Below are 288358 nucleotides of genomic sequence, written 5' to 3' on the forward strand. Positions count from 1 at the left end.
ATTCTTTTTCCTCCACACTTTTTGATGTCCATCACATCCAAACACATTATACTTGCTTTCATCCGAAAAAAGGATTTTATTCCAAAAGGAGTTGTCCTTGAATAAGTACTGTTTTGCAAAGTTTAGACGTTTTTTCCGGTTCTTCTGGTTGATGAACGGCTTCCTCCTGGGAACTCTACCATGAATGTCATTATTTCGTAACAAACGTCTACATAATTCTGGATGTACGTCTTTTCCGAACTGTGTTAAAACATATCCGGCTAATTTTGGAGCAGAAAGAAAAGGATTTTTTCTGTTTTCACGCAAAACCATTGTTTCCTCACGTTTCATCAACTTCTTTGGTCTTCCTAATCGACGTTTGTTAATAATATTTCCCTCTGTCCTATTTTTTTTCAAGATGTATGAGATAGTTGACTTAGTTCTGTTTAATAAAAGAGAAATTTCTGCGTGTTTTTTTCCTTTGTTATGCCATTTTAAAATTAATTCTCGTTCACGCACCGTGGTTTCATTTCTTTTGTTTGCCATTTTCATAAACAATACACTAAAGTGGTAAATGACATTTAACTGTTAAATTTGTAATGTTAACTGATAAATATTTGTGAATTGTGGTCAAAATGATACCTGCAGGCTATTTTTTTCCCTTCTAAAAATTTTACCTACAAAATGTTCTAATACTTTTGTGGTTCAAAGTACACTATATTCCAAATAGCGCTTAAACAAAATGGTAAAAAAAAAGTTTTTGTTTATTTATTTATATATATGGATCCTCTTTTTCATAGAATAATTTAATTTGCCATATGTGTACTTATTAACAATATTATATTGATTTATAATTTGTTCGAATACTTTCGTGACTGACTGTAAAATATTAACCAGCCAAATAACTATTTGCAAAGGTCAAAACCACCCTCGTATAATTCACAAGCCTCTCGAAACTACAACCCAAACAGAAATCGGAACACTGCACCCATCACTAATCAAACAACTCACGAGAATTCATTTTCCAATCCCAATCAAAGAAGATTTGATCAGGCACCCCAACAAAGGAAATTCAACCAACAACCCAACAAAAATAACCACAACCTATATCCGGAGTTAGCACTATAAAAAGAAGGTTAACTCATGTCAGACTCCAACAAAATTACTTTCAACCCCTTGCGCATCTAACAGAACGACCTAACTATACCGTACAAGAATTAACTAATTTAGAGAATGATGAAACCCTTGATTTCTATCCCAATAAATTGGACATTACAGCCGATGATGATGGGGAAGTTGAAGAAAATGTTGAAAGCCTAGCAGACCAGATCGGAAATTTTTACTTACAAGCCTTGGAAAAGAATCCTGTCTAAGCCTTAACAGCCATCAGATAAATCAACTACCTTACATTCAAATCCAAAATTCTAACAATTGTTTGTAAACACAGGTTCTTATGCTTAAATTTTAAGACCTTCCATAACTGAAATACTCTACCCTGAAACCATTATCCCCTATCGTAGCACCCTCCAAACGTACACAGGTTCAAAGAAGACAACAGCTAAAGCAAAGATTCCCCTAGTTCCAGGATACGGCATTTCAAAACCAATAGAATGTATCTTTTATCTATTCCATGAGTGCTTTGACGGAGCTCTAGGAATCTGAAACCCTTGCAGTCTAAAACTAAGTATTGACTTGAAAAATGAAACTTTAAAGAACCAAATACGTATTAATTCACCTTTTCCTACAGAAAGGATTTCGAAAATTTTATAATCGAACTTTCTCCTAAAACTATACAACAAACAATTTTCAAAACTAAATTACCTGACGAAACAAAATACATAATTAATCATTTTAGAGATGAACATATCGAAATTCCACCAATGATAGTAACTACACTGCTCCAAGAAATTAACGCACCACTTAATAATTATGGAAATATTTGATAATTTGAGGTCCGAAAAAAAAAATTGTTAGATGGCTCTTTGTATGTTAGTTTCCATGACTATAAAAAATTTTTTATTTATGCGAACCATAAGTTGGCTATTCAATTTTTTTGTTTGGTATTGATAAAATTCTTTGCCTTTAAAACGAATTTTATCTCAAATATTGGCTTGAATTTTGTCGGTGTGGTGTAAAATGTACGCAAATTTGATAGTGCCCCCTTCGAATTGTATCATGCAACGGCAATCCAGAAATTTGACACCTGCTGAATGTGCCCAAGCGATCGTACTGCATGAAGAGTGATGGGGTTATCGGCGAATAGCAGAAAGATTTGGTGTGTCCCATACATCCGTATCGCGTATGATTGACCGCTACAGAGAAACGGGTGAGCATGCCAGAAGAGCAGGACAAGGCAGAAACCGCGTCACGACTCCTCGTGAAGATCGTTTTTTAAGGCTTTCCGCGCTGAGGCAAAGGTTTGTGACAACAAGATTGTTAGAATCCCAGCTTGAAAATGCACACAACCATCGAATAAGTCTGGAAACAATTCGGCAACGTCTTCTGGAAGCAAACTTACGTTCTCGTATTCCAGCCCGAGGTCCAGCGTTAACTGTGGATCACCGCAGAGCCCGATTACAGTTTGCAACAAATCATGTGCACTGAGAAGATGCTGATTGGGATACGAGTTCTTTGGACAGATGAGTCGCGATTTTGTCTCTATACTTGCGATGGACGAGTTCGTGTTTTTAGAAGACCAAATGAAAGATATACCCAATGTAACATGGTGAACACAACGTTGTTCTGTGGAGGATTAGTTATGGTGTGGGGTGGAATTTCTTTGACAGCACGCACTGACTTAGTAGTGTTAAACAACGGAACTTTGAATGCTGATCGGTACATTTCGAACATCCTAGAAGACCACGTTGTCCCATTTGCTCCCTACATTGGTCACAATTTCTTGTTTATGCAAGATAATGCTAGGCCCCACACGGCTCGAGTCGTTCTTGACTACCTATTGGATGTTGGTATTGAGACTATGGTTTGGCCAGCTCGAAGTCCCGACCTCAATCCGATAGAACAAGACTAAGACATACTGGGACGACAACTGCGGAGTCATCCTAACCAGCCTAACAACTTAGAAGACCTCGGGCACCTTCTTATTGAAATATGGAACAATCTGGATCAAGACACTATCCGCAACCTAATGCTAAGCATGAATCATCGTTGTCAGGACACGATTAGAAGCAGAAGTGAAAATACCCGCTATTAAATTTGCAAGATTTTACATAAGCTTTAGGGCTAATGTAAATTTAATAAATCACTTGTTTCTTTCACAGTATTATTAATAACAAATTTTACTGATTCACGGTTTCGTTGACGTTATATACAAGAAAAAATCGGTTATTTAAAAACATTTTGATTGGCGTTAAAAAAGAAAAATGTTTAATTCCTTAATTCAGGTAAATAAAAATAAAAATTAGAAATTATGTAGTGGTGCGTTAATTTCTTAAAGCAGTGTATTTACGACAAAACCTACACCATCGAAATCTTTAATTATATAGACCAATCTATCACACTAAATTATAACATACATGACAACCTATTCCTCGAACCCATAAATGTGGACAATTTTGAGTTTTTTCATTTGAATAGTGATAACGTTTTAAACCAGGAAACACAACATAAGGAAATTGATTATAAATCTTTGGTTCGACTTGAACACTTGAATTCAAAAGAACGAACTGAACTAATGAAATTATTAAAGAAATATATTTTAGTCCTATATAAAACTAACACCCCTTTGAGTTTCACCAATCAAGTGAAACATTACATCAGAACGATGGATGAGATACAAGTTCAAGTAAAAAATTACAGGTATCCATACGTCCACAAAAAAGAAATACACAATCCATTCAACCAAATATTAATAGATAAAATCATACGACCCTCTAACTCTCCATGGAGCTCCCCAGTTTAGATAGTACCAAAAAAATAGACGTATCTGGCAAACAGAAATGGAGATTAGTCATCAACTATCGTAAACTTAATGAAAAGGTAACCGAAGACATACCCACTACCAAATATTACCGATATTTTAGACAAATTAGTCAAATGTCAGTCATTTTACAACGCTTAACTTGGCCAGTGGATTCCGTCAAATTGAGATACACTGGTGGCCAAAAGTAGATTTATAAAAATCCAATTTCGAAAAAAGTGATATTATTTAAAATAATCTCCGCAATATATTTAAGCAAATCTTCATAAATGTAAACAAATCTTCAGGTAACAAAAAACTATTCTCAGTTTTTCGATTAGGCTTCATATCAAATTATTATAAAAAATTATCAATTCTTGGTTTCATTTTTGCGTGGCCAAAAATACATTGACAAATACTAACATTAATGTCGTCAAGGCAGTTTGAATTCAAATTTTAAGAAAGATACGTGCATTTAACTCTTGGAAAAATGCCTCGTGGAATAAAATTAACAATTGTCTTGAAACGTCTAATTATTGACGATTACAATAACGAACTAAGGCAGATTGAAATTGCTAAAAAATATTCTCTTAAAAGACAAACAGTATATTGTGTACTAAAACAATTTAATAATAAAGGAAATTTATGTCCATCTAGAAAAACTGGAAGACCTTTGAAAGTGACCCGTCGTATGAGAAGAAAAATTTTTAAGTTAATAAAAATTAATCCATTTATTTCGTCAAAAGAAATTAAAGCAGAACTTGCTACGAATTGTAATGTTAATTTAAGTACACGGACTATCAGAAGAATTCTTCAAAACGGTGATTTTAAAACAAGAACCCCGGCTAAAACACCGCTACTAACAAAAAAACAGAGAAAAGGAAGATTGGAATTTATCAAAAATTATGGACATTAGATAAACGAATGGCGACGTGTCATATTCAGTGATGAATCGAAATTCAACTTGATAAATTCTGTTGGCAAACAGTATGTCAGACGTCCTGATAGTCACAGACTCGATCCCAATTATACTATTAAAAACTGTTAAACATGGTGGCGGTTCCATAATGGTATGGAGCTGCATTTCTCATTTTGGAATGGGGCCGCTTTTTAAAATTGAAGGCAAGATGAACCATTTCGATTACTTAAATATTTTGGCAACTCAAATGGAACCAAATGCTGAAAGAATTATGCCTCTAAAGAATTGGTTCCAACAAAACAATGACTCTAAGCATACCTCAAAAATAGTTCAGAAGTGGCTTAGAGACAACAAAATCAATCTAATTACATGAAGTCGAGTGCCAACCACCGGAGTGTAAACATCTATCCGATAGTGCTAACCGGCGTGTGTAGTCTTCTTTTTTTTCCTTTTTTCTACTTATGGGTGTGATAAATAAGAACGAGTGTAACCTGAAGCTAACACACATATAGCCTATCATCGTAAATAATGCTCGCTGAATTGTTGATTCATCAACTTCTCTAGCAATACAAAACCCAATCAGGGATGGTTTTGACTACAAGACCACCCAAAATAAAGAAATAACTCCAACAGCTGAACCATCTTCTACTGTAAGACAAACTAATATGTCGGACAGTAAAAACATGTCCTACTCATCAATAACAAAAACTGTTCCAAAGCTTATATTACCAAAAAAAAACCAAGCCATCGTATTAAATGCAGATCCTACTATCAAACTATCCGACTATGTAAAAGCAATAGGTCTATAGTCTTGATCAGTCCCAAAAATATAACATTTGTCTCGAGGATATCAAACAATAGAATCTGTATCTACCTACTAACTAGCTCCATAGTGGACTTGCTCCTGAATACCCATCAAACAGTTACCATTGAAGAAATCCAGTTAAATATCCAAAGATTGGTTACACCAACTGAAAGAATAGTGATCTCAAACATTAGTCCAACTATACCACACGAACTTTTGGAGGATGCTTTGAAGAACTATGGATTGAACCTGTCATCTCCAATCACATTTTTGAGAGCAGGTATCCCTGGGGACGAGTATAGTCATGTTTTGAGCTTCCGAAGACAGGTCTATATCCTGCCAAACTCCGAATATTATGAGTTGCAAGACTACTTACTTCTACAACATGAAAACAATGAATTCAGAATATTTTTGTCTACGGACAAAGTGGAATGTTTCATCTGCAAGAATGCTGGTCACATAGCTGCAAAATGCCCAAACCCCCCCATCACCGATAGAAATCAACAAACTCAAAATGATCCACAACCTGAAGTCCCATTCACTCTGTCCAATAACACTCCTATTAGCTGCCTAAAACGTCAACACACAGAATCACTTACCTCATTAGAGCAGCAGTCGACAATGCCATCAGAACCAGATATGCCGCCTCCAGCTAAGACAGGACAGAGAAATAAAAAGCGAAAAGAATCAGCACCATCAGAACCTTTTTCAGACAAAACCAAAAAAATTATCGAAGATAGATATCAGGCAGATCCTACCAGTTTCGTTCTACCATTGGAGAACTTCTTAGCCTTCTTAGCAAACACATTTGAAGGCAATGAGCCATACACAGAAGCACTAAGATTTACGACTGACGTTAAAGCATTACAGGATAACATCTATAAAACATACCCTTATCTGTCTGATCGTTCTATAAAAAATAGATTTACTAGAATACACAAAAAAATCAAATCACACATAGAAACAGAGGGGCTAGAAACCGAATCACTAAGTCAAACATCAGACAGAGATGATGCTTTTTCAGACTGCTCCCAATGTTCAAATAACACATCTTATTAAATAACTCCAACTTCAAGCTCATTCAATGGAACTGCGACAGATTCTATCTGCGCCTCGCTAGGATACAACAAATTATTAGTGAACACACCCCAAATATTCTTTGCCTACAGGAAACAAACTTTAAAAATTCACACACAAAAATTCTGAAGCACTATCAAGTCTACCAATTAAGAACTGACTGTAACCGAGCCAGTGGCGGAACATCAATTTACATATCTCACGAAAACTATGCGGAAAAGCTAGAAATAAACTCAGACTTAGAAGTAATAGCTGTCTTAGTATACTTCCCGAAGAAAATAACAATTTGTAACATATACATTCCCCCCAATCATTCCCTAACGGAGGCTGAAATCAACAACCTCGTCAATCAACTCCCTAAACCATTCATTTTGGTGGGAGATTTTAATGCGCACAATACAATGTGGGGATCCGATCAAACTTATGGCAGAGGGAAAATTATAGAAAACTTCCTGGACAATGCAAATATACATATACTTAACACAGGCGAACCTACCCATTTTAACTTTGCATCAGGAACACTCTCGTCAATAGATTTGAGCTTCTTTGACTTAAACATAGCAACGCAAATTAACTGGCAAGTTCTAGATAGCCTATATGATAGCAACCATTTCCCGATAATGATTTCTAATAACGACAACTCGGAAATCTACCAGTCTTCTAGATGAAATTTACCTGGAGCGGACTGGAGCAACTTTAACAAGGAGACATCTGCTCTGAGTGACCGGCTATATCTTTCGGAAGAGGTGAACGTGGCAACGGGACAACTAAATGAAGTCATTTTGACTGCGGCTAACAATCACATAGGTAAGAAGAAAATTGATCCAACAAAAAAAAACGCTTCCTTCGTGGAATGAAGCATGTCGCTCTGCAGTTAAAGAATGCAAAAAGGCACTTAATCGCTATCGACGAACGAGAAACACAAATGACATCGCAAAACTGAAACAACTAAAAGCTAAATCCAAAAAAATTTTAAAGGAGAGCAAAACTTAATCTTGGAACACCTTTACTAGCTCTATTACGTCGGACACCCCCCCAGAAAGTCTGGAAGAAAATTAAACAAATCCAAGGGCATCAGATCAACCAAAAAATAAATTGCATCAAACATGGGGATAAATTAATCACAAACGACCAATCTATTGTTAAAATCCTGGCAGACCACTTTCAGAAAAAATCTAATATCAAACATTCCTCAATGGAAATTACTAATTTGCAGCAAAATATTCCGTCCTACCCAAACATGCTGAACATGCCCATTTCACTTCAAGAACTAACACTTGCATTATCAACTTGTAAAAACTCAGCTGCTGGACCAGATGATATTACTTTCATTTTTTTGAAGAATGTCTCTCTTGTCTGATCAAATTACTAGAATTATACAATATGATATGGACAAATTATACCTTCCCAGATATATGGAGGAAAACTACAATCATGCCTATTAAAAAAAATGACAAAACACCTCCAGACAAGGCATCTTTTCGCCCCATATCCCTTACTTGTACGATGTGTAAGCTCATGGAAAAAATAATCAATAAAAGACTCCTTTGGCATCTGGAAACCAATAATATTCTGAACCCGTATCAGTTTAGTTTCAGATCACAACGGAGTTCCACAAACGGCTTGATACTTCTCCAATCGGAAGTAGCCAACGCACTAACTTCGCAACAAAAGGTGGTGGCTGTATTTTTCGACATAGAAGCGGCATTTGACACAGTCCACAAATCAAATATTTTTCGTAAACTTGAAGAATACAGCATAATGGGTAACATGCTGGCTTTTATTAAAAATTTTCTCTTTGATAGAATCACCAACGTTACACTAAACGGAACAGTCTCATCAAAAATTACTATAAGTGAAAGAGTTCCACAGGGAGCGGTAATAAGCCCAACATTATTTAATATAGCCATCAAAGATATTTGTAATTACATTCATTCTCCAATTAAATATTTGTTATATGCAGATGACCTAGTTGTCTACTGCACGAGAAGAAACACAGCAAGTACCTGCAAGCTGATGCAAAAAACCGTAAATAACCTGCAGTTATGGTCAAGCAAAGAAGGACTCAATTTCTCAATAAAGAAAACAAGGGTAATGCTGTTTAGTCGAAAACACCAAAGGAATTCACCACAAATTACACTAGGCACCTCACTGTTAAGAGTAGTACGTGAACATCACTTTCTGGGACTAACTTTCGATAGTAAATTAACGTGGTATAAACATATTCAAGAAATCAAGGCAAACTGTCTTAACTGTATGAAGATTCTCAAAGTTCTATCACTTCAAAAATGGGGCAGTAGTGAAACTGCTCTCCTTAAAATTTATCGAGCACTAATTAGATCAAAGATGGATTATGGCTGTATCATATGCTCATCTGCCCACAAGACCACACTAAACTTGCTGAACTCAGTGCAAAATACAGCACTTAGACGTTCCCTAGGAGCTTTCAGATCTAGTCCTGCTGATTCACTCTACTTTGAGGCACAGGAACCACCTCTCATACTTAGAAGGCAACAGTTACTCTTGTCTTATTATGCTCGAAAGTCAACCTGCCCCAGAAATCCAGTCTCACAACTCTTCAATGGGACATACCAAATGCAACCAACTGGCAAATTTCCACTTTCAACTCCACAAATTTTGAGCAGTTTACTTGAGGATACCGACTTTCCCACATCAAAAATTGAATACATCTCAACGACACCACCTTGGGTTAAAAATCTTCCATCTTTTCACCACTCGTTAAGTCAATATATCAAGCCAGAAACCCCACCTTCAGTATTCGAGCAAGCACTGCAGCAGACGTTGAACATGATTGACCCGGACATAACCGTCTATACAGATGCTTCAAAGCATGATCACGGTGTGGGTTGTGCGGCGGTGAATGGGAATGAATTGCTGATAGTCTCTGTCCTGCACCAATATTGTAGCATACATAAGGGAGAACTACAGGCCATCCTTAAAACATTAAAGCTCGTAGATGGGAGAGAGAAAACACTTGCGATCTGTACTGATTCACTGGCGGCTCTGCAATCTATCAAAGACCCGTATACAACTAACCCCCTGGTACAGGAGATACAAGATACTTGTCATTTACTGGCTTCAAATAATAGTACTACACATTTAATTTGGATTCCATCTCACATTGGCATATTAGGAAACGAGATTGCAGATCTAAAAACAAAAGAAGCTAGCAACTCGGACCTTCCCAAAGAAGAAATTAAACTTACTAAAGATGTTAAATGTTACATCAAAAAGAAAATTAAAAACAAATGGCAAGTCCACTGGAGTCAATCAAACAATAAATTGTCACAAATCGAACCAACAATTACAATAAAAAATAGATTAACATTGCCAAGGAATGATTCCATAAAAATTAGAAGACTGAGAATTGGACACACCAAATTGACCCACGGTTACTTGATGGAAAACGGAGCACCTCCTCAATGCGTAACCTGCAACTGTGTCCAAACCGTTAAGCACATCATGATAAACTGTCCCCTACACATCATCAACAGGACCACGTACCAGATTAAACCTGATTTACGAGAGCTACTTGCTACAGAGAAAGGACAGAAAAATGTGATCAACTTTCTGAAATCTCTAAACATATATAATACCATATGATGTACATGACTTGTAGTTTGTTCTTCCTTAAGTTTGTGTATAGAGTATAGTAGGTGCCAATGGCCACAGTAGCCGAGGCAATTTAATTTAAAAAAAAATCTTATTACATGGCCTGCACAGTCATTCGATTTTAACCCAATAGAAAATATTTGGGGATATTTGAAATATAAAATCAGCGATAAAAAATTTAAAAATGGAAATAAATTGTTTGATACTTTGCAAAAATTGTGGGACGAAATTGATTTATAATTTATTGAAAAATTGATATTATCTATGCCTAAACGTATACAGGAAGTAAAAAAAAACAATGGCTATTCAATAGATTATTAATAAAACTTTAGGATAGTTAACCTAATTATACCAAAAAATGTTTATGACAATTTTTTATTGAATTTTACATTTTGTCAATCTACTTTTGGCCAACATCATTAAATATATCTTATTGTTTTTTTGTTTTATTTTTCTTTATTCAATTTCATGTCATTTGGCAAAAACTATTTCCAAAAGGTTTGAGATCAATTAAAATTATATAGTCAATTGAGAAGATTGAAATGACTTTTATATCCCCAAAACATTAGATTTATTCCATAACTACCATTTGTAAATCAACTTTTGGCCACCAGTGTAGATTCGGCTAGCATCGAAAAGACCGCTTTTAACGTAGAGAACGGACATTACGAATATACTCGAATGCCCTTTGATCTAAAAAATGCACCTTTCACCTTCCAACGTACAATGGACAATGTTTTACATAGATTATAAGGAAAAATCTGCCTTGTATGTATGGACGACATTATCATCTATTTCACCAATTTACAAGAACACCTAAATTCTTGACCCTAATTCTAAAAACTAGTCTTCGATCGCATTATCTCAAACAATCTTAAAATTCGGTTAGACAAATCCGAATTCCTAACGAACACTGTCGAATTTTTCGGCCACGTTGTAACTTCTAACGGTATCAAACCGAATCCAAAAAAAAATAATTGACATACGAAACTTTCCTATTCCCAAAATCCCCAAGGACATTAAATCATTTCTTGGCCTAATTGGCTATTATAGGAAGTTCATAAAAAATTTCGTCAAAATCACTAAACCTTTAATTCAATATCAATAATATTATTTATACCATACACAACAAAGCACCAAGGCTACTATTTTGAAAACGTATATTGACTATAAATAAGGTTCGTTGGCGGGTTTTCTCGGTTTTAGGTGTCAAGTACCCTTTTTAGAAATTTGAAAAAAATTGAGTAAGTGCTTCGAAATGTCCTTTACGCGGTGTAAAATTATGATTGGTGTACCAGACCAATAAGTAGACAAAAGTAATAAAAAAACTTATATTTTTTTAATTTTCAGTCCTTTGCCCTTACTTGAAAAATCTGAAAAAATGGTTAGAAATGGTTAGAAACATATATTTGAATCCACGTTATACGATAAGTGATTCCAGAGATATCGCAATTTAAAGTTTTTGCTTTTAACCCCTTCTCAATCCCAAACGGTGAGGCCTAGGAGATTGAAATTTTGGCAGGTAGGTTTTCGTAAACATAGGAACCTTTGGTGAAAAATTCAAAATGATATCTCTTGGGGCACATTTTGCGTACAAATCCTTACACCCCCTTTACCATAGTTACCGATCATAAACCTCTGCAGTAGATATTCTCTATAAAAGAAGCTAATTCTGAATTGGCACGATGTAGGTTAAAATTACAGGAATATGATTATACCATTCAGTATAAAAAAGGTTCAAAAAATTCAAATGCAGAATGAAAAAGAAGAAGAAATGAACCCCCTGGAAACGGAATTATCACCGACACTCGTATCAACTGATGTCGAGCGAAGAAAGACCGATGAGGATCAGTATTTGTGGCACAACAGCTTTAAACACTTTTTCAAAACCCAGGAGAACTTATTCGAAATCCCTACAAAACCCAAAGCAAAAAACCAACGATTACTGTAATCTCGGACATTCAAATAAAACTACCTAAGGAAAAACCTAGTAAAATAAGTGCAAGAACTGAGAGTACCGAAACAGCTGACGAAAATATTTACGTCCTTAAGAAGCCCGAAGAAAAGGAAAGCCCTGATCGAGAGACTGACACAATACATACATGCTACAAAATCCTATATTAGGAGTACCCTACGTGAATAAAGAAAATAAAATCTTTAAGTAATAACTGAGGAAATCCAAGAACTCTTTGTACAACACCTCTTTCCAGATACTTATTGTTTTACCTCGTCAGGGGATTTCGGACCCCCAGTGGACGGCGGGAGTAGTGGCAGCACAAGCCCCTCTGACGATCGTGAAACAGCCACAGCAGCCCACTGGTGACGGTGGTGAACCTCAGGCCAGCTTACAAGCAAGGACTACTGGGAGGAAAAAGTTGGTGTCGGTCGTCGCATCTCGTAGAGACAGCTTGCGGGAGGAGACAGAGGACTCGGATGGGTCTGGAGGGGAGGAGATGTTTGCGAGGAGCCGTAGGATACAGCGAACATCACTCCAGGGACCGAAGAAGAAGAAGAAGGGGGACGAGACAAAGGAAGAGGTAATTGAGTGGAAATCACTGGCAGGGTTTAAGGGACTGCCGAAGTGGAGGGTCTCGGAAGGGGCGGCGTGCAGAGTCGAGAGGAAGGAGCTTCACTCAGCCTTCTTGATGGAGAGGCTACCCTATACGAGTATCTCCACCGGACAAGAAAAGAGGAAGCGAATGGAGGAGACCCCCCTCGTGGAATATTGGGAACTTTGGAAGAGGCATGCCAGCAGATGGAAGAGTTCGAGCGGGTGCTACAGGCGGGTTACAGGGCAAAGAAGGACCTGCTTAGCTTTCTCTCGTGACTGAGAGGAGCGCTTGGGAACGTGAGACTGGACCTGGAGGAGACTGAGAGGGAACGGCAGGAGCTAAAGAAGCTGATCTTGGACCTCTAACAGCGGAGAAGGACAGTGGTACGACACGGCCGAACACAGTGTCGGGGGTTCTGGATGCGGGGACCGCGAGACCGTGCTTGGGAAACCCCGGGTGACGGAAGCAGAACCTTAGAAACCGGGGGCGACGAAGGCGGGACCGGCGGTGACTGCACCCTGGCACCGGAAGAAGAGGGCGGGGAGAAGGGAGGCGGTAACAACAACGCCGACCCTGAAGGATGGGAGAGGCGCCAGTCTTCAGGGAGCCTCACGCCCCCAAGGATAGGGGGCGGAGTCTGTGGTGGTTTCCACCCCTAAGGAGGTGCCAATGAAGGAGAGAGGGGATAGCAGCAGCGAGAGCTACCTACGGTCGCTGGAACCTCCAGAAGAGAGGAGGCCACAGAGGAGAATTTTGAGTAGACGGAAGCGTGAGTGTGTGAGTATGTGGAATGTAAGGAGTCATGACGCCGTCGAGGAAACAACGCCGTTGTCTCCAGATTAACCTGGACGGGGGTCGTCTTGCGGCGGGCCTCATGTTCCAGCTAATCAAGGTGTCGGGGATAGACGTCGTTTTTGGCAACGAACCGAAAAAGGGCTTGGTCCGGGACAGGGGGGACTGCGCCTTTCTATGGATTGCGTCTAGAGTGCGGGTACGGTCCCTTCACCGGAGCTGGGGGTTTGGTACTGCGGAGTTGGACGGGGTAACTTTCGTCTCCGCGTACTTCTGCCCGAACATAAGAACCGCGGACTTCGCATCGTGGCTTTGCCGGCTGGAGAGGTATGTTAGGGGGCCGAACGACAGGAGGGCCCTCACAGCTGACGACCTGAACGCCAAGAGTGCCGTGTTCGGCTCTGGAGTGTTGAATACTTACGGACGGATTCTGGAAGAGTTCCTGGACGCGGCGGAACTCACCCCCATTAACAACGGGGGAGAGTGGACGTTCGGGAATCGACGGGGGCTGTCACTGATCGACGTGACTATGACAGGAGTGAAAGTTATAAATATAGTGAAAGGATCTATTAGGCGCGTCCTCGGGGTGGCGGATAAGGGAACGGCCAATGCCCCCTAGGGGGCATTGGTTAGTGGAGGTGATAAGAGTTGACTGCAATTTGAAACTTGCAAGTCCGGATCAAAAACCTCTGCCGTGGACCAGCTTATCATACCGTAAACTTCTGGTAACCCTTGGCACTGGGATTTCTTCGCACTTACTTGTAATCCTGTCAACTCCCTCTGTTTGTTGAATCCTTAATTGTCCTATCCAAAGATCATACCGTAGACATCCGACTGTACTTTGATGGGGGTTGCAGGGATGTGGTCATCATCGGGGCGAGTTGGGAGAGCGGAGGCCCCCTGGAGGTCGGATGGTGAGGCCACTTTAAATACCTTCCAAATCCTAAGGTGGGGTGTGCACCGAAGCGATGCATGGCTAGATGGGAGTCCTGTTCCGAGCGGCTCTGTTAGGGTTCACCCTCATCCTGTGAACATAGGTATGGCGAGCCTACGGATACCTAAGCTGGATTGGACTAAGCCCCAAGTGCAATTTGTCCAATCACCTTATCCTTTATGAATTCCGACTCTACGGAGTGTCCTTGAAATTATCCAGCGTCCTGGAAAAACCCATCCTAATATCCTGTACTTACCCAAAGGCTAACCTGGATGGAAGAGAATATGAGGAAGGAATAAAAAAGAAAAATGATGAGTGACTTTAAACAAGAGTTACCCCAAGCGGATGTTAATCCCGCCATTGGTTCCGATCGGGTGAGAGCTCCGGTGTCCGATAGTGGCTCAGTGAATTCTGGGGAGGGCCAAAGCCACTCCGGATGGGTGAAACCGTCCGTGTAAGGAGAGGAGAGGGAGGTGATGGAGGGGAGGGGCAGGTTCGCAAGAAGCGAGAAGATCAAGTGGACAATATTGGATATGGGGTTTAGAAAATAATCACACACAAGATACTTCTATGCTGCTTTTATTTATTGCAGTCAGAAGGCACGCCCGTGTTGTCGCTATCAAAGTTCCTCAAGAACTAACTATCCAAAGGATTTTTAAGTTTCCATTCTTTTACAATTAGGGACCTCTACTTTAGGCACCCTCTGATTTATCACCACGGCCATGTGTTTCTTTTTACACTTCTTTCTGGACAATGCAGGTAGAGTCATAAATCTAATAAACTAGACTCTTCAAAGAAGTAAAATATTAGAGGACATGAAACTATTGAATTTTGGACAAGTTTGATTTTTACCAGAAATCCAACAGACAACAACCAAAAAAGGGAGACAGGTGAATAAGGGAGCAATGGGGGCGGAGTTCTCTGGAGCCTTCTTTAAATAGGGATCTCCTCTTGCGAGCACCCCCTGGGGCAAAAGAGAAGGAAGATGAAAGAGAGCTACTCCCTCATGGATGACGGTAGGCTTCTGGTGGAGGTTGCGGTAGAGAAGGTGGAGGACCTCGACCGGGTAGTGAAAGCGGCGCGCAGGCCAAATCAGGAACTGCTTCACGCCGTGATGGTGGTGAGAAGCGCGCTGCGAGCTGTGGTACGAAGGGAAAGGACGGAGGACGAGAAGGAGAAGGAACGGGAGAGGCTCAGGGATGAGGTGAAGTCGCTGCAAAAGCAGTTGGAAGAAGCCGAAAAGAGGAGCAAGGGAGGGGTGGAAACAACTGCCTGTGCCACGCAGACGGATACTCCAGAGGAAGGAAGGGTGGCGGAACAGCAGGAGAGGGTCCGTGACCTGGTCGCGCTTTTGGAGAGCTGTTTAAGGCTCTCCGGGAGAGGTAGGAAGCGGGTCTATTCCTGCAAATCGAGGTGACACACTGTGACCTCATGTCCGTGTGTAGTAGGGTTACCGTAGCGACTTGGCAGTAATAGTGGAGGAGGGGGGCAGTCCGCTCAAGGAGTGGGTGCTGGCCTGGTTTCATAAGTTGGCGAAACTGGAGGACGAACACGAGGCGGGGACAATGCCCTTTTTTGTACAGTCCGGTCGGACACATAGGGGAGCGAGGACGGAGACGCTGGAGCGTTACGTCTTCTACCGACAGCTGAAGGGAGACATGGGTCCGGAAGCGGTCTTCGGAGCACTGAAAGAACTCGTCAAAACTGCCCAGAGGGAGGGGAGAACGAGGGTGATTGTTCTCCAGGTCCCGGGATATGATCCTGGGAAACATAAGTAGCTGGGGAGCTTGCTGCGGAGGGTAACGAGGTTATACTCTGATTCTATTTGCAGGAGGCCAAAGAGACGGATAGGGGGAAGGGAAGTAAGGAGGAAGAAGGGGTTATCTTCGTGGGGAGGAAGAAAGGAACCACCTACCTGGATGTTCTGAGGAGGGTTAGGTAGGTGGTGGCCAAGGGGGGCCACGAGGTGAAGGTAGGGACCGTCAGCGAGAGGAAGAAGAGTGAGGTGCTTCTGACGGTGCCGAAGGGCGAAAAAGAGGGAAAACTGCGTGAGCTGATCGCCAAGGAGCTGAGAGGCAGTCGGGTGAAAGAAGGAACGGGGAGATCTGCGGCCTTCTTCGTATACGGCCTGGACGGGGTTGCCACGGGCGAGAAGATGATGAGGGCGGAGGCGACCGCGGCAGGGGTGGAAAGGGGGTGACTAAGGCTGCTGAGTCACCAGTCCAGCTTTGGAAGTTGCCAAACCGCCATGCTCCTTGTGGAAGTAGAAGCAGTTAGGATGGTGAGGAGGACTGGAGGCAAGCCAGAGCCAGAGGGAGACACAAGTCCAAAGGGAAACCCAACGCCATGGAGGAGCCAGCGGAGACGATGGAGTCGGGCAGGGATGGAGGGACGATGGCCTCACAGGCCACCAGGTTCCTTAAGTCATTGGTGAACGATGGCAAATGGGACGGGGACAGAACTAGGAAAGAGGGGCCGAGAAAGGACTAGGAGGGACTTGGGCGAGTGTACGTTTTTAAGTGAGTAAGTGAGTGCGAGCGTAAGGAGTATTTGGCTTCAATGGCGTCGGACAGGAAACTGCGGTGTCTACAGATTAACCTGGACAGGGGCCGTCTCGCAATGGACCTCATGTACCAGGTGATCAGGGAGCGGGGTGTTGACGTGGTGCTCAGGCAGGAGCCGTGTCTAGCCGAGTGGAACCTAGTACAGGACAGGGGTGACGACTCCTTCATCTGGCTAGCGCCGGGTGTTAGGGTAAAGTCGCTCCACTGGGACCGGGGGTTCATCGTTGCAGAGCTGCACGGTATCACTCTCGTCTCCGCGTACTTTTCTCGGAGTAGGACCGCCGCCGATTTTACGGCGTGGCTCGATCGGTTGGAAGGGTACGTCAGGGGGAGAGACTGCAGGAAGGTTCTCATTGCTGGGGACCTGAACGCCAAGGGTAGACGGTTCGATTCTGGGGTGACGAATGCCTGCGGACGGGTCCTGGAGGAGTTCCTGGATGCGGCGGAGCTCCTCCCCATCAATACTTGAGATGAGTGGATGTTCGGTAATTGGAACGGTAGGTTACTGATTGACGTTACCATAGCGGGAGTGTTTGTGACTGGCTGGGTGAGAGACTGGAGATTTAAGATTGGAATGGAGGACGGGAGTGGTCACAGGTACATCTCGTACCGCGAAAAGCGAGTGGGCGTGGTATCTGGGGGTGGTGAGGAAGCGAGCGTGAGAAAAGGTGGATTGGTGGTGAGTGAAAAAGGATTGGAAAATGTGAGCCGGTACGTGAAGGAGCGGGATAGTCTGGGGATCGTGGAAACTCCCGAAGGAATCGTTCGGAAGATAAGCGAGACCTGTGACGAGTGCATGAGTAAGCGTGACAGTGAGAAAGGGAAGGTAAAACGAGCGGTGTACTAATGGAGTGATGAAATTGCCGAAAGGAAAAGAGCGTATATAAGAGCGAGGAGAAGATGGACGAGAGAGCGAGGAAGAGGGAATGTGACAGATACGGGTGCCGCGGCAGAGTACAAGGGAGAGCGTAAGGCCCCCAAGGAATCTATAAGGGATGCCAAGAGGAACGAGTGGAAGAAAGTGTGTGCAGAACTGGAGACGGACATCTTAGGGCTCAGTTACAAAATGGTGACTGGGAAACTTCGCCGCCTGAGGAATGACCCCTGCCAAAAACAGAGATGCGAGAGTGAACGAGAGTCAGTATAGGTTCGTCAAGGGCAGGAGAACCTTGGACGCCATGCAAGCGGTCATGAGGATAATGGAGGGGATCAGAGGGGAGAGTCGCACACACGCGGGCTTCTGCATCATGGTAACGATTGATGTAAAGAACGCCTTCAATACGGCGCCTTTTTATTTTTATAGAGGAGGGAAACCTTCGAAAGGTACCCGGTCTGATGTTGTAGCGACCGGGTTATGTGGGATTCGTCTCTGAGCGGGACGCCTACCTCTAAAACCCTCCTCTCTTTCGCCTTGTTTCCGCTTGGAACCGCCTATTGGCATTACTTCAAGCGGGGCGAGTTCTTTCTTCTTCTCCTCCCTCTTTCTTTCTTCTTTCCTTTCTTCCTTTTTTAATTTATCTTTTCGTTTCTCTTCCATATTTGCCACGTCCTTCTCCCACCCATCATCCATTCACATTCCCCCGTCTTCTTCCTCTCTTACATTCTTCCTTCTGTTTTAACAGCACCCATACAAAGTCTCTTATTTTATTTCACACATCTTCACTCCTAAGCATTTCTCCAACAACACTCTAATTCTAACTCGATCCCTATTTTCATCTCCAATTTGTCCCTCTGTTTTTGCCATCTTCTGCATTCAAATATAGTATGCTTCACATCGTCTATTTCGCCGCAGTACCAGCAGTTTGGTGCCTGCTCCTTCACGATTCTGTATAAGTACCGTCCAAAACATCCATGTCCACTTAAAAACTACGTCAGGGAATAGTCAACCTCCCCATGTCCTCTCATCAACCATTCCTCCACCCTTGGGATCAATTTTTTTGTCCACAGTGCAGTACCCGTTTCTCTTTCCCATAGCCGTTGCCACTCCCTCATGGTTTGCTCTCTAACTCTCTTCCTCCCTTCCCTTCCCCTTGCGTGAATTTCCACCCTTTCCCTGATAAGAATTTCCACTGGTATAGTTTCCGCTATGACTTGTACAGCCTCGTTTGATACTGTCCGGTATGCCGAACACACCCTGAGTGACACTTTCCTTTGTATTTTTTCCATTTTACCCAGATATTTTTTTATTCTTATCACGTCCACCCATACTGGCGCTGTATACAGTATCACGGATTCCAACACACTCACTAAAATTCTTCTTTTTGTGGATCTTAGAGTCGACCAGTTTGGCATCATTCTGCATAGACTGTAGTTATTTTTCCCGCTTTTTGTTCAATATACTTTACATGCTCCTTAAATTCCATGTCTTCATCCAATATCACTCCCAAATACTTCAAACTTCTGCCTACTTTTATTTCCTTTCCGCCCACTTTCAGTTTCCAATCCTTTATCCTTTTTTTTAAACAAGAAAATAGCTTCCGTATTTTCCAGTGCCATTTCCAGATTTTTTCCTTCCATTCACTCCATGATCCGTTCAATACATATTTCCGTTTTATCATCCAATTCTGTTTCATCTTTTGCAGCCACTGTCAACGAGAGGTTATCTGCATAGGCGCGCAGTGTGGCCCCCTCCGGCAGTTCCATCTCCAGTATCCCATTATACAATATATTCCATAGCAGTGGACCCAGAATCGACCCTTGTGAGGCGCCGCAAGCCACTCCAATCTCCTCGCCCTCGACCAGGATGCATCTCTCCGACAGATAGGGTTTAACCAGATTCAAAAGGTAAGTGCTAATTCTCCATTTCTCTTTCAGCTCACTAACTATTTGATTCCAGCTCACACAGTTAAATGCATTGCGCACATCAAAAGTCAACATCAAGCAAATCTTCCTATATCCCGACGTCACTCTCTTAATTCCGTCCAGTTCCTTTTTTATTGATTGCAGTGCTTGTATTGTGCTCTTTCCTTTACGAAATCCGAACTGTCTGTCAGACAGGTCTCCCCTCATTTCTATTTCTGCCATTAATCTTTTCCCAATCAACGCCTCCATAAGTTTCCCCATAGTATCCATTAAACATATTGGCCTATAGATTTTTTGTTCATTTTCATCTTTATTTGGCTTTTCTATCAGTACTAATTCTCCCTTCTTCCATATTGCCGGAAATTTCCCTTCCTTTACTACGTGGTTAATCACTTTCCTAATACTAGGTAGATTATATTTAACTATTTGTATAATAATTTCCGTAGGAATTCCGTCCGGTCCCGAGGCCTTTTTATTTTTTAACGTTTCTGCAGCTTCCTTAATTTCATCTTCTGTGAATGGTATAATCTCTCCTATGATTTCTTCGTATACCCATTTCTTCGCTTGTCTATTAGGAAATAGTTGTTTTGCTTCATTTATCTGTTTTTCTTTATTTATATGTGTTCGTGTTATGAATTTTTTATTTATTATTCTATATCCTGTTCCCAATATATGTCAGAATAGGAGAAACAGAATTGCTTCCAGACGCCATGAGTCTCAAGTTAAATACTAGGAATAGTCACTCAATACCGCCAATTTATTAATAACAAATGTCACTGAGATTACACTAATTTATATGTAAACGAATAACTATCGGCTACCCTATATTCTGATAAATGTCTTATGGTAATAATCTCTTTCACAAAAGGTAAACCGTATGATAATCGAATCGAAGGATGAGAGACATGACAATCCGGGACCAGACCTCTCCAGCCCAACTATTGATAATTACTGCCCTACCTCACTCAATATTCATTTCGTCCCCTGGCCCCGTTTTGCCCCCCTTACGTGTTAAAAACAAGTGTGTCCCTTATTCCTGGGGTCCCTGGAAGTCATATCATAAAGAAAGTGAATGCTTTAGTTTCGACAGAATAGCGAGAAAAACCAGAACCCCGATCGATTACATAGGGTCGTACCAATACATAGAGTCTGTCTACTTAGGGGTATTCGCAAAATTTATGGCGGCGCCGACATATATATCCTCATCCAACTCGTTTATTACCTTCCTCCAGGCCTCCTCTTTTGCTTTAATAATTTGTTTCTTTAGTTTCCTCCTTTTCTCTTTCCATTCCTCCTGCAATACAAGTATCATCTCCCGATCCTCTCGTTTCCTTGCCCTCGTTATCTTTCTCCGCGCCGCTGTGCATAGATCCCTTGCCATTTTTATGTCTTTGTTTCACCAGTACACTGGCTTTTGTTTACAGTCTTCCCACCCCTTCTTTGGGAAGGATTCATCACATGCTTTTATCACAACTTCCCTAAATCGTTCCGGTTCCATATATAACTCTTTTGTTACTATTTTTCCGTAATTATTTACAAAACTCTCCATACCCTTCTCCGACATATGCCATCTAGTTCTAAACATTCTTCTCTCCGCAATTTTTTGTTTATTTTCCAATTTAAATATTATTGTTTTATGGTCAGAAAGATTTTCTTCCTCGTCTATATTCCAATCTATGATTTTTTTTGCAATATTTTGTAAAGTAATAGTTACATCTATGCATGATCTCCTTGTTCCTCTGTCGTATGTCGGTTTTGTTCCAAATTTAGCTATCACATAATTTTTTCTTGATATGAATTCCGAGAGTATCTCTCCTCTCGCGTCTTCCACATTTGATCCCCATCCTTGAGACTTGGCGTTAAAATCACCTCCAATTATCAGCGACGGCCTCTTCGGATTTATTGATTTCTCGATGTTCTCCAAAAAATTTTCAAAGCTAGTCAAACTCCTGTTTGGAGAAAAGTAACATGAGTAGAACCTTTCCCCTTCCACCTGTATATACACGTACCCCTCTCCCCTTCCCCGATCTATCACATTCAAATTTCTATCACATGCCATTATCACAGCATCCAATTCCATATCACAGTAGTAGTTATTTTTATTTTTAACTATTTTTTTGTTTGGTTCCGATATTAGTGCAATACTTATGTCCTCCTTCTTTTTTTTCTGCATCAGCAAATCGTGTGCAGTCTTACACCTGTTTATATTTAGTTGTATTATCCTCATTCGTGCGTGAAGCCTGCCGTTCTATTTTCCGTGTTTTCTTTAATTGTTCCTTAAATTTACCACATTTATACGTTCCCACTCTGTGCCCCCTTTCCCCACACATCGGGCAATTCTCCTCATTAGCACAATTTTTTCTTGCATGCCCCTCCTTTCCACATCTATAACATAAATTTCTTCTGTTTGTTCCCCTGCACTCTCGTGTTTCATGTCCATAGTCCCAACACCTGAAACATCTTCCCAATTCCAATCTCCGTTCTAGGTAGCATCTCACCATTCCCACTCTGACTTTTTCCCTTTTACCAACTCCTGAATAATTTCTTTTTCTGCGCTAAATGTTATTGTTTGTGTTTTATTTAATGAGGGTCTGATTTCACTTAGTTTATAATTTCTTTTGTCTAGGTCTGGTATTTCTTGCCTTAGCGCTCTCCGAACATCCTCTTTTGTAGATAGTGCATCTATTTAGGCCAGGGGCTTCCTGAGTTCCTGCCTAACAGCAGTGACTGCCTCACTAGGCACCCACAGAGGAATCCAAATACGCTGGCGAGGTTTCGTAGTTGAGTCGAAGGTCCAAACGGGCTACCGTCATAAAATAATGGGGTTCCAAAGGTTCGAGAAGCTACATAAACTCTGTTACACAAATTACATTAAATTTAATCACAGACTAGTTGAATTACAGGGTGAGTTGTGATTAACTTATTAATAATAATGCCCGTGTATAGGGTTCTATGGCAACGAGAGCGAGAGAAGTTTGCTGTTTACGCGACGGGGTGAAAAACGGTTCTACTCGTCTCCTCCAAGAGGGTTCGTGCCCCTTCCCGAAAAACGCAGGTTCCCGAGTTTGGTTTCCCACGATTTCATGAGAAAATCACCATCTTAATGCTTTCACACCATTACCTTATCGCTAACACCCTCTGGTTCATGTCCACTTGCGAGTTTGTTGCTACATTTCATCCTAATTTACTGCTGCCCTTAATGTGTTTGGGCAATTTGCACTTCATAAATCAAGGTGGATGTGCACCAGATGAGAGGTGATTAGCGCGGTACCCATGGTTTGGCACCTAATGGTATGTCGAGCTTTGGTTTCTGGTTTCTCTCTTTACCAGATTTATTTCCCAGATGTTAGGGCAATGCGTGAGAGCGATCTTTATGTGAGAGTTTTTCCAACATACTGCCCCCCGACGTTGGAGCTTTCGGCGAAAACGGGATCGGAAATGTAGGTACGAGGAGAGCGGCTTCTTGCCATACGTACGTTACATGAAGGGAGATTTTGAGGAGACGTCGCGAAGTCATCATGGTGTGAGACGGGGCCTATTGACTGCAAAAAATCCCCTTTGGGAACGAGAGTTCAGATTAGTTTTTCCAACAAGCATAAATTACTTATTTTATTTAGTTGCCATATTACCTGTCACTACCTTCTAATATAGCAACGCCGCAACCAATTTAAAAAATGTTTAATGTATTTTCCTTCTAAATTAATGTTTCATCAAATGGCTTAAAAAAAATTATGGGTTGCTATTTAAAAAATTATAACTTTATGCTGTCCAGCGAAAACGGAACACTCTGTATAAAAAAAAATTATTAAATCCTGCAGCTTTCCAATATAAATGAGTACTGTACTAAACATTTCATATTGATATTTATACAAAGACACCAGGAACTAAGGCCGGAGTAATGGTGAACCCTGTATAGTATTGAAACTATAAAGTATAGACCGCCGACGCGCTACGGCAGGCCCCTGTGTAGCCATCAGAAGCTCGATTTTTTTGTAGTTTCCATGATAACCTACAAAATCTCCGGAAATATTTCACTATTCAGGAAAAATTCATAAGTAGAAATATTCCCGGTCTGTCAAGTGTTAAGTGTCATTTACATAGAAGTTCATTTTTTTTATTCCCTTCCTATTTTTTTTTTGTAGAGGAGGAAAACCTTCCAAAGGTACCCGATCTGGTTGTCTAGCGACCGGGTTATGTGGGATTCGCCCTTCCCCGCCAGAGAGGAGAGACGCCTACCCACTAAAAAACTCCCCTGTCTTCGTCTGAAATCCCATCCGGTACCGCCGCAGGAGCATTCCTTCAGATGGGGGACGAGGTGGTGTGCTTCCGTTTGGACTGCCGACTCTTGTTAAATTGCTTCGTCAGCGCGGTCACGTAGGTTCCTCGCGTAGAGGCACTTTTCCCTCATTATAGATTCCAGCATACACGTGACAGCGTTCCACTTATCACTATTTCTCATCAGCAGCATCACCTTTGTTATGCCTACCCCGCACGCGGCCTAAGCCCTCCTCCTGTGTTCCGCGAACTCGGTACACTCGAACACAGTATGCTCCGGAGTGTCCCGGGCATCGCAGTACCAGCATATGTCCGAATTAGCCTTGCCTATATGTTTCAGGTACGTCCCGAATGACCCGTGTCGGCACATGGCTTGCGTCACATAGAAATTTAAGTTACCGAAATCGCGTTCGCACCACTTCCCTATGTCTTTCACGAATATCTTTACGTACCCATCGTACTCATCAAGTCTTACCTGCCACGCCCACAAGAGCTCACGTCGTACAGTTTGGGCGTTCCTCCTCATAACCTCCCCGATCCCCTCCCTATTTGACACCATCGCTCCGAATATCTAATAGGCACCAACATGATTTTAAATTAAGTAGGAAAAAAAAATTGGACGTACGTGCAGTATGTGCGTATATTTGAAGTAACGTAACGGTTCGCTTTTTTAGAGACACCCCGTTTAATTAGAACCAAATCATAAATGATTCGAATTAGATCATAACGATTTAAAATTGCCTCGTCAGGAATAGCGCAACATTTTTCGGCGAGTAGGGAAAGATCGACTTGCGAATAGGTCAAATGGTGCTTTGTGGAGGGTTCCCTTTTCAATCTTCCTTTTTGATTGGCGTGAATGATAATATCCTTAGGGGTGGTAAGAATGTCTCGAATGATTGATATTTAATAGAAGACCTCTCTCTTCTTCCTTTTCTACAGGGTGTTCGATTTATCAAGCACATGCGATTTTCTCGAAAACTAAGAATTTAATAAAAAAAATTTTCAAATAAAGTTTGTTTGGGATAAAGGAGCGCTTCTTTTGACATTTTTTTCAAAAAAACTGTCGTTTAGAAGGCCTTTTTAAGGTCATTCGAATTTTTTCTAATGGAAACCCTAGATTTTTTTGACAAAAATGGATACATCACTAAAAACTGAACAATATTTGTTTGAAAAATTTTTCGATTCAACGCTTTTTTAGATAGTTTATTCAAAGAAATAATCGAAAATTAAGTAAAACGTGGAACAACAACATAAAAGTTTTCTAATTCAATAAATGTTCAAAATTCTATTTATTAACGTAAACAGGGTTTGTAATATTTATATTAAACAGCAAGACCGAATCTTAACCAGTGATACATCATTGTAATCGAAAAAAAAGCTGAATCTAGAAATATGGAAATCCGAGATGGCGCCCATCAGAAAAAATAAAGTTGACGATGGTTCCGGAAAATTGAAACGTCGGATTCTCAATTTGACACTGTCATGTTATCGAGGAGAAAAAGTGACTACGAAAATATGGCAGCCATTTTCAATTATCTCTTTAAATGAGTCAAGAAAAGAATAAACACTTTTTTTCGAAATTTTGTGTTTTCCCGGATATTTCCGGACGTAATCGAAATTCTATAATTCTTCAAACGACATCTTACAAAGTTCTAAAATGCGCAACTTAGCCCTAATTTCACTAACCTCGTATCTTCTCAAATAACCGAGATCCCCATGATTAAGCTCGTAAAACGGACACCCTCTATAAGAAATTAATTTTGGGTTGACACAACTTGTAATAAAAAGATTTTAAAGCTATTCATTTGGTACCTCAACATTGTTGAAAATATTTTTAGAATTTGTTTTCTTGAAATGTTGTAGTAGCAAACAGAAACTAAGATATTTTTATCATTTTCCATATACATGTCAGAAAATTGTTGGAATGGTAATGGAGGAGGGTGGAATAAAGCACAAGTCTTACACAAGTCAATACTTCTTTACTTCCCTAAGATCGGGAATCAAATGACCCCCCCCCCATAATATATCCGAGTTACCCTGGGTACGCCTGTTCTTTTTCACGAGAACCGGCACCCAGACCTCCACATTCTTCCCACGCTCGCATCCCTGAATCACTTCCTTCACACTTCCATATGTTTTTGTCGAGATTATAAACAGGCCCTCTTCGTCTTTTATCACCGATAAACTATTTCAACTAGTACGAGCTTAGTCCATTTCCAAAATGTGGTAAGACTCTAACAGATGTTCGTAACATTGTCCTTATACCTAAGGCCGAGTTATAGCACTATCTTCATGAGACATGTTTTTCCACAATCACATTAGACGAATCAATAAACACCCTCGTATCACTTTCTTCATAAAAGCTCACATACATATAAGTGTAAAAACAATTTTTCATCAAAACCATTAATAAAGCCATAATCGTTCGAGGCACTCTTATTGGATCACCCTGTATATGAGTTCGCTTTATCTAAGTGACTAAAGCGTGTAGTTATAGGAAAAATAAAACAGGACTTTTAATTTTTTTTTCCTAAAACCGAGTGTTTGCTGTATACGGGGTACGGTCTAACTTAGTTCTACTGTATTTATATCAATTTCGTTTTCTTGGATAACTTTTTTTTCTTTCCAAAGACTTTGTCTCGTCAAAATATTTTATTATATAAGATGATTTGCAATACAATCGACACAGAACCGGTGCGTGTAGAGGACAAAACATGTCCATTTTTTATATGAAGTATTTTTTTGACGTTTACTATTACTGATATGACGGCTTCAGAAAATAAATTAAAAAAATTTAAAAAGTTCTGTATTGTGGAAAAGCCTTAATTTAAAATTATCATATCAGCGAAAGGTTTTTGTTTTATTGACGTCTTTATTTGCTAAAAATCTAAAGTAGCTGAAGGCTTTATAAGGGATAGTTTAAATTGGATGCACACAAAAGAAGCAAAACGGTTTTAGGCAAAAACTTTTTGACTAAACATGATTAATGTCGATGCTTTCCATGTAATTTAAATCGATTGACGCAAACTGACCAGTCTGGTGCTATCAGATTTGATTATTTGTCTTTAGTCACAACTAAGCGCTTTCGCCGTCGATCTTGCAATTCTCCTTTTGTGTAAAAAACATTCACTTGTACACAGGCGTACTATATGTACATGGTGTGATACACAAAACGAACAAGATTTTTACATTTCAACAATGTAACTAGATACTGAAAACTTAATAATGTTAATTGAGGCCAGGACCCTTTTATACAATTACCAACTTAAGGAACACAATAATCGAGATTTGATAGACAAATTATGAGAGAAAATTTCAACGGATGTGAAGGCAACAGGTAAAAAAAATTTTACTTGATAAATTTATTATAAACAATACACAATATATATGAAGAGTAACGACTGTGTGGATTGAAATACACCTCAATCATAATGCTGTATTATTATTGTTAGGTAATATAATAATATAAATGACAACAGAAGCATTACTAATATATTTATTAAGTATTTTGTTCGCTTATAAAAAAAATTGTGCTGCCATGGAACAGGACCCTCTGGCTAATTAAAATAATTTACATATAAATTACGTATTGCTAATGCAGTGTTTGATATTCTTCGCCAACTACTCGTAGGCTGTTCTTATAGCTTACATCTCTCTTCATCAAACGATAACAGCTCCCCATGAATATCGCCCACACTACCTTCTTTTTTTCTAAATAAATTATAAAGCAGATAATAAGTTAATGTATGTAAAATACGATTCTTGTTCGCAATTTTTGATACCCAGTCAGGTTTGATTACCTTGTAGGAATTAGTCTTACTATGGGTCATCACAATGCATTTTCATCCACTGCAGCATGGCACCCCGTCAGGTATGAGTAACACATGAAAAGTGTAATTCACAATTGCTGCATTACAAGACAGAACGAATTAAGGTGTACTTACCGGGGATTAGGTGGCCCCCTACTCTAACCGTGGCTACCTTGCTTAAGTATGTTAGATGTTCTTGCCCTAATACCTTGCAACAATTTCAAGCGTTTGCCTATAGAAATAAAAATGTCTTCGACAACTAGCTAGTGCCCCCCTAAAATAAGTAGGGGCTCCCCCGGACTTACACCTGTGACCAACAGGTAGAATCCCACCGGAAACAGTAGGGGATTACTTTTATGGTCATCCTAAACCTATCGGTGTCATTCAGGCCGCATGTAACACCTCTAAGTTACAAGACACGACACCCGAAGAAACGGCGTCCGCACCTTGATCAACAAACAAGTGCAGAGGGTTTCAATAATATCATATTATGGGCATCAACACACAGTTATAAACAAAGTGTATATTATCATTAGTAAACAATGAGCCTAGGCGAACGACATACCTGCTCCTGTTTGCCACTGTTCTCACACACAGGACTTCTTAGTAGAAGTCAATCAAAAACCCTTCAATAATTCAGGGTTTACACGGTTATCACAGAACAATACAATACTTTCATGTGCTACCACCCGTCTCGGGAGTGCTTTCTTTAGCTCGTGTCGGGACTCACCACCCCTCATCCCGCACAGGGTTCGCCATAGTGGGTACCACAGTAAAAGACCTATTAGGGAAATTTAGCATATATTTTGGCTTTCTAAAAGAAAGGCGGTTAAAGATTAATTGTTTTACATGTAACTAATTCGACTTTTTCTGAAGAGCAATATAGTGGCTTCAAAGATTCGGTAACTGTATATTCGCCTCAATTTGTTTCTACTGAAAGGTCTCATTAAATCTTCTGATAATGGGTATGACTCAGCTTCAATAAAAACAAAAGAAAATACGTCATTTTTACTTGAAGATAGTTGTCAGGATGTTGGAATATTCAATTCATTTTCAAGAAGCAATTTTCCAAAATTTGTGGAACTAAAAATTCCACTATCGCTGTTTCATCCGAAATCACCAATATCGACCGAAATAAACTGCATCAGCATCCATGACTGCTTGAAGAACAATGGAGTTAAAATGTTTGTAATTATAATATGTCGAACCGGCATTTGTTGGACACTACATTCTAATATATTTTCCATCGATGGATCTAATGCAATTGGGAAAGTTCCAAATTTCCTCAAAATTCCTTGCAATGTCTAACCATTCATTTATTATTGCTTGTCTTACATAAATGGGAAACAAACCGTCCCACATCGCTGTGCACGTATCAATTGCTATTTTTACTACAATAGTAGTAATTGCCCCAACTCGAAAGTAATAATGGAATTATTAAAAGCGTTCTCTTGTAGGAAGATATCTATAAAAAATTATTAATTTTGATCATTTTTGTTGTAGATTGCAAAACAAAGTGGAACTCTTCAAGAAATTCTTATTCACGACAATTACGGGAAATGCAGAACGCAGTAAGTGGAGCTACGTATTGAAAAAAAATCATATCTTTTTGATACCATGTAATTTTGAAAAGGTTTTGTGGGCCAGCATAGAAGAATTTGACAATCAATTATGACGAGGCCTCAACCTTTGAAAAACAAACTGCAAATAATAGTCTTAGTGAAAGTATTATTGATTTCGATTAAAGCAATTCGCATCAGTTTCCAATACCGATACTCGATTAGAATAGTCCTAGAAGATCAGAAAAGTCAAAGCAACCACGAATAGAAGACAGTAGGCTCAGTAGCCGGACTGATGATGTAGTTGTTAAAATCCAAAACAGACCGAGAAGAAGACGAAATATCTACTATCGATTTTAATTTTTTCAAAAGTTTTATTCCTGACATGAAAAACTATCCAACAAAAAATGTCTGCAATTTAAAGCAGAAGTTATGCTATTCTTAAAAAAATTATTAGATAACAAGGAAGAAATAAAATGTTCAATTATTTCATCACCACCACATACATCTCCATTAAAATCTATCGTTGACTGTCAATTACATCAATTTGAAGGTAATATACGATTAACTGGTGGAAACAGAGAGGTTTGAAGTCTCCATAGATTTAATAAAGATCATGATTATAGAAACAATAAATATTACTGAAATAATAACTTACTTTAATGTAATAAATAGTCTTTCTTTTGGCGTTATAACGGCTCTCCAATTTGTCTTTGTTTTTACAATTCTATTAGATATAAGTTCCTATAACTAATAAAACGAAGTAGGCCCACTCAAGAAAAATTTAAAATTTTTTTTCGTCTGACCGTAATTCTTTTATAAAAAGGGAAAGACTTCTTTCAGTAGTTTGTTTTTCATTTATCGAATGCACCCACAATTTTTTCTTTTGTCTCGTAGAGTCGTGAAGTAATAACCAATTTCAAAAGCAATAGCAATTTCCACTGACTCATTATCATTAACTGATATCTTAAATGAAACTAAACAATTTTGTGCATCCCAAATAATTTTGACTAAAATTGTTTTGCTGTTTCTGTGTCCAACCGGTCAAAAAAATACTTCCTATAAATAGAAAAATGTTTTGCCTACAATCAAAACGTTTCACTCTTTCTGTGTGTCTCCAGCCATAAGGGTGGTTTACCCTTAAAGTTATATGATTTTTTTAAAACCCTAATCTAATATGCAACTAAGGTTTAACAATATGACTGTTAGGATTATAATAAATAACCATATATGAAATTTGAATCCCTTTCGGCATCTTTAATGTTAGTTTTAAGACCAATATCGTTTTTCTGCTGAACGCATCATTCAAGTGATAGATTTGAATGTTTGCTTAATCAGCATTAAGCTAATGATTTTTGTTTTGGTTCTTTTTCTTTTTAGTTATAATACAGTTAGTCATCTCTAAGCTTTGATGCCATACATTAGTTCAATAAACATCTAATTAAAACGTTACGAAGGATTTTTCTTTAACAATGATAATAAATTTAATTTTTCCTTTTTGTACTCTTTGTTGCGAGATCAACTGTGCAAGGTAAGGGTGATTAGAGTAATACACACGAAATTATAAAAGTATAAGAATTGTGATTTAATAAAGGAAGAACAAGTAAAGGTTAGTGAAGGTTGCAGAACCTCTTGGACACTCTATGAACGACTGACTGACAAAGAGATTAGAACTGTCCATATAAAAGCCAAAAGAACATAACTTTAGCCTAGACATAAATACAAACAATCTCCTCTGCAATCAATCGTGAGAGTTTTTATTCTAAAAGGGTGACCATTCCCATAAGTCATCTGTAATATTGTAATATTTAACACTCTTGTATATTTTTCGAAACATCATTCGTTTTTAAGAAAAAAAAATTGTGATTTGATATCAAAACCAATGAAATCAAGCAAAAAAAAATTATATGCCTTAAGGCCGAAAAGGCCGTGCTCAAACTCCTGTTCAATTGCTCTGTTACTAGGATACGAGTCTTGTCAAATTTAATATTCTTATTTAGAAGGATTTTTCAAACGATAATTAAAACAAGGTTTCATTTTTATTCATAATGTGACTATTCGAGCCATGGTCTACTTAATAACAACAAATTCCTGCAATAAAAAGGCGTAAAATTTGGGATTGCTACTACGACAGAACGACGCATTATGCGAAAAATCTCCAAGAGACAAAAAAGTTTCTAAATGAAAGGTACAATCGAGTAATGTAATTACTTGATCGAAATATTTAACGGTTAAATAAATACGGGCTCCTTTTCTTTATAGTCCGGCCCTTATATCTTTGTTATGGCAAAGCTGTATATTTCATTTTTTTATTTGTGAATTGCTACGATCGAAAAATGTTTGTACGCCAAATTTCATAACAATATATTGAAGGGCTTTTCCAATATAAATTATTTTTCCAAGGACCTTTTATCTAGCACTCTTTGAATATGGGGCCCCATATTCAAAAAGCCCTAGAACTTAAACGAGAGACTTTTGGACAAAATGAAAAAATACGTATTTGTTAGTTTCATTAGTAGAAACCAAGGTTAAAATATTTGCACTTTGATATGGGACACCCTGTATTTATACCAAAAAAAAAGTGCATTCAATGTGATTGAAGTTATGACATTTCTCTACTTATGGAAAAATAAAGGATTTCCAAGTTTAGGGAAAAAACACTGCTTATTTGTTTTACCCAATATGTAATGATAAGAGCTTCTCTAAAAAGGTACGGACATGCAATTTTTAAAGAATTGACCTAGAATTAAATACATCAGTATTAATAAATTCGGATAAGTTTAGTAGTTATATAGCATCAAAGTTGTAGCATATAGTGCGTTAATTTTGTCTAGGAATTTGGTTATAATATCACCTTTGATCCAACTGAATCCTCTTGCAATACCTAAGAGAATTTATACACTGTCGTCACTGCTTATGATATTCCGTAGCTTGGTGTTCCTCTTCTTTCTCAATCACATCGAACCAAATTTTATTTACAGCTGTGTCGTCTTCATAAAAAAACTCACTGAAAGAAATACAAAATGTTACATTTGGCATTAGTGCACAAATAACCGCGTGTAATGAGGCAGGTTCGGCTCAAAGGTCCAAGCAATCAACACATTTGATAGTGTCACTACATAATAGCTTTTGGAAGCCAAAAATAACTTTGAACTAAATATTTTTATTCTATCATTTTTTATACCGTTTCCATGCACTTAAATATACCTTAAACCATGAAAAAAACGAAAAAAAAGCAAAACATGAAAAAGATGTAACGCGCGTAAAAAGACATTCTACACATTTGAAACAGATTGTTAATTTTTTCTTTAAAAAAAAGTAATGCTTACAGGATGTCCAGTTAGTGAGTAAAATATAATTACCCATTGGCATACAGCGTGTCCCATTTAACAAATCTCAACTTTGGTAATTTTCTCAAAAATTGATACCTGGGAAAAAACTGAATACATTACTAGATTCTGCTTGAAAAAAAAATGTCTAAGATTCCGTTTTTACCTAGTCGATAACTTATATATGATATTTGGATTATAATAGGTATCTGAAAATGCATAATTTTCAATTTCGCCTTGAATTTTAAAAACCAAGAGGAACATGATAAATCTGTTTGTGATATCATTTGTTATACAGGGTGTCTGTAAAAGGTCTTTACAACGCTCTACCACAGATTCTTAAGATCAAAACAAGACGATTTAGCCATATTTAGTCTAGTCCAAAAGTTGATAATAACAGCGCTAGAGGGCGTCAAAGTTGAAAATTAAAAATCAATTTTTTAACATATTTTCCATACTGTACAACATAAAAACGTGAAAGTTGGTGTAGGGGAGTTTTTCAAGACGCCGAATTCATATCTGCTAATAAATTGCACTTACCCGGTAGAGGGCGCCACTTACGGCCCACCGCATGTATTAAATTGATTGAAACTTTTTTGCCTCCTGGTATAAATGATTTTCGAATACAGTAGTGTATTTGGTCATCGTTTATAAATAAAAAAGGTATACCTTGTTGATGTTGCTACGAGGAGCCGTTTACGAGATAAATGCATTTTAGTAATTCAGGTGTAAGATTTTAGATTAAACAACTTCGGAGAGATATGTGGTTTATGCATGACGGAGCTCCACCACATTTTGCACTAAATGTTAGAAATCATTTAAATTAACAGTACCCAAATAAATGGATAGGCAGAGGTAATGACGCCCCTGTAAAATGGCCACCACGTTCTCCGGACTTAAATCCAATGGATTATTTTTTATGGGGACACCTTAAGTCCATGGTTTACATAACAACTGTCGATAACGAAGAACAACTGTGGCAACGTATTCAAGATGCAATAAATAATATTAGAAACGACGAAGAAGTTATGCAAAGAGTACATTTTAATTTTCTTCGGCGTATAAACCTTTGTATACGTGCAAATGGTGGACTCTTTGAACAGTTTTTGTGATATTCTTATTTCTTTGTATTCATAATTTAATAATTAAGTTTTCTTGTAAAACTACTGCGAATCATTAAAGGTCTTATCAAGAGTACCTTTTTGTAGTAAATAAGTTGTTTAATCTAAAATCTTACACCTGAATTACTAAAATGCATTTATCTCGTAAACGGCTCCTCGTAGCAACATCAACAAGGTATACTTTTTTTAATTATAAACGATGACCAAATACACTACTGTATTCGAAAATCATTTATACCAGGAGGCAAAAAAGTTTCAATCAATTTAATACATGCGGTGGGCCGTAAGTGGCGCCCTCTACCGGGTAAGTGCAATTTATTAGCAGATATGAATTCGGCGTCTTGAAAAACTCCCCTACACCAACTTTCATGGTTTTATGTTGTACAGTATGGAAAATATGTTAAAAAATTTATTTTTAATTTTCAACTTTGACGCCCTCTAGCGCTGTTATTATCAACTTTTGGACTAGACTAAATATGGCTAAATCGTCTTGTTTTGATCTGAAGAATCTGTGGTAGAGCGTTGTAAAGACCTTTTACAGACACCCTGTATAAAAAGGTGCGAAAACCCCAACCTTTGAACTGCAATAGTAACAGAAATACCCTGCAAAAGTGTCGAGAACTGGACACCCTGTACAATGTATTTGTACTTTTATTGTAGTTGTAAACGACCCATATAATTACAAATCTTACCTGTCTGTCATACGTTTACTCATTATGTTATCCAGATATCCCATCCTGTCTAATTTCTTTAAACCGTAACTGGCCGCCAGATCACGGGAATTCTTTTTATTGATGCCTTCACCCAAGCACATCTGAAAATAATTCGTGTCATTTTTGTTATTGGATTACCATCACCTACATGATGGATTTAAACAATACATCAGAATATTGCCGTTATTGAGTTCAAGTTCCGGGGTAATCAAAATTTAGAAAACGGAATGATACACCAAACATCGTTATGCAGTACGCGTAAGGCTGACCGAGCCAATCTCGAGCAAAGGACACCCAGAAAGGCACATGGCCACTCAGGCAGTGCTATCAATATACGAAATCAATTTATTATAAATTGTTCAGGTTAGTCAGTGAATTAAAATAAATTGTTTTTATTTGATTTTCGAGGTTTAAAACCTCGAAAACTAAATTGCTGTAACAAACAAAAAAAACAATTTGTATAAATTTTACGAGTTTAGTTGTTAATTATTCAGTGAATCTGCGGAGCCTGACGTATAATTTGGTACTTAAATACTACGTAGAGCTGATCTTATCAATTAAACCATCCTCTCTGGATTTCGCATGATTTAATGTGCGAGAGAGAAATCTCTTTGAGCATCCTTTTTTCAAAATTGGCCTTGCTAACCTTACGCGTAGTGTATAGTGATTAAATGGTAAAAAACTTACGTCTAGAAAAGAGAAAGTAGAAAATCTGCTCTACTAAGAACAAATTATGTCATTCCACGCACATGTATAAAGAAATGCGGTAAGAGTCCTAACTAGTTACCGCCGTGTCCAGGTTATTGTTAATTCTGATTAAAAATATGTTTAAAACGAATAGTTTTAAACGTGTTTTAAACTGAATAATAAACTACATTCACAAATCTGTAATTTGTGGAGATACAAAGTGATAAAGTTTTACAAAAAATATAAATTGTATAAAATTCTATAAAACAACTTATAATATTTTTATGAAAAATTATAATCATTATCTGTATCAATGACAATTAGTGTATGGTGTGTATTCCGTCTTTTGTTCCATGTGCAACAATACTAATCTGGACCTATTAAAGGAAAAATCGTACGTCACTGTCCCGAATCAAAACAAACACGATTTCTGGTGAATTTGGAATAAAATATCTCCCTCTAGTATTCCTACAATGATGCACAATTTTTAATTTTTTGAGAAAGAAAATCACACAATTTTAATACATGACAAGTCAAATCCTGTTGAAACAATGCAATTTCTACCCTTGAATGTTTAGAACTATGATACATGTAGTACAAGGGCAGTTTGCTTACTAAGTTAATTCCCAAAGAATCTAAGGCGCTATTTCTAGGTCTTAAAATATTTATCTCACAAATTACAGATTTGAGGATATTCCCTAATTAATTAAAACGGATTTGCTTTTCTATTATACGTAATGGAAAGTAAAGTAAAGTAACGCCTTGGAATTTCATGACAAAGTGAAGATGTTTTTTAACTGTTACTTTTTTGAGATCTATACAGACGAACTTGAGCTACGTTCTAAAAGTATTTTTAAAGTATACAGAGTGTCTCGAACATATGAATAGATCAAAGTTGTATTTTTTGAATGAGACCCCCTCTATATTATATTATTTTTGAATTCGACCATTAAAATAAAATTAAGTTTGATTAATGTTTATGGTATCTAACTCTAGCAGTCTTTAAAATAATTCAGCTTTTGTCAACATGCAAGATACATAATTTTCAACATTCGATCTCTCAACCCATATTCAAGTTTTTAAAACAGAATTTTAATAGAAAACTCAGAATGGACCAAATTTTGTACTGCAATTTTCAAAAAGCCAGTAAATTGTGCAGAGTGTTCTAAAAATTTCCCCAAATTCATACAATTTTTAACTGTTAATAACTTCTTCAATTTAAATAGAACACCTGGTATGTTGTTGTTATTAAATGCCAAATTTACTTATCTATCGAATATCATTTGAGTTCCCTATACTTACTTTATTCATTTTCGCAAAATTGTACATTTTTAGATAAATATCTAAATACTGTGTTTTTACATTATACCATATGAATTTGCCAAGATATCCATTAAATTTAATTATTTACTTGCGTAGATTTGTACATTACAATTTTAACAATATTAAAAAACACTAGAAAAGTAATTATGATTAAAGTTTTCTATCAGGTGTTCTACATGATGGCCACTTTCTTCTATGCATATTCTAATTCTCTCTCCAAAAGATCTTCTGACATTTTCTAGCATCTGCGGCGTAATAGAAATAGAAGTTTTTCTAATTCTTATTCTCATATCATCAGCCGTAGTAGGAGAAATCTTATAAACTTCATTCTTTACATAACCCCATAAAAAATAATCCATGGTGGTAAGGTCTGGTGATCTAGCTGGCCAATTGTATGGACCATTGCTACCTATCCATTTGCTTGGAAATTTTCAGTACAGATATTTTCTGACCAAGCGCTGAATATTAGTTAAAGCACCATCGAGTTGAAGCCACATTCGGGCCCTTAAATTTAATGAAATGTTTTCAAGAAGAAACCAGAAATCTCTTTTTAAAAACACTAGAAATATTCTACCATTTAAGTGATCATCGAAGAAATATGGACCAATTACATAAATATTAAGAATTCCTCTGAAGGCATTCAAACTCTACTTATTCTAACGATCCACTGTATAAATATCTGTTCTCCATGTCATAATAATGAAAAATATGACAATTTATCAAACCGGTATTATGAAAAGTTACTTCGTCTGTGATTAAACAATATTTAAAAAAAAAAAAATTCTTCTTTGGGCCGTTCCAGCACCCAATGGCAAATATCAAGTTTACATTCGAAATCCGCTCTATATCAATGTTGATGAAGTTGGATATAAAAAAACGGCTGGAAATTTAAATTATTTAAGATCCGCTATATACTTGTGCGACTTATACAGGTTTCATTGACAATTTTTCTCGTAATTGCATTAAGATTCTCTTCAATTGATCCTAATATCAGATATTGGTTTTCGTCAATATCGGTCACAAGTCTTATTTTTGTTTTATTTTACATAATTAACATTACCCGACACGCGAAAATTCTCCAACAACCTTTGAAATATCCGTCTATTGAGATGGCTTCCATCCACATACTTTTGGACATAAACTCTTGATGCTAAACGACAATATTGTTGGCATTCTCCTACCATAATCATATCTATTCATTCTGGTGCAGAATATGAACACATCTTTCCAGTTAAAATCTTCAAACGCTTCGAATAAAGAACTCACTTTTAACTAAATATGACAGACCTAAACAGGAGGGTAATGTAACTTAATGTCAAAATTCCATGGATATTTTGGCAATTTCATACGACCTAGTAGAGAAATAGAGTATTTAGATATTTTTATAAAAATGTACGGTTTTGCAAAAATAAGTAGAGCTACATAGGTATAGGGAACTTTAATGATATTAGGTAGATAAGTAAATTTGATATCTAATAGCAACACAGCATACAGAGTATCTTATTTAAATTTAAAAGGTATTAACAGTTAAAAGTTGTACGAATTTGAAGCAACTTTTAGAACATCTTATACAATTTCCCGGCTTTTTTAAAATTGCAGTACAAAATTTAGTCCATTCTTAGTTTCCTATTAAAATTCAGTTTCAAAAATTTGAATATGAATTGAGAAATTGGATGTTGAAAATTATGTCTTTTATTTTGACAAAAACTGAATTATTTTAAAAACCGCTAGAGTTAGATATCATAAACCTTAGTCAAACTTAATTTTATTTTAACGATCGAATTCAAAAATTATATCAATATACGGAGATTCGCATTAAAAAAATTTCATTTTAATCAATTACATGTATTTGGGACACTTTGTATACTATGAAAACAATTTTATAATAGAGGCCTAGTTTCTCTGTATAGATCCCAAAAAAAAATTAAAAAATCTCTTGTCTTTATCATGAAATTTCGAACCATTACTCGTGGCCCACCCTGTATATTATCCATTTTGTTGTAGCACACCTTGTACAGGGTGCGGCGTGAGACAAAACGTTTTTAGAATGAGAAGTACTCAACTGTTTGCAATAAAAGGGCAATCAATGCATTTTATTCTTTGATATAGAAGATTTATCATAGAATTTTATTACTATTTTTCAATTGCCACCGTGAAGCCGCCGCGGACGTTAAAACATCAAATATTCATTTATGATTGTTTTGTTAGAAGTGGTGAGTTCGTTACTGTAGTTCAGCGTGCGTTTCGTCACAGATTTGATATTAATCGAAATGATTCTGTTCCCACACGAAACAAAATCTTACATTGGGTTAACAATCAGCGAACAGAATTTTCAATAATGAAAAAAAAAGGTTCCCGGCCCTCAACAGGTATTGTTTTCTGTTGATTTGGTGACATTTTATGACTTCCTTGATCGCTTAACATCTCCTTATATAATTTCTTTTTATGGGATTATCTAGACGCACACGTCTACAAGGCTAAGCCTCCTACATTAGAAAAATTAAAAGAAGCAATCCGACTTCAAATCATCGAAACAACTGAGACCTGCTGGAATAGGTGGAAACCAATTTTTTTGATCGTCCTCAACGTTGCGTCAACGAAAATGGACAGCACATGGCAGATGTAATTTTCTGTTCATGATTATAACATGCTGTTTTCGACCATGCTATTTTAATAAAAAAACAAATTATATATAAAAAATTTACAATTCCGATTATTTCAAAAACCGCTCCATCCCCATGCCACACCCTATATATTCCAAAGTCTGAATTCGAATCAACATCAGATGAATTTTCTAAATATGACAACATAAATTGAAAAAAACTACAAACTGTTGTTAATTAAGAAAAATCTTATCACTTTTAAACGTTCAACGTATTGAAAACCGTGTTGCCAAGTAATTTTTAATTTGTGAAATTTGATGAAAAATTTTCAATAGAAACTATATCAGGAACGCTCAGTATTATCGAAAAAGTTCAATAAATGAAAATGTCAAGATTGAAAAAAATAACACTAATTTTTTTTAATAACAAGTCCTGTTGCAAAAAAGAAGTCAATAATAAAAAAATGCATTAAACTTATTTTTTATCAGATTAATGGTTTTTGATATATTTTCAATTAAACATTTAATCAATTTTAGATCTTTCATAAAATCTTTACCAAAAACAATTTGGCTACACCGCTTATGCCTTATTAGATCTTCACAAATGGCAACCTTTTTCCCATTTAATTTTACAATAAAAAATTTTAAATCTTTATACTTACGAATATACAAGCCTAAAAAAATAGTACAATTTCTTATGGTTCAATGCGTATGTAATAAAAGGTAGTTATCAAATTTGGATTGATCATAATGTTGTATACTTAAAATTCATATTAATGACACTTACAACATTGGGTTTAACACCGATTTCCAGTACGGAATATGTTTTTCCATTTTCTAAAAAGTCCATGAAATGTACTTGGAAATCTAATAACTTTCCAAGGTGTAGAATTTCATCACCTGGAGACTTTGATCTTGAGTTACTTCCATCTTTATCAGTTTTTGATTTAGTTGAATCTTGATTTGATGAAGGTTTCTGTTGAAAGAAAGTTTTTACTTTAGTAAATAGAATCCAATTTAGTAAAATCGAAACCTATCCATTTTCAGATCAACGTAATAATAAAACTGCCAAACCTGATTGTTGCCTGCAAGTGAATCAACTACGCTTTTTCCAAAATCATTGAGCATTTTATTAATTTTATCAAATGTAGACTTGATGACTTTACTATGCTTTTTCTTCAATTTTTTGTTGGATGCAGGTACATTTGCGCTTCTATCTTTCACTTCTGGTAATTTTAATAACTGTGATAAAATATTTTCAGCAGCAAATTTCTTAGATTCTTTTTTGGACTTTCCTTCTCCCGTTGCTTCCAAGTCACCAACAGTGCATTTAGTAGTGAAAATTTTTCTATGAGATGGACCCACTTCATTAATTAATTCAAAAGTGACGGGTAGGCTTCTTTTTTGAGCGGCTTCATGTACACGAGATATTGGCGATTTTATGGATTCTTTCTTAGATTTACAGTTGTCGTCTGTTAAAGAAAAAAATTATTAAATTTGAGAACATTTTAACGTTATGATTCTTACCTTCACGAAGACAATTAAATGCTACTTCATTTTGTTTCAAACTTTCTAAGGCTTTAGTCGCAGCAGCATGTTTAGCACTTTGAATATCGTGAGCTTTACCAAAGAACCTATTTCCATTTACTTCCACACTAACGGTAAACGGACCTTTGATATCACTCCCCTCCTTTCTGATATGTATTGTATCATTTAAATGTATAGTATCATTCAACTGTTGTAAATAAGATTTTCTCGTCAGAAAATCACTATTGGTTTCCACCACTGACAACTGATCCTACATATACAAAAATAATTTGTACGGTGAGTACTCAAAATAACCTGAAAAGAAAAGTTATAGACTTACTAAAATATTCTCAGTTAACACTTTATAATTAACAGATAGTCCTAATTTTGCAGCTACATTGTTTAAAACAACTGTTGGTGATAAAACTTTGGCATCTTTTATCTTGACTGGTGGATGCATAAATTTTGTGTTTTTCATTGCTAACTTAGATGCATTCTGTTGTGCCTTTTTAATACTTTTTTGAGCAGCCGTGAAAGTTTCATCACCTAAGTAGAGTGACACCGTAAATGTCCTGTCATGTGCTGGACCCTAAAAACAGTTATCGGTACATATGTTGCATCACGGCAAAACACATAAAGATATACTTCAAGTTTCAAGTATTGAATAATGGTGAGTAAACTTACTTCCTGCCGAATAAGTTCATATGAATAACTAATAGCGTTATACTGTGCTAATTCATTAATGTAATTCATGGCTGACTTGTCTACGTCTAAGTTTGTGATATCATAGGATTTAACAGATTCTAAAAGCAAAGTTAACCAGTAAAATAAAAGTTAATATTTCAAATTCATTCAAATTCGTAGAAACATAACTTCACTTGCCAACCTAAATTGCCATTACCTATAGAATGAACTTAACAATAATAATGTTCATTAACTCATTCATCCATCTACGGATTATTAGTATTGCAGAAGAAGGGCAGAAAATAATTTAAATCATTAAAGGAGCAAAAAGAGCAAAATTTGGTTTTTTAAAACTGCCTTCTGATGTGAATCTGAATTTTACCTATTTTCTAACCAAAAAGTGAAAACTCATCAATTATCTTAAACCGCATTCATATAATTTGAATTGAAAAACTTGTCTGGTGAAAAGTATTTTCAGTAGTGTTCATAAGTACATCGAAGATAGTTTTTGTGCATATAAAATGATACGTGCGTTTGATGATGATGATTTTGATCATATTGGTAAATTCAAGAAAGTGAAATAAAAAAAATAAGAGGAACACCCATTTATAATATTTCAAGGATTTGGCACCAAAAACCACAAAATTGTAAACTCCAAAGGGATGAATCCAACACTTCAAATATGATGAATGGGTAAATATAACTTATATTTTTTTTCTTGCCAGTATGGGTAAAATATCAAATATTCATGAGAAGCTACACAACCACTGTTAAATGATTTAAACTAAGATCCAAATTAAAATAGGAATTTAATTTTTTCCATAGCCATTAAATAAGTTTATTAAAATACTCACGCATTTCAGCTGCTTCAATTGTAACAATATCTCTCTGAATATTCACGTCATCCTCACTCAAAGAAAACCAGTTGCCTGGAATAATTTAAAAATATACAGTACGAGTCGTAAATAATAATACATAAAGCAATTTCAGTTTCCGCAAGTTGAAATAGTACAATTAAGATACATTTATCTTACTCTAAAAGTTAATATTAACGAATATACAGGGAGTCACAGTTACTTTTTTTTTTGTTTTTGTCTTAGAACTTTTGAAAAAATAAATAGAATTTAACAAAAACTGATATCTCGTTGTTTTTTAACATTGAAAATTCAAGTATTATATAAATTTGGTTGTTATTCATAAATGGCATTACTTAAGTCGCATGAATTAGTATGTTTAAAATCCTGAGTTTTTGTACGGGTAGATTTCATTTTCATTAACTCGTTTTTATTAAATATCTATAGAAAAAACATTGCAAGTATGGGCAACGTCTTCTGTTCCCGAGATATGTTTATTACTGCATCATATGTTAAAGTAAAAAAAGCCATACGCACAAATTCCAAATAACGAATCTATGCAAATGGTAAGCAAATTTTGATTTTGATGTTGATGGAAAAAATCTGGGGAAATATAGGAAATAGAGCCAAACAAGTGGATTACTTAAAACTTTATTACTTAACAACATAAAAAAGCATATCGGTGAAATTTATAATTTATCACATTTGAATTTTCCATTAAATGACACCTGTTGGAAATTGTAAAACTCATCACTTCACTTCTTTTTTCTTAAACTTGAATAGGTGGGACAAACAACTGCCATACAAAACTTGTCTATTAAATGTATGACTAAATATATTCTATATGTTTTTCCATAATCATTTTTTATTTTATTATATTAGAAAATAACGCTCCGCAGACAAGGAGTTGTTAGAGCGATCGAATTGGACATTCAGGTTTTATTAAAAACTTAGAGGAAAACCAAGGAAAAAATTATAATTAAAACAAATTTATCAGATCTAAAATGTATAAATCTTAAAATCTTAAAACACTCTAAAGTTCATTATCATTGTGCTCAAAAGTCTTCAGCCAATAAGATGGGAAATGTTGAACTTTATTACATGTTTTACAGATTCACAATTAAGTTAGTCTTCTACACAACATAGCGATTTGTTTTTTAGTGTGGCATTTTGGATTTTCAGAACAATCACTAATTTTAATTTTTTATATGGACTTTTTTATTGGACGTTTTTAAACCCCTTGATCTGTTAAATAAAACTTTGTATTATATCATGTATTAAGCACCTACTTTTATAATATACATACTTAAAAAATGTATTTAGCAAATTGAAAAATTATTAAACAGTAGCATTTTCAGTAAATTTGATGGCCATCACAACTCAAGAAATTTTTAAAAAATACAGCCTCTTAAAAGTGAAATTAATATTATGCGTATTTTAGTCACAGTAAATTACTTAAATACTTATTTAATGTTTGAAGGCATTTTTGTCTGCCTTTTCAATTTAATTTTTGTTAACTCAAGTGCAAAGAAAATATTTAGTACTTACTAATAAATAAAAACTTTGTAGTAAAATTTGTCATATCAAATTAATTACTCTGAAGTCATTTTAATAATTATTAAATAAGATAAGTTATTAATAGGAATATGTAATAAAATTACAACCGTTTAAACTCATCTAAATTTTATTACTAATAAATTTACTAATATTATTAAAATATAATTTGATGCAGACAATATACACACACAAACGTGCAGACTAGTTATATTACTCCTGGTGCTAATTAAAATCTTTGAATACATCACAAACAACAGACTTCAATAATTAAGCGGAAAGCATATACCGAGATATCAATTTGGATTTAAACTAAAACACTCGACTATGCACCCGCTCTTTATTCTAATGAATAACATAGAAACAACACAACTAAAGAGTGGAAGGACAACAGACCTATTTATGCACATTAACAAAGCTTTTGATAGCATCTGATACAGCAATCTACCATACAAACTACATTAACTCCAAACACCAATTTCTTTCTCTACCTAATTAGAAATCTACTCGAAAACCGTCAACTTGAAGTACGGATTGATATCGCCTTCTCTGTTCCTTCGTCTAATGAACAAGGACTCTCACGGGGTTCACCACCCTCATCCCTGCTTTATAATGTATATTGCCACGAAATATGCAATTATGACCTACAGAACAAAAAACATTCGGACAAAACATCATACATATTACAATACTTTGACGACGCCACCCTTATTGTGCATTACAAAAATATGGAAAAAGTCATGGAAAGACTTTAGACGCTAACGGACAAAACAATGACATGGTTTTATAAATGAAGGGTGACACCAAACGTTACCAAAAACCAACTTCTACTCTCAAATTAGCAAATCAAAGTCGGCTCACTAACAATAAGAACGAACGGACAAACAACTGGACCAAAGAAGGACGTGAAGTACCTAGCAATAATAATGGATAAAAGATTTAAATTCACTAAACATGTACGAAACGCCAGATGGGAAATTATCAAAAGGGTAAAACATTTCCGAACACTAAAATGCAGTGATTAAAGAGTCAGCTCTAAAATGGCTTCACAAATATACAAGTCCATCTGCAGACCACTGTTAAACTATATATTAAGGGCAAATGTAACAGAAAAAGCCGAACGACAAATACAAACAACGGAACAGATTGCATTAAGATTTACCCAACCAATTACTATAGGAACACACACATATCACAAAAATAACCGAGACTCCTAAAACTTCAGAACAAGCGAAAGAACAATCCCCATAACTCAACTATACTGAATCTACATTACTTAACAATACAAACAAACAAGAAAATCCCGTTTCCTTTTTTTTTCAATCACCCTATGAGTGTACTATAAAATGTAAATAGTCGAAAATCAAGAATTATTAGTATGTAGATCATGTTTATATCGGATTAAGTTAATAAACCGAGTTTATAACATATTGTTGTACCGTTGCTATTGCTTAACATACTGTATACCATTGCTATAAGTCAAAATCATAGACGACTCATTAAAAAATCTTTTAATAGCTACATTTCATAGTTTCTGTGAAAAATACAAAATGTAATAGATGGCTGAAAAGGGTATTTTATAACGATTTTAAAAATGTAGATATTCGTTGTTACATCTACATGCACATCAAAAATTTAACAATTTATATCTGAAAGTAAGGATTTATAAAAAAGTTATCAAAGAGTGTCTTGATAATGTAAAACTTACATTCCTCTAACTATAACCGTATAAGAGTTATTTGCAAAAACGATAACCGCCAAATTCGTTTTTTACGAATATCTTCGTAACCATTCCAAATTTAACCGATATAAAAACAGATTATTAATTTATTTTCAATTCCGCAACTTCTTCCTAATTTAAACGATTTTCTATCTATTACTCTTTCCGAAATCCCAATCCTATTCATCCTTATCTAGGACAGACTATATATACAGGGTGTTTGATAAATATATCAATCAACTTCCAGGGGATGTATAGCTCATACCAACAAATACGTATTTCGACTGAATAAAGTTATGTCCGAATTCACTTAATTTCCAAATTCAACTCGTTTAATTTCTTTTTTTTACATTTTATTTTTAAAATATTTAAAAAACATGAAATTAGGGACACGATATGGCAGAATCAATGTACATGTTCTGGAGTAAAAAAAAATTAAAACTGCTTCATATACGTGTTTGACCGTAGAAGAGAAAATCAAAATTATATAGGTGGCAGGTAGGCATTTCGACAATTTTATCAATTTCTACGTCAAGTATTTTTCTAAAAGGCCACGACGGACTTCTTTTCATGGTGCGATTGAAATATATATTACTGAAGGGGCTGTAAATTAGAAAAAGTTGCCCAGTTATTGCGTGTGAAGAAAAGAAATAAATTGCAGTCGTAGGTGTTTAATTATTGTTTAATTCCCAAATGAGCACAAGAGAAATATCACGATTATCAGATTTCTTATGAGTGTGTGGACAATGCTAAAAATGCATAAATTCCATCCTTATCAAATATCGTTACACCAAGATCTCCATCTCCAAGATTTTCAAAATCATTCAGATTTTTGTGAGAGGGCATCTGGACAGATAGAACGAAATCACAATTTTTCCCGTTATGTATACTGCGTAATATAGACAAGAAAACACTCCATAAAAATGGTTTCATTAAAATAATTTTTGGTATGAATGTTTGTATACGGGAACACAAAAAACAATTAAATTTTTAACCATATTTATCAATGTATTTACGAGTTATCAGAAATTTTAGTTTTTTTTTACTTTAAAAATTATACTAAAATAACAATATAACTGCAAAATACCATTTATTGATATATAGTGTGGTTAGAAAGAACTTTTAGATTATTCAAATATGTTTAGACGCAGAATGCAACGAAATTTTCATCAATTGAGCAAGTTTGAGAGAGGTCGAATAATAGGTGTACCAGAAGCTGGTCTATATCATTTAGGGAAATCGCCACTAGATTGAACCGTAGTGTAGATACTATACTGAAATGTGGTCAGCCATGACTCCAAGAAGAGCAAACAGGTAGAAGGAGACATACTGAAAAATCACGAAAAACTATACAACGCTAAGATTGCTTCCTTCGAATTATGACCCTAAGAGATAAGTTCGTTTCGTCGAGGATGTTGACGGAGCAGTGGTTAGCTGACTATGGAAGGACCATAGAGATTTGAATTATTTATCGTGAGATAAAGTTTTGGAATGATTTTCTACCGTTCCTATTTTATGTTACTCCTTACTTTAAATCATTGTTAAAACCGACTGCAATAGTGCAGAAAATGAATGCATTGAAATCTGGAATAAGATAATATCGTGTTCAGTAACGAATCCAAATTTTGTTTGGGTATGCATGATGGTTGGGCAAAAGTAAGAAGGGGTAAAAAACGAGATCCTCACTTTACAATACAGAGGCATGTCCATCAGAGTGTTCAGGTAATCATTTGAGTTGCTATTGCATATAGTAACAAGTCACCTTTACTTTTTATTAAAGACAGTATGAAAGCCCAGCGATTTATCCAAGAAATCTAGGAACCTCATCCTATGCCTTATCTTGAAACTCTTGTTAATCCAGTTTTTCAACAAGACGATGCACAACCACATGTGGCTAGAGTGACTATGGACTTTTTTCCACAAAATGCAATCAATTTGCTACCTTCACCACCTCGATCTCCAGACCTCTCATCAATTGAACATATATCCGATATTGTAGGTAAGAGGTTGAATAATTTACCTCATCCCCTACAAACCCTAGCGGCGCTATGTTATGCTGTCTGGTTAGCCTGAAATGAGGTCCCCCAAGCGAACATCAATTATTTCGTTAGATTCATACCTAGTCATGTAGCGGAATGTATAAGACACCGCGGAGGACCCACAAATTATTAATTTTATTTTGATTTTTAATTATTAAGATTATTCTAATTTTGAATGAAGTATTTTTTTAGAGTAAGAAAAAACCAACAATTGTTTAATTGAAACCATTTTTATAAGATGTTCTCTTTTCTATGTCACGCAGTATATTATTCTTTGACGAGTCATTGTTTACAAATTATGGTACAATCAATAGGTATGATACTATATATGACGATTTTCTTCTTATGCATAGACAAAGGCAAACATTACTTCCACCGTCTAAACATTTTGACATATTCAGCATTTATAATATATATACAGGGTTCGCCATTACTCCGGCCTTGGTTCCTGGTGTCTTTATATAAATATCAATATGAAATGTTTAGTACAGTACTCATTTATATTGGAAAGCTGCATGATTTAATAATATTTTTGTTTATACAGTGTCCCGTTTTCGCTGGGCAGCATAAAATTATAATTTTTTAAATAACCCATAATTTTTTTTATACCATTTAATGAAACCTTAATTTAGAAGGAAAATACATTAAAAAATTTTTAAATTGGTTGCGACGTTGCCGTATTAGAGAAATTTCTTTAAAAATGCAGCATCAGAAAAAAATTATCACAAAACTGGTGTTTTTTGAAATTTTGAAATTTGTTTTTGTAAAGTAGTAAATGAAAGTCAAAGGTACTTAAAAACTTTAAAACATTTTTTTAATGCACCATACTTTTTTTGTATAAGAGCGCTAATTTGCAAATTTTACAAATTGCTTAAACTCGTTTTTTTTAAATGGTACCCATGATATTTTTCAAGTCCTTCTAATGTAGTTTTTAATTCTCTATTAATTTGCAATAACATCTTTTCATTTAACATTTACAGTTATGGAGAAATTTATAAAGTAAACTTTAGTTAAACTAAAGAATAATGAAAAACAACAAAATTAAAAGATATACAGGGTGTAACATAAGTGATGACTTTAATTTTAAGGAGTGATTCCTTGTCATATTTTAAGCAAAAATGTTCATATAAACATATGTCCTAACTTGCATCACTTTCGAGATACAGGGTGTTAAAGTTGAAAAAATCAATTGCGTTTTCTTTAATAGTTTTCGACTGCTTCGAAATAATTTCATGAAATTTCGTATACAGGGGTTTATTGGGATAAAAAATTCAAATTTATAGTCGATTTAGCTGTATTTTCTAGAGGACGCCACCAGCAACGATTTCGACCTCCTGAAACCGTTGCAACTTTTTTGTGCTTCCCTGTGTGCCATTTTGGAATAGAAAAATCGATTCTCTCATCTTTTCTGCTTAAAAAAGGTATACTTTATTGAAGTCGCTACGAGCAACGATTTATGAGAAAAATGCATTTAAAGTTGATGATGATTTTCAACTGATAGTATCTTGTAAATTTTAATGGGAAAAATTATCTGTATATACAAATCAGTAGCATTAATAGTTGGGCATTAAACATCCTGTGTTGCAATTTTAACTTTTCTAGTTTCTATTTTTAAATAATAATTTAAAAAAATCTAAGTTGCTAAAAGAATAATAAAATCATCACCAACTTCTTTGAATTGTCAACGTATGGTATAGAATAGTTGACAAAAACCTTATCGGTCCCCACATAATTACAGGCAATTTGAATAGTGAAATGTACCGAAGTATTTTGGAAAGTAAACTGCTCATATTACTCCAAGACTCAAACTTAAAATTATGTCATAACATGTAATTTCAAAATGACGGTTAATCAGCTCACTATTTTGCGATGGCACATGAAGTTCTAAATCGTAATTTGAACGGTCGACAAGGGGACTGATCTGGTCTGGAAATTGGCCTGCTAGATCTCCACATCTTACTTCACCGGATTTCTTTTGGTGAAAATATCTCCACGATGAGATTTATAAAGAAAAACCAACGACACATAAGGATATGATTGTGCGAATTATAAACGCTTGTACTAATATTTCAGAAGGCACACTTCGTAAATGTGAAGAGTCCTTTAAAACACAGATAAATAGGTGCACTGAAATTCGGGGATATCATTTTAAACATTTACTTTAAATTGAATTTACTTTACTTGAATTTTAAATAAAAACTATACAAAAATTCACGTTTTAATTATTTCTAATACAGATATTATCAAGCCTTTCAGTAAATCATAACTGAAAGAGAAATTGAATTTCGTTAATTACAATGTTTTCGCACAAATTTTTCTTATTTTTAACTGTATTATAATAATCTGTAAAAAAAATTAGGACTGACATTTAAAATTAAAAAGTTAACTCCATTTCGCCTGCACGGGAGGTGAGCGGTAATCAACTTTAGCATCAATATACCTATATATACAGAGTGTCCCACTTAAAGCTGTGATTGAAGGTTATTCAAAAACGGTACGTTGTATGAAAAAATTTGAAATAACAGTTGTCCGGTAAAGAGGGGGAAATGTCATGAAGATAGTGACTTTTAGTCAAAATGACATTTTAAGTTTATTTGAAGGGCAACTTTTTTTTCAAATGACATCCCGTGTTTATTTTACAGATCCTTGTAGACTTTCAAAAAATAAATATCTTTTATTCGAACAATTTTTTATTAAACGTTTTTCTACAAAGTTATCCTTAATGTTTATCCAATTTTTGAGAGTCGAAATTATTGCATTTTTTTGCCAGAATAGTTTTGCAATGCATATTTTGTTTAAAGCTCTTAATAATCCTTCTATCTAATAAAAAAAATGTTTCTTTCTTTGGTGAATTCCAAAGATTTATATTTTTATTGACAATAAAGTAACTTTATCAACGTTTGTTTATAATTTCTTATACCATGTTTTGCGACAAATAACATACATGTATAGGAAACAGATTAATTAAAATATGCATGATTTAATTAAAAAATCCGTTCTTTTATCTACTTTTGGCCACTATTTTAGCGCAAATAGTGCCATTCAATTCTGAAACACCCTGTATATATACATATGCACTTTCACCAAAAATTAACTCCCCACCAAAAAGTAACCGAAATTTTATATAATTTTTTTTCCAAAACTACTCCAATTTGAAAAATTTTTGGTGTATTAACTGTATTCCCATAGAAAGATCTATTTTATAAATATCGGGGGTAACAATTATAGCGTGTTTTTTATATAAAATTTGTGACACCTTGTAGAATCCAACAATTACATTATAAAGTTATAACTGAAATCACAATTTGACCTTATTTTGAATATTTTCTTTTTTCATTTACTCCATTACCTTTCCTCTTATATGACAAAAAACATCTCTTTATAGCATAACATGATTTTATTCATTTTAATTAACATTATAAACTCTAAAGTAAACAGCACGCCATGAAAAATCAAAGAATGATAGTAATTGTTAAATAGAAATGCAGTATTGGTCACTTCTTCTTTTGCAAGTTCTTTCGTTGATCAATATGTAACCTGAAATACGAAATCTTACTCGCGAAGAATGTGTCTCAATACCAATATTGTTTGAGGAAGGTTGGACTTGCCAAAGAATTGGTAGACAATTTAATATAAGTCACACAACCGTTTCACGAGCTATACAAAGATATAGCGAGACTGGAAGTTATGGTCGCAGGCTGGACAAGAAAGAAATCGAATAACAACTCCGATTTAAGGTCGATTTCGAAGACTCTTAATATTAAGACAACGTTTTGTAACAGCTTGAACCCTTCAAAGTGGATTTCCAGATGCTAATGGTCTACAAATTTGTACAGAAAGTATTCCAGCGACTAAGGAATTTGAAACAAAATTGCTACACGAGTTTCAGCTTTAACTAGAGTTCATCTGAGAACGAGGGAGAATTTTGCCAGGGAGCATCGTAATTGGTTAGAGGCTAAATAGCAACAGGTACTATTTACGGATGAGTCCCGATTTCGTTTGTGCAGTAATGACATATATATTTGTCTATATCGACGTCCGAACGAAAGGTAACTCAATGTAATTTCTGATATACCACATTATTTGGAGGAGGATGTCTGATGGTCTGGGGAAGTATTTTCTTGACATCTCGCACCGAACTTGTCATCATAGATGGAAGCCTTACGGCTGAAAGATACATAATACAAGTTTTATACCAACGTCTACTGTCATTTACGTCATATTATAGGGCAAGGAATTTAGTTGATGCAAGACAATGCCAGGTCTCAAGTCGTTTGATTTTGAGAAATTATCTAAAGGAAATCAGTATTGCTACAATGGTATGACCAACTCACAGCCCAGATTTAAATCCCATAGAGAATTTCTAGGATATTTGAGAAAAGATTGGAAGAGGAATGTAACTTAAACACTTTGAAAGACATATTGCAGAGATTGATTCTAATATGGCAAAAACTGTACCAAGGTGATATGAAGTCTCTCATTTTAAATATGGGCCATAGTTGAGAAGAAGTTATTTGTGCTAATGGTGAAAATACTCATTAATGATATTTTCATTTAACTTGTTTCCTTGCACTTTGTTTTATTTCTTGTTTTTGGATATTAATTTTCAATAAAATCATATTATGTTATAAAATAGTGTTTCTCAAGTAATAGGAAAAATATTGAAGTAAATCAAACAAGGAAATGTTAAAAAAAGGCACAACTAAAGTGTGATTCAAATTGTAGCTTGACAATTTAACCATTGAACTCTATAGGGTGATACAAATTTTTTGAAAAAAACACGCTATAATTGCTACACCCGATATTTATTAAAAAAAAAAGAGATTTTTATGTAAATACAGTTAATACACCAATATTCTGGAAGAGATAACCCGCCATTAAAAAAAAAAGTCCAAATTGGACAGTTTTGGAAAAAAAATTACATGACACTTTTGGTTATTTTTGGTGGAATGTAAATTTTTTAAGGAAGTGTATACACATTGTAATCTATGTAAGATGGAAACATATATATATATATAAAATAACAGAATCGGATGTGAAAGAGTGGGTGCACTGGTTTGAAGTAGAGGTGTAGTGTTTTGGTTTAAAACCAAATTGATATCTTGGTATATGCTTTCTCATCACTTGTTGAAGTCTGTTTTTATAATACATTTGAAGATTTTACTTAGCACTAGGAATAAAATAGTAAGCCTGTAGTTTTATGTGTGTGTGTATTATGTATATAAAATTATATTTTTGTAATATTAGCATATTTATTGATAATAAATTTTAGATGAGTTTAAAGGATTGCAATTTCATTACATACTCCTATTATTAAGGCATTCCATTAATAAATAATAGACAAATATTTGCCATTTAAATAAAGAATTAATGATGTACAAACACTTCTATGACGTGATTGTATATGGCATTGTGATACATATTTTTCATTCATATATTCTATAATTTGAAAAACTTTTCCTATGATAACCAATAATTTTAAATTATTTTAACCTGAAAGGGTTTTCTTTGAAGTAATTATTTTGGATTTTATAAGATGTGAAAGACTTTTAGAAGAATAATGAGGAGAGACAACAATCCTCATCTTTCACACCTCTTTAATAAAAACAAACTATTGACTGAAAGAAATAGATATTCCTTCTCACTTTTTTTTGGATATCTGGTATATTCCGAATCAATGGCACCATCCTTCTCATGGTATTTCTCACAGGAACAGCCACCCAGATCAAAATTATTTATCCTTTATTAAAGTTAAAATCATATAAATTCATCAAAAGTTAACTTCAGTGCCAAGATAACTTATAAAACATATACTTAAATATGTATATGTCAGAAAATTTTATTTTTGGTAGTGGAAGAGGATGGAATAAAGCACAAGTCTCGACAGTACTTCTTTACTTTCCTAAGATCAGGGATTGAATGCCCCCCCATACATATATCAGAGTCACCCTTGGTGCACCTGTTCTTTATCCCCAGAACAGGCACCCAGATCCTCACATTCTTCCCATGCTCGCATCCCTGAATCACTCTCTTCACACTTCCATATGTTTTTGGCAAGATTATAAACAGACCTTCTTTATCTTTTATCATGACCGATCTATTCCAACTAATTCAAGCTTAGTCCATTTCCAAGATGTAATAAGACACTAACAGCTGTTCGTAACATACTGCCTATGCCTAAGGCTAGGTTATAACACTATCTTTGTGAGACTACATGTTTTTCACACTCACATTATACGAATTGATAAACACCCTCGTATCATTTTCTTCATAAAAGCTTACATATACACTTACCAGTAATACAATGATTTTCATTGAAAAGCACTAGAATTTCTGGACCTGAGAGAATTGAAGAATAAACCCTAATGATATTCGCAAAGAAAAATATTAGTGAAAACATGTTTGTCAATAAATTCACATCATTTTGAGGAGATCAAAGGGTTGAACATGAGTTTTGGTTTTTTTGACTAAACATAACCTTTTAACTCAAACTCCTACAGCAGATAAAAATGTCCCTACAATATCCCTACTTTATCGTAAAAATTTCCGTACTCCGACTCTTCCTATGTCAATCCCTATTTTGAATGCTGCACGACGTCTGAAAACAAATATTTGGTTATTGATGACGTATGGTAGTACATATCTATTTTCATATAAATTAATGCATCATGAAGACCTTGACGCGACATCATGCTGAATCGGCCTTATCGCCAAAGCTATCGTTTTCCGCCTCCGTGTCGTTTGCGTTATTTCTCGCCGCGTTAGAAACGCCATAGTCCCTACTATCGCCATTATTGTAATATTTAATTTAATATAATTTAATATATTTAATTACACACCTGCAAAGGTTTTTTCAGATTACACCTTATCTATCATGTTAAAGGGATTATTTAACGGAGTCGTAAACCTTACCAAATGCGTGAGCGATATAATAGAACTTAACTAGATTATACCGGAAAACAATTGTTTTTGGTGGGCGCACGGGTTAAGAAAACTATTTAAGATAACTTTAATAATCCCGGTAGAAATTAAAAAATGACGTAATTATGATTCATAATAATAGGACATTTATACCCTAAAACTTCCAATACCATTAACAACTATCACAACATATTTAACCCCAGGCTTTTCCTAGCTAGTAGAATCGATTTAATTTAAGTCAATCTCACCTAAAACGTATCCCATAAACTCTCAAAGATTCAAAAAACTTCGAAATGTCTTTGCCCTTCAAAATAGACCTCACCACTTCGAACTTCCTACACTTATGACTATACAGAGTGTCCCATAATTAGGTGCCAACCTTTAAACACTGCAATTTGTGTGCAAAAATAATACCAAATTAATAAATAAGTATGTGTCGTGAAGTGCTCTCTAACAGAGACATGGTGCCTTCAAAGAGACTCCGATGAGATTATATTTGCTAATTAATTCCCAAATTACTTAACAAAAATGTATGAAACTTTTATATTTTCCCCATTTTGAGGTGCTCAATTGAAATATCTGACCAAAGTAATTAACTGTAAACCATAAACCTGTCATTGAGAGGGTTTGTGTTACAAATACAGCCATATTTCATTAGGAAATGTGAATTCTATATTTCTTTGCTGAAAATATATAAACCTAGAGTTTTTTACTCAAAACGATACTCTTGAATAATATCTCTAAATGTCACCGTTTTTGAGGAAAATTCAATTTAATGTTTTGCATACATTTCTTATTATTTTCAGGAAAATGCTAAAGTAGGTTTTGAACCAAAAGCTACTTGTTTAATACAGCAGACGTTCGATAATGTGAACTAATTAAAACCAAGTGTGGTTCACATTATCGAAATGTTTCCATTAGCGAACGTAATTTAAAAATTCAAAGATTTATTGAAAGAAACGTTTAATACTAACATACCTATAAAAAATTAACAAATATTCTTTTATTGTAGTAATAAGTAGTTATTAATTAGAAGAAAAATAATCAGCAATTTTAGTCTGCGTAAATTTGCGATTAGCATTATCTTCTAATGCCTGAGCCCGTAATTTACGAAGAACTAAAATATCCGCGTATGACACTTCTTTTCTTTCAGCCCAATCTAAAGCTTCATTAAATATATGTACAGCTTGGGCATCAGTCACCAAACTTTTTGCTTCAATGGAATCGTCTTCATCATTCTCACTGTTCTCATCTTTAGTAGCATCATTCGTTAGTTTGTCCTCGTTCCAAATATTAATATCAGCTGAGGTACAAACAGTGTTAGGATTCACTACTTTCAATAAATTAACAACATCCAATGATGCACTATTGACAATAGAGTCAACGCTGGATAGCAAACGTTCTCTAATTACACTTAAGGGAACATTCTCTTCTTCATTATCTTCATCATTGGTACTAAACAGCTTATTCCAACATTTTGCAATAGTTTCCTGATTAAGTTCACTCCAGGCCATATGTAAATCTGTGACAGCTTCTCTTAATGTTACTTTTTTTAAAGCATCAGATATGTTTTGAGGATTCTTAGACAAAACAGATGAAAGTAAAAACTTTCGATAGTACAGTTTTGTTAGTCTTATTATATTCTGGTCCATTGGTTGAATTATTGATGTTACGTTAGGAGGCATGTACATAACAAAAATTGACCCATCTCTGCTCCTCAGTTGTTGTTCTGGAGGATGACATGGTGCATTATCCAATAGTAATAACGCTTTTATTGGAAGCTTCTGTTCTTTTAGGAAATTTTTTACCTACAAATTGAAAAACATCTTTAAATTATGCACAGATCATTTGTGTTTGTTTATTGTTATACCTGAGGAACAAAGCGCTTATGAAACCATTTCAGGAATATACCGCTAGTCATCCAGGCGGTTTTTGAACAGTCATAATCAACAGGAACTTTAAAATTTTTAAATGATCGTGGATTTTGTGCTTTTCCTATTACCAATGGTTTTATCTTGTGTGAACCATTAGCATTAGTACAGGCCAAAAACGTTATTCGTTGTTTTTCTGTTTTTATACCCGGAGCAGATTTTTCATATGATGCAGCGTAAGTTTTCTCTGGTAACATTTTCCAATAAAGACCACTTTCATCTGCGTTGTAAATTTGTTCCATTCTTAAATCTAACTCTTTAATGATTTTTATCAATTTTTCTTTAAATGGTTGTACTAATTGTGGTTGTGCTGATAATTTTTCACCAGATATAGATAACAGTCGAATTCCATATCTTCCTTTGAATCGTTGCAGCCAGCCATCACTAGCAACGAAATTTTCAGTTTCTTTCAGTTTTTGATTTAACAATTTAGCTCTCTCTTTAAGTATTTCGCCACTAATTGGAACATGATTTTCCCGCTGTTGTAAAAACCACTTATACAGAGAATTTTCCATTTTGGGTGCCTTTGCATTTTTTAAAGTTCTTCTATTTCCCGGTCCTCCAAATGTATTGCACGTTCTTTGTAAAAGTTGTCTTTTCATGCGCTTAATTTTGCAAATTGTTGCTTTTGATACACCATATTTTTTTGCTAATTGTGTTACTCCAGCGCCTAATGAAACTTCTTCTATAATTTTCACTTTCTCACTTAATTTTAAACATTTTCTTTTATACGACATGGATGCCATGATCGTAAAAATGTATTAACGCATGCAATGTATTGGTTGTTATAACGTATGTATAAACGTGTTCTAAACACCATCTACGACTGGCTTGGTTTGCCAGGTTTGTCGTACTTTCTTGCAAAGGTGAATCCCCAACATAAATCGGCGATTCACCGTCGCAAAAAGTTGTTTACGTCATCGAGCGTATACATTGTTTACATTATCGCGTGTTCCGTTTGATGCTATAGAACGAAGTATGTGTTTACATTAGCGCAAGTTTTAGTTATCCCATATTTACGTTATCGAGCGTCTGCTGTATTTGATAATTTTGTATTTTTATGTACTAATTAGTTATTTTTATCAACTAGTTATATTAAGCACATAAAATAAAGCTAATAATAATCATAAATAAAGTGAATATCACCCAGATCACTATTTGTAAAACAGTTCTGATTAATATAAAATCGGAACAAAACTACCCGTTTAATGCTAATAAAATCTATCACCTTATCTTAAGAGTTTGATGATAAACATAATTTTTTGTTGCATTAGTGGGTTTATAATATTCTTATTAAGTTAAAGTAATTTTTTTTGATTTATTGCACCGATTTTTTAAAACGTTTTTTTTACAATATTTAAAGTCGGGGCAAAAAAATTTCAGTATACTTGTAAAAAAAATTGAAATACCTTTAATTTGATGTGCCACTTGACCCTCCCGTACGATTTAAGATTCTCGAAGGGGTTGCGACTTTGTTTAAAGGCATGAGTCTACACCTATGATTTTGATCTAAAAATGTCCCTTTTAAAAGTAAAATTGACGTGTCTCGAAGTTTTCCGAAGAAAAAAATTCTATTCAAGATGTTTCAGGTGGACTGTTTTAAATGGGCCACCTTATATAAGAAATTTAAAAAAATCCTTTCAGATTGCTTGCAATTGTAAAATTAAACCATCACATAATTATAAATTTAAATAGAAAAAGAAGAAAATATAATATTGATAGCGATGATATTTACAAAACAAAAACACAATTTCTCAATAAGTCAAAACTGATAATCTATTTAATTCAAAACACTCAGGAAATAAATATTTTTTTTAACAACATAAGTTATTCTTTGAAATGCTGCACACCTATGTAGTATAACATTGAAAATACCTCTCACAATTATACGTGTTCACTGATGTTGATCGGAAATACGTCCAAATTTTTTTGGCCAATATGCGAAAGTACCTCTTCCTTGTGGATCCTCTCTAAATGAGTAGATACAAGCATTGAAGTTCTCAATACGCCAAATACTCGATTCCCTTTAGTAAGCCAATGCTCTGACATGCAGAAAACAAGCAATAAACAATGCTTATATTTATCAAAAAAGCCAGTAATTTTTTAAACTTATGTCTAATGAATCTTGTATTACACATACTGACATTCTTCTTTGGCTTTTGTCTTTACATTTTCGTACTTTGTCGTACTTGCGGTGATTGACACATAACTTCAGCACTACTTCTTTATTAAACAGAACATCTTTTTAGCTACTGGCAAAACACTTCAAGTATACTGGAATGCATACCAGTACTAATATACTAGAAATAACTTTTTTGTCGTCGGGAAAAACTAAAAACATCCGGAGGGACGTACTAGTGACGGGATAGCATACGATTCGTTGGGGGTACCTATCCACTAAAAACCTCGAGCTTTCTGTACCTGCAGTTTACAACAACCCGGAACTATTCCTGGAAAGTTAAACGTTAGGGTAGAGGGTCTTGAGGTTTCGACTTTCTCTTACTTCTAAGTCTGGGATTATTGTCTGTCTTGAGTGATACTTTTCCTTAACCATCTTAGAAATGGTATTACTAAAATGATTCCATTTTGTTTTGTACTTCCACATTCCACTGATGATAGATATCGGGATTAGGTTGCCAATCAATTTTTTTTAACACGTAACTCGCTGATCTTTGAATAACGGGCATTGGAATACTGGAAAGAACCTGGTTTTTGATAGCTCCATTATTATTAAAAGAGACATTTTTAAATACAAAAGATAGTTTTAAAGAAGTTTTGAACAAACTTTTGAAGGTAATATAAGAGAAAAAAATATAAAATCCTATATCACTAAAATCAGCTTAAACAGGGCTATGTCCCATTATAAAAATTTAAAATTGGATTTCTATATTAAACAATAATTTCTCTTACAACTCTAATTAAGGTCAGCACCTTATTTCTGAAAAGTAAAAAATATCAAACATACATAAGAAAACTATTACCCGCTTTGGAAATAATTCACGGGTTAACTAAATTTGCATTGACAACAAGAAAACCATGGTAGCTGTTGGGTCTGATATGAGTTAGAAGGTACACACAGAACCGGTGGCATCATTCATTCCAAATTTGATATGAAGAGTTCCTCTAGATATCCGATCAATCGGTAATATTACAAAAGAGCTGTATCATGTAGACTGGATATGGGAAGTTCAGAATATATTAGTGTGTGTGCATTATGTTAAAGGGTAAATTTGTACTAAGTTTGTTTGAATTCGGGTCATATTAGATATTCAGTCCATCGGTTTTGATGATTTGATTGATGTAAAAGAGAGGTATTCTATATATAAATTGGATATGGGAGATGCAAAATTTATCATGGTATGAATCCCTTCGGGGACATAATTTGTGTCTCGTCAAGTTGATCTTGTGTAATTCTGAATAACCGATTAATCCATTTCTGTAAAATATTGCTGGAGGGGAGAATTCTTTAGATTGAATATGGAAAGTTTAGAATTTATCGGTGTACGCACCATACCAGAAAAATAATTAATGCCAAGTTAGTTGACTTCGGGTAACTCTAAATACCTGATTAATCTTTTCTTTTCACTTATAAAATTAGGTTGCCCCTGGGAAAGCTACTAGTAATATAAATCCATAAACAGATAGAAGGAATGTGAAAAACCTTTCAATTAGGGTGCTGTGAACAAATTCGTCACCTTATTCAAATATTCTGAATATGGAGAAATAGTTATCACCTTCATTGCTGCAAATACGTATAGCCTGCTTATAATGTGTCTTTTGAAGAAAAGAAATAATTCTAAAGTCAAATGACAAACTTATTCTGGGTTTATTTGCAAAAATAAGTATGATACGTAAATAGAAACAATAGGCACATATTGAAACTAATACTCATCTAACAATAACGAATTTCGATCAATTTAGCCTAAAGGTTAGAAACAATTAATCTGATATCAAACACTAGTCTTCAAAAAATGAATATTATTTTAATTCAAAAAAGAACTATATTTATTCCTTCTTGCTTTTCTTTTTCGGGGTCTCTACATCGCTTCCGCTATTACTGCTCTCACTTGCACTACTCCCACTGCTTCCTCCAGACTTTCTCTTACTACCTTTCTTCTCCTCTTCCTTCGTAGGTTTCTCCTCCTCTTCGCTGCTATCATTATTACTTGAAATTTTCAAACTGCCCAGTTTTTCCTCATAATTGGACACATTTTTTTTTATTTTGTTTGCCTCTGGGCTGTAAGCCCACAAAATTAACCTTAAATGCTCTTTTGTAGGCAAATCTTCGCTACTCCATAAATCTGGACGAGACTCCTCATATTCCTTCCAGATTTTCTTGAGTTCCTTGTTCCGCACTATATCCCATGTAGACTGGTTTTCTCCACTTGAGACTGTTCTCAAGTTCTTGTAATCGCCTTTTGCGTTTTCTTTATAGGCCTTAAGAAACTTATCTGCCAATTCACTTTCAATGCCATATTTTTCTTTTAGAGGAAGTAGAGCCTGGACCGAAGATAAAGGGAGATATGCTTTGTTTTCTTTCGCCAAGTTTTTGAATTCGAAGTCTTTTAACCAATCATCGAAGGTTTTCAAGGCATCGTTGATGTTTTGGAGTTTTTCTTTATCTTTTGTGACTAAAAAAGGTTAAAAAAACATACATATTGATGTGAACAATAATAAATAAACAATTAATCTTCTCTCTTATTAATGTATACAATTGAGGCGGCATTGCAAAAAATAATGCCGCCGGACCACGTATGTATATTTCATAAATTGTTAATTTCGTAAGACTAAAGATAGCTTGCTACACAGTGGCCTCAAGTTTTATTTTGGCTTATGACGATGGATCTCGGATATATTTATATAGTATATGAATAAATTTTTCGAGGTAAATGCGGAAAGTTTTGGCACCTTAATTTGCTCACATTTTTAATACCCAAAAATGTTTAATTATTCTTACGAGTTAAGGTTCTTTTGGCTCGTCCAATAAGTCCTTTGATTGCTAATTTCTGGTAATCCGGGTCTCTGCCTTCGAGAATTTGTAAGGTCTCCAAAGCTTTCTCTTTATCCTTAAAACCCAAACCTGGCACGGTATCTGGTTTGTCTGCCATTGCAATTTAACTGAAAAAAAACACCCTGTAGATACTTATAAACTGATACTAACATTATAAGTTATTATCTGCTCGTAAATCGTAAAATTTGTAATTTACATGCAAACTTACCGGTAAAATGATAACTTTTGTGTTATACGCTTAAATAAACGTACTTATAATATCGTTCGTCAATCTCTTAGGAAAGTAACTAATGCAATATCGACACCCTCATACAAAACTGACACATTGACATACTTTCTCTAACAAACTTACCGTGGTTTCTAAGCTATAACTCCCCAAACAACAGTGCGTATACGAGCTGTTCACCACAAACAGACAGCGCTATTATACTGGTTGCTATTCTGAGTCGATCAATATATTTTTATGCATGCGGTAAACAGGCAAATTCAAGGTTTGTCACTTGATTCTTAATGTAGGAATTGGCCGCTTCCTTTAAATTGTGATGCGAGCCATGATAGAATCTCCCAAAGTCGGAGGTTACATCATAACTGCTTGGTATTAAGAGTCTTAAACTTGCTTTTACTTTCTAAGGGAGATAAGAATTGTTAAAAAGAATTATTTTTGAAATGCCAACTCATTACGGATCATGCATATCGATAGATCAGACAAGTCGACAAAAAATATAGTAATTGATGACGGTTCTTTAATATATCCTCATGGTTTCTTGCCGATTCCATATCTTCGATTGATATAAGAATTATGATAGTATGAATGATACTATACAAAAACATACTTTCTGCCGTGGCCTAAATAGGAAAACATATTAAAGGGGGGACATTTAACGGTAAGTATTTCTTCAGCAGCTGTAGGAGTCTTAGAGTTATATTTAGCTTCCAAATGAACCGAGTGAATAATTCATGATATGAATGACATTTTCATTTTTACTATATGATCTGTTTGTTGAAATCTTGGGCTCATCTGAAATAGTAAACCATATACAGGGCGTACCAATGATAAGGAGCCACGTCATATATTTCTTATACTGCTGTGCCTGAAAAAAATTACCAAAACACGTCAATTAATTTTTCTTGTTTTCAAGTATATTTGACGCCGTAACGAGTAACCCCGTAAGAAGGGGTGTTATAGCCCCTTAAGTTTGAATAGGGAAAAAGGATCATGTGATGCTTAGTTACAAAGAAATTGGAACTTTTTTTAAAATAGGTAATGGCAAAAGTTATTTTGATAAGTCCTTTTTGCAAAAATTAAAATTTTGTTTGTCATCGTTAAATTCACTTTAAAAAACACAATTCAAAAATTTATTTCAAATAAACACTCGAGTTGACCTCCATTTGCTTCTATACAAAAGTATAAACGCGATTTAAATAATTCACCCATATTTTGTAAAATTTCTCGAGATAATTAGCGGCACTCTCAAATTATTTATTGTATATACGAAATATCCAAGAGGGCTCCTTTTCATAGGGACACTCTATATGAACTTGAATAAGGTGTTACCCGCTGGTGTTATTATGAGTTCCGACTCAGGCGATTTACATTTGTTACTCATAAAATCAGCAATATAAACAGTTGTCTCGAATGAAAAACTATTTTGTTTACTTTTTATCCATAATGATTACACTCGGTTTACAAAATTTAACCTTTTCTCTGTTGCCGGAAACTTTATACCTGAAAAAACTTATCTATAACATGCTGTTTTAAAATTTGTGAACTTTTTTTTGTATATCTCCAATTTCTTCAATATTTGTTTTTTCTTTATTTTTATTTATTTGCATATAACGTGCAGGTTTTAAGCAAAATCACTGTGTTGGCATTATGTGTAGTTCGAAAAGGTGTTGTTTAAATAATAAAAACCATTTTTGTTACGTGTGTGGTTAATATGTTTTAAAAAATCTAGAAAAACTATCAGCGAGTCAGTTAAAAATATCTATTTGCCACATTTTGGTTTGACGCTGGATAAAAATGATAAACTCTGAGTTCCTGAATTTGTTTGTAAATCGCATATTAAATATTTGAAATTAAGGAAAAGTGGAAAAAGGAGTGCGTTTAAATTTGAAATCCCAACTATTTGATAAAAACCAAAAAATGATCTAGACAATCGTTATTTTTGTAGTGTGAATATAAAAGGTATGAACAGGAGAAATTGAACTAAATGGCAATGTCCAAATACGATATCGATGCAGCGTCCCGTACAACATTCGGTTAAAATTCTAATTCCTTCAGTTCCAGTTACTGAAAATGTATCTGAACATGAAATGTAAGTTAATGTGGATTCTGAATCAACAGAAACTGATACTGATTTTAAAATTTTATCAGACGAAAAACCTCAACCCTTTTCGCAAAATGACTTAGACGATCTTGTAAGAGATCTAAATCTTTCTAAACAATCATCGAAATTGTTGGCATCACTTTTAAAAGAAAAAAAAATACTTGAGACGCAAAAATTACTCTTTATAGACACCGCGAAGAAAACTTACGCTGGTTTGTTGTACCAAGATGACAAAATTATATTCTGTTCAGATATCCAGAGTTTGTTAATAAAAATGGATTTGACGCAATATAAACCAAGTGAATAGCGTTTGTTTATTGACAGTTCAAAACTTGGCCTTACATGCATTTTGTTACATAATAGAAATAAATACGTGGGGATACCTATTGCGCACAGTACAAATTTGAAGGAGGAATATTGTAACGTTTCATTAATTGTGGAAAAATTGAAGTATCATGAACATCAATGGGTTATTTGTGTTCATTTAAAAATAGTTAACATTCTTCTTAGTTAGCAAAGTGGGTACACTAAGTTCCCATGTTTCGTATGTCTCTAGGATAGTAAAGCTAAAGTTGATCATTGGGTAAAAAGAAATTGGCCTTTGAGAGAATATATGGCACTTACTAAACAAAATGTGATTCACAATCCATTGGTATCTCATGACAATATCATCCTGCCACCATTATATATAAAACTGAGCATCATGAAACAATTTTTCAAAAATTTTGACGAAAGTGAGAGTTGTTACTCATACATTAGCTGGAAATTTCCTCAGTTTACAATGTAAAAGTTAAAAGTGCATATTTTTGATGCTCTTCAAATCAGAAAACACACGTAAAACACCAACTTCATAGATTCGACGACTGATATTGAATCAAATGCTTGGAAAACTTTTGTTTTAGTGATGCAAAATTTTTTAGGTAATAAAAAATCAGATAATTACGTCCAAGTAGTAGAAGATCTACTGTTATGATTAAAAAATATAAGATGTAGTATGTGTATAAAAATTAATTTTTTTCATATTTATCTTAACAAGTTTCCTGACGTCTTGGTTGATCTGAGTGAATAACAAGAAGAACGTATGAATCAAGATTTATGTGTTATTGACGAGCATTACCAGTGTTTTTGAGATACGCGTATGACATCCGATTATTGCTGGTTTGTGATGCGTCATTTTTCCAGCACTACACATAACAGACGCGGCTTTTTAAAGCTAACAATTAATACTATTTTATAAAATATTTTTTTAACTAAAAACTTGTTATTTCTTTCCTTAACTTCAATTGCTTTAAATCGAAAACAAGATCTGATAAAAATAACGACAACAGTTCGAACGTTTCAGGCAATAAATGTTGTGAAAAGCAGTGTTATCAAAAGGAGCACATAATCTTTTAATAGTTACCATAAAAGAGATTCGTTACGACTAGGTGCAAATAAGTTTTTAGAAAAATTCCAAAAACCGATAATGATAAACTCTTCATGATTATATCGTCTACTATGCAAGATAAAACAATAAATTGCATGCATTATGTTATAGAATACTAAGTGCTTATACTATACTATACTAAGTTGCTTGTAGTTATGATGCATTTTTTTTAGTAGATAGGTTACATGCTAGATTAAAAAGAGGCCTTAGATTATTCCTTCACGATGTTTGCTTGTGTATATATGAAGTTTTTTATTAAAAAATATATTTTCCTTTAAAAAAAACTGACTTATTCATAAAAAACTTAACTTACAATTCTCCTACCATTAGTAATATCAATGTACTGCTCTATTTGAAAACGAAGTAATGTGATAATAAATATTCTATATATAGAATAATAAAATATACAAATATGATAATAATTTGGATAACTGTAGAAAAAATCTATTGAAAAAGGCACTTTGAAATTGAAAACTAGATGAAATAAAAATTTGAATATAAATATTTGACGGAACACAATGAACATTGAAATTTTTGTACAAACCATTTTGAACGTTTCAATATCGATTAGAAAAACATTTAAAATTATTTATGTAAAAACATAATGAGTAGTGCCGCAAAATGAAAATCTAATTATTACACACAAACTTTTTCATACAAACCATAACAGATATGTCAGAACAAATCAAACAATTAGAAAATTAATTGAATGTAAGAATCGTTTTTAGACTAACTAACACACCACAGTTAAACCCCACGAAGACAAAACCAGAAAACAAAAACGAACACATAGAAAATGTCATATACATATAAAACGCTTTAAAAACATGAGAAATTTTGTATTGGCGAAACCTCTCAAACTTTAAAAAAGTGAATTAAAAAACATTAAAATCGTAGATCAAATATATTTCAGCACGTATTTGAAAATGATCCTAAAATTAAATGGAACCATGCCATCGTTATGAATTATTATAAAAGTAGCTTAAAATCAAAGAAAGTACATATGCATTTCTACTTAATAAAAACTGTTATGTGATCTCTTGTTCAATAAGCATGGAAAATATTTTGTTACCACTATTTCGACAAAAGGTCAACCTCGGATATATGAGAAGAAACTAAATACTAATAAAAAATAAGTACCTCTTAAGTAATCAATACAAATAATAATTTTCTTTTAAAAAAGGTCAAATTGGGTAGAATAATCAAGCACCAATCACTTACCTCTTATAGACCTTTTAGAATGATGATATTACTGTTTGTTGCTAGGTTTTTTTACATCTTTTACATACCAGCATTCCATTCCCTTTAGTTATTAAGCTTTATGCAAATTTTGCCTATCATTCTTAGAAACAGCAGAGCATGCAAAAACACTCAAATGAATGAAACATTTAAAGGTGATAAACTGCTTTTTAAAGCTTATAATTGCGGTTCAAATGTGATAAACGTCTTCCCCCATACGTTCTAGCCAGCCAGTATATGCTATTTAAAATTAGCATTGACCTAATTAAGCTTACCTAATTCTAGGCAGTCGTTTAAGCTTTCCAGTGGTTGATGTGAGGCAAATTTAGCATTGTCATATTTAACCTGTACTAACCCCAATTTTTCTTCATATCCTTGAAACTTCAAACTTATGGATCACTGTACCTCAGTATTATAATAGACTATGCTTATCGTTACTATTAATATGTATACATTACATATAGGATGTTGCAAATTAGTAGGCCAAACCGCTTACCGAAAATTCCTTGAATGAAAATAATTAGAATTTTCTTGTGCGGATCTCTATTTAGCACTTTATACTCACCATACAGGGTTAAAGTTGTGCGCAATAATTAATTTTGTTAATGCCTTCGATGTTTCTTTGCTATATTTTAAGACATTTTATAGTGATGTACAATTTGATAAAGCGCACGTTTTCTATAATTTGGGGAAAAAAATTGAAACCAAAGTAGAGAAAATGGGGGATCATGAACACGTTTCCCCTTAAACTTTTTTTGCGCCCATCAATGGTGAATGTGTTTAAATTTTAAAAATATATATTCCTTTATCTTAATTTTTTTTATTCTTGAAAAATTTTAATGCAACATTCACTTTTGAAATATTCCCGCATCTTGCCTTTCAATATATGGTACCCATTTTTTATTATAACATATTGTAATATGAACGTATCTCTTATTTACTTCTGTTCAAAAAAAAATTGCATTAAATTTTTATATCAAAATTATAAAAAAATGCATTTGATCAAATTATACATCAGTACAAAATTTCATTAAAATATGTCAAGAAACACTTAAATTATTAACAAAATTATTATTTTTTTATCACTGCGGCACTGTATAGTGAGTATAAAGCACCTCTTGGATAAAGAAGAAAAAATGAGTGGTTAATAAAACACAGTAAAAGTTGTTAATACAAGTTGGAGCACTATTTTATTTTGTATTGCATGGGCAAGATCTATGTAAAGACTAATTAATGACCCTTTTCATATATATGGTGCCGTATCTCCCATTTCTCCCTTTTTTTATTTATTTTATTTAATATACCGGGTGTTTCCTAAGTACAGTACATAACTGCGGGAGCGTATTCTACAGCTAAAATAAAGGTAATTTTATTATATAAACTATATCCCAAAAATACTTTATTACAGAAATATAGGGTGTAAAAATTTCTTTAAAAAATTACAATTTTTTAAATATTTCCGAAATATTTGAGACATTTTAATGAAATTTTGCAGGATTTGAGAGTTAGTAACGGTGCGTATTTTACATTAAAAACAGTGGCTGTTGTGTAACCAGTGGCGTGCGGGAAGGATAATTGCTGGATATTTTAAAGGAAAAATGTGGTACATCACTGTCCTTTTCCAATATTTTGACCTTTTTTTTAATTAAGTGTTCGATTTGGAAGAAAAAAGGTCTCTTGACTTTTTTTTGTAGGGCGCACCGTTTTCGAGTAAATAAATAAAAAACATTGCAGCAAAATTTTTTTCATTCTTTTTTATTATTCTTAAGAGAAGGAATACTTGTATGAAGATATGAATTTTTTTGTTGTGTACTTGCTTGTTTAGTAGCGAAATTGTCGACATTTTACTAGTCACCAACACCGTTTATTTATCTGTGCGTGAGACATTAAATTTCAGACAATAAAATTTTCACACCCTGTATTTCTGCAACGAAGCATTTTTGGTATATAGTTTACATAACAAAATTACTTTTATTTTAGCTGTAGAATACGCTCCCGAAGTTATGTACCGTACTTAGGAAACACCCTGTATATTCATAATGAGTCCAGACGTTTACCTCATAAAGTGAAACCTAATATTATTATTTATTCCTTTTTAGATATGGATTGGCGAGATACATAAATCTAATAGCACCAAAGAAAAAAGTCCTATAAGGAATGTCTAATTATTTTCGCTCAAGGAATGTGGTTAGCGGATTGGCCTACTCATTTGCAATACCCTATTTATCCAAAACGCGTAATAAAATTTTTAGAGCTACTCTCTGTCCTTTCAACTTCATATTCAGGAATCATGAAACCATCCTCTTTATAATCAAATTGTAGACCAGACATAGTAATATTAGATCTTTTAAAAATTTTGGAACTTCCAAAAAAGTATTATGTATTATGAAGGGATAATGCCGGAATAATATGTAAATAGAAATCGATTTCCGGAAGAACTAACCAAAAAGGACTGAAATTATCATTGTAATTTACGTAACTTGTATTGCCGGTGAAATTTTCCAGAATCTTTTAGAACGGATGAATCTGATATAATTTTTGGTCTAATAGAACAACGAAGGTAATTTGAGGTAATATCAGGGGAGTAATTCTTAAATATGGTGGAATGGAAAGAAACAGTCAATTAAATCTGTTATATTTCTCCCTAACAAAGAAATCCAACTCTGAAATTATTCTCGCTAAACATTCGTAGCCCTGGAATATCAAAAACAGAGTATTTATAACGCATCCAGGATGTTTCAGAATTACCTGTACAAAAACTACCAAGGGTTTGAGTACTTCACTATGATACCAAAGACGAACTGTATGTCGTGGTCAAGATATATGGCCTGTTAAATCACCAGATTTTAATCCATTGAATTATTACTTGTGAGGACATTAAAAATCTGAGATTTGTAAACAAAAGATAAATATAAAAGAGCTGCTTCCAAGAATAAATAACTGCTGAGTGACAATCATAAATAATCCCGACATTATAGAAAAGACAATAAAGCAACTTTCGCTGAGAGCAAGAAAATGTGTATAAGTAAATGGCAGTTATTTTGAACCACTCTTGTAACTGTTCTTTTTATTGCGTAATTGTTATTATTTAATTTAGTTTCTCGTTATTAGAATACGAAGATTGCGTTTATTTCGAATAATTTTTAAATATTTAATTTTTTTCAAATAATGTCTTGTTATTGAAACAAAGTGATACATGTGGGAATTATAAAGCTAACGTAGTAAAGACGGCTTTTAATGCTTTATTGAAGGCTCTATATGGCTAAAAAATATATATATATACAGGGTGTCCCAATTATAAAGGTAGTAAATTCAACCACGTATTCTAAATTAAAAAATAAGTGCAGTTTGTTATATAAACTATATACGAAAAATACTTCGTTACGAAAGTACAGGGTGTTAAAGTTTTGTTAAAAAATCACAAATTCTTGAATATGTCCGAAATCATTTGAGATATTTTAATGAAATTTTGTAAAATTTGACAGTTAATATGATCCTTTTGTATATCTTTGTTTGGGGTTACATGAAAACCGTAGTTTACGAAACTTCCGTAAATTCTCGAGAAGGATTAATTCAGGAAATTAAAAATGCTGTCGGGACCATTACACTAGTTTATCTCGCAGACGTAAGGCAGTCGATTATTCACTCAATTGTGTTTTGAATAGAATGGTGGGTGCTTTGAACAACTCTTGTGAGAATGTCCCTCGTTATTCTCTAGTTAAAACATTGAAATGGTAAAAACATAGGAAGTAGCATAAAAAGAAACATTGAAATGACCTTTATTTTCTTGTTTTGAAAACGTCGTACAAAGAAAAGTCAAGAGACTTTTTTTATTTGTTATTGAACAAGAAATTGAAAATTAATTTATAACTTACGAAGTGGCGTACCATTTTTTTATTTAAAAATAGCAAATATCAAGCGGCTTGCCCGTGTGCACATCACTGTTAGAACTAAAAACAATATTTTTTTATCGTAAAATATGTGTTGCTATTAACTGTCAAACTCTATAAAATTTCATTAAAATATCTTAAGCGGTTTCGGACATATTCAAGAATTTGTGATTTTTTACTAAAACTTTCACACCCTGTACTTTCATAAAGAAGCATTTTTGGTATATAATTTATATGACAAACTACACTTATTTTTAAATGTAGAATATATGGTTGAATTTACTACCTTTACAACTGGAACACCCTGTATATACAGGGTATTCAAATTTATAAAAATTTCTAACAAGACCATTTCCCAATCCCGACATGCAATTAACAATCACCGTTAATTATATATTATAGTTAGTTATAGTATGTTAATACTTGAATATCCACAAAATTTGAATTAGTTATAGCGAGTAGATCTAAAGTTATGACTATAAAGTTATTGAATAAAAAAAGGAAAACGCTCTGTATCTTCAAAATGAATCGAGATTTAGATATATGGCTGAATTTGAATCATGGTTTAGTACTCTAATACCTAGTGGCGTATGTGCAGTTAACTCTGAAACGCCCTGTATAATACATATTTTGAATTTTTTGAAATATTTAGGCCAACAACTTCGATACTTAAAAATATATTTTTTCTGATGCATTTTGCGATTTTTTAAATGAGAAATGAAAAAATTCCGTAACTAAAACTGTAGAATAATTTTCCAATACTGTAAACAATTTCTAAAATTCGACAATATGGTTCAAATTATCAAACTTTTCTTTCAGAGTATCCTATGTTCTTCACAAGAAGGGAAAGAGAGAAAGATAATTGTTACTTTAGGGAAAATTAAAGAGATATTTATCTGTTGCATAGCCTATTTATGCATATATTTATTACTGAAAAACGATCTCAATCTTCGACAAATTTACTAGTCATTGCAATAATAAACGCTTTGAATTTTCTGGTGTAAAATAATGAAACGCAAATGACACTTCAGTGTTATTTCTTCTAGTTTTTGTTAATGTTATTCTCGTAGGTGGCAAAGGTAAATGCACTGATAACCTGTAGATATAACAATCTTAATGATTCTCTATTGGATGATAAGAATATCGGCTACCGATAATGAGAATCGACCAATACATGGCTGTAAACAAAAAGAATAAAGCTGGGAACACAATCCTGGAAATCCTATCAATTTCCTTCCACATTATTTTAACTTTTCCTTTGTTCTGTAAAAACAAATAAACGAAAATTAAGCTTGTACTTGAAAATTACAACTCACATTTCTCCAATATAAACTAAGCCATCCATGTTTGCGTAGTTTTGCATAAACTAAACTTGAACCTCTCTTCCTTTCGCCGAGTTCTCTGGTACAGGAGGTTAATGTAGTTACCTGAAACAATACTTAATCAAGACAACTTCAGAAAAATTCAAAATATAATACCACAGATCTTTCCGCCTCCTTTTGTTTTAAAAGCGCATATTTAACTTGCAGTACTTTGACTATAACAAATTCGCCTAATGAAGCGAAAACAGAAACCATACACCCAGCCATCCACAAATCGAGAGCCTGAAAAAATTAGGAAAAAAGAGATGACATTTTAAATTATAAAACACACCTTGACGTAGGCAACTGCAGGAATGTCTGTTCTTAATCCGGTAAACATAGTCACCAAAGTCAAAAGACAGGTCACCAAAAGAGTAACCCTTGCTGGGATTGCGTCTAGGTCTAACCAGAAGCTAAACCAAGAGAGTACTACCACTAAAGTGGAAGGTGCGAATGTCTGAATTAGATGATGCCCAATTTGACGTTCAAATTTCAAAAGAACTACTAATCTGGAGAAATTTCCTGGAAACATTATTTCCTACAAAATCAATATGCACGTTTAGGGTATAGGTATAAATTATACCATTCTTTTCTGAGGTATAAGCATGAGTTTCACGTAATTCAAGTGGTTGTAATATATTATATTGAAGAAGCTTCAACTCAGGACTGATGGTCACCCCCGGTGGGCTCCACTTTAAAGTCATTTTTCTGTTAGAGTAGGAAACTGAAATACAACTTTAAAGAGTTTATTTGTAATTTCATTTTGACTTACAACTCTCTACTGAAACTGGGCAAACTTGGGTGTCCATGGGATAGTTGTAGAATTCCATCTGGCAGGCTACGATGGCATGCATTCTTGCTGAGTATCGTATAGTTTTATTTCTGTAGAGTGTTACAGAAGAAAATTTGTGAGTTAATGTGGCAATTTCTGCAATGATCACTATTTTTAATACGTTTAAATTTGTGGAGTTTAACGGAGCTGACCGACAACTTTAGAACTTAAGAAGTATAAATCGGGTTGCCACAAGCTCTCGAAAAATTGAGCAGGGAGTGTCAGAGAGTCATCCTTGTATTCGAACATTTCCTCAGGTATTCGGATTCTTGCGTCTGTCCATTGTTGCTTCAGAAACATGTCCATGCTGAAATTTGCTTCGGTGAGTTTTCTTTTAAGTTTAGTTATAACTAACTACCGGAAATCCATATCTTCAACGTTAATGGAATTGATGTCCACGACTCTCATACTGAAATCCACTACTAAAGGTCCACTCCGTGTCGTAGGTGGTCTCATTTCTAAAGAAATGCTTTATTGTGTGCCACGTTGCTCTAGATAAAATACTAGTGTCTTTAGTGGCTGAGAGGTTATTTGCATGTTTAAATGCACGTAACCTCGCTTGATATACATACGTATATAAACTCGTTCCGGTACTCCAATCTTTCTTATGTGAAGGAGATTACCGGAACGGGAATACCCTAAATTTTTAAAAGGATTATGGTGACATGACTCCACCAAAAAATAGGATAGAAATCACGCCATACTGTTATAGAAAAACAGGAAAAAATTACGTTTCGATGTTTAAAATATTGAAAAAAATAGCTATTTAGATTTAAAAGAGTGTTCTGATATACGGCCGGTTGAATATGCTTTGCAATTATGCTTGAAGTATAGTCACTCACAAAAGTATTCGTACAGCCACTAATTTTCCGATATAATGGAGATATACCAATGTAATAAAGAAAAATAAGCGATGCAGCATATAATACATTCCAAATCTATACCTTTACAATAATTTAAACAAAAAAGAAAGCAGTTCAATTTTTTTTCTAATCAGTTTTAAAGAGCTCACAAAAGTATTCGTACACCACTTTTATTCCACACATTTTATTAATCAATATTTCGTAGGACCTTCATTATTTAAAATTACGTCATTAAGCCTTTTAGGCATGGAATGGACTAAGTTAGCAGTAACTTCCGGGGAAATTTTCAGCCATTCTTCGTGTAAACCAGGTTTAAGAGTTTCCCGTCTTGTAATCCTCCTTTGATTTTCTGGAGACCAGATATTCCTCTCCAATTCTTTCCAGAGATGCTCAATAGGATTTAAATCAAGCGACTGGGCGGATAGTGAAGAAGCTTTGGTACATTATACGCTACCCACATTTTAACATTATGCGCGCAACGCTTTGAATCATTTTCTTGTTGCAAAATCCAATTTTGCAACCCCAACTTTTCAACACATAATGGTATATTAGCGCGCAAAATGTTTATATATTGATGTCGTTCCATATTACCATCAATAAATGCCAGAGATCCAATCCCAACTGATAACATGCCTCTCCAAACTTCAATATTGCCACCACCACGTTTAATAATGGAACGTAGATTTTTGGGCTCTAATTCTGTGTTTTTTTACGCCAAACTCTGCATTTTTCATCACATCCATGCAAACTGACCTTGCTTTCGTCAGTGAACAAAATTTTTTTCCAAAAATTTTCATCGTCGTTTTTGTACTTGGCGAAAGCAAGTCGTTTTTGACGATTAATTACAAAAATTAACGGTTTTCTTCTAGGCATTCTTCCATTGTGTCCAGCTGATTGCAATACACTTCGCCCATTTTCTGAATATACATTCCTATTAGTAATTGTTGACAACTCATTGGCCAAAATAAGAGCACTTGTTTTCGGATTATTTTTAATTTTTTTAATAAAAGTCAATTCTTCTTGTAAAGTTAACACTTTCTTAGGCCTGTTCATGGTTTGTTAAACATATTTCCCGATTCTCTGTACTTTTTAATAATGTACTGCACAGTAGACCGGCTTTTACTAAAAATTCTACTAATTTCTGAATATGATTTTCTTTCTCTATGAAGCTTAATTATTAAATTTCGAATATTTTGCGAACATTCGTTCCCCTTGCGACCCATTTTCACTAAATGCTCGAAGGTTGCGACTATAGAAACATTTGTCATTAACAATATTAAGAAAAAATATATATATACAGGGTGGTCATTTAGTGCGGTCTCGAAAGATTACGACTAAACAATTTAATATTTTGAATTTATTTTTTTTGCGTTATATAGAACTCGATTATGGGTACATTCTAAAATTGTTTTCGTTTTATACATGGTGTTCTAAATAAGTGAAAAATATCAAAGTTATGTTTTTTTTAATAGGACACCCCATATATTAATATCGTTTTAGATTTCTTGAGAAAAATAAATGTAAGTTTCATTAAGGTTTACTTGTCCTAAATCTTAAGGATTTCGAAATAATTAAGTTTTTAAAAAAAATCATGCAATTTTAAAAACTTTGTTTTGAAGGAAGTTTAAACTGGAGTAAATCGAAATTCATACCAAACCTTAGATATGAGACGTATTTTATGCCAGAATTATTAAAATTGAAATATCTCATACAGTGCGTCCAAAAAATAACATGAAAATTACATTCTTTTTGAAAGAAAATAACTTGCTTAATTTAAATAGAACACCCCATATTTTATTACTCGAAATAAGAGATAAACATATGACTAATAATTATTAATTTTGCTACCTTTTCTTAAATCTTATTTTTCGAAGAAAACCTGTACATTTAGGTATAGGAAGGTGTAACGATTTTTGATTAGTCATATGTTTATCTCTTATTTCGAGTAATAAAATATGGGGTGTCCTATTTAAAAAAAAAACATAACTTTGATATTTTTCACTTATTTTGAACACCCTGTATAAAACGAAAACAATTTTAGAATGTACCCATAATCGAGTTCTATATAACGCAAAAAAAATAAATTCAAAATATTAAATTGTTTAGCTGTAATCTTCCGAGACCGCACTAAATGACCACCCTGTATATATACAAAATTTTTATTTCGCACGAAATAGGCTATCGACCTTTTGGTCTTTCTGCCCTTGAGTGTATACATTTCATTTTAGAGTCTCACTATTTGCAATTTTCCTTAAACTAGGTGTTGTATAAGTGGGACTAATGCAGGGGGTAAGGGAATAAGATGTTACGATAGGGTTTATGTTTGGAACTGTTCTAAGAGGGTGTTTGTGGGAGAATGGAAGCGTGATTGTCTAGTTTGTCTTGTTAGGCACAGTGGGGTCAGTAGTGCTAGATTGTGAGGATTGTTTTTCCATTTTGTTTGGATGTGTTGTAGTCGTTCCGTTATTCTTGTCATGTGCGTGCGTTCGTATAATAGTTGGTTAGATGGGTTGTGTAGTGGGTTTTTGGGGTTTCTTATTTTTGTGATAGTTCGTAGGGCGATATGTTCTGTTGTTTGTATGTGTTTTATGGTCTTTTCCGGTGCGTTTGCTCTTAGGATGTGTCCGTAGTCCAGGAGTGGTCTGCATATCTGCATCTATGTGGTCTTTGTCCTGAAGGTTATGGTTGTATATGTCATGGCAGTATATGTTGTAGAGTAGAGGAGAAAGTGGAGAGCCCTGCGGTAGGCCTTGTTGTGGGAAAAAAGAGAACGATAGAGTATTGTCTATACGAATTTCTAGTTGTCTGTTTTCAAGGATGTTTTTTATAGTTGTTATCAAGCATTTTGGTGTTTGTAGTTCGAAGAGTTTGTACAATAGTCCTTTATGCCAAACCGTGTCGACGGCTTTGTTGATGTCCATGAATAGACTTGCTGATTTTCCTCCGTTTAAGTGTGTTAAGAAAAATATTTGTGCCTATTCTATTAAAAAAAAAACCTAAAAATGTAAAAAGGAATGTGGTGTACGAATACTTTTGTGAACTTTTGAAAACTGAATTTTTCTTATATTTTTTGAACGGTTTTCTTTTTTGATGTTTAAATTATTGTAGAGGCATACTTTTGGATTGTGTAATATGTTGCATTGCTTTTTTTTATTACATTGGTATATCTCCATTATATCGGAAAATTAGTGGCTGTACGAGTACTTTTATGAGTGACTGTGTATATTCGAGAGTATTATGGAAGACACAACAGAGTGGAGAAATGTAGAAAAATAACGAGTTGAGATCCAAAATATTGGAAAAAGCGAAAGAATTGGTAGAATTTATGGGATAAGACTAGTAGGAAAGCAATTATCTAGAGAATTTTCTGTTGCCGAAAGAAGTTTTACGTTCAAAAAATATGTTTTCTTTTTATTTGAACCAGAAAGAGAAGAGGAATTCAATTCCTGCAATTCATCTTCTCATGTAGCGTTGATGATACACTCGGCAGCATAATTATGGCACCATCAATAATTTTTGGATCCTTTGAACACACGTATTTAAAAAAAATATATTTCTTAAAATTAAAAACTGCTTCAAAATAAACATTTGGGCTAAATTTTATGATAACTATTATTTACTTAACTGATTTTGAGACAAAATTTACTTTTTTTGATAGTACATAACAATAGCTCCATTATGTAAAATTAAAAATTAACAATTTCTTCATAGTGAGTTTGACCACTATTTTTCGGATAAATTCAAATATTCTTGAAGACATACTGTTTACAAGATTTGGCAATATTTTGGCTCTAAATTATTCCAAGTGTGTTCAATAGCCCCTTTCAAATCAGCAATTGCATCGTATTGGTTATTGTTGGGAATAGGCTATATGAAATAATACTATGTAGGATTTTTAAAATAATATATTGTTCTGCTAAAGACCACTCAGAAAAGGAGCCAGTAACACACTACTATACCATTTTCATTATCCCTATCATCCCCTATGGCTCCACAAAAGGGCATCTTGAAGCCTTCAAGAGTATGTTAAATTTCACAGAGGTCCTTTCTCCACTTTAAACCTAAATCTAATAAATTTAAAGCTTTATCTTAGTTCGACCATTGAATAAGTTTTTGACGACGTTAATGACTTAAAAGTCCATAACTCAACACTTATTGTCAGAATAAATACGACACAGTAAAATGCCCCATAGATTTCCTATGGGGTTTATATCCGGAGAACACACCGGACAATTCAACATTTCAACCAGTTGTTTTTCAAACCTCGTGTATTGACATGTATACGGGCGTTGCCTTGATGATATAAGTAATGGCTGTCGTGATTCTCATGCAAATGTATTGCATTAAATGCTCCTCCAAGACACTTATGTAATTTTGGCTATTTATTCGAGTAGAGAGAAAGACTAAGTGAGTAACACCTGTTATAATAAACACACTCCATACCATCAATATGCTACCTAGAAAATTACGAATGTTGAAGCAACGAGATTCTTTTCTTAAATTGCGCCAATATGAATTGAAACCGTCTGAACGTTGAAATCAAAATTTTTCCGTTAGAGAAAATGACTTAAAAGTTTAAAGTAAGACTAAGGTGACTAGTAAATTCGAGTGAATAATGAATGTATAGTGTGTCTCAAATGAAGGGGTCACTATGAGGATCTCGGAAACCGTTAGGGATACGAGAACGTTTGGATTATGGCAAAGATGTGTATTTTTATGCGGAATAAAATGCCGGTTAAAATTCCGAAAACGTCCTACTGGTTTCGAAGACATACGAAAAAAACCGAAGCTCTGATACTTCGATTTTGCTTCCTTCTGACGTCATTCCCATAAATATCTGAAAGCAAATGAACGATTATTAGGTCTTAGGTGGCTGTGAAACAAAACACGCTAGATTGTAATGGCCGATTTGTCAAAAGAATTATTTGCCTATTTTCACTTATTTTCTCATTTAATAATTCATTGCAACCGATGAAAAATGGTATTTTTAAAGTTTTCAAATTTCAAAAGCGTAACATATTAGAAATTTTTTACTCTTTTATAGAAATTCAAAAATTCCAACTCAACGATATTTGAAGCAGCATTCCAATGGAGAATAACCTCATCAACGGTTGTTTTATAAACTGAAGAAAAATTTGATGCAATTTGGAAGTTCTAGTAAGCTCCTAAATAATTCTGGACATCGAAGAGATCCACATGAAGAGGAACTTATTTTAAATGCGATAAATTTTTAATGTTATTAACATTATACCCATGCGTCGATTGAAGTTTTTTGAAAGGTGAATAATGCCCCCCAAAAATCGCTTAGGCATTTCGGAAAGAAATTGCAAATTTTTAGATTAAGAATATAGAGAACTTTGCGTTCTAATAAATATAAACCATATAAGATCCATAGAAGTCATGAACTTGGACCGGGTGACAACATTAGAAGATTGAATTTTTGTCACTGGCTTTAAAATAAAATTACTAAAGATAACAGCTTTTTGTCAAATATAATTTGAAACGATGAATACTCATTCTTGACGAACGGAATATTCAAAAAGACATAATCAACACCATTAGTTGATTGAAAATCCGAGACAAAATGTAGAAGTTAGACCAAACGGGCGAGTGTCCGATAGAAATCTTGGCTTCATAATATATGATGGTTCTTTGACATCCGAAAGACATTTACAACTAATATTACCTCAAATTCTAGATCAATTTGACGATGAATCGTTGAATATTCTACCACAGTTATAGTGACAATATGACGGTATTCTTCCACACAACGAACGAGAAGTAAATTATTTGAATAAAATGTTTCCAAATCTATGGATCGAAAACTAGGGACCTCTGAGGTGGCTTACTAGAAATCGTGATTTGAATCTCTTAGATTTATTTTTGTGGGGGTACCTTCAAAACCGTTTATACCGCGAAATTCTAAATAATATAATATAAACAAATTACAACAGAATTTAACGAGGGAAATAACAGCGATTCCCCGTTGATATATTCAACATTCGAAATTAAGATTACTTAAACTGGGTGCAAAATGTATCCAGGCGAATGGCTTTCAATTCGATTACCTTTTATAATTTTCCTTCATTATTTCAATTATTATTAATTAAAATATGTATTTAATATTTAAATTAATATTGTTATTAATGTAGGACCCAGTAGTCAAATCAACCACCTTTTACATGGTTTTTAATTGTATTGCATTGTGTATTCTGATCAGGTCGTGACTCTATCGGAACAGTGGTAGATTGTAAATAGAGTTAGGATTAAATTGTTGTTAAGGAGATGATGTACCCCTTTGGCATATTTATGATAGACTTTGGTTGGTGAGTGAGAATTCCCACCAAGTTACTTTGTCCGCATGGGAGTTCCCCGCAAAAGACTTTGTCGGCATCAGTATTACTTATGATAAGCTTTGTCGGCCCTAATAATGTAGACGCAATTACCGCCGACGAAAGACTTCTTATCAGCTTCAGCACCACGATCCACTACGGCGGGTAGTGCACGTGGTGCGGATGGCACCCCAACTAGAGTACGCCCATGGTACGCCGTCAGAGGGTTTAGAATTTAAGACTTTCTCGAAGACGGAGAATTCCTATTCTATTTCAACTCCGATTTCTGCTGATATTCGATTCGATTTTAAAGTGAAGACTAAAGCCGCGTCCACCCTCATAAACACAGCTTTAAATTATACCCTAGCCTAACGAAATATAAACCTACATTAATATAAATAAAATCGATAAGCTTTTGTTATTTTTGAATTAATATTTTTCAAATTCGAAAACGCAATAAAATATTCAGGTTCATATTGAAATCAAAGAAATGTTGATGGTCGTCAAATGACGAAACGTCGGAAATAAAGTTTAATTGTACCATCTTTCCCTTCAGAAATAGAAGCCCTAATAATCTGTCATTTGCTTTTCGATATTTAAAAGAATGACGTCAGAAGGAAGCAAAATCGAAATATCAGAGCTTAGGTTCTTTTGCATATCTTCGAAACCAATAGGAAGTTTTCGGAATTTTAATCGGCATTTTATTCCGCATAAAAATACACATCTTTGCCATAATCCAAACGTTCTTGTATCCCTAACGGTTTCTGAGATTCCCATAAGGGCCCCTTCATTTCAAACACCTCGTACAATTTGCCAGTTACGTTTCAGGTTCTCCCGACGAAACACCACTTGTGCGTCATTATGACGAAGGGAAATCTTGGGCCTGTGTTCACCTTTCGACGCACAACGTTTCAGTCGGTGGCAAGAACTCTTCTGATAGCCCATCTTCATGAACTTTCCATTCTGCGGCAATTTCACAACAGCTTTTTAAGCCATTGCTGGAGGCGACGATGATTCTTCATCTTGATAATTCCGACACTTTTGTTTATCCCTCTTCTTTATTAGTGTCCTATTGTTCTGGGACTGTGAGGAAGTTAATAACCACTTTGTGCCATCTTTCAATTTTTCTGCTCGTTAACTCACACCTTCTTCGTGGAAAATTAAAATTTTGCCGTGTTCGAAGTGAGTAAAATAAGATCCACAAGACAATGCGAATTATTCAATAATAAAGCTAGATAAACTTCAAAGAAGAACACGCGTTAGACTGGAAAATAGAATAATATAGAAAATTCACTTGATTCCCTAGTAAGAAATTATTAATTTTTAATTTTACATAGTGCAGCAATTGTTATGGACTATCAAATAAATTAAATTTTGTTTTAAAATTACAATAGTTGTAATAAAATTTAGCCAAAACGTTTCATTTGAAGGAACATTTGATTTAAAAAAATAAATAAATAAAAAAATGTGGGATCAAAAAATTCAAAAATCATAGGTGATGCTCCTAAGTATAGCATTTTGTGTTTAATATACTGCAAATTTTGGTGGTAATTTGTGAACTGGTAAGCAGAAACGCCAAACTAAGGCTTAGGAGGAAAAACCTCCAACTGAATACTAGCCAGTGGATTATTCTGCAGTACTTAGAATCAGGGCCAGGTTAAGTCGGGATTGCACCGGTTACAATGACTCGCGAGCCGCGTGCCTCACAAGCGCTAAAGGTTCAGGTCAAGGCTAAGCGAATAAAGGGAAAGAACCCTCAACCGGCCCCCAAACCTTTTAAAGCAGACGAACCGCAGAAATGGTAATCCGGATCGCATTCATGCGGGTTGATTTGCAGCATGTGAAGGGAAACGACTTTTCTCTGAGAAAAGAAGTTTAAGGAAGCCGGACATGAAAATTTCCAGTACCTTACTTTGTTACTTACCCCTAATGTAATCATCAGGAATTATGCTTTTGCTCAAGTTGTTATTGGGATTTCTGGGTTTTAGTATTAAACCGTAACACCCAAAAGTGAATATGCTAAAAGACACACAATTTTCATCTAATCCACTGAGTTCCAAAAAAAGTGGCTCATCCGATTTCTTTTGTCAAATTTAAAACGCTATAACTTTTTTACCAGTTATTAGAATTCAATCCTTTCTTCGACGCTTTATAGCGTATCCCGTTGGCTATTAATGTAAATGGAAGAAACCAATTTTATTTCGTTCTTCATGAAAGTTAAGGAAAAGTTTTGATTTATGTTTTTTATCATTTGTTTTATCACTCTGCGCATGAATATAACCCTTGAGTTAAAAATTTTTAAACGTTGTTGGAAAGTGCCCCTTTTTTGCATATCTTTTGTTTTTCAGTTCATTGTTTTACCATTAAAATTGTCAAAATTACAGCATTTTTACTGGAACGCTGCATTGAACAAAGAATTCAGTCTTACTAATATATACAGTCAGCGGCAAAAGTGAGTACACACTTAAAAGTTGTACGATTTATCTCGTAGTAAAAAATATTTAAAAAACCTTATTTAAAGTTATGAATACGGTAGAATGTTCGTTCTATTGTCTTCATAATTACCACTTAAAAACATGTTTATATACAATTGGCAACAAGGTAGACTTTGGGGAATCACAGGACTCCATAAAATACGATGCAAAAATGAGTACACAGTCTGTGTATTAGAGATCAGTTAAAACTAAGTGGCATGCAGTGAAGAAGTAATCCGTACGATTTGTTAATTGTTTGGCTGTTAATACAATATCCAATAAGTAACAACATGGCAAAACGTAATGAAAATCATAAAAGAACTGAAATATTAGAAGATTTACGCAAACTTATAGTAACATTGCGGCAAGAGGGCAAGTCTTTTCGGAAAATTGGAAGTATAGAGAAGAGACATTACAGAACTATAGAAAAAAAATTGCGATAAGTATGAAGCTACGGGTAGTGTACGCAATAAACCTCGTTCTGGACATCCACGGAAATTAACACCTCTTGATATACGCGATATAACAAGGACGGTTAAAAAAAATCCTAAAACCACTGCAGTTCAATTAGTCGCGGATATATCAGAACAGAAGGGGACTTCTATAAATGTTAGTACTATTCGGCGAGCACTCAATTCGCAAGGTTTCCATGGTCGTATACCCCGTAAAAAGCCAGCTATTAGTGCTAAAAATCGAACCCTCAGAGTGGCCTTTGTAAAAAAATACTTATCAGAACCACTAGAATTTTGGAACACGATTCTTTTTACAGATGAAAGTAAATTTGAGATATTTGGTCAAAAAAAGTGGTCAAAAATATGGCGAACGAAAAATTCTGAGCTGGATCCCAAAAATCTCTTGAGCACCATCAAACACGGGGGTGGTTCCGTAATGGTTTGGGGTGCAATGGCAGTCCCTAGTGTGGGGCAGTTGGTTTTTATTGACAAAATAATAGATAAAACAATATATATGAATATCCTAAAAACTAATTTACAGCCCAGTATTGTCAAATTAGGTTTACAGGGGTCATGGGTATTTCAGCAAGATAATGACCCCAAGCAAACTGCCCATGTGGTCAAAGAATGATTGTTATACAACGTTCCAAAACAACTCCATGCTCCACCCCAGTCTCCAGATCTCAATCCCATTGAGAATCTATGGGAAATATTGGACAGGAAGGTGCGTTCTAAACAAATTACAAACGTAACTTCTCTCAAAACTGCACTACTTGAAGCATGGGATACAATTTTGCCTACTGTTACACAAAATTTCATTAATTCTATGCCCAAACGATTAAGAGTTATCATCAAGGCCAATGGTGGTCCAACAAAGTATTAATTTTTATCGTTAATGTTAACAAAATGCATTGAAACACGCCGATTTGTAATATTGTGTACTGACTTTTGCCTTTATTTTAAAGCTCTGTTATAAGGCAATCATCTATAAATTGATTTGTAATCCATTTAGGTAATTACAATTATTACAATGTTTTTATGTAACCACATATGTACCTATATTTAATGTTTATAAAATCTTTTTCATTATTTAGTTTATCTTAAATACATTATTCTTTCAATTTCTATGGTGTGCACTCACTTTTGCTGCTGACTGTAGTACATTATTCAATTCAAATAGTAATTTTGCACACAAATACAAAAAGTAATTTTGCAATTGGCACAAAAAAATGTCTATTACACCTGAACAAACGGTGAAATTGATTGCTTGAGTGAATGATGCTCGTAGCAAAACAATATGTTACTCGTGAAGAAGGAATTCCTTTTGTAACAGCGTGTATACCTTTTCATAAGTGCCAAGAAACTGCAAGCGCAATTGAAAGGGCGGGTTCTGGTCGCCCCCGAAAAACAATCTGTAAAGACGATAGTCTTGTGAAGCTACAGATTTTACGTAATTAATTTAGCACTGCAGTGGAGACGCAATAAAATCTTTGACAAGTTCAAGATACCACAGTAAGCAAACAAACTGTTTGTAGTTGACTGCAAAAAATAAATCTTAAAGCACCAAGGCCTGCGAAAGATCATAAATTATCTCCAGTGCACCGGACAGCACAAAGAAACTTTGTTACAACTATGGATAATGGAATATTCAAGAATGGTGCCGTGTCTTATTCACAGTTGAATCAAGGTTTATCTTAATATGGTAGATAGACGAAAGCAAATGTGGCGAAAATTGGGCGAAACACTCAACCAATAGTCGTTTATAGAGCCGCAGAATTTTAACGGAGGCTCAATGATGGTGTGGGATCCAATCTATATACAGTTACTCACATAATTGAGTACACACCTCTGAATTTATCAAATATGGTTCTAATTTTCAAATTTTAACCGACTTTTTGAATGCCGATTCTGCATCTAAATAAGTCTTACAATATCAACAACATTATATTAAAAAAATAAATTTCAAACAAGTACTTTTACAACGGATTTTGAATATTTTAAGAAATTAAAGCGAATTGCGATGACACAAAATTAATGATACGCCTGCAAATAATCTATAAAATATCTACGGAATTTAGAAAAAAAAGTTGTTTACGCACTTAGGAATTCTTGGTTTTATATGTCAGTTGTTTTCTGTAGTTACTTACATTAGTAAATCATCTTAAACAAAAATGGCACGTGTTCGAAGCGAAATATCAATTGATATGAGAAAGCAAATTATAAAGTAGTATTGCCAAGGAAAATCGTTTCGTGAAATAGGAAAATTGATTGACAAAAACCATTCCACAATACAGAAGATTATTAATCGGTACAGATATGAAGTAACAATCGAAAATAAACCTGGAAGAGAAAAGAAAAGGATCCTGAATTCTCAAGATGAGCGTTTTATATTGCGACAAAATAAAGGAAATCCTAAAAGAAGTGTTGCACAACTACGTCAGGAGGTCGAGGAAAGAATACATCGGACGATATCTAATGAAACAATACGAAAAGTACTTCGGAACAACAATTTTCATGGTAGAATTGCACGTAAGAAACCCTTCATTTCCAAACGAAATCGTCTTAAAAGATTGGAATTTGCCAAAAAATATGTTAATTGTGATGTATCGTTTTGGAACAACGTAATATTTCCGATGAGACCAAAATCAATTTATTTGGCTCTGATGGTCGTCAAATTGTTTGGAAAAAGCCAAATACTGCCTTCAAAACAGAGCACACCGTTCCTACTGTAAAACACGGAGGTGGTAGTGTACTATTGCGGGATTGTAAGGGAACTGAAGGAACTGGGACTTTGGAGTTCATCGACGGCATTATGAATAAGGAGAGATACTTGGAAATTTTAAAAAATAATTTGCATCGTTCAGCTGAAAAATTTAAAATGCCTCGATGTTACTACTTTTACCAAGACAACGATCCCAAACACACTGCGGCTATAGTTAAGCATTGGCTAATATACAACGTTCCTCGATTTGTAAACCCACCCCCACAATCACCAGATATCAATCCCATAGAAAATTTGTCGATGGATATGAAAAGGACCCTTAAAAAAAACAATCTTTAAATATCTTCCAACTCAAGCAAGATATTATTGATGTATGGGAAAACATCCCGTCTTCCGTTACGAAAAATTTGGTAGCATCTATGCCAAATCGTCTAAAGGCCGTAATTGATGCAAAGGGATTTGCAACCCATTATTAAACAAAATTATCCTTAGAAATCCATTATTATTAAGAGGTGTATCTTTAATTTTCTGTCATCGTATTTCACTTTGATTTCATAAAATATTTAAAATACGAATTTAAATTGATTTTTTGCAATTTCTTTTTTTAATATACTGTTGTTGAAGTTGTATCAATTATATAGAGACAGATATGTTATTCCAAAAGCTGTTGAAATTGAAAAAATAGACCTTTATTTGATAAAATCAGAGGTATATACTCAATTGTGTGAGTAACTGTAAATGGACGTATATTGCTTCATGTTTTCCATTCTAAGCAATCAATTACAGCGCAAATCTGCAAGTTTGCACAGTATATGCAGCCGTTTGCTAAGTTAGCTGATCCTAATTTTATCCTAATGCATGATAATGCGAGACCACATGTAGCAGGATCGTTTGAAACTTCATAAAAACTGCTGGTATCAGCACATTACAATTGGCCTGCGCAAAGTCCTGATATGAACCCAATTAACGATCTATGAGATGAATTAGGGCACAGGATGCGTTCTCGCGATAAGCCTCCAGCAACACTAGAAGAAATGCGTATTGCTTAGTTGACAAATGGAACATCATACTAGACCAAATCGTACTAAATTTAATTTCCAGTATGCCAAGAAAAGTAGAATCTCTAAGAGTTAGTAATAGCCGCTATTGAACTTAGTTAATTTGGCGATTTTGCCTTGTTCACAACTCAATTTTTCAATAAAAATGTTAATTAAACCTTTGTATTCACATTATCTTAGTTTCGGTTGGATTCTGTGCTAAATGCAAAATTCCAGTAGAATTGCTGTGAGTTCGACAATTTTAAATATAAAACAATAAATTGAAAAAAAAACTAAAAGAGTCCTTTCCAACAACGTTTAAATGTTTTTAACATAATTCAATTAAAAAGTGATTTTAAAAAAAATGATAAAGAGCATAAATCTACATTTTCCCAATAATTTTTATGAAGATAGAAGCAAAATTAGTTTCTTTCATTTACATGAATCGCCAACAGGTTAAATTATAAAGCGACGAAAAAATTATTGAATGCGAAGAATTGGTATAAAAGTTGTATAGTTTCGAATTTAGTTAAAAAACCGGGTGAACCACTTTTTTTGGAACTCAGTGTAATTATTCTTCGAAATATATTTTTTTCTATTCATGTAATTAGGAAAATATAGTTTTCATCGTGTGAAACAGTGTTTGAAAGATTTTTCTATAGGAGTGTAGAAAGATAACTTTTTAACCTTTTTTGCCACAAAGGCTATAAACTTTTTAAATTGTTTAAATTTTAGTTATACACAAATGCATCGATTTGTCTTTAAAATATTGATGAAATCTTGTTAAGCTCGAAATAATTTTCTCGGTTATGTTTTGAAAAAGTAGAGTGTAAGATTGATGGCAAGACAAGCATTTTCAGCCGAAACTGAGATGGGTTTACTGTCCTAAACCTAATATACCGTTATTTATCGACAACAACTTTTTTCCACATATACATTACTGGATTTTCGAATGATTCCTATCACAAATTTTATTACAACAAAAAATGGTACTTACCAATGGAAAAAAACCAAAACAACAATAATACATTCATTAACGCTATAAGGTGCATTCATTTTTTGAACTTTTCAAATATATTAAAGCATCACAAACCGACAAAGTAGTGTATTAACTGTTAATTAATATTAATAGGCAATTTAAAAAAACACACAAAAACATAAACGAGAAAGACATGAGTGGCGGCAATTCTTTTAAAGCATATGACCCAAAATTCAAGATGGGAAAAAAGTAATTATTTGGTTGTTAGGTTAATTACGAATTTAGTGGGTTAAATTCACTTACTTGCTCAACTGTAAACGACCGTTTCAATTTCACAACAACTCATTTCCTTTTACGTGTAACACGAATGATTCAGAACTTATTAATTTTATTATTTTAATCGTAACAAAATAATTTGCCGCCACTCTAAGAAAATTTGTGAATTAATCAAGGAGAATTCATTATTCTAAATGAAAGCATAAAGAGGCTCATGTGACTGCTGCTTGCTTGAAGTTTTGTGGTCTTTCCCCTTCATTTTCATTATTTGAAAACGTCTATTTAAGTTTCGAAACTCCTTCCCTGTGTTGATTAGCTTCATGGTTCACAGGTTCTTCTCTTCTACCTAAAATAGGTCTAGGAAATGGGATGGGGAGTTTGCTGCCTAGGATTGGACGAGGACCACCTACTAATACCTGTTGATGCACCGATCTTCTGGAGTATCTAGTTAAATATAGCATTCACAACGAATACAATTCAAGAGGTACATGAAGTAGCTTAAGTGTTATTTGGAATGTGTTATACCTAGAACATTGAGGCTCTTTAACAATAACCTTTGGCGATAACGTCGGAGTTGAGGATTCTGATGGGCTCTTCATCATGGTCTTCAAAGGCGGAGTAAAAGCAGGTGCATTCGGATCCAAGTCGAATACCATAAGGCCGAAAACCCAAAAAAGCACGTATTCAATACAAAACAATTCGTTTTGAATCTTCTGACGTAAAGTAATTAATGCCTCTTATTGGACCAGGAAGGGTTACAGAATCTTCCTAAAATTTTCACCAGGTGTATCTGAAAATAACATTTCGATTGCCTCAAGTCGTCAAGAAATTATCAATATCAAGTATAGTTGTTAAAAAGCAATATTTTTTTAAAACTTAAATCAAAAAGAATTGAAGCCTGCTTGTGTAAAAGCTGCTTCTAACACGAATTATGTATATATAGTTTATCTACGCTACCTCTAAAAAATTACTGTCACAAAAAAGTTAAATTGTTGTTTTAAATAATTATTATCATTCACTTGCCGACAATTCAAAATTTATACTTCAACTACACATGCAAAAACACTGTAGCTGGTCTACTGGCTCTAATAATTTATGTACATATATGCAAATTCCATTTTACATAGGGTGTAATGGTTGTCGCCAAGTAATCATGATGGCAAAAATATTAAATTTTACTACTCTGAAAATTTTTGCAGGATAAAATTATTTGAACAAAAAATAACTCTGGAGGCAAAATGTCTCATTTTTGACTAGGGCTCTCTATGCAAAAATTGTTAACGGCCATATCCCCTATAATCTTCATAAGTTTAGTACAATCTTCTTAAAACACACTGTGACACATCATTAGATCCAACGTTATCTTGAAATCTCACAGGTGAGGCTTTGACTTCATTGCACTTTCTTAATTTGTAACAAACCATGTAATGGTCTACAATAATAAAAATCAATTTTTTAGAAAAAGCAACAGCAAAAATTTTTTAGAGGTCACTACCATCTGGTTATTCTTAAATTATTATAGTCTAAGTCATTGTTGAATGTAAGACGATCAATATTCTCCCTTATTAGTCTCAACAATTTAAAAACATCAATTCTGTGAAAATCTTCAAATACTTCAACAAGGTACTTAAGAAAAATAAAGAGCTGAGAATACTTTCCTGAGATGAATCAAATCGTCAAATACAGCAATGTTGCACTGAGATAAAGAGAAATCTACCTTAACCTTTAGAATCAGTTCCTCAGGTACGACTTTATGAAGATCAATAACCTGTCGGAGAACTGCTATTCTGCTAGTTTGGGCATTTGAATTTCAAGATCCATTTTATCGACGACTTTTTGTACAATCTGTATAAATAACATCTAGTAAAATAATCTAGTAAATGGTTAAGCTGCAATGCATTTACCACGCATTCAGAGAAAACACGTATATATATATGTAGATTTAGGACTCTTAATTTATGAAGTAAAAAACTATATTGATGTTTTGAAATTTCTCCATCTACATACATATGTATATATTACCTCACAGTGTTTAGTAAACTGTTAGGTCATAATAATCAACATATGCACTTACGCCATTCTTAACAACTGGTGCAACAATGCTTTTTTTTCAGCTCTTTATAAACACCACTACATTAAATAACAATATGCAAGGTCCAGATTAAACGTATGTTTTTTATAGAGCCGACACAGACTCAACACATCTTCTATTTCTACATCTTTCATCCTTTTAGACATCTGATCTCATGTCTGATGTTAAAGGAAAAATGAAGTTACTATTGTTCAAAAATTGCATTTGTTGATGTGATCTACTAACTTTAAATACAGACTTGAAATAATGTGGCAAAACTTCAGCCAGATCATACTCATTTCCAAGTTTAACACCATTATACCAACTTCATTTGTATATCCACCCCTCTTCAATTTATTAGGTACAAACGTTCAAAATGAACTAAGATTACTGTTAATATAATTTAATAGTTTTTTTCAATTCGGAGATACAGGATCAGTTAGCTTGAGCGAATCTGTGCGATTTAATGCTCGTTTAAAAACGTATTCGTATCGTTCAAAAACGAGTTTTAGATTTTTTTTAATTTAATTGAGAATTTAATACAACAAAGAATTGCTCATTGTAGAAAGATGAAATTAGGATATCGTCTAGATATTCTTTATAAGGTATCTAAGTATATTGAATTTTTTTCTTACACGTATGTGGCCAAATTTTAGTGGAAGAAAATATATTTTTATTAAGTGGGCTATATTAGGTTTGAATTTTTTAAACCATAATAAAAATCTAGATGAATCTTGCTTTTCAAAATTATCTTTTAAGACCAAACTTTACAGTTTTTAAGTCGCACTAGCATCAGAAGAACTTTCTTAATGAAAACTCTTAATACATAATATAAATGAATCGAATGCAATCACTACGTCTCATATTTTTACCGTTGAACGTCATACTGATGTAATTGGTATCAAAGTCAAAAAGAGAAAAAGAATCAAGAAGTAGTATTCTTATCTTTATCATATACATTGCTTCGAAGTGGTTTTTTTGTTTTGAAGTCTAAGTACTGAACTTGTAAAGTTGCGTCTTCGGTTTGACGTTCTCACTAGCATATATTCACTGGATGAAATGGAAAAATAATATCATAAACGTGTGTTTCAGATCAGTAAAATATCTGCAAGTTAATAGAGCAAAAAATATGTTGTAACATTCACTCCTGGGTAATGTGGTATTTTTTTATAATAACAAAATTTAATTAAAATCATATTTACAATGGAAACTAAATTATTTGAAAACGACCAAACGCTTATGTTAAGTCTGTTTAATTATATACATGTATGTATACAGGGTATTTCGGAACTATAATCAAACTTCTAGGGATTGTTTAGTGCCCCAATAAAAGATATTAGAGTATAAGAACCTGTGTCCGTAAATGTCTCTTTGAGGTGCTACGGCTATATGGTGCTTTACCACAGTTATGTTCAAAAATATTTTTATCGAATTTTAGGACGTTTCATTTTAATTTATTCGTATAAAATAACACTAAAGTAATTATTCAAAACATCGTTCTTGAGCTTCGTTGTCCTTATTTAAGTGATATACATACACCATTTCTGACGATTTTCCTAAAAATTTTATTATATATTTATTTATGTTATGAAATGCCAATTGCTATTGGCGTTTCATAACACAGAGACTCTACATGATCCCACAAAAAGAAATTTAAAGACGTTAAATTGGGTGACCTACGACACCATCAAACTGGACCAACTCTGCCGATCCAACGGTGTCCAAACTGACGATCCAAATACTAAATATTAAATCCAAATAAATTTTGAATAATTACTGTAGTGTTATTTTATTCATAACTGCCTTAAAGTGTTATAAAACTCTAGGACCTTAACGAGACATTTCCGGGCATCAGATCTTATGCTTAAATGTCTTCTATTGTGGTACTGAACAATCCCTAAAAGTTTGATCCCATAGTTCTGAAACACTCTGTATTTGTACATATTTTATTAAACAAAAAGACACACATTCTCCTGCTTTACCTGTAACCGTAATTCACAAATTAAATTAGGTACAATTGTATTTATTTACCTATTATCTCAAATCCCATCTTATTCTCATCCACATTAATTGTTTTAAAATTTTTGAAATTTTGTAAATATCTCCATAACTGTAAATGTTAAATGAAAAGATGTTATTGCAAATTAATAGAGAATTAAAAACTACATTAGAAGGACTTGAAAACAATCATGGGTACCATTTTAAAAAAACGAGTTTCAGTAATTTGTAAAATTTGCAAATTAGCGCTCTTATACAAAAAAAGTATAGTGCATTAAAAAAATGTTTTAACGTTTTTAAGTACCTCTGATTTTGATTTACTACTTTACAAAAACAAATTTCAAAAAACACCAGTTTTGTGATAATTTTTTTCTGACGCTGCATTTTTAAAGAAATTTCTCTAATATGGCAACACCGCAATCAATTTAAAAAATGTTTAATGCATTTTCCTTCTAAATTAAGGTTTCATCAAATGTCATAAAAAAAATTACGGATTGCTATTTAAAAAATTGTAACTTTATGCTGCCCAGCGAAAACGGTACACTCTGTATAAACAAAAGTATTATTAAATCATGCAGCTTTCCAATATAAATGAGTACTGTATTAAACATTTCATATTGATATTTATACAAAGACACCAGGAACCAAGACCGGAGTAATGGCGAACCCTGTATAAGATAAATCACTGGTCGTTTTAAGTGATATCTGTAGATGTAAAATATAAAACAGTCTGGTCCATAAATCACCCCGTGAGCAATCGCTATTTAAACTATATAAACATATGTACAATAAAGTCTTGTATTTACTCAATGTATAACCCTGATAATGAGTTTCTTATGGTTGAATTTTAATCACTTCACTCTGGGTCTGATTTAAAACCGTGGGTCTTACCCAACGCTGGTACTTCCCCATCCCGTCGCGCCGCATAGTTCGTAACTTAATTCGTAAATTAGCAAAAACGTTTCCAATACTACGTCCCACATATAGCCACAAGAATGAAAACCACGTAAAGCAGTAATATTACCCCCCACCAAACTCCTCCCTAATAACAAACAGCAAATCTTGTTATAACTACTGATTTTTTTATGTATAATATTTGGTTATACATATGTATATATATGAAAGTATAAGTAATCATTTTATAATAAATTTAAACACACATTATTTCGTATTAATATCTAATATTACTTCCGTTCCAAAATATATGTTCGATTCCATTTTTTTATGGATTATAGAACTAATGAAATCACATACATATGCTAATAGTTATTTAGTTAATTTAAACATCAATCCAGCAAGATAGTGCTAGATCACATTGCAAAATTGATGATGAGAAAGTTGTTCGCACCGGTACTGGAAATGGGTGAAACCACCAAGCATCCCTGATTTTAAAGTTCTCAATTTAATTTTTTTAACGCTATTCATTCCTTGCAATACAAAGACTCTTCGTCCACTATTGGTGAACTTATCACAGCCGTTTTATAAAACATGGAACGAAATAATCACGATAAAACTTGACAATGTTTTCATTACATTGCAAAGGTATGGAATTGATATTAACTATTTATTTTCAAAAAATTTCTAATTCATGTCATATTTTACTTATGAAAATATACGTTGTATATCCCTTTACATATTTTTAAAAGAAATTGGACACTTATTTTGGAATGCAGGTAGTATTTAAAATATATCCATATAGTGTCTCATTTAAAATAATGATTGATGATTACTTAACAACGGTAAATTGTATGAAAAAAAGTTTCAAATAAAAGTTGTCCGGTAAAAAGGAGGACGTCATGAAAATAGTGATTTTTAACCAAAACGTAATTTTGAAGTCATTTCAAAGGCAATTTTTTTTTCAAATACCAACCCTGTATTTTCTAAAGGTCCTTGTAAAACTTCAAATAATGAATATCTTTTATTTGAACAATTTTTTTATTAAACGTTTTTTGTATAGTTATTCTTGATTTTTGTCCACTTTTTGAGATAGTCGAAATTATTGCATTTTTTTTTCTAAAGAAATTTCGCAATGCACTATCCGTTTAAAACTCATAACAATCTTTCTATCCAATTAAAAAAAAAATCTATAAAAAAAATATTTTCTTAAATTTTCTCTGTTAAAGGTCTACAAGAAATCGACATTCTTTTTTCGATAATTAATTTGATTGTTTTGTATGAAATTATTCAAAAATTATTCTTTTAATTTCAAAATTCAGTAATTTAAATGAATCGCTACACTTTAGATGAAAAATTAGAAAAGTTTTTATTTATGGAAAGGCTGGAAGAAATATTAGTCGGGCAGTAGAACTTTACGTTGAAAGGAATCCGGATTAAAAAGTTTCCTATTGGACGACTTTCAACAGTATCATTAAAAATTTCAAAAAAACGAAAAAAGTAGAAACAAAGATTGCAGTCGCTCCCGAATACAACACATGAAGGCAATCAAGTAGCAGTTCTTGCAGCTATTGCCTTCGATCCTCATATAAGTTGTCCTCAAATTGCTGCTGACTCAGGAATATTAAAGATAAGTGTCCAAAGAATTTTGAAGGTGAATAAATACCATCCTTACCACATTTCTTTACATCAGGAACTCCATGGAACTGATTTTAAAAACTGAGTCAATTTTTGTAATTGGGCAAGGCAGCAATTAAATCAACGTTTTGTTTTCGGACGTATCAACATTCATAAACCACGGTGTACTGAATCGCCATAATTTGCATTTTTAGAGTGTTGTAAAGCCACACTGGCTTATATAAGTTGAATATAAAAGATCATGGTTCATAAAAGTATAGTGTGGTATTATTGGGGAATACTTAATTGAACTTTTCTTCATTGAAGAAAACTTGAATGCAGAAATATCCTGCAATTTCTTACATAATAATCTTCCGAAATTGTTAGAAAATGCTGCATTTGCGATTAGACGGGTAATGTGGTATTAGTATGATGGTTGTCCAGTCCGTTTTTCTAGAATGCTAGGTGAGATTCTGGTATAAATGTAAACAGATCAATGGATTGGACGGGACGTCCAGTGAATTGGCTTCGTAGATCGCCTCATCTGACCTCACCAGATTTTTCCGCAAAGGTTTTTTAAAGGACAAAGTTTATACACCAACAACTGCAAACGACATGGAAAGGAGAATTAAAAATGTGTCAATTGATAAATGGGGAGATCTCGCGCAGAATAAATAATTATTTTAGAATAAGAGTTGAGACATGTTTGGAGCAAGAGAAATTTTTTTTTGACATTTCCTCCTATAAGTTTTTCAAATCAGGATTTTAAAATAATTTGCCAAAAAAAAAAAAATTCGTAGAATTGTATCTTGGAAACAAGGCATTTGCGGACATATGTTTATTAGACATGTTTGACTCAAAATCAGTCGAGGATTACGCCTTTAAATTTTTTTCACGTAGTTAGGAAACACCCTGTATATTATTAATAAATAAAGGGAATGTTTACAACTTATAAACGGAATCATTGTAATTGTTTTTTTTATATACACTGAATAACGATGGGGAAAAAAAGCCGAACACTCCAAAATATCACACAAAAAAATTATATTTGAGAACGACTTACGAACAGATTTGGCTTTTATTGAATATTGCCTTAAAATGTTTATTCAACCTGTATTTTCAACCTATTTAGTATTATCGAATCGAGTAAAAGTATATTTATGTAATTGGTTTTTTCAAATAAATTAGTGTAGTGAAGTGGAAAAAACTTTTTTTTTTAATTTGAAGTTTAAAGGATTTTTAAAAGCGCAATTTATAGGAACACAATTTTAATGTTCAAAGTTTGGAAAGTAATTAATACATTGTAATAAATACAAAGTAAAAGGATTTTGTTGTAAAGACACCTGGTTAACCTAGGAACTCTGAAAAAAAAAACCTAAAACTACTTTCTAATGAAAAGTAAATTTTATTTAGAATATGCTGCCATTTAGAGATAACTTCATAATATGCACAAATTTAATATTAAAGGTATAAGATTTGGTTGGAGATCGATTAACTAAAGATTTACAGAACTCTAAAATATTTGGATATTGATTATTTGGGAGTTTACAGAATTCTTGAATTTTTGGTCATTGATTATCTAAGTCTTTACCGGCCTTCTGTATATTTGACCAATGTTAAAACTTGGAGAAATAGTTATTTCAGTTTCTCTTTACGTTTTCTAGTGGTTCTGATCGATTCGAACGTGAACCACTCGATAATTGTAATGTCAACATGTGACAGAACGCATAACATGGTCAATATGGATTTGTATAATTTGTGTCTTGTTGACATTTATAAAGATTATTTTAAATGAGAGATAAAAGACTTAAATACAGAAATTTATATATATTATGGTCAATTATGTAACTTATGGTTGCAGCAATTTACATGATAAAAAAAGGCTAAATTCCGTTTCATACTTGAGTAAAAATATTTCGTTTCCTTAAAAAAAATGTTTAATATATTTCAAGTATTTTTATTTCAAAAAGGCCAAAAATTGGTGGACTTTGGATTGAAGCTATCAAAAGAGAGAACTGGATACCATCTGGAATAAATAGTATGTGAGACACATTTCCCTAGAACCATCTGTCACTAGGCCAGGTAATGTTGTCAAGATGTTAAAATTGCATGCAGTCTCAGATGTTTTCTCTTCTTTCCCAAAGTACTTGCAAAGGAAGCCACCTTTGCTGCATTTTTAAATTGGTACAAGGAATTTATTTTTTGAAACGTAGGTATTATATTAAATTATTATTATTTGACATTTTAAAATAGATATGTTGTTTAAAAATGTTCTATTGCAGAAGTTTCTTATTGAAGATACAAATATTACAGACGTGGCAGATATTGACTTACCTCTATATCAGCAGGTCAATAAGAATTATTGATTTATAAAGAGGTATAAAGATAAAGTTAACACATTTAACCATATCAAATATGTAACAACTAATGATACAAATTGAGAACAGTGGGCACAATAAAGAGTCATAATATTTTCTTCAGTGATGGAGCAGTTTTTTTAAGGTATTTAGTACTGATTTGTAGGTCATCATTTTTCCAAGCTCTGATTCTATAGTCTACCTCGGGACATATAAGAGTGGGAATGAAATTTTTAGCTTTCATAGATAGTATTGTAATAAAATTAACCATAAATCTCCACAAAATAAAACAAAAACTTAGATTTGGTTGTAAAATGTGATTCAGACTCAGCATGTGGAATAACTGGAAAAAATTGCCTATTTTTAAATTCAAGGCACTGAGCAAACGAGCACAATTATGCACCTGCAGAAAGTAATTTGAGTCTCACTGTCCATAAATAGGTAAGTTTTTATCTATTTGTCTCTTATATTGAATTTGACTCACATCTCAAGATTAATTCTCATTTTCATGCGTAACTTCTTTAATTACTTGTTTTATTTTATGGGTATGCTCAATTTCATTGCTTCCTTATCTGGACGAATCAATTGAAATGAATGAAATAACTGTAAAGCAGATTTCTTTACAAATTTCCACTTTGTAATTTTATTACTTTCTTCATATTAATCATACCTACTTCTACATAAAAGCTGAACATATGAAACTTAAGCTATACCTCATAGAAAATTAATCTTTATTCAATTAAAGAAATATTTGTCCAATCAGTTTTTTATTTTTTATATATTTAAATACATACAAAGTGTTATTGAATAAGTATCTGATATTTAACAGGGTGGTTTTTCAAATCATTTTAAGAATAAAAGTTCTTATAAACATGTGGCCTAGTTCATTTAGTTTTCAAAATGTGGGGTATCAATGTTAAAAAAAATAAATCACATATTTTTTTATATCTTTTAATCTCTTCTAGCTAAATATACCAACAATTTGGTAGTATCATTTAGAGGGCGCCACAAGCTACTGTTAGTGCATTTTCAAACAGTTGCAACTTTTTTGTTTCACCTCATACACATTGCAATTAGCAAGCCCATACATAAAATGTATATCACCTAGTTCCAAATTAATAAAATTTGTTACTACTTGAAAACAAATAATTACAATAATTTTCTTAAAGAATTATGTCCTCGTCACAATTTAAGTTTAAAGTCATTGAAAAATAACAATTACAATAATTTTCTTCAAATTTATCAGTTGGTTTTATAAGTGTCAGTTTACTTTAATTTTTCTTTTTTTTTTCGCAGCCTATTTTTTTACTTATTTTCTTTTGGGAACATATGGGACAAAAATATAAAAGTGTCCTAAAAGTTTGTTGTGTTGCCCTCTAGAAGATACAACTAAGCTGTTGACAAATTGGAACTTTTCATTCTAAAAAAACCCCAGATAAGAAATTTCATAATATTAGCTGAAAGAGATTGAAAGATATCAACGAAGATGTGTTGTATTTTTTGAACTTCGGTACCCTATATCTTAAAAAAAACTTTCTATGTTAAAGTTACTTGAAAAATAACCCTGTGAAATATTGAACACTTATTCTATAATACCCTGTATATTGTTGTATATTCTGTAATTTTAGGTTCTCCACTTGAACTTGTACATCTCAGAAAAAGAAGGAAGGAGCCCAGTCTGGACAATGGAAATATACACTATTAATAAAATAATTTGCACATACATGATATCGTTCCTCTCCAAAGATATAATATTTTTTAAGGTAATATTTTAGCCTATCAAATGGACGCATAATTGTGAACCTCAAATTTTGGCAGACGTATTTAATTTTTATGAGGATTGTTGGCATAACTGCAATAGTTGGTTTAAGAGAGGAAAAACATATAGAAAAAACTTCTAATCCTTTTTTTTTCCTTTAAAATGGTAAGAAAACATCTCTAGAATATATTGGGAAAACTATGAAATTGATTTTGAGTTTTCTTTTGTATTATTTCTTCCTAAAAGTAGTATGGCATTAAGTCAGCTGGAGCATGCATATAGGGGAGACGCTCAGATTGGAAGAATGCAACCACCTACTTCCTCTTCACCAAAACGTACAAATTAAAATTTCGCTGATACATCAGGACTTCTTGAGGGAAGATGTTTAGGAGACCACTAGCAGAATGCCAATGAAAGTTTGAACGCTTACATTTGGCGTTTTTCTCTTGGAAATTTTAAACGCGTTTTTTTCGAAATTCGAAATTAGGCACGCGATACAAGATAACTCAACAACTTCCCGATCGATTACGCTTAAATTTTGAGAGAATGTTTCTTACCTCATTGGCTTTTGAATGAACCTATCGAATATTTCAAGTATAAAAACACTCAACCATAATTTCTAAAGAAAATATGACCTTTTTTTGTAAACGTTGCCTTTTTTGGAATATTCATAATTTTTGGGTTCATGTAAAGCGTGTTTCCATATATTAACAAATTCTTTTTGGTACTTCTGTTACAGGTTAATTTGGCGACCTCCGCAGTGTACAGTCGATTTCTGATATGTATATTTTAAGCCGTCACTGTTTCAATATTAATAAACATTTAAAAAATAGTTGTGTACCAATAATAACTACACAATTGCAAATCAGACGATCCGATAATTTATGAGAGAAAAATTCTTTTAAAAAATCATTCTATATGTATTTCTATATATATGGTTATTAAGGCAGTTATGTTTTATTCAATTTATTAAATCTGGCGGTAACATAAATTACATTAATTTAAAGTGATATAATTTAATTTTAAACATATGCGTCACCGGCATTTTAATTGTGTTGTAAAGACAGAAAAAAGAAATAATTTAACACACAATAATCTCGTTGGTAGAATAATTAATTCATATACCTATAAGTCTTAGGTGATAAAAATATAATAGTAGTAGAAATTGTAATAATCTTTATTGCAATGAATTAATTTATCCAACAATTACAGAAGCAGGCCACCAACCTATTGGTCTTTCTGTCCTTTTAAAATCCTATTTGATTTCCAATATGGCGCATTATATGTATGAACTATTTACAATGGTGTTTATACTTAATATATACCGTGTAGTGTTTACAATATTTGTGGCTCGAAAGGTCCCAGTAAGATAGATTTTGGGAAAAGGAAACAGATTTGTCTCGTTTATCTTGTTAAGCAGAGAAGAATCAAGATGGTTCAATTATGAGGGTTGTTTTTCCTTTTTCTGTTATTCTCGTCACATTCGTGCGTTCATATAGCATTTGGTTGGATGAGTTGTGTAGTGAATTATTAGGTTTCTGATCTCTTATTAGTCTCAATGCACCCTGTTTTGTGGTCTGAATTTCTTGTTTCGCTCTTTCTGAATCCTTCGCTTTCAGCATGTATCCATAATCTAATAATGGTCTACACATAGCTTTGTATATTGTTGTTGTTGTTATTGATATACTTATTGCTTTGTTCTTATTCGTCAATGATCGAAAATGCTTGGTTCTTTTACTAATCTCTATTCTAATGTTTTGTAAGTATTAAGTAAATTTCAGCTTTGTATCAATTGTTATTATCAGAGATTCCACGTTTACTGTAGATTTGGTTATGTGACCGTCTGCAGATACGGATGGAGTTTTATCCGGTGATTTGAAAGTAGCAGTTGGTTTTTTAAAAGTTAGTATCTATAGAACCATAAAATGGTACTGTGTGTGAGGTTTTTTAAATCTCTCCATGGCTGTATTGGCGGCTTTATCATGTGAAATACTAGCAGTGCCTTCAGCGTACTGTAATATACAAGAAAAATTGTCCATCCTGAATATTTTTGTGCTATTTGTAAAAAAAAAATTCTAAAACACGGCATCTTTGACTGGGAAGGGACACCATTTGCAGAAAATGTTGTTTTCTAAATGTCATCCCCGAACTCTTGGAAACCACGCCTTTAAAATTTTCAAATTGCAAAAAGGGTTGTGTTATACCTCATTTGAAAGATAATTTTATTCTTTATATGATCAAGCTTTAACTTTTTATTTTTGTAGGTCGGTTTGTCGTCGATCTTCTAGAAATTAAACAAAAACCAAATAACTTGATTCGAAATATTTTTGTAGATATTTTATTAACTTTATCGTAAAGAATATTGAAAGTGATCTTCATTGACTTCCATATATATGTATAACCGATCCTCAAAACGTCGTCGCACATTGTCTAAGATTTCTGATGTTATTGACAAGCAATCTTCCATGATTCGGGCACGTAACTCTTCGAGGGAATCAGATTGTGTGTCACAGATTTTAGTTTTTAAACGTTCCCGTAAAAGAAAAAAAACAGGGGAAGAAAGATAGGGATCTCGCAGGCCACTGCACAGGATCTCTTTTACTAATCCATATTCGTGCGAATTCCTCATTTAAAAATTTCGGACAGCAGCAGTGTAGTGTGGAAGCACTATACTCTGTTGAAAAACTAATCCTTGCTCAAATAGATAGCGATTTTTTTCAAATATTTCACTTATCCCGGGATATATGGCGTGTTGTAGAAGTTAAAGATAGTTTTCTTCATTTTAGTATCCAGGAATGAAAAATAGTTCAACAATGTGATAATCTAAAATACCTGTCCAAATGTTCACTTTTCGAGGCTATTGAGTATGGATCTCTCTGAACAAAAGAGGATTGACATAACTCTAGTAACAAGTTCACCATTTAAATATAATATGTTATTAAAGGTTTCGCACAATTCTAATCGACGGTCGAAATCATTCTCATTTAATTCCTGTGCTAGTTTTATGACGTAAGAATGGAATTTTACTTTTTTTTTAATTCTATGTACCGTGTTTTTTGAAACACCGGGTTCCTCAGCAATCTTTCGCACAGATATTCTGTAGTTCATTTGAGCATATCCTAGAACCACGATTTGGCCTTTGTAACTTCTCATTAGGCGGTTTATTTTGGATGGAATCAGTTTTATTATATTTTATTAACAACTTAGATGCATAAGGATGACATACCATTTTCTTAGGATGATTTAAATTAAAGACACGAGCTTCCTTTTTTGCAGAATTATTGTTTTTGTGATATAGACTTACAATTTCGATTCGCCCTTATAATTTGTAAATCGTTTTAATCAAATTAAAAATTTAAGGAACTGCAAAGTGATGTTTTACCATGCAGTACTGAAACTATTATTCACAGGAAAATATCAATACATTTTGCTTCCAAAAAATAGAGTTTATCAATTTTAAATGGAAAGTTAGATATGTCATTGATATTGATAGATTTTGGACGTCGAGACGTATTGAGTTTAACTCGACACTTTCAGCATTTGTTACAATTATGGCTACAATAATATGAAATGGTACCAAATAACATGATTAAAATCATATTTGGTTTTTGTTTAATTTCTATAAGAGCGACATACAAAAATAAAAAATAAAAGTTTGACCATGTAGAGTAAAATTACCTTTTAAACGAAATATAACACAACCCCTCTTCGAATTTAAAAGAGGGTTTTCAGGGATAGAGGAATGATATTTCAAAAATATCTTTTTCATTAAATAATGACCCTTTCCCTATCAAATTTGACGTGCTCTAGCGTTTTTTCCTTTAATAAGCATGACAAGAGACATTCAGGGTGGACACTTCCCTGGAATACCCTGTATATGTGTTTTTATCTATTTGTTCTTTGTCTAACTGGTTGTGATTGTATATGTCGTAGCAGTGTATATTGTAAAGAAAGGGTGGTAATGGAGAACCCTGAAGAACGCCTTGTTCCAGGGAAAATGGAAAGGAAAAAGTATCATCGACTCGTATATCCATTTGTCTATGATCATGGCAGGATTTAATAGTGTAAACTAGATATTTTGGAGTCTGAAGTTTATGAAAAAGATAAAAAATTTTCAAGCTTATGGCATTTTTTATATAGTTGAATTTGTAATTAGAAATTTAATTAAACAAACGTTTTGGAATAGCTGTATTGATATATTACTGCATAACATTAATGCATATACAAATTAAATTTAAAAAAGTTTAAAGTAATATGGGATTATTTGATCATTTTTAAGAGAATATCATGTTTTATCGTATAAATTAGGTTTGTAAGTACAAAATTATCGTTATCTAGGAAAAGCATGATAAACTAGAAAAACCAACAAAGATTTTTTGCTGGTGTTCAAGACTTTAGTTTAAGAAAAAAAATTAGAACTTAACATAAAAAAATTATTAGATGAAGCATGAGATTGAGTTATATTCGACTGGATAAATGCTCGAAAAAATTTCTCATCCCTTAAGCGCAATCACAATTACATATTTTAAAAATGTTTATTGAGTTTCCGGAATCATTTTACTAATTAGAGTGGACTAGAAAATATACACTTTATACATATGTATCGTATTCTATATAAGATATAAATATCGTCCATAGAAATCAAGTAAATCTTGTCGTATTCATTATTAACTTAATATGTTAATGATTCTTTGATGATAAGACGAAATATTTGACGATAAATAAGCAATCGTCAGGTTAGACTTGTGTTAGAAAAAAAAATTAAACTTCTCGTATTATCTTGACGTCACTGATATTTGCTATTGCGACAAAAAACATAATTTTATCCTGCCAAGAACACTTATACGAAGTAACAAATTGATATAACTGCCTGAATATTGAATGTTTCTAGGTAAATGCATTTATCATAGTTATGACCCCCCCTCCCCCCCCCCTAAACCTTTAAACATTTACCGAATGTGTTATTCGTAGTAGGTTAGTTTATTCTTTAAAAATAATATACGACACTATATAATTTTTTAAAAAACAATTTAGTCTTTGTAGAAAAAGAAAGCATTTCAACCACTAAATATTAAAAAAATGATAACTACTACTGTACCGTGTAACTTCAGTATATACATGGCAGAATTATATTAACCTATTGTTGATATATTACGGAAAATATAATAAATTTCAAATTATATGATGAAGTATTAAAGTATGTTTAAAGTGCTGTAGTTAAATTTTAAAAAAGTCCCTATAAACATATGGATGTCTCGCATCACTTCATTATCGAAATGTAGAACATTGAATATTTGAAAAAAAGTTTTTCTTCATTTCTTAAAACATGTTTTTTTTTTTCATTTTATCACTTAATACTATAATAGTATGTCTTTTAGACATATCAAGTTTATCCAGAAATTTCACGGGACTGCCCACGAGGATCGTCTGTCGAAATTATACTCAAAACCGGTAATGCCCAGTAGATTTTGGCAGTATTTATAATTATTTCGAATATAGTAACTATAAATTCAATTTTTGTATCGCTTGATATATTTTTTTTAATGTAGAATTCCGAAATACATTTAAAATATCGAGTTCGAATTTTCAAAAGTAAATTCGGACTCTTGAACTTAATTTCTTGTGGAAAATAAATCTTCTATACAAGAAAACTTTTATGGCATATCATAGGTAAATTTTGTAAATTTTTGTCTCGTTGAGGAAAAAAGTGCAGATTTACGTTGGAACCAGTATTAGCCGTCAAACAAGTTATTTCTGTTTGATTGGATAACGGAAAAATCGTGAAACAAATTTGTTTACAAATGTTCATTTTGTAACTTTTTTTATTTTATGCTAATTTCTGCACTATTTTTTCTAACCTTTTTCATGATAAATGTGACAGTTCAGAAAGGTGAATTAAAGTCGTTAGAGAAAGGACACTGATGAAGCAAATGTAATTATGAGTCTGCAAAAAGCGATTTCACAATTATTCCGTTTAAAAATGGGTAAATTTCTAATTAATTTACTTCATATGTTGGCATTGACCTAGATTTCAAAACGAAATCTCATTTTTTTTGTTAATTTCTTTAATTATTTTTCCTATTTATGCCTAATTTCATTCTAAATCTGTCTATAATAATCAATTGCAAACAGTGGAATGGCAGAAAAGCAGATTTGTTTGCAAATTTTAATTTTCTTATTTGTCACTTATATTCATTGTACCTTCCGCGTAAATGCTAAAAATTCTAAATCTTAATTTAATTCAAGTCAATATACTAGAATAAACGAAATTAAGTAATATTTACAAAATTGTTGGAAATATATAAATCTAATGGTCTTGTGAATGAGAAGTGACTCTTGAACTCGTTCAAAAACACCAGAATTGTATTTTTAACAATCTATATGAAAGGAAACACCAAATTACTGCAAATTGCTTGTATGTATTAAATTGACTATTTCGTAGCCATTACAAATTTCGGCAATGACGAAAAAATTCTATAACATTTGCATCTTGCACGTTGAAAAAAATTGGCAACCTTTTTTAGATTGCCTATAAAAGAATCGTCACAATGTTTAGGTTAATTCATCTTATAATGAATAATTCTTTGAATATTTAAGAAAAACGATGTTTAAAACACTCCGCACTTGAATTTTTTCTAATCTTACCGGAGATTCAAAATAAACATTAAATTGGGCATATTTACCTTCATTTAATTGACACTGTATCTTGTGGGTTAAGATCTGCACGAATTCCCACGAATTTGTAGCACTGAGGAATATATTATAATGACTCTTATAAAGGAAACAATTATTAATGGTTGTTAACACTTCAAATCTCAGTATTTCACTAAATTTCAACTTTCACCTGCTGTTATGTTGATGTTTGACATAATCTTTTCCATCTGATAACTCGGTAATAGGCTTTAAACGGTGAATTGACTTACATCTTTTGAAGCTACATACATATGTATGTATGTACATCTATTGCTCGCATCGAGTTATTAACAAAAAGATAAAAATTGTTTAATAGATTGTTACATATGAATGAAATATTGAGTCATATTCACAAGACAAGTGATTAGTACAGGGACAGGAAAGTTTATCTTCACGATACCATGAATCTAACCATGACCTATGACATCGTTAATGTAGTACCTAACACAAGCACATTTAAGGACCCTCTTAATAATAATAAAAGAATATGTAAAGGTAGAAAGAAGATACTCAGGTACAGCATGTAAGTAAATACATGTATTTGTTCCAAATAAAATTGTTCTTGTTTTTAAACCTAAAATATTTAGATAACTTTTTATGAAAAAAACTTTATTTAAACGTCGGAATTTGCAGGGTAATATTTTGGGAACTTCAGAAAATGGAAAATTGAATGAGAAGTTCACTTCAGATTTTTTACTTAGATATTTTTCTTAAAAACACTGTATTGCAAAATTTTTATTAATTCTTATTAGGAATAAATACTAAATTAATATTAATACCTCCCTTTATTAGGCATTAGTTGAATTATTTTAAATTTGGTTTCAGAAATTAATAATAAAATTAATTATAAGTGTCATTAATTGCATAAAATTAATAGGCATTGACATAGCGTTTTTTTTTCTTTGAGTTTACAAAAATTTCACAACACCCTATAATACGGAAGAAAAATAAACAGTAGCAATCATAATAAACCCCCCAGGTAAATTTAAAAGCCCCGCCATGGGCACCGTGGCAGCTGCACGTTGTTGCCCGTCCGGGCTGAAAGGCTACGGATCGAGGGGCCCACGCGCAAGTCAAGGCATCCGCCCTGAAAGCGACCTCAGTCCTATTTGCAACGTTGAGACGTCGCCCCATACACCAGCCGCACGAGGCACGACAAACGTTTCCCGGGCTGCGGTACGTGTCGTAAACGACCTTTGTGTCAATTTTCACAGGGAGGTTAAGTGTTGTGAAGGAACGCTGGGAAGAATTACAAGTGAAAAAAAGTCGTGGGGAATTATGGAGGCAAGCGGAAGTGTTCCCGTGCTAAACGACGCGTGGAGAAGTTACGCCACTATTTGCCGATTGTGTTTGCAGAAGGATGGGTTCATGTTGGGTATTTTCAACAATATTCAAGGCAAGGAGAAGAGCATTTCTAAGAAGATTGTCGATTGTACGGCTTTGTCGGTAAGTGCCATTCGGTATGTCTATTTATGAAAGTAAGGAGGTTTCGGAAGTGGAAGGGAACTTACCGTAAGTCTAAGACTTTCCTTTAAGGATTTTTGAAGGAATTCAGGATAGCAGGGCGTAAATTTGTTTTCTTGTATAAAAATTTAAGATTTGCAAATAATGGCCACAAAATGAAAATAAGGGCAATATGGCCGTCGTAGTAGCAGCGCAGGACAAAGTTGCCATATCTTAAGTTAATTCCAACAGTTTGAGATTTTTTAGAATTACCCTATTATAGTTTGCTTTAGTGAGCTCTGAGAATTGAATTTTAATTAGGAAAGTTGGTTAATCAGTAGTAAATGGTCCATGAATGTAAAAGTAAAAGCTATAACTAGGTCAATCCTTAGTTTTTAATACAGATTCGTTTGATTGTATTTGTTAATTGTGCATTTGACAACGTCGCATTTTCCTCACAGCTCCACAACACTGTTGCATGTCCTGTGTTGTCAATGTGATCAGAAATATCAAGTAAGACACAGGTACATTAGTTTTTATTTTGTAAAAATTAGCATACATTTATCAAGTGAAGTTTTGGTTTTTTTCCTATCCCAGTTAAAGTTTACATATTTTTAAATATCGACCCAATTGGTCAAGTATTAGAAATGAAATTTGTTCATATAAATCCTCAACAAATAAATAGATAGAATTGATGAAAAATCAAAGACTACGGGCTGCGTTCTAGACATAAAATATGTATGAGACTTCTATCTCTGTATAATGATTTATTTCCTATCGTTCAAATATTAGAATATTCAAGCACAATTTGGCAACAGTCCAGGGCACAAAGTCCAAAGTTGGCAAGTATGACGTTACTAGGGCGCATTCCGTAGGCGCCATTTTGTTGGGGTCACCTGTCATTTGTCGATTAGGGCCGATTTTAACTTCGACTTCGACCGGTTCAAGCATGTATTTATCTCTCTCCCACTTATAGCAAATGATGGCGAAAACTTACAGAAAAGTTGACGCACGTGGTCTATTGACGCATATCAGTCCAGGGATGTCAGTAATTTTCCTTAATGTACTAATGTGCTGCGTTGGTTATTGATAACGACATATTTGTACTATTTTCATATACATATACGGTATAATATTCTGAATTCTGGTTTGGATTTAAAATACATAATATTGATTTTAAATATGAATTTTAATGATATATGAGGATCTGAATACGAGACAATTTATTATGTTTTTTTACGTATTTTACTTTCATTAATAGTGTAGAAAAATGTACACGTTCGAGGCAAATTCTTAATTTTTTTTCTTTATTTTGTTGGAAAATGTCTCACACATCATTGGAGGGGTGGAATTCCATGCTATTTTCAACTGAGAATAATATCCTTATTCACTAAAGGCTTGCATGAAAAATTTTGTTAGTGGTTTCCTGAAATTTATTGTTGGAATCTAGGAAAAAATAATTATAAAAACGAAAATTGACACAACTAAACTTTAGAACTTGTAAATCCAGTGACATCCAATAAAGTAACAGGAAAAACATTTAACAGAAATTTCATCACAGGGTGTTACAGTTTCAGAGCTTTCTGACCCTGTAACTGTTTGCTCATATGGACTTTTGTTCTTATTTCTCTTATTTCTATATCTTATTATATTTGCGCATATATAATTGATACTTCTTGCATTCTCCTAATCTCATAAGTACCAATATTAATAATTCTCATAATAATAATAATAATAATAATAATAATAATAATTTTCTAGGTTCGACAAGGAGATGGTCTCCCCAACGTGATATGCCATAGATGCCTATTCAAAATAGAGTTTTGTTTGGAATTTCGTCAGTTATGCTTCATTTCGGACGCCACATTGCGTCAATTAAGTGGCTTTGCCAAAGAAATTGCCCCAGAAGAGAATATCACTGGACCTCAGATGCCTTTTTATGATCAAATGCTTAATGGAGGAGATGATAATGTTGTTATGGTAAACACCTTTTAGTATTGATTCTTTTAATCAAAAATTTTCTTCAAGATAAATATGTCAGAACTTTAATCTGTTAGCCCTAAAATATATTGGGTATCTAATGTTAAACTCAAATTTTGTTTTTAGGTTGTAGACCCTAATGCCTTAGACTATGAATCAGATGCTGATTCTGATGAAAGACATAGTGACATAGAAACCAATGACTTAGAAATAAATAAAAATGTCTCTATGTGCAAATTTTGTGATCACGCTTTTACAGATACGGTATTACTACTGTTTAGTATGTTAATATGTAATTTTTATACAATAATTTAGGTTGAGTGCGCCGAACATGAAAGCACCGCCCATAATTCTGACTGTCCATATAGTTGTTCTTCGTGCTCAATGAATTTTGCCGATAGGTTGGTGTATTCTGCGCATATGAAGAGTGTTCATAAAAATGACAAACCATATAATTGTCCTCAATGTGATAGAACTTTTGCTAGGCGATCCGATTTGAGGAAACATACAATAGTTCATACAGGTAAAAATTAGATTTTAGAATACGTTAAAAGTTTATATAGTGTTAAAATGTAATATATACGTTCAATTCTTTTTTATAAATGTGCACATGTATAATCTTGTGCTAAGAAAAATTGTGCATCAACAATTTTATTTATATTATATAACTTTCCAGCATTTTTCCTTGTGGAATGTTAAATGAACCTTTTTCTAGGGGTGAAGCCTTATACATGCAGTGTTTGCACCAAATCGTTTTCCAGGAATACAAATTTATCAAAGCATATGAGAATACATTCCGGAACTAAGCCTTTTGTATGTTCAAAGTGCCCTAGAACTTTCACTTCCCGTGGTGATTTAAATAGGCATTCAATGATACACACGGGACAGAGGCCGTTTAGGTAATTATATGGGAACTTTGTTTTGCCAGTAGAAGTTGTTATATGATGCTTATAAATGTGTGATTATTGTAAGATTGTCCATGGATATAATATTAAATTAATTACAATTTCCTAGATTTTCATGCAATGTTTATTTTGGACATCCAATGAGGACAAGGTTACCTTAATGAAGAATAACTATACTTCAAATATTAATTCATTTTCAATTTACAATTACATCAAAACAATTTTACGGATTAATATTAATGTATTATTAATACTTGTAGCCTGCCCTACGCCGCCATTTATCTGTAGCTATTTTGATAATTCAGTTCCCTGAGGAATTCACTCCGAAAGGGAGCTAATAAAACGTAATTGCCATCTGCATATTTATTATTATTCAATTACAGGTGCAATTATTGTCACTTATCATTTGGACGCAAAGACAAACTTTTCCGACACGAACAGCGGCACTGGCCCGAAGAAAACAGCAAGGACAAATCTGAGGAATTGCAGGTTTTAAGGCAAGATTTAGGGATTGAAGACTACACTTATAAAACCGGTGTGGGAGATGGTTATGAGAAATTGCCCCGAGGGGGCGAAAGTCGGGAAAATATGGTAAATAAAGTATTTACTTGTAATTGCTTATATTATTTTTTCGAAAAAATTTAAAGTTCCGACAAAAAGTGATTTAAAGTTTGAGCATTTACAGTGAAATTATTAAATTTCTGGTAAATTTATTAGCGAAGTAATGTATATAGAACTACAGCAAAAGATCGATTGTGAATTACTATTTTCAATTTAAATCGAAAATATACAATATGAAGATTATTGAAATGAACGAACTCCCAATCTTCAATATTGCAAATTTTCGAACCTGCCTTGTTTTAAATGTTTTTAATCGGATAGATTTTGTTTCTATTGTAAAAAACCGTGATTTATCACAGTGGCATTTTTTCCGATTAAGTATTCGTTGTTTAATCCTTTCAAGTGAAATGACGTCCATTTGAAAAGTTGATTAGCTGTTTTCCATTTTAAAAATATTAATGCTTCATCATACAATAGATAAGTTAAAACAATCGCAGTTTTCCATATACGTTAGTATCATCAAAAGTTCTATTTTTAAAATATAAGGTGTTGGTGTCTATTCTTCCACTTTTTCTGTTTAAACTTGGAACACGCGTTATTTTTTAAAAGCTATTAGATTGATGTGTTATATAATCGAAACATTTTCAAAATTGAACATTTGCGGTAGTTCACTTTAATTGTAAATCCAGTAACCTCTCAAACTATCTTATTTTATACTTTTAATTTTCAATTTTCTCTTATATCAAATTATTGTGATTTCCTTTTTTTAATATACTATTTACAGATACAGAAAAATAGCCTAGGGGAGTATGTTATTAATGGCGTCATATTAGTCTCTCATATTGACAATTCTTTAAAGAAAATTTCTATTGATTGATGAGTAATGATGATGAATTATTAATTAATTAATGCCTTAAAGTTAAATGAGAATGATTTGAAAGCATGCACAACAAGTTTTCCAGAAAAATTACCAACTGCATGTTCCTGTCTTAATCAGTTGTCTTAATTGTTTTATTAACAATTTTCTTGCAAGTTATGATTCATATTTGTAACGTGCCATACAGGTTTTAATCAGTAATAAAACAAAATGAATAAATGGTCAGTGAACCATTTTCAAAAACACTTTAGAATGTTTTATAACTACCCCAAAATATTGTTGATACTCGTATCAGTAATTGCTATATTTTAACAACCATTTTGCCATGTCTTGGCATAATAAAGCTGATTGTAGTATCTATTTAAAAGACTATACAAACGAAAAAAAATTAAAGACGTTATAGATATCCACCCTAAGAGAATATTTACATTAAATAATTTTGCAATGAATGATACCGTTTTAAAAATGAGTGTGTTTTCACATTTAAATTTTCTCGAGATTGTTGATTTAGAAACCGTGGTAAAAGAGAACTCCATCAACTAATGACTACAAGGGAAAAAGGCCACAAAGAGCGATAAATTTCGAAAATTTGTTTTGAAAGTAAAATATTCCAGAACTGCTAAAGATACTGGCCAATATGAAACAAACATACAGTGTGTAATATTTAATAGGAATAAGTTCTTTATTATAAAAGCCAACCATTTGCTATAGAAATATAAAAGTAGTCTTAGTTTTATTTTAAAATTGTCCCATTTTTTTTTACCTCCGTAAGAATTTTGTTCGTGATTTGGACTATAAAAACTAATGGAGTCCATGCCCAACTTTTTTTTTAAGTGAAAATATATGTATTTTGATAGTATATATTTTTTTCTTTTAGGTCATTAATTTGGACCCGTTCAGTCACACCGAATTCGGAAGTGAAACAAATTTACAACGGGGACACGTGTCTGATGATACACTGGATCAAAGTGCTTTGCCTAGAGTTTCTGGGGACTTAAAGGAGGAATTTAAGGTAGGTTTCAGTAATATTATCGATATTTTGGGAGTGTCAATTTTCATTAATTAGCAGGACGATGTTAGGAGAAATGAATATTAACAGCTATTTCTATTTTCCGAATTATAATATGTGGGAGAATGTACTACAACAGGTTACATCACTATATGGTGAACGAAAAATGAAATAAAACTTCGTTCATTAAGTATTACGTTTTTATTTATAGATAAAAAAAAGCAACAGAAAAATGATGTAGTTGGGAAATCTAAAGTTTTGTTTAATAAGTGTATGTTAAAAGCAATTTTGAAGAGAGAAGATGCATCTTGAGCATATTAGGTATTCTAGAACCCTTTTACAAAGCCATATGCTAACTGACAATAATATCTTAGTGGCGTTAAGAATAAAGAGTTTGCTGAGCAATGGGTTCTGCTCTGGAAACGGTTGAAAAAGGTTAGCAGGAATCACTTCTGTACCGTTGGAAGGTTTCGAAATTTCCCTTGAAAATAAGTTGTCTTAAAACACTTTAATTGTCATTACTATGAAATAAAATTCTATCAAGTATCAAACTCATTTCTCTAAATTATTTTTCATGAATATTCTATGAACGTTCTGGGTTCCGCTTTTTCAGTATTTTTTTCCATTGATTATTACATTTTAAGTCCATACGTATATATTCTTAGTAGTTTTCTTTTGTTTTCAGTTAGTTCTGGACATTGTTCCTGTTTTTTTTTTGTAACTTTTCATGAAATGACTAAAACCGTCTTGGAGAAGTTTGATAGAATATCCTTTGATAAATCCTTTGCTTGGCTTGTGAATTGAACGATATATATGTGGGAATACGACTCACTTGTACCACGGTCCTGGTCACTGGTAAATTTGTTCTTGATATTTTTGTATACGTAAGTCGAGTAGCATATAAAGCATTGTATGTAAACAGAGTCACGATAGTTAAATCGGTTTTTATTTCATAGATTTTTTTAACACATTTGGTAGTTATCTGTATTTTTTTTTGTTTCTAGCACAACATTTGTAATTAAATATTTATGAAAATACAACCAAATTCGCAAAGTGACAGTAAAATGAATAAACAAGTATAAATATTCTGTTCAAAATTTAAGTGTTCAATTCATTTGCCGTTTGACTGTTTTGCGGAGATCTGCGCCAGCTTTGAAGTAACTTGAGAACACATGAATGATCCCAAATATTGGCTAATAACAAGAACAATGAAATATACAAGTACTATGCTTGTAAACTATGGATTTTTAGTTGTAGTTCATGAAAATTCCCAGTAACAGGCGTTTATCTACCAGGTATACTGGTATGAAGTGAGCGTCAGGATATAAATGTCTCGATATAGGGCATTTGTTGTAAACAAACCTTTTTTTTTGTTTGCTTGGTTGGATGCAAACTGACAAACATATTTAGTACAAATCAAATCCTTGAACAAATAACAATATATTACTTCATTGTGCCAAAAATGTCGAATTTTGTACCACAAAATGATGATTTGCGGAAAGCATTAATTTTTTGCTTTCATTTGAAAAAAAGTGCTGCAGAGTCGCATCGAATGCTTGTCGAGGCATATGGTGATTATGCTTTATCAGAAGCAACATGCAAAAGATGGGTTCAACGATTCAAAAATAACAGTTTTGATGTGCAAAATAAAGAACGTGACACACCACCAAAAAAGTTTGAAGACGCCGAACTGCAATCAATATTGGATGAAGATGACACTTAAAGTTAAAAGCAAATGGCAAAAATGGTAAATATTACACAACAAACAATTTCTAATCGTTCAAAAGCTATGGGAAAGATCCAAAAGTGTGGAAAATGGGTGCCGCATGAATTGAATGAAAGACAGATGGAGAATCGAAAAAACACCTGTGAAATTTTGCTTCAAAGACACGAAAGACAATCAGTTTTGCATCGAATTGTTACAGGAGATGAAAAATGGATTTATTTTCAAAATCCTAAACAAAAAAAATCGTGGGTTGATTCGGAACAATCATCAACATCTCTTGCAAAACCTGATCGATGCGGTAAGAAAGCAATGCTGTGTGTTTGGTGGCATCAGAAAGGTGTGGTGCACCACGAGCTTTTAAAACCTGGTGAAACCGTTAATACTGTTCGCTACCGACAAGAATTGATTAATTTAAACAATGCATTGATCGAAAAACGATCAGAATGGGCCAGAAGACACGGGAAGGTAATTTTGCTCCGTGACAACGCACCTGCACACAAAGCAACACCGGTTCAGGATACTATCAAAACACTTGGCTGGGAGTTGCTACCCAATCCGCCGTATTCACCAGACATGGCTCCTTCGGACTACCATTTATTTTCGTCGATGGGACACGCATTGGCTGAGCAGCACTTCGTTTCCTACGAAGAAGTAGAAAATTGGGTGTCTAATGGGTTTGATGCCAAAGAGGCACATTTCTATTGGTGTGGTATCCATAAATTGCCAGAAAGGTGGTCAAAATATGTAGAAAGCAATGGTCAATATTTTGTATATATTTTTTTCTTTCCTTGTTAAAATTGGTGTTTTATTTTCACAAAATAGCGCTCGTTTCATACCGGTAGACCTGGTAGACAAAAAACAATTAATTATTAGAGATGTTGGACACATGATATTGTTGATGTGAACGGTAGTGAGATGCGTAGAATGGTGTCTGGCTTACCTATAGGAAAGAGAGAATGCAATTTTTGTGTACAAAAAATGGAAATATGCAGTAAACATGTAATTTACAAATATAATGAAGAAAAACAAAACAAATAAAAAAGCTCATATAACCATCTTCAAGTAATTGAAAATAGGACTATAATTGATTTTTTTTTGTTCTAGACTGAAGATGCAGTAGCATTTACAGATACATCGAGGGACCAGATTACCGGAGAAAGTTTCTCCAGTGACGGGCCGAACAGATCGGTTACGGACTTGGAAACCAAGCGATACAATTGCCTCATTTGCACCAAACAGTTTTCTACTCCAGATAACTTGAAATATCACATGGCGAGACATACTGGACACCGTCCATTTGCGTGCCATGTCTGCGGCAAGTCATTTATCAGGAAACGGGAACTGGATCGGCACGTCGTGACCCACACCGGGTTAAAGCCCTTTAAGTGCACGAAATGCTTTAAAAGCTTTGGCAGGAAAGATAAACTAGTCAGACATCTGAGAATTCACGACAGACGGGACGTCCCGAAAAAATTCAGCGCCGATAAAATTAGAAAGCCCCTTTTCTTACAGCAGAGGCTTATGATGAAGAACAAGATGGAAGGGAAAGTCGATTAGCTTGGCATTTCCTCTGTTATTGCAATTTTTCCCCTTAGGGTCAATATAATAAGGCAATTTCAACTAATACATAGTTTCAGTTAAAACTCCTGATAACTTTTGCCAACCAAAATAATTAGCGAAATTATCCTCTTGATAAAATTAGGATTCTGATATATTGGCCCTAAGTAGTTTTATTTCAAACTGATTAGTGTTCACTATTTTTATTGTAATAATTTATTGGGTTACTGTTCATTAAATTCTCTATTTTGAAAACCTTGTTTTCAATTTATTCCGTCAGAGTTGTTTACCAGAATCTCAGCAAAATTCCTTCTAGGCGCATTGCAAAAGGGAAACAGGAGACACAATAGAAATTGCAATCGAATGTTGGTGTTAGGTGGTAAACATCGTAGAGTGTGGACAGCATTTTCAACCATCGCTTTATAAATAGCCCAAGTATTAACGAAATGTTGGTGAATTACATCTCGATTCGCAGTGTCGAGGAGTATTAGTAATTAGTTGCCAGTTCGTGAAAATGTTAAGCTACGCAGCGAAATGGTAATACTCGTAGACAAGTACTATGTCTATAGCACATAGGTTGTTTCAAATTCGAGGCTTGCCATTGTGATATCGGAAACCGTATTGGCAAAAAAGAACATTGATTTAAGCTAACGACATAATAAATGAATTATAGCTATAAAGTAAAAATATTTGCGCAAAATATGCAAATATTTACGTTGCAACTTTAGGAAGAAGAAAAATAATTTGTCAAATGCTGAAAGGAACAATAATTGTGAAAAAATTTTAGGATCTCAATATCGCAACCCCCTATCAATATTACACAAATAAGAAGATTTATGAGCAACTCTCTAAATATGGTATATAAATTTAATTTAAGGTTTTGATGGTCGGCAAATAATCAACACATAAAATTAAAAGAGCACATAAAAAGAGGAAGAAAATGTTTGAAAAATGGATAAGTAATGTTTCATGTTTTATATTTTGTTCATTGATGTTTAATGTTTTATTTAGTGTTTATGTTATTTAACTGTTTCTCCTAATGTAAGCTGCAAACAGTGTCATACAGCAAAATTTTATACAGTAACAGTAGAAATAACACTTAATAAAATACACAAGAACTACTTATACAACCTATTGGAATAGACCTGTTTTGGTAAATAATTATATGACTTTACAGCATATGCACTAAAATTGATACAGCCTGTTTTATATCACTAAATGATCTTTTTTGCCAGATGCAGAAAAATAAAATTTTTGTTAAGTTCTACATACTCAAATAATTTTTTATTTTATGTCAAATTTATGGAGAATGCAGTATATATCCAAGAAAATACCTCACAATCGAACTAACAAACTTTTCGTAAATTCTTCTACGAACTTTCTCTAGATGCTAGTTAAATTAGAACCAATCTCAAAAACCTTGATATTCACTCTTTCAAAAAACCAAAAAATAATAAAGAACCTGTTAATGGAGGAGAAAGTTGGACGGTATGTTAGAAACCTTGCTTAATCTTTCAGTTTCAGAACATTTTTAAATAGATGGAAAGAATCGGATAATTATATTAGGTTTCACATAATGGCCTCAGATAATTTATACATATTCAAGGAAACCGTTCAGAAATATTTCAGGGTGAATACAGTGTGTTTCATCGGGAACTGCCATTACATGTTTTGGGAAAAATATGAATAGCAAAGTGATGAAAATGTAGTGATTTAGTAAGAGCCTTGGAGCGATTTTATAAAATATTTTTAATGACGTTACACTTCCAGTTTTATCGGAACTCGATACTTGCTTTCAAACGAAAAAGTATTTAACTCTTTTTGGCACAATACTATGAATGATTCATATTTTAATATGCTGTTAAACCTTGAGTAATATTTTTTACATGGGTTTTACAAAAATAGCATCAACTTTCACATTAAAAAATGGATAAAACGTTCAAATTTTAAATAAAACCTTAGTATTATTTAAAGTAAAGTTGCATGGTTTTTGGGTAATTTCGTTAGGCTAATTTTAGTCCATAATGTGAATTTGATAAACATATCTATGGAAAATGAAAATACCAGCAAAATATCATTGTTATGTGATATAAGTCATACACATTAAAAAAAAGGCTTGTTGTGTAAAACTAATTTGATTATAGCATTATAGCTTAAAATTAAGGATGTCCTATTGTTGTATCAACTTATAAAGCAAATTACCAAAACTATGCACCTTTGCTTTAGATAATTAAATGTGAATATAGATTTTTTCAACGTAGTGTCATAATACACGAAAATAATAGCAGAACTCCACTTAAAATTTGTAAGTTTTGACCATTTTTTATGTAAAAGTTGACTTTATTTTATGAACACCCTATAGAAAATATTATTCAAAACCTGGCAGCATACTACAATATTAATTTTCTACAGTATTGTGACAAAAAAGGGTTACAAAATACTATTCGTTTTGTTGACAATTTCAAATTCTGCAGACATCTGCGTTTCTCACTTTGAATATTGAGTTGCATATACCTTGAAAACTATTAACTCTATGAAAATCAACATATTAATAAACGTGTATTAAAATGGAATATAGGTTTTAACAATGCAATAATATATAGGGCGTTTCATTTAAAATAAGCAAGCAATTGCCGACTTCGGGTACAACCAGAAGTGTGACGTCATTGAATGTATTTTTTGACGAGATCACTCCAAGGTCTTTACCAAATGACTATTTTTTCGTTATTTTACTATTTACAGTTTACCTAAAACCACTAATGGCGGTTCCCGGTGGAACACCCTGTATAGCTGAAATTTGGGCATAAAGTTCGACTCAAAAATTCAAAATAACTTATGGGATCGCCAAAAAAGGTACTAAAAATCCTAACAATTACTTAGAATCCCACAGTGACTGCCTTGAATTTTTAAAATAATTTTCTTAAAAACGTCAAGATCATAATAAAAAATGATATAAGGTGTCTCTGAAATATTCATACAACTTTTTACCAAAAACTCCTTAAACAAAAATAAGATGTTTTAGGCAAATTTACCTATATTCAATGTTTCTTCCTTTTTCCATTACATTATTGGCCATTTCCATATTATTTCAGCATATACATATAGTGTTTTAGGTGATTAATTTGGAACCATTCTGTCATACGAATTCGAAAGTGAAACGAATTTACCATGGGGACACATGTCAGATGACATACTGGACTAAAGTGCTTTGCTTGGCGTTTCTAAAAATTTAAAGCAGGAATTTAAGGTGGGTTTTAGAAATTATAAATTGCAAGATATTAAAAATTCTTTTTTTGTAGAGAAACTGTCTGGCGAAAATTTGACAAGAGGCAAAAAAAGTTTCAAAATAAACTTAACTAATGACAAAAAAAAATTTAAGTAATCCGTACAGGGGTTTAACAAACATACAAACTTTTATTTACAAATTACATGACATTTCTAATATCTTCACGTTTTAAAAAAATATCTCGCTTGAACCTAAACTCGCCAATTTAGACAGTATCTCAGTTCCAAAATAAGTAAAAATCGATAAATCGTTTAGTAATTATTTTGAAAAAAACAATATTAATTTGAGAATTTTGGTGCTCTCTGACGGCAAAACGAACCCACATTGGATATAGATATATGTGCCTACAATACCTTATTTTTAGTTAAGTAATTTTTGATAAAGCGTCGTAAAGTTGTTTCGGTGATGTCCTGTAGAAAATCGGCTAAAAACATCATGGCGAATTCACCTAAAATGAAGAACATTCTTTCCGAAACCCTGCACCAATCCTTAACAAAACACAAAAAAGTCACTCCAATAGTCGCAACCCAGATTTCTTTGCAACTTTTCATTTTATAATTTTATTACTTTCTTCAGCCCAATGCATCTATTTTTGCGTGAACGTTAAACGTTTCAAACTAAACAATCTGTCGTAATAAATAAATCTTTTGTTCAATTTATGTGATGTGTCATTTATCTTATTCTTCCATACATATTCTTCTTTCGCGGTTTCACTAAATGCTTCAAAGGATCTCATAATAAAAACTTGTAGAGGTAGGATATTGTCCGGAACTATGGAATGGGAAATTCCAAGAGTCCATTGAATTAATTAATGCATTTGCAAATATTTCATGTCATTCTTACGGCCTTTGTGACTAGTTAGTTATAATTATGGCTTGTTTGTGAATATTGTCCTTTGCATTCTCATTTGGTGTTATGAATAAGACCTAATTCCTCTTTGGCTACATTGTCGCTTCGTAATCGCGTAATCATGGCTTGACCGTTCAAGAACAATAAATTGGAAAAAGAAAGTTCATTCCTTAAGTAGCAAATAATCTCATAATAGTACCCACTTATTCTTCTAAAGTTTTGACCCTGGATACTCTGTTTTTTTTTTAATGAAATTGCCATTAGATGACGTCCCCACGAAAGCATGGCCGCTTGTTTACAATGTCGAACGCTTTAAGCACATGTACGAAAACTCTACCACTAGATTTAATTCCCAACAGCAAACCGTGCCAAAAACCTGGATCACCGTACCATTACAATCCGAATTCGATGCCAAAAGTCAGGTATTTTTATTCACATGTATTTATTTACAGTTACGTCTCATTTTCGAAAAATTCGACCGACACACCGTCAATTTGTTCGTGTTCGAGCGTAATAAACAATTGTTGAGTATTGTATGTGTGTGTGTGTATGTGTGTGTGCGGAGGAAGTTGCGATTCTGGATCAGTGCGATTTGTTTTAATGGCGAGTGTGCGTGCGGGATTGTGATTTCAAGGGGTCATGTGTGGATACGAAAATATTTGATCGCGTTTCTGTGCTAATTTTAGCCAAAAAGCAGATAGTAGGTGAGGTAGGCACAGAAATATGCCTTTTAAACATCTATAGAAACTCAGACAACTTTGAGTCACTAGTGCGTAGATAATTCTAAAAAAATTTCCCCAGCAGTTTCTAACACTTATAGAGTTTCTTTTAAATCACGAGATAAATTAGCAGTTCAAAAAGTGTCATATCATACACATTTAACATGTTTATGTAGGATGATATAGGTGATCGCACCAAGATCACACTCGTTTTCCCGTCAACAAGAACATTCTTATTTTGAATACGAATCCTACGTGTTATTTATGCAAAATGTTCTAGACTTATCTTTTACCATTTTTTAGACAATGCCGCTTAAAATTTCACATGGCAAAATCCAAGAACGTTCTAATACTTTCACTGGACTGTTTGCGGTAACGTAATCCTAAAATCTGAAAAAGGCAAAAGCGTGAACCAGGAAATATCGCATAAGACTCAGTTATAGTAGGTTCCTTAGTATACTAAATTTTTTCAATTTGTGTAAGATGTTTTTTGAGATATTAAAGTGTTTACAAACTTTTGAATAATCCTGTATGTGATTTAAAAACGGCTTTTTTTATTTGTTTCACTGGCTATACCTTTGCATTTCCCTTTAAACTCATGACTATACACTGTAACAAAAAATAAAATAAAAAAGGGGATGTCCAATAATTTCCTCTTTAAATATGTTAATCATTATAAGAATACATTTACCTTAAATATCTACCAAAATTTCTGTAATTAAGCTTGATGTGTTTTTAAGTGTTATTAATATTCGTGCCAAAATGCCAAATTATTTGGCAGATTTGAAATATTACGAGAAATGTAATTTTGTCTAAAAATTAGTTTGGTTTTAAGCCAATTGCTCCAAAAAAAGCGTCAAAGTCGCATAAAGTGTTTGCATCAGTTTGGTCCTTGAGGCTTTCAGATGAACACACGTGATTTTTACTTTAAAGAAACGGAAAACATCAAGCTGCTACAGAATAGAACTAACAGTTGTAAATGTCTCCATTACTTTGATATGCAAGATTTGAAGTCTCGACGTCTCACAATGTTTTTTTTTTCTTGAAAGAGCAAGTTCTTTTATTACGGATACAATTTATTCACTAAACGCAGCTGTGATTTCAGATATGGCTGTAACCTGAACTGAAAGAATGCTTTTCAGAGTATCTGAATTTTTAAAATGTGTAACTGACACAAAGCCCTGCAACATATCTGCAGTATGTCCCTGAATGGGGTTGCCAAGAAGTGAAAGTTTCTTATTTTTCATTTTACTTTACTTCATGACAGTTTCTGCTTGTTTAAAAAACGGTTGAATCAATTCTCACCGTTTAAAGTTTCCTTTTCGTTAAAAAAAATATTGAAAAATAAGTCCATTTACTTGAAAATTTGTCCAACTCCCAAAAATTTATTCTCATGGCATGGCAGTCTCATATTCATGGCAACCGCAATCAAGACTTTGGTTTATTAAGTGTTTATTGTAGTAATTCAACAAGAAAATGGAAACTACAAATAAAAATTTCACTCGATGCATTTATCATCTCCTTTAAAAAATGCTGTAACATATTTAAATACCTGTACTGATTAACCGAACTTCCAAAAAAATATAGTCGAATCATTTCGTGGTAAGAAATTGCATACCATAAGTTAATTGTAGCCGAATATTGACGATTGCGATCAATTTGAAAATAGGGATTATGATGGCTCCAGTACCCTTTAAGCCGAAATAAAGCAGTACCATTGGTTGAGAATATGGCTTCATCAGAGAAAACAAAGGTCTCAACGAAACTATTGGTTATCAATGATTTGACTGCCCCTGTACAAGCATAAATTAAAACGTTTTGCTTGATCTCCTGGCTGTAAAGCGTGATTAAAAATTGATTTGAAGGGATACATTTTCAATTGTTTTAATGTTTTTTGAATATCCGTTTTACTTATTCCTAATTTTAGCGATTTTCTTCGTAAAAAAATTTTGGCTTATTTTGAACCGAATCGATTACAATAAGAGTCGCACCGTCATCTTCATCTCGAGCTATCTTAACTGCTTTTACGTCTTTTGTCAAGAATTTCTTGATCAACTTTTGCGCACCACGTTTTGAAACGTAAATATACGGAAACCTCTGATGATTCTGATGAAATCCAAGTTGTTTTTAACGATTTCGGGTGGTATTTCCGCTCAAAATGTGTTTGAATCTTAAAAGTGGGTATTCCGTTTAGAAGTATGTTAAATAATGCAATTTTGATGAAAACCCTAAAATGGTAGCTGGGAAATTCATTACGTGAACTATCATTAAGTTATGTCAACAAATATTGTTTTTTAGATTTTCCCCTTTAGGCGGTTACACTACTGGACTACAAAAGGCACATTAACTTACAAAAACTATTTTATCTTGTAGGTAATATAATATGGATTTTAAAACTGTAGTCGTATTTATATTCTGAGTAGTAAAAAGTGGAACAATAATAGTTTTAGATAAAAAGTCAAGTTTTTCACGAAATTTACTAAAATGGTTACATCTCAAAGAAAAGTCAGACTAGGACCCTCATTCTGGCAGCATTTGTTTACATTTTAGATGACCTACCCAGCCTTAATCTATGGCCCTTTCTTCCTGAAACGTTTTATATAGTCAAATAAATTTTTTTTGTCAAAAATAAAATTTTTTTTTCCGAAAACATGGTGGGAGTTTTAAAAAGACTGTCTAATATGAAATATAACTGCCATTTTACCATTCTGTGTTATATTATTTCAATGACCTCAAGTTACGCTTACAGAATATACGATCTATCTTGTATCGAAGGTTGTAATAATTAATATCATATCCTCTTTGTCAGAATATAATGACAGACGTGGAAAAATGTATTAGAGAAGTCCTGTGTCTCCAACTGAAGAAACCGAAATACTGGAATTGGGAAATATCGACGTCCAAATCGTCTCCACACATTGCCCTTCCTACAATCCAATTATATAACTCTAAAGGAAAGTTATTAGGTAAAATTTAGTCTAAATTTTACGAATTTTACAATTCAAAATTGAGTTTTTCAGTCGAAACTAATGACAATGGAACTACACAAATACAAAGATGGAATTCACTGCATAGAGATTCTGCGCTACCATCAGAAGAACCTCGAAGATTCTCGCAGTGCCTTCAACGGTCTAGAAGCTCCAACTTAGAGAAAACACTACTTAATTCCAGGTGCGAAATGTCCTTTTAAAAATCTACAAATTACATATTAACTCTCTTAGAATCAGAACTTCTGAGCAAACAGAAAAACCATCAAAAAGTATCTCAGATTGTAAAAATATCCAGAGATGCCGAAGCGATTCAGTAGCAATGCACTCGTATACCAAAAAACGCAAAATACGCCCTTTGAGAATAGATTCCACCCTTCAATCGTACAGAACCGTTGAATCGAATAATAGAGCTTCAAATGGTATATCTGTGAAATTTCATTTACATTTGTAATGTTATAAGAAATTCTTTATTTTAGGCGAGATAAGGGCCAATTCGTACGATACCAGTGTCGTCAGACTTGCTAAGTCCTTAAGATATCAGGAAGATACTTCTGCTAAACCTCGCATAAATTCTCAAATGAAACCACAAGAATTGTGTGATTTTAGGACAGCACGAACTGATGGAATTGATAGAAGAGGTAAAAAACAGATGAAATTGTAATATTATTTTAATTCGTATGTTATGCGCATTAATCTCAGTAAAACAACTTAAGCCCGTTTCATGCTATTGATCAAATGTCGCTTACACCTATACTTAATATACTCCCATTTGAGTGGATAAGAATGTGACCTTAGCGTGATGCTAATTTTCAATATTTTTCTTTCACAACTTTGCTTGAGTAAAGCATGATTTTCTCAATAGTATGAAGCAGTCTTTATGGGGTTTCTAATAGTAGCACCATTAAATCAGTATGTCTTTTCAGTTTCTTTAGATAGACAAATATCTGCCAAAACTGAGAACATTACTCTTATATAGCTACAAACTTGATAATTAATATCCCTAAATTAATTTTTCTTTACGATTAAATTTTCTTCACGGAATAAATTTTAAACTTGAGATTAAAAAACATAAAAAAAAGGGATCAAAAAGCTGTCGTGTGTGCACGCTTCGGTATTTTCCTCATATATGCTAATTAACCAGCTGTCTTTGAGAACCATAATTTATTTGCTGGTTATTAGATGAAGGTGTGTTTCCACATATCTTTAACTCACTCATCTTAAAATCTTCAAAATTTTACTGCCCAAGACAAGAATAAAAATTTATTGTTTCTCAAGGTTCAGAATCTTTTTTATTTTGTTTTGAGGAAGTCGTGATCCCACGTAAATATTCCAACACTGCTCAGATTGAGACTAGAGAGCTTGCCCGACAATCACTTCTTGGTCATCATACTCTTATGAAACTGTTGGAATTTTAGATGAGAAAAAATGAGTTGAAATTTGATGGTTGTCTTTAGGAGAAACTTATTTTAATATTTAAATATATAATAGGATTTTTAAGATGTTTCAAAGCAATATTTTCATTCCTTCAGGAGAAATCAGGGCCCGTACATACGATCCTAGCTATGCTAGACTGGCCAATCTCGTCAACCACGAAGCTAACGTCCCTGCTCGACATCATACAAGTGAAAGAATCCCTTATTTAAATCCGCGAGAGTCGTATAATTTGAAAAAGTCACGTAGTGACGGGTTGGATATCAAAGGTAAAGACGAATCCCTTCCAGATTAAAACTAAGTAAGTTTTGAATCATTTTTCTCTTGCAGTCAAGTCAAAGCTGTTGCAAATCCCTACAGAAAAACAATCCTCCCGACCTTATCATCGCCGATCCAGAAGTGACGACTTATTCCAGAAAAGTAAACAGAAATACGATCTGGAAGAAAGCAGAAGACGGGCTGAAAATGATGGTTATTTGAAATTTATCCATCCTGAAATTGGGCCTCAAAGTGATGATAATAGTGCCCAGGATAGAAATAAGACGAATCGTTTGGTCGGGTATTTGGCTACTGCTGAGACTGTGATATGTGATAATAAGCCTAAGAATATTGAGGTTTGTAGTGAAATATAATATTCTAATAAAAAAAAAAATTACAAATTCTGTAGATAACAAATGTAGCCAAGCCCAAAAAGTACGTGCTTCGACAGAGCAGGGCTGGAACTTTGGTTCTCGAAGAGGAAAACTTCAGTGCGCATCATAGGAGAAGGTGTCATGGAGAGTTTGGAGACTGCACTCACGATGAAAATGATGTTTATGTCACTGAGGACTCAGATTCAATCAACAATGAACATCCTGCAAGGTATAAAGTTATTTCGTTATTTTTTGCAAAGTAGAGTGTTATGGAAATCTCCCTGTTGTATAATATTGCGTGAGATTATTTATTTTAATTTTATATTTCTTCATAGCATATAGAGATTAATAAGTTGAACTTCAAGTTCTAAAAAATGCATTACACCATCTTAATTCCTTTAAGTGATTGATGATATCTTTTCAGGCAGCCTCAAAAATCTAAATCATACAAGGACGTGCCCTTTGACGCAATAAATGCCCAAAAATATCCAGATACATCTAGAAATTATATCCTCACTGATTTGTATACTGCCTCAGAGCATTGGCCTCAGCAATATAAACCATGGGTTTCCAGCAAAATAACAAGGTGAGTAATTCGGTTTTCCTATAGAACTTTGAGGTTGTCCCACCTTTTGATCCATCCATTTTCGTTCCGAGTATTTATGAATTGAACATGACCCGTGGAAATGTAAAACAGTAAAATTGTCCTCTTTTGTCCCAGAAAGTATGCGACCACACGTTCCGCTCGTAAAAAAAGTACTTGGTCTTACATAGTGTCGGTTTGAGTGTGATTCTGTATTACGGCTGCAGCCCATTTTATTTGTGCACTGTTTATTTTTATTGTTAAATTAGAAATTTATGGCCGTAGCAATGAGATTTCTTTCTTAGGAAGCTATAGAAACACCTAATTCTAACAATAAAATATAGGCATGTAACAACCATCACAGTATTGCAAAAAGGGGACATTAATTTAAGGTGAAAACTAATTGTCAGCAATTCGCGTCAGCGCACATATGCTTAAAAAAATAAGCAAATTATCCATTTTGAGTCAAAAATCTTCAAGTTCTACATAGATCTACTTTTGTGCAAATATTTTTTTAAAACATTATATTTAGGGCATTGTTGAAATTAAACTTCTTTGGTGCAAAAGGTCTTTTGCAATTGCTAGACATTTCCAAATATTGACGTCCTTATACGTCTTCTAAATTTGATCTCTCTTGAAAGTCTATGGGATGTCCTTGCGACAGTGTTTGACGAATATTAGAGCTGCGATTTTTTCTGCTTATACACCATGTCTAAAGGATTAGCCACCTGTTATTTGCGTATGTAAGTCCAGAAGTTTTATTTCAGTTCCTAAAAGCTGCTGACTTCCAGTTTCATTGGTGTAGGATCTCTGATTCGTCAAAAATTCGTAAAATTTCTCTTATAGAATTATTAAGTATGATTTCTCGTCATTACATAAGGACCATATCATGCAATTGGTTGTTGAACATAAAAGTTTTATTTTTTTTTAAATTTATGCAGCCGGTTCAGGGAATTGCTTACACAAAATATCGCTGGTACAAAAGTCTATTTGAGTTGCCATACAATCACAAATATTGTTTTTTATAGGCTTTTTTTAAGGGGATGACTTTAGTAAGTTAATACTTCTCTTTTTTCAATGGTGGAGAAGTTATACTTGAACAGCTACAAATTTTCTAAAGCACATTTTTTGATAACGCTTTATTTTCGGGTTATTCACACTAAATTTCATTGGTATAGAAAATATGTTTAAATTACTGAAATATTTCAAAATTTGTTTTTTTTTTAAGGTTTTCAGTTATGATTATTTGTTTTATAATTAAATAGAGCTTCACCATTTTTTTTTTTACTTTCTCATCAATAGAGCTGCAAATAATTTGTGTTTATTCAAAGAGTTTAGGGGATTGCTCATATTAAATTTTATTGGTGCACAAACTACATTTTACTTGCTAGAATTGGCATAATTTTTTTTTCTTTTGTTAGTGGTGATTTTTCTTGCTGTTGTAAAAGTTTTACTTGACCCACTGCATATCTATGATCACAGCTTTAATTTCTTGTGTTTACATACCTTTTTTACAAAATTTATATTAAATTGAGTTGGTGTGTATTGACAAATTAAGATACTAGAATTTTTCGAAAGATATGTTTATTATTAGCTTTTCACATATAATATTTTATATTTCAATCAATGGTTTTGCTACGCAGTTTTGGACGGAATTAATGAAATCAGTATAGACAATTTCTATTAGTACATGAAAATTCCCTATATCTCTGATTGTCCACTATTGGAGTTTCGAATTGTTGAGGCGTAATGCCATGTTCACACCAATGTTCATTTATCCAAAAGATCTATTTGAATTGCTAGAATTTTTTAAAATTGTCTTTCTTCATAGGTCTTTTAAATGTGATTTTTCTTGTTACATGGAGCTTCGGTACGTTATGGTTTTACGATCGTCATAGCTCTCTCTATACAGGAAAAGATATAAGAAATTCGGGAACCAACAAGATATATTAACCACTACCGCTTCATTCCCAGCTGTCCCAATTAAAATTCTTGATTAACTCTCTGGGTTTTTATAGCACCAACACTAAAATTGGCATACTTAAGATTTGTAACATGTCAACTAAAAATTTTGATCTAATTTTTACGTAGCTCCTAGAGAGCGCTAGTTACAACGCATTACTTCGGTATATTTGGTCATATTTTTTTTATGAACGCAGCTAAAATCAAATTCTACTCGATACAATGAAACAGTGTCTGTTTATATTCAAAAAGCATATTCTCATTTAATCCCGATATCTTTCTTTGTTCGTGAGATTTTTATTCATAAATTAATTCGTGTAGTACCATTTCAAATCCTTAATTATATAAAAAAAATTAATGACAAAATTGAATTTTTCAATCATTAAAAAACTGAAAAGCCATTAACAATTAAAAAATAAGTTTTATTATAAAATCTATTTGAGCAAACGTACAAATCATAGCGCGCAACTCACTAAAGGAAATGTTATTATACCTCGGCATTGTGGCTTTTAAATTGCAATTTTTTACTTAAAAAGAGCAACTCACAAGAAAATAGTCTAATTACTTTGGCAAGCTAAAGTAATAATTGCTAAGTAATGTGTTGCTATGCAAATGAACCACAACCACCACTATTTTTGACTATTCGAAATGGTACGACTTAAATTAACTTATGGAAAAAAATTCTGTAAACGAAAGATGATATGACAATAAAACTAGAATACCTTTTTCACTAAAAATAAGCGCTTTTCAATTATATTCAATAGAATTTAACTTTAGTTCCACTCAGAAAATATACCGAGATGGTAGGAAAGACCAAATATACCGAAGCAGTAAGTTGCAACTAGCGCCCTCTAGGAACTACGTAAAAATTAGATCAAAATTCGTACTTGGTATCTAACAAAACCTAAGTATACAGGTTTTAGTGTTGATGCTATCAAAACATAAAATGTTTTTAAGGAATTTTAAAATAAAATTTCAACTTTTAACACCCTATAATTCTAATACACGCAACCTTGGTTTAAAGTATGTTGGGTCCATTCGTCATATTTTGATATCCGCTATCTCGGGTTTTTCTATGTTCCATTCCCACTGAATCACCCTGCATTAATAAATGCTGAAAATCATTCATGTTCGTGTCTTAGCAGCAATCTTAAAACTCTTAGACATTTTGAAGCCCTTTTTAAATCTGCGTTCTTTATTTTTAACCCAACAAAGAAATAGTTTAAAAACGCGTTATTTATGTTTTTCACGCTGTTAATGTTTTCTCCGTAAGTTTTGTTTCGCAAAGGAAAACAGTAAAACTAGACAAGTGAAAATCGAAGTATAAAACCACAAACAACGAATTTTTAATCTTTTGTTAATTGGATTAATAATAAAAAAGACAAAAAAAAATTTGAAATAAGAAATTTTTTTAAATATTCAAGAGTTTTAAAATGGCTACCACAATTCTAATATGAATGATGTTCAGCATTTATAAAATTAATAACAAATAAGTATAATCGAAATACATTTCAATTAGATTTTCCTTACTCAACAGAAAACTACTTGATTAAATGTAGTTTTGTAGGATATCATTGAAAAGTATTTTTTAGAGCTTTAAGATAAAGTATCAGAAGCAGGGGGTTGTCATTTAATATTATTTACTTAGAGTGGCTAGAGATGACTAGTAAGTGAGAACGGATAGATTAATACATCATTTTATAGCTATTGTAAGTTTTCGAATTGTCACCTTGGATGTAGTACGTTTTTCCAAGTGTTGTTGTTTTTTACATCGAGTTTTATTGGTGTTCTAGGTGATCTATTTGAGATAATAAAAGTTTCCAAATACTGTGTTTCTTATGGTCGATTTAAATATAACTTCTGTTCCGCCGTGGTTTCTCGTCAGTTAAAACTGGAACTTTTTGGAGTTTATACGCTATATTCTGGGGATCATTTACACTAAATTTTATTGTCGCAGAAGGACCATTTGATTTGCTAGAATTTCGCAGAAGTTTTTTTATATTATATATTTTTTACTTAATTTATTCTATCACTACTTGAGGTCTTACTACGCCACTGTTTTTATACCTTAAGGGGACTATTTGTATATTTATAAATTACTCTTAGGAAAAAACTTACACCAAATGCTATCTAAACAGAAAGTGCATGTAAGTTGCTAGAAATGTCCAAAAATTGTGCTTTTGTAATAACTTTAAATGTTACGAATTCTCAAAAAATATGTTTTTTTTATATGCATCCTAAGTGTAACTTTTCCTGTCACTACATGGGGCTTTATTACGCTGATGTCTGCTAAATTTTAGAACTGGATATTTTAATATATAAACACCATATTTAGGAAATTAAGAGAATTATTCCATGATAAGCAGTAATTATTTCTAAAACCTCCTTTTTTTTCAATTACAATAATTAGTTTCAGAGGGGGCCCAAAACCACTCCAAACAGAAAATCACCTCTTCTACTCCAAAAGCGATGTGTTCCCATTCCAACAGTTATTTGCCCAAAAATATTACCATCCCATAGTCGACGAAAATTCAAACTACATTGTAAATGAGCCCTTAACTACTCCTGAGAGCGACCATAACAAATCGTTAGTAGACTCTGTCCCTATTAGTTTACAACAAGATATGGATAAGAAGCCAGGAAAGCTTAGAAAGAAATATCATCATAGCTTGACTCTTCCCAACTCTACTGAGTTAGACAAAGGTAAGTGTGACTGCATTTTTAGTAGAAGATCAGGTACCTTGATCATAATTATGGTACTCCTAGAACCTTTTGAAATTATTGTCATTGAGGTCTCGATTTTTCTTAATGTTCCCTTGAAACTCTCTATAGCTGCTGATTTTAGAGCTCCAAAGAGCTGTTTGGTTGATAATTTTATCAATTCTGCTTTCTTTAATGATAATTTATCCGTTTGGAAACTTATCAGGAATACATTTTGCGGAGTCCCATGGTCTTCCTAACGACTCTTTGTCGTAATTTCTTTCACCAACGAAAGAACTATTTGCAATTAAAAACCAGAACTTGATATTTGCTGCATTTTTTGGAGCGAAGGTTATGTCGGCACTCTTTATCAAAAACCGTTCTGAAGATGGAATTATTGAAAGTTGCAGAGTCTTCTCCGAAAACATAGGCAGGATCTCTTGTAGTGAAAAAATTGTCGATGAACACTTTACCAGAAGTTTCATAGAATATACATATCTTGGTGCCCGAGTAAAGCAATATTCTCCAAATGAATTTTATCACTATCAGCCTTTAAGACACAACCTAAGCGTTACCAACTTGAGTAGCAGAATTTTCTATAGCAATGTTCACTGGCTGCTCATAAATATCTTTAATTCAGATTACAGTAGTGCAACGAGTTCCGATAGCTTCGCATGTGTGTTTCTTGGCAGAACAATTGTAAATGGAATAAGCTTAATCATCTGAGTTGTATCTATTTACCTTGGGATGGCTTTACCAAAGCTATTCATTCTGCTACTGTTATATCAGCTGATTGGGTTAATACTATTTTTGGTGCTTCTGTTCCGTAGATGGTCAAAGAAATGGAGACTGAAAGAGAAAAGAGATTTGATTTATTTCTTCAGAGTTATACGTGAAATATCTGAACATCTTAATCTAAAGATCTGTATCTCCAATATCATGAAAATGTATTGTGAGGTGAAAAACTAATTTAATGCTATACAGTTTTATTCAAAAGTCTGGATTCGGTTTGATATTTTGAAAATATAAATTATAAAATAATAAAAACGAAGATTTTTGGAGCACTAGAGGTATCGTTGCCTAGTATAGTTAGAGACGTGATGCTTGATTGAATTCGGTTCAAAGACGAGAAATTTTTTAGATTCTTCAATTTCACGCGTTGTAGATTCGCAATGGCATTTCACTGCATGGTTTAAAGGTTAAAAAAACCATTGGAATCTAATACATGCAATTTTACGAAGTCTATTTTACGCAATCACGAACGAGACGTCTCATTTTTTCCAATAATGCGGCCTCTTAAAAGCACCTTTGATACAAGTTTTATCTCACAGGAAAATTTATGTTGAATTCTATGTGAGATTCAATTACTTGGAAAAGTAATAAAACGTCTTAAAAAAATTCCATTTGAGTTTAATATCTACAATATTACGCAGGGCACTTTATGTAGTTACGTATAAAAGATCTTATGTGATGTGCAATATTCCGGTGCCTTAAAACGTTTTTAGAAAGCTCGATTATACGATATCAACTTCTTAGGGCGGATTTTATCGAACTCCATGTCATGTACTTTTGGAGAATCTTGATTGGAAAAATAGATTCTGAAAAATTTGAACCAATATTTGTTGATGTCATTTATACAGGGTGAGTCGGGAGGATCGTGCCAAACTTCAGGAGCGTGTTGTATATGAAAAATAAATGTAAAAAAACTCAAATGTTGTTATCCGATTTTCGTTTATTTACAAGTTATGGCGTAAATAAAATTAAAACATAAAATTTAAAAAATTTATAAATTTCATAAGAAATTCCATAAATTAACGTTTGGATATCATAGTAAATGTTCAAAAATATTGCCATTAACTTCTAAACATTTTCGGTTTCGTCTATGAAGAGCATTCGTTGCGCTCCTGATTGTTTCATGTCTTTCTTTAATAGCAGCTGCAGCATTTCTAATGCGTTGAATTAATGCATCTTGAGTGTCCACTTTTACTCTATACACTTCAGTTTTAAACGAACCACACAAACAATAATCTAGTGGTGTGAGGTCTGGAGACCTTGGAGGCCAACTAATAGGGCCACCACGATCAATCCAACGTCTAGGAAACGTTTCGTCTAAATGTTGCTTAACCTTTATGTTTTAATTTTATTTACGCTATAACTTGTAAACAAACGAAAATCGGATAACAACATTTGAGTTTTTTTACATTTATTTTTCATATACAACACGCTCCTGAAGTTTGGCACGATCCTCCCGACTCACCCTGTATAAAACAACATCGTCTTAAGTCTTACTTAAAAAGTCGTTTGAATGTAAAACCTATGTATCATATTTCGTTGTTCGCTTTTAGAAGTTAAGAATGTTTATACTGTTTTCACAGTACCTTGAAGATATTCGATTATTCTAACGATGCTGTAAACTTCAATGCTACAGAAAGCCTTATTACGTTCTCTCGGAAAGGGATTCTAACCAGACGATGACAATTTCACTTTTTTACAAATTTCAAGATGATGCTTTTACGTTGAGATTTGAACATCACCTCTACAACTATGGTTAAATACCTTTTATTAGACTTATCTAAGTTATTTGCCTTATAGAAGAGAAAAGCGTTGCTAAAACGTACCCAGATCAAGATGCGTTTTAAAGCAATTTTGCATTCACAAAACGTCGCTAGACGTTAAATGTTATAAAACCCATCGCTTCAGGAAATTTAATATTCAGGTTAGTTCAGGTTCCTAAATTCACAAGCGTCACTTCGAGCGTCACAAGAAGAATCACTCGAGGTAAGTTTCGCAATTCAATTAGCTACCGTCCATCAGTCAGCCATCTAGTGACGCCTTATGACCTCTGAAACTTGGAAATGAGAGTTCTTGTATTCGAAAGCAACTTGCAAGAGCACATTGCATTGCCACACTACGTACAAGAAATACGTTTGAACTCCTTTCTCAGAAGTAGAACGCAACAGAGTCAATTGAAGTGAAAGGATTCATCCTTCATTTTTCATCCCCACGAGTATATTATCTGCAGATACATGTTACATATGTCGTAGTAACATTCGGAACGTCTTTTATAGTTAAGAAAGTTTAATGTGTTTTCTTCAAAATATAGAAAGCCAAATTACCGAATTTACCACTAGTTGACCTCATCTCTGCCTTTTTATATCTCGACTGTCTATTTTCTGCTCTTGCTTTTGCTTCCCCGTTTCCGGGAGATACCCCAGTCCATAATGGGATTCCCTGACACTTGGCCATTTAGCAGCAGCGGTAATGGTAAACTCATTCGACATTGCTTCCTCTCTAGATCGTTTGCCAGTTTGTCCGTCATTATCTTATTGCTATCTCTAATAACATAATACTAAAACTTATGAACTACTAAATCCCCAACACAGACACATATATCAGTTGTCAGCTATGCACGGGCCTCCTAGTTCAAATATATTCGAAAGTGATATTTTCACTTACTCAAACAATTAGGTCGAGGTAGGATTCAAAATTAGCTTTATGTTGGGTTAGACAATCTCTACATCTTTTTCAAGTGTTCATGGGAAATAATATTTCTAAACTTCAGAAATATGTACCTGCAGAAGTTTTGAATTACGAACCTTCAAATCAAAATTCATCTCGCAAGAAATTCGTGTGTAAAGGCTTTTGTTGAAGCCAAGATCGAATGTTTTTTTTTGGAACTATATAAGTGGCTTTATCGTTCGCCATATTATTGCCGTATAAACATTACCGTCTCTATGCTAACTCAAATCCGAATACTTCATGAAATTCGAAAAAATAATCATTTTTTAGAACACACTTGGCAAAATTCCTAAACCTGAGTTATTCTCCTTCTAAAGATTTTCTTTGTTTGTACGGATCAAAGAAAACATGCATGACATTTATCTACAATTGTAAAAAATAAAAAATGTAAACTCATGGTACTTTGACTTTGAAGGAGATTTATAAATTTGAAACAAGGTCGATCAGTGTTGAGCAACGAAAATTTTGTGAGGGAGAGATTAAGGAGCTTTCTAAAAACAGAAAGCTGAGCTTTACTCAATTGCTAAACGAAGGAATAATTAGAGGTGACGGTTGCCTGAAATATTTTATATACCATTTCCAGAAAATGCACCTAGCGTTATGTAACCAACACCATTTAACCAGGCCCATCATCAGAACCAAATAGTTTAGATATTGTTGTGCGTCTCAGGACACAGTTAGAGTAATGTATTAAGAAAAATTCCAGTTATTTTTAAATTTTGTGCACGCCATTGCAACTTTTAAAAGATTAGTTAGTTTAAAATATATAAGACTTTATGACGGCAAAATTTCTTTATGACGTTATAATTTGATTGAAATCAATTAGAAACGTACAATTAGAAAGCAACATTACTGTTATATTGAATACAGGCTGTCTCATAAAAAGTGGGTGACGGATTTTTTAAATAAAATTGTATTATTCGGATTACTAAATAATGTTAAAGTTAATTTTTTTAACTCAACTTCTGCTTCAGGTCTCAACTTCTGAACTTTAAATAGAACGCTGAATTTTTTTACAGTTTTTTGATAGGAAGTTTTTTTCTGAATTTGCCGATGTATAACAAGTTAATTTTAGAATAATGTTGAACTGAAAAAATAAAAAAAGTTCATTTCTTTGAGTTCTACTACATTATCATGAAAATTGCAAATAGGGTTTTTTTTGCATTTAATAACGTATCACTCCGTAGTTTCCATAAAACATTATTTTCATAGATATAACTCGAATTAACTACCACCATCGTGAACACATAATTGACATCTTCTGATTATACCATGCGTAGAATTTATTGTAGCACTTGGTGGAATTTCCTGGCAAACATTTACATTTTTTGTCTTAAAATATCGACATTTTCTGGCGGGGTAACATAAACTTTATCTTAAAGGTAGCCCTATAGCCAAAAATCCAGCTGAGAAAAGTCCGGTAAACGAGCCAGCGGTTTTATCTTGTCCCTTCTCACTGGATCCTAATGGCCTCTACTGGTCCACGGCGCCAGGCATCTTTGCAAAGGATAATACAACGGGATGGGATGGCATGAAAAGCAGATGACTACAGAATAACACAGATGCCTCCATGACGATACAAATGGCTCATAACTCATATCATTCTAATTTTTAATTATTTTCGTTAAAAATTGTTATAACATTAAACATTATCAAATTTGAAAAAATGCTTTCTATCAGAAAATGTGAAAAATCAGAATTCTGTTTAAATTTTTGAAACTGACACCTGAAACAGAAGTTGAGATAAAGAAATTAACTTTGACTCTATGTAGCAGTTTGAAAATTATCATTTTATTTGGTTTTTAGTTCTTCGAAATCCATTTATAAATGACTGGGTGACAGCTTCGTCTATTTTTTATGAGACTGCCTGTATACAGGGTGTTCCATTTAAAACTGTGAGTGAAGATTACTCAATAACGATACGCTGTATGAAAAAAAGTTGGAAATAAAATTTTTCCTGTAAAAAAGAGGGACATGTCATGAAGATAGTGACTTTGAGTCAAAACGTCATTTTAAGGTTATTTCAAGGGCAATTTTTTTTCAAATGGCAACCTCATATTTTGTTTTCACAGATCTTTGCAGATTTTCAAAAAATGAATATCTTTAATTTGAACAATTTTTGTATTAGACCATTTGTTAGTATAGTTAGTTTTGATTTTTGTCTAATTTTTGAGATAAGCGAAATTATTGCATTTGTTTTCTAAAAAAATTTTACAATGCATATTCAATTTCAAACTCATCACCATCCTTCTATTTAATTTTAAAAAAATCTAAAATTTCCTTTGTTAGAGTCTACCTTATGCCATGATCTACAAGAAATCAATATTCTTTTTTCAACAATCAATCTAATTGTTTTGTGTGAAATTATTCAAGTATTATTATTTTCCTCGTAAAATTCAATAATTGAAAAGAATCGCTAAACTTTGGATGAAAAATTATAAGTGGTTTTTATTTATGCAAAGGTTGGACGAAATGTTAGTTGGGCAGAAGAACTTTGTGCTGAAAGATTTCCGGATAAGAGTTCCCCTGTTGGTCGACTTTTAACAATGTCATTAAAAATTTCAAAGAAACGAAAACAGTGGAAATAAAAAATGCAATCGCTCCTGAAGTACAATACATGAAGGCAATCAAGTAGCAGTTCTTGCAGTCCTCATATAAATTGTTCTCAAATTGCTGCTTACTCAGGAATATCAAAGATAAGTGTCCAAAGATTTTGAAGGTGAATAAATACCATCCTTACCACATTTCTTTACATGAGGAACTCCATGGAACTGATTTTAAAAACTGAGTCAATTTTTGTAATTGGGCAAGGCAGCAATTAAATCAACGTTTTGTTTTCGGACGAATCCACATTCATGAACCATGGATGGTGCAGTGAATCGCTGTAACCTGCATTTTTGGAACGCTGTAACCCACATTGACTTAGAGAAGTTGAATATCAAAAACCATGGGAATGTATAATGCGGTATTATTGGGGGATACTTAGTTGAACCTTTCTTCATTGAAGAGAACTTGATTGGAGAAATATATCGTAATTTTTTACATAATAATCTTCCGGAATTGTTAGAAAATGCTATACTTGCGATTAGACGGGTGATGTTGTATCAGTATGATGGCTGACCAGCCCATTTTTCTAGAGTGTCTCGTGAGGTTCTGAAGGAAATATAAATAAATCAATGGATTGGACGGGGAGTCCAGCGAACTGGCTTCCTAGATTGCCTCATCTAAAGTCACCAGATTTTTTCCTGTGGGGTTTTTTAAAGGAAAAAAGTTTATGCACCAATAACTATAGACGACATGGAAAGAAGAGTGACAAATGCGCGTCAATTGAAAAACGAAGAGATGTTGCACAGAATAAACAATTATTTTCGAATAAGAATGGAGACGTATTTGGAGCAGGAAAGACATTTTTTTTGAACATTTAGTTCATAAGTTTCTCAAATCAGGATTTTAATTTACCAAATTATATATTTTTTTCATAGAAGTTTTTTTTTTCGATTATGTAAAAGGATTGTTATGAATTTTAAACAGAATATGTAATACAAATTTTTTTAGAAAAAAAAAACAAACATTTTCAGTATATTAAAAATTGGATAAAAATCAAAGACCACTCTGTAGCAAAACGTCTAATAAAAAAGTTGTTCACATAAAAGATATTAATTTTTTGAAAGTCTAGAAAGATCTGCAAAAAATGCGGAGTTGCCATTTAGGAAAAAAAATTGCTCTTGAAATTATCTTAAAATCACGTTTTGGCAATCACTCATTATTTTCATGACATGTCCACCTCTTTAATGGATAACTTTTATTTAAAAAATTTTTCATATAACGTGCCGTTTTTGTGACGTTAAATCACAGCTTTAAATGAGATACCCTGTATACTACTAAATATAAAAAATTTACATTTATCGTTTAGTTTTGTGCAGATCACTGGAATATTGAACAGTTTAGTATAATCGAAATGTAGTACTTTTGGTCCACAAAATTCCGATGTTGAGTTGAGTGGTAATACTGATGTAGAGTCAAAGAAGAGAGGTCCTTCTAGAGGACAAAATTAATCAGAAATTGCAGCTACCCTTACATGTTACGAAAGCCATTAGAATTAAGGATAGTTTCATTCGTTTAAAGTGTTTGTTTAAAACTTGTTTAAAACCAGAATGTAGTAGTAAAGAGAAAAGCAACTGTCGAAGTTAAAAAAAGCAATATTGCAGTTTTCCTTAAATGTAACCAAACCCACCGATTTTATTGTTATTATTATTTTTTTAAATAATTTAATGAGCTACAGTTCTGATGTAGTGCTTTTTGGCTGAAAGTTTGCCTACTTAATTGATTATAATTAGGAGTTGATATAACAGCTATTATATAGAGCTTTGAAAAACAGATTCTGTAGGGATAAAAAAATGTAGTTTAATTCTAAAATAAGAATAATTTAACCAGCACTTTAAATCATGCACACAGCTTTTGAATTCAGTTTTTAAAAAGTACATAAAAATGCCAGATATTTCTAACAGTAAAGTCCTGTTCTCATATAAATAAAAATCCAAGGAATATAAATGAACCAAGGAATATAACTAACCTAGATCTATGTATTAAAATTTATTAGGTCAATGACTCCCATAATTGTTGCAGATAACAATAAACAAGACACAATTCTGTAACACGCTTTACATACTTAAAGGTGTAAACATAGTTTTTGTATAAATGCCACTGTCGACCCTTATAAACTGACATGAAGACCCGTTAACAATCTCTAAGATGGCAGAATTTATGGAGATTGAGTACTGTTAAATCTTTAATTATTTCCAATATCGTAGTACTGAGTTCCCTATGGAATAATAATCAGTTCAGGTATCTAAGGATCGAGATATTTCTTCACTGTGAACTGCTCCGTTTCTTTGCCAGAGAGGATCGGTCGCATTCGAGTTTCCAGATATACGGAGTTTCCCAAATTAAATTATGCAAATAAAAACTTTCTTATCGAAGTAATTTTTTTCTTTATTGGACAAATATACATATAGTTAATTCTATGGAATTTATCATTAATTTATATAATTATTCAATTTTTAAAAATCATGTTTCCTAAATGACCTACATCAACTTCAATGCAATTTTGAATGTCAAGTTCAAAACTTTGCATTACTCGACGGACTAAATATCCATCTTGATATTGACCACGAAAACAAAATTAATCAATTTTGTTAAGATTCAAATTAATTATCAAAATGAGCTGTTTTATAACAATTATTTTTTTAATTTGTATCCCCGCTCGTTCGTCATTGGCGTGAAAATTCTCACATAAACTCGATAGTCCAAAAATCGTTATTTGGTGTGATATAGTAAAAATTCTGGGTTTAAAATAGCGAGTTTAAAATGAATCTGCAAGAATAGATTGAGATTAAGTTCACTGGATGATGCAAAATTTTGAACTTAAATATCAAAGTTGCATTGCATTTAATGGAGGGTATTTAGGAAACATTAAAAAAAATATATATTTATCTAAATTAATTATAAATCCCAAAGAACTGATTGGATCTTAAGCCAATAAAAGGTTTTTTACTTTGATTAAAAAGTTCATATTTAACTTTTAAAGTGCATAGTCCAATATGGGGAATCTTATAGCTCTTGAAGTAGAGCCCTTTGAGGATTGAGAATAAGTGTGATTGAAATGAAAAAAGGTGCGAATTCCATTGCATTAGCAACATATCGGGAATTGGAACTGATTTAGTATAAGTATTAGTTAAGTACCTAAATTGATGTATGAGAATATGAGAGTATTGATAAGATAATGGGATAATAGAAATCGTCTTTCATTGAAGGGATTGTGTTATAAGTACAATACTGTGGACAATCCTACATTATTGATGTGAGAATAAAGATAAATTATTCTGCATTTCACTTTGAAAGTTATTCATAAAGGGCAAAAATAAGACAATTTTGAAGAGGCTTAAAAGCAGGAAACGTATATGGAGAACGCCAACAACCTGCTCTTGTGTCATATAACCCAGCCCAGCCCATCAATGACCCAAACAATAAGTCTTTGAGCTCCCAGTTTTAAATATTCGAGCCCTACGTCCTGTGCACTACGTCAGTGGGTCCTGCCGTGTCCTGCGACGACTCAGTTTAAGCAGGCACGCTGCCGTCACTACGAACTTATAGTTGCCACGTTTTCCCGCAGCACCCTATATTTAAGACTTTCCAATATCTCATAAACGGAATTTTCAAATCACATTTCATGAAAGTAGTAATTTTTTGGCAATGGCATATGGACGCGGGCTTTAAAACACGAGTCTCAATCGTTGGTATTAGTAGATTTAATCATTTTTTGTTGGGTGCATAAATTAAAATATCAAAAATTCGAGTGCCGTTTACAACATCTACAGTAACTATATCTTTTCTTAATTTGTTATTCCAATAGTGTCGTTTTTTCCTAACTCAAAACTTCCGATTCTAAGGAAATTAACATGAAAATTTTGCATTCAAAAAGTACCATATCCTGATATGTATGTTAAATCGTTAAAGATTTCAGTTGTCTACTGAATTTTCGCGTTTAGGATATTTGTAACTTTTGGCTAAAATGACGGATTAATAACTAAATAAGAAAGCAAACTTGCTGTAAATGTATACTGTATCCTCACCTCACCAAATTCTTAAAAACTCCAGTGGCGTATCCATAATTTTCCTGGTTAATGCCAAAATAAACGGATTACAAAAATAAATTAAGAAGTAAGGCTCAACGGGTGTTACTAACTGGATGGAGGTTTTTTGAGGTGAATTTTGGCAACATTGTCGACTAAAGGACCTCGCCTCCTTCGTCCTGCTGCGTTGCCGTTTCAACGCAGTAGAGTGTAGAATTTGACGTGTGTTTCAATCGAAAAGATACGCGCTTCCGCGCGTCCACCTTTCCGAAAAACACGTGGTATCCACGCAAAAAAACATGTCCAAGACCTACTTTTATACTCGATTTTAAGTGCTTTCTGTGTTTTCAATATTAATTTTAAAATAGTTTTGATAGTGTGTGTTTATGACATTCAAACTCGTCCTTATTCTGTTTATCTCGCACCGGACACCTAAATTGATATTCACATTCAGCAACTTTTAAAAGGTACCGAGAAAATTGGTTTTATCATAGAATTAGGACAATTTTTGAAGGACCCAGTTGGAATTATTCAAATTAGTGACCTTGATTTTTGGACGGGTTGGAGGTCTACGTACCTACACCGGGGCAGTAAAGATCGGTTTCGGCGCCCCTCCCAAATTTTTTATTTTTATAAACACCTTATACGTTTCTTGTGGAATTTCGTCATTTTTAGACATTTTAGACGTATAATTTGAATTGAAAGGCAATATTGGTAACTAAATCTGCCAAAACCGCCTAGCAGGTCAGAGTATTTTCCAAACACAAAAAGTGCACTCAACAGTGGATTTTTGCATATTTTCAACCGGTGCGTTTTAATTTAGGTCTATTCTAATTTTGCTCGAAATTCCATTATTTCCATATATGCCTGCAACTATAAAACATGACCTACTTGCTGTGTTAACTTAATTAATCAGCCTAGTTAAATTTCGGAGTTGTGGGGTTTTTATTTACACAGTTTGACAACATTATATCTTTTGCAAACCGAGGGTTTCTGGATGGCTGCTCGCATTGAATACAACATAGTGAAAGTGGAACAATGACCTGATAATTCTATGATTTAATTTAATGATTAACACATTTTCAATCCTTATTTTATGAAATATTAATTTATTTTCATACCTTACTTTCATTTATATGAGCAAACCATATGCAAGAACTAATTATTTAAATATTCATTATCATTGTTATTCAATGACGATTATTACTTATTCAATATGAATATTATAGTTACTTTTCTAGTATTTTGAAGCGATCCGAGGGAGTTGGAATTAACTTCATTTTAAAGCTAAAGGGGTGCAAGTCCACTAGATAATCTAAACTAACTAGTATGATATTTTTGAGAAAATGAAACGCCCTGAACTATATTCTCTATTCCTCTAATTAAAACGGTTTAATTTGATTTGCTTTGTCTGAAATGAGTTGAATAGCTTAGAAGTGTTGAACGTTTTCTTATAAATCTAAACTTACGTTATTAAGAGGTAATGATGAAAATGTCCAAAATTTTTGTTTACTTGCAAAAAACAGAAATTAAGTACTCGGGACTTTTTGCAAAAGTTACATCTCAATATAGATTTTTGGTCCGAAAATATATTCAAAATTTTAAGGATTAATGTTTGAGATATAAATAATTAAAGGAAGCTACTGGCTTCTCTTATCCATTCCAAGCTTAGAGCCTTGAAACAAAGCTTACCGTGAGGATTTCAAAAAGTTGGATTTTCCCAAACTTTCTCTATTACTTTTTCAGTTCTCCTATTACCCAAATTCTTTACACTCAACAGATCAAGCATCCAATGCACTATTGTTAATTTATCCAGATTTATATTCTAGCTGTCTTTGAGGATAAACGTTTAAATTATAGAAATTTGAATAGATTTTAGCTCCTTCTTAGCCCGTTATGAAACATCTAAACGAAGTTGCGCATAGAAGACATTCTAAAAGTTGCAACGCACTATGCAACATGTCAGATCGTCTTGATTGCATTTTCCATCTACTATTATTTCTCGTCATAAATTTTAATCTAGTTTTTCATGCCTCGGAGTAAGCTATTTAAAAGTAACAATTAACTGCAAGTCAAGTTTAATCCTCAAACTTGCATGATTATTTGAAAACAATTGCACCACGCTGGGAGTTTCATGTTCCCCAGAATTTTAATCAAGATTTTAAAGAATTTGAATGGAAATAAATTTGAAGTGAAATTTAAAAAAGAAATTTAAGAAATTTGGATGGATATTTAGGCACTGTCTTCAAGGGCTGAATCCAAAATGTGGAAGAATTTCCAGGTTTAAATCATTCATTGTTATATTCCATTGAATTTGAAATAGCTCTTTGTTCAACAAGGAGAAAAATTGGTGACCACTTATTTATGGACAAATCTAAAGTGAGCCTATGAAGGAAGCTAAGGTAATAGTAATTTGTTTATCGCTGACTAAAACATATACGCATTTTTGTGCCGATTTGGGCCAGTTAAATTTTTATTTGATTGAAAACATTTTTATTGTGATATAAATACATTAAGCGAACTAGTCAAAGACTAGTTCTATCAGCTATATTGGACTAGAACATCGGTTAACAAATCGTTCTTAGCGCCAGCTAATGCGTACCATTTGAAAACATGATTTGTCATTTGACAACTCAGAAACTGCTGCTTTATTTCTCTGCTTTATTACCTCAATATTTATTGAGTGGTAAAGAGAGGACCAAGTCAAGACTTTTCGGAGAATTGATCAGACATAATAAAATAGCAATTTTTTTTTTCAATTTTGTAGGATATCAAGAATTGAATGACTATATTTATTGATAGTTACTGACTGTCTAAAGAAGATGTTCAGGAATTCTGATATTTTACGAATTCCTACAATTTTCTCAAAATTCCAGGATTTCTTGCAGAATTTGTTTTTTGGCCACTTTTAAATAGCTAGAATTTTCAATGTATGATCTAGAATTTCCAAAAATGGAAGAGTCAAATATTAACTGGCAAAAAACTTTTTTACGAGTTTTTGTGAAGGTCTGGTAAGTTTCAAATTGCTTAGTAGATATAAATTTGAGAAGTGTTGTAAATTTGTTAGAACTCAAATAAAAAACAGAATTTTATTTGAATTTCATAGAACATACTGGAACGAATTTATTTATATTAAATGAATATCTAAAGAACCTTTTAAATAAATAAATACATAAATAAGTGGTTTATTCAAGGAAGCTCAATTTTAAGGAACAAATTAATATGCCATAAAATAATATAACCTGTGGAGGAAAGGTGTAATAACAAACAATGTCGATCTACGTCTCAAAATTGAGCGTCGCTACAATTGAATCACATATAGCATTGTAAAGCTTATACATCATTCAAAGCAAATTTCCAACGTTATGAGGGACCTAGCTGTTATATGATGAACAAATGGGGAGTCATATGAACTTTTTCCAAAAGCTAAAGAAAATCGATCTGGTTGTGAAACAATTTGGTAAGAAACTTTATCGATTGTACTGTTCTTCGATTTCTGGATTCATTGAACCCGGTTAAAATGAGCTCGTTATAACTCTACTCTCTGGAGAGACACAGTTCTCTTTATACACAAGATACTTTCAGAATCCTCTTTGACCCATATGAACAGAAACGAAATAACCTGATGTAATTTGGATCTAATGAGAACAAAGTAAAATACTTTTATAACTGATGGATTCCGGAGATTTTTACAATTACTGATTATAAATCTCCCAGAATGCTAAATACAGAGGAAATCATATGCGGAATGTGAGAGAGATTTGAAAGAAAATTTAGAATCGAAAGATTTCCAAGGCTTATATTGTTTGGTACTGGTTGCGATACATTTAGAGACATTTATACAATTCAGGGAATGAATTCCAAAACAGTTCTCTTCCTGTTTCTGTTAATTTTACAAATTGACTAAAAAACGAATATTAATTAAACCACGAAATATAAAAATGGGTGTCAGTCAAATAAATTTTCATCAACAAGTAGACCTCCGTATTTTTTGAATGTGGATAAAGTGAGTTTTCAATTTAACTCCAATTGGTTTTTAAAGCACCAATCGAGGACAAACTGAACACTCTTCTGTAGAAAAACACATACAGCATAGTTCGTGAAACGGTCAAATATTTCTAAGTTATTCCTGTACACCTATCTTAAACTAGCGACGCCATCCTGTAGATCATTAATGTAAATGAGAGAAAAACCAAAAAAAAGTAGAGAACTCTAGTTTCAATCCTGATAAACATCTAGTGATGCACATGGAGATTATCTATACTTAAGCAAATCAGTTGATCAATCCTATTGAATGCCTTCTAAAGTCTGTAAAAGAGTGCTTGTTTTGGGGATTTTTTAATATTTTCAAATTCCCGTGATTTCTCAAAGTGTCGGGATTTGTCAGAAGATTTGAAAGTATATTGGCATAACCTAATTTCCAATTAATTACCCCTCAGTCTTTCCATTATTGGAAGAATCCGATAATATATTAAAAACGTTTTTGACGAATTCTCGAGGAATTCTAGGTAGCTTCGATTTCTTCAATATACCCCACAGTTCTAGAAATGTTATTAGATATTTTTAAGATTCGAGGGTAAAACTTAATTTTATAAATTAGACGAGATGTCTCAGAGTCTAATGTTGACAGAGTATTTTAAAGAGGTTGCAGGAATTGTGGACTTTTTAAAATTTCTCTGCATATCTGAAAATTTCGGGTGTCTTCATAGATTTGCTAGTTTATCCAAGAAATAGCTTTATATGGTTTGTCTAGGGCCGGATGATTTAAAAAAGCCTTATCGGCTCTCTACGAGGTTGTAAAAAATTCTGGATAATTCAAAAACTTTTCAAAATTTTGATATTTTAATATATAATATATATAGAATGAAATAAAGTCTTTAGGATTTTATTATTCACTAACTCAATGAAAGAAGTTTTGCCATAAAATTTACATCTATGACTACTACCCTAAGCCCAATCCCATAGGAGAATACAAACAATTTGGTAATAAATAGATATCGAGCGGAAGGTTATAACATATTTTGGAAAAAGAGGTGTTACCTATTTTTCACCCCCTACAATAAACACTCAAATGCATCATTGTTTCCCTGCTGCAAAAGCTTTTTGGCATGCAATTAAGTACAACAAAAGGTTATATAACTGCGACAAATGGCTGATCAAACAGAACCAAATAACTCGAACCGACATTTGACAACATAGAAATCAACCACCTATTATCGCGATTTAATTAGATACGCCACACATAAGGTAAATAACAATACGAAATCACCCCTGTTTACCCCCTAATATTCGCTATCTGTGAATTTTGGTGTCGGTGACGTCACGGCCGTTTATTTTATCGATAAAGTCTCGCGGCGTAATGGCGTCAGAGGGCTGCCATGGAATTTACCACTGAACGTCGACGAGAGAAACAGGGCCAATAAGAGTGGCTCAAATAGGAATTAAAAGAAGTTTTCCTCTTTGAAGAACGGAAACACGTAAGCAATATAAGGGGAAGTTTTTATTGGAAAATTCGTGGATAAACCGCTGGTTTGAGATTCATAGGGTTTGACCTGAAAGGGCCCCTTCGATTTATAAAAATGCTTTGCAGGCCTCGATTTTCGGAGATTTGGACCCGTAATAACTCGTCATATTTCCAAGCTTTTATATGAGTCTGAGTGTGAAAGGCTCCCGCACTCTCTGGTGAGACCTTTTCAAATTTCTGTATTATTGCACTTTTTAAAGCAACGAGCATGTATGGGTAGTTAAATCCCTAACGCGCAATTTTGTTTTGAAAAGACTTTATAAAATGAAAGAATAAGAAATGTCTCGCCTTCACATTTCACCCAACGGCATTCAATAAGGAATTCTCCAAGTCCGTTAAGTCCCATTGTCCCTCTGGCTTCAAACACTTCCCCCAGCGCCAGCGTAAATGGCTGAAAAGGCGTTGAAAATGTCTTTAAAAATTCAAAATCCATTCGTACAAAAATGCCTTTCTGTAGAATAAATTCCTCCGTTTGTGCATAAGGAAAGATTGTTCGCCCGAGGCTGATCTCTATTTCAAGAGACAATCTTCTGGAAAAGTCTATTTACTCTAAAAGTTTTCTCCTCAAAGACTGTATTTTTGAATGGATAGTTATCGTGTTTTATGGTAAATAAGAGATGTTGAGGGAGCCATAGAGGCAGAATTGGATGCTGGTGGATGAACCGTTTTATTGACAAAATATTGCTTTTAGCTTGGGGAGTTTCTGATCTTGATGTAACTTCGTTCTGTCTATGGCCAATTAATATAAAAGTATTTACAGGATGTTTTTGAAACATACGGCACAACTTTAAGTAGACATTCTTTGGATTAAATTAAGAGAAAAGTTACTATCAAATGAATCGTCTGAAATCGTTTTATTTCCAAAATACAGTGTGCCAAAGATTGACATTTTTAACATTACGATTATTAATAACGTCTATTTTTTTGTACTCGCACTAAGATAGCAACAATATCAAAACGTCAATTAGTTAGTTTATGAATTTTGTAAAGTTAAACATGGATGGAATTAACAAATTCTAACGCGATTATTGTTGGATACGTCTAATGATGAGTCCGCACCTTTCTCTCTTTGAGAGATATCAAAAAACTTCTTAAGCTGTAAGTCTAGGCTGATGAATCAATGTATGAACACTGCAATAACTGCTATGCTTTTGTATATTGAATGCTATCCCAAGAGTCGAATTCCTTATAGAGATTTTTCCAAGTATCAATCAATATCTTCAAGAAACAAGCTCGTTTTAATAAACTGGAGGCCTCGGAAGAACAATGTTAATAAGAACGGCACATTTGGCAGGAGTTGTATTGATCATAGTATAATAGAAGAAGATGCAAGTGCTTTTACTAGAAAAATCGGAAATGCGAATGTCTGAAAACTTTTTAGAGCACCATTGTTATACCCATATCACATTTAACACGTTCCCGAACTTACTCTTGTCGATTCATGTCCATGTGTTGTATTTTGTGAGTAGCATTTGCTAACAATAATGCAAATATTTTACCTACTGTTCCTGATTCTTTTCACCGATGAAGTGAGTTGCTCTAGAAATACAATAAGGAACTTTCACGAGAATCATATACGGGCTAAAGAGTACCAACATGAGGTTCATTTCCAATCTTAGTTTTGATTAAACTTTTAGTCTTAAATTTTGTAAATCTATTAAATCACTTTAATTCTTCAGGGTCGGTTCAACAGAAACTTTATGAAATTGATAAATAGAACCGGGACGAATTTTTTTTCTTAATAATTTTGTAAAAATTAGAATTTGTAAGCTGATGATGCAGACATAAACTGAAACATGAATAAAGTCCTAAAATGTGCGAAAGAACATGGATCACCATTTTGGTAATCCAAACTAAAAAGTGGTGAGACATTTGTGAAGGTGATTTATACAAATTATATAGTATGTAACACGTAACCTGGAATATTAAAGTATCTCAAATACTAGGCATCCTATCAAGAAATGTTTAATATCAAGCTTTAATCACTCTGAGGGGGATATTTATTGGTGCTAAAGTCGATTCCCCTTCATTACCCGTGTGGGCGGGTTCGGGGTTAAATTTTTAATTTCAAACGGCAACCCCCATTTTTTTTGCGGATTCAGATAATACAGCTAAAAATTAAAAAAAGTTGTGCGAAACATTTTTTCGATTTATGCTAGAAAACGTTGCAATTAACGATATCCAATATATACATACATATTACATTACATATTACATATACAAGGTGTTTCAGAATAGCATGTCATAAATTTAAGGGGTGATTTTATGAGTGATTTTGAGAAAAAAAGTTTATATGAACTTACGTCCGTTTTCGCTTTCTGTCTGAAATATAGGGTGTTAAAATTTGCTATATATATATACAGGGTGTCCCACAAGTGTTTCATTATATTTCAGTGGGTAATAGTACATTGAAAAATAATATGACTCCCTATATAAACCATATTCCAATAATGCTTCATTAAGAAAATACAGGGTGTTAAACTTTACTTAAAAAATCTAACTTTTATTGATATATTCAAAACCGTTTGAGATATGTAAGTGAAATTTGGCATGTTTTGAGAGTTAATGTAGACGCATTTATTTATGCAAAAGGGCTATTTTTCGTTTCACCAGTGACGTGCATACAAACACCTCTCAGCACATTTTTAAAGAAAAACATGGTGCGCCACTGCTTTTTATCAAAATAAAAATTATTTTTAGAAGTTTAATTTCATTTAGAAGAAAAATGCTCACTTGACTCTTTTTCGTCCGACGCATCGTTTGCCAGTAAAAAATTGAATACCGTCTATATGCACGATATTCTCTAAATGGTTTTAATAATATTAAGTTTGTTTTAAATATTATTTATTTGCTATAACATTATAGAAATTGTTCAAATTGGTGGCCATTTTGTTCAATACATAATTGAGCTCGCCTGTTCATTGATACTCTGATACGTTGAAATATTCCAGGTGTGTTTTGAATTTGTGTGCAGGCGACCAGCACTCTTGCTAGCAACGGATATGCATACTATTTGTACATGTAGATGGTATTCAATTTTTTACTGGCAAACAATGCGTCGGACGAAAAAGAGTCAAGTGAGCATTTTTCTTCTAAATGAAATTAAACTTCTAAAAATAATTTTTATTTTGATAAAAAGCAGTGGCGCACCATGTTTTTCTTTAAAAATGTGCTGAGAGGTGTCCGTATGCACGTCACTGGTGAAACGAAAAATAGCCCTTTTGCATAAATAAATGCGTCTACATTAACTCTCAAAACATGCCAAATTTCACTTACATATCTCAAACGGTTTTGAATATATCAATAAAAGTTAGATTTTTTAAGTAAAGTTTAACACCCTGTATCTTCTTAATGAAGCATTATTGGAATATGGTTTATATAGGGAGTCCTATTATTTTTCAATGTACTATTACCCACTGAAATATAATGAAACACTTGTGGGACACCCTGTATATATTTTTTTTAATAAGTGCGGACCTGCATTAAATATTTTTATTAAACTTGGTGAGCATAAGTTAGGTGTAGAAATACATCTTGTAAGAAAAAAAACTATTTTGTAAATGCAAGCAGTGGAGGCCCCAAGGCCATGACTCTGATTATTTTTTGTGAAAAATATGTTATGCCGCTGCTTTTTCCAAAACTAAAAATCGTTTTCTTAACGGAGGACATTTTTAGCAACTTATTTAATTTTTTTTGTCTGAATAGTCGTTATAAATTGCTCAAATTACGTATTATTGTAACTAATTTGGTCGTTATTATAACATACAATGTTAACTTATCCATTTGTTGTTGGAAAACGCTTGATGTTACGAAAAGAATTTAAGAAACCATTTTTTTAACAAAAAGAACTAAAATTAAGAAAATAATTTTATTTTTTCAAGAAGTAGCGGCGTAACATATTTTTCACAAAAAATAATCAGGATCATGACTTTGAGGGCGCCACTGTTTACATTTGAAAAATAGTTTTTCTCTTAAAAGATGTGTTTCTTCACCAATTTTACGCTCACCAAGTTTAATAGAAATATTTTATAAGGTCCACACTTATTAAAAAAAAAAAACAAAAAAATATAGTAAATTTTAACAATCTGTATTTCAAACAGAAAGCGAAAGCGGACCTAGGTTCATATAAAAAAAATTTCTCAAAATCACTCATAGAATCACCCCTTAAATTTATGACATACTATTCTGAAACACCCTGTATATAAATATTTAATATTACATTACAGTATTAACAACAACAAGTTTAAAAGTTGATGTTTTATTTGTTTACGTTATTGTTTATTTGTCACACTTTGTTACCATAGAATTTTTTTTGCTCCTTAGAAATTGTTTAAATCTAGAGATTCCCATTTAAGAGATGAACTAAATTTCGTTAATTACAGTCATCTTGCATATCGGTCTTGCAACTGCGCTGAATTGCCAAGGAACTTGAATTACTCTTTAATAAGCCTAGAAAACGACCAAATAAAATAACAATTACAAGCTGGTTGAAATTCTCTCTTAGTTCATCTCCTGCGATTATGGGAATTACTGTTAACTTTGAAAAACGAATTTCATGGTAACTTGAAATTTCTCGGTCAGGTAAATCATCTATAAAATACATGATCATATTAAAGTACATATCTACGTACGTTATGCAGTTTCACTCCTGTTAGAAATCCCATCTTATGGACTTATGGATCTCTTATACAGAATATCCTAAAATACGATCTTAAGACTATAGGCTTTATTTCAGGGCCTTAAAAATGAAATAGCATAATTGCTGTTTATTTAAACTATTTAAACTTAAAATCATGTTGACTCCATTCATTTGGGATTTAACACGTGTTGCAAATCTAATATAGTAGCGCTCTAACTACTGCTGTTCCGTGTTCCACGTCCTGGAAATTCCCAGGAGCCCAAAGGCGATGATAAAACATGAGGACCATTATCTTCCTAAATCTCGTCCATTACTTATCGTAATGAACTTTGCCCAACGTATAGGGAACTGTTGTGCAAGTCTGGGGTTGAGTTGTAAATTTCTCGAAACTACAGGGGTGGGAAAAAATATATTGCTGGATAAGAACAATAATCCATGGTGCACACTAAAAAGCACCAATCTTGCTTGAACTTTGTCAACTATCTGTAAGAAATGTTATTTGTTGTTTCAGTTACAGTGTTCCTGGTTGAACGCAGGTTTTCCGAGGTAATAAATTCAAGTTTGAGAGTTTTATTTTCGGTAGGGCTTTCATTTACGTTTTCCTGAAACTAATTTCAAGTTGGAAAAAAGCTGTGCTTTGGAGCCAAATTGAACTATCGATAAGTTAGGGAGTTTAATAAGAAATCCCTCCAATATTCTTTACCAAGAAACGATGAGAATTTTTATGAGTAGGTGAAGATATTATTGCCGCCATTTTGATATTGTAATACTAAAACGAGAGACTTAGTGAGAAAAAACACACGAATAGAAACACAAGACCGCAAGAACGCTTGTAGTTGGAGGACTGGTTATTTCGCTTTTGATAGTGCTAATTGTATTGAAGAAAATCACATTTGAGGTACACCTTTGCGATAGATTTGAGGCTGAAGGCGAGGAGGACAGATAGACAGAAACACGTATGACTGCAATATATTCTGTGATCGAAGGATTGTTCTGAATGTTTTAATAATGGAAAATGTATTGACGGTCATCAAAATCGTGCTTCGAAACACGTTTTGGAGGGTAAATTAGAAGCAAAAATATAAGTTGAAATTTATGTAATTAAAAATTAAAACATAGGTTTCCCACTTAAATCTTCATTCCAAAGCATCCAGAAAAAGTAAAAAAGTTCTTAATTTAGAGAATATATATTGTACTTTCATTAGAGAAGGAAACGATTAATGTGGGTCTTTTATTATCGTCAATATGTCGAGTACTCTATATTTAAGTGATGCCGTGTAAGGGTTATTTGCATATCTTTGTATTTTCTTTGAGGGTAAACTAAGTTAGGCCTTATGGTTTTCTATATCAAACATATTTCTATTATACCAGTAGAACACTTTTTCCACGTGTCTCTATGTCTCACTGTAGCTCTAGATTCGCTCATCATACTATTATGTCAAACATTTATGTGAAAATTTAAAACTTGCTAATTCAAGACGGTTCAACAAAGAAATATCTAAGTGTTCTAAAATTTTTGTCTACGTTAATGAAACTATGTATGGTGTGAGCTAATTGTTGCAGGCTGCTTCTGCAAGTCCCTGTATATTTTGCTTCAAGTTCTCATGATACGTATTCCAATGTATTTCTGAAATATTGAAATATGCTAGTTATGGTAGGATGGCTGCAAATAATAAAACTGAAAAATGTTTAAATTTTCTTGCAATTCTTGTTTTCTTGTTACGAGCTGCTTTTTTTCGAATTCCAAATTTCTACTTTAACTAAGTTTTGATTTTCTGAAAATTTAAAGCAGACGCGTTATATGTGGCTAAAAACGAAATATACGTTTTGTGCATATTTTACCTTCATTGTGCTTATGAAATCGTTTAGTCGACTGTAAGTCTTTGTTCAGATTTCCTTGGGTCTGTATGTTTCATATTACCCCATCATACGTCTTCAAATGTTGAAACTAGCTGTGCTATGGGCGCCTGGAGAATGAAAATATTTCCTGTAATGCTTCCCTTCTGTCTGTTAAGGAAATCCTTTATCTCATTGTTAACAATTTTTTACAACGTCCTCTATATCATTTTCTAGTATCAGATTTCTACATAAAATTACTTTGTCATATATTCATTCGAAAATTTAAAACAAGGAAGTTATGGATGGTTGACAAGTCTAAATATTTGGTAATTTTTTTACGTTTCATTTGTTTTGTAAAGAATGCTCGCACTGAATTATAAACGTGGGGCGTTGGCTAAGCCATTTACTAAATACCATCAAACATCTGAGTAATGACTGAATTTATCACAGATGTGCCTGTGATATTTCAACGTCTACTTGAGGTTTTTTCACGAAACAATAATCTACTCATAACGACACAACGTTCTCTCTCTCTCTCTCTCTCTCTCTCTCTCTTTCTCTTTCTTTCTCTTTCTTTCTCTCTCACTCTCTCATCTATCTCTATGATTTTCGAGATCTCCTTGTTTTTTTCATAATTATCTTCTCTCTGAGTTTGAGAGATCCGTCACTGAAGCCAAAAAATGTTTCTTCACATTGCATCAAAATTAGGTCAAACAAACTTAATTAGAATTTTCGTCATGCTGACCTAAAGCCGCGTGTCAGCCAGGCGAGCGTACCTGCATGAGCGCACATCACCGAGCGAGCATTCTAGATGATAAATGCTTCTGCGGTTGAGACGGAATTACGAGCGAGAGGCTGCTCGCTCGTGCTCGCAGATGTACGTGTCGGTACATCAAAGGGTTTGGATATTTCAGCTCATGCGGTTGAGACGATGAAAAATTGAAAACAGTGTTTAAATTTTCTTGAATTAATGTATGTCACGTTTCTTTTATAATTTTTAATCGGGTTAGCTTTCAAGAGTCTCGAAATCTATAGACGACATCCTTCAAAATTTTTTTTTTTCCTTTTTCAGTTTTGTAAAAAAATGGTGCCACTAGTGATAGCGACAATATTTTCCTCCACCATCTTGCTTGCATTTTCATTTTCAGGACTTTTTATATAACGATAAACGATGCCCTCATAATAATAAACTCAGTGATCTGTCGTCGTCATCCATAGTTTATATTGACCGGGTCCGGAATCCGGCTCAGTTGGGAAGGAGAGCAAAAATTTGTGCGCTTTAGCTGATTTAGACGTTGTCTGAGCAAGCATGATGATGAAATCTGCGTATAAAAAAGCATATTATCATTTTTTCTCTTATTGATCTTCTCTCGCACATCATCTGTTGTCTAATCTAACTCATGGTTATTTGTTCAAGATTCAAATGACTTACGCATTCCGTATTCTTCTTTCTAATGTCTGTTCAATAGTTCGTTTCACGAAGATGTCCATATCAATAGATTTACTATTCCATGTTAAAAACTTCTTTTTTCGTGGCAGCAATTGTGTTCGCAATTTCCAGGGATAGCAATTGTTAATTTCTGAAAAAACACGAGTAATTTCTTTTTAATTCCAGCTTTGATCGTTATTGCGTACTTCTAGAACAGTGCCTTCAACCAGTCAATCAAACTGATTTAATTGATTTAGACCCCTCAGAAATGGAAATATTTTTGAATACTTCCGTTCCGAATTTTTTATTTCTCACCAAACTTTGGTGTCACCGTATACTATTGAGTAAACCTATGTAGGCTGTTGCAGTTTTTTACAATCTAGATGTTTTTGATTTAGCAAACAACTCATTTTCACTTTCTTTTGTTGTAGGTAAGTGGTTGTTGAAACTTCGTTCCCCTTTCCACGTTTAACATCACCAAAGACGAATACGGTTATCTAAGATGCCGGTTTTCCTAACACAGCCATCAACTTTCAGCAAACCTCATAAAGAGAGGATGTTCGTAGCTATTTTACCAAGACACTTAATTGCGTTCCCGGGATTTGCTGGGGACAAAATAAAAAGTAAGGTTTATCTTTATCTGAATGCTCATTTTTACGGCCGCTTTTTCTGCTTCTGACACGCAATAGATTAGGTCGCCACAAGTTTATATACAGTCGTTTTTTAGGCGCGAAGGTTTGAGCAAATTAGATCGAATTAATTATTTTTGTGATTTAACAATGTTGAGGAAGATCGAGATTGATATATTAATTTGAAAACAACAAAAAAAATTGCTAACGCATAAATTGGTCAAACAGTGACGTACAACTGAAACATTAAGCATAGCTTTTCCATTCAATTTGACTTGTACAGATAAAAAGATCAAATTTTTAAAAATTTCAAGTAAACTACGCTACTGATATTTTGAAAATTAAAGAGAGCTTCAGCACACTTATGTGGAAAATTTTAGACACATCTAAACTCTTTCCTATGTGCACACTATACCATTAACATTTGAAAAATCAAGTATATCATGTATACAGATGGTAACTTAAGCGGTTTACTAATTTTAAGGGATGATTCCTTGTCATATTTTATGAAAAAATTTTTATATAAACACGTGTCCTAACTTGCATCATTTTCGAGATACAGGATGTCAAACTTTTATTAAAAAATCCAGTTTTTATTAATTAGTCAAAAAGCTTTGCGCCGATTTTGATGAAACTTGGCATGTTTGTGAGCACTAATAAGGGGCTACTTTTGATGTTATTACATTTTAAATAATAATTCCAGTGGCGTTGCAAATGGTCACCTTATTGATATTTATGGTGTGATTATTGTACGCCACTGTTTTTTTCTAAATTTGATATTTGTATCAGACTTGTTGAATTTCTGGTAAAAATCAATCATGTCCAAAATTCAACAGTCTTTATGTTCTCTTCTAATTTACTAACTGAAAGAGACAAGTTTATTAGATTTATGACTATTTGTGCATTGTACAGAAAGAAGTGTAAAATAGGATATTTTAGTTCCTTTTATCTACTTGAAACTAGATCTTTTCCTTTATGAAAACCACATGGCCGAGGTGATAAATAAAAAGGCGCCTGTAGTATTGGTCCTTAATTGCAGTGTGGTGGAATTCTTAATAATCTTTTGTATAGTTAGTTCTTATGGAAATTTGTTCACGACAACACGGGCGTGCCTCCTGACTGCAGTTAATAAAAGCAGAATTAAAACTATTTTGTGATGATTATTTCTAAATCCCATATTCAACAACATTAAACAATTAAAAATACAACTTTTTGGTCCTTTGGCTTTTTTTTGTAACTCACTTAATTTTTGGTATTTTTAAGATTTAAAATGAAAACAAGTTTTGTTTGTCAAATAAAAAGAAATTCCTGCGATAAGAAAATTCCGATGAGTTTTCACGTTAGAATTTACCTCAGCCGTGATCACCACGATCTCCAAACCTAAAACCTCTTGACTATTTCTTTTGGGGATATTTGAAATCGCTTGTTTATGCAACGGCAGTTGTGGATGAAAACGATTTAAGAAATATAATTGTAAATTATTGCATTGTCATACGCAAGACTCCAGGAATTTTCGAACGTGTGCGACAATCGATGAGAAGAAGATTGGATGCTCGTATTAACAGTCGCGGTTCTCATTTTGAGCATTTGCTTTAATTAAATTTTGATGATATTTCAAACTCAAGTAAGTTTTCCGTTTTTTTTTTAAATTAAGCTAGTTACAAAAAAAGACAAAGGACAAGAAAATTGTATTTTTTATCATTTAGTCTGATACAAAATATCAAATTCAGAAAAAACGGTGGCATACAATAATCACGCCATAAATATCAATCAGGTAACTATTTGCGACGCCACTGGAATTATTATTTAAAATATAATAACATCAAAAGTAGCCCCTTATAAGTGCTAACAAACATGCCAAGTTTAATCAAAATCGGCGCAAATCTTTTTAAATAATTAATAAAAATTTGATTTTTTAATGAAATTTTGACACCCTGTATCTCGAAAATGATGCAAGTTAGGACACATGTTTATATGAATATTTTTTTATAAAATATGACAAGGAATCACCCCTTGAAATTAATGACAGCACTTAAGTTACACCCTGTATAATGAAATGATTAAATGTGTGCTAAAAACAATTTATTCGAAGATCAAATTTAAAAAAAAGTAAACTAAAAAAACAAACTTTCCCTTCGAAAAATAGAAACATTTATAGCATGAGCAATAAAAATCCAGGATTATAACACAATTAGGATTACGAAATACTAAGCAAAAAATTATCTACCGAAAACTAATATAACCATCGTAATTCTCTTAAATAGCAAATTATCCGACTGAATTTTGGAATATCAATGACGTCATTATTTTGATTCTTTCGGAAAGCTGGCCAGAGCTTACTGGCGAATAGCTGCTTCTAGAACAGACCACACTTCTTGTAGTTTAACTTCAAACTCGTATCTTGTAGTTTGCTAAATATTTGGCTCAAGTTTACCACAGGTCTCGTGAAATTTGTTTCCATGATGATTTCATGTACAAGGCAAATTTTCCATGTCAGGGCCATCAAAACAAGTTTCATTAGTGGCTCGAAAGTTGATGATGCATTGCCCAATCCGAAATTCATAATAATAAATTGATTTAGTCATAGTCCAGAGCAGGTAGAAAAGGCAATTTTTTTCTTGTCCTTAGGAACAATCTTCACTTACCAATATATGGTAAGTGAAGTATACTTTTTAGATTTAATGTGGAGTCAAAGTAAAAAACTATTTCTATCGTGAAAAATTTGTTGAATTATAATCTAAATGTGGCAATAGATAGTTGTTTCTGGTAGCGTCATTAAGTTTTATATGATCTACACAGAAACCTATTGAACCGTCTTTCTTCCTAACAAAGACTACAGGTCACAATCATGAATTAGATGATTCTTTTATGATGCCCTCTTCTAATGTTTTATTCATTGGACCGTTAAATTCTTTTTTTTTGGCCAGTGGCATCCCGAGTAGATGGATGTATAGGTTGAGCATCTTCGGAAGTAATTTTATGTACCACCAAATCAATTTAAGTTCACGGCCCTTGACGTTTTAGATATCTAATTCATCGGTCAACAATATAAAATTTTAGAGGCAGATTCAAGCATCTCCTTCGACAGATAGGAGCAGTGTCTTCTAGAAAACCTCTGTAACAAATTCAACTCGTTCTCAAAATGATGCTGATCCTTCCTACCTACATACCCATTGCACGGGCTCAGAGTGCGTACCAACGGTGTCTTTCGGCTGGTACTGCTAATTTATTTGCCAGTATTGGAAGAATTTTGACATATTCAGCCATTGGCAATCACACCCTAAGTCCCACATTCCGATTGGTCAATGTGAATTCCTCATTATCAAATGCGAGAACATTCCGTTTATATTAGTAATTCTGGTTAACAACCCCCTATGCTGAATCTTAAATCTTTTCCCGATCACAATGGTAACATCGGGTTTTCTCTTTAATGCGCAAGACTCCGGTAATTAAGTTTAACGTGACAGCAGCGTGTAATGGTTAGATGGTAAACTGAATGATTTTATATGGTCTAAAGAAGGGTCATGTATGCTTTTATATCAATGGTGATCTGGATCATTTGTTGCTAAATACGGCTAGCCACAGTAATACTTCTGCCTCCCAAATTATTAATTTTAAACATGTTTGAGTCTTGGTGAATATTGCCAAAACTGCCTCCTTGCATTGTCCTAACGTAATTTTCTTGTAGCCTTCTTTGGTTTCTATGGTTGCTTAGTCTTCTGAAATACGGTGACAGACTTCATCTTTAACTGTGGCAGTTATTTTTGATGTTTTAGTTTGTTTCAATTAATATACTACATGATCCACCTGTCTGTCCGTCGATGGCGTCATTCTCTATACTAAAGTTTGGACAGTAGCAGCGATATTCCTAATCATTTTGTGTAAAATGGCCATGGATATATTTTCGTCGTTATCGCAAATCACTATTTCATTAGTAATTAAATTCTTTAATATCACTTATTACAATCGTTTCGTTTTTATACGTATAGTATATAGATACATAAAAGGAAGCTATAGATCACTCGGTCCAGCGCCCACGATAAATTCTTTTTTACTTTTGTCTTTTACCTACGGCGGCCTTACACCGCTGTAACCATATATCTTACATAAAGCAGTATAATATTGTTAGACACATACCCAGAAATTCTTTTATAAGGTACTATAATTATTACCTAACAAGAGTGGAAAGTGATTCTTTACTGCACACTGGTTGCAGCAGAACGACGCGAAGCGGCCTGCAGTGAATAATCGAGTGCATATAATTTCTCACGTATTACGTACTAGCATATAGTAAGAAATGGCCTTTGTGCGTATCACAATTTTTTTTCATAAAAGGGATTTGCTATTTGAAAGTAAAAAATTCAATTCAGCTTTCTTAAAGTGGCCACCGGGCAGTTAATATTTGTTTTCTTTTCACTTATTGCTGTGGATACCGGTACCAAACCATGAGAAATAAGCTTATTATATAAATATTAGCGTTTCGTGAATCTTTTAGTCGCAAACGTTCAGTAAAAGGATTTATTGCACCCGTGTCAGTGTCTAATATTAATTAAAAAAATATTACTAACGTATGCGACTTTAGTTTGCGTACGATGAAGCTTTCTAAACCAGACATGCGGTAAAGTGCTACTTTAACCCCGTAAATGCACGCGACAGCCTTTACCGCACGCTTGTAGGAAAAATAACAATTCACATTATTTTTTCCCCGATGAAATGGGTTAAACATTTCTTCGTGCTTTTGGCACCGTATGATTTACTAGTTGAATTAGTAGTCGATGATTCGTTGACCTCTTAATGATCTTAATGAGTGGTTTACCTTACTAAATAATAGAGACGTTGGTTGTTGTTTTCAGAAAATAATATTTATGCAAAATAAGTAAAATAACTGACGAATGTCTAAAAGAAAACTGTCCCCCATTCACGAGGCGAACTGACATTGAACTGACACAAGAAACTGAAAGTTAGAACCCTGGTAATCGTCATCACCCTTGTTGATTCAAAATACAGCAGTTGCACCTCGAAGTTTCACTGCGCGACTTCTAAAAACTTAGGGGCCGCTTCGACGTATGATTCAAACAATCTCACTGAATTGTTAGATATTCGTTGGAAAGGCCCTTCAACGGGCCCTCTGTATTTTGCGAAAAATGCGGCAAAGCACCACAGGGGAGCCCTCCTGCTAGACGGATTGGGAGGAACCTGCCCGTTAAGATCTCCCAAAGGGAGATTAGTAGAGAGGAAGCAGGATGATGGATAAAAAATGTCTCGTAACTATTACTTTGTTAATCAAAGAAACTGGTTATAAAAAAAATAATGATGTGTTCCATCATCATGATTTATTTTCTTTTATCGTCCTTCTGGACCACTATGGTTGGTACATCAATTCAAATATTCAAAACACGACTTCCAAGAAAGTCTACATTTTCTCATTTCCATTGTTTTGTTAAAAGTTTTTCCATTACATTCAACTATGCATATATGAATGAACGTCCAAAATTTTTGCCATTCTTTTGCAGACTTATAATGAGTTTTAGTGTGACTCCTGAATGTGTTGAAAAGTAATATTTTAACGCATTTGTGTAAAGTTTCGTTTCAAATTTTCTTATATGTACAAAGAACTTTGTTTCAATTACGCAGCTCTTGTAAAGAAATTTCTACTTTGGATATATTTGTAAATTAATTGGATATGCATAGATGTTGAAAAGATTGTAACGATAAAACAAAGATTCTTTAATTATCGAAATAAGAGTAAGAGTAAATATATCCCACTTTAGAGAAACAACTGTTTTCAATCATATTCCAAATTGGGAATTTTAAATTTTAAAGTTAATTATTTCTAATTTTCAATTATTGTAGAATCATTCTTGGAAAAACAGTGTCTGTTATTCAAATCAATTTGAATTTCCGAAATTTGGTATTTTTGAATAGTAAAGAAAAGAACTGGAGGTGCGGTTTTAAAGGTTCAATACTTTTAGTAAAGCAGTTAACTAATCACTACATGACAAACTAACTTCAATTTTAAGACTAAAAAACCGACTACATTGCACTGGTGGAGATACGAGCGCTTTCCGGAAAGTAATTCATTGGTGGTAGCCTAAATCAGGGAACGTCAATTTCTGCTATTTGATGATGATCAGGAAAAAAACTCAAGTATGAGTTAAAATATCTGAAGCATGTCTTAGATAAATTTATCGATATCAGTTTGTCATTCTGATGTTTGATGGAAAGTAGCGAATTATTGAATCCACGCCCTACATTCAGATTGTTGTTGAATTTGAACGATACTGTGAATCCAGAAAGTCCGTTTTAATATATTTAGCAACAAAATAAGTGTTGAGAATTAGCCTAAATCGAGATATTGCGAACATGACATAAACTTAATTTTACCCCTCTTAATCATCCATCATCGCAATAATTCCCTGGGAGCTCCCATACCTACTAAATACGGACTTAGTAGAATTCATGTTTAATATCCTCCAAATCCACAGCACAAAAATGTGTTTTATGAATCGATATCCTGCAAGAGTTCTATAGTCGATTTCTCCTTTGAAACAATGTGTCGGCTGTCGATGACTGGTCTTGACCATTGTTGATTAATATTACCTAATATCGCAAATAATTTGGGGCTTTGCATTCCATGTCGAGCCTCAAATTACTCGCGAAAAGAAAAATAGCATTTTCTTCTTTTATTGCATAATTAATTCTACATATAACACGTAATGGGTAAAGGGTAACCCTGAACTTCCATTAATCACAGGTTAGTTCTGGTAGCAACTATATGGAACTATATGTTATACTTTGAACTGATGGCGTATCTCAAAAAATTCATAAATATATGAAAACGTGATAACTAAGATTAATTTGAAAACAGGCAACTCAGGTTCTGAACGTTTAGATTAATCAACTTTAGGAATTTTACCGTAGCTTTGAATGAGGAAGGAAAAACATGTGAATTGCTAGTTGAGAAGCCACAGTAATTGAAGAGCTCACGAGGAAAGTAGTGAAAAAGCGTGTTATTAACAAGAAAGAGGGAGACACTGAAAACAGAAGTTAAAACGGCCCTGTAGAAAAGAAGGGCAAGCAGTACGAGTCTACTGTAATCATACAAGTCTCGCAAGAACCTACGGAGAAAATAACTCATCGTGTAGTTTAACATAGTTAGCCTACAGCTATATCAATTTAAGTGAAATTTCCTAGCGAGGAAGCACGTAATCCCAGCTGGTAGAATGGGTCAAATCATCATACTGGCATTTATTAGGTAGAAATTAAGGCCAAGGGCGACTGTTCACGAGGCAGCAGACTGCTAATGACCACCACATCCTTTGGCCTTTTAGAGAGATTTTCCACCGTGGCATTCAACGAGCGTTTGCGAGAGTGGCGCTGAATGACTTGTTGGGATGTCAGAGCTTCCGATCTGGAGAAGGAGAATATGGTTTCCCATTAAAGAATTGAGACATGCAAGCAGTGGAAACCAGCATTAACTATAACCAGGTACTCAACACAACTATTGAGCTTATTCGATGGAACATTTTTATCGTACTATTGGAGCAAAAGGGCCTGAATGATTGAATTTACAAGTCTTGAAGTTCGAGATTTTCACTATACATAACTTACACAAAAACAGATAAGGAATAAGGCAGGAAATTCACATCTATTTCGATAGTAAAGCAGTCCTATGAAGTATTTGCAGAAAAAAAATTAGTTCAAAGTCGTCGACAACTGCAGACACAAAGGTCAGTCATTCTAAATTGTGTCTCTCTGGTCACAGGGCCGGCGAGCAAAAAAAAAGTGTTTATGACTTGACCAGGTGGGGTTCTTAGTCACGTTTCAACGAAACTGAACCATACCTTTTTTTTGTAGAGGAGGAAAACCTATATAGGTACCCGATCTGTTAGTTCGAAAGACCAGGTTATGTGGGCGACTGCCTACTAAAAACGTTCCTTTTCCATTTTAATTCCCCCAAAACCGCCGTTCAGTCTTGCTTTAAAAGGGCAATCAAAATTCAATCTGCATTCTATCTTCCTTGTTTCTTCCGTGCATTAATAATTATTCTTTTTATATTATCAATATCACCACCGTTCATTCCCATTTACTACTTCTCTATCTTCCCTTCTCCCAGCTAATGATGTTCTTCTTCTCTCTTCTCTCTCCTTCTTGCGCATTATATTTCTCATCATATCCATCACCACTCTCCATGCCTTAACATCCTACAACATCAGCTACGTCATACTCTCCTTCATCACACTTAATTTTTTCAGCTTCCCCTCATCCATCCTTCTCTCCTCTCTATGTTTCACACCGTCAAATATCGTATGTTGCGGTAAGTCCACACACCCGCAGAACCAGCATTCATCCCCTTCCTGCTTTCCCATCCTTTTCAGATAGATTGCAAACAATCTGTGACCAGTGATCAAGCCCCCCATTTTCATATTCACCCATCCCTCCATATTCCTCACAAAACCCTCGCACATTTGTCATATTTTTCCAACATCTCTGCCACTTCTCATGAAGCACGCTTCGCGCCTTTTTCCTATGTTCCACTTCCTTCTCACACATCCTCGTTGTTTCCTCCACAGACGGGTCCATTGCTGTTACACCTGCAACAATCTGGATGACCTCGGTTGGCATCGCTGCCTAAAGGCCATCTCAGTTCAGATCGCCGCTTTTCTATTTAGTCCCTCCAAATTCTCCAGATGCGCTCTTCTCTTATATACTTCTTCTCACACCGACGCCATGTACAGCCCTATGGATCTGGTCACCATTACTAGTAGTTTCCTTTTAATCGTCGAACAACCTCGCTGTTTGGCATCAGTCTCAGCAGTGTATTCATCGTTCCATACGCCCTCAGACACACACTCTCCGCATGCTCTTCGTACCTAAGATTCCTATCTAATTCCACTCCCAGATATTTCACCGACTATTTGGTCACCACACTTATTCCCACTCTCACCACCTCTCTTCTCCCTCCCAGAATCACCATCACCGTTTTCTTCGCCTCTACTGCCAACTTCATTCTTCTCAGCTCGTACATCAGTCTCCCCACTCTATACTTCATCATTTTCTCCAACTCACTCCCAGTCCTGTTACTCACAATTATCATCAGACTGTCCATGTGCGCAACCACCTCCACGTCTTTTTCCATTTGCAATCCGAGAATCCGGTTGTATAATACGGTTCACCGGACAGGGATTATCTGAACCATATGTGGGGTTAACAAAAGGTACACCTTCCACGCGCTCATGGCATGAAAGACAAACAACAAGAGAAAATTGGATAAAGCCACCGGGATGTCATGTCGACAAAGGAAGAGTCGGGCATGTATTGGGGGACGTAACGGGAATGCTCACAGGTCATCGGAGATTAAACTTGCCATTTAATTTGATCCCTAGTAAATAAATAATTAGTCTAGATGGGTATATTGGGAATTTATAGGGCACAATTGGTTCTAATTACTATCCAAATTTGTCAATAAGTCAAATTTATGAATAATCCTGCAAGGACTGAGCATTGGTTGCTGGTAATTTGTAAAGACATAAATCCTAATTACTTTCCGCAAGTTAAAGGAATTCCAAGTTACACAGATTCATGAATCCATTTTTAATTTTGTTTTCACAATTATGAACCCTCTGTAGATGTTCTCTAATAATGATTCTAATATATTTTCCTCAAATCCGAGGAGTTTGTTGATACTTAAATTCGAAGAATATAGTAGTATTAAAATATCTAACAAAATGATATACGTAAGCCCTGCCTGGAGAGTCTAATAAAATAATCAGAAAATCTCTAGGAAGCAAAATTATTTGGAACAAAACGCCTTTAAAAACCCTGCTAAATCTAGAAAAAATTACAAATCACCTAAAACCCCTGGAAAAAGGAATAAGTTCTTTATAGTGCCATTTAAAGACCATTAAAAATTCTTAAATTTATCTTAGGCTTTTAAAAAAGTTACTTCAGCTTCTCATATTTTCGCAAATTAAAGCAATCTCATTAGAAAACACTTGAAATTCATGGAAATTCTCAAAAGTATTTTGAATATCTATAAATTTTTAAATGACGTGAAAACACATTTAAAGAGAAAATCACTTTGAAATAGAGAAAAACTTATTTAAAATTCTTACTATTTTATGACAATCAAAACAAATCTTTCTGTAATATTAGAAATTTTATTTTTTATTATCGAACATCCACCAAATGTCGCGACATAAAATCCTACGTAAACACGCAGACATGCGTTGCAAGAGATATGACCTCATTCATTATTCAGTGGAGTGCTCAAGATTCAAGAAGGCAGTAGAATTAATACTTTTGTTGATATATCTGGAAAAATTTCATCGATCGAAAGCTATATAGGTGAGGGTTGATATGTTGTATATCTGAAACTGAGAGAAGTGCAATTAGAGAAATCGTGAATATTACGCATATTAACTGGGTAGAATGAATAATTTCCAAAATGTATCAGGAATTTCTGATGAACAATGAAATAATTTTCTGAGATCGAGATGGCACGCACATACATACACACACAACCAAACTTATATCGAATTACTCGGTATTTTACAGAAAGGTGTTTTTACTGACTTGTTTTTGCATTCAAATAAAAAAACTTATTTTTGTTAATAAACCACGTTTAGTTCAGCAACATATTACTGTTCACCTCATGTCACATCTCAGATTTTCTCATTGGTATTTTTTGTTTTAAAAATGCCTTTTGTGAGATCATCTAATGTGCAAAGAGGAAGAATAATTGCGTTAGTGGAGCTGGGTATGCCTCAAAGAACTGTTGCCCGTACAGTTTGGTGTATCGCAAAGAGTGGTTTCGAAAACCTATTCAAAATCGTAAAAACTGAGAAGACTGCAAAATAAGACAGGAAGTACGCCAAAACGTTGCTACAGATCAGCAAGACTGATTTTAAGCTCAAATGTCTAGAAAAAAATCCATCGGTAACAAATGCAGACCTTTAAAAATAGCTGACACAAGCGACAGGGATGCGTGTATCCATGGAAATAATTAGAAAATTATTTTGAGCTGGAAAATTATTCAGTCGAAAGACACTAAAGGCCTCTGAATTGACGAGACAACATAAACGCGATAGATTAAATTGGGGTTTGCGGCACCAAAATTGGACAATGGACGAATGGCGAAATGTCCCGTTTTCGAACGAAACCTGGATTGGTATTAGATCTGATGATTGGCAATTCCGTGTTTTAAGAGGCTGTGGAAAGCATGCCAAGCTGCAAACTCCCGATCTGTCTCGAAATACAAAGGGGGAATAGTAATGTTTTGGGGCGTCAAATGATACGGGAAAAATTTCCTTAATTCGCATTCGACCCACTTTAACTGGACCGAGGTATGTAAATTTGGTGCTCAGATCAATAATAACAACTTGGAGATGTGCTGTTGAAGAGGATCTTTTTCATGCGCAGCAATGCTTCATCTTATACTAGTAGACTCGCGAAAAATACCTTGGCAAGGTAGGGTATCAGAGTTTTAACCTAGCCTGCTTGTTAACTGGATCTGAATCCCATCGAACATTTATAACGCATGATTAAGACGAAGGTTAGGGTTTGTCAACCTAACCCGCGAAATATAGAACAACTGACACAAGCAATTTTTGAAAAATGGAAAAACCTTCCTCGAGAAGAAATTGACAAACTTATAGGAAATCTGTCCTGTCGAATTTGTTCTTGTATTGAAGCTAGGGGTGGAAATACAGGTCACTAAATAGAACACCCAAGAAGTCTATAATTTCATTTATAATTTGAATTTCTTATAAATCGTGGCTTTATAAAAAGAAGGTCTTTAGTTATTTTTTTTGCATGTAGAATTGTTTTTTTTCCTTTGAATTCTTCCAATACAAATATTTCTTCAATTTAATCTCTTAATTTCCAGCACCTATCTTCACCAAAAATAACTCCTTTAGAAAATACTGAGTGATTCCACATAAATTTGGTTGTGTGTATACCAAATTTTTTATTTAACCACTAACACTCGTATGCAGAAGATTTAGTATCTACTGGAAAGACATGTAAAGCCACAAAAAGACATAATTCTGCTGAGATTTAGTTGTTCCCCCGAACCTAATTTTATAGCTACCAACCTTTACGGACCGTATCATCAGGACCCCGGAAATTTTCTGCAGTAAAAAGGACATTCCCAGGACAGCTAAAAAGCGAAGAAGATTGCTTCGCACAATGGGACAATAATCTGGATAAAACAATAAATCTCGACCGCAGCCTACGGACATTAATGATATCCTGTCCATTATAATGATGGATGTCTCGTTCGATGGCAATGGAAAAAAGTCTGAAGTACTCAGGTTCTAATTAAAATTTCAAGGTATTTTATCCACTCGATAAATAACCGCCGTCATTAGTAATGAACGTCATCAGCTAGTTAATATCTGCATAGTTTATTTTTGACACATAATGGATCCGTTTTTGATTAAAATGGATTGTAATGGTCGGCCGGTGGGTACGGCGTTCGGTTCTAATATACCCATCAATCTATATTTTCCTCGTGTCGATTTTCGTGATTTTTCATTATGAGAAGTTATGCAGACAGGAAGGGGTTGGAAGGCTCAGTGTAACAATGTAATAGACTGCCGTCGAAATGCAAAAGAAAGAAAAAACGTTTCCATTGGAATACTACGCCTGGTAAGCACTAAGAGGAGCGAAAGGCTGATGACTTTCAATATTTCATTAATTTTGCAAAATTAAACTTGCAACATGGAGGATATAAGGCATTTGAGCAATTTAAGGCACAGAAATAATTTATTAGATAATGGAGATTTTGCATTGCTTTTAGTGCCAAATTATCCATATGTTGTTGGCTTTAACTGTACGTTCACAGAAATGCTGAAACAATCTTTGTAGTGGTCAGATTTGTTATTTCTATGGAAATTTCCTTGAAGCTCAGTTAATAATACATTAATAGTTTGATCTTTAGCTCCTTAATTCGTATTTAAAACGCCACATTCATATTCCTCAATGATGAAACGTAGAATTATACATTTTTCAATAATAAAACGTTTAGTGGCATTTACCTTCTTCAGCCGAACAGGCAAATTTTTGTACGACATTTTTTTTATCTTGGATTTTCGGTTATTTATGTGTTCGAATTTTTCCCTGATGTAACGCTACGATTTAAATAAAGATATTACGCTTATTTAATTAAGGAAATTACATGTTAAAGAAAAACAATTTTTATTTTGGATTTGCATTATTTTTAAATACCTTTCTTATAATATTAGTGTAAATTTTACTAACACCTATGAAAATACATTTAAAGAATTTCATTTTCATAAAAACAAACAAAAACATTTGGGGTATATAATACCCCAATGTAATAGACACATTATAAATTTGGGATGTACTAACACCGGGTTAGTAATTTTAACGTAATAATTTTAAGTAAATAATAATATCATGTGACAGTATGTGAATATGGAAATTCTAGAACTGGAGAAACTACTGGTGTAGCTTGTCTTCAAATTCAGGCAAAAATTTGTTGCTGATACGCCACTGGTCATAGTGAATTATCAAATGTATAATTGTAAACTAAAATTGAAAAACTATAGATTTGAGTGGCATATATTGTTTTTAAATGCAGATAATTTTTTGTTTTTATCGAATCCTTGATTTCCGACTTTTGAACGCTTTTAGAGCTTCAATCCCTATATAGGATGCCACTCGATTTTCGTGATGGAATTTTGAAAATATGGAGCTTATAGAAGAATATGAGCATAGTTTAAGATCCAGAAAACAGTAGTATAGCTTTCCTTTAAGTCTCGATAATTTTTTTTCTATATTAAACTCTTAAAGTATTTTCGATTGTGTTCAATCTCCCTTTTTGATTTAATACGTCATTGGGTTTTCATAGTGGATTTTTCGACGTTAAAGTACATAAAATAAAATGCGATCCTAGAAAGATATTAGAAAACAGTGGTATTACTTGTCGTCGAATCTAAATAAAAATGTATTTATTTAATGTATTTAATTCAGATTTTAGATTCCTTTAGCCTTTCAAATTTTGCTCGATAAGTCATTGCTTTTTCATGGTGGATTATTTAAAGTCTATATAATTACTTTAACGAATATAACACTGTGAAGCTACATATACAGGGCGTAACATATCATCATGAAGATATTTTAGGGGACGATGGTACTCTGCGAAATAATAAAAAATGCTAACGGACCCATGGTTAAAAACCACTTTTGCACCATTTTCAATGTACAGGGTGGCAAAGTTTCACATTTTTTCCTTATATTTTGCGTTGTCTCATGTATGTTTTGAGCTAAACTTTAGGAAATTTTACGCATCTATTTTCTTTATAATCCTCTATAAAATGTCAAAATCGTAGTTAGTTATTTACAAGGTTTTATATTCTTTGGAATCATGTATTATTTTATGTTTCGAATCTTTTTTTGGAGCACTCTGTATAAACTTTGATACCAAATTAAAATTATTTTTTTTATTTTTTAGGTTTTTGTTTTTTTGCAGTATTTTCGTATCTAACACCGTTATCTTTAAATTTAAAAAAATACCTACGATGCAAATTATGAAAGTCCTATCTACATATTTCGGTCTGTAATCCTTTTTAACAATTTTGTTTTGATTTTTGACGTTTCATATTTCCAAAAATTTAACTCAAACTATGTTACGACTTGTATAGTGGGCTAAATAGCCGAGATCCGCGTTAATCTATTAATTCTAATTAATGGTGTTCTACATACACTTATAATTCAATCTGAGATCAATATATTAGGAACCCGTGTGCTACGCCTATGAACATTATGAATTCTTTAGACGTTCTGCCTGTATAACCAGATGGTACGCATTTTTCCAAGTCAAGAAATTTCTGTCTAGTAAACCTTTCCGCCGCCTTTTTGTACGGACCAAAATTTAAGCACGTCCCAGATTTCGAGGTCTTCCGCCCTCTAATAAAACCCCAATTATGTTATTAAAGCTAGTTACGCTATGAGGCTAGATCTAACAGATGTGCCGATGGTGACCTCCTAGCTTGATACATCTATGTGCATTTACTATTAACTTCAATATTTAATCTGCGTAAAATGTAAAACCGGGGTCCTTTTCTGATGGTTCTGGACTCTTTACTCAACACTTTGCACGTTACTCGAACACTTACTCGTACGCGAATACTTTACTCATGGTTCCTACACACGTTTAATTAGCATACCAACTAGTCTATCATTGAAAGTTATTATTGGTAAAGTTTCTTATTGCCAATCTACGCGAAGTTGTTGATAATCAATAAACCTTAGTTACAGTTAAAAACGTTGTTGGTTTCTTTTATTTGCACGGACACGGTGTCTCTGAGGCAGCGAACTCAGGGTGATCCTTTGTAATCATCTGGTCCATTACAATACGTGGAAAAACCACAAAATATGAGATCGAATTTGAAACATTGCCACCCTGTATGTTGTAGAGAGTGCGTTTTCAACCAGGAGTCTATTAAAATTTTTCTATTATTTTGAGAAGTACTAACGGTCCCTGAAACATCTCCATGATAAAATGTTACACTCTGTTTATTTTCTTAAAATATAGGTAAACATTTGCTCATATCAAGTTCTTGAATCCCGATTTTCGACTGCTTCAATTTTTATTTTATACTTCATTGGGTTTTAATAGTAGATTTTTGAACATTTGTAGTCCAGAAAATATTGTGTGACCCTGTATTTCAATACAGTGTCATAGTTTGCCTGCAGGTACACGTAAAAATTTGTTTATATCAAATGCTTCAACTAACATATTCCATATTTAGTCGACTTTCAATTCTTCTCTTGCTAGTTCAAGTTCAACTTAGTTATCAATCTACACGCCATAGGAAAGCGAATATTGTACAGCTCGAAGTTTATAAAATATAATAATGTGTACAGGGTCCGCCACCTAAAATTCCCCAGACTCGTATTTTTTTAATTCTTTTAGTTGCAACGTTAAGTGATATATCAAATTGAAAGTCTTTTTACATCCTTTAAAATTAACCCAACAGTGCGTAAAAAATATTTACACTTGACGATATTTTACAAATAAAATGAATGTTTGCAAATATTCTTTTAACTCACCCCGTAAAATAAATATTGCTCATAGTTTGATGCCGACTTTTCACTTCTTCAGTTTATGTCATTACCATGTATGCCTCATTTTCACTTCTTTTTAATGAAAAAGCCGTCACTGCTGTTTTCTGTTGACTAGTTTCATAATTTTATAAACTTTGATAGCTTTTCCATAATTAACTGACCTAATAAAAGTAAAAATAATAATAATAATAAATAAACATAATAACAAATAATAACCCCTAAGACATTACTACATATAACAACTTTAATCTAGTTATTACCATTGAAAATATAAATAGTACTCAAACAACGCCTATTAAGTACCAGTTGCTTTATGTCTCTATGCATTATTGGAGTGACAAAAATCCTCACTGGGCAAGAGGGAAAAATTTTCAAACTAAATTTAAGATGAATATTTGGGCAGAGATACTTGGAGGCAGACTTATTGGTTTTCACCTATTTGATCGCAATTTGAATGCCGGAACCTACTTATACTTCCTAGAATATGTGCTACCAAATTACTTAGAAGAAAGGCGGAATATATGATTTCACCAAGATGGTGTTCCACTCCATAATGCAAATCTTGCGCGAAATTATTCGTGTGCGGAATTTGAAAACCAGTAAATTCGTAATTCTGGACCCATAATATGGCCAACAAGACCTCCAGACTTCAATCCATTGGATTATTTTTTGTGGAGTTTTCTTCACAATTACGTGTATGAAACACAACACCTCAATGTTGAAGATCTGATAGATTCGATTCGCCAAGGATGCCATTCCATTGTCAGAAAAGTCCTATTACAAATTGTTAACGGTGAATTGGTCAAAAGATTTAATTATTGTATTTATTGCGATGGTCAAAACATTGAACAGTATTTTAAATAAATAATGCATAAAGTATTTAAGCATGGGATTGCAAATATTGAAATTGTTTATAAATTGTTAATTAAGTACACATAAGAATTTGTTATTGTGTGTATTTGATTTTATTGTTATATTTACTTTAAATAGATTAATTAATTATGGAAAATTTAACGAAACTTATAAAATTATTTAAAAAGTTAACAGACAATGACAGCGGCGATTTTTTCATTAAAAAGGAGTAAAATAAGGCATATTGCTTCATAGTATCAAACTATAAAGCAAAATTTATTATTGTACGGGATAAGTTAAAAGAATATTTGCAAAAATTCGCTTTATTTGTAAAATATCGTCAAGTGCAAATATTTATTTGAATACTCACTATACCACTTTTAAAGATAAAAAAAAACCTTCGATTTGGTGTGTCACTTAACGTTGTATTTAAAATAATAAAGAAAACATGAGCCCGGGGAGTTTTAGGTGGCGGACCCTGTATATACAAAACAGTCACGTAGCTTTTCTTCTAATGGAATTAAACATTTGCGGATTGATGCCGAAACCCTCGAAGTCCGTTTTCTAATTCTAATCTGATAGGTCACTGAATTTTTATAGGTACAGTAAGTAAATATCTCTGAATGTCAAGGAATTATCTTCCTTGAAGGGCATGAAAAATAGGGGACGTTTCTTGTATTCTCAGTTGCAAATATCAATTAATTTTTAATACGAAATAATTAGAAACTTTATTAAATTTATTCATTTACCTCGTAAACCATCTGATCGGTAAATTGCACTTTTACTAAAGGTATACAAGGTGTACCACTAAAACCTTTGCACCTTGCTTATTTTGAGCTACGATTGAAATGTTAGAAATTACCGAGACACGTTGATTTTGTTTTCGTGGGATACACTTTTTACCATTCATTGCACATGCATCAAAACAACCCCTATAGCGGGGGGCAAATTTAACTTTAAATCCTCAAAAAGCACTCTAGGTCGAGTGACTTTTTGTTTGGAAGGGTTTTTAATGTTGATTCTCATCATGTATTTTTTTCCATTTTAAATCACCTGTTAAATAATAAACCAACGTAATCCACGCATTTGAAAGTAGTTACACAGTGGTAAATTGAAAGTGTAAAGGTTTAACACATAGCTACTTCAAACCATATTATAATTTGCCCAGCCTATGCCTACATTAAAATTTATGGATTACGTAGGTTTATTATTTGAAATGTGATCTAAAATTGAAAAAAAAATACGTGTTTGCGATCAGAATTTAAAACCTTTTCAAATGAGGTGTTATTCGATCCACAGCGCCATTTAAGATTTTAAAGTTGAATGCTCCCCCGAGAAGGAGATAGTTTTGGCGAATCTGCATTTAATACGAAAATCAGTCTTTTCTCGAAAAGAAAATCGAGGTGATGTGGCAATTTCTAATATTTTGGTCGTAGTTCGATCTAAGCTGGGTGCAAAATTTTCAATGATACGCTGAGGTCTTTATTTTATATACAGGTATACATATTTTTTGCGGAAAAATGTACAATTAGGTAACTTGTAAATTTGAGTGGCGCAGCTTCGAAGCATAATTTTTCTAACCCTTGCGAACTATTGAGGTCAGATGCTTCTATACGTACCCACTTAAATACAGGTTTACGGTGGTATGCGTTGAAATTTAACATTTTCTAAGACAACTTAAAGCTAAGCGGCGTAGAACCATATTTCATACAAACAAATATTTCAATATTTATTCTTCCTCAAGGTAAACACGAAACTAATCTTAAAATTTGAAAAAATAGAAATATCAAAATCTCAAGGGATTTCCAAACTACAAGTTCAAAGTTGATTTCCCTAAATAGAAACCCGAGCAAATGCTTTAGTGAACTACTACAATACGTGTTTCCAGTGCGAGTTTTCAGAAGACGGGTTTTGCTGCAGAGAGGAAAAAATAATTGGTTTCGTGGCTGATGGTACTTGGCAATCCATAAATGAGGAATATTCTTTAGGTCATGTTTCCTCATTAACAGTAAGACTAGACCTCAAACTGCGAATACCGCAAAACCGCAGCGTGGCACAATTTTAATTTTCGTTTAATGCATATTGCAAAAGCAAATTAGTAGTGAAAGCGAAATAAACAATTTGAAGCCGTCTTTCTGTTCTCGACATTCACTTCTAATAGTAATTCACGGTTCTTGCATATTATTATTGTTTTTCCCCACATCCGACTGAAAACGTAGTACGTAAACTGAGTCAGTGAGACCATTGTTGCCCCCTCTCCCTCCCCCCACGTGATAAACGAATGTTGTGCTGGTACTGCTGGTTCGGTAAGTATCTTTTACTACACCGAGCGAACGACCCAACAACCGACAACCCAACAGTTGATAAAATTTTAGTCCGCGACGGGCAGGTACCAGCACAGTTGGTACCATAAGTGTGTTGTGTAGTGATTCCGATTGTGAATCGTGAAGTTCTTGCACAATTCATCGGATAATTTTCCGTCAAGACAGTACCAGATAAACTGTAAATATGCAACAGCAAAATGTAAACGATTAGCTATAGCTGTAATATTACAAAGCATCTCCGCAATGTCCATAATAGGAACTATTTATCTTGCTTATTATCTACATAGAGGCGGTATTTACCGAATGCTTTCCTAGAAATGCAGAGCTGAGATTTAATTATACGGTTTCAGGCTGATATCTGATGAAAGTGGACCAACAATAGACCTTTCTAGGCATATGAATTCTCATTAACTTTAACTAACTGTCCCAGAAATTTATACCACAGACTAAATAGAAACTGATTTTATCCTTTGCTTATGTTACCTATAGCTACACCCACCTTTCTGCTTCATATCTAAACTTATTCGTTTCGTTATCCATCACTCTTTCAAGAAAGGAAATGGAAAAAGTCCTCTCGGTGAAATGAAACTCTCAAACATGCAAATAAAACTGGGTTATGTCGATCACAGTCTGGATCCCGTTCCAGAGGCGAAACTTGGAACTCTTAATCTTGATTGGAGATCACGACATAAAGATATCATGAAACATTTTACAGATTAGAGCTAAGGAATAAGTTTGTTCGGACCCATTCAGTTTTGTATCATTCTGGAGACTGAAAATTGGTTTCCCGGAAAATTTGGCAAACCAATTTTTCATCTGAATTTGTGTCGGAAAGAGGCTGGCTTAAATTGCTACTTACTCCCTGCGAACGGGTTTATTTTAGAGCGAGTACGTATCTGATTTAAGGTTTTTATTATGAGAACTTTATAGAGTGGCATTCTTTATCTTCTAATAGCCGTAGTTTTATTATCTTATTTGCTCATTTTTATTTCTATAGAGAGAATCCCGACATTTTAAAGAGTCTAGCTAGAGGAAAGACAGGGGTCGCCAATTATACATATACTATATTGAGTTTCAAAAAAAGGCACTGACCCGATTTTTTTTGTCGGATTCAAAGCTTTAAACCAACTTTTATACTAGTTATTCGAATTCAATAATTTTTTCGACGCTTTATAGCCTACCCCGTTCGCCATTAATGTAAATGGAAAAATTCAGGCTTATGTTCTTTATCATTTGTTTAAATCACTTCATGCATGAATGCAGCACTTCTGTTAAAAATCTTTAAACGTTGTTCGAGAGAGGTGTTTTTAGCAAATATTTTGTTTTTAAATTCATTGTTTTACCTTTAAAATTGTCGAAATCGCACAATTTTTATTGGAGCCCTGCATTTAGCAAAGAACCTACTCTTACTAACATAGTATTAAATTCAAGCAGGTTGTGAAAAAACAATTACATCCAGATTTGACGTTCGACACACATTATGCAGTAAAAATGTTTTTTACCTCGGGACGAAGAGCTTTTCAAAAGCTCTATGCGCTTTTGAAGAGCTCTGAAAAACTTGAAGCTCAGCTCGAAGAGCGGGTTCTGGTCGCGTCCGAAAGAAACTCGTAGAGACGATCGCTTTGTGAGGCTATAAATTTTATGTAATCGATTTAGCACTGCAGTGGATCCGCAACAAAACCTCCAACAAGTTCGAGGTACCGCAGTTAGCAAATAACCTGTTTGTAGGCGACTGCAGGAAATTAAATCTTAAAGAAAGAGGACCTGCAAAAATTATCTCCAGAAAACTGAACAGCACGAAGGAACTTTTTTGCAACCTATGGTCAATGGAACGTTCAAGAATGGTGCCGTGTCTTATTCACAGTTAAATCAAGGTTTTATCTCAATATGGTAGATGGCTGAAGACGAGTGTGGCGAAAATTGGACGAAAGATTCAACGAAGAATTGCTTATAGAGCGCCAGAATTTTAACGGGAGCTCAATCACGGTCTGGGGTGGAATTTCCTTGAACAAACGTACACCGTTTCATGTTGTCCCTCCTAGGCAATTAATGAAAGTGCAAATGTACATTGACGATGTGTTACAACAGCATATGCAACCATATGCGAAGTTAACTAATCCTAATTTTATCCTAATGCCAGACCGCATGTAGCAAGAATCGTTCCAAAACTTCATAGAAATTGCTGGTATCAAAACATTACAATAGCCTGTGAAAAATCCAGATGTGAACCCAATTGAACACATCTATCGGATGAAATCGGGCGCCGGATGTATTCCCGCTATTGACTCCCAACAACTCTAGAAAAAATATCTGATACAATAGTTGAAGAGTGGAACATCATACCAAATCATGTTGTTTTAAATTTAATTTACAGAATGCTAAGAATAGTAGAATCTCTAACAGTTGCTAGCGGTGGTAATATCCTCTGTTGAGTTTATTTAATTTCGCGATTTTGCCTCGTTCACAACACGATTTTTCGGTAAAAACGTTAATTAAAGTAATGCCCTTTGTATTCACAATACATTGATTTGAATTGGAGTCTTTGCTAAATGCAAGGTTTCAGTAAAAATGTGATTTCGACAGTTTTACGATAAAACAGTCAATTGAGAAACAAAAGCTTTGATAAAAAGAGCATTTACCAACAACGTTTAAAGATTTTTGACACAAAGGCCATATTCATGCACAGAGTGGTTAAAAAAATTTATAAAGAATACGAATCTCAATTTTGTCATTAATTTTCATGAAGAAAGCAGCAAAAACCGTTTCTTATATTTACATTAATAACCAGGGGCTGAGCTATAAACGTCGAAAAAATTATAAAAATTATAAAATTATAAAAGTTTGAAAACTTCGAATTTGACAAAAAATCGAGTGAGCAACCTTTTTGAAAATCTGTGCATATACCACAAAGAGAATTTAGGAATGAAAATCAAAGATAGGAAATTTCAAGTTTAACGCGTCTTTCTGGATAGGCAACGAAAGTCTTTTTCTGACATGTTGGCAACACATTTAATGATGGTAATGTGGAAAGTAAGACCTTGAAATATTTGTGTCTTGTAACTATTATAGTCTACTTTTCATCTTTGGTCCATAGTTTCAGTATGTAGGATATAATCAATAGTTACAAGAGAGTTTTTATATTATTTGGACGTCATAATCTACTACGTTTTAGTCCATAAGATACAAATAGAATGAATTGTGAAAATCTCTATTAGATGTTGCGAAGAAGTCACAGGAAGCTAGTGAATCTGAAGAGGCTGGCTTCCAAAATTTGGTCCTTCTGCCACTTTCCTCCATGTTTGATCCATTGTTTCAACTGTCGTGGAAGAACCGCTCGACAGATAGAAAAAGCTATTTGCCAATATGTAGATTTCAAATTCCAACTTTTCATAATTTTTTAGCTTATTAAGGAAATGATTTAGAGAACTGCTGTTATACGTCGGAAAGAGGTAATACGAGATTAATACATCTGAGAAATTAAGTCAGAAGAAGAACTTTCAATGTCCAATATGTAATCTATTTTTTTTCATTATGGTTTCTTGTACAAAAGAATCGGTAGAGGAACGTAAATACTCAGAAAAGATTCAGGTGAGAATTGATATGAGGTCTTGAAGATAAGGACTAGTAAAATTGCCAGGATTACGTGGAGATGGGTAATGAAATTTTTTAAATCGAAAAGAGATTATACCATCGTGTTTCCTATAGAAAAATACTACTTACCTAAACAGAAGAGAGGACTCGAGAAAGGGACAACCTGGACTATATCAAGACCAAAAATGGTGAAGATCTTCTATTTTCTTATCGTGAACAGATGCATATTATATATACAGTCAAAAGAAGGTTGATTGATAAAAGTTTGAGTTCTGAGATGGTAAACTTCGTATTACTTCAGCTCGTTGGTGGAAGCGGTGGAAGTTGAGGAAGCGGAGAACGTTGTAAACCCAGTATTTTCCTAGAACCTTCAGTAAATTAAAACCAATTTACAGTAGAGAAGATTAAACTTGCTATAACATTGTAACCTAAACTTTTAAGTCACTTTTTGACATCATTATAGATAGACTGGGTACGCTGGATAGACTGGATTGAGATGGAATCATTCTCAAGAGGTCCATAGTCCCTCTGCAACTTCACTTCATATTCTTCCTACCTTTACCGTCACAATACTTTGGAATAATCCTATAGATTCATATTCCGATTTGAAGATCTGACCTTCGATAATATTCGCTCAAAAATATGTAACTGAGCCATCTTATAAAGTGATGACCACCCAAGCCCTGCTTAAATTGGATTTATTTTAGATGTACTTGAAGAAATTTCAGAGATAGATTGAATATTATGAAGCCCGTTGTCCGAAGGAAATGGAGAGAGAGTGTGTCCTAATGAAAATTAAATATAGAAATGAAATCTGGCATACCCAAAGCGATCATGAAGTGGCCGCTAAAATCGCAATACACAAGAATCCATCAATTAGAAGAAAAATTGATTGATATTTAACATGTAAGCCACAGTTGTGTCACCTTTCAAAGTGGACATTTTGAATCCTGAAAGACGGACACTATAAGCCCTAAAGACGACCCTCTAGCAATTTTTTCTAAAGAATTTTTAATTTTTTGCCTCCTTTTGTTTCGCCAATAACTCAGTATTTTTAAATGCTAATGCAAGACATCCTGTATATTTTTTAATAATTAAAAAGTGGAGCTCAAAGAAATTATATTTGGTATAGAATCGCTACGTGCATTTTTGTGCCTATCTCCAACAGTTCGGGGGTTTTAGAGCTTGAAAGATAATCTATCTATATCAGCTTCCAAAAACCGAAATTTCCGAACGTTTTCTTTTCATTTTTTTTCATCCAGTTTTACGTATACTATATGAGTTCTTGGAAAAAATTATATGGTGTTTGAAAACTCATACGACACGTATTATACGGGGTAAACATTTTAATATTTTTACTTTAAATTGATTTGAGATTATAATATTTGTCTGAATATTTTTTATAAGACAAGAATACGTTTTTTACGTCCGGAATATCAAACAATGCCAAAATTCCAAAAAGTAAACCGAACAAATCATGTATATGCATATGGTAAAAGTCTTTTAGTGGTTTGCCCAAACGGAAGGTCCTGGACTTTTTCATCCTCCGTTATACCATTAAAATCGACACATTAGAAAATAATCTCATTTAACATGAACAAAAACTCATTCAGCCTCACAGAAAGAGTATCATGTTTTTCAAAATCAAACTCTTAATTTTTACCTCCTTTCCGAAAAAAATTTCTTTATCTTAATGGGCGTTTTGACTCTCCTAAAGCATGTTAGGAATGCACTTGAGATGCAGTGTTGGAACTTTCTAAGAACGCCGATTCAGATAAAATGGGGAAGAAATAATGCCCATCTTGAAGCTTATATAAATTCACTGATTAAACGACGCGTTTCGAAACATTTGATCGCCTTTTATCCTCAGGTTTCAGCTTGTTTTCGTGTAACACTAACAATCTTATATGCCTGATAATATGGAATTCGTGACCCGCCAGAGTGTTTCATGTTGGGAGATTTCTACATATGATTAATGTTTAAGTACTCGAATTTCAATTGTTATTAGTCATTAGAAATATTTTTGTATCCACTCAGATGAGGAGATTAAATCTCATAAAGCAAAGCCACATATTTGATCCACCCTAAACCACCAAATTTCTAACTATAAGTCCTCATTTTTCTCTTGTTTACACATAAACGGACAAAAATAGATAGCAGACAACGTTTACATATGCTATTTAATTTACAGTTTATCCCATCGACAGGCCTTTAATACCTCAAAGTGGAGTAGTGCAGTGAGTTCTAATGGTGGAAGTACTCCATTGACGTTGAAATACGCATCCGGGCTATAAATACGACTATCATTTTATTCCCTTCAGTTGATTTCTGGTTTAAGTGTAGTTTGTCTTAAAATTCCTGAAGGATGTTGGATATACAATTCGGTAAGTTTGTTAAGCATTGACTTCTTGACATTCAACGAAGCAGACCAGGGCGTCACGAAATAAAAGCCATGATTGCGAAACTTTTTGGTCTGGTAGACACGTGTCCCATTGCTCCCTCGTGGTTACGCCTCTGTGATTAATTGAAAATAGGATAAACAAGAAATAAATCCGGCACGTAGACGCTACAAAGCAATTATTACTTTGCACGTAACATTTTCTGGGTCGCAACGGAAATACCAAAGCTGAAATCAATACCACTACAAAAGTTCAAGCCCAGTTTTGAATTTATTTCCAACGCTGTAAGGCGCAGAGAATCACTTTTTTATTCCGGTACTGGATTCTCCTGCTTAGTTCTGGAGTTTCTGGATTAAGGAACGTTTACTCGTAAATGGGGATTTTCACATATGAATATTAAATATAGGAACTTTCTAAACAATGATAAACTGATATTTCGCCTTTTATTGTATATTTAACGTTTTTTCAGGAACTAAATTTAGCTCGACACCTGCATGGTTCAGCTAAAATTTGTCATTGTCACTTTAATCTACAATTTATGAATGCTTTACACGCAGAATAACGTAATGTCCCATTTTCTTTGTAGTGTAAATATTTAATTTTGCCCAAATTTCGTAATAAAATGTTGTGCAAAAAACAATGGGGACGCTTTATTGTCTCAGTTAGCCTCAATTTGTAAGGTTTATTAGTGTAACAATTATTATTGCTATATAGTTAAACGGGTGACAATGAAATTACACTTCTGTGAGATTGCCCAGGAAGTTATACGTAAAATTTCCTACTTGGTTCAGTATTTCATTTGATCATGTTGTATTTATTATTGCGACAATAATTTTGCCGTGGCTAAAAAATCAATCAGTTATAAAATATCAGCGAGTAAATGGTAATTTCCCAGAGGGTTCGGAGGAGAGTTTGTGAATTTTGGTGACAATGTAAAAGATTTTTGATTAAAAGCCCATCATATTGGTAAATTAACGCAATAAATTGGTGATAAAATGATATTAATTGAAATCTCTATTGATAGTATTATAATCGCAGAATATGTTACGGTGGCAGGATTAGAATGATTGACCTATTCATGGATAAATCCCGCCCAACTAGTTAGACTATAGTAAATAGGCAACAATTTTTCTCGAATAGAATAGTATTCTTGACTTTGAGGTGAATATTTGTCCATTAATTATTTTTTTGATCGCTTCAGATAAGCATTTTTAAGTAGACCAATCAATTATTGAACATCCATTGGTTATGTTGCTATTACTATCTCTCTCAACATGTTATCCCTACAATCGTTATTAGGTAACATTTTCTTTAGAATTTTTGCATTTTCCGGTATTTATTTCCGTCCTTATCAAATTATGTGTAATAAAACATTAGAAACAGACTTTTGGTTCAGTGATGATATGTAGGATTTATTAAAAAAAAACAGTGGTAGTTCTAGGAATACATCGACCTCAGAAATATACTATTAGAGTCTGCTTTGGTTGATAGCGCTCAATAAAAAATATGTCAAGAGCTAAAGATTATTCTGTTTATTGTCTATTTTACTTTGTTAATGTTGGTCCTTATTCGAAAAAATGTGTTTTGTACACCCTGTTTCTATTACCAAAAAATTCAACTCTTTCTAATTATGTAATGCTCTTACAGGAAATAAAAATTTTCTCTAGTAAACCCTTGCATTTGTACACCTACAGGGCACTTTTTCCGGTTGTATCAAATATCAAACATATATCAAAATGCCTGTCTTTTAAATTATTAAGAATTCTTACGATGCTTATTATAGAATAAATCATTGACTTATCGCAATGTTTTTAGACCCTAGAGTTTTCATAAATAATTTCGACTATTTATATTACGTTTAATTATCGCATTTCAAAATATCGTTCTGTACGCTTCTATTTTTATTTTTCAAATTATAGTAAATCGCTAGAGTGCCCAATGTAAAGGGCATTTCAAATTTGTCCCTCACCATTGGGATCTCGGAAACTAGAGGAGACCTAATGAAATTTAAATGGGGGCAAAGTAACGTAATTTAACACTTCAACAAATGCCGTTTTAAAAAATTGAATTTCCCGAATACTTACGACGATATCTAAAAATACTAAAAATTGGAGATTTTGTTTTTATTTTTTTAAGCGTTATTTGACAAAAAAAAACCCAAAACCACAGGCACATATTCATAGCCACTTTTTCTCAGCTACACAATGGCGTTTTCAGATTTCCTATTTCACTATTGTTCTGCCGAAAAATCCAATCTCCCTCCCATAAGATACAATAAAGTCGGTAATGATAGCGGGAAAATGAAACGTCAGATGGCAAATTTGAAAGTGTCATTGTGTAGTTGAGGAAAATTGGCAATGAAAATGTGCTTGTGGTTTCGGACTTCCTTGTTAAACAACGGTAAAGAAATAAAAGTGAAATCTCCGATTTGTATGTTTTTTCAGATATCTTCGGAAATACTCGGAAAATTAAAATTTTGAAAACTGCATTTGGTTGAACACTAAATTACGCGTTTCTCCCCCATTTACACTTTTTCATATCACCTCTAGTTGCCGACGTCTCGATGACGAGGTCGAATTTGAAATTCCCTGTATATTAAATCAATAGCGTTTCGTCCTTCATTCCAATTAGTGGTGGTTTTTGTTCCTCGGAGTTGTCACAAATTGTCCAAATTTAGAATGATAAATTTGCATTTCCTCTAATTAGACTATTTTGAATTTCATGTACGAACCGGATTGTTTGCAAATCGACCCAAAAATTGCAAATTATGATGTTTCAATATTTCTGAAAACCATTGGCGTACCCGATTTCTTCGAGCTTTTTATTTAATGCATCGCGTTCTTGATGAGACTTTCCCATAAAACCGCTATCGAAGCAATGGCTATTTTATTTTTGATACCCCTTTTGGTACGACCTTGATTTCTTCCACATAAAATTAATAATTATTCATGAGACTCACATTAGAATGTTAGAAAATTTTTAGATTAACGCAAAGCCGTTGCGGCATGACAGTAAAACCACGGGAAAACCTCATTCTAAATTTCAGACCTCATTACACAAACATCGATCAAGTTAATAAATTTTCGCATAGGAAAATGTATCTCCAGTTAAAAACGGTAGCGAGTTGTGTAAAGGAAGTCATTTCCTATGTCACCGTAATAAGTTACAAGAATTAGAAGTAGCTCCTAGGATTGGCTAGATAAAGTAGATGCTTCTTTGCTTAAATTGTCTGAGGGAGAAACATATGTATGCCGAATGCTTATGGAGGACTTGCAAAATGTGCAGCATAAAGCAGAACCCTTTGTTATTGTGCAAATCAAAAATTTCTTCTGGAGATTCACTATAGAATGATATTTTGAGATCAGGAATGAACTGTAGGAGGTCGGGAGACACTGCTCCCGGGGATCGTCCAGGTATCCCCCTACTACAGCTTTTTTTTGAGTGACGAAGTACCTCACTGGTGAAATGATTTTAACAACGATCGTCATTTTGATCGAGAATAAGTTAGGAAAATTTGTGAAATGTCGAACGTTACAATTGTACTTGATAGTGCTTCTCAGATGAATTTTCTGTACTAGGAACTAATCGATATACAGATTATAATAGAAATACGTTAGCACGCCAATAAAGGATATAACCGAAAATATTAACAATACTATATAATAAGTTTAAGGCGGAATTGTCGCTTAAAATTGTCAGATTCATCTAGAAAAATAATCAGACGAATTGCCAACCGGCTCAATTGAGGAGGTACTACATGACAATATTATTCTTGCACATCCGCGATATAATAGTACGGCGAGTATTAACGAATAATAGGGTCAAATTTATTCTTTGATTTCATCTGTGAATGATAAATTAGATTAGTTCTAAAATCAATCCTTAAAGAAAGTGTACTAGGTTGTAACCTAGTTGTAAATTTAGAATCGTTTTGAGACATCTACAAGCAGCTTGAAAAGTTTTGGACAATTAAAAAAATGTGTAAAACAATAATGAGTACCAAATACTTTATCGAATAACATAAATGTGAGTGCTTTTTCATGGAAACAGTAGTTGAGGTGAAGATGATAGATTCTCTATTGTTTAACATTTGAAAGACGAGATCACCCAGTTGGGTGAATCTTTGACAAAAATTCTTTGAAACACCTTTGAAACTGGAATTATTTCAAGTCATGGAAAAAATCCTTCAGTAGCTTTTCAGACATATTTAAAGTAAATGCACTAATATGACATTTTATTATCGTTTTTCTTGAAAGCTATAAGAAAATATTTTGCATTATTATGTCCAAAGTGTATCAAAGGTCAAAAAATTTATAATTTTTTTTTAATCAGTTATCAAAGGATTTCAAGTCGTTTAAAAAACAACTATTACGTTACTAAAAAAATTGCATATACTATATTCTCAAAAAAATATATATATTAGAAAGCAATTTAAAATTATTTACGTTTTATGGCATAATAGAAAATAGTGTCTCTTTTATACAAAGGTAAACCAAATCAACAAATTTTTCATCATAGAAGGTTATTTTTTCGCTATATTAGGTTTTCTTATATTTCCTTTCCTTGTTATTTCACCATATGGCTTGATTTCGTCTGTGTCTGTAGATTCTTTGTTTCTTATAAGTTCTGATGTGTCCGTGGATTTTTTCCGTTTTTACGGTTACTGTTATTCTAACCTTGACCAAACATTTTGCTAATCACAAGGTAAAATATAAAAGTCCCATATTAATTTCCTTTGTCACACTTAATTTTTTGCACATATAAATTCTATGGTACTATCATTTGATTTAATATTGTACATTTGTACTTAATTGATTATAAGATTTTTGGTTGATTATACAGTTATAAAACTTTAAGCGTTAAAATCGTGATATACTTCTTCTCGCTTTTGTCCCATTTTAATATGTTCATGTTGTTTTCTAGTTTTCGGGAAGTTAAATACGAGTACCGCGGATTGATTATTATCACTAGAACTATATCTCCTTTTCCACCAGTTACCTCATTATAAAATCCTCTGTTCTTTTACTTAACTGTATCTTTTTTAATGCTATGGCTACACCAAATCTGTTTACAGATGCTGTACTGGAAGCAAAGATCTTTTTTCAATATGTGTCCGTCATTTATGATTCAATCGGGTAAATAAAGTACCATTGCTATTTAAAAACTACAGATTTTTACATGAATTCAATCTTTTTTTGCGAGGAGGTGGACATTTTTTTAAGACACCCGAATTCGATGTACAGCTAGGTAGTGTGGGGATGCCACTGATTATTACGTACCCCCCCCCCCCATAATTTTAATCTATGTTTGTTTTATAAGCAAATTCTACGTAAGGCCTGATTTTTCATATAAAACGCACATGTTTACTCCTCATACTGTAGACTTGTATTTAGACATTCTCTTTCATGTTTGAGTTTCCTCAAAACAGTACGATTGATTCATGAACCATAAACTTTTCTTCTGGTTCAAGTTCTCTGCATCGAATTCTAACTGTATCATATCATAGTCGAATCTTGATTCGAGGAATTTTCAGGTTATTGACATAGTCGGTATTAAACCTAATCTAGGACACGTAATCTCTTCTTATTTTGTATTTGTTCTATTACATCAGAATTATCGTACTTGCAAACATTTGGTACATTCTGTAAAAATAGGTAATCTAAATAAACTTTTGATTTCATTTCGATTTTTTGCTGGACATACGTATGGTTCTTCAAGAAGCACATCAAAGAGATTCGCAAATCCAATATCATTCAAATACAACGCTTGTAAAAAAAAGTGCAACACATGTATAATTTTCATAACGCCGATATTAAAAAAAAATGCTTAAATGTACAATTTTATTTTAAGTAGGCATTTAATGCATTATTTTCATCGATAAAATTTTTTGCCTCTATACAGTTACTTCTACTAATTTTTTATTTTCCAATTTAAGGTACTCATTGCAGCATATCCAATGAAAGATAATTATATAAAGGGTAGAAGGGTACAATCACAACGAAAATTGGATCAACGGTTTTCTTAAAAAAAAAATTATAGAACAAAGTCCATATCCTAAAAAGATGAAAAGTTTTAACCCTTACTCCCTAGGTAGACAAATCATTCCTATTTCACGTAGAGACACAGTTAGAAAATGACAATAAGACGTAGAAATTCCAAATCCTCTTCATTGTAAACAATTTTTTACAATAGATATAAAATATTTAATTTTTCATAGAATATATTAATAGTTGAATTCAGTTGTTACGCATCTGCCATGGTTAGAATATCAAAAAAATTAATTGTGTATCTGAGAGGCAAGGGACTGAAATTTTTATCTTTTTAGGATATGGAGATCGCAAATGAACTTGCAAAGAGTTATGTCTCATTCATAATGAGAAATATTCAGACTGATCTATTGATGGAAGTGTAGTGTGTCAGTTTAATAAAAAAATTCAACAAACGGAAAGTATGAAAGCTGCTCCAAAATGTGGAAGACCTCGAACAGCAACTGGTGGCAATAAAGCATTAGATATTCTTTTATCTATCGTTGAAAACCTCATACAGTTCACCAGCAAACTTGCCGATAAATTTGATATATCTACAAAATCAGTAAGCAATCTTTTAAAATGAGAAAAATTTTATCTATACGAAATTTCCCTTACTAAAGAGTTGACGCCTTAAGATTTTGATCTCAGAATGGAACTTTGTGAATTGATGCAAGAAAACGGCATTTAGGATAATAGGTTTTTTCTGAAATTTCATTTTCAAATGAAGCAACGTTTTCCTTAAATTCATTGACATAATTGTCTCTAGTGGTCTACAGACAATCTTTATCGGATGTAGACTTTGCATAAACTCAATGTATCAATGGGTACAATTGGCCACCAATCCATATGTCCATCTTTGATAAAGAGGAACGTTAACAATGCATTCTACTTGCACTTATTGCAAAATGAAATAGCTCCATCAATCGCCGCAGTTTTTTCTTAAAAAAAAAATTGGGGAACAAGTAGCCAATAACATTTGATTGCAACATGATGGTGCACCACCATTTTACGCTATAGCTGTGAGATAATACCTTGATGAGATTTTCGCTAGGAGATGGTTCGATAGAAGAACCGCAATAAAATGGTTACTAAGATGTCCAGATTTTACGTCCTTCGATATTTTTTTTGCATTAGTTCACATTAAAGGTTCCGTTTACAAAAACAGACCACAGAGTTTAAATCATTTACGACTTAGAATTCAAACAGGATTAGAATTAATAACAGAATCAATAATGGATAATTGCATAAAAGAGTGCGAGGATCGACTGAGTGATTACCAAATTCTTAGTGGATCTCAATTCGTGTATTTACTGAAAGAATTTTAATTTTGTTCGATGTAATGGTGAGTTACTTTATCTAGTATCTAACAATTTAATTTTTTAAGACAATTAGATCCAATTTTACTTCTGAGTATACCGTTGAATCCCTTATTGAATTACTCTTTATTTCATATACTAGAATGGGCACCTTTTCATTTGAAAATAAAAAGGTAGTAGCGGTAGCTGGATAAGGGTGAAAAATTTAAACGTAAAAAATAATGCATTAAATGTCTTTTTTAATTAAATTATACGTCCTTAAGCAGTTAAAGAAAAGGAAGTTTATGGAAATTATAAACGTGTTGCAATACCTTCTACAAACGCCGTATTTGTGCACATATGTACAGGGTTTTTTTTAACGAAAATTAGCCATTCTCGGTATCTTTTAAAATGATCTTTTAGTTGAAAGTGACCAAGACATGTCAAGAAAGATAGCAAAGGAGATTCAGGAGGCCGCCCGCCCTGAATTTCTAAATGGCACCGTACATGTGTGACATATCATTGTAACGGTTATTTCATATGGAATGCATTCCACTATTCATTTTGTGCATTCGCATGAAATTGAGTCATAAAAAAATGTTTAAATCATGTATATTTATTTTGGTTAAACTGCTGAATAATAGCAATTACCGTTAAAGTTATTGTTCAAAGTCACTTCCGTTAACTTCTATTTAATAATACAGACCACTTTGAAAGAGAGCACGAATATTTGCGAGAACTTGCGGTGTCACTTGTCGACATTCTTCTATTATTCTCTGCCTAAGAGCGTCAATGTTGGCCGTCTGTGTCGCATACACTTTGGATTTGAAATGCACCCATAAAAAATAATCCAACGGAGACAGGTCGGGTGATCCAGGCGGCCATTCGATGGAATCACGTCTTTAAATCTATCGTCCAGGAAACCGATTATTCAAAAAATCTCGAACGAGAACCGCAGAGTGAAGAGATGCGTCATCTTGCTGAAAAACTAGTTTATTTACAAGCAAATTTTTCAAATTTCCCAGTAGGTCTGTTACTCGCGGATTGACAGTTATGTTAAAAGGCTCAAAGTACGTAGCGTCAATTAGAAACGGACCAACGATATGATTTCCTAGAATACCTGCCCAAACATTGAGTTTTTGTTGATATTTGGTATTGCGTTTCCCTAAACAAATGCGGATTCGTGCTTGTCCAATATCCATAATTATGCCTATTGACTCCTCTGTTAAAAAAAAAACATCCACTCATCGCTGAAGCAAATATTGAACAACAAGTTTACATTATTCAATAAGTTATTAAATATAATTTCACGAAAATCTAGTCTTTGATCATTGTCATCTTCGTTTAGCTCTTGAACAAGTTTTATCTTGTGTGGGTGAAATTTGCGCTTTTTTGAAATTCTCCATAGATTACTTGTGGAAAACTCTGATGCCTGGGAAAATTGATTTAAAAACTGATTGTCATCCATCGCAACGTGTTCCAAAACAGCAATTTCAACAGGTTCATTAATAATTTGTCTTTCTAGTTGATGTTTTTTGTCTGCCACTGATCCAGTTTCCGTGAATTTTTGCATCAACTTTAAAACATATTGATGATCAATTAATTTATCGGGGTGAATTTCATTGAAAGCACGAGCTACAGCTCATGCCCGGTCGTTATTTCTGAAATAAAAACGCGCAATGTCGATTCTTTTGGCTGTCGTGTAAACCATGTTGACACTTTTAATTTGAAATGAACTGAAAGTTAACTAACTGGAGTAGAAACATAAGATGGAAGAAAAGTATTGTTGCTGCCATCAGCAGTTTAACCACAATAAACATAAATAGTTTTAAAAAATTTTATGTCTAAATTTCATGCGAATACACAAAATGATTAGTAGAATGCATTCCTTATGAAATGACCTTTGCAACGATGTGCTGTGACAGTTAAGGGGTCGATGAGAGATATTCGGATTTTATATAAAAAGACTTCCCCTTTGCTATGTTTGTTGGCATATCTTGGCCATTTTGAAACCAAAAGACATTTTTGAAAGTTACTGAAGGTGGCTACTTTTTGATGAAAAGCCCTGTATATCTTTACCTTCATCTAGACTGTAGCACCTATAACCTGAAAGTTTTGTCGTGCTTAGTTGACAGAGTTCTTTGTTGTAATATCATCAAAATGTTCCGTAGATGGTTGGTCAAATATACACAATGTTAAGTCGTCGTAATTTTTCTAAATGATCGACAATTTGGCGGATTTTCGGACCTGTCAAGTCAACTCATAAAAACATTTTGTCAGTTTTTAGTTCTCAAAATTTTTTCTCTACTCTGCCACTGCTTTCAGTTCAACCCCAAAACAATTTTCCGGCATATAAAAAAATATCGTGGGAATCAATTGTGCATAAACAGGCGTAGCCTGCTCTTGCGATTAAAAAATTGCAGCGACTAAAAAGTTAAAATCAAACATTTATACTACCATAGATCTGCATGCATTTGCTCTTTTTTTAATGGCAGCTTCAACATTTTTTGATATTTTGGCAGTCAAAGTAAGTTGGGGCTTGAATTTTATCTATAGAATAATGATAATAATGAAGCAACATCCGAATTTAGTATTAAATGTTATCGACAGTGAACAATTAATACTAGCATTAGAAAACAGACCTGCACTTTATACTAAAAAATGGAAGGGTCAAATATTTCTTCGTTGATACAACCTTCCTCCATCTAGTGTTTTAGTAAGTTACATGACGCCTCGATAGTCTAAGCAGTTCAGTAGAGCTATTTGCACTCATTCGATAAAATTTGAATAATTATTGAGGTTATTCTATTAACTAGTGATGAGGCATGTGAAACTCTCCTTTTAGCAATCTGCCGCTCACACTCGGATGCAGTCAATGGGGCTTTTGCTTTTTCTTCGGGTAGTGAAGAGCAAGAGGGATTGCAGCACCTATCTCATCAAATTATTTTTGCTATTGTGGAGTGACAAAAAAATCGCAAACGCTCGCTGAGTCGTATGAACACTGGTGCTTATCACCACTATCCCAAAGGATGATAATCTTGTAGAAACTCACGTCCATATTTCCTATGCACCTAATTTACCATTTTAGCATCAACGTAGGGTATTTTATTTTTATGCTTGAAAAATAGATTAGAAGTAAGTGTGCAAAATTTTGAACAGGCGGTATCAAGGGGCTAAGATACAAAAACGTTTCGATCGTAACAGTGAGTTGAAAGAGCACTATAACTCTTTTATATCCGGGCATTTGAATTTGGGTCACATTACATACATATTTCTGGTGGATAGTAACAGCACCGAGAAGGTCTATTCCTTACCACATTATGGAGTTTTAGATGAAACATCGATCACTACAAAGTTATGTGTTGCACTTGATGCAAGCGCAAAAACATCTACAGGGCTGTTGCTTAATCCAACTTGCCTTAGGGTAGGTCCAGTTGTTCAGCGGGAATTTTTTGACATTTTGACTTCTTTCCTCCAGCATAATTTTGTAATAACGGCTGATATCGGGTAAATATACGACGAAAGAATCGAAATTTGCAACGATTACGAAGAGATGTTTCTATGTCTTGCAGACAGAGAGATACATAGCAACGCTACTCAAATGTCATTAATAAAACTTAAGTTTAATCTTCAGTTAACATTAACTTACAGTTTCAATGCGCACGTATGGTGTAGATACAGTAAATTTCCAAAGTTGACGAAATGTTCGAGCAATGGAATTAAATCGAGAAAATTTTCTTACTGTAATTTTTCACAACTTTCGGCTGAAATTGTTTCAACAAGAATCCCTCACCAAGCTGGTTTCTGTTTTCGGCAATGAAGCATCACCTCGGTTGTTTCAACTAATCAGTTCAAACTAGGACGAATAAGTTTTAGCAACGATCCAAGGGCAGGTGCACCAAAAACGGTAGCCACCCAGGTAAGGAAGATCAACATGTCACATATCGCAAGATTCAGGCGTCGTTGAGGATTTCCAACACCGCAATTTGAAAAATTTTGCGAGAACAATTCGCTATAAAAAAATAAATAGCGAACAGTTTGATACCGTAGCTATAGACCGACGAACAGGAAGAAGCTAAGGTCAATTAATGTCAAAAAACTTTGAACAGCGTCAACGTGAGAAACTCTAAAAACGCCTTCAGTATCATCAGTGGTGGTGAATCGAAGATTTACTCATATTAAGTCGAAAATATGCCCCAGTCATCTTTTTGGGTGTCCAAAAAGATGGTCCCGACATTTGTCTCAAAAGCAAGCCACGAAACAACTCCCCATCAAGATCAAAGAACCGTTACTGCCGATTGGTGTACAACCATTTGTTTGCAGAAAGTGATCGCTGAGCTTAGAAAAACAAACCCCAAACGATGCACCACGATTTACCAACACAATACAAGTTCGCGCACAGCTCATAAGATAATGGAATTTTTAACACAACCAAATGTCGAATTGTTAGATGATCCTCCGTACACTCCCGACCTAAATCCGAACGATTTCTTTACTTTTTCGACCATCACGAACGGCCTGCGCGGTCAAAGGTTCCAGTCGCCAATAGAAGCAGTCGACGCCCTCAAAGACGCCATTTGGAGGGTTCCTTCTAGAAATAGTTCCAGTCCATACAGAAGAGCGCACTAATTATCCTGGAGAATACTTCGAAAAATGATAAAGTCTTTAAAAGCTATGTACTTGTATGTTTTTGTTCAGCTCTATGATATATGCAAAACTTAAAAGACAGCCCTCATAGGGCGGAGATTCGATGCAAATAAGATGTTCGGATAATTCACGTTGAATACAGTAACTTCCGGTAATTTCCTGGCCATTAGAAGTTTAAAGCAAATTTTGTTAAATTTAAATGAATCAAATCACAGGTCAGTAAAGCAATTGAAGTAAGTTTTCACCGTAGCTGGCTGCAGGTACCTTATCGGCTCGTAAAGCAATTGAATCAGCAAATTCTAATGTTGATGCGCTCCATTATCAACAATTCAAGATGATTCAAAGATTTTATGTACCTTAGATTGTGGGCAAGTCACGAAAGAACGACTTTTTATACTAAATGAAGACGTGAAAAAACATTGGAAATATTTCGGGAACGTAATAGCAATCATTATACCGCAAAAGTTTAAGATAGGTACTTTGGTAGGTCACAAAAAGAACAACTTTACCGGCAATATCGAAAATATTCCAACCATTGGGACTACTTGATCGAGTGATAATACAAGCTAAAATTCTACTTCAAAATCTTCAGTTATTACAGTTTGAATCAATAAAATCAGCATCGTTTGATACATTGACCTCATTCAACGTCATCATCAAGTGGATCTGCACAACACGATAAATATTCTTCGGTAAATTAATTTACCTGAGACTGAATAATTTCAAATTCATGAATTTTGTTATGGCAATGAATTACCTTTTGGTGCAATAGTACAACTGATTATCGAAATGGGTACCATAGATGTTTCTAATCGTGGGTGTGCACCAAAGTAGCTCACCCAAGACATTGCGCCGCCTCGGCCCAAATTGATGATAGCCTTGATCTTGACTTATCTTACATGATTGATGTGTGATGTAGATTGATAATGATTAATATTAATACCGAGGAACTATTCCCATGGAGCTATTTCACGATAGTTTTTTCTCGGTTTCGGAGGCATCCAACTCAGTGAAAGATCTTCGTGGCAAATTGCACAGCTAAAATTCATAATTTGATGGGACGTTTTCATTAAGAGCATGTAGTACCTGGCAATAATGTAGCGTATTTAAAATCTAGGCGTACGAATTCAGTCGAAATGAAAGATTGTGATCACCTTAACGTGAATAAGTGACGCAAATCCAAGCTAGCAGAAGTCCGGGACTTAGCGTAAAAGGAAATTTTTAAATTTCGTATCCCTTTTCATTCACTTTTCGGCTTTGTGTCGTTTAGTATGAGCTGTGGCTTCATGTGTGCGATTCGCCAGAAATATCAGTGTATTCAATAAAAGCGAAAGAAGGATAGGATCTACATATGTATATCGGGTGATCAATTCGATTGCCGACTTTCATTTTGATATGCATGTTGCAGGAGCAGATTTTCAATGAGCGATATTGACATTAAAGTGGGGTAAGGGGTACTGTTCATGAACTGTGCTGAAAAGCATTTTAATGGATCGATCAAATGGTTTTTTCAAAAGGAGGCCGAACTTGCACATAATGATTAAATTTCTTATAACTTTGCCGAAGAATCATGTATGCACTCGTCAAATTAATAATATTGAATCAACATCATAAACCTTTGCATGCGGGCATGCAAATCCTTTTATATTCCCTAAAGCGAAATTATTGGATCGTCAATGATAGAAGCACAGTGAGAAATGCCATATCAATCATGCTTTAGAGTCAAGCCTTCGCAATTAACCTAAGGGCAGGGTTAACATATAGCGTCTTTCCTCTGTTCTAGGGGCAGACTTTACAGACCCTTTTAATTTAAAAGATAGGAAAACTGGGAATAGGGTTACACTTAAGAAATACTTTTATATCTTCGTATACATTTTGAATTGGTTGGTGGCTTAAGCTTCATCTTTTTTGAATGGCTCGAAGAGATTCGTCTCCTGATGAGAAATTTGTAACAGCCCGTACTCCCATAATGTAATCAATATTGCTGGTAGCAACCACTTTTTCAAGGTATCATTGCGGTAGCTGATTTTCAAAAGAATGCGGATGTAATGAAATTTTTGGTAAAAAATCAAATTGATTAGCAGTTTACTCTGCAAATTGTCCTCGTCATGGTAGATTAAATGATGCCTCGGTTAAATTAGTAAAGCACCAGTTGACACGCCTCTTAGGAAATTAAATTTGAGGAGTTTGCTACCATCATCACCCAAGTGAAGGCGCTCCTCAATTTCCGCTCTGTAAAGTCTTTGTCCGTAGACCTGCGTAGTTGCCTTATCCTGACCCCAGGGTATTTCATTCGAGATCCCTTAACCCGATTACTATAAAAATGTGTTCTCCAATCTGTTCGACGGCGATGATTATTGGAATATGTGCATGTCCTCCAATATCGTCAAAAATTGAAGACTACCTTAATCAGTAGAACCACCAAGAATGCTTTTCCTCAGTTGGAAAATGAGACGGATCATTTACGTTCCAGTTCGCACGGTCAAGTTTCGGTGGTTCTCCGCTCATAAGTGGCATATTTAAAGGGACAGTTCAGCGACTGGGCCCCTTGCCTTGACGAAGACACTCCCTACAAGTAGGAACTGTCTTCGTCAACTTAGAGTGGTACGGACGGCGTTGAATTTCATTGAATTTAATCTCAGTGAGATATTCGAAGTGCACCCATTTCTTGTTAATGCGCGTTTTATTTTTACATAATTTAATTGTTTACTTTATTAATTTGCATATTGGTCAATTAAAATGCATTGTTTGTTGTCCCCCAACAGTTTAAGTAGCTGTTTTGTTTGAAAGTAGGAGTAAGCTTTCACGAGTGGACGACATATGTATGTCCCAGCGTCTACAAAACTATCTACATTTTCTGCTACACGGAAGCACAGAATATTTGGCATCAGCTCAAAATGCAGCATCTTCGACTGTATCAGAACCTTTGTTCTTGGTGCAAACAGTCGTCTTGGTCCGCGACATTGTGTACAAATGTTACTCAAATAAGTGTCCTAAAATTATTAATATTTTAAAATTTTTATTTTTTTATATATTTTATTTATTATTACATTACATTGGTCTGGCATTCATCAGACAGTACCTGTTTCGATTGATATTTCTTTATTTCAAATAAACGTTATATTTGTAGCCATAAAATGTTCAGAATTTAAATTAATTTATTATGCAGGTTTATATATTCAAAACAAATATTCAAGTTTTTCCGTGTATATTTAAAATTTCAATATTAAATCCTAAAAATCAAAGAAATTTTTAAGTATAAAGTTGATAAAACTTTAAATTCTTTCACCTTGTACTTTAATTAAAAAGATAATCAAAACATTGTTCTTAAGGATTCTGTAAGTTATGATTGTAAAACTTGGGCTACTTTGTGCATATTTGGATCGCTTTAGCCAAAAACATTCCTAATATTAACCTTGTCGATGAACTTTATAAGTCTGGGCAACCAGTTTCAGAATGAAATCCATATTACTAAACGACCAGGCCCAAAGGGCAAACCGTTACTTAAAGTGCTATACACTACATTGAAATATATTCCTCCTATAATTATTTCACATTTTTTTCTTTCTTAATACATTTTTGAAATGAATAGTTAAAAGGATATGCATTTTCTATGTACTTTTTATAACTTCTCTACATTTTCCAATAACTTTCTCATACCCTTTTCTTCATTTTTAACGTGTTTGCACGCTTTCTGCGTTATTTTCGTTTTCCTATATTGTTAGAATTTTCTATTTTTGTACATATTTCTTGACGTTTTTCAAGGCATGTTCTCATGTTTTACCCAAGATATTGATTATAATTTTCTGTGATGTTCTTTCTTGACTATTTACAATTTAAAGTTAATCATTAATTTTCGGTTGGTGAAAACATATCTTTTACACTTATACGTATTCACATGAAAATGGTATATAGTGTAACAGAATATTATTTCAATAAAGGTGTCTCAAACTGAATTTCCAAGTTTTAAAATTAAAATTTCAGTTTAGGTATACATATCCAGATTCAATATCTCCGCGTATTAGTCGATGCGGCACCTCAAAAGTTTTGAAATTTTCTTAAAAAATCTTCAAACTTGATAAAAATTTTCTATTTCGTAAAATTTGAGGGTCAATATTTCGGAAATTTGAACACAAATTATTTACTTTAAATTAATCTTTTCAATGCTTTGCATTAGCCTACACATACAGCATTAAATAGGGAAAGCACCTTTTGAATTCTGTGGCTAATTACACTATACAGTTCTTCATCATATTTTCGGATGCAACTCGTTTATGAAAGCAAAAGACGATGGTTATTTCGGTATCATAAAGCAGTTTCATCTTTCTTAATTTCGCATTGGTATGTCAACAAGTCATTAGGGCTTATTCCCTTTGTACTACAAATTTTCACAAGACCCCCTACAAATGGCACTAGGTCATTCTTGCTATCGAAGGATGTTCGTAACTGTATTTTTATTCGGTAGTTATGTTGTACTTTGGGAATTACCGGTGACCTTGGCTTTCTTTATTGCTAGGGCTGTTCTTGACTACACTTTGATTTGGACTTTGTTTGTAGGGCTGTCTGTGACTACACTTTTATTTGATGGTTTTATGGTACTTCGGAAATTACGGAGATGCTAGGCACTCCACAATATTTTATTTCTAATTTATCAAAGTTTTCCGCTCAAAAAAGAGATGTTAGTATTGTTATTCGGTATTACAGCAATAAATATCTAGATTCATCCATGATTTCTTCATGAGTTTGATCAACTTGTCTTGTATCCTCATCTTACTTTGGGGTTTTCGATTATTTTAACATTTTCCCAATATCTCGAGTGCCTTTCAAATATTGGTGTCTTGGTACTGGTAGTAGTTAATCAACACCCTACGTATCGATGAAATTATTGCCGGATGTCATCATCAGGTTAACGTCATCGCACACGTGGGTGCTACATTCCTCGGTCTAAAACCTTATCAAAACACTGTCCATCAGGAGGTACCACCTGATTTAATTCGAACAATCTTGAGGACTAATATGAATGCGTAGAACGATTGTCTTAAGAAAATATAGCTGAAGGCAGTCACCTGGATATACTCAATCATACTCTTCAAACAGAGTCTGTTCAAATATTTGAATGGTAGGTATTTGTAAAACAGTGAATATATATATTTATAAAAAAAGTTCTACCAAAAATTGATGACGCCTATTTACGTCAAAAAACATACATTTTTTTGGAATGTAAAAATAAATTTGAAAAACTTTGGCAATTTTTGCAAACCAACTTCTTTATCGTCATACTCTCTAATTTCCGATTTATATACAGGGTGTTTCAGAAGAGCATGTCATAAATTTAAGGGGTGATTCTATGAGTGATATTGAGAAAAAAAGTTTATGTAAATCTAGGCCCGTGTTCGCTCTCTGTCTGAAATACCGGGTGTTAAAATTTGCTGTATTTTTTGTTTTTTTTTTTAATAAGTCCGGATCTGGCCATGATCCTGATTATTTTTTGTGAAAAATATGTTAGGCCGTTGTTTTTTCAAAAAATAAAAATCATTTTCTTAACGGAGGACATTTTAAGCAACTTATTTAAGTTTTTTTGTTTGAATAGTCGTTATAAATTGCTACAAATTAAGAATTATTATAAATAATTTGGTCGTTATTATAGCATACAATGTTAACTAATCCGTTTGTTGTTGAAAAACGCTTAATGTTACGAAAAAAATTTAAGATACTATTTTTTTAACAAAAAGAACTAGAATTAAGAAAACGATTTTTATTTTTTGAATAATCAGTGGCGTAACATATTTTTCACAAAAATAATCAGGGTCATGGCCTTGGGGGCGCCACTGCTTGCTTTTAAAAAATCGTTCTCTTTAAAGATGTGTTTCTACACCTAACTTACGCTCACAAAGTTTAATAAAAATATTTAAAGCAGGTCCGGACTTATTTAAACAAATAGTAAGTTTAGCACCCTGTGTTTCAGATAAGTAGCGAAAATGGGCCTGGGATCATATAAACTTTTTTCTCAAAATCACTCATAGAATTACCTCTTGAATTTATGATATACTATTCTGAAACACACTGTGGAAATAATAGTTTTTAAAGTCGAAACAGGATGAAGTGTCCATTCGTCCTTCATATTTCTTTTAAGTATCATATACAAAATGACAATTTCAAAACTTACAATGGCTATATCTGGAGAAGGAAAAAAGACATAAAAAATTCATTAATCATGTTCTTGATCAAGTAGTTTTCGGTTGATTAAGGAAAATCTAATCAAAATGTATTACAATCGAGCTTATATATTATTAATTTTGTAAATGTTGAAAATGATTTATATTAGTGCACCGGCAGTAATTTTAAAATTTTTAGACATTTGAAAGCCCTTTTTCCTTCTAGATATTTTTTTTCTGTGGTTTTTATTATTAACACAACAAACAAAAAAATTTTAAATGTATTGTTTACGCTTCTATTTTTACATGTTTAGTTTTATAGTTTTCTTTACGAAAAGAAATTTATGGAGAAATTATTAACACTTATACGTAAACACGTAACGTAAACACATAAATAACGCAATTAGCAATTTTTTGTTTGTCTGGCTAATAAGAAAGACCACAGACGTAAAAATCGGTTTAGAGTTTTCATGCCTTTTTTTGTTTGCCAGATATAGCCATTGTAAATCTTCAAATTGTGAACCCTGTATGTAGGCGTGAGCAAAATATTATCTCCAGTGTTAGGGTCGCTTTGGTGATGATTTAGGGAAATTGATATTCTTTTGGTGTAATTGGTTTGCTTGTTCAGAGTATACATTTCAATTGCAAATAATTCACAAAATCCTCATAAGCTTTGATATTCCGAGAACGTAATCGGCCGGTAAATTTTATGCATTCTAAACAAGATCTCAAATTAGCCTTCAAAATGCACCAATTATTCAGATCAAACAGAAATCTTTCATCATTTATTAATCTTCAGCTTCCAACAGTGAACTTTAAAGCTCAAGGGACAAGGATGTCAATTAAGTCGAAATTTATCGTCATTTTCGCCATGCTACTTCATTTCCCATTAGCATTATTATGGAAATTGGCGCGCATAAATCTTTTCGATGGCAATTTTATGCAATCTATAAACATTAACCGACGATTTATTATTTAAAATTTAATCCCGAGCTTTGCATTTTATATTTTGCAGCTTTGCACCTGTTTTGGCGTTGCAGCAAATGTTTATTATTTCATCTTCACCAAACAAATCTTCAACAAAACACACACCATTTAATTACGTTGGTGTAGGATTTGTCCCGAATTCAACTCTCAGCATGGAGGTTTCGCAAACCATAGAGATGCTTATTCGTGGACTTTATGAGTGAGAAGAATTATTGCAAATCCTCAAGTAAGCAAGGCAATATAAGGCAATATCATTGGCTCGATGGTAACAGGTAGTAAATGGCTTAATCAACGCCTTATGCTTACGGTTTTCTGCGTTTTTTTTTTTAATGATTACCCGTTACGTTTATTCTCCCGTTAGATTAGTTTTTCCAATATTGAACAACTAAAATTTCATCAGTTCCTATCGAAAAAAGCGTGTTATGTAAAGACTGAAACCTGAATAAGTTTCATCTTTATAACCCAGTTTTCTCGAGTCAAGAGCTGCCACTGCTCCAAGACATTAAAAGTGTAAGCACTCTTCTCCATTATCGCCACAGGCACACAAAGTACAGAGTATGTACACACCCATTACACGGACTAAAAGTGGTCTGCAAATATAATCCAGCCATAGATCGTGGCTGAAAAACTCGCTTTATAAGCGATCGTAGTAAAAGTCGAGTGCAATAACTGACATTTTGAGTGGTTCTCGGTGGAACCAGATGAATTAATTTCCAGTTTTGTCGTAAAAGTTTATTATTTAATGAAAGCGATTTTTAAACAAACTTTGTTCTAGTGGAAAGTTTCAATATAAAATGCCTTTTTACAAGAATGCTTTTCAGTCCTAGTATATGAGTAAACAATGGTTTCATTTTTATAAGTACAACAAATATGGTTTCGCTCTGGTCGGTGGCATTATTTAATTTCCGTTTCCGCTTGGCCAGCACTGTGTTAATTATAGTAACTTCCGTTTAACCCAAACCGAGGTCCAAAGTGGACAAAAACAGCGTCGTTTCTGTGGGGGTTATTGCCACCCCGCTTTGGGAACACATGCAACGCTTGATTACTCCCTCGTGCATAAAATATACCAGGGCCAAAAGTCTTGCATAAATTCGTTAAAATTCCAACGAATAGTCTTGAAGATTTAAATTTTGTTTTCAGTTTTTCATTATTTGACTAAGATCACCTATATAGTGCTTAATACTTATTAACAGGTATAAACCGTTAGGAAATGGTTAATTTCATAAACGAGCGAAACTAAATCTTGCAATAAGACACGGTTACACAAAACAGCATTTCCTAACGACTTCCATACATGATTTCTTTGTATTTTTGCTGTAGTCAGGACATATACACTCACCCGCAAAAGTCATGGTACAGCACATTACTGCATCAAAAATTCCTAATTTTTCCATGTGTGAAATCAAAAACTTCAATTTATTTACATAGAAGTAATGTGTAATGTGTCTATACCAATAGCAAAATTATAAATATTTACAAAAACTCAAACTTATTCTGATAAAAATCAAATGTCATTTTCTAACAATAAATGGATTCCACAAAAGTCTTACTACAGGTAAAACACTCGCTATTATTCGTAAAAAAAGAAAAAAATTAACACCGAGTGAAGTACCCTTTTTGTTTAAGGACTTCCACCAAACGATTTGGCATTCATCGAACCAACTTTCCCGTAACCTCATTGGATATTTGCGACCATTCATCCAAGATAATCCTTTTTAAATCTTCTTTATTATGAATTATATGTTTCCTAATTTGTTTTTCCAAATAGTCCCATAAATGTTCAATTGGGTTAAGGTCGGGACTTTGTGGAGGTGTTTCTAGTAGATGTGGAGTGTTGTATATCAACCACTGGCGTACCGTATAAGACTTATGTTTAGGGTCGTTATCTTGCAGGAAGCAAACATTTCCTGCCAACCCCAATTTTTCCGCACTTTGTTTCAAATTTGCCTTTAATATGTTCAGGTATACTTGTTGATTCATGATCTCATCAATTATTACTAAACTGCCTACACCAAAAGATGACATACAATCCCAGACCATTAGTCCACCTCCTCCATGCTTTGCGGTTGGAAATGTATTTTTTGGATTAAAAGCTTCCCCTGGTTTTCTCCACACTTTTCTTCGTCCGTCTGGTCCAAAAAGATTAAATTTATTCTCGTCTGACCAAAAAACTTTTTTCCAAAATTCGCTTTCGATCGCTCTGTATTTTTCGGCAAATTCAACGCGCTTTTTTCTATTTACGTCTCTTACATAAGGTCTTTTTCGCGCACTACAGCCTTTAAACCCTCTTTTACGAAGCGTTCGGCAAACTGTTTCTTCATGAACAACAGTTCCAAAATGTTCCCTTCGTTCAGAAGCCAACATCGACGAGCTTTTCTTCAGGTCTTTCTCGATTTTATTAAGAATGTATCTTGTTTCACGTTCCGTTAATTTTTTTGGGCGCCAAGTTCTTGGTTTGTTATTAATTCTATTGTGATATTTGAAACGATTCACTATTTTTTGAATAGTAAAGCGACTCTTTTTTACAATTTTTGAAATTTTACTGTAAGATTTTCCTTCTTTATTTAAACGAATAACAATTTTTCTTTCACCCTGACTGAGCTCGGTTCTACCCATATTTTTAACTTTTAACGACTATAACATAAATTATACTCACTATTTGTCGTATTTCTGCAAAGAAATAAACAAATGCATTCTTATTTTTTTTATAAAAATTCAAATATTTTACCTGTACCAAGACTTTTGTGGAATCCATTTATTGTTAGAAAATGACATTTGATTTTTATCAGAATAAGTTTGAGTTTTTGTAAATATTTATAATACTCCTATTGGTATAGACACATTACACATTACTTCTATGTAAATAAATTGAAGTTTTAATTTTACATATGGCAAATATTTGGACTTTTTAATGCAGTAAACTGCGGTACCATGACTTTTGTGGGTGAGTGTAAATGACAAGAAAATTACCTAAATTTGAATATGTCCATTCAAGCTGCGACCTGTAAAGACCAATAATCTAAGATGATTGGAGGTAGGATTGTCTTTTTTCTAAAAAAATTGTTCTTTCTTTAACCAATTATGCACTAATCTATGACGTAGAAATCGAAAAATGTGACGTCACCTTGACATCTTATGTCTTCCTTATACCAAAAAAACCATAGTAGTAATTTATGATTGTATTCTGCACTTCAGTCGCAAGTCCACAAATTGCTGAGTCGAATAAAATCTCGTTACGTAGGCATTACATACAACATTTTATGTTTGATTTCATATTAATTTCCTAACAATTTTACTTTCGAAACAAAATTAAAACCCCTTTGAAATACCATAATCACTGGACATAAGATAGTTATGTCGGTTTACGAAGATTATAAATTCATCTGCTTTGTTGCGTTAGAATTATAATTAATGAGGTTACGACCACAAAATTGCCTCATAAAGGGCCTTTTATAATTCAATCGGACATAAATTATACCTATATAAATTGTATTAAAAAATATGCTTTCCCTAGAGGTATCTGAAGATTTACTCAGGATAAAGACACAAAATTGCTTTAAGAAAGTGATCTTAATTTTTTTTCTTCTCTATAATTTAGAAAAATAGAAAAAATAAAATGAAAAGAAATAAAAATCACAAAAAATTTTAAATAATAATTATAAAAATAATGAAGCGAATTTAAAAAATGAAATCACTTTTGTATGTATTGATCCGTTTTTAAGTATTTTTAAAGAAAGATTACGTTACCTATAGCAAAATGTTAAAATGTGACATACAAGACTGAATTAAATATAAACCGAATTTTTTCTCTTGTGCCTAGGAATAACTAGGAATATCACAAAACCACGTCCACTCTGCTTAGTCTCTGAAGGCTGAGTTAGTCATTATCACAATGAGTGAGCCTAAAGTACACCCTTAGGTTGGCCAACACATTGTTATAACATTTCTCACACGTTAAGGTACAAAACTAGACGAAATCCTTCATATACATAAAGTACAGTCCGGAGAGACTTATGTAAATAAAATCCAAGTATATGAATAGCATAAGAAATTTCTGGTAGGACGAGACACAGTTGAGAACGACGAGCCCCATGTTTGCCGCTCTCGGACCAATGTGTGTTTCAGGGTTTCAAAGGGTATTTGCACATTAATTTTCTTCATGAATGTCGCATAGATAACGCAACCTATTGCTGTTAGTTACTGGCTGAGACGAATTTTACATCTCCAAAAAATACGAAAATGTTCAATCAGAAACGTGATTATGTTTCACAACAATGCCCGGCTTCGTATAGCTAATCTGGCCAGGGGAAAGTTGAAAAAAAATCACTGGTCTACATTAGAATACCCTCCCTACAGTCCGGACTTGTCTCCATGTGAATATCACATGTTTAGCTCATTAAAAGCGGCTCTCGCAGGACAAAAATTCGACAGACGCCGTTCTTGGGGACTTCGTGTGCAATTGGTTACCAGTACGCCTCACTTCTTTCTATGATAACGGCATTAAGAAACATCCAATATGATGGGAAAAATTTATTCTTAAATCAGAAGATTATGTAGAAAAATAACATGTATCTTTCATTTTTGAATCTTGTTCCAATACATAAAAAAAAATCTTGTTCATATTTGATTTACTCTCATAAAAAGAACCGATTTCTGAAATATTAAGGTATTTTTTTAATCCATCCTGCTGAAAAAATTGGAAGATTTCTTGATAATTCACTATATGGGATAAATAGTTTCTTAATTTAGTTTTTTAATTTTTCGGTCATTTGAACGTTATTTTAAAATTAAAATACCTCAATTTTTATTTTCGAAACGTCAGAATTAGATTTTGAAAAATCTGAAAATTTCGAAAAAGAGAAAAGTTGAGCGTATTTGTTTGGTAGTTTTTCTCAAAACTGAATTGACGATAACTGTGAATCTTGAAAAAAAGAACTGGGACTACGTATAAGTTTTTCGTTATTACCACCTGAAATACCTTTTTTGTGTTATAAGGCCGAAACTCCAAGAATAAATAAAATCCTCGCAAACCTTTTAAAACCTTTTAAACCTTTCGGTGCACATACATTTGATCGTCAATTTCAAAACTGCTTTATAATCACGCGAAACAAACATAAAATTTTTGTTTGGAAACATTCGCGACTTGGTACATCTCTAGGAAGGGTAATTTAGAAACAACAATACCTTTGCTTCACTTGAGTGAGTCTTCATTGGGCAATCTATTCGCCGTTACTGCAATGATGTAAAGGGGAAGTTAGGCGTTAGATTTAATGCACGAAAGTTATGAGAATATACTAAGGAAAGACAAATTTCTCTTGTAAAATTATCAGTAAAAATTCTCTGTTATATAGAGAGAATCAAAAGTCACGCATAAAATCGGCTTGCTATGAGCAAATGGTAAAATTGCCAATAAAGTGCCATTTTCTGCACTTGTTATGTAAGTAACTAGAAAATTATACGTACATTTTTTATACGAAAATGATGGAATATGCCAATTTTGGTTCTTATTTATACATTTTTAATAGAAGAGAACTGTATTGTATACAAAGTGACCCATGTAGGAGATAAATGTTTTTCTTTATCAAGAAAGCCCATTTATTTAATTTTTTTTCTTCTATAAGAGATTTTTGATATACCTTTCTTATGCCGAAACTCGACAGTAATAGAGAAATGTTCTATTGAACGTAAAGAACTTATAACATTATTTTATAGAATATATGTATGTGATAAGTAGGTTATTACAGCTCGCGAGTGTGAAGTTTACAATCATTTAAGGGGGATAATAACTAAGTGCCACATGCATTATACAAGGTGTTGAAAAATGTTATTTAGGGTCTTTTAAGCTCGATCTGTATCTAAAAATATGAAACAACTTCCAATACACATAAGTACGAAAATCGTTCGTTACCGATACATAATATTTTCGATATCATATTTGCAAGAAAGAAAAAAGCATTTATCATAATGGATAACGCGATATGTTCTATTTTTTTGCATGATGGTGTCCACGATGACCATAATTTCCATCATGATATACATCTTACTTTCTTGTCGTTTCGGGTGAGACACCGTACGAAACCGTATACCGTGTGAAAGTTAGAAAATAATTCTCAATCTTTGCTTTATTATACAGTGAGATCATTTAAATTTCATATTTAACCAGCCGTGGGATTTTACACAAGAGAAATAGAAGATAAAAAGTAGGTCGTAACTTGATCATATACCACAAAATAACGTTGAAATTAATTTTTGATAAAGGAATGGAGTGGGGTTATGTTGCTTTATTTATTTTTAATTTTCAAGATTTGAATTAAACATAAAGGCTATTTGTTAACAACACATTTTTCAATGTACAAATTTACCCGACACTTCATACTCCGGAAGACATTGCCGAGAACTTCTGGAGTGACATTTGCACACTTTACTCTAATCCGTTCCTTAAGATCTTTGATTGTGTGTACTGGTTGTTTAAAAATGTTACTTTTTAAAGTTGGGAACAAGAAATAATCCAGTAGCATAAGATCTGGGGATGAGATAAGTAGATATGCTCTACATATGAACTTATCAAACGATTGACATAATATTCTTTTAGATAATCTAAGGTTGTATGAACTGTATAAGCTGCTGCCCCATTATGTTAGAAATAACCCTGTTGAAATTCGTCAGGATATAGTTAATTAATGAATTTGACCAACATGTTTTGATAACGCACCGTTCTAACACTCTGCTTGAAGAAAATTGGTTCAATTAAATGCCTTCGGGAAACAGCAACCCAAACTCCATTTCTTTGCGGATGTAATGGAGATTCTTGAAATATGTGACGACTATTTGCACATATCACAATCACATATTTTGAAAGTTCACATGTCCCGACAAATGAAACCAGTCTTCATCATTAAAGAATTATAGATCCAGAAGATTTTTATTAATTGTTTCATAATTCAAAGGCTGAAGTTCTTGGAACACTTGCATTTTGTAACGAAGCAAATTTAGGTCCTTTTTGAGAATTTTATGACAGGTGCCATAAGATAAGTTAATCTGCTGTGAAAATCGCCTCAAGGAAGTATTCAGGTTTTCATGAATTATATATCTTACATTCTCTACAATGTTCGGAGTTCGTTTTTTGGTGTTCCGTTGCCTGACTTTCTCTGAATGCTGCTGGTTTCACGGAATAACTTTACAACATGGTTCATTGTATTTGCGAAGTTCAGTTGATCTGCTGCAACTTCAGGGAGTTTGTCACGGAATTCTCAAAAAAAGAGTTGAACTTCATAAGCCCGTTCTCCGTTAATTTGTCCATTACGAAAATAGGCTTAGTAAAAAACGAATTTAAACAAAAACGATATTATGGTCTTAAAAAAGACCGATTTTTCATAAATTGGATAAAATTAATGAAATAACAGAGAAAAGAAAACGAAAAAAACCTAAAAGTCAATTGGGAAATAACAAAAATAATAAATAATGATTGGCGAAATGTCCCCGCATGAAGCGTTTCGGCATAAAAAAATTAGTAAGAGATGTAAGTTGCTTTAATAACCAAATATAGACAAACAATGGTCGACATACGTTCTTTCCTTCATCAAACTCACAACTGTCTAGTTATGCAATTTATATTATCTCTCAGTGTCTCAGCTTTTAGAGTCTACAAGATATTTCTTTCAGGCTAGTTCATATCCCACAAAATGTATACAATATTTTCACAAACATACATCATACATACATCGAAAATTATATCAATTTTTTACTTATATACCACATAATTATTCTCCGCATGCCGTAAGGCAATACTATATTACCGCACGGCTTGCGGTAATGTGCTATACACAGTGAGTCAAAAAGAATGAGCTAATTGGTTTTTGTCGAATTGCTGAATTTTAGGCTTATTTTGACGTTTCTTCTAGGGGGCACTAATTTTAATGTATTATTTAAGTACCTTAAGGCATATTTTGTTTATCTGTTGCGCCATACTTAAAACGGGTGGAGAAATTAAAAGAACGTTCAATTCTACTGAGAAAATGTTTCGGCACTCTAAATCGATCGGTTTTCAAGTTACTTGCATTTAAAAGGTCCAATGTATTTTGCTTTGATTTTTTTTTTCAGGAGCGCATATTACTACTTTTTCTATTTAAATTTGTACCAACATTTGGCAAATTTACATGTAATTAAATTATTTGATTATTTTGCGTGCATGTTGATAATTAATAGTGCAAAAGGACTAGGTAGTAATCAGAAAATGCCACAACATAATCATTTTTCCAACAGCGAGATGCGTGATATGATTGATATTTATGCTCAGGCAAATTTTAACGAGCATGAACATTTGGCGTGTTGTAATTTCTAATTTTTTCATTGGGCCTTTTGAACTTCCACCTAATTTAACTGGATCTCCGTGGTTAAACTTTCGTCAACATAATTTAAATGAGCTCCTAGAAGATGTACGTCTTACATTAAGCGAAAATATGTGGTTTATGCGCCCCAAAGCGCCATCATATTTTGTCTTACCAGTACGCCAATATTTACATCAACATTTTTCTCATCGGTGAATTGGCCGTGAAAATGAATTTGTTTGGCCACCGAGAAGTCCAGAGTTAAACCCTCTGGACTTTTCAATATGGTCAAATTTCAGATATTTAGTTTATCAAGAAGTTAATTCTCTGCAGAAGTTTCAGCAAAGAACATGAAAAACGATGAATTCATTTGAAAATAATAGGGAAATTTTGTTTAACATTCAGAGACATTTATAAAAGTATATTTTAAAATGGATGGAAGCGGGTGGTGGACACTTCTAATATTTGATTTGAAATTTACCATTATCACTACCAGTAATAATTGTTGTTATTTATTGTTGCTTTGATTACTTCTCCGTGCATTTTCATCTTTTAAGAATAAAAAAATCATAGCAAAATATATGGAACCTTTTAAATGGAAATTATTTAAAAACCCATAAATCTAGACAAAACAAAGCAGACAACAAAAACAATTCTCAATTTGTTTTAAGTATACAAGATTTAGGATTAAAATTCGTTATTATCATGTCAAAAAAACAAAAAACTACCAATTTTCAGATTTATACTATAGAACTTTCTTAATTATTGAGAAATTTCAGAATAAAATTTAAACTTCGAACACGCTGTATGTCGTAAATCAGCGACATTGATATAACGCATGTTCAACTTACTGGCTTTTGCTGTCTAATAGTATTAGCCCATTCTTTCTGACTCACTCGTATACCTACCACCCTCGAATGAGAATGGTAAATATACGCATGCGCACAGGTAAGATAACCTTGAGTGCGCACAATGTATACAGTGGCACACGGTTTCAAACCGAATTGTTCTTGTCGTGTTTGAGTATCTCGATGGCTTCTTTGGTAAATCCAGGGCATTGTCGTTTACATAGCTGGGCTTAGTGTGATTCTAAACGTGCATGCTTCCCCGGAGCTGACTTTTCTGTTTGATACTGGTACCGTCTGATAACGCAAGTATGGATGAGACCATCACGTCAGCCAAAAATGAGGATTCATAAAAACTCAATCCGTACCAGCCAAAATGGTTTGTGAAATACCTGAGCTGGACAAGGAATTTAAACAGATGGAATTAGTCTTTGGTTGAAATGGTTATAATAAGAAAGATTTTTATAGAACAAATCGTCCAAAAACCCACTGAAGGCCATTGACGGAAAAAAAGATCTAAAAGAGCAAAATGAGATTGAGCTTATCTATCATACATCCACATAGTGGCAGATGGGATCAATAAACTACTGAAAAAACACCAAGTCAAAAACTGTTTTTCAACCAACGCGGATAATCCACGACAGCCTGAGATCGACCAAGCACAAACAGATTTTTGTTAATACTAAAAGTTTACATAGTTCCATGCATTTGCGATTTTGAGTATCTTGAGATCCCGAATTGAAGTATCAACACTACTGTCATGAAACACAAACGAAATACAATATTGATTTCATCCTTTTGAACGAGGTGGTATACCTTAAGCTAATCTCGATGGTATTTCCCTACACCACCGAATAAACATTTATCACAGAAAATTCCGTCGACGTCACACCTTGGATATATTGAGATCCAAGAAAAGCCGATAGTAAAAACCAAAGGAACCCGAAGAATTCAAGTGTTTTAGCTATTCGCTGCTATGGGTTTAAAATACCCAACGATGCGCCCAAGTCATGAATGCGACAAGAGGCGCTTTTCAAGGATTTCTTATTTATTAAGAGTTAGCGTTCGGTGCTTAGAACTTACATTTAACTTTTCACCAAAGCGTCTTGGAACCTGCTAAAAGCGCGAGTTTCCATCGTTTAATACATACCGAAATGAGTTTACAAGTCTTAATCGCTCGTTATTGGAGCCGAATGCATCGAATTTACTACATGTAGCTTTAGAAGTTTTGCATTACCTTATTTTTCTGTTTAAAAATAATTTACCACAATACTTCTTTTGTTACCTTCATATTTATGCTTTATCATTAAGAACGAATGCCTTTTTCTATCGATAAGATTTTTTATTTTTATTTTCTTGTTAAATATAGAATTCAAGGTTTATTTTGTTGGCATGGGCTTGTACCCATTTTAAAATTCAAAGCAAAACCATGAATCAGCAAGTGATAGCACACATTGATCGTGGAAACATAGTGGCTTTAGTGGACGAATAGCATCTGCAGAGATTTATAGCTGAGCGAATAGGCGTTTCTCAAAGCGACGTTGCGCGCTATTTAGAGACTTACTCTATGCAAGATAGGCCCAGAAGTGGTTGAGGGCATGAAGGCAGAATCGCTATATACAGTTAACAATTTGTCAAAGTCCTACTATGACAATACCAGAGTTTTGAAAAGAAGTTAGAATGCACTTGATGTTGCTATTTCTTGTTCGACGCTAAGAAGACGAATTATTCTGTCTGGTTTTACGACATAGTCAAACATTAAGAGTTCCTCGGCTACAATATGAACACAGACTTCTTAAATTGCAGTGCACTGAACAGCACATAACTCTTATCTGAAGAATCTTGGAATTTTGTTCTTCTAACTGACAACGTTAGAATTTATCTGGGAAATGTTGAGTTTGAAGTAGAGTTTAAAAAGAGTCAACTAAGAGCTAACATAATATCTGACTGGCGTGCCGGCTTAGTACAAATTCAAAGGATAATGAGAGGCGTGTTCCATCCGAGTGGAAGAATCAAATGTTTGGACGTGAGTGATCTGGTTTGAAGGATTTAAACGTTCGTGACATGTATTGACTCATAAGATCCTAATAAGCTTTCACATAGGTCAAAATTGAGCTTCCGCGTATTGACTGCAAAGATAATAATGGACTGGAGAATCACGTTCGGACTACTCTGAGTTAGCCTTTTCAGGGATACTGTTTCGTACAAAAATAACCAACAACCCTTTCTAACGATAGCTAAGACGTTTATTGATAACACCAAAAATTTAAGAGATAAACAATATCGAGAACCATGAGTAAGATTATGACAAAGCCGGTACGAAGCCACTATACGGTACAAGTTGTTCAGCTAAGTTCCCGTGACAAAATTCCGCCGAAATAACGTTAATTATCAGCGGAAAAGATGAGAAAAAAGAGCGTGTGCGCGTGTATGAGTAAGTAAGTCAGTGCCTTCCGTCAGTTTCACACCGTCCTTAAATACTGCATCCGAGGGTAAACATCCATAGACGTACCCCGGCATAGAGAGCTGTGGCGGCGTCTAAGCTATCTATCGCGCCAAAATGTAGCACCAGATGAATAGCCGATGGGTCCTTCATTGGATCGCTGCAGTTACGTTGGCTTATCGGAACGTGAATTGCACCTAAATTGTAGGTCCAACAAAGCGAATTGTTGGAAATCCCGTACATAAACCTACCCCTATCTGCAGATGATGGCACTAAATTCTAGACATTCCAGGCACATTGCCGAACAGATGGTGGTGTCCATGGGCGTAACATAGGGTCTAAATTGATGCTAAACAACTTAAAATTCAGAAAATAGAATAATACACAGGTCTTAACAGGACGATAGATACATTGGGGACATTCTCGATCCATCTGTATGGCGACGTTGTGTTGGTGATAGATTTGTGTTTGTAGACAACAATGCTTGTTCTCATCGTACTATAGCAGTAAATGACTAGGTTGAAAGTGAGAAAATCCACAATTTAGATTAGTCTGCTGTGTCACCTGACATAAATTATATAGAACAGCCTTGGGATATTTTTTTGAGAGCTGCGAACTCTCGAGTAAATCTTCTCAGAACAATTCAGAAGCTTATTATTGCTGCTATAAAAGAATTTCAGCTTAATCCTCAAAGCCTTTATAGCTAACCTTCCTTAAAGCATACAGCGACGTGTTCAAATTTTTATTAATGGCAGGGATGGAAACACGTGTTATTAATTTTTTTTCATTTAAATTGAAAATTTTCGTTTTTCTTTTTTGTTGTTTAAAATTTAATATTAATATAATTATGGTATAAACTAATTAACTTTTAATCAAAATCCATAAATAAATGAATATTTCATACATTTTTGCACCATATAATAAAATATCAAAGAATTAGGGTGACGCAAAACTTTTGAAGCTGTATGTTTTATTTCTTAAATAAACTTAAGTCAATTTTTTCTTAGATATACTTTAATGAACTTAATGTCATTCTCGTGTATTGAAAAATTAATTGTTCATATTATTTTAAAGTCAGAACGAGGTGATAATATATATTGTCCATTCCATAAACTCTTTTCCCGTGTTTGACGAGATATACGAGGGTCATTTGTTACCTATCGTAACAAAGCGATATAGCTAAAAAACGGTTTTACGATGCAATACAAAAGTTTTAGGACTTCAATTTAGCATCTTTGCGATGACTTCTGATCGGCTGATTAATACGATTTAGCAAACATAACTTATAAATCAGTCCCATGGAGAATTGGACCGCGAAAAAACATTATACTGTTATTAGATTTTTAGCTTCAGAAGGGTTTAAAAATAGTGAAATTTATGTATGGATGTTAAAAATGTATGGGAACAATTTTTTAAATCATTCGAACATGTACAAGTGGGTAGAATAGTTTAAAAATGGCTGCGAAAGTGTCGTCTATGAGCAGCGAAGTGGACAATCAGCCAAAGTTCCAACTGCCTCTCTTGAATCTTGCCTTGACGTGATAATCCGTGACAACCGGCGGAATCACTTTATCAGTGAAGGAGGGGATTATGTTAAAAAGTAGCCAAAATTTTTTATTCAATGAATAAATACTTTTGGAACTACATATATCAATTTGTCTCGTTACTTATTAACTTGCCCTCGTACATTCTGACTGATTCAATAAGATGGCTCGTCTTTATAACGTTTCTATTTTTAAACTTAAAAAGTAGAAATTTGGAGGAGAATTACATAAAAATAGAGCCGATTGATTGACATTATTGGCTTTTACTCGCACTTCCGGTTTAATCGAAATAAATGTCAAGTTTTTGATTTTTAAATGTAATGTCCCAAAAATGTGTAATTTTTTTTGAATCTAGAGGTCATTTTTAGTCTAAAAATATGTTATTTAAAACAATATATTATTTTTTGAGAGGTTTTCATGTGGAGCTAAGATACTAAGACATACGTATTAGATACAATTTTTGGCCAGAATTATGGATAAAAATACTAATTTGTCGTTTTATTGAATACTTTTTCTTTAGAAGCAATTTAAATACCGAAAAATAGTTTTTCCTATTTATCTTCCGTTTTTCAAGTGGCAATATATTGGCTCATTTCGATTTTCTAAAAGACTCTTTTTTCCTGAATTTTTTTATACCAAACACAACGTATGTTCATTTAGAAACGAACCGTTAATTCAGAAATAATTAAAAAATACGTTGGCCGTGTAGTACCTCATGACTGCGTTGCAAATTATAGAAGCAAATTATAAAATATTTCTATTTGAACGAATGTTTTATTCAATTATACAGGGTGTCCCAAAATGAGGGGGTTAACGCTTAACCACATATTCCTTGGTCAAAAATATATTGATTCATGGTGATATACTTATATACGAAATTGTCTCCTTCTGGAGATACAAGCTCTTAGTCTCACTTTTTTTTTAGTTTTGCAGATAATTTGAAAACGGTTAAATGAATTGCTACGAAATTTGGTGTATAATCTTTCTGCTTCTCGGGGCACAATCAAAATTCAATAAAAGATTTTTAAAAAAGTTGCGTAACTGACCAGGAATTTAATTAAAAAAATCCAACCGTCTGCATGAACGAATAAAAAAGTTCGTGTGTGTTTAACATTCGACCTTGTAGCAATTGACCACTATCTCTGGTGGTTTTACCCAAATAAGCCCCGTTGAATGTACCCCGAGAAGCAGAAAGATTATACACCAAATTTCGTAACAATTCATCTAGCCGTTTTCGATTTATCTGCAAAAAAAAGTGAGACTTTAAGAGCTTGTATTTCTAGGAGACAATTTCGTATATAAATGTATCACCATGAATCGATATATTTTTGACCAAGGAATATGTGGTTAAGCGTCGAACCCCTTATTCTGGGACACTCTGTATAAAAGCACAAGTTTGCGCCACTCCCTCGAATAATGGGGAAGAATTAGAAAAAAAGTTCGTAGGGCGATAAATAATATTACCACAAATCAATTGGACAACGTTATGAGGAAAACAGTTCAAAATGCTTTTTCTTACTGAGAACTACAACATGGTAATTTTTAACATCTCAATTAATTACTTGTTGATAATCATAAGAATACAGAAGTTTTCTCAAAACTCTACGCCCTGACGAATAGCTAATCTCACATTCTAAAGCTATCTCACGAATTGATGTACTTGGATTAACTTCTACCATAAATAAAACATCGATTTTGTTTGTCTTCACTGATAATAAAGTTTTCTTCTTCATTAGCATTTCCCATTTTCATTTTATTTACTAATTTTTTAAAATAGAAGCGGCTTGGATGGGTTTTCAGTGGAAATTTTTCCGGATAAAGTCGCGCAGCATCGGAAAACGGCTGACGACATTCATTAAATACTAACATTATATCATGTTTTTAACAAAAAGAAATACATGTTTTAAAATGACATAGTTTTAGACTAAAAATGTTCTTTAAATTCCAAAAAAGGAAAAATTTATAGGGCATTACAGTTAAAAATCGAAAGTTAAGGGAATTTCCGGTTAAACCGGAAGTGCTAGATGAACGTCATTAATGTCAATCGATCGGTTCTATTTCCACTTAGCTTCCCTCCAAATTTCAACTTTCTGAGTTTAAAACAAAAAAGTTATAAAGGCTAGTCATCTTCTTGAATCACCCGGTATACTTCCTTCGTTTACATTCTTACAAACACATTCTCCAGTGTAACTAATTCTTCCTCTACTAAGAACGAACAACTTGATCCTGCGAGAGTAGCCATCGATACACTCGAGGCTGATAACAAGCGGTAAACAATTGAAAATTAATTCCGACATACATTAAACGGCGCCGACTTGCACTTATGTATATCACGTTTCGACAAGCTTTGTTTGAAAGTTGAATGTAAGTTCTAAGCACCGAACTCTAAGTGTTAATAATTGAAAAGCCCTCGTAAAGCAGCTCTTGCTGTATTCATTAATTAGGTCGAAGCACCGTCTTTGTATCTTGTAGTGACAGCTACGTACAGCTGAATATACCTGGACACTTTGGGTTCCTTTAGTTTTTGCTATCCGCAGTATTTGAAACTCACTAAATCACGGGAGCGAGGCGACTAAACTACTAGCTAGTAATTAACTGACAACTGTCGTTTCCTAACTAGACATTACAAAAACGATCCGTGTATATTTACCACTCCCTTGAGGTTTTTGAAACAATTTTGCGATTTTTTTGAACGAATTTTGAAAAAAATTATTTGTGTCTTCCAGGCTTAGATTCTGGATAATACACTTATTTAAACGTTTGACAGTGTAATCAAAATCCGTTTAACATTTCACTTTTATTTATGTAATTGATTTTCAGGTCCCATCATCCATAATCAAAAAACGTCCAACAGAAACTGCGATTTGCTGCAACTGGTTCGTCGTCTCTCCTCGTCCAAAGTTGAGGAAGATCCGATCTCCAATCGCAATTATCGGATCAACAACTTCAAAACCTTTTCCCGTGAAAAAGAGCCGAATGCGGGGAGGCAAAATAGTTCAAGGCGGAAGGAAAATGAGGGCGCTTGCGATGTGAGCGACGGTATGGGAGCAAACGTTAGTCGCCATTCAACAAAAGGACTTTCAGGTAAGAACCATAAACGGTCATTAAGGTTATCATTTCGTTTTGAAATTTATGCCAAGGTTGAAGCTAGTAGGAATTTCTCGGCGTTTCCGCCAGAAGAAATTCTACCTGCCACAGGTCAGTCAAAAGCAGTTTCAATTGGTCATAGCTATGCGGGTTAAATGTCTACCAAACTAACCTAAACATTTTTCAAGCTTAAACATGAAGTTCGATTAAGCATGTCATGAATTACGACATCTGTTAAGTTAGAGCAAAGTTGCGTAAATCGATATATCAAGTAGTACATTTCAAGCATATCCCACTTTTCTTCATTTGAAAATTGCATTATTATTGGATAATTGAAATCAATTTGGTTGACCGGGAACAAATAGGTAATCGCTGTTTTCCTGATGTAAATTTATCAGTAATTTTGAATGTTAACATTTTTAAGCCATTTAAGGATGATCACAATTTTATACAGTGTTTTAATTACGTATATGTACTTTTTTCAAGGAATGAATCTAACTGATTTTATCACAAAAATTTGCTATGAATGTAGGTTTGCTTCATCTTCGATTAAGACTTAAAAGGTCTTGAAATTTTATTTTTACCTTGGTTTCTTAAAATATTTTCATACAAAGATGTAATAATCGGGCAAAATTTGGAATACGGGGGTTTTCGATGCAAAATCCAAATATGGTCTTAATTTTTTGATTATTGATAGAAGGCGCTACATACAGGGTTCTATCACATTTTAATTGGCCCCAACTTTTTTACGTTACACTGTATGCCACTTTTGTATTAATAAGCTTATTATATAGGGTGTTTTCTAACTACGTGTAAAAAATTTAAAGGCGTAATCCTCGACTGATTTTGAGTCAAAAATGTCTAATAAACATATGTCCGCAAATGCCTTGTTTCCAAGATACAGGGTGTTGACTGAAAGACGTTGAAAAAGGTTTTAAAGGTTTCTATAGGTTTGGTCGTATTTATTAACTTGTTTATTGTTAGTTTTTTTTGCTACTTCCCCTACTATAAACAAGATAGTCAGTGTTATTTTGGTGTTTTACTCTCTAAAGTGAAAGAATTTAGTTCTGTGTCCCAAAAATCAGATTATACCTCAGTTTTGAAAATTTTTCAAATGCCTAATTACACTAATCAAGAAATGGCCAATATGGTTTTTGTTTACGGCCTTGCTGATGGTAAGTGTTTGGCAGCGAGGCGCATTTACATGGAAAGGTTTCCAAACCACCAAGCTCCCAACCACCAAACCTTTAAAAACCTCTTTCAACGTCTTTGTGATACAGGATCTCTTATGAAAACTCCAGGAGGAGGAAAGCCAATAACACGTCGAACACCAGAAGTGGAGAAAGAAATCTTAAGACGTATTGAAAAAAATCCTGGAACAAGTACTCGTAAAATAGCTGCCGTTTTAAATATTAGTCATAAAGTAGTGTGGACTGTTTTAAAAGAGCAACAACTTTACCCGTACCACATACAAAGAGTAAAGCCTTGTTATCTCAAGATTATCCTCCACGCATTCAGTTTAGTCAATTGATCCTACAAAAATTGTCTTTTCTAAAATTCAAACACCCAAATTGAGTTATTTTGGAAATAAAATCACTTTTTATTGTCACATTTCAACACCCTGTATCTTGGAAACAAGGCATTTGCGGACATATGTTTATTAGACATTTTTGACTCAAAATCAGTCGACGATTACGCCTTTAAATTTTTTACACGTAGTTAGGAAACACCCTGTATATACAAGGTGAACCAAAAAAATGAAACGGTTCAAATTTAGGTTTCTTAATTTCATGAAAAGGAAAAACGCTTGAACACGGAATTTTTTTTATCGACGGGGAAACCTTTTAGACTTATAACCCAACCCCTTCAACAGGGTACTATTCAATACTAAAATCTTAAATTGGAAGTGATGTTATGACACCATGGTTGCAAAGTTGTTCAATTCTCTTTTCAAAGATGGCTAATTTTCAACATCGCTCTGGCAATGTAAATTATAAATTTATTCATTTCATTTACAATCACAGCTACAAGTAAGAAAAATTAGTTCAATAAACGTTGAAACCAACTCAAAAAAAATGGTGGGTTGTTTATAAAATAATTTTTATAAAAAGTAGAAAAACAGTATTATATTAAATTGCACTAGGTAGAAAAACCCTAGAGTACAATAAAGCGGTGGTTGTTGACATTCAGTGGTTTATTAATTTTCTGGCTTGCTCAAAAGTGGTTTATTTTACAACTGAAAGAGTTTAAATTATTTCAATATTCCATTCAAATACTAAATCTAGATATAGAAGAGCTGAGTTGTCCAACCAATGGCATCATGACAACCTTGTCAATCGGAACTATATCCTGGACCTCGTGCAAAAACTCGTCCAAATTAGATCAGTACTTAATAAAAACCGTGGCATTATAAATCTAGTAGTCAATTAGGCAGTGAAAGTAGCTATTACAGGTTACGTAACTCAAGATTCATCTTTAAATGCGAGGAAGTTGAGTGAAGTGTCAGGTGTTACACGAACTACCGCTCGAAGAATATTAAAAAAACATAAATTTCATCCTTATAAAATAAGATTAGTGCAAGAGCTGAACGGGGATGACTTCGACAAGCGACTGCAATTCTGCGAAGTTATTAGTTACTGAGCAAATCAAGACTCCCATCTATTATTTAACGTTTCTTTTTACCGACGAATGCTCTTTTTTTGTGAAAGAAAATGTAAATCTTTACAGCGGTCGTTATTGGAATGATGTAGGTCCGAGAATTTTTCACGAGACATACACTCACCATCCTGAAAAGTTGAATTTGTGAGTTAGTATCTTGCTAAATGGAGAAATGTATTTGAATTTGTTACAGAACGCAATCGAACTTGCCATAATCCCAATGGTAGGAAACAATGAGTGTTATTTACCAAACCATATCATATTTCAACACAACGGTGCTCCTTCGCATTATGCACAGCAAGTAAAAGTGCACTTAGACTAAACATTTCTAGGAAGGTGGATTGGTAACAGGGGCGACATTGAACGGCCACCAAGATCTTCAGATTTTTCATCGTTAGATGTCTTTTTGTAGGGACACCTAAAATCTAAGATCTATGTTACTCAACCAACTTACTTACAAGATTTACGACTGCGTATTATCAACGAGTGTCATCTTACAACACCAGAAATGTTCCATAGTGTGAGAAATCGATTTGAGGAGAACTTGTGTCACTGCACGGAAGTTAATGGGCAGCAATTCGAACGTTTATTGAACTATTTTTTTACTTTAGGCGTGATTGTAATTGAAATGAAGAAATTCCTAATTTACAATGGCAAAATGGCATCTTATAGCAAGAACTAATTATGTTTGAAAAGAGAATTGAACGACCTTTCAAAGAAGATGTCACTCAACCCCACTACCAATTTTAGATTTTAAGGTGAATAGCACCCTGCTTAAGAACTTGAAGGTAGGGGTTCGGATATAAGTCTAAAAGGTTTCCCTATCGACAAACAAATTGAGGTTTCCAAGTGTTTTTTTTCTTTTAATGAAATTAAGAATTCCTAAATTGAACCGTTGCGTTTTCATTAATCCACCCTATATAACCATGGCGTCCTAGGTCACCCAACATGAATTCGCTGGATTGATTTTTATTTGGGGTAAATTGAGATCCGTAGTGTACACAACTCCGGTGGAAAATGAAGATCTGAGAAAGAGAATAATCGATTCTTGTACGGAAATGAAAAATACACTGGGTGTGTTGGAGAGAGTTCGCCAATCAATGTTGAAAAGAATATATGCATGTATAAAGTCGGAGGTGGCAATTTTCTACAACTATTATAATATTAAATTCATTTTGATATTTGATTTCAATAATTGTCATTACATAAATTTTACCCAAGTAATATTAATTTAAAATGATTAACCTTCACATCGGTTACTTCTAGACCCATTTTTCAGGAGTGCCTTTTTTCAATAGAAGTAAATATACAATAAGCCTATTTTAATGCAAAAGTGGCATACAGTGTAGCGTAAAAAAGTTAGGCACAATTAAAATGTGATGGAATCCTGCCTGTGGCGCCCTCTATCGACAATGAAAAAACTAAGACAATATTTGGATTTTGCGTCATAAAAAAAACCTACATACCAAATGTTGTCCAATTATTACATCTCCGTCTGAAAATATTAAAAAATAAATATAAAAGAAATTTCAATTCTCTCTAATTTTTAAACGAAGACGTTGCGGATCTATATTCATAGGACGTTTTGTGATAAAATCAGTTAAAGATTCATAATTAAAAAAGCGCTTGTATTTGTACACCAGTATTTATTTAAAATGTTTCCCATCTCTAATAATAAACTCACCAAAAGCATTCTAAATATAAGAAAACACTCTGTACAAACCTACAATTCGCTATTAATGCGAATTGTCCTTTTTTAGCAACGTTTTTTGGCCTCCAATCAAATTATACATGGTCACAACAGTGACTAGCATTACACAGCATGGATAGAAAACCAGTTTCAAACTTCATAGATTCTGAATCATTCCAATTATTTATCATTTTCAACCATAATTTCATTTCCTTAGGTTTCTATAGAAACAACAGCCGATTACAGTTTTAATTAATTTAAAGCCATAAATAAAAATATTTTATTATTTATGGTGATTTGATGATGGGTTTTCCAAGTCTTGTTGCCCTCAATGTTCCTTCATTATTGGGTAAATAAATGATAGCAAATATTAGATTTCTATTGAATTTGATCAATAATAGTTTAGTAATTTGGTTATAGGATGCAGATTATTTAATTACAGTGATAGGAAAGGTATGATTTGTTAAGTGCAATTGATAAAACTAATTATTATTGTTAAAATACATTTTGATCTCATTATGTATTTATTCGGTGTAATGGCAATATTTGCGGACCAATTCTGTCAATTGACTTTTAATAATTTACTAAATAATAATAATATAAATTAGTTAATACATATAATTACAAGCTGAAAATTTCTATATGACTAAATAATAAAACTGAACATTTTAATAGAATTAAACTGGAGATGGCTATTTCCCAAGACACGGAACAAAAATAAACCCCTTCAGTTTAGCCGCATATCTTGTAATAATAATTATTATATCCTTCTTCCGGTAGCTTTCACAAAAGGCTCTTAAGCCTCCCTCGAGGGCTCTAAAAAATGCATAATTGACGAGCCCTGCGGACGCCAATGTCTCGACTTTCTTCTCGCGAATTATGAAATAAATCGCACTCCGTTTTTTTAAATTGTTTTAAGGATAATTATAATTTTGATATTAAAATTTTTTAGGAAGAAGGTCCCAATCTAGCGGAAGTATCTGCAACGGAAAAGGGAGGCACCAAGGAGACGGGAGTGGAAAAGGAAGTGGCGGAAGTTTACCGAGTTATTTAGACGAGAGAGGATCAACAAGTACCAATAATTATGAAGATGATCATCGAAGTCAGTTGGATGATGTAAGTCCAATTTTATCAATGAAATCTTGCTCGCCTTATTGTAGGAGTTGTGACAAATTAAAAACCTTTCTTTGAGATTTTCATAAAAACCCGCGTCTTTCGAAAATCAACAGGGGTATTAATTTTCTACCAAACACCTGAGCTTGCAGCTAAAATTACACACAGCTTTTATAAAGGGTATGACGCCCAAATTATTAAAAAGCTAATCCCTTTTTATCTCTTCGAGCAATATATTTTTTTAAATATTAAAACCGGTAATAATTTAAGTTAGGGCTTTGAGTTTTTTAAGGATCTCATTGCAACCCTGGCTTTTTATTGAATTTTATGACGATCTTTCTGCGTTTTAAGAAAACTGACCGTTTTTGGTATTCCAGAAAGGCCAGTGATGTAGTTTGCTTTTAAACTTAGTGTTAAAATTTTTAAAATTGTTTTTCAATCTGACGCCTTTATCTTGGATTTGTCTCATTTAAATTTGCTTGTGACGTTAGAATCTTGGTGTTGCACTAGAAGTTGAGGATTTTCACGGTCGGCCAAACTCTATTCTATTGTTTTCTGGACTTCGAAATCATGGTCCCGGGAATATTTATCTGTCTACATCTGCGGTGAACATTATCAATGGGCCAAGTAATCTCTCAGGTGTGTCGACAATAACTAAGACTGCAATTGAATCGTCGTATGGTAACACTTTATATGAAGGGGTAAAACGTCGAAATTATTAACAGCCTAATCCCTTTTTACTTTCTCAAGTACCTCTTATTTATTAAAGATTAAAATGCGAATTACTTAAGTCAAAATATTATCTCTGAATTTCAATTTAGAGTGAAAGACTTCCTCCGTTGGGTGATGGAGCTCCCCTGCACTGGAAATTCTCGGATGGACAGACATCTCAGCTACAAGACCAAGGATACGGTTCGGAGAGATCACCTGAAGAAGAATATCCGCCCCCACTGCCGGATCACGACATGGAGCAGTGCCATCACCATTTAGAGGCACATTCGTGCTACCCTTTCATTACATCCGGTAAATATTTAATTCACTAATGCAATGATATTTTAATTATTCTTATGTAGATCACCTAATAGATTGGTTGTTAAACAATTTGGGTTGAGAAAAGACGTTCTTCTTGTACACACGCCATTAGTTCGTTCACATGTTTCATAGAGTATGAAATCATTTTTGTCATCGTTAGGTTTGAGCTTCTTCTTATAAGAGTTTTCAGTATCTAATAGAGATGTGATTTCTTGAGGAAAGTACCAATATTATTTTGAAATATGAGCTTTCAAATAGAATCTGAAAAATTTTCTTTTTCCTCCTCAGTCAGACCGTACGAAAGTATGTTAATCAGTACCTGTTAAGGTCTTGTTTATATAAAGTATTTTCCACGAATAAAATGATTTTGATCATCAGTTTTGCACAATCAAAATAAATAATCTATATCAGACACTGCCAGATTAATCTTAAGGGTGTCTTAAACATAGATAATTTCTTAGGATTCCATAGATCTTGGCTCCAATTAAATTATTATGGTAAGGTCATTGGGGATTAAGTAAATTTGATCTTTGAACCACTCTTTATCTTCACTATTTAATAGAAAAATTGTAATTATCCCATATTGTCGTACGCTCTTAAGTCCTTATTATTTTACTTATTAACGTTCTTTCATAGTTGCGGCTTTCATATTCAATTCTTCTCCTTTCATAAGTTTTCGAATTGTTAAATTTATAAGTTTACTGGAAGTTTTGGACTCGGCTCCACATTTCTCCAAGGAATTATTTCAACCCGTGTTTTCTCAATTTATAGTATTTGAAATTTTCTAAATTCCCCCAAAACTCTGTTCAATTCACTCTTCAGTCTAGATTAATTGATTGGTGAGTAGACCTATTCCATTGGGAACTGCTCATAAAATTCCTCACAGGTTGTTCCAAATATATTAGAGTTTCGTGATGGTGGTTATTAGAAACATAGAATTTCTCGACAAATTCTAAAAATACAATTAACTGACAGTTGTCGATAATGGAAAATTATCGAAGTTGATGGATACCATTCAAACGCTAGCTTGAAATTGGGGATGTGCTATCCTTGCATTAACTTATAAAACGAAATTACTCAAAACCTATACAACTTTATCATCAGTAATTAAATATGAACATACGTTATTTTTCAAAGTAGTTTCATGTTTCCATTAGTTTTGTTTTAATTTTCAGCATTTTTTTTATGTCTATGTTGGCTCTATTTTTATGAACAATCTATAGAAAATATTAAGCAAAGCTTGGCAGCATACTAAAGTATGTACCTTCTACAGTGTTGTGACAATAAGAGTAACAAAATACTTTCCGCATATTAACAATTTGCAATTCGGCAGACATCTACATCTGCCACTTTCAATGCCCAACTGCATACATCTTGAAAATTATTAATTCTAAGAAAGTTAACATATTAATAAATTTGTATTTAAAATTAAATGTAGAATCCAACAATGCAATAATATACAGAGTGTTCCATTCCAAATAAACAGGCAAGAATTGACTTCCGGTACAACCAGAAGAGTGACGTCATTTAAAATATTTTAGATGAAGTCGCTCCAAAGTTCTCACAAAACCGCTAAATTTGGGTAACTTCGTATTTATATATTTCACAAAACGTCTAATGGGAGTTCTCGGTGGGGCACCTGGTATAGAAAAAAGTCTCTTCGAAAACCGTGCATATATCGTCTTGAAAATATATATCCAGGAAACACATATTAAAAAAACTAAATTCTGTTATTTATTCAGCTATTTAAGTAATATTGAAATTAAAAAATTTACATCATCCTGTTTATAAGTTACCACATTCAGTGTTCCTTTATTTTAACTGCTTAATACGTACGTTTGGAACTCCAAATAGGCGAAGACGCTTAAGCAAAAGCTTAGGGAGCGTATTTTGTACGGACACTTTTATATAGAATACCTCTTTCTGTTTGACAATGATGAATTTCTGAGATATACAGTATGGATAAATTAAAGTTTTCCTCATTTCTAATTCTCATTCTCCCAACTTTCTCTTCATGAATTTTTGGTCAATGATGAATTCTAAGAATGATTTCTTTCACTCCGGAAATAAAAACTTTATAAATTATTGAAAAATTCGTTAGATGTCCCTTTTCAGAGTGAACTTTGTAAATTGTTAAAAGCTTTGCCATATGCGAAAAATTCTAGTGATTTTTATCTGTGATTTTTCGAAATATGTCCTACGTTATTTCCCATGAGCATCTCCTCAGAGAGCTGAGGATCGGAGAATTGGCATCTCACGAGACCTCGATTAAGTGGTAAATTAATTATTCACTTCCGAGCTGAAATTTTTAATCGGTAAGATACTAAATGAAGTGAGGTCTTGAACGATGAGAATTTAGATTAATGATTTCAGTATAAATTATCAAATTCCTATTCCATATATCTGAAAGATTTTTAAGCTCCCTTGTAACTTAAGTAGGCTCCAAATCTTAAGTTTCTTTTTTAATTCGATTTATTTTATCTTATGTTGGTTTATTTCCTTCCGTTTCAATTTTTTTAACAAATGGTGAGGAGTTTTGTTTCAGACTGCAAATATGTCTTAATTTCTTCTTAGCTACCTCTAGCATGTTTTCACTTCTAGTTTTTAGAATTTTCTCAATGTTTCCATCATTGCTTCCCTAGTAAGCTTCTTCTTCAGGGAATGCCATTTGGAATATTCGAACTGTACATGGAATCCTTATTGATTAACTTTATACATTTTGAAATTTCTCTCGTATTTCAGACGTTCCTTGAATTTGCGACTTCTGCAATTGATTATTTCTGACCTCTTCAGTGCGAAATGCATAATTTTTGACTTCTAAGTTTTGAAGGTACTCTTTAATCCTTGGTTAACGGCAAAGATGATGAATTACTTAATTGAGAAGTTGGAATTCTTGATTTCCGAATATTTAGATTCTGATTGCATGGTCTCAAAGCGATGGTAGTTTCTCATTCGTAATCGGTTTCATCAGATTATTCAAAAAAATATTTATATCGCTGTTGGATACATAGGAATTAAACTTACTAAAATGAAGATTTCAAGATCAGGAAAACTTGATATAATTGAAAACCCAGAAGATAATTTCTATGGTGATTTTTATCATCTAAAAAATATTAAAATTATGATAAATTTTATTAATTTCTAACCAAAAGTAGCTTATGACCTCTTTGAATATAAAGTAAAGTAAAATATAATAATAATAAAAGAAATAAGTAAAAGTTTTGAGAGTATTTTATGTGACGAATCATAAGATGCCTTACCTATCACTTTCTTTTTCATATATGTGTACACATATTATTCTTCTTTGATGTCCATAGAAAAATGTAAATTGGTCTTCATGAACCATTGCAACATTTTCATTTTAAATGGTATATCTCATTACTATTCCTTTGCTTGTTTCGCTTATAAGTTTGACTATAATATGCCATCGACACAGGCAAACGAGAATTGCAAAGAAAGCTTCCATAAAATCTTTATGATCTCGGTTTACATAAATTTTTTATCATTAGCTCAAAGTTTCTATTGCTTAGAGGTCTTGGTTAGAGTTACTTATATCCATATCTCATCATTTCATCATTAATTCTGTCATATCTCCTTTTATACATTTTGTAGTTTAACTATTTAATTTCTTCTAAACTTTTATTCTAGAAAGTACCTTCACGGTAAAGCTGACCAAAGGCTCCAGGGGGTTAGGCCTAAGTGTGACTGGGGGCATAGAAAGTGGCGGGTCATGGCCCGGATTAGTGCGGATAAAAAGGCTTTTTCCCCATCAACCAGCATCGACTTGTGGGGTTTTGAATGTTGGTGATTTGCTATTGGAAGCCAATGGGGTTCCACTGACTGGTTTAACAAATTATGTAAGTAATCTTATTAATTAAATGAATCCAAGAGACAGTCCTATGAAAATCTAATTCTTCTTCATCATTGTCAGGGAAAAATCATATAGTACGTTTTTTTTTTATATCTTTAAAGTATTTTCTTCATTATAGGAAGCTCTGGAAGTGCTTCGAACGGCTACCAATCAAGTGGAGTTAAAAGTGTGCAGGCCACCTCCTGACGTGCTTAATTGTGTGAGTCCTGTCTCTGAAGTTCCTCCTCCTCCTCCTACCCGAAGGGAGCCGCCAAATAGCCTAAACTTATCTTCCAATAATTATTATGGTAACTCGCCGGAAGATGAATATTTCAATGGGGTAAATTGGTATTAACACTAGTTAGAATCGACTTGAATTAAACATTTTCAGGAATTTGAAGTAACGCTTACGAAAATCCAAGGCTCCCTGGGTTTTACTCTCCGAAAGGAGGATGAAAGTGCATTGGGTCACTATGTGAGGGCTTTGGTGAGAGAGCCAGCTCTCACCGATGGACGCATTAAAGCTGGTGATAGAATTATTGCTGTAAGTCCACAGAATATTTTGTTATCAAGAATTTTAATTGAAAAATGTTTAGGTGAATGATGTAGAAATATACCCTATGACTCATGAGCAGGCAGTGCAATATCTCAGGCAATGTGGAGACCAAGTCAAATTACGCTTATACAGGGACACACCTCAAACCCCCGTGTCCACCCTAAGTCCTACAGAAGTGACACCTCGGACGTCATTTTCAAGGAAAGCCAATTTAAGGTAATAAATTTTATCAGTACATCAACAGGTTAATTAAACTGAATTTCTATATATCACAGACAAGAAGCAGTAGATATGCTGAATGACATTGCCGTCCGAAAGTTGCTTCCAGGCCATCAGCAAGTTGCAGCTAGAAGATCCCTATCTCCCACCTCCTCTCCGAGACGCCTGCGAAGGCAAAACCATCCCAGTGATGCCTCTCAGGAGTCCGGAACTAAATATATCATCCCTGAGGAACAATTTCATGAAGGCATGCTGAAATGCAAGAACTTTGATGAAGAGTCATTCAGCTCTTTATTTATTGTGGACAGTGACGATATGGAGAGGCCGTCAAGGTACGAGTATGTATCGTTTTTTGTGGTGTTAATATAATTATTAGTAGTTTAAGGCTAATAACTACCTAATTTCAATAAGATAAACTGTTAGAGATAAACATTGCATAATAGTAATTGTGTTAATACGGCTACAAATGTACAACAAACTTCTCAAACAGCCTTATTTCAAGTAAAATACGAGCAAGGCTAGTTGGTTTTACTATTACTTAGTATACATATATAAAATATCTAACAAAAACTAATAAGAAGCAAAATAATATCATTTTAAAATTGACAAATGGGAAATTATCAAGAACCCTCCGACTGTTGTCAACTTTTAAAATTGGATATTTAATATATCTCTGGCATAGGTGATGCCATGCTCGGGACTGGTGATGTTCCCACAACCTTCCTGTTTGCACTGGACATTTTGGAGGTTCACCGGACTTGTACAACTTCTCTGTGGGTCTCAAGTTGATACTGGTGGCTGTGTTAAAGATTCCTTGGCTCCATATCTTTCTCACGCTAACACACATCGTAAATGTCTGCTTTCTTAATGGTGTTACTAATTGGACTCCATAATGGGACCTGCACTGTTCTGCATGCGAATGGGCTTTATGATAGTCGTGCATGTGGCGAGTTTGTGATGCCTTGTGACGATGTTCATCGTGCTGTCGGATAATTTGTCGTTTTCGAAAATTCCTAGTAATACGAAGTTCCTTTACGCTCGATAAAACAAGACTATAGGTACCTGAGGTAGATGTTACAAATTTTCTTCAGGTATAATATGTTGACCATCTCCTAAATTGGACTTGCCAGATGATTTGCCAACATTGAACAGTCTGCAGAGAAGTATGTTATGCTTTCCTAATGTGATGCAATTTTGCAAAATGTAAATTATATTGAATAGTTCAAAGTTTAAAAGGTTTCAAAATGTAGTTTATTATAATCGGATATGATGTATAGAGGTGAGAATTACGTTGTCTCTAGGCTTCATAGCATAATGTGATTAAAACTTTTTGAAAATTTCATTTGGAACGCAAAAAAAAACACAGAAAATTTAAAAAGTAAACTAACTTAACTAACAGCTAACTAAACTTAACAGAAAACTTTATTGATTAAAAGAATTTTTTAAGGCATCTGAATTTTACGTATAAGAAACAGTATGCTGACTTTTGTTCCAGTTCAACTTTTGGAAAGTTTGAGGCTATAAAATAGCATCTGATTACTTTTCATCAAGAAGTTCATATAATAAAATAAGCTTTTAGCCATATAATTTTTGAATAATATTACAGATTGCATTTGTAGAACTGCAATAACTGAAAATTTTCATGTTAAAAAATAGAAATTCTGCAGGATTTTGGTTTTCAAATATGTTCTATTTACTTTTCCAGTAAACGATTAGCAGGTGCCCATCTTAGATAAATCATTTCAATAGTTCCAAAAATCTGTCAGTAGGTACTATCAAAAGCGCCAAAATATTGAAATGGAATTTTAAATCTTTTAGAATTCATAAGTCTGCTTTGTACTTATTTGTTTTGATGAAAAATTTCAGTATTTCCAGAAAACAATCAGTACTATGGAAAAGGATTTTGTGATGGAATTTTCCTTTAAAACCTTAGATGAATCCAGTCTAAAACTATACCGAACTCTAAGTTACAATCGCCTGAAAATTTCAATATTTCCAAATGTCATCGACTTTACCAAAAAAAGCACAACTAAGAAGTTGAATTTTTAGTTTTTGAAAAAATATCACTATTCCCGCTATTTTTGGACTTGGAAAGTGTCAGAAAAATTGTCAAAACTTTATAACGAAGTTGTTATTCGTTAATAACAAAAAATCTTGAAAGCAAAAAGCAAAAATTGTTATAAAAGTTTTCACCTTCGACAAAGATAAGAAATTTGCTACAAACTTAAATGACTACAACAAAAAAAATATGTACCAAAAGTACAGCGGAAATGTTTGATTTTACGAGACCACTGTAAGGAACATCCATTACCAAAAAAGTGAATTTTCTTTGTGCGGAAGTAGGCCAAGAATTATTTCGAATATTCCAAAAAAAATATATCGTAACAAAAGGAGTTTACTCACCATGGAAAAAGGCGTAAAGTATTCTATAAAATGAGACAGAAATTGATATAAACTTTCAAAATAGTCCAATGCCAAGCTTGTCTAATATTTCTCAAAATATAAACCCATCAAGTCTTTTAATCGTTAGAAGGTAAACAAACTAATAAGGCTACCACGAGTAAAGTTGGTGATATAATAGAACTATATGATATAATAGAAAGAGATTTTTCTTGATGCAGGTTCAACCCAAACTAATTCAGACATATTGAGTTATTGTTGAAAATTAGCAGCAAAGTCATAAGCTAAATAAAATTTCAACACGAATTGGAAATCATATAATCGAACAAGTGACTTAAACCTCTACAGAGTAAAATTTTCGTTTGTGTCGAACTTTTCGTTATTAGACTCTACCAAGTACTAAGCAAGTTTTTTATAGCGAAAATCGACTTTATAAAGGAAAAAAGTGTCATTTAGTTATATTTTCAGGTAAATAGCCAAGAATATGGTAAAGGCAATCTTGCCAGTTTTTACTATGACAAGAAGAAAAGAAGTTACTTTTTAACATATGAGAGATGTGTCTTTAGTTGAGTGAATCTTACTGATTGGAAAATGACTAGTTTTCCGAGTTGTATAATGAAAAGTTCGTTTTGAGTCCTTCAAGAATGAAGTAATGAACATATTTTACTGTGGATGGAAGGATATGTTAAATCTCAGTTTTCTTGTATTCATAAAATGTTGATTCTGCATATAATTCTTATTTCATTATTCGTTGTTCTATTATGGATCATTTACCATCGATACTATTTCTGCTTACATTTAATATTATGAATCAAATTTCTGCAGACCAACATGAATACGATCGAACGAACAAATTGAAACTATAACTAACTAACCCCTACAACTTTAATATTGTTTTAAAATATATTAATGCTCTATAACTAATTGTAAGTCTTCAACTGCAATAACAGGACGCAATTTATCTAGTTTCATAATCATTGATTATGTAAAAATGTAAGATTTTTTACCTATTTTGCAATACATGTTAACTAGATACGTAATGGGTGCATTCAAAGGACAGCAACTCTGCAGCACTTTGTTGCACCAATTACATTTGGCTGTAGAACGCTGACTTTAAGTAGTAAAGTAGATTACGTTGGAAGGTGTCAATTTTGAATCTCCAATTGAATCAATCGTTGAATCAAACTGTAAGGCCAGAAGCAATCAGCACTCGTTGGCTGCAAATTTCTCAAAAGCCATTTACAATATCACATACAATATCCTTAATTCTTTTTCAGGCCGAATTCCTTAGATCTCTACAATCCAAACCAAACACCCGTAGCAGCTAGAAAGCCCAAATTCAATTTTTCACTTGCCCACAACGCCTACGAACTGAATAACTTAGATCCAGAGCTTCTGGATGCACCAAACCTCACTTATACCTTAGGTTAGTACGGAAATTATAGTGATTTAGTGACTAGTAGTAAATTTAATGGGATCTTAGTGCGATTTTTTTTACTTTCTGAAACGGAATTGGAAGATAGAGTTTTAGTTATCTTGAAAATAGCAATTTTCAATGGAAATATGTCCATTAAAATTATGTTCTTGAAACAATTACAAGAAGTTTCACAAATTAGCCCAAATACTAATTTTTAAAGGTGAATTGGTTTTTCCACCATAGACATCGTCCAGAATATCTTTTTATCCATCAGTTAACCGTGACTAAACTATTCAAACTAATCTCTGCAATAGTTTTGAAGTATCTTGTCGAATTTGCGGCAAAAAAGAAATCAGGTTTCTATTAATTTACTAGACAAATCGATCGATCACGCTTACGCGATGATGTAATGTAACGTAAAGTCAGACTGTAATACTTTTGGTAGAATATCATTGGGTGTTTGTTAACTCAACATAATTCTGTTGTGTGTGATAAATTGTGATTGTGTACAGTTTGGAATGTTAACATGACTGAAGCACCATGCAACAGAGGTATTACTAGTTGGTTCCATAAGAAATTGTCATTTGAGAAAGTTTTAAAAGCTTACAATGATAACTGCAAATACTACAAACCAATTTCAGTCAAGGCTGAGTAATTTCTGCGTAATTAAAAATTTATTAGATGTTTTGCGCTTAATTTCCGCCTTGAAATAAACACATTCACTATTTTTGATTATTCTTGCCTGAAGAGATGTAATTTTTTGTCTTTATTTGAAATTTAGGAACTGAGGATGGGAATGTTCCAGAACTAGACAGTGCAGATAATTATCCCAAAGAACCGGCGAGCATGCCTCATATTCCTTTAGATAACTCTTCCATAAAATTTAGGTAAGTGTTAAAATGTACGAATATAGTTTTGAAAAAACACCCTTTACGGATAGAATATTATTCTGAAAATGACTAATGACGAAACTTATTTCAGTCATAAGAATCCAGCTTACCAATCAGCGCATCCGCCGTGCGTCGAAAGCGATGGAAGGAGCAGTTCAAGCGCTTCCAAGAGTAGCCAACAAACACACAAAGAAGAGACTGACACGATTAAGCGGAAAAAAGGAATTCTAAAAAAAGACTCTAGCTCTAGTAAATACGCGGACAAAACTGAAAATAAGACTGAAAGTGAGAGAATCGGTTCTATAAAGGAAGATTTCGAGGTGAGTTACCCAAGCAACATCTTTATATCTCACCTCAATTGCTCATGAAACTTTGTATATTTAAAGAGTGGCAAAGATCACGCGTTATTTTATAACTTCTTTGTGAAGCTGTTATAAATATAATATACCACATGACAACTAATTTTTCCTGCAAAAAAACTTTTTTTTTCAGATTCTTGCTATAGAACTGAACAAGGGCTGGAATAGCCGATTAGGGTTTAGCCTTCAAGGTGCCGCTGGAGTTACTTACGTGAGCGCCGTATATGCTGACTCGGTAGCTGCTAAAGATGGCAGAATTAAGCCTGGAGATCGTATTCTTAAGGTAGATTTTCATTGGGTTTTAAAGTTTTTTTACGAACAACTGGACAAAAAGAATTATAAAGTTGCATCAAGAAGTAGAAAATTGAGTTTAAAAAAAAGTTTATGAATTTGTGTAAAGTGCTGGTCCATATGTTTGATCATGTGAAAAGAACTTCAATATTTCTTTCTTACAAATATCACACTAAAGTAAAAACCCTTACTATTGAGAGTTATTATGGTGAAATATCTCAGAAATATGCTTAATTTTCATCTCCAGTCGGTAACACCTACAAGCATAAAATGTTTCTTAATAAATTAATGAGGGTTAATAAGCTTGAAACCGGTTTTTGGGGGCTTTGTAACAAATTTAGAAATTTAGCGGATAGAAACTGTCTATACAATTATGAAACCAAATAACTTATGCTACAATTAGAATCGACATACAACCGACAAACTTATACACGAAATTATTACTTATTCAAAGCAATCTGAATAATCTAGTGAATTTATTCTTCAGCATCGTCGTTCTAATTTTAAAAACCTGAACTTTAACGTTCATATTCTTTCAGGAAATTATTAATTCATCATGCAAATCCCATTTACTCGCATTTTGTCGTAGATACCCTCACTATGGAAGAATTGCCTTTTTTCTTATTTAAAATATTCTCTTTTTCAGGTGAATGACGAAAACGTAGAACACTTGAACACTAACGAAATAATAGACTTATTAAGAATCGTACGGGGACCTGTTTGTATAGTTGTAAAAAGGATTAAATCTACTGAAGACTGTGGAACAAGCAATGCTGAGAATTGAAAACTTTAGCTGTATCTCCTTACCTAGATATTTGTGCTTAGAAGTGAGGCATTGTAGCCAGATGCCAATTATTACCTAATATAGTGAGTGTGTGTGCAGTTTCGGCGGCGATAAGAATTTCACAACTTTTCGTTTGGACCGATGACAGTGAGGATCATAAGAGGTCAAGCTTGAATGGTCTGTTTATTGCAATTTCTATGTATAGGCACCGAATTAGATGAATTTGCAAATCCTTTATTAGAATTCACTGATATACTAAATGGAGAGAATAATGAATCCTTCCTTTTCTGGTAATGCGGAACTTGCTCAAACTTCCCATCAATTGGCCTTTCACGGAGTAACAACTTTGAAGGGAATTTATAGATCTAACATATACCTCTGTTGTAAATACATACTTCTTTATTGCAGAGAATACCATCTAAAACTTAATTTGTAAAGAAATTTGTGATAATTTTAACTTTTCCTGCTCCACGTATGTGATTAAAGTTATCTAACTAAAGTTATATCTTTGAGGAAAGGCCCCTTTTCTTTTAAATTTCTTGGTTTAAATGAGCGCAATTTTGACAACATTTTGACTGTTAAAACCGTCAAAATTTTTGCCAACATATTGGTAAATTGGCGCTAATACTTTTATTAAGAACTTTTAAGAAACGTTACAATTAAAACAAACTCTAATAAGGCGTAGTGATATTCAAGTCATCAAAGTATATCGATTAATATACCAATCAAATTCGTTAGAAATAGTCAATGTAAGATATGTTCAATGTTAACAATAACTTTGAATCGTTGTATAGAGAGATACCGTTACGTAGAACTAATACAAAAGTGAAACCAAATAATGTCATTACTGCTATAAATCAGTTAAAACTCTGACGATTTTAAGGTTAATTTGTTTAATTCAGAGTCATAACTGATTTAGAATAAAACAAACATCAACTTAGCATGAAACTTCAGTAAGACGGCACTACCAAAATCAAATTACATTCTAAATTTTTGCCTGAATAGTATAATGTCGTGTGGTTATTTTGTAAAAGGAATATAACTGATATGTCAAAGTATATAGTTACATTTTAGCAAATTAATTATTATTAACTATATAAATGTTTAGGCAACAATAATTGGTTAGCTTGTTTTAATACTGTGCAGTTTTGAATGTTTTTAAGCCGGTGGATAGATAGAAAAGTCATGGGATTTCATCCTATTTAGCCACCTCTTCATAATGCTGTTTTAACTTTCACGTGCAATTTTTCGATGTAATATTAGTTGTTTTATTACAGATTTTTGTGATTTTTAAGCATACGCTTTCAGAATTATAAATAATATATTGTACAAATACGTAGATGTAGCTAGACACATAACCCTGAGTTTTCCTCTTTTATGATCGTTAAGAGTATGGTAATTTTGCGTAACGTTAAAATGTATTTTTTGTAAACAATTTTATTTTTCCTCAGTTGAGAACCAAAGAGTCGAGAATGAAATAAATTAATTCGAAATCAAATTGAAAGATATTTTATTTTACAATTTTAAAACACTTGTGCAACTTCCTGCAGTTTTTCTCTCACATTCTCTGTCGTTACATTATTCTCTGAAATGCTTCTTGCTTTGCCGCTTATCTTATTTTTATTTACATATAAATGAACTTTGGGTCTGTGGAGCACCACCCAAGTTTCTTTCCTTTTTCATCGTTCTTTCTATACGTTTTTCGCTAAGTATTATATTGACAGTTCCTGTGACTGTTTTTAAAACCTTTCTGAATCCAAATGATGTACAGGTATGAAAGTATTGGAATTGTTTCTCAATTTCACGTTGTTTCGTCAGTTTCCGTTATAACTTAAAATAGAACAAGAAAACATAAATGGAGTAGTTTTATTTGTATTACGGTGGTTTAATGTTATGGAGACAGTTAGCTGATTTAAAACTATGTCGGAATGAATAGAAAGAAGAATGTGAACTTGAGGAAGAAATCGAAGATTCTATAATAAGAATAATATGCGAACAAAGTTTTTTCATTAACCTTCACAACCCCATTCAAATGAAAATCGCGTGAAATCTTAACCGGGGTCTTTGAGAGATCCCACCATTTTTCAAAATATATGTATACTTACAGTTAAATAAATCATGTTTTGCTATTTTACTAAAAAAAATAATAATACATAGTAATGTGTTAACAAAACAAATAACGCTTCTATTGGTAGAAGGATACATAAAGTTTAAGTTCCAAAACATTATCATAGTTCTAAATATAAAAAAATAAAGTTTATGTAAAGAGAAAATAACTACATTAAGTTAAGTCACACTTTAAACAAAACACTGTTTCTTCCTTTATACGATGAATTCCACAAATAAACTGTTTGCAGCCTCCACAAATAGTGTTAACTTTTTTGTCCAATTGTCGACGACACTGATAACATCGGCCTCTTTTTCTTTGAGTTTCTAATTTAGATGCAGAAGTGAAAGCTTCACCGATGTTTATTCCACAGTTAATTAACGCCTGCCTTACATTCGCTTTATTTTGTTTGCATTTTGCACTATTTTCCATATTTCTTCAAGCGTGATCAATGGTTAACTTGATTAAAAAGAGACGCCTCCTTGATCGATTTTCCTGTTTCCAATTTGAATATTTTTCTAGGTATAAAATAAAAGCGTTTAATGCTCAAATGTTAAGCATATTCATAAATGATCTATAGGACTACCGAAGAATTTTTCTTTCACGTGAATACTCATGATAAATTTGTCTGCATTATCTGCACCTTCCTTGATTTCATTGTAATCTAACATCATAACTGATTTATTTTTAATTGAAATATCGACATCGTCAGTGTCATGTTGGAATTATATGATCATTTCCGATGAGTTCACAGTAATTTGTAATCGAGATACTATTACATTTAGGCTTTAAGCAAATTCAGCATCTTAAATGATATAAATACAGGTTCCGAGAGAGAGAGCTAGTTAATCATTAAGAATTCCAAACAAATAAATATTATTCTTCAAGTTTACAAGTTTATTTAAAAAAAAAACAAATTTTATTAACGAAAAAATAATATTGGCGCTGTCGGTAGGATCCTTTCAGAGTGCAATTGTTCTGAGTGTAATTGTGAAAGCGCATCTCTCCAACGATCTTGAACATTCTGTATCAACAATTAAAGAAGGATCCAGAACCTGGACGAGTTCTTGTGGCTCCTGACACGCATCGTTTTTTGGATCTCCTTAATTAGACAACCAATCGGGCGAATTGGTCTATCCTAGTCCTACAAGTAGCGCCTCATTTGAGTAATTTTTTTTCTTCAAGAGCGTATACCAGTTTCTTATAGTTGGACAACCTGTTAATTAAAAACATTGTATGAAGCAAATGAGGAAATTTCACTTTCAAACAAAAAGGTATCGAAAGATATTACCAATCTAAAAGGAGTTACTACTCTAAGGGAAAGAATCCCTTCGGAAACTAGGCTAAGGACGGAAGCTTCCACTTCTGATATTGATAAGATATATTCTAGTATTGCTGATAATTATCCATTACAGCTTTCTAACGTGTATATTAGTAATTTAAAAATAAGCGATACTGTTTGTATAGCAAATATGACAGAAACGTTAAGATCCACTGTGAGTCTTAAAAACTTTTGAAAGAACCCTTTCACGATTAGAATTCTTCGTTTATCAAATCAAAATGCTTCATACTCGATATTTTAATGGGGACCGATCGCAACAAGAATATATTATGCTCGCTATAAAACAAAAAATCGTAGGAACAGCTGAGGATTTTTTATTAGCTACACCAGAATTGAAAACAAAGAACGCAATTAAGTTAGCATTACAACAGAAATTTGGTGATCCCATCACTCGAGCGAATATGCATCAACAGTTCTTAACCAGAAAAAATGAATCCGCTCAAGATCATGTTCAGAAATTGAAAACTTTAGTTACGAAAATAAATACCAAATTTTGTATTGAAATTGAAAAGGCTGAAGCAAAAGCTAAATTAATGTAGCAGAATGAGTTAACAAATACCCAAAACTTATTAGCAAATATTTCTAATGAACTGAGAACCTTATTAATAGTTCAAAACTCACAGAATTTGAATAGTGCCATCGAAATCATTACTAATTATGAAATATTGACAAATCAGCGCAATTATAAAAGCAATTACATACAGAAGCATGCAAAATCCAACCCCAGATCTGCAAATAACCTCTCTACTAAGTTTCAGAGGGCGATAAATCAGAATATCACATTAAATTTTCCGAAATCAGTTAATTATGAATTCCCAATAATACGACCAAATTTCACACCAACGTACCAGAATCAACGATCATTATTCAAACTCTAAAATCAACTATCTTCCTCTAACCAGCAACATAATTTTGTGAAACCCAAATATCTACAATCCATATCCGGAGTATGCATAATAACAAGAAGCATACCCCCCATAAAATTTCAACAAAATCCCTGTCACTCTCAACTCCAGGCTACCGGCAGACCAAATTTCACACATCAAAAATGAACACATAGAAAACGAAGAACTTAAGGATAACAACAGTGACACACCATCTTACTGGACTAACGAATATTTCAATGAAAACTATTACTCAGACGAATACGAAGACTCAGACGAAACGCTACCGCCTGAAAGTACTTTAATAAATCAACTGAAAATTTTCAATTACAAGCCTCGAACGAAACTAAACCCAACAAGTCTAAATTTAAATAGCTTTCAAATTAACCAGCTACCCTACTTTGAAATCCCTAACTATAACATTCGATTACTTATTGATACAGGGTTTGATACATCACTCCTTAGACCACACATAGCCGAATCGTACTTTCAAAAATCAATTAAGCCCTACACAAGTACTCTACATACATGTGCAGGTTCAAGAAAAGCCACCAATGAAGCAAAAAGTTCATTACTTCTACATTACAACATAACCGAACCAATAGATTTAATTCTTTACTCATTTCATGATTACTTTGATGGAATACTGGGTACAGGTGAGCTAAAAACAAAGAATTAGTAAATCATTATTTTAAATTCCCCTTCCAATATCAACAAGGGTTTAATCATTATACAATAGAAATACCGTCCAAAATTATTCAAAAAACAACTTTTAAGATAAATTTACTCGACAATACAACCTGGAAAATGTGCTGCTATTGTAATAATTAAATTAAAATACAACTCACTTTTCAAACAATCAACAAACAAAATCATACCATCGATATTTTTAAACATTCCGAAAAAAACGTTACGATCGAGTGTGACAAAAATAACTTTTCTTTAAAAAAACCCATAGAAGTCGATTAATTAGAGGTTTTTACTTTTGAAATAATTAATATTTGGAAAAAAAAGTGATGTGTCAACTTCCATAAGAATCGATTTTAAATCTCTAATAAGGTACGAATAATTAAACCAAGAAGAACAAATCCATCTTTTCAAATTAAAGGAAAAATAAAAACATTCTACATCAACCCGGAGATGCCCTAACTTCCACAAATCAAATTAAACATACAATCAACATCACCGATGAAATCCCAGTTCACGTAAAAAGCTACAGATATCCCCATATGTGCATAAGGAGGAAGTGAACAGACAGATTAACCAGACGTTACAAATCGGTATAATTCAACCATCCAGTTCCTCTTGGAGTTCACCAGTCTGGATTATACCTAAAAAAATGGATGTATGGAATTAGAAAAACTGAAAATTAGTGGTATGTCTGAATTCAATTCAGACGTTTGGGAAAATTCCCAATTTCTTTAACAATGGCTGAAAGACGTATCGGATATAGTTCTCAATTTGATTCAAGGACCCGGGCTGTATGGCTTATTGCCGACACTTAAGGAACACAGAATCTTCCCAAATACTCGACTCCAATGGGTTATAAGTGATCGCCAACATCTGGTGGTTGCAACCAATTAAAATAAATGACCAGATGTCAGCAACCAAGGGTCTACAAGGGCAAGGACCATTAAACCATAAAACTTGGGTTATCTTTGCGTTACGCCTGACTTTTTTTGGGAAGAAAAAGGAGAGAAAAGCAGTTCACCAAGACCAACCAAACAGAGCAGTTCACAAGATAACCCACTCAAAAACTTGCATACATTCAAATTCACCGCAACTTGTGAAAACAAAAATTTGGCGCTGCAACCCCCAGAAGTGAGGTACTCACAAAACGGTGATCATACTTGCACCGATTACATAACTAAATTAGTTTAAGACTTCAGTTGTAAATAATTCGATTAAAGGTTACTTCTCAAGTCAGTTAACTTCAGTTCCTATCGATCTGACAAAAACCGAAAGTAGTCCTTCGAATACTTTACAACTCCAGGAACCAGCCGCCGAAACAGAACCCACTAATTGGCATCAATGTCCCATAGATTTACATAATCTATTGTGACAGTGGTAGATTACAGAAAACTGAATGAAAAAACTATCAATGATCGTTACCCATTACCGAATATTTCTAACATATCAGGTATACCGGTATGAAGTGAGCGTCAGGATATAAATGTCTCGATATAGGGCATTTGTTGTAAACAAACCTTTTTTTTTTGTTTGCTTGGTTGGTATGCAAACTGACAAACATATTTAGTACAAATCAAGTCCTTGAACAAATAACAATATATTACTTCATTGTGCCAAAAATGTCGAATTTTGTACCACAAAATGATGATTTACGGAAAGCATTAATTTTTTGCTTTCATTTGAAGAAAAGTGTTGCAGAGTCGCATCGAATACTTGTCGAGGCATATGGTGATCATGCTTTATCAGAAGCAACATGCAACAGATGGCTTCAACGAGTCAGAAATAACAATTTTGATGTGCAAAATGAGGAACGTGGTAGACCACCAAAAATGTTTGAAGATGCCGAACTGCAATCAATATTGGATGAAGATGACACTTTAAGTCAAAAGCAAATGGCAGAAATGTTAAATGTTACACAACAAAAAATTTCTGATCGTTTAAAAGCTATGGGAAAGATCCAAAAGTGTGGAAAATGGGTGCCGCATGAATTGAATGAAAGACAGATGGAGAACCGAAAAAACACCTGTGAAATTTTGCTTCAAAGGCACGAAAGAAAGTCAGTTTTGCATCGAATTGTTACTAGCGATGAAAAATTGATTTATTTTCAAAATGCTAAACGAAAAAAATCATGAGTTGATTCGGGACAACCATCAACATCGACTGAAAAACCTGATCGATTCGGCAAAAAGACAATGCTGTGTGTTTGGCGGCATAAGAAAGGTGTGGTGCACCACGAGCTTTTAAAACTTGGTGAAACCGTTAATACTGTTCGCTACCGACAAGAATTGATTAATTTAAACAATGCATTGATCGAAAAACGATCAGAATGGGCCAGAAGACACGGGAAGGTAATTTTGCTCCGTGACAACGCACCTGCACACAAAGCAACACCGGTTCAGGATACTATCAAAACACTTGGCTGGGAGTTGCTACCCCATCCGCCGTATTCACCAGACTTGGCTCCTTCGGACTACCAATTGTTTTCATCGATGGGACACGCATTGGCTGAGCAGCACTTCGATTCCTACGAAGAAGTAGAAAATTGGGTGTCTAATTGGTTTGATGCCAAAGAGACACATTTCTATTGGCGTGGTATCCATAAATTGCCAGAAAGCTGGTCAAAATATGTAGAAAGCCAATGGTTAATACTTTGATTATTTTTTTTCTTTCCTTGTTAAAATTGGTGTTTTATTTTCACGAAATAGCGCTCATTTCATCCCGGTAGACCTGGTATTCGACAAACTCGGGAGATGCCAAAATTTCACAACTTTTAATCTAGCTAGAGGATTCCATCAATTAGAGATGGAACCAAAAAGCATTACCAAAACGGTTGTTACTTTAGAATATGGACGTTATGAATATACAGTGTGACCCATTTATTTTGGGGTCGGTCTGTAAAAAGTTTATTAATTGTGCGATTTAGCCTGAATTTTTTTTAAATTATAGAGCTTGATAAACTGCACATTTTCATCAAAAATGGCATGATTGATATAAAATTCAAGGCCTTCTATGATAGTTTCTAGGAGAAAAATTTTAATAAATCATATTAGCGATTTTTTTTTAATCTGTGCACGCCACTGGATTGACCACCTCTCAAAACGGGCTTATACAAAATTTTAATGAAAAATTTTGAGTAATAACGATTTTGTAGAAGAATAAAAAATGTACACTAGGTACTTACTTATTTTCAAAAATTTATAGTTTATAACAACTTAGTTATGGTCTTAGACTTATACAGAATAAATAAAACAAACAAAATCAATATTATATCACAAGAAACAATTAAATTTTTGTAACTTCTATCAAGCCACCATTTCCTCATGTGTACTTGTCATTCCTTTTACGTATGTTCAAAATTATATTTCAGATTTGCTGTGGAGTAATTTTCACACAAATAAGGATCATTCTAACTTGAAGTTCTTGTAAATTTTGGGGTCTTGACTTATACCTTTTTTCTTTAAGTAAACCCCAAAGAAAAAATCTAACCGGGTTAAGTCCGGGTATTTCGGTGGCTACTTATAAAAAGGACTGTTCAGCTCTATCCAACAGTTTTCGAAATTTTCATTTAGCCAATTTCTTATCAAACGAGTATTATGAACAGGACTACCATCTAACTATAACTTTAAATTAAGACGGTATCTTAATGGTAAATCATCTAATGCGTTCCTAAACTCGTTTTCAAAAAAAATAAAAAACCCAACTGCATTCAAATTACCGTCATTTTTCATAATTATAATGATTAATAATTTAATTTGTATTAAGTACAAATGAGTTCTAATATCGATGTTGATGTTTGTTGCATTTGTTTAACAGTTAAACACTTCACTTGTTCTCCATAGCCTATTGTGAGTTTTTCAAAATAAATAAGTACTGAGGGTGTATTTTTAATTCTTCTACAAAATTGTTATTACTTCAAATTTTATACAGGCCCGTTTTGAGGGGTGGTCTATTCAGTGGCGTATACAGATTTTTTCAAAAAACATCGCTAATATGGTTTATTAAAATTTTGCTCCTAGAAACTGTCATTGTAAGCCTCGAATGTTATATCAATCAGGCCATTTTTGCTGAAAATGCACAGTTTAACAAACTCTATAATTAAAAAAAATCCGGGCTAAATCGCTCAATAAGTAAACTTTTTGCAGATTGACCCCAAAACAAATGGGTTATACTGTATATGTTTAAAAGGAAAACTATCTCTTAATGTCAGCCTTATATCCTATTTAACGAAGTCTGTCTGAAAATAGAGAGGAATATTACAAATTCAAATTGGATTTATGTAAACCGGATAATGCTTATTGCATTTGGAAACCATATAACAGAGACGATTGTTTCAACGAAGCTTATAAAGCACACACCTCGGCAGTAACTATCTATGATTTGATATAAGCATTTCTATAAACCTTTCAGAAATACTTAAAATAGGTGCTTTTGAAATTCAACAATTAGTGCAAGAATGCAGATATGAAACATAAAGGAAAATATTGTGTCGACAAATCATCATTGAATCTGAGGCTCACTAAACTCAACAAAACACGGCTGCTAGTACCAAACAACACTATTCAAGAACAAGAAGAAATCAAAGAAAGAACATTTTCCCAGTGGCTGACATCAGAAGCAGGAATAGACAACCTCAAACTCTTCGTAATGGTCAATGCTCTAGTGTGTTTAATTATGTTATCATGGCCCCATGTAAAGGAAGCGCTGGATACTGCATATTACCGATATATTCTCTCAAATGAGAGGTAAATTTTTCCTGGAGCTCTAATAAAGACAATATGCTATCTTTTTATATTCGTTGCTTCGTATTTTTATGTATAATGTTCATATATAGCTTTGTGGCTCTTAAATTTGTTGATGACTTTTTCCGTGAAAGGTTTAACAAATATTTGGCAGAAGAGTTTAAACAAAATAAGTACAAATCTCCTGAATTTTTTGAAGAGATTATGTTAAATAAAGAGCTTCATGGTTTCCACAATAAGAAAGATATTGTTTCTTATCGTGGAAAACTTCTTCGAAATACAGGCGACGGATCATCAGAATTTTTGGAAGGAAAATATGTTGAAGTAAAGAATAAATGTTCTTGGCACTTGTATATTGAAAATGTAGTGTTATACCGAAGTCCTTTATTTAATGTTTATTAGCCATTTTTTCTAAATGATAGTGTAATTTTTAATTCTCTTCTACAAATTTAAAAATTGGTCCACGATTTCATTGCAACATTTAATTTAGTTCAGTTTGTCTTCTGATAATTATATTAACTGCTGACAAAAATAGTCAACACCCACTGTTTTTAATGGCTAATTACTTCTAAACCGTCGTGGTCATGTTATTTAGTGACTTTGGTCAATACCTCGAGACATGTTTGGCGAAATTATGTTCCTTGGCCAATTAAAAAAACTACAGGGTATTGTTAAAAAGTTTTTAATGTTTATTTAATTATATTTAGAAAATATGTTTCCCTATTTGTATTAAAATATGAGTTTAGAAGATTACTTCGTATAGAGTGCATGAAAATCTTTCTAACATCTTACGAAGCTAAAAATAAGAAATTAAATGCATAATTGTTGAATGTATAATAAATCGATCGTCTCATTATAAATTACAACTATAATATATTGTATTGAACAATTTTTTATGGTATTTCTCTTTATCCTCTATGGCATCGCAAGTTTTTTTTAATGAGTGTTCGTCAATGATTCTGGAAGAAACTAATTTTCTATATACTTTTTGTTTATGAAAATCAGCCAAGGCATCTCGGAAATGCAAATTTTCCAAAGTAACTGAAAATATGACGTTTCAACTAATTTTATGCATAGTTTATTATAAAACTTACGTAACTTTTATGTTAACAAAAATGTTTTTTTTATTGCATTTTTTCCAATTGCTTTACTAATTGCACATAACGAAAAACACGTCCATTTTGCCATCGTTGCATAATTTGGAAACTACGATCTTATCCTGGTTTCTTGTCCAGCAGATGCTGTCTATGGTATACATCATGAATATTTTAACGAGGTCAGTGTGATAGCATTGAGTAAAGCTCTCTGTAATTTCAAGAAAAAGCTGATGAAGTCTTTGAGGGAATATTCCATTATTGACCCAGACTAGGATTCTGCTTAAAAAAGAAATAATAAATAGTAAGTATTGATATCAATGTATAGAGCTAAAATGATTTGACTTTCATTCAGAAATTGTTTATGCTTCGCGTTGGTACAATAATAAACCGAGACAAAAAGAGGTGTTTGATTCCTAATGATTTTGTTATACAATAAGACATCATCGTTAGATCATTGGTTTAGTCAATTTGCAGATCCAACGATAACTAAACGAGAAATTCCTCAAGACATTATGTGCCAGACACGCACTTTGAGTTCTCTGATTCTTTTCCAAGTATATTTGAAATGATAAAGTCTCTTACAAAACTCTAAAAAATTATATGTATTGTTATATACACATATCACTAGTTCAACTCGAAATATAGGAATTATGCAAGTAGGAGAAGGATTAAGAAGAATTGCACAAGGTTTAATAGGTCTCCGGGAAAGAGCAACAATCAAGTGGGTAGAGTCAGATCGGCCGACGCCTTCACTTCGATGTTAACATCACTATACATTTCGCTGAGAATATCAGAACAAAAAATACCAATGTAAATAAATGAAAAAAAAACGGAAACACAAGAATTATGAGTGATAAAATCGAAATTCCTTACATGCTTTATCTGTACTAGTGAGTTTATTTAGTTTCCGATATCTTTCTATACAATCTGTCCCAGATAAGGATGAACAGCATAGGAATCTTGAAAATGGTAATAGATACAAAATGGTTTAAATTGAGAAAAAGTTGGACAATTTAAAGCAAAGTAATAATCTGTTTTTATACGGGTTAAATTCCGAATGGTTATAAAGATATCCGGAAAAAAACGAATTTGGCGGTTTTCGTTATTTCCAAGTAACTCTTATACGGTTATAGTTAGAGACATTATTAAGAAATTTCTTTGAGAAATTCTTAGCAGTGTTGCCAAATTTCTTGTTAAATCTTTACTTTCGGAGAAAAATTGATAAACTTTTGATTTTCAAATAGGCGCGATATCGATTATTTATATTTTCAAAATCATCATAAAATATCGTTTTTCAGCCATTTAGTATTATTCTTAGAAACTCTATGAGTTCTAGTCATTAAAGCCTTTTTTGATAAGTGGGCCATGATTTTGACTTATAGTAATGGTATTTATTAAATAAATAAATGCTGTGGAAATGTCAAAACCTTAAATTTTTTTGACATGTACGTAATTATGGCTCAAAATTGTTTCTTTAATGAAGAAAAATTTGACATGTTGTCGTGCCACACATTATGTTATAGAAATTGTGTAAACACTGAACATATGTATTTTAGTTAATTCGCGGAAAGAAAGCAACCCGAAAAATCCATATTTAATAGACTGGTGTCTAATTTCAAGGAATATGGTTCGTTTAACAATCTGTCAATATTTGTAAAGAGAGGTTGACTGAAGGTATATAATATGCTGTTTTACAATCTGTTATAGAAACTCCTGAAAGATCATGAATGTATATTGAGATAAGTACTGGTGTTGCTAAATCAACGACCTATCGTATTTTAAGAAAATTGTTATCGACCTTATAAATTTAAACTTTGACATGCCATTGTACAAGGTGATGAAGTTACGCATAGAAGCTTTTGCGGGTGGTATTGAAGAAAATGTGAAGATAATATAATTTTTCCTTCTAAAATAATTTGGACAGATGAAAGCATGGTAACAAACAATAGAATTTTTAACCGACACAATACTCATTATTGGTCACAACAGAATCCACGAATAAAAAAAAATCAAGATATCAACATCGCTTTGGGTTTAATATGTGGTGTGGAATATTTGGAAATAGAATTATCGGACCAGTTTTCTATTACAACTCTTTCACTTCAGACCGGTATCTCAACATATTGCAACATGATTTTGGAGATTCATTTCATAATTTTTTTTTTATTTTAGCGAAAATTCGTTACTGTTGGTTCCAGCAAGATGGGGCGTCGGTACATAATGCGAGGGTCGTACGAAAATATCTTACTAGGCAGTTTTCAGGAAAATCTATTGGAATTCATAATGACGTTTTGTGGCCAGCTCAATCTCTGAACATAACACCATTGAATTTTTTCCTCTGGGGTTACATAAAAAAAAAGTGTACACTCAAAATTTTGGAAACGAAGAATTACAAATGTGTAAGAAAGGCATGCAATACGATTACGCTAGAAATGTTAAACAGAGTTTTAGATTCGACAGTGAAAAGAGCATATTTATGCTTGGAAAATAATGGTGGTTTATTTAATTATTTGTTATAATTTGAGATTTCTATTCAATTCAAGTTTAGCTGCATTTTTATTATTAAATAATAATAGAGTATAAAAAAATAAACTCATGTTTCTGAGAACAATACTAATTGTAATACATGGCTGAAAAGGAAATTTTTATGAAGATTTTGAAAATATAAATAATTGATGTCGCACCTATATGAAAATCAAAAGTTTACCAATATTTCTCCAAAAGTAATGATTGGAAATTAATTTAATCCATCACCAGAACAACTAGAAGCGTGATTCTCAGTAATTAGTAGAAGATCTATCAATTTGGCTGATTTAAAGATTGACAAAAATGTACTAGTCCTATTTTTTCCGTTATCGGCTTTTTACATTCACGCATTTCTTAAATCTGAAAAACCATTTTTCATACTTTTTCCTTGAATTTTGATGTAGCATGTTTAATTACGCAATATTGGCCTCCTCTAAAACTTCGCAGAAACCTATTCTTTGCTAATTCTTTCATTTCAAATAATTCGCTAAAATAAAATTAGCACTTAATCTTTGTTCTGGAAATTCTTAACTATTTCTGTCCAGAATGATATTTTTCGTATTTTAAAAATAGAATGGACGAAATACTTCCTAGATCTTTCTAGATTACAAGGTAACATTTTCACATGATGCCCAATATCAAAAGATTGGCGGGAGCAAAAGTGAGTACTCCTTTTTCTTATTAAACGTCAATCGCAATTTTGATGACTTGCCAAAAAAATTTCTTTTCCCCCCATTTACAACCAGAAAACATTATTTCGCAGGAAATAAAAACTGTTTTATCTAAAATCCCGACTTGCCCAATCAATCTCTAAATAAGACATAATCTTGATGCTGATTATTTAATAATTCTTCATTAAATGAGAAACAACACAACACTATAATAGGATTATTTCTAACGAAATTAGGCACCAAAACAAAATTATAACGGACATGGTATTTTTCCTATAACTGGACGTCGCGGCTTGATCTTCACCCAAGACTTATCTCGTCAGAATAGTTGAAATTCAGCTCGGAACCCCGAAAAACCAATACACCACTTCACCTATTTCCCTTGCTTTTCTTCCATTTTCCGTAAAAACTAGTGATAGGCTCCAGAACGATTCCAATCGACTTCGCCAGGCCGGCATAGCTGAAATCTTTATTAGTTTCGCCATTGGATAGCGCCTGCTGATTTGAGCCAATAAGGAAAGTTACTACGTTGGAAGCTCCCTTTTGTTGGTCTCCGAAATAGTTGCAACATTCTATAATTTGGATGAAAATATGCATATCTTTATCCTTTTTTTTCGGGTACTTCATGAATGGTATTGGGGCACGTTCACTTGGCCGTTGGGCGCGGAAAAACCTATTTCCCTTATGGAACTGGGATTCTAACCATCGGATTGCATCTCGGGCTTCGATGTGTTCTTTTTTTAAATCGTCCAATGCAGATACAACTGAAAAAAAAAACGAATAAAACCTCTTCTACGTTTTAAAAAGACAGAAGATCCTTACCAGCAGCTGGAACTAACAAAATAAATTGCCGAGAATGTACCAGATGCTTCACCATATGGGTATATTTGATTAAAGCGTCAGCGTCCAGTACCAAATAGGGTGACAATGAAGCTTTGGTTCCACCCACTCGGCTTTCCAAAGCTCGGACTTCAGCAGCCAGCCACAACTGACCCATGTGTTTCATCTTACTGTTGCTGATTTGTCCTCCACTCTCGAGTCTTTGTTCACCATTGGTCAGAGATGTTTTTGAAGGGGTTGTGACAGTTTCTTGACGTTCCTATATATATATATATATATACACGTTCAACATGCGTACTTATATACCATTAACGAAATTACCAATTCTTCCATTAATGCAACTGCCGACAACTCCGATGAAACTTCTTCAGGTTTATCGTCGAGTTTACAGACTACAAGATTGTTGGGGTTGTCATCGAATGTAACGCCGGTTTCCTCGATTTTCGTGAGAAGTTTGCCGAACGAAAGAATTTTGACAATTCTAATTACGGCTTCTTCTTTGGAATTAATGTCTCTTTTCAATAAATAATCCCAGTCGTAGCGGTTCTGACTGTTTTCAAAGATTTTAATGCCTTTCAAGCTAATATCCTCCGCTAGCGGTATTTTATTTTCGTTGTTGATGATTTCCGAAACCTAAAATTAATTAGTGAGTAACGACAGATATAAGGGCGAAAAAGCGCAAAAATAATTGTAGCTGCAAGGTATGTATTCTTTCAAGTGGATAGGGATGTAAGAAACCATAAGTACCGCTGCTCTTTTTAAAAATTAGTATACTTATAATAGCATTATTGACAGTGTCCATCACTTATAATCGTTACCTACCGTTTTTTACTAGCTGTCACACCATTACTTAACACGACTTCCCCCACAATTCATAACCCGTAATCAGCCCAGTTACGTTAAAACATATTTTCAAATATAGAGTAACTAACCTGAACTAACTATAGGTAAATTGGAAAATCACAACGATCATTGAAAAATCATCATATAACGGCACCAAATAAAAAATGATAATTGTAAATATCATTTTTTATTTGAATGCCCTCGTTGCTATGTTCTTAATAGTACATTTTCTAGTTCTATTCTTAGCCGTAATTAATAACAGAATTGGTAATACTAATGAGTAAACCGCTTATACATTATTGAATGTTAAGAGTAAATAACTAATTGAAAAGTAATATTAGTTCAAAATATGCATCTGTATGATTTATCGGAAAGTTGCAACGAACACATCATAAATATGGCCAATAAGACCAGGATTCACTTTTGTTTGTTACTTGAAAAAACTAGTAGTTCGGAAGTCATATAATCCGGTACTAAGAGTTAAACCCCTGAAAACGCTTTTAATTTCCTCATAGATCGAAAATAAATATTCAAAAGTAACAAGGTTAGTAAACAATACCCTGGGAGGGGGTAGCATTAGATTTCACATGGCATATCTGATTATTTCCAACAATAGACAGTTTATAACGAAACATTCAACAATTTTTTTTCTGGCTTCAAGTTACAAAGTATTTGTTGAATTTAATTATACAGTGTGTTCAAGAGTAGAATGTCAAGCAAAAGACTTAAGATTAGAAAAAAACATAATATTAGATTTTTAAAAAGTACATAACGAAAATCCTCCGACATCATCACTTTTATTTCAATACCTGCCATAATTCGGGTATTATTCAATTATGCGTTAGGAGCGACAAATACAGGGTGATTTAAAATTGGGTGCAAATATTTTAATAAAATATTTTAGTGATTAAAAGAAGATTGTTCCTTTCTGTAAACCTGTGTCCTAAAATGCTCCTCTTTCGTGCTGGAGTCATTTAAGGTTGGGCTAAAAAAAATCAATTATTTCAAATTGTGACTACAATTACCAATCAAATTTCATGAAAACTTTAAATTCTTTGATTTTTTAGGCGGTCTAGTAATTTTTTGCTTCGAAACTGATCATAACCTAATTTTAGAAATGGTGGAGGGACATCTACGTTTAGACAGCCCATGTCTAATGTTTCCACTGAGCAACTCTTAAACTTAACTATTATTATCTACTAGGTTATGACAAAATTTAAAATTTTCATGTATTTTTTATACAAGTAACCTATTGCAAGAAAATGGTTATTGAATGAAAAGTTATAAAAGTACTAAATAACTTGGCAAGCTATCACCATAGCAACTTCTGATATTTCTGCTGATTTTCTTTTAAAATTAGATTTACATAATTTTTGAAGCAAAAAATGATTAGAGCGACTAAAAAACTCAGACTTACAAAATTTCATGAAATTTGATCAGTAACTGTGGTCACAATTTGACTTGATTAATTTTTTTCGTCTAACTTTCGATGACTACAACTCGGAAGGGGTGCATTTTAGGATGCAACTTTATAGGAAGATGTCTCACTTTGACCTCCAAAATACTTTCTTAAAATATTTGCAATAAATTTTAAATCACCCTATATAAAGCTATAATTAAACCATCTATTGCTATTTTGTGGTTTCCCATTGAGCTGATAAAAAGTTGTAATTTAAAATATCAATCCCTTATCTGAAAACAAGAATAATAACTCTCTAAGAGATATCAACACAAAAAAAGACAAAATGGCGTCTTTAAACTTGCCAAATGAATATACAGTACTTTTTTCGCTGCTATGTACATGGAGTTTTAGTGTGAAAACAAAAGACAACTACGTGATTCATAAATTTGCAAGAGACAAACTATCGTTCCCCCTTCCATTCTCCACAGTCGATCAGCGTCGTTAACTCGCAGAGTTCACCTTAATCCGAGGACGGATCATGTCACAAAAAGGGCTTATTTTTCAAATGATGCGTTCTAAAAATATCATTTATACTGTGGTCTTTGCAGAGGTTAGATACGTTAAAATGTATTATAGAATTTGTCTTCAAAGTACATTCAGATTTATATGTATGCGCAAAATTTACGTCCTCCAAAATCATGTAAAATTACATCCATCTTCAGATTAATGTGTACTGCTTGCGAGACAACAACGCTAATCGATCCTTCATAATGGAAGGGAAAATGGTAGCCTGTCTCCCTCGCACTTATTAATCGCCTTTTGCTTGTACTCACTAAAACTTCATCTGCATAGCAGCAAAAAAGCTACCGTATATTCCATACTATACGAGTAATTATCGTTTGATATTTATTGATTTACTATAGTTAGAATTGGTTCTTTTACTGTCGCTTACTTATCAAATTTTAAATTATTTTAATTTCTAAGCAGTGACAGGATTATTTTAGAGTATAGATATTGAAAATGACACTTTCCTCCTGGGTTTGTGTTATTTTTTCTGTAAATTGAAGATAATTTTTTTTTGTTAAATTTTGGCATTTTAGGACGTATTTTTTATATGGCTAACAAAAAATAATAATATTAAAACGTTGAAAATTGTTGCTTGTAATGACCAGACTGCAAAGTAGCAGTTTTCCCGTCCAGACTTTAAAAGTGATACTTTACAACATGATGTTTACAATAAGTTTCTTTTATTCTTTCAACAAATTATATATTTTGCATGGAAAAAAAAGGCATCAGTTGGTAGTAATCAAAGAAGTCACTATGTGTTTTACTCGACGAAAATACAAATTTACTGTCTCAGTTTACATCAAGCCTTCTCTTGGATTTAGTTATAAATATTGCTTTGACAGCAAATTTCCTACATTTTCGTCTTGTAAAACAAATAATTATTTCAATATCTCATGTATCACCTAAAAAAGATCAGTCATCAAAAAATTGTTTATATCTCCGAACGGAGAATTAATGAGTTTTGATTGAAATACCAATCGAATCCGTTATCACATTTCCGAATCATGAATATTAAATTATATTTTGTTTTAAAAATTTGTGAAAAAATGTAATTATATCCATTGCTCTGGAAACGAACTACTAATTATAATAAAAAAACTAACTTAAACTTACCTTTATTTTTATATCCATTGTCTTTAAATTACCCAAATCGATGTTAATTAAATTAATAAGATGCACCATTTGCCGTATCAAAACTCTGGCATTCGAAGCGCAGGATTTAACTATTTCTTGGTCAGATCTGAGCCAATCATTAACTATCCGCACGCTCTGCAACAAACCTTCCTCATTGATTATTTCTAACATAACTCCTGCATCCATTTTCTGCACTTTCTTCAAAATAAACTCTTTGCTGTCGCCGGAATCTTCAGTTTGATCACCGTTTTTAGGTTTAACTCCGTTTATTTGTTTAGGAGCTTCTGCGATGGAATCATTTTCTACTTGGATAATGTCAATATCTTCATCTGAAGACTCTACAAGTACGTCTTCGGTATCCGAAATGAACGAGTCGTCTGAGCTGCTATAATCATATTCCTCTCCGTTTTCGCTTAAATCCGAGTCTTCTTCGCTATCATCTTTAAACGGCTTGCGCCTCCTAATTTTGGAACGGGATTTTTTATTTCCCACATTCATTAATTCCTATAAATTAGATTTTTAAGTAATTTTATTAGATTAAATGTATCGTGAAATAACCTTTAAAACTCCATTAGATTTTTTGTTCTCCTCAGAAAGTGGATAGTTCAATACAGCTTCTTCTATATGGCTGGATAATTTTTGTATAATCTGAGAGTAAATGCTAAGGGTGAAGGCAATTAACGTGGAAAGAGGAGGAGCGTTTGAAGCTTGCAGTTTAGATATGGTTAGTAGACATATGACAATTACCCTAAAATATAAAAAAATTAATAACGTAAATTAGAAATATTCAGACAATTCTTACCTAAAAACCATTTGGTCACTTAGGAAAACTGGTTCTGAGTCTATAGATTCTACTTCTCCAGTTGGGGACTCACCCGATTCACTGGCGGTCGGCTTTGAGTAAACTAGACACTCTTCAAGGTTTTTATAAGTTTGATGGCAAAGACTGTAAACGTTGGGCACTTTTTTATTAAAGTACCATATGTCTATCAGCAGAAGGAACCTAAAAACCGAAATTTTGAAAGAAATAAAATAAAAGAAATGCTAAATACTATGATTTTTTAATTTTATATGCAATTAACGCAAAAATGGATCCTCAAAAATAAAATCGATGTATCGCGGTAATTACTAATATTTTGGTTATAGTTCAAAATAATCCGTGTGCGAAGTTTTTGATTGGTACGCTTTATTTAAAATCTATATAGTTCTGTGTAGATGAGTAGTGAGAAAAATATAACCCGCTTCGCTTTTAACAATACGATATAGAGTGCCTCAAATTTAATACTTTTGACCGAAATCTGAATAACCGTAATAAATACTCAAGAATTATGAATCGTTGTGCAGATGTATTAGGTGATAAAAAAAAAATTGTATTTGAAATTGCTAGTAACTATTTAATGCTATTTTAGTAGAACATTTTACAAGCTGCAGTAAAAAAGTTACTGTACTTGCAACAAAATTATTATTTTGATTCTTCTTTGCAGTTGACTTCCCAGTTCACCTAGTTTATCAATTATGAAGTGTAACTTAATATGACATATGACATTAAATTGTGTCTTTTTATGGTACTATGAATACCCAAATATATCCAATTACGTTGTCAAAGTGTTAGTATATAGCTTTCTTGTTCAATTTTCTGATATGTTTGTGTTTATTATTAAAAACTGACCAATTATTCGTTATCTGCATACCCTGTATGTTTATTATATATTCGTTATCATCCTATATATTAAAATACAGAAGCTGTTAATTAATATATTAATATGCAAATAAATACCTCTACAAATAGAGACAATTGTTTTATAATTTTTTTTACAATTACCAACAACCATGTAAACTTACCTAGCAATGAATCTTTTAATATTTTCCGATTTTTCTGGTTCAATAATACAATCCGCATCTTCATCTACTTGAGGCAGCTGTTCGATAAACTTAGAGTTCTTCTCAAACAAGCTTTGCAAATTGTTTAAGGTCCCCTCAAATGGAGTCTTGCAAGCCAAACATCTTAAATAATGATAAACCGCATCCAGAAAATTATTTTTATTCATCGAAAGCGTCCCCATTTGATTGTGAGGCATGCCAAAATCAGGTTTAAATGCTGCAGCTTGAAGGTAATATCTTATGGCAAGCGCAGAATCGGAGTTTGGTTTCAATTCCAATTTGTATCGACTTAGGTCCCCTAGATAAATCAGGCACTGATGGATAGCTTGCAGCCCCCATTCTTTTAATTCTGGAGTTATTTCAAATTCATTTATATTTTTAGTGGACACTATTTCGCAATCAACGATATTTTGAAGCGATATGTTGAGTTTTAGATTAAGTTTGAGGATCATGTGGTGGTAAAAACCAATGCCAGCATAGATGTGTCCTTGGATGCAATTGACTTCTTGAATAGAAAAATCTTTCTTCTTTAACTTCTTAGCTGTGGATATCACCTCGTAGAAACCTTTGCGCCAGAGTAACTCTTCACCTTTGCGACCATAAAGATGGGGCTCAGAGAAGAGCAATCTATCGCAATAGTCGCAGAATTTTCGGCGCTGTGCCTGGAGAGCCGGTGTAAATAGATCAAAGATATTTCGGGCACGACTGCGAGAATCGTCTAGTAATTTGGCTTGCTCGGTTATTGTCCTGAAAGCAAGATATATGTATAGTGAGAGGATAAAATTCTAGACCTTGCAATTACAATTGTTTACAGGTGAAATCGACACGTTCCTACCAGGAATCTTTGTTAGAAACCGGAAATTGATTCATTAGTTAATCCTAAATTTGTTCTTAAAAATATATGAGTTTACATATTTTGAATGATCACAAACATGTAACTAAATTAAAGTGCTTTCACCTATTTGATTCCCAAAAGTTTGGTTGATGTTTTGCATTGGTTTCAGCGCTTTTTAAAATATCTTATGCATCTACTGCAATTTTTTAATGTTGACAGACACACAAGTAAAAAATTTGAATATTTTTAATATCAACTGTATCATGTTTGCATCAATTTCAGAATCATTTTTATTATCATGTGTGCCTCTTTTTAGACTTCAAATTATATTTTAAAAAATAAGGTTTTTTTTTCAATTTCTTTGAAAATAGTGGTTTCATATAAATTGTTCCAAATATTTCAATTTCAGTTTTGAATTAATATTTTGATTTTTGATTTAAATGTATAAAAATCAATTGCTTCATAAAAACAATTTGGTATGAAAACACAGGGCATGTATACTGAAAAATATTATTCAGTACATTTAGGTACACAATAGGTAGGTTAACAATTTAGAATTCTATCTATGTAGGCTCCAATAAATTGCAGATTCCCTAAATTTCAACTTAATATCCCAAAAATTGTATGAGCTATGAGAAAGAAAAGAAAACTGAAATTGGAATGTATCACCTTGTATATTTTTAAGCTTTAAGACTTAGGATAGGTAGAAATCGAATTTGCTATCCTTATAATTCTTTATACTCAAAGAATATATGGTTGGGTCAATTAGTTTCTTATTTGGGAACCAATGAATTTCGCCAACCCTCCTCGTCGCGTCTTATTAAAAAAATATGTTTTCATTAATTTTCAATATTCTCACTATGTTTTTATCCATAAGCAATTGGAACCTTCTTTTTTTTAAATAGCGCCTCCTGAATATTATTTGTTTCAGATTTTAAATTCTCAAATTCAAAAAGTGCTTTCAATATGACAAATTTCATAACTTTATACAGGGTGAGTCGGGAGGATCGTGCCAAACTTCAGGAGCGTGTTGTACATGAAAAATAAATGTAAAAAAACTCAAATATTGTTATTCGGTTTTCGTTTGTTTACAAGTTAAAGCGTAAATAAAATTAAAACATAAAATTTAAAAAATTTATAAATTTCATAAGAAATTCCATAAATTAACGTTTGGATATCATAGTAAATGTTCAAAAATATTGCCATTAACTTCTAAACATTTTCGGCTTCGTCTATGAAGAGCATTCGTTGCGCTCCTGATTGTTTCATGTCTTTCTTTAATAGCAGCTGCAGCATTTCTAATGCGTTGAATTAGTGCATCTTGAGTGTCCACTTTTAATCTGTACACTTCAGTTTTAAACCAACCCCACAAACAATAGTCTAGTGGTGTGAGGTCTGGAGACCTTGGAGGCCAACTAATAGGGCCACCACGACCAATCCAACGTCCAGGAAACGTTTTGTCTAAATGTTGCTTAACATTTATATTTTAATTTTATTTACGCTATAACTTGTAAACAAACGAAAATCGGATAACAATATTTGAGTTTTGTTACATTTATTTTTCATGTACAACACACTCCTAAAGTTTGGCACGATCCTCCCGACGCACCCTGTATATTTAACATGTCAAAGAGTCATAGGTTTATATTTTTGTTTATTAACGAGAAAAACAAGAACAATTGCCTTGCAATACTTTTAATAAAGCCTTATACTTCACCCTAATATCAGATGAAACAGATTGATATTTGAAATCACTCTAGATGTAATAGCAAATTTCTGTTTAATTTCTTTTACCAAAGATCCATTTTATTATTAGATTTTCATTATGAAATTGTCTATATTAAATTTATTTTAAAAGAGTTAATAATTTTTTAATTTTATATTTTTCTGGTAATTATATGTATTGGATCAGATTTAGGCAGAAACCTATTAGTTCTCCTTAATTTACCTATTTACTTGATGTCTTTTTTTTAGGGTGTCCTAAATTTATTTCAATTTATTTGTGGATGCTTTTGTGTTTCTGTATTAATATTTCGAGAAAAGAGTACCTCTTGAGCAGACAAAAATATTGGCACTGTTGGTGTTTGCTAATGAGAGTTTTACTTATAAATGTAGCTTTATTGTCCCACAAATCATAGATGAAGTCATAATAATTCAGTTATGTATAAATTTTATGTATTTTTTAAAAACTTTAACTAAATCCTTTTTTTTTAATTTATGGTTTATGATATTATTCTGAGTTCCAGCATAATATTTTCCTTTCTAAAGAAATTTTACATCATATAAAATAAATTACTGTCATAATTATCTTACTAATTACATGCACAAATTATTCAAAACTCATGAAATTTTAAACTTTTTGGATATTTTCCAAATCATAAAAAAGTAATAAATCTCAACACATAAACTTAATATCCAATATGCTGCACATTGAAGGTGAATTGTCTTTTCTTATAAGAAGTATAAATCATTTAAATCAAATATAACTTTTTGATAAGTTCTTTTTTCCATTTAACTATTAAATTTAATTTTCAAAATTTACTTGCATAGGTAGGTTTGAATAGGCTTGGTATGTTACCACCAAGAAGTCTATTGTTGAAATGCTATTCAAGTAAATCAGTATTTGAGTAACATCAAAATGATAATATATCTAATGAATGAAGCTCTTGGCATTCTTAAAGAATACTAAGATGGACCTTTGCAAGACATGTTAAAATGTAAAATTAAACAAAGACGGCAAGCTACTTAAAAAACTAAAATTCAGGAAGCATTTAGAAGATTATTGTTGAGGTCGTATGACTCAAATAGAGTTTGAATAAGTAGATAACATAACATTTTTTTTCTTGAATTATGTATAGCTATTTTATAGGGCGATGATTTTATTACGCACATAACAAATTGATAACCGAGAATTGTAATCTATATATAGAAAACATCAAAGCACGATAATAAACTCACCGATATAATTTTTTTGAGAGCTCTTGGCCCTCCTTTTGCTGGATATCAGTAGGGTTATAAATCTTCTTCATTTCAACTCATCTTCCTCTTTGGTCAAGAATTCATAAAATTGATTATTCCTTGATTAGTTGCACCATAAGGGAGTTTTGGAATATTCATTGTACCATATTTAGTTTTCAAATTATAATATTTTAAAATCATCACCATTCCTCTTACCAAAGTACATAAATACAGTGTCAGTCAATGTCGTCGACAGATCTTGTTTAATCTGTCAACATTAATTTCCAGTGCTGTCGGTAGATGGCGCCTGGAAAGGAATGGTTTCGAGTACACTAGATGGTTCTAAATTCTCTTGTGTGTTTTAATTTAATCAAAGAAATAGGAATATCAATGAATAATATACTATACCCGGCATTAACGTTAACTAATTTGGTCATTCTGCTGACTTTAGGACTTGTTTTGCATGCTATTTTTCCATTTCATTATTATTTTAATTTCTGTTCTATGCAATTCGATGGGAGTACCGTGAAGTTCGAAGTTTTAAACTTTTAGAAGTCAAAATCAGCTGTATACTTTTGCTTTGCAACCTAACCAAACTTTTAAATGGATGTGTAGGGAGAGTACAATAGAAAAAAAATTAATAAAATTAATATTAACTGATCTTCCGTGGCTGCTTTTAAGGCTATAGAATGTCAGGGGTTAAACAAGATATGCCTCCACCAGGAGGTTACAGACCCATTAATTTCAAACGAGTTCCTGCCGTCTCTGTCCTTAGCAGTAAGTTTTCTCTCATAGTATACCAATTACATAACATATCACATAAATCTTAACTATTCTCTCTCTAATAAAATATGTTTATTTTTAACCAAACATAATATTATTCTTTATAAAAGACAACTCATTTTTTCTCCTATTAAAAGGGTATTTCTTTTTTAGGTTTCGCATTACTTGGAGGATATGTAGGAATGACTGCAGGAGCACTTTTTCTTTATTATAAAAATCTAGAATCCATTACAAAGAGAGAACTCGAAATGAAGGGAGCCACACTAGCCCTTTATCCAATGCTGTTAGCTGAAAGAGATCGTTCTATGCTGAAGCAGTTGAGAATCAATCGGGAAGAGGAAAGAGAATTAATGAAGAATGTCCCTGGTTGGAAAGTAGGAACATGGTATGGTGAGCCAATCATAGAAGGAGGAGATCCTGATAAATATATTTGCCCCACAATTTCGGAGTTCTATGTCCATTCAAGTTATAATGATATGAAGAAGAGAACAAGAATGTTACTATGGTCATAATTGAAATGTCTGTGAGTGTGTAACTTTTTGTTGAAGATAGGGAATAAATAGATAGATATGGCAAGTTTTTCTTGCATTATAACTTTCATTCATTGAAATTTTGTTATTTTTCAACTATTTTCCCTTATTAATTGAAAAGGCTAGTATTGTAAGCCATAGGCTAACCCATAGTTCCAGTTTGGCTTTTGCACTAATTTAATTACTTCAAATGCTATATTTAGTTTACTTGGCTATATTTGAGACTTAACAAGGGTGAGGTAACTTTGGCAAATTTTTGTGACTTGACTAATACCTTTGACTCTGTTAGTCATGGCACACTACAGGGGAAAAGTGAACATCATAAGTTCAGGGGTAAAAAGCTGAATTAGGTTGGGTTGTACTTGTCAGGGAGATCCTGGATAGTAAAGTTTTAATATTGTGTTTATGAAGGAGGGAGACCTGATGCTAGAGTTCTAGCTTAATTGCTGTTAAGTTTGTTTATTGTCTTGATACATGTGAATGACCTGTTTTGGGGGGTATAGAGTGGAAGATGTGTCTATTGCCTACAGAGAAATTAGGTAGCATCACTGGAATGTCCTTTTATCTGAGGAGCTGCTTTAGATTGATATAAGATAAATCATCATAACATTCAGATGTAAGTTTTATGGCAATTCATTCAATTATAGACCCTAATGTAATATGTAATAAAGACAACTCAACATATTTACCACTAATAATTGATGAATGGCTTAAAATTTGAAAGTCATATTGAACATTTATGCATTAGAGAGTCCTCTGTTTTGTAGTGTATACTGTGTGTGAATATTTGGATTTGGAATTCTTTGATTGCTAGATGCATTTACTTTCAATGGGTTACATCATATCTGATATATAGAGTATACTTTTAGGGAATCTGTTTACTTGAATATCTTAACACAGTTCAGAGTTTTTAATACATACAGATAAGTAGGTACAATGCATATAAAGTAAATAATAAAACTTCACCATCCATACATAATAAAGCAGATAGATCTTTGCATGGTATGTTACTGTTATTAAAGAAATTAAAGACAAAGTATAATTCTTTTTTGAAATATGAGATGAAGTCAAAATATGGAATAAATGGATGAAAATCTATTCAATGTTGTAATTTTAACTGGAATAAATGAGGTATCTACATAGTATTTGATTATAATACAATTGCTTAAAAACGTCAATTTTTATTTTACTCCATACACTTTTTGATAGCATTTTGATACTGCAAATGTCAATCTCTTAGTTAAGGTGACAATTATCCTTAAAAATTTATATGATAAGGGGGTTCAAATGATACATCATTTTAAAAATGTTTCCAATCTGACTTTACCTGACATATTACTCTTCATCATAGAGCAAAACAACACTAAAAATACAATTTTAATAATAATTAAATTATTATTTCCTTTAACTTAGCAACTCTTTGAAATGTTCACCGTAGACTTCTTGGTACACCCTTAAACGGTAATAAAACGCATCTCTCATATTTTCTTAAGTATTTAGAATGATTTGCCTAATTTTTTATCTTACACCTTGTTTCAGTTCATCAATATCACGTGGTTTCGTATTGTATATCTTCGATTTTAGATATCTCCAAAAATAAAATCAAGACGAGTGCGATCGGGAGATCTCGGCGCTCGTTTTATTGAGCCTTTTCCTATCCATCAATTTACAAAAGTTTTATATAAGGTATAAGTGAACATTTCGAGCAAAACGTGGTGGTGCTCTATCTTGTTGTAACCACATCTGTTCGTCCAGCACGTCTTGATTTATTTCACTAGGAAGCAAATTTTATATCAGATAATGTAGGAACTAGTTCGTGTTCAAGAAATTCTAAATATCGTTGGCCATTTAAATTTTTATCGAAAAATATTGGTCCTAATATTGAGTTCCCTAGGATGCCCGTCCAAACATTAGTTTTTCCAGGATACGGTGTGTGATCTTCTCTCATTGAAAGAGAATTCATTGCAGACTAGTTTCGACAATTTTGTTTATTGATATATTCATTTAATGAAAAATTACCTCATAAGTAAACAAAATTTATTCCATAGATATTTTTAATTGCTTAACAGCATTCATAATCCTTTCGCAAAATTCATTTCGTTGATCTCCATCATCCTCAAGTAATTTTTGATACATTTGCATTTTATAAGGCCGAATATTTGCATTTTTCAATATTTCAAAAACGGATGAATTCCTGATTAAGTTTTCGTAAGCTATTTGCCGAGTTGCTGTAATCGGGTTTTCTTTTAATGCTAAAAGTACGTTAATTTTTGTATTGTCATCAATTTTTCGCGGTTTGTTTTTTGGGGTATTTCTTACATGACCACGGTCTCTAATTTTTTTTCTATTTTATTGGTAATCCCTTGATTAATGAGTGGCAAATCAGGATACTTTTGTCGAAATAATTCAACAACCTGATTTTGTGTTTGGACTCTGTCACCGTATCCAATCATTATTAAAATTTCGATTTTATGAAATTCAGTTAAGTAATGCATTATTTACAATTTTATAACTTACGTGAAGTTTTTTTTTCTGTATTAAGCGAAATTAACTAAATTTTGTATTAATGGAATATTCAGATTGTAGTATTTCAGAAATATTTCGTAAAAAAATTATAAATAAATAAACAACATTTCAGTATAAAAACAATTTATTTTTGCTATTATTTTATTTTATGTTATAAAGTACTATGTCAGATAAAGTTAAGTTGAAAAAAAAATCTTTAAAATGATGTATCACTTGAACCCCCTTTTTATTTAAACTTTTAAGAGTAACTGCCATCCTCACTAAGGGATTGATATCTGTAATATCAGAATACTAGCAAGAAGTATATTGACTAAAAGAAAAATTGACGTGTTGAAGCAATTTTCTTAAAAATCAAATGCCTTGTCGATACCGAATTTAATCCAATTAAAGTTATCACACTATATATACAGGGAGTATTTTCAAAAACTTGCTTCTTCTCAGATTTCTAGAAGTGTAAAAGATCGAGACACGTCGACCTTAGAATGAAGGGAAATGCAAAATAAAAAAGTTTTCAGTCCCGATTGACAATATCGCAGGGGTAGCAATCTCTTTGTTTTTTTAAATAGGAAATTGGGTTAATTAAAAGATAATTAATAGTAACTCTTAAAATTCTTTAAACAGCCGTACCAAAATTTTTCAATACATTTTTTTACAATTTTTAATTTTTCAAGAGAGAGATGTTTAAAATGCAGTGTTGAACGATAGGCAGGGGTTCCTTCCTTGGAGGTTGGAGATACCACCCGCGAGTTATTATACGAGAGCGCTTACACGCGAGCACTACTTGTAGTACTTGTCGGTTCACGTTACCGACGTTGTACTTTTATGTTACGAGAGTCCAGGACGGACTATATACCTGCTTAGTGAGGTACACGTGGGATCTCCCGAAAATCTCGGAATTAGGACAACCCGTCAAACTATTGCACTATTTATTAAATGATTCGTAAATAGTTATTACTAAACTAAACTTGAAGCGAACACGAGATTACTTGGTTACGTGGCCGAGTATTAGTACGACCATGTCGGTTGGCCATTACCTCCCAGTACTTAAGGGCTGGGAGAGGGTGGAATCTCTCTCTTTTATTTCTGCTCGTCTGCACAGCTACAACTCTGACCATTATCGCTGACGGTTCAACACCTCAAACACCCGACAAAGAAAAATTCGTACTAATACTCGGCCACGTAACCAAGTAATCTCGTGTTCGCTTCAAGTTTAGTTTAGTAATAACTATTTACGAATCATTTAATAAATAGTGCAATAGTTTGACGGGTTGTCCTAATTCCGAGATTTTCGGGAGATCCCACGTGTACCTCACTAAGCAGGTATATAGTCCGTCCTGGACTCTCGTAACATAAAAGTACAACGTCGGTAACGTGAACCGACAAGTACTACAAGTAGTGCTCGCGTGTAAGCGCTCTCGTATAATAACTCGCGGGTGGTATCTCCAACCTCCAAGGAAGGAACCCCTGCCTATCGTTCAACATTTAGTCCTTCGAGCCGGATCTTCCCAGCAACGTCGAGGAAACCACCAACGAGGAGTGAACATCAGCTTAAAGGTCAGTCTTTCCATATTTACACCCGCTACCCCAAACAATCCACTAATTCCCTCTCACCATTAAGTATATATCGCCACGGTTTCACGTTAGTTTGTACTCGGTAAACTTAACATAATGTCCATCGTAGATGAACAGTTTGCCCCAGAACTCATTTTGAAGAAATTAAAAAATAGCAAAGCCCAAATCAAGGGTGAGCTAACGCGCTTCACAAGTTTTCTAAATAAAACCGATTTGGATCAATGCATCGAATTACTGCAAGCTAGATATGATAGCGCGAAATCCATATTAGACAAGTTCAAATCGATCCAAACGGAATACGAAGAGTTACTAATTACTGATTTTCCCAGTAACTACGACGAAGGGGAACTGGGAGAAGAACGCGATAATTTTGAAACTCGTTATTTCGAGGCAGTAGCTATAGCGCAAGGTGTGCTAGAAAAGCACTTTCATAATCAACGGCAAACCAATGTAAATGCAAATCGGAACACTGAATCACCTTCGACCAGCGCATCGCTACAGGCCATCGCTGGTTCAGGTGACTCAGTCGTTTCACCCAAATCATGCATTAAGCTTCCATCTTTAACCCTACCCGAATTTAGCGGGTGCTACGCGGATTGGCAACGATTCCGTGACATGTTTATGGCAGTGATTCACGATAACCATGCATTATCGGATGCTCAACGCTTCTACTACCTAGAAGCATCTCTGCGAGGCGAACCAAAAACGTTATTAGCATCACTAGCTCCTACCAACGCAAATTATGCTATTGCTTGGGACCTCCTTGAGAGACGATACCAGAATACGAAATTTATCATTAACTCACATTTAAAGGAAATCATGGAGTTCCCTGCGTTAGCCAAGGAATCGCATATCGCGTTGAGAAACTTCTCAAACCATTTCTTCAAGAACTTTCGCGCATTAGAATCCTTAGGCGAAAGGGTCCGTGAGTGGAACACCATGTGGATTTATATTCTGGTGTCCAAGTTAGATATTAGTACAAGACGCGAGTGGGAGAGATACTCCCAAGGCATAAATTCGCCAAAAATCGACCAATTTAACGAATTTCTAATGCAGAGATGCCAGGTATTGGAAGCAGTTGACTCAAGGGTGTGGTCAAACCCTAAAAAATCTAATGAATCAAGATCCTTTGCCACCACTAGCACCACGTACCGACCAGCGTGTCCGTTCTGTAAGGGTGAACACTTCATATATTCATGTGAGGAGTTCAAAAGGTTATCAATTTCGAATCGGTTTGAAAAGGTAAAAAGGATGAATTTATGCACGAATTGCTTACGGCACGGACACAAACTGTCGGAATGTCGGTCATCGGGATGCAAAATGTGTCGGCAAAGACATGCGACCCTGCTTCATAAGCCACAACAACCTTCGCGAGCTGGTAACGTAGACGTCAATCGGGACAACGGAAACAGTTCTCGCCATGACAATTCAAACCCTCACGAAGGCACCAGTGAACAAAACACATCACATCCGATATTGACAAATACCTGTCAAAATGCCAGAAATTGTCTCATGCTACTATCGACGGCTGTGGTAGATGCCTACGGCAAGCACAAAACCCGAATTCCGTGCAGAGTACTGCTGGACTCGGCCAGTCAATCTAACTTCGTAAGCACAGCCATGGTTAAACAATTACAACTAACACCGTCAAAGGTCGACATTCCCGTCTTAGGCATAAACCAAATACAGACGAGAATATCGCATGCCACGGACATATCAGTTGCATCTCGAACCACAGCCTTCAAAACAAAATTGAGTTTTCTCGTCGTGCCGAAAATAACAGAAGTAGCTCCGCAAAGCTACTTCGATAAATTAAAACTAAATATTCCCGATGAGTTGGTTCTGGCGGACCCTGAGTTTAATGTACCCTCTGAGATAGACATGCTTTTGGGTTGCGAAGTATTTCTGGACCTCCTCTGCATAGGACAGTTGAAACTAGGCAGGACTCTTCCCACGCTGCAAAAGACATTACTGGGCTGGATAATAGCCGGCAGAGTCCCACATCAACAAGGCAGACTCGGTAAAACACAGTCAATGATGTCTAACTGTTTTCTTGCGCAGAACCCGTTGGAAAGGGGTTTGGAAAAATTTTGGCTTGTTGAGGAGGCCAACTCGCATTCCTTAAGTCACATGACCGAGGAAGAGCGTGAATGCGAAGAGCACTTCATTAAGACCACAGTTCGCGACGAAGGTGGCAGGTTCGTGGTGAAGCTTCCATTGAAACAGAAATTCACGGACTTGGGCAATTCGAAGCAAACAGCGCTCAATCGTTTGTATGCAATCGAAAGACGACTGGCAAAAACCCATGAACTAGGAACTGCCTACCGAGCATTCATGCAGGAATACAAGGACCTCGGACACATGACGGAGGTACCGCGTGAACCAACATCATCGAAATTCCCTATATACTATATACCGCACCATTGCGTTCAAAAACTGGAAAGCATGACTACCAAGCTAAGAGTAGTTTTTGACGCTGCATGCAAAACCACAAAAGGTTCATCACTGAACGACGTCCTGAAGGTCGGGCCCACGATACAAAAGGACCTATTCTCAATATTATTGAGATTCAGGAAACACAACTTCGTGTTGATCGGTGACATAACCAAGATGTATCGGCAAATCTTGGTAGACGAGCACGAGAGGGATCTTCAGCGCATAGTATGGCGAGACACACCCAATGAAGAAGTCAGACACTATCAGCTCAACACGGTAACGTACGGTACAGCTTCAGCCTCGTATCTCGCGACGCGTTGTTTAATTAAAATATCACAAGATGTAGCTGAACAATGGCCGCGCGAATCTGAAACAATAGCGTCTGACTTCTATGTTGATGACTTGTTAACTGGATCTTCAGACCTCGATTCCCTGAAACGATTGGGAGAAAACATCCGCCGAATCCTCGCAAAATACGGATTCGAATTGAGACAGTTCAGATCAAACGCACACCAATTGCTGGATGAAATCGCCAAGGATGGTCACGAGAAAAAATATCTTATAAGCGATGACTCCAGCAGCAAGACCTTGGGGATTTCGTGGGTTCCCAGTCTTGACACGTTTGAATACGATTCGAAAAAATTCGCGGAGACTCACGGCAAGGTAACAAAACGAACAATATTGTCGTGGGTCTCGAAAATATTTGACCCCTTGGGAATCGTGGGTTTCTTAACAGTATGCGTGAAACTGTTAATTCAACGTCTCTGGCAGCTGAAAATCGATTGGGATGAGGGAATTCCAAGCCAGCTGCACGCGGAATGGGTAAAACTAAAAAACGAAATAGCAAGGGTAGGCCTATTGCAAGTACCGCGTCACGTGCTTGTTAATAAGCCCAAGACCATAGAAATACACGGATTTTCAGACGCCAGCGAAAGGGCTTACGGGTGTTGCATATACCTGCGCTCGATAGATGAAAATGGACAAATTGCGAGCCATTTACTGTGTGCGAAGTCCCGCGTCAGTCCTTTAAAAGTCCTCTCGTTACCGCGATTAGAGCTCCTCGGAGCCGCGCTGTTAGCAGACCTGGTAAAGAGGTCTGCTGATATTCTGGCGCTACCCATAACAAAAACGTTTTTATGGACCGATTCCACGATCGTTCTTTGTTGGATCGCGAACGAACCTAAAAGGTGGAAGACTTTCACCGCCAATAGGGTGGCGGCGATTCAATCACTGACCGATATTGATGACTGGCACCACGTAAAATCTGAGGAGAATCCCGCGGACATCATATCGCGTGGTACCAGCATAAGGGAACCAGCGAATCGTCAACTATGGTTTCACGGTCCCAGTTTTCTCGTAAAACCCGAAGGGTGGCCTAAAGATTCGGCCATTTTAAGGTTCGCGGCTCCAACTAAGGACACGCCCGGGCTTAAGGAAGCCCCGGAGGTGTCTCTAGTAGCGCAATGCCCCGATGACGAGATATTTGACAGATTTTCGTGCCTTCATAAATTATTACGCGTCGTGGCATACTGCGTAAGGTTTGGGAGCAACGCAAAGTTACCCAAGGGGGAAAGAGAAGCTGGGCCCCTGAGCCCCGGCGAAGTGCAACAGGCGGAATGGCGACTTATAAAAATAGTTCAAGCAAGATCGTTTCCTGCAGAAAGTCGCGACCTAAGCACTGGGAGGCGCGTTTCTACCAGAAGTAAATTAAAGTCACTCTCTCCGTTCCTTGCTCAAGACGGCATGATTAGGTTAGGCGGTAGACTATCGAACTCGAACTACACTTATAACGTAAAGCATCCCATCGTACTGCCCGCCAAGCATCCGCTAACCCAACTCATCATCGCGCGCGAACATAGACGCACCTTGCACGCAGGGGCCCAGTGCACCTTAGCTCACGTCAGGCAAAGGTACTGGCCTCTGAATGGCAAACAAACAGTGAGGGCACACATCCGAAAATGCATGACATGTTTCAAGTCCAATCCGAGTAACACCCTCACTCCACAGATGGGTGAGCTGCCCATTTCCCGCGTCACGCCGTCGCGGCCGTTCTCGTCCGTGGCAGTCGACTATGCCGGGCCATTCGAATTAAAAGATGGTAAAACCCGGTCTCGAAAAACGATCAAGGGGTACATTTGCATCTTCGTGTGTCTCGCGATCAAGGCAGTGCACATAGAAGTTGTCACGGACCTGACCAGCGACGGATTCTTGAGTATGCTAAAAAGATTTGTTTCAAGACGAGGCCTATGTTCATTCATATACAGCGACAACGCAACGAATTTTGTAGGTTGCAACAACGAGCTCAGAGCAATTCAAAACATTGTGAGGTCTAGTCCATTGCAGAACTTTTTAACAAACTCAAACATAAAATGGCAATTTATGCCCGCTAGATCTCCACATTGGGGCGGGCTTCATGAAGCGGCGGTGAAGTCTTGTAAACATCATTTAAAGCGGGTTTTGAATGGCTCTCGGTTCCATTACGAGGAATTTTATACAATAACAACGCAAATCGAGGCGATTTTGAACTCCAGACCTTTGATCCCTATGAGTTCCGATCCCAACGACCTAAAGGCATTCACCCCGGCCCATTTCCTAATTGGGCAAGAGCTCACGGCCATACCCGAAAGAGATCGCACCGATGATAAGGTCAACTTCAACAAGCGCTACCAGCACCTCCAGATCATCGGACAACACTTCTGGTCCAGATGGCGGAAAGAATACCTTCACCAACTGCAGACACGAAACAAATGGCAGATTCAACCCAATCACGACGTGCAGGTTGGCGCTTTAGTGCTCCTGAAGGAAGATCACGCACCATCGCTATGCTGGCCGCTGGGACGAATCACGGCCGTTCATCCCGGACCAGACAATATAGTGCGAGTAGTTAGTGTAAGAACCAAGGGTGGCGTTTTCAAAAGATCAGTCGCGCGGGTGGCTTTGTTGCCAGTGGCTTAAGTTTAGGGACTCTAGGAACGTTAGCAATGGGATAGTCAATAATTAGGTACACCGCATTTGTAGCACGTATTGTTGAAAGTCAAGCATGGCCTTTCAAGGGGGGGAGGATGTTAAGACTTGAGGGGCCAAGACTTGATATGTTAGTTAATGTAAGTCCCAAAGCTACGCCCCTGCACATCTTGTATTTGCTTGCTTCCCAGATGTCACGACCCGCCATAGTTGATACAAATGTTTTATTAGTCAAATTCCTCGGCTTTGTGTTCTTCAAAAGAAACTATATTGTGAGGCAATCAAACTATAAAATGTGCATGGGATGTAGTCCTTGAATATCGAAATATCCCATCGTTACCCTTAGCGGTAGACAAAATTGAGGGTACCGTCACGTTCCGTTCGGAACGACGGCCATATTCCGGTCACGGGATAATCTGTTCTGGTCGTCGTTCTGGGCATAATGGGATTCCTTCAAGGGAAAGTCATCCCGAGTAGTAGTACGCCCATGTCGGTTGGCCATTACCTCCCAGTACTTAAGGGCTGGGAGAGGGTGGAATCTCTCTCTTTTATTTCTGCTCGTCTGCACAGCTACAACTCTGACCATTATCGCTGACGGTTCAACACCTCAAACACCCGACAAAGAAAAATTCGTACTAATACTCGGCCACGTAACCAAGTAATCTCGTGTTCGCTTCAAGTTTAGTTTAGTAATAACTATTTACGAATCATTTAATAAATAGTGCAATAGTTTGACGGGTTGTCCTAATTCCGAGATTTTCGGGAGATCCCACGTGTACCTCACTAAGCAGGTATATAGTCCGTCCTGGACTCTCGTAACATAAAAGTACAACGTCGGTAACGTGAACCGACAAGTACTACAAGTAGTGCTCGCGTGTAAGCGCTCTCGTATAATAACTCGCGGGTGGTATCTCCAACCTCCAAGGAAGGAACCCCTGCCTATCGTTCAACATTTGTGACATCTGGGAAGCAAGCAAATACAAGATGTGCAGGGGCGTAGCTTTGGGACTTACATTAACTAACATATCAAGTCTTGGCCCCTCAAGTCTTAACATGCAGTGCATTATTCTCCATACGCTAATACAAACGGTCTTCAAATCTTCAATGTAATACTTAAGGATTTTATACAGGAAGACGGGCAGAACTCGAGAGGTATAAGGTCTGGAAATTTAGCTGGACACTCGATGGTACCTCTTCTACCAATCTATCTACCAAGGAAATTATTATCAAAAAATTGTCGAACTGATAAAACAATGTGGAGGAGTCCCATCCCATTAGAAATATAATAATTCATCATCCAACATTGGATGTTCGTTCTCGTCGAACTGATTCTTCAGTACATCGATGATTAAAACTTGATTAAATTTTGAAACAAATCCAAATACTCTTGTTTATTAAAATTGCCATAAAAGAATATTGGTCGAATAAATAAATATATTCCTGAGAATTTTTGAAAAAAAAAAATATTTTTATGGCCATTGGGTATGTCTTTCCAGGAATTGGAGAAAATTTGTATTATTCCAAAAACGACATTTATGTTGGTTAATTTCTTCATTTAATAAAAACTCTCATCAATAAAGCAAATAACCTTGATTAGATTAGAAGTTTCATTGATACATTTGCTGGTGATTTTGGCCTTGTAAGGAGACATGCATTTTTTTAACACCTTGCGAATTTGGTGTTCGATAGCTCAATTATTAAAGAAATCGTACGTAGAGAGCTGGCAAGTTCTGCCTTAAAGAGTCCTAACGCTTCAATTTGAGTGTCCCGGTTGAGAATTCGATTATTTGTTCTCATCAGATTAGACACTGAGTCAGTCTTTATGAATTTATCAACTAAATTTTTAACGTGCTGGTGAGTTAAATTTTTACCAAAACTTGACTGAAAATCTGGTCCATTGCTCTGGCACGCCAGTGGAGCGCTTCATATAAAAAAATTATGACAAATCCTTTCTTCGAAAGAATACACCATTTTTAGACTACAAATAATTGCACTGCTTTGATTATATCTCTATAATGCTATGTTACTACTACTACTGCTACAATTTCCAAAAATAAAATACCTAATACTCTGCTAAATAATGATAACAAAAATTCATGAAAAAATCATTTCCTAAGTTGATCCGAGCAGTTTTTGTTATTGCTTCTTTTGGTAAGTTCAACAAATGACCAATTTTTTAAACTAAATTTGAATAAAACAGCCAAAATTTTGACACGGTTGTTTGGCAAATTTGAAGACCTTTAAAATGCTGTATCACTTAACTAATTTTCCCTATTTAAGAAAATTAAGGATTGCCAATTTGTGATATTATCGATTGGGGATGAGATCTTCTTTTACTCTTCATTTTCTCATTTCATTCTAAGGTTGACGTGTTTCATAATTTTTAACTTTAATTCACATTTCTAGAAATCTAGGGTGTGGCAAGTTTTTAAAAATACATTTGGTACATTATATATAAATATTTTGATATTTTTGAGCAGAGTGACTGTAAAATCACTATTTATAGATAGGTAAGTGCACCTATTTTGCCAGTATGCTTTTCCTGAGTAGGGCTTTCTTTTTTACCACATTCATACATCTCCATATTAATGCAAAAATTTCCAAACTTTCACTAAATATGTCCTGCAGAAAATAAATTATCGATTTAACTTTTAATATTAAAATTTAAAGAAAGTCGAAACGTTATACTGGTTTGGGCGGAGTGATTCTTGCAGAGACCATTTTATTTCAGGAAAAATGCTGACTAGCATTTCCCTTTATTCTGAAAACTGCTTGTCTAATGCATAGAAAGCCATTACGAATCTGTCTACTATACGATAGGTAGACCTGGTCATGGGTACTTGTTAATTCCTTTAAAGATGATCGACACTGGTCTTAAAAAAACTCGAAGGAGCATAGCTCACTTCTAATTTAGTGTACAAGAGATCTTGAAAATCCTCTGGACAATGGTGCTAATCAGTGAGTCCTACTTCCGCGGCTGGTTCTGGGGTATTTTTGTTCCGTGTGTTCCGAAGGACCACTCTCGGTTTTTGTCAGGCCAAGAGAAAACTGAATTGTACTCAATTGAAAATTTAATTACTTTATCTTTATTTACGACTAAGTTCTTAAATTAACTAATCCGTGTAATCAACGTTAATACGATCACACGGTTGATGGTGCCTCACTTGTCTGGGGTTGCAACACTGTAGTTCTTCTTTTTTCAAGTGCGGTCACCTGCTGGTATATATGTCGTTCAGCGTCTCTTCTTCCCTTCAACCTGTTTTTTCCCCCGCTCCACCCTTAGTTCGAGTGTTACTCAAGGATAACTTAAGATTTATTCCTTGTTGACATCTGGTATGTTTTGTTTCACTCGATTGCAACCACCAGATGTTGGCTATCACCTATCGCCCGTTGGAGTGGAGTATTTTGGAAGATTCCTTTATTGTGGGCAATAAATCAAACAGTCCGAGTACTTGAGTCACGTTAAGCGCTTTACCCGACTTTATGATTTGACTTTCTGTACCCTTGTTACAAAATTTAGGAATTTTCCCAAACGTTTGAATTGAATTCAGACATTTAGAGTAATGAAATTCTCAATAAGTCATTTGCACTAGTACATGTTTTTCATGTTAACTCTTGACTCCATTAACCTACTTGTTTTCTTGGTAGAGTTATACAAGAAATTGTATTCCGCTTGCTATGATGTGCCACTCATTTGGGGGGGTGTCAATTGAAATATCAAAGAAAGGGTAGCTGAGGTTGAGGGGGTTACTGATAAAATGATCTCTATTGTTAAATTAAACTTTTCTCTAGACATTTAAATAAACGTTTTTTTATTATTTTAAATTTTCTTCGCAATCAAAGAGATATTATAGATAATATAACGCATTCTAAAAAGACGAACAAAAGGAAAGTTTTAAAATCGTAAGGAAAAAACGCAAAATTATATGAATATTTGTTTATATATTATTCATACAAGTGATTATTAATGTATACTTCAAAAATACGATAACAAATTAATTTTTATTCTTACAAGTTAAAAAAGTGTGTAGTTTTGAATTCGATAGGTACGAATTGATTTCGTCCTCATTTTGCTGCTAGTTGTAACCTAAATAAAACATATATATTATTTATATACATAAAGGGCAAGAAAGTTTTAAAAGAAAATTTGTTTTTGAAATCAAATTTCACACTTACGAGTAGAGGGTAGACAAAACCTTTTCCCAGTTTTGGTGATCACACGAATACACCCATCAGGACAGAGTTTTAGTGGGGCACTAAATATGTGTCCTTCTTTATCCTTATTGAACTTATAACAAATATTTGAAGATTGACATTGTGCAATACTAAAAACACTAATGAGTAACACCACTACTATCAATATTCTTTTTGTCATTCTATAAGATTATTATTTCAATGCGAAATGTCCTGGCAAAAGCTCGATTTTCTTGTTAATTTAGTATCAGCTGATGCTCTGCAAACTACGACTTAAATTTGAGCAATGTTTGCAGTTCAGTCAAATATCAGATATGTATTTCTTTGGTGACCTTCTGATGCTCTTTCTATTCTTAGCTGTAACTGTGTTTTATCTTAAGAATGAGCAATTAATCAAATACACGTTGTACAATAAAGTCCTTCAGTTTAAGCAACATAGTAAAAAATTATGGAAATAATCGACTGAAGCAGTTGTTGAAAAATATATTAACTGTACAATTTTGCTTTAGCTATTTTCTCCTGAATTTTACGCTTTATTGTAAAAAACGGGCTATACATTTATTATTCAAAATATTATCCATTGTTGGTCACTATATTTTGCCACTTTTCGGACAGCGTATGTACTCTGTGTGGAAAAAACTACTAATTTTTTGAAGCGATCCATGAATCGATCCAATTTTTTACTTTATAAGGCCGGAAGTGTTGGTCAGCCGTGCCGTGTGCCATTGATCGAAACAAGTAATAGTCAAAGGGAGCAACGTCTGGAAAATACGGCGGGTGGGGCAAGATTTCCTATTTCAACGTTTCCAAGTATGTTTTGACCATTTTCTTAACATGGAATTGAGCATTGTCATGCTGCAAAATCACTTTATCCTGGTTTTCGATGTATTGCGGCCGTTTGTCTTTTAATACTTGGGTCTAACACATTTATTGTATTCGATAATGATCACTTGTAATTGTTTCAGTAGGTTTTAACAATTCATAATACATTACGCTGAGCTGGTTCCACCGAATGCAGGGCATCACCTAGGAACCATTAACATTCGGTTTGGCCATTGATGTGAAAGCATGATCCGGATATCCCCATGATTTTCTGCACTTAGGGTTATTGTAATGAATTTTTTTATCCCCAGTCACAATTTAATGCGAAAATCCCTTTTGTTTTTGCCTGTTAAGCTACTGTTCACAAACAAAAAACGCAGTTCAACACTTCTCAATTTCAATTCGTACGTTACTCAATTTTCTTGCTTCTGAATCAGTCTTATATCTTTAAGGCTCTTTGAAATTGTTTGTTGAGCGACCCGCATTGATCGTGCCAATTATTCTTGACTTTAACACACGTTTTCATTAAGTAATGCCTCCAATTCTGATCTTTGAAAACTTTCCTTCTTCCACCGTCATGTCGGACTTTGATGTGAAAATCACCGTTATTGAACCGTTGAAAGTGTTCTCGATATTTTCTTTCAGCAATAGTGGCTTCATCACAAGTATTTGAGAGCATTCGATGAGCCTCAGTCGCAGATTACTTCATATTGAAACAGAATATTCAAACCTTCAGCAAATGTCAAGAATTTGACTCGCAAACTGTCATTTTCAATTGAGAATACCTTTATGATGCACTTACAGTCAGTCCTAAAAATCTACATACACCCTGTAAATTGTATATAATTAATAAATAAATGAATGTATTTTTTTTTGTTAATTATGTAACAATACATAAATATTACAAAATTATTATTTATTTATACAGTATGTCAGTTTAAATAAAAAATTGAAATAAAAAATTTCTAGCCCACAAAAGTCTATATGCACTTCAAAACAATTTTGTTAACAATTTTTTGCGGTGTCCTTATTAATTCCTCCGAAAATAAAATTATATTTTAAAGTAGTACGAGATCAATACTTTGCAGTGTTTTACTTTTTTTTAAATTTATACACAAAATTATGGGAAGAATAGAAACATCAACGGCGACTCGATGTTAAATAATTAAACTTAGAAATCAAAAGAAGTCTTGCAATTAGATACCAACCACCGTAAGTTTATTTCGCAGTACAATTCAAACAATTATTAGAAACTATAATAATCGAGGATATAGAAGCAATAAAGCAAGATCTGGCCGTCCGAGAAAGTTAAATGAAAGAGATATGCGGTTACTTTTGAAAAAAGTTTCTTTAGAATCCAAAACTTGCTATAGAGACTGAAAATGATACCGGAAACACTATTAGTTTTGAAATAGTAACACGTATACTGCGATCAAATAACTATAATGGAAAAATACCAAGGAAAAAACCACTAGTATCTGCAACAAATAGACAAAAAAGACTAGATTTTGCTAATAATCATTTAAACAAAGGCTTCCAGTTTCGGAAAACCATACTATTTATCGATGAAAGTAAATTTAATATTTTTGGATGTGATGGAAAGGGTAAAGTATGGAGAAAGGCAAATGAAGAGCTGAAACCTCAGAATTTAGCGTCAACTGTTAAACATGGGGGAGGTAAAGTCATGGTTTGGAGTTTAACGCCAGCGGCTGGAGTTAGAAAATTGTTTCTTTTTTAATAGTATCATGAACCATCTACAATATTTAAAAATATTTTAAGACAATTTGATTCCATCAGTTAATAAACTAGAGCTTGGAAATCGTTGAATATTCCAACAAGATAACGATCCCAAGCATAGAGCTCGGGTTATTCGTGAATGGATCTTATATAATGTGTCTAAAATATTACACACACCTCAGTCACGTAATTTGAATCCTATAGAACACCTACAAGACGAATTAAAAAGAAAGATTCGAAAATTAAAAATAACTAAAAAAGAAACATTAAAAAGCACTTTACAAACTTTGTGGGTAAAAATATCCTCTGTCGTTACAGAAAATTTAGTTTTATCAATAATAAGACGTCTTAAGGCAGTGCTTGACTCAAATGAAGGAGCAACTAAATATTAATTGTAAACAAATATTAAGTACAAACTAATAGATAAATTACATCTAAAGTGTATGTAGACTTTTATGGGCTAGAAATTCTTGATTAATAGTTTTATTGAAACTGAAATGTAAATTAATAATAATTTTTTTTATATTTACGTATTGCTACTAGAGTAGTATTGTTACATAATTAACACAAGTAAATACATTAATTCCTTTATTACTTCTATACAATTTACAGAGTGTTTGTCAACTTTTGTGACCTGACTGTATAAATCGACTAATGTTTCTATGGGGTTATGTTGAGGAATGCTCAAGTTTATTGCACGACAACTATGGTCTATTTATTTCGACCATTACTTTCTACTAAAGCCTTTTATAAAAAAACGGAGCAAACAAAGTTGTACACCTAGTAGGTAGTAGGTACACTAAATATTACAAGAAATGTGGTTGGCAATGTATAGAGTGATTCAAGTTATAACGAGAGTCATTCATAAACTATCAAAGACAAATTGAAATAGCTAAGAAGTGGTTTCATGAATCAATACAAAAGTTTCAGGACTTCAAATTGGTATCCTTATGATGACTTCTGATCAATGGATTTATAAGATGTTGTAAACATAACTTACAAATCAGTATGTTCAAAGTATTAAGTTCGATTGAGAATTGCACCGCGGAAAAACAACGTGTCGCTTTAGATTTTTAGTCGTTCAAGGTATCAAAGGTAGTGAAATATATGTAAGGGTGTTAAAAGTGTATGGGAGCAATTGTTTAAACGGTATGAACTTATGTAAGTCGATTGAACAGTTTAAAACTTACGAATACCCACCAAGAAATGAGACTTAAGATTAGTGAGTGGTTCAAAGTCCAATGCTTGACCGAGAAAGAAGCTTTTTTTTAAATTATAACCTGTGATGAGACGTGAATACACTATTATGAACCGGAGTCGAAGAAACGAAGCCTTGAGTAAAAACTGACAAGCTCTTCAACGCGGAAAAAAAGTGCTTCTTAAGCTTCTCTGGGACTCACAAGGTCCTATTTTATGCGATTTTCTTGAATACCAGCGAACAATCAACAGTCAGTATCGCACTGATATTCTGAAAAACAAATTAAAGCTCGCCATTCAGACTAAAAATTATGGACTTCTAATAAAAGGTGTGATTTTGCTTTAGGACAATGCAAGATCGGATACGGCACAGATAAGTCAAGATTTCGTTTAAAAACTGGCTTGGGAGATTCTTCCGCACCCTCCTTGCAGCTCAGATTTTGCCTTTCAGACTTTCAGATGTTTGGCCCCTTTAAGGAGGCTGTACGTAAGAAAAAATAGGGTTTCAACAAAGAAGTCAAAACTCAGGTGCGAATCTAACTTCGAGAGCAATGAAAAGAATTTTATATCAAGGGCACTAGAAAGTTAAAGGAACGATGGGACAAGTGAATCAGGGGGGGGGGGATTATGTTGAAAAGTAGCCAAAATTTTGTAATTGCATAATAAATAATTTTGGAGCTATATGAATTTGTCTCGTTACTTATTGAATGATTCTCGTATTACGGTGAAATTGTCTACTGATTCCAGTCTTGACTTCTTCTAAACTAGCCTTAAAGAGTTCGTACACAGATATTTTATTTTCCACTCAGTTTAATCACAAATCCACAACATCATAAGACTCCTCAATGGGTTTGGAAAATCGCCCATACCTCTTAAATATATTTAGTCTATCAGTAACCCTCGTTAAGCCTTGTGGGACGTCCTTCGAATTCATTTGATATTTGTAACTGTAGTAAGACACTGGTGCCGAAGAGTACAAAGGATGTGTCTGAAACCGCTAAATCACATAGAGAATATTAATGCAAATAGGAGATTCGAGCATATTTAAATAAAACTCACATTTGGGTTCTTTTTGTAAAAGTCATCTTTTGGATTAAATCCCTCGATTTTAAAGTTTCCATCATATTCTGTGCAATAATAAGAATGTTGTGAATGTTCGTTCTCTCGGCGCAGCTCTTCGGTGGCTTCAATAATAAATTTTTTCATAAGATATTTTCGTCTTCCTCCTAAAAACGATTTATTCTCAACATCTGTTCCCTCAGTAACTCTATCTCGCCTCTTCGAGCTAATGATACGTTGCACCGTATGACTGACCTGTTTTCTGAAGCCCTACCTACTTTGCGTGCATTTACATGCTTAAACCGAGCACATTCCCGTGCAAAAAGTAATTTCAAAGTCGCTTACCCATATTCTTTTCATCGGTATTTTCTCTTTCGGGGTAAAGATAGCTTTCTTTCATGGTGGAACATAAAGGGCCTTGAGGGCTTTTTGCCGAGGCATCTCTAATCAGCCACTTTCTACTGTGTCCTTTGTATTCTTCTTGCCAGCATTTCTCCTCGAGACTTTCATTATCGTCGCCCTCTATCCTTTTGTCGCATTCTCGATGTTCGGCCATATTTTTACCGATAGAAAAAATACGAGGAAATATTTCGAATTTTGTTTGTCACTAGTTACCGATCGACAGTTGGATAAATTGGTTGGATAAAAGTGTATACGGATCACCTTTTTGTCGATTGATATTTTCTTTTAAGATAAAAGGTAAGTCTCTAAAAAATTCACTGATGTTTTAGCTAGAGAATGTTGCCTGGATTAAACCAATATTGAAAAGAAAAAAGACGTCAGTTTTGTATTATGGGACTCCACATTTAATCAATATGTTAAAGCTAGTAATTGTCATGGAAATGCCTGTTTATGCGGCAAAGTTTGTGTCACGCTATAGTGAAACTCATTCTTTACTCAGGCGAAGCTCAAAGATTAATATATAGAAAAGTAATTCATACTGAAGTGAGCATCTCAGGTAATGCTAGTATACATTTAAATGGAAGCCGTACACGTTTGAATGCGAACGCCAGCGTCTCTTGACTCACCGTAGGAGTGAGCTTTGTTTTCTCTCATACAGGGTGATTTAAAAAAAGACGAAGCTATAACTCAGTTATTTATGAACGAATTATGATAACTAAAATCAAATAAAATTATATTTTTCAGACTACTAAATAACATTAAAGTTGATTTTTTAACTCAACTTCTGTTTTACTTGTCAACTTTAGAATTACAAATAGAACTCCATATTTTTTTAATATTTTTTGATAGAAAATATTTCTCTGAATTCGACGATGTATGATAAGTTAGTGTTAAAATAAGTTTTAATTGAAAAAAATTGAAAAATTTGAACAATTTGAGGTATATAGCTATATGTGTCCTAAATTTGGGTATTATGAGTTACGTAACCATCTTTATCGTCATGGGGCATTTAGAATTATTCTGTGGTCATCTGCATTTCATTCCATCTCATCCTATACAAGAAATAAAGGCGGCTTTATCTTATCCCTTTTTGTTAGCTATCATACGGGCGCCACTTGTTCATGGCGCCAGGCATCTTTGTACAAGATAATACAATAGGATGAGATGGAATAAAATGTAGATTATTACAGAATATCGCAAATAGTCCTAAGACTATGCAGATAGTTGCATAACTCATATTGTTCAAATTTTGAAATATTTTTCTGTTAAAAATTGCTTTAATATTAACTTCTCATGAATTATTAAATTCAGAAAAAAAATATTCTGTCAAAAAATGAAAAAAAAATGGAGTTCTATTTGAAATTCTGAAGTCGACACCTAAAACAGGAGAACTTGAGTTAAAAAAAAACAACTTTGCTTATTTAATAGTTTGAAAAATAAAGTTTTATTCGGTTTTTAGTTCATAAACATCCGTTCATAAATATCTAAGTTATAGCTTCGCCCGTTTATTTGAGACTCCCTATATAATAACAATTGACATTTATGTACTTATGTAAAAATAGTATATTCTGAAATTAGTGCAGAAATCCTAAGAGATTATGTCATTCACTAAAAGTTTCTCACTCGTCTGTTTTTTTTTGTATTTTCCTTCTTACCGTTCATGGTTAATCGTTTTATTTTATACTATATGCAGGATGTTCCACGAATATAGGCCCTCATTAGTATTTTCACAAGTATGACTAGGAAAAAATTGAAATTTTGGTATCACACTAAAGTGGAGGTGGCCTATTGACTAAACATATTTTTCATCAAGAAACCACTTTTGGTTATACCGGAAGTTAATGTCAAGACACCTATTTAAATTAAACATACGGAATATTATATCAAATTTCGATTATGAAGAATAATATGAAAATTTTTCCTGTACAATGGTACTGTACCTAAAGTTTACATATATTGAAGTGACAGTTTTTTATATTGATAGTTTAAACTCTGGTTTAATATTATTACATAAAATTATCTGGTATTATGATTTTTACATTGTTACTTCATTATCAACAATGGGCTTGTTTCTTTTGTAAGGTGTTTTGACAGATCTGTTAGTTTTAAAATGATTTGTAATATGTTTGAGGAATTTCATTATGGTTTCATTTTTTCTGGATATTGGATATCAACTGTATGTAAGATCCAGTAATCAAATCAACCACCCTGTAGATAGTTTTTTATTTTATTGTATTGTACATTCTGATAAGGTTAAGACTCTATCAGAACGGTTGTAGATTATAAATAGAGTTAGAGATAAATTATTGTTAAGGAGTTGATGTACCCTTTTGGCACGCCCATGGTAGACTTTGGTTGTTTCGTGAGAATTCCCACCGAGTTACTTTGTCGGGATGGGAGTTTCCCGCGAAAGACTTTGTCGGCCCTAACATGCAAACGCAATTACGATTGACAAAATCGCCGACGAAGGACCTTGCATTCGCTTTAGCCCCACGATCCAATGCGGTGGGTAATGCACGTGGTGTCGATGGCACCGAAACTAGGGTACGCCCGTGGTTGAGCTAGAGTGTTTAGTATTTAAGACTTTCCCGAAGACTGGAAGATTCTCCAAGCAGTAGGAGCGATTCTGTTGGATGTTGCGAAGGCATTTGACAGCGTATGGCACGGCGGGTTGCTGGTGAGACTGTTGGATTCAGGACTCCCGGTACCGCTTGTCAAGCTCGTTAGATCCTTCCTCGCCGACAGGAAGTTCCGCGTCAAACTGAACGACAGCTACTCGAGTTACAGGACCATGAAAGCAGGAGTACCTCAAGGAGCGGTGCTATCGCCGTTCCTGTACAATGTCTACGTGTCAGACCCTCCAAGGACTGAAAAAACAGAACTGGCTCTATACGCAGATGACACAGCGATACTGGCAAGATCCTGGAACGGGAAATTGCTAGTTAGAAACTTGCAAGAAGAAATCACGGCACTAGAAACGTGGTTTTCGAAATGGAAAATATATCTCAACGTTGAAAAAACCCAGGCAATCGTCTTCAAACGAAGAAGAAGGATCAAGACCGAAGACAAAGTGAAAATCAAAAACGAAGAAGTACCATGGGCCAAGAAAGTCACGTACCTAGGTGTAGACATGGAGGAAAACCTAACGTGGCGGTCACATGTGACAAAAACAAGAGCGAAAGCGAAGACGACAAGGGCCATACTGTATCCGATGATAAACAGAAGGTCGAAATTGCCAGTGAAGAACAAAATCACACTAATCAAAACTGTGATTCAACCTCAGCTAACGTATGCATCAACCGCATGGGGTTATGCAGCGAAGTCTCACCTACAGACTCTCCAGGCAGTAGAAAACATTGCTCTGAGAACGGCGATAAACGCGCCTTGGTACTGTTAGCAACGGGGCGATTAAAAGAGATCTAAAGTACAAGACCATGACGAACGTCATAAAAGAACGTGCAATCAAGACATTCCAAGCAACGGAGCAACACCAAAACGAGCTAATCCGGAAAGCAACAGATTACACTCTGGAGCAAGCCGTTCCGCATAAGAGACCAAGAAACCAGTTACTAGATAACGGATGACAATAAGGAACAGACCTGCACATGACCAAGCAAGCAAATGCAGGCTAGAAGAAACAACAGCCGCAAGGCTTCCACGGCAATGGTGGGAAAACGAAAACCAGGGCAGCCTTCCTGGGTTCTGACCCATCGTTGCAAAAAGAAGAAACCAAGGACCAAGGACCAAGGACCAGGGATCAAGCCGACGAAGAAAGAAGCGTCCGACGGACAGAAGAGGGCAGAAGAACCCCATGTCGGCGGGGTGAATCAGTCAAAAGGAACGAGAGGCACCAAACGCCTCCTCGGACAGGCAAGAAAAGCCTAGAGCGACAGCAGAATAAAAGGCGATAGTTCCGCTCAACTCTGCTAGTTCCCAGAAGAAAAACAAAAGCGCGGCCCTAAAAGCGCGATCAAGGAAATCGAGCGCCAAAACTCGAGATCCTTTGAAACACGGGGTTTTTTAGTGGGTGAAACCCCACACAGGCTGGATGCACGGGCACCAGTATCGTTTTCCGCCAAAATTTTATATCCCCAGGGTCGCGTCCCCAAAAAAAAAAAAAAATGGAAGATTCTATTCTATTCATGGACGTCTTCAAGAGATACATTTCTAAGTGAAGGCCAAAGCCGTCTCTACCCTCTTAAATCCGTTTTTTTTATTATACCCTAGACTAAGAAAATAAAAACCTACATGTATGGCATTTTTTACTCAATATTTTATTAAACTCACCATAAATAATAAATATATTGAGATAATTTTCATTAGTATAATTTACGGGTACCGCTATATTTAAATTAAAGTGCTGAATATTCAAAAGGATGGTTTTGAAATAAAATGACAACCGCTAGATTTAGGTACAGATAATTGAATTAAAAGCAGTACTCACTTTTGGCGTTAAATATTTATTTGTTGATAAATTAGGGAGTTCCTACTTAAAACATGAGAGTTTTTTATATTTTTTGAGTGACAATTTTGTGCTATTTTTTTGAACACCTATGAAAATGATGATTTAACTCACACATTCAGGGAGAGTAAAGCGTTTTGTACAACAGCGCAAAATTTTATTGCAAAATACTTAGTCATTTGCGAATTATTAGAAAATACATTAATGGCTCCGACTGTCACTTTCTTTTTGGAAGATTCTAAATATCTGGAAAACAGCAAAATTTAGGTATAAAACGTTATACATGAAAAATGTTCATAATATTTCGTAAAATTGAATTTTGATCGGGCACACAGGGTGTTCCATTTAAAACCGTAAGTGGTATTTTCATGAACATATTAATAGATCACCTCCACTTTAGCGTCATCCCTAAATTTCCTCCCTTTTTCTAGTCAGATTTTCAAGATACGGATAAAGATTTATCTTCGTGGGATACTCTGTATGTATATAAAATTGTAGGTTAATTCAGAAATCGATTTAGGTTAATTAGATTGGACCAATGAAGTTACAGTAGAAAGCATTGGAGTTCACTAAATTCAGTTTCAGTCTTCTACTCTCTTAATATCTGCTTTAATTTTCCACGGTTAACATGGTGTTTTACAGATTGATGGATGAAAATTTTCTGGATAATTGGCGAATGCTACGCATATGGGTGGTGCCGTCTCGTTTAGCTGCAGATCATATGTATCACTCCATAACCAATACTCAGTCTAAACCGACCATGTTACAGTGACAAATATTTCAATTTGAAGTTTAATTTGGTCTCTGAAACGATACACAAAATAATTAACTTTTGATATTTACGATGTATATCATATGTGTGCATTTTTGTATACCAATTGAATGGCGCAAAAGCAATTGTAGAGTGTTATTAAAAAAACAAATGACTGAATTTCAAAATTTTATATTTCAATGATTTTTTTCGAAAACTTTTTCTATTATTTTTAAAAATATTTTAACTGTCAATAAAAATGTTTTAATTTTCCAGTAATTTAAAATTTCCTTCATTAATTTATGTTAAATAGTTTTGTAAATAATTGCATTTTAGTAAAGCGCTAGAAGTGTTGAAAAAGTCGTAAAAATCAAAATAAATAAGAAATAACCGAGAATCGGTACTATATTGTATTACAAAAGTTATGTTTATTTTCAACAAAAAACCTCTTTTCACTAAAACAAACTGTTCTGTTCCATAAAAAAAAGAAGTAAAGACAGTTTTCTGGGTAACCGGAAGTCATATCGGATTGAAAATATTTTTACAATGTCAGGTTCTTTCCCCAAAACAAAAATAAATTAAACTTATAATTTTCCATACGGATTGTCAATTCCCAAAGGGGGACCTCTATATCTTTAGTGCTAAGGCTAGGCAAACCGATTTGGGATTCAAAACGTAACGTCACGATATACAACTTTTTCACGACTGTTAACTTAGCTCATAAATTACTAAGAGAACATAAATTGACAATTATACGTGCAGTTCGGAAAATAAACCTCAGATTTTAGCATAAATGAAAATAGATATGAAAAGTAAATAATATTTTCATATTAAAAAACTTATACTTTGGTATTATTCATTCCCTGAAAGAATATTTTTTGTTTTTTCTATCATATATTTTGATTGTGCTATCGACAAGGCTACTGGTAAACTTGAGATGATTAAAAACTATAATCATTGAAAATATGGTGTCGATTTGGTTGATCAATTTTGTGCGCCTTGTAACTGTTTTAGAATTACCAGCTATTGACCAATGATTTTATTTTATGGCATACTGAATGTAGTGAGCATTAATGTGAACGTTACGTATGAATTTACCAACATAGTGAAAAGACTATTTAGAAGAGTATCTTAGGAAATCTTGGAAATGCATTAATAGAGGACCACATAAAAAATTCTAAATAGCGAATTTCCAAGAACGTTGAAGCTTTGGATTGAAGAAATCTACAACACATCATCTGAAAGTAGCAAGCAAACACGTAAGGTAGATGTTTTTACTGTTCAAGTAAAAAAAATAAAGACAAAATATAGTTGTTTTGGATGTAAAAAATTCATGTCATGAACATTTTACTGTTATCTGTGAAAGCTGTGTCAATTCTGTTAGTGGATTAGAACAGTAAAATTTTGAACTTTTATGTAAAAACTTTATGTTTCAATCGATTATCTTCTACAAATATGTTTTGAGATTAAAATTTTTAATTTGTTCAGTTTGATAAAAGTTTATATATTTTTTTGTAATTTAATTTGTTTCGATGTATGCATTATATGTTGTTTTATAAGTGTATTTCTTAAAAATGTGTTTTGTTAAAAGCTTACGAAAATATATAATAATATAATATTAACCCCATAGAGTGTGTTAATTTGAAAATAAACCACTCTCCATATTGGGGCGATTGTAGAATATACATATGTAAATATGCAAAAACATATCGATTCCATTTTCAACGGGGATTTTCTTTAAGTTGTTTTTCTATTAAATTGCATGAACTTTCTGGCGGGGGTGGAAACAACCACTACCATCTTAAATGAGAAGGAAGGTTGAGCTATTTCTCATTTGAAAGAATGGTCGATTACTTTTTTTTTCATCTTCACAATCAAGTACCTTTTTTTTTCATTGAGAAGTTTTTATCAAGAAAAATCATATCCAAACTGTGAACAAATTTTGGTATTAAATGTATTGTAAAAAAATCGTTTATTAATATTTCAAGTGTTCAAAATGCTCTTCATTATTTTCTAAACAGTAATAAAATCTGTTTTCAAACACCATTCAAATATTTACAAAAACGTCTCCTTGAATTTGTCTACACGCAGCTGTAATTCTTTTCGATTCTTCGCAATTTTGACGATTGGTTTTATAGACAATAAATTTAAGATGTCCCCAGAGAGAAAAATCCAAAGCTGTTAAATCGGGCGATCACGGGGGCTACTCAATCCATTTGCCAGGAAATCTATCTGGAAACCAACAGGAAGAAAATAGTGTAGTGGAGCTGCATCTTGTTGAAAATGGAGAAGAGCTTTTTGTAAAACACTATTACCAGCTGTGTTAACTTAATTTTTTAAATTTGTTGTTATTAACTGATCTATTATCTCTTCTAGGAGATTCAAGTGGAACTTGCCGGTAAAGTTTGCTTCCATGAATGAAGGACCAATAACGTCATTTCCGAGAATACCAGCCCAAACATTTACTTTTTGTGGATTCTACTTGTCTAAATAGTTAGGAATTTACTTCACTCCAGTATCGACAATTCTGTTTGTTAACATGTCCATTAAGGAAAAAAGTACACTCATCACTAAAGCAAATGTTTTATAAAATATTTCGGTTGTCATTTATAAAATCAGACATTGTTTCACAAAATTGAATCTTTTTTTCAAAATCGTCGTCAAAAACTTGTTGAAGGATTTGCATTTTCTGCGGGTGGACATTTAATTTTAGTGCTTCTCTTACTGTTTCGTGGGAAGTTCTTATTTCATGTGCCGTGGTACGAACGGAGCTGCTCAGTTCGGTAACAAAAAAGCCTAAAACTTCAATTTGAGCTGCTTCATTCAAAACATACATATGAATTATTTTCTTGTTGACCACGGAACCAGTTTTAGTTCAATTTAGCTATTAATTTCAACACGTATTTATGTTTCAAATTAATTTCAGGATTCCTCTCTTTAAGAATTCCCGCTCCTTTTTTTGCGCAATGTCCACATTCTCCATAGATAAAAATAATCTAGATTCTTTGTTGACACCTGTATACCATTTTTGTATATTATTTTATAAACACATTACTTTTATCTCGCGAAACAAAAATTACAATACATATTTAGCAAAAAAGTCAAGAACTTCATCGTTTTTTTTTAATTGTACAGGCTTATTCTTACTATTTTTTCTGCAAGTATAATATTTATGAATAAAATGCATTTAGAAATACAGAGAAATAAATAAAACCAAAATAATTATTTAATGTTTATAAAAGCTAGCTTCAAAGCAGGGAATAATTGAAGAGAACAATTACAACTGTGGGTAGGGAACTTGAAGTAGAAAAAATTGTGAATGCTAGAATAAATGTTGGAGACAGACTAAATTATTGTTTAAAAAATAATGGACAACATTTGAAACGCTTAAAAGCATGAATAAACAATTCTTTTGCAATCTATTTGATATTAAAGTTTTATTACGGTTTTGACATATTTTTCGAAAACTTCTTAATGAAATAAAAGATATTTTTAACAAGGTAATTAAAAGATCTTTCAAATGAGGTGTAATTCAATCCTCTTTTATATTTAAAATTTTAGTGGTTGTTTCCACCTCCGCTAGATGGTGCATCCAATTTAGTAGATAATCCATTTAAAGAATATTCCCCTGGAAAATAAAATTAGTGTTTTTGTATATTTACATATTTTCTATATCACCGAAATATCGACCGTGGTTCGTTTAAATTGACATTTTGCATATATTGAGTTGTTCGATAATTAATGTCGTTTTATTTTCATAGATGGTTTAATTTATACATATCGAGTAATAGTGATCTCGTCGCTTATATTTTTATATGCAATTTTAAAGGTTATGTTTTAGACTTTTTTCGGTCAAAAATTGAACGTGATTAGTAAATAAGAAGTTGTTTAAAATTTAAGTTGAAGATGGACAATCAAAGTGAGCATTATTGACAAATTTTACTATTTTACTTTCGAAAGGGCAAAAATGCAGTACAAGCTCAGAAGAAATTGTGTGAAGTTTATGGTGAGAACTGCCTTACTGAACGCCAGTGCCAGCGTTGGTTTTCTCGCTTTCGTTTCGGAAATTTTAATGTTCAAGATGCACCACATACTGGACGCCCAATCACCATTCATAACGATAAAATAAAGGCCTTAATCGAAGTTAATCGGCGTATGATAACTCGAGAGATAGCAGAAAAGTTGGACATATTGAATTCAGCCATTTCTCTGTACTTAAAAAAGCTTGGATACGTTAGCAAATTGGATGTTTGGGTTCCTCACGAATTGAAGGAAATTCACCTCACCCAACGCATTAACATATGCGATTCTTTGCTGAATCGTAACCAAAACGACCCACTTCTAAAAAGAGTCATAACGGGTGATGAAAAATTGATTGTCTACAATAACGTAATCCGAAAACGATCATGGATCAAACAAGATAAACCTGCGCAATCGACATCCAAAGCCAATATTCATCAAAAGAAGATATTGCTATCTGTGTGGTGGGACTACAAGGGTATTCTTTATTTTGAACTGCTTCCGAGAAACCAAACTATTGATTCGAATGTTTACTGTCGTCAGCTATCGAAATTGAACGAAGAAATCAAAAGAAAATGTCCTGAACTCGCCAATCGCAAAGGGGTACTGTTCCATCATGATGAAGCTAGACCCCATACGTTTTTAATAACGCGTCAAAAATTATTGGAACTAAATTGGGAACTGATACCTCATCCACCATATAGTCCTGACTTGGCGCCATCAGATTATTATTTGTTTTGTTCTCTTCAAAATCATTTGAATGGTAAAAATTTCGATTCTGATCAAGCCGTTAAAAATGAGTTAAATCAATTTTTTACTTCTATAAATCAAGGCTTTTTCGAACGCGGAATTTTCCATCTTGCCGAAAGACGGCAAAAGGTCATCCACCAAAATGTCTACTACATTACTGATTAATATTTATTATTAATATAAGTATATTCACTTTGAAAAAACATAAAAAATACGACATTAATTATCGAACAACCCAATAAATATAGCTACGAGAATAAGTTTATATTTTAATAAAATGTCTTTTTAAGTAGTTCAAAACTATTTTTTAATCGGTTTATGAGATTGATGTTGGCTTGTCTGAATCAAAAATATATGTTATCTCTGAAAGGTTAACAATCCTGACATCGTTCTTTCTATATGGCCTGTTTTCTGGGGAATTATCGTGCTTGTTGGGGAAGCCACGTTTTCTTATTTCCCCTTACATTGATACTTATCATAGCAAAATCAGGAACGGCACGTAAATTTTCTGTTTTTTTCAAACCATTTTCAGTAAATATTCTTTTCTTTTAATGCATATTCCACTATGCATTAGACACATAGCTTCAAAAGATTTGGATATTTTATTATGCGATAAAAAATGTGTAGAATATTTATTTGTTTAATGAACTTCGATTAAAAATCAATTAGATTGTACTATAATTACTTTACTATTAAATTTTTAAAATAAAAAAGAAATGAAAAACGTATATTTCCACCACTGGTATCAACACAAGCTTGAAGACGTTGTTACAGTCTTCGAACGAGGTTAACCATGTCATTTTGAAGAATATGCTACTATTCCTGTGTAGCAGCAATAACACGCTCCTAAATGTTTCTGGGAGGATTTTTTAAAGTGGTTACAGCTCTGGAGAGCATAATCCAAGCTTATTCTATGGGATTCGTGTCAAGCGGTAAAGTCCACCAATCTAACCTGTTAATTTCCTCATTTTCAAAGCAGTCATTTACTGTCGTTATAGGATGACGACGGGAATTATCATCCATGAACTCAGAACTATGACGAGAGACTGTTGACACCGACAGCCGTCAGCTTTGGTCCGACATATGGTTTTAAAATGTCCTGGATG

General features: G+C 33.7%; 10 protein-coding genes and 2 long non-coding RNA genes across 25 annotated transcripts; 5 read left to right on the top strand and 7 right to left on the bottom strand.

Annotated features, from left to right (window-relative positions):
* Window positions 1-31481: 31481 nt before the first annotated feature.
* On the bottom strand, window positions 31482-54422 carry LOC136339606 (double-stranded RNA-binding protein Staufen homolog). Its single transcript, XM_066282995.1, has 9 exons — window positions 54064-54422; window positions 42457-42531; window positions 41603-41721; window positions 41259-41507; window positions 40919-41189; window positions 40466-40863; window positions 40179-40367; window positions 34759-34880; window positions 31482-32623 (listed from the first exon to the last, which is right to left on the bottom strand). Exons 1-9 carry the CDS (start codon window positions 54167-54169, stop codon window positions 32524-32526), a joined length of 1629 nt encoding a protein of 542 aa, XP_066139092.1. The 5' UTR covers window positions 54170-54422; the 3' UTR covers window positions 31482-32523.
* A 1293-nt stretch (window positions 54423-55715) lies between these two features.
* Window positions 55716-57644, bottom strand: LOC136339641 (jerky protein homolog-like). The gene is made up of 2 exons (XM_066283054.1): window positions 56561-57644; window positions 55716-56498 (listed from the first exon to the last, which is right to left on the bottom strand). The coding sequence occupies exons 1-2, from the start codon at window positions 57365-57367 to the stop codon at window positions 55716-55718; spliced, it is 1590 nt and encodes a 529-aa protein (XP_066139151.1). The 5' UTR covers window positions 57368-57644.
* Window positions 57645-58371: 727 nt separating this feature from the next.
* On the bottom strand, window positions 58372-59258 carry LOC136339689 (uncharacterized). The gene is made up of 2 exons (XR_010732182.1): window positions 59125-59258; window positions 58372-59071 (listed from the first exon to the last, which is right to left on the bottom strand). It is a non-coding gene; the product is annotated as an uncharacterized lncRNA (long non-coding RNA).
* Window positions 59259-60428: 1170 nt separating this feature from the next.
* Ude (Uracil-DNA degrading factor) lies at window positions 60429-66743 on the bottom strand. Of its 3 annotated transcripts, none has more exons than XM_066283118.1 (3): window positions 66607-66743; window positions 61579-61739; window positions 60429-61252 (listed from the first exon to the last, which is right to left on the bottom strand). In XM_066283118.1, exons 2-3 carry the CDS (start codon window positions 61727-61729, stop codon window positions 60627-60629), a joined length of 777 nt encoding a protein of 258 aa, XP_066139215.1. In that variant the 5' UTR covers window positions 61730-61739; window positions 66607-66743; the 3' UTR covers window positions 60429-60626. The 3 variants fall into 3 exon arrangements, with proteins under 3 accessions (XP_066139215.1, XP_066139213.1, XP_066139214.1); XM_066283116.1 differs by lacking the exon at window positions 66607-66743 and adding an exon at window positions 61985-63462; XM_066283117.1 differs by lacking the exon at window positions 66607-66743 and adding an exon at window positions 61841-61978.
* Window positions 66744-71461: 4718 nt separating this feature from the next.
* On the bottom strand, window positions 71462-105452 carry alka (alkaliphile). Of its 6 annotated transcripts, none has more exons than XM_066283015.1 (12): window positions 105222-105452; window positions 87585-88632; window positions 81827-81921; window positions 73066-73165; window positions 72860-73014; window positions 72648-72803; window positions 72459-72599; window positions 72168-72397; window positions 71993-72118; window positions 71831-71941; window positions 71666-71777; window positions 71462-71610 (listed from the first exon to the last, which is right to left on the bottom strand). In XM_066283015.1, the coding sequence occupies exons 2-12, from the start codon at window positions 87641-87643 to the stop codon at window positions 71573-71575; spliced, it is 1323 nt and encodes a 440-aa protein (XP_066139112.1). In that variant the 5' UTR covers window positions 87644-88632; window positions 105222-105452; the 3' UTR covers window positions 71462-71572. The 6 variants fall into 6 exon arrangements, with proteins under 6 accessions (XP_066139112.1, XP_066139111.1, XP_066139113.1 ...); XM_066283014.1 differs by having other exon boundaries at window positions 71506-71777; window positions 87585-88286; window positions 88368-88632; XM_066283016.1 differs by having other exon boundaries at window positions 71506-71777; window positions 72651-72803.
* Window positions 96107-98748, top strand: LOC136339634 (uncharacterized). 3 transcript variants are annotated; one of them, XR_010732168.1, is made up of 6 exons: window positions 96107-96327; window positions 96393-96504; window positions 96567-96631; window positions 96705-96924; window positions 97017-97220; window positions 98408-98748. It is a non-coding gene; the product is annotated as an uncharacterized lncRNA (long non-coding RNA). The 3 variants fall into 3 exon arrangements; XR_010732169.1 differs by having other exon boundaries at window positions 96108-96504; window positions 97105-97220; XR_010732167.1 differs by having other exon boundaries at window positions 96109-96504.
* Window positions 104462-115544, top strand: LOC136339596 (zinc finger protein ZFP2-like). Its single transcript, XM_066282977.1, has 9 exons — window positions 104462-104522; window positions 106211-106677; window positions 108436-108654; window positions 108781-108918; window positions 108970-109177; window positions 109370-109553; window positions 109943-110150; window positions 111875-112009; window positions 114837-115544. Exons 1-9 carry the CDS (start codon window positions 104477-104479, stop codon window positions 115287-115289), a joined length of 2058 nt encoding a protein of 685 aa, XP_066139074.1. The 5' UTR covers window positions 104462-104476; the 3' UTR covers window positions 115290-115544.
* Window positions 115545-119914: 4370 nt separating this feature from the next.
* Window positions 119915-234029, top strand: LOC136339590 (uncharacterized). Of its 5 annotated transcripts, none has more exons than XM_066282966.1 (23): window positions 119915-120133; window positions 122953-123109; window positions 123164-123314; window positions 123365-123552; window positions 123610-123771; window positions 124663-124833; window positions 124895-125178; window positions 125232-125425; window positions 125621-125782; window positions 130152-130444; window positions 215006-215269; window positions 220573-220736; window positions 221555-221756; window positions 225414-225622; window positions 225755-225955; window positions 226007-226159; window positions 226212-226387; window positions 226447-226728; window positions 230068-230216; window positions 230989-231094; window positions 231189-231417; window positions 231590-231739; window positions 232394-234029. In XM_066282966.1, exons 2-23 carry the CDS (start codon window positions 122959-122961, stop codon window positions 232529-232531), a joined length of 4179 nt encoding a protein of 1392 aa, XP_066139063.1. In that variant the 5' UTR covers window positions 119915-120133; window positions 122953-122958; the 3' UTR covers window positions 232532-234029. The 5 variants fall into 5 exon arrangements, with proteins under 5 accessions (XP_066139063.1, XP_066139062.1, XP_066139064.1 ...); XM_066282965.1 differs by having other exon boundaries at window positions 119915-120128; XM_066282967.1 differs by having other exon boundaries at window positions 119915-120128; window positions 226447-226722.
* Window positions 234030-246743: 12714 nt separating this feature from the next.
* On the bottom strand, window positions 246744-257290 carry Smg5 (Smg5 nonsense mediated mRNA decay factor). The gene is made up of 8 exons (XM_066282970.1): window positions 257048-257290; window positions 253216-254001; window positions 252176-252376; window positions 251932-252121; window positions 251353-251877; window positions 247749-248060; window positions 247410-247686; window positions 246744-247351 (listed from the first exon to the last, which is right to left on the bottom strand). Exons 1-8 carry the CDS (start codon window positions 257116-257118, stop codon window positions 246957-246959), a joined length of 2757 nt encoding a protein of 918 aa, XP_066139067.1. The 5' UTR covers window positions 257119-257290; the 3' UTR covers window positions 246744-246956.
* A 329-nt stretch (window positions 257291-257619) lies between these two features.
* On the top strand, window positions 257620-258440 carry ND-B16.6 (NADH dehydrogenase (ubiquinone) B16.6 subunit). Its single transcript, XM_066283046.1, has 2 exons — window positions 257620-257824; window positions 257984-258440. Exons 1-2 carry the CDS (start codon window positions 257737-257739, stop codon window positions 258340-258342), a joined length of 447 nt encoding a protein of 148 aa, XP_066139143.1. The 5' UTR covers window positions 257620-257736; the 3' UTR covers window positions 258343-258440.
* Window positions 258441-262554: 4114 nt separating this feature from the next.
* On the top strand, window positions 262555-267849 carry LOC136339652 (uncharacterized). The gene has a single exon (XM_066283064.1). It carries the CDS (start codon window positions 262555-262557, stop codon window positions 267847-267849), a length of 5295 nt encoding a protein of 1764 aa, XP_066139161.1.
* Window positions 267850-276586: 8737 nt separating this feature from the next.
* On the bottom strand, window positions 276587-277832 carry LOC136339629 (uncharacterized). The gene is made up of 3 exons (XM_066283043.1): window positions 277213-277832; window positions 276868-277034; window positions 276587-276805 (listed from the first exon to the last, which is right to left on the bottom strand). The coding sequence occupies exons 1-3, from the start codon at window positions 277421-277423 to the stop codon at window positions 276623-276625; spliced, it is 561 nt and encodes a 186-aa protein (XP_066139140.1). The 5' UTR covers window positions 277424-277832; the 3' UTR covers window positions 276587-276622.
* Between the last annotated feature and the right edge of the window lie 10526 nt (window positions 277833-288358).

Source organism: Euwallacea fornicatus, chromosome 6, assembly GCF_040115645.1.
Source record: "Euwallacea fornicatus isolate EFF26 chromosome 6, ASM4011564v1, whole genome shotgun sequence".
In the NCBI taxonomy this organism is placed as follows: Eukaryota; Metazoa; Arthropoda; class Insecta; order Coleoptera; family Curculionidae; genus Euwallacea; species Euwallacea fornicatus.

Excerpts from the sequence above, each read along its gene's own strand:
- LOC136339629 (XM_066283043.1), bottom strand. The coding sequence starts at position 277,423 with ATGGCCGAACATCGAGAATGCGACAAAAGGATAGAGGGCGACGATAAT. Across the intron at positions 277,035-277,212 it reads TACCGATGAAAAGAATATGG|GAGGAAGACGAAAATATCTT; the intron begins GTAAGCGACTTT and ends AATCGTTTTTAG. Across the intron at positions 276,806-276,867 it reads TTTACAAAAAGAACCCAAAT|CGGTTTCAGACACATCCTTT; the intron begins GTGAGTTTTATT and ends TATGTGATTTAG.
- LOC136339652 (XM_066283064.1), top strand. The coding sequence starts at position 262,555 with ATGTCCATCGTAGATGAACAGTTTGCCCCAGAACTCATTTTGAAGAAA.
- LOC136339606 (XM_066282995.1), bottom strand. The coding sequence starts at position 54,169 with ATGTTTTCACTAATATTTTTCTTTGCGAATATCATTAGGGTTTATTCT. Across the intron at positions 40,864-40,918 it reads ATTTAATTGTCTTCGTGAAG|ACGACAACTGTAAATCTAAG; the intron begins GTAAGAATCATA and ends TTTCTTTAACAG. Across the intron at positions 32,624-34,758 it reads AGTAAACGTATGACAGACAG|TGAGTTTTTTTATGAAGACG; the intron begins GTAAGATTTGTA and ends TATTTCTTTCAG.
- Ude (XM_066283118.1), bottom strand. The coding sequence starts at position 61,729 with ATGGCAGACAAACCAGATACCGTGCCAGGTTTGGGTTTTAAGGATAAA. Across the intron at positions 61,253-61,578 it reads AGCCAAAAGAACCTTAACTC|TCACAAAAGATAAAGAAAAA; the intron begins GTAAGAATAATT and ends AACCTTTTTTAG.
- LOC136339641 (XM_066283054.1), bottom strand. The coding sequence starts at position 57,367 with ATGGCATCCATGTCGTATAAAAGAAAATGTTTAAAATTAAGTGAGAAA. Across the intron at positions 56,499-56,560 it reads ATAAGCGCTTTGTTCCTCAG|GTAAAAAATTTCCTAAAAGA; the intron begins GTATAACAATAA and ends TTCAATTTGTAG.
- alka (XM_066283015.1), bottom strand. The coding sequence starts at position 87,643 with ATGAATGCACCTTATAGCGTTAATGAATGTATTATTGTTGTTTTGGTT. Across the intron at positions 73,166-81,826 it reads TCCTGATGATTACATTAGGG|AAATGAGACCACCTACGACA; the intron begins GTAAGTAACAAA and ends GCATTTCTTTAG. Across the intron at positions 71,611-71,665 it reads TTGGTCGATTCTCATTATCG|GTTATCAGTGCATTTACCTT; the intron begins GTAGCCGATATT and ends TTATATCTACAG.
- ND-B16.6 (XM_066283046.1), top strand. The coding sequence starts at position 257,737 with ATGTCAGGGGTTAAACAAGATATGCCTCCACCAGGAGGTTACAGACCC. Across the intron at positions 257,825-257,983 it reads TGCCGTCTCTGTCCTTAGCA|GTTTCGCATTACTTGGAGGA; the intron begins GTAAGTTTTCTC and ends TTTCTTTTTTAG.
- LOC136339596 (XM_066282977.1), top strand. The coding sequence starts at position 104,477 with ATGAGTCTGCAAAAAGCGATTTCACAATTATTCCGTTTAAAAATGG. Across the intron at positions 109,178-109,369 it reads ACATACAATAGTTCATACAG|GGGTGAAGCCTTATACATGC; the intron begins GTAAAAATTAGA and ends ACCTTTTTCTAG. Across the intron at positions 109,554-109,942 it reads ACGGGACAGAGGCCGTTTAG|GTGCAATTATTGTCACTTAT; the intron begins GTAATTATATGG and ends ATTCAATTACAG.
- Smg5 (XM_066282970.1), bottom strand. The coding sequence starts at position 257,118 with ATGAAGAAGATTTATAACCCTACTGATATCCAGCAAAAGGAGGGCCAA. Across the intron at positions 252,122-252,175 it reads AGTGACCAAATGGTTTTTAG|GGTAATTGTCATATGTCTAC; the intron begins GTAAGAATTGTC and ends TTTATATTTTAG. Across the intron at positions 251,878-251,931 it reads AATCTAATGGAGTTTTAAAG|GAATTAATGAATGTGGGAAA; the intron begins GTTATTTCACGA and ends TCTAATTTATAG.
- LOC136339590 (XM_066282966.1), top strand. The coding sequence starts at position 122,959 with ATGACAGACGTGGAAAAATGTATTAGAGAAGTCCTGTGTCTCCAACTG. Across the intron at positions 123,553-123,609 it reads GAATAATAGAGCTTCAAATG|GCGAGATAAGGGCCAATTCG; the intron begins GTATATCTGTGA and ends TCTTTATTTTAG. Across the intron at positions 226,388-226,446 it reads TCAAGGAAAGCCAATTTAAG|ACAAGAAGCAGTAGATATGC; the intron begins GTAATAAATTTT and ends TATATATCACAG.